Below are 288358 nucleotides of genomic sequence, written 5' to 3' on the forward strand. Positions count from 1 at the left end.
CGCACACAGGGATGGCCTGTATCTCCTTTTGCCCCTTGTGTTTTAATGCAAACTGTTCCTTTTGGTGGAGGGGGGAAGGGGAGGGGGAGACTGCAGGAATATCATTGCTTCAGGGTTTTTCTCTCTCTCTTGCTGTGAACTTCGAAGCTGGTGGTCGCTCTCTTGTCCTCTCAGTAAATGATCTTGCTCGGGACGGGGGGCCAAACATTCTTCTCAAACAATTGAATTCGTTTATTTTAGTTGTAGAATAAATCCATTTTTATTAATTCATCAACTCATGTCTGTTTCATTGATTTCACAGTTCAGCGGAGAACACCATTAGAGGTAACACTAAATCTACCATTACACCAGGCATTAGTTAACGTGTCGAACTCTCACTAAGGCCATTCAAAAAGCTGTCTGTGGGACCAAAAGTACAGCAGTGAAGGATGTTTTCTTGGTAAACAGGTTAACTATTAGACCTATTGAACATTACCCTTTCTTTGTTTTAGTAGCCATTGTGACGGTCAAAGGGTTGACCTTTTATTTTGAAAGAACTTTCTTCTAATTGTTTCCTTGTTCCTTCTTTGCAGGAGTTGGGTGGGGTTTTGGGTAATCACGTCCACCTGTGGCTCTTTAAAAGGGCCTGATTGAGACTTGCTCTGCCTGCTCCACTCCTGCCCTGGCCATCCATGCTTTTGTTAGTTTAGTTGACTTTGCTACACATCCACGTTATTTTTGTTTAATAATATATTGCTAAACCCTGTGCTTTGGTGTGGTCTCCCTTCTTTGTTGCTACTTTTCAAGCCAGAGTAGTAACAAGTGGGGGCTTGTCTGGTTTTTGGGTAAGTTTGTCTTCCAAAATAACCTGATTACCTATACAGTGTATAATTAAAATATTTTGTTTATTAAAAAAAATATAGATATATATAAATAAATAATAATAATGTTTTTTTTTAGAGAGATCACATGTTTTGGTAAAGTTTGGTCATCCTCTTGCATGTTTTGATTGACTGGCTCTCCCAGTGTAGAATAGGGGTGTTCAGCTTGGTTTTTTCAACCACTCCTACGGGCACCCATTTATTATTTTAGTTTGTTTTTTTTGGGGCGAATCCTGGGCGGAGTGTATACTCTGGCAGGGGCTTCACGCCTCAAGCCTGGCAAGTCCCAGAAGACAGACTAGGTTAAGATCCTTGGTAGGTAGGACGCTGGGAGTGTTCAGGGTTTGTAGTTTGCAGAGGATTGGACTTATTGGTTTGGGGTTTGTTTGACAGGGTATTTGTGAGTTTGGGAAGCTTGGGGTGGCCATGGGTTGGAGCAGACTTTGTGGCATGCCTCTGAGTTTTAGGTTTGTGACTTTCAGTATTTTGAGGCATCAAGCTTGAGTTAAATTACACTCAGAGATTTTAGCTCTGTACTGTTTTTTTTTTTTTTTTTTTTTTTTTTTTTTTTGGTGTTTCCACTATGGCTTTAGTTGAAAGTTTTGCTCAATTGCCATCAGAAGAGCTGTTAAACAGTTATTCGAGGGAACAACTGTTACAGTTAGTCGAACATTATGGCATTGATATTGGGAATAGGAAGTTAAAAGATGAAATTAAATTGTGTATAAGAGCTGTTTTGGTGCATAAGGGGGTTTTGCCAGGGAAAAGTATGGTGACGGTAAATGAAGCTGATTCTTTGAGTTTTGAACAAAAAAGGGAGTTACTTATGTTAGAAATGGAGAAAGAAAAGATGGCCATTGAGCAGATGAAGATTACACTCGAGAGAGAAAGGGTTCAGTTGGAGCAGGATAGGTTAAAAATGGTTGGTTTTGATAGTTCTAGTCTAAGAAGGGAGTCAGATTTGATATCTAATTTGCGTCTTGTTCCAAGGTTTGATGAGAGTGATCCAGATACATTTTTTTCACTTTTTGAGAGAGTAGCTAACGCTAGAGGTTGGCCGGAGACTGAACGAGTTGTTATGTTGCAGTCGGTTTTTACAGGGAAAGCTCAAGCTGCTTACTCTGCCCTAAATGAACGTGACAGCCAGAGGTATGCAACTGTCAAAGAAGCTGTATTAAGGGCCTATGAGTTGGTTCCAGAGGCCTATAGGCAGCGGTTCAGGTCATGGAGGAAGGCTGAGAAGCAGTCCCATATTGAGTTTGCCAAGGATTTGTGTAAACTTTTCAGTCGGTGGTGCTCTGCTTTGGATGTTACAACATATGAGGAGCTTAGTGACCTGATTATATTTGAACAGTTTGTTGACTGTGTTCCACCAGAAGTTGCAACTTACATCAGAGAACGAGGGAGAGTTACAGTTTCTGAGGCAGCTATCATAGCTGATGAATATGTTTTGGCACACAATGGGAAAAGTAGTAGAAATTATCCCACAGATGTGTTCCCTACTAAGCCTGTAACTCATTCAAAGTTTACAAGGTTTGAGTCGTCTAGACCGTGTCACTTTTCAAAATCACGAGGTTCTGATCAACTGTGCAACTATTGCCATGAAAGGGGTCACTGGAAAGCTGAATGTCCTGTGTTAAGATGCAAATCAATTCTTATCTCTCAACAGGAATTGGTGGCTGAACAAAGAGCTGATGCATCCTTGAGTGAAATGTTTGATCAAGTGCAGCCTGCTCAAGAAGCAAGAAGTTCAGCATTTGGGTATTTTCTAAAGAATGAGGTGCTGGTTAGAAAATATATTCCTCAAGGAATTGACTTGTTGGGGATTCCAGTTTTTCAAATTGTTGTGCCAACTAAATTCAGAGATAAAGTGTTATCATGCTCTCATGACCGCACGGGGCATTTGGGAGTTAAGAAAACCTACAATCATGTTCTCCGTTATTTCTTTTGGCCTCGTCTAAAGCGTGACATTGCAGCCTATATTAAAACCTGTCATACATGTCAAATTACAGGGAAACCAAATCAGTCGATTAGACCCGCACCACTTCATCCAATATCTGCAGTTGAAAGTCCTTTTGAACACTTGATAATTGACTGTGTTGGGCCTTTGCCTAAATCGAAATCTGGTTCTCAGTATTTGTTAACTGTAATGTGTTTGGTTACTCGGTATCCAGCTGTGTATGCACTACGTAATATAACTGCTAAGTCTGTTGTTAAAGCACTATCACAGTTCATGGCTATATTTGGTATACCAAAAATTATCCAAAGTGATCAGGGATCAAATTTCTCATCACACCTGTTTGCCCAAATTCTAAAACAGCTTAACATAAAGCACAATCAGGCCTCAGCATATCATGCCCAGAGCCAAGGAGCTTTAGAGAGATTCCACCAAACTCTAAAATCACTATTGCGCTCCTATTGCACAGAGTTAAGCAAAGATTGGGAAGAGGGTTTGCCATGGTTGCTTTTAGCAGCAAGAGAGGTTTGCCAAGAGAGTACTGGTTTCAGTCCGAATTACTTAGTCTTTGGCCATAAAGTCCGAGGTCCATTGGCTGTACTTCATGATAGTTGGGCCACAGATGAACCTCCAGCTAATTTATTGGACTACGTTAATGGTTTTCGCCATCGCCTTTACACAGCAGGACAGTTGGCTAAACAGAAATTGGCTAATGCACAGAACAAAATGAAAATCTGGTATGACAGACGTTCTGAGAAGCGACAATTTAGTGAAGGGGATCAGGTTTTGGCTTTGTTGCCAATTTTGGGGTCACCATTTCAAGCAAAGTTTCATGGCCCTTACACTGTGGTGAAGCAGCTTTCAGAACTTAATTATCTAATTGAAACTCCCGACAGAAAAAAAAGACAGCAGCTTTGCCACATTAATCTTCTAAAACCCTATTATATGAGAGAGTCTTTGCATGTTGAGTCTACGACTCTTTTTTCCAATGGTCAACATGTATGAAAAACATCCTTTCTGTGTTTTAATGCTATTTTAACAAACTTCCAGTAGAATAGCTTTATAGTGGCGTTTGTTGATAAAAAAAAAAGAGACTAATCAATGGCGAAGATGACGTGTAAGCGTTTATCTGTATACGTAGCCAAAACACTCAACATGTGTTAATTTGTGTTTTAGTGACGTAATAACCAACAGCATTATATAACCAATAACTTTGAAAAGCAACAGATGGGAAACACATACAAGATTTATCAATGGGGGACGATAACTGCTAATTTTTTGTGTGTGTGTGTGTGTGTGTGTGTGTGTGTGTGTGTGTGTGTGTGTGTGTGTGTGTGTGTGTGTGTGTGTGTGTGTGTGTGTGTGTGTGTGTGTGTGTGTGTGTGTGTGTGTGTGTGTGTGTGTGTGTGTGTGTGTGTGTGTGTGTGTGTGTTGTGTGTGTGTGTGTGTGTGTGTGTGTGTGTGTGTGTGTGTGTGTGTGTGCGCGTAAAGATATGAAAAAGTGTGTGAAAGAGAGATTTTTAAAGTAAATATATTGGAGGTGTTTTTCAATCTTCTGTGAGCATGTCTGTTAATGATTACATGGCTGCTCCGTTTGTATATGATTACTCAAAGCTTCACTAGTTGGAATAGGTTCATATCCACTTCTTTCTCTTTCGCCATCTCTCTGTTTTTGGAATTGACGCTAAAAGTGAGGGCTGAACATGCTGTTATTGAGAGCTTGTCAGTAATTCGGATGACTGATGAATTATTTGAACAATGTGTATTTTGGGGCTCAGTTGGTAGAGGGGTTGTTTTCTGTTTGATCCCAGTGCAATACATGCCTATGTGTTGAAGTGTCCTTGGGCAAGACACTGAACCCCAAGTTGCTGCCAATGGTTGATTAGTGCCTTGATGGCAGCTCGGTCCCATTGGTGTGTGAATGTGTGAATAAAGTGATATTGTGAAGTGCTTTGGGACTACCTCAGTGGTTATAAAGCGATATATAAAGCAAGTTCATTTATTTTATACAGTGAGTTGCCTGCATTTTTTAATGTGGTTGTTGACCACATTGATCATTATATTACTACAGTCTGTTGGTGTGTAGGACTGATTATTGTCCAAATGTTTTTGATTCATCATTGAGGATATACCTTGATGTTAAAATATGCCTAAGTGCATATATCTCAGTAGTATTTATACTAATGACTTGGTAAACAGTGGATGTATTCAGATAGTTATTAAATACACTCAATTATATTAAAGCCAATGTTTTGTCCTTGTAGAATATTTTAGGCTTAAATTGAACTGTTTTGGAAAAACCTCGTGTAATCGACCAGTCAAATAGTTGATAAGGAAATTTCAGTGTCGTAGAATAATAGTCAGTTAACTTGGCAACATCCCTAGTGTCATCGGGGGAAGTGTGATGCTTGAGTGCGATAGTGGTGATATTTCAGTCATTAGTGGCATCAAGGCAGAGAAATGTGCTGAGTGTCCAAAATGGGCTGGAATAGAGACAGGATGACGCTCCCCATTCACTGCTTCGCCTTTTCAATGGTTTTGTCTGCCTTGGGCTGTGCTACCCAAGATACGGCCAGCAACCCAACAATTGGCCTGCTGCATGGTCAATTTAGGCCATGGAAATAGTTTTCTAGGTTGAAAAACTCACAGTAAAGAGTCTATAGATGTACATCATAAAGAACAATACTGGTCATTTGATGTATGGATATTTTATCAACATGTTGATTGCCTTAAAACATCCACTAAGTTCTGTGAGTGACAGGTTGATAGAGGGCCAGTGTCGTAGAAAATTATCTAATAATGTTTAATGATACATTTATATTTGTCGTGTGTATGATTAAGGGGATAATTTGCTTTTTAACTCTGTGCCTGTTTTCTCTTTTTCTTCTTGGGGGTAGCCATTCTCCTTCACACATCTTATCTTATACATATCAAAAGACTCAAAACACACACACACACAACCACACACACACACACACAACCACACACACACAACCACAACCACACACACAACCACACACACACACACAACCACACACACGCACGCACACAGGGATGGCCTGTATCTCCTTTTGCCCCTTGTGTTTTAATGCAAACAGTTCCTTTTGGTGGAGGGGGGAAGGGGAGGGGGAGACTGCAGGAATATCATTGCTTCAGGGTTTTTCTCTCTCTCTTGCTGTGAACTTCGAAGCTGGTGGTCGCTCTCTTGTCCTCTCAGTAAATGATCTTGCTCGGGACGGGGGGCCAAACATTCTTCTCAAACAATTGAATTCGTTTATTTTAGTTGTAGAATAAATCCATTTTTATTAATTCATCAACTCATGTCTGTTTCATTGATTTCACAGTTCAGCGGAGAACACCATTAGAGGTAACACTAAATCTACCATTACACCAGGCATTAGTTAACGTGTCGAACTCTCACTAAGGCCATTCAAAAAGCTGTCTGTGGGACCAAAAGTACAGCAGTGAAGGATGTTTTCTTGGTAAACAGGTTAACTATTAGACCTATTGAACATTACCCTTTCATTGTTTTAGTAGCCATTGTGACGGTCAAAGGGTTGACCTTTTATTTTGAAAGAACTTTCTTCTAATTGTTTCCTTGTTCCTTCTTTGCAGGAGTTGGGTGGGGTTTTGGGTAATCACGTCCACCTGTGGCTCTTTAAAAGGGCCTGATTGAGACTTGCTCTGCCTGCTCCACTCCTGCCCTGGCCATCCATGCTTTTGTTAGTTTAGTTGACTTTGCTACACATCCACGTTACTTTTGTTTAATAATATATTGCTAAACCCTGTGCTTTGGTGTGGTCTCCCTTCTTTGTTGCTACTTTTCAAGCCAGAGTAGTAACAAGTGGGGGCTTGTCTGGTTTTTGGGTAAGTTTGTCTTCCAAAATAACCTGATTACCTATACAGTGTATAATTAAAATATTTTGTTTATTAAAAAAAATATAGATATATATAAATAAATAATAATAATGTTTTTTTTTTGGAGAGATCACATGTTTTGGTAAAGTTTGGTCATCCTCTTGCATGTTTTGATTGACTGGCTCTCCCAGTGTAGAATAGGGGTGTTCAGCTTGGTTTTTTCAACCACTCCTACGGGCACCCATTTATTATTTTAGTTTGTTTTTTTTGGGGCGAATCCTGGGCGGAGTGTATACTCTGGCAGGGGCTTCACGCCTCAAGCCTGGCAAGTCCCAGAAGACAGACTAGGTTAAGATCCTTGGTAGGTAGGACGCTGGGAGTGTTCAGGGTTTGTAGTTTGCAGAGGATTGGACTTATTGGTTTGGGGTTTGTTTGACAGGGTATTTGTGAGTTTGGGAAGCTTGGGGTGGCCATGGGTTGGAGCAGACTTTGTGGCATGCCTCTGAGTTTTAGGTTTGTGACTTTCAGTATTTTGAGGCATCAAGCTTGAGTTAAATTACACTCAGAGATTTTAGCTCTGTACTGGTTTTTTTTTTTTTTTTTTTTTTTTTTTTTTTTTTTGGTAATTATATGGTAATGATCTACTGATTTTGGGATCATCGTTCTTGTAAATATTCAACCATGACTGTGTGAGGGACAGGAATTCTCCCAAGTTAGAGAAAAAAAAATTGGTGGATGTTTTACAGAATCTTAAACAAGCATTACATAACATTGACCAAAGCTACTAACAGACGACAAGAAAGATCTAACATTAACCTGAGTGCAGAGATAGAAAAGACTAAAGGGAAACAAAGATAACACACAGGATGTCTAAAACTAAAAACCAAAGGAAAAACAAAACACTCGGTGTTTAAATGACTGAATCAAAATCAAACAGTGGGGGGCGCTAGTGGGCCAGCAATGGAGTAGGTCGTGTCTGTGGAGCCTCCCGCTAATCAATGCTAAAAGTGTCACAAACTATTATTTCTTCGACCTACATGCGTATATCATTTACATCAGAAGGAAGTTAAGAGTGTAGGGTGACGCTTTGCCCACAAATTTCTGTTCGACATGGCGTCTAGCTTACGAAAATACAAATACTCCGGAGCTAACGCTAAGCTAACCAGGCCGAAAGCCACCGCAGCTAACCCAGAGGAGGCAGCTAGCCTGACTGAAGCCGAGGAACAAAGCACCGACGAGGAGCAGAATATCATCGCAGACTTGAAATCTCAAGTTATTCTGTCTATCAAAGAAGACATCTCATCTGTGATAAAAGAAGAACTCAGGAGAGCGCTCGCGGAGGACTTCGGCGCCATTAAGACTGAATTGCAATCAGTAAGGGACGAAATCACTAGCTGCAGGGAAGCTACATGCAAACAGGTGGATGAGGTGAAAGCCACGGTGAAGGACATTGAAAGCGGCCTCTCCACCTGGAGTGATGAAGTAGTGACTCTGCAATCTACGGTATCTGAGCTCAAAAAGAGCTGATCGATTTGAGAGCAAAGTGTGAGGATAGGGAAAGCAGAATGCGGAGGTCCAACATACGCATAAGCGGAGTCGAGGAAGGCCCAGATACCAGTACCACCGCGGCTGTGTCAAAACTATTGAGAGAGGTCCTTAAAATGAGCAAGGAAGTCATGATTGATCGCTCGCATAGAAGCCTTGTTCCTAAACGCCCAGGAGGGAAGCCGCGAGCCATCATAGCGAAGCTTCATTATGACCAGGACTGCGTTGAGGTGCTCCGCCGTGCCCGTACCCTGGGTCCGCTCAAATTGAATGGTCAGCCCATCGCCATCTTCCCCGACTTCACCCCGACCGTCGCACGGGCTCGTGCCGCCTTCACGGAAGCCCGGAGACTTCTCCGTGATCAACCAGGGGTCCGGTACGGCATCGTTTTCCCAGCGCGACTCCGCATTACGCACAATGGAGTGGAAAAGGAGTTTGTGGACGCCACAGCTGCCGTGACAGGCTCCGAACGTGACGCTGGGGACCAGTGGTCCATAAGAGGATTTCACCAGCCCATGTTTGTGTATTCTGAATTCTGACCAATCGAGGTAATATTCTCAACTTTTTCTGCAAAGTGGACATTGATTTTCATCATATTTCTGGACCATAAAGTGACATTTTGCTATTCCTAATGTGTTATATTTGTTCTCACTCTTACAGTTAACAGTAGGTGATTTATATTTAGCGGGAGCCTGCTCCGTTCTGGTTTATGGCACCAAACAAGCACTATATGTGTGGATTTATGTGGAAGAGGTTCTGTGGTCATCACGTTCAGGATGACAGAGTTGTACTAAATGTACGAGGGTTGGGAATTTGCCAGACAGGTTTATTTTCAGTTAATGTAGTTTTTCTTAAACTTATGTTTTTTTTTTTTTTTTATACCATGTTTTACAATTTTCATTTCTTATTGTTGAATAACTTTCTCACTTTGCAGTATACGGTGAATGGCTGGTTCGAACAGTGGCTGTAATGTTAATTTTGTGAGCTGGGATGTCAAATCAATGAACCATCCAGTGAAACGTAACAAAGTTCTTGCTCATTTACATAAACTCAAGGTTGACATAGCTTTCCTTCAGCCAAGATGCAACTCTTTTCAGTTTTTTTTATTTATTGAAGGCATAAATGTATACAATCAGAAAACTTTTTTTTAGCAAAACAGATTTTACAACATAAAACCTCTTAAATTAAAGGAATTAAATTAAAATCCTCCACAACCCAGAGTTAGAACAGAATACAAAAAGGCAGCTGTGAGGCAGCAGGCTACAGTGTGGACTCGTCTTATTGGTTGCTTAGATCGATCGTAGGTTCATTGTCCCCAATGGTTTGTGTCCCAATGTCTCTCAGTCCTCCTCCCATGGACACCATCACCATGAAGACTCTGGATATGCCGGCAAACTCAAAGGCAAACGTCCCATAAAACAGCATGACTGTGACACAGAACACCCACTCAAAGATGGCAGAGGCGTGCTGTAGGGTGAAGCTCTCCAGGGTGCCGCTTTTTTTTTTTTTTTTTTTTTTTTTAAAAGGATTTTTTTGGCTCTAGTGGCCTTTATATGACAGTTGCTTGACAGGAAAGGGGTCAGAGAGAGTAGGGAATGACACGCAGGAAAGGGTCCCAGGCCGGGAATCGAACCTGGACCCGCTGCGGGTGAGGAACTATAGCCTCTGTACATGGGGCGGGCGCTCAACCCAGTCATAATAAACACAGAGGCCCATTGTGTTTATATAATCTATAAGTCAGAAGAAGGAGGAACTTTTTACTATCTAGGAGAAAATTAAGAGTTATCATCATCTGATGATTCCTCTTACTAAGGGTGTCAGAAAAATGGATTCGGTGATATATCGCAATATTTTACCACACAATTATCGTGTCAATTCAAAAAAATGTTAATCGATTTTTTTAAATCATGTTTTTTACCAAAAAAAAAAATAAATGTAATGGCACTAACATATGCATAGCATGTAAACTCCCAGTCACTGTGTGAATGAACCACATCAGACCTTGTTAAACTACGTCACTCCTCAATGCATTTTAGCTTAAAAGATTTTCATAAAACATACTTAGCACTTTTATAGATGTATGTGGTTGTATGACAGTTTGATAAACATCCTACTTGTTTTTGATACTGGTGCTTGAATTACAGTTAGTTAGCATTTACTTGTTTTTGCAAGTTTAAAAAAAATAAATAAATAGTATTTCATACCATTTTGTACTTGTAAAGGTGAAATTTGTAATTATTGACATCAATATATATTGTATTGTTTAGTATTGGGATATATCGTATCGTGACATGCAAATCGTATCGTAAGATCCATTGTGGTAGCACACCCCTACCTCTTACTGTACGTTGTATTTTTATTTACCAGCTTTTATAGATTGTCTCGTCTTAACAAACCTTACCTAGAGCTGGGCGATATATCGAATATACTCGATATATCGCAGCTTGTAGTCTGTGCGGTGTTGAAAATGACCATACCGTTAAACTCGCGGACTTTTTTTTTTTTTTTTTTTTTGAAATGTCATCTTAATGACAACATGCACAAAAGGGCACTATTTGTTTTAAAATATTGTAGTGGCGTTATGTACAAAAAGTGCACTTTAATTTTGTGTTTTGAAATGCCATGTGAGTTGCATCCTGCACTATTGTCTTGTTTTGAAATGTCTCTGTGACAATTTTGCACAGAACGTGCACTTTCTGTTGACAATTTTATGTTTGAGCCACTCACTGTTTAATAAATACAGTTATGTCAACTTTGACTTAGTTGTGATATCCCCTTTTTTGCATGAAAGTTTAAAATTGGCATATATTAATGCAGTATGATCAAGAATGTTTTAATGTAGACATATAGAATCATCATACTGGTGTGATTTTGTGCATCAAAGTGTTAATTCAAGGGTAATGCAAAATATCGAGATATATATCGTGTATCGTGACACGGCCTAAAAATATCGCGGTATTTATAAAAGGCCATATCGCCCAGCCCTAACCTTACCACTACAACTTGTTAATTCTACACTTGTTTGCCAGCTACTCACTGATCAGTCACAGAACAACGAGCATGAGCAGTTCTCAATTTCCCAAAATGAGAAAAAGAATTAGAGAAATAGTGAACATCCAACTGTTATTGTCTGCCTGCTACTCAATGGTTAAAGTCAAAGCAGGTCCACCAGTCAATAGTTGCGTGGTTTGAAAATATTCAAACTATTCACAGATTTTCAGGGCCAACCAATATTTTAATGTTGATACTTTGCAGTCTGAACAGAGCGTAATACTCTCTTATCCATGCAAAGTATCTTTTCATTGTCTTGAATATCGGTAAAATATTTGTCATGCAGCTACATGACTGAGTGCGACATTGAATAAAGGAAGCAAAGATGGCTACATGTAACATTCATCTACTCGAAGCCTCGAAGACTGACATCTGTCAACAGCTGGAAAGGATACTGAGCACCAGAGCCACGAAGGCCAGCAGGGCCATGCAGAGCCGGAGGTGGGCCATGTTGTACTGGCAAGTCGGTATTTTAATTGAACACTTTAATTTATCTTCCACATGCTAATGTATTCTGTAAATATCTAAATTATTAATGTCTCTGCGTGTTTTGTTCCCACAGACAAGATTTGTGACCAGATCAGTGATGCTGTGTTGGACGCTCACCTAAAGCAGGATCCTGATGCCAAAGTGGCCTGTGGTGAGCCAATGGGAATCCACATGAAATCATTCCATCTTAACATGAAGGAAGAGGGACAGAAGAGCTAATTCATGTCTTAAACTGTCTTAAGTTGTCTCCCACATTTTAAACTTGTGCTTTAAGTCATACGACGAGCAGGCAAGAGAAGCAGCTATTTGAATGACATTTGGCCCAACTTTTGTTAAATCTCGATTCAATCGTCATATCTGATAAGAGGCTCGGGTATGTTTTTGTAAACAGAGACAGTGTGTAAGACCGGCATGGTGTTGCTTTGTGGAGAAATCACGTCCCGTGCTAACGTGGACTACCAGAGGGTGGTGAGGGACACCATTAAACACATCGGCTATGACAACTCCGACAAAGGTAAGAATACAACTTCTAAAGGTGACGTAAATCAAGCTAGCACACACTATTTCTACTCAGCTCTCTCTCCTTTGTTGCCTGTCTTCAGGTTTTGACTATAAGACGTGTAACGTGCTGGTGGCTCTAGAGCAGCAGAGTCCAGACATCGCCCAGGGTGTCCACATTGACAGGACGGAGGAGGACATCGGAGCTGGAGATCAGGTTCATCTCTGCTCTACCTCGTGTCAATAGTGCTTCCTGTACAGGTTCACAGACATTTGACTAACACACGTGTCAAACTCAAGGCCCGGGGGCCAAATACAGCCCCCTTAGAGCATCAAATTCGTCCCGCTCGAGAAAGTAAAAATGATAGAAAAAACATGAAACATTTTGTAAATTACCGACTAATTCAGCTGTAGATATTTAAGCCCCTTCAAATACAAACATTCAATTCAATTCCACAATATCTGCAGAGCTCAGTTTTCCAGTTCTTATATCACATGACGGCAGTCATTTTCAATCTCAAATTGTTGAAAGAACTCTCAGTTTTTCCAAAATCTGGCAAATTTTCCTCAAATTATTCCACGAAAATTCCCAAAGTGGAGACTGATATAAAAACAAACGTTATAATTTATATGAGGAAATGCAAACCAGGGGACATTAATGTTGAGTTTGCTCTTTTTCCACCTAAAATCTGTATCCGTATTTAGCCCCTGAACTAAAATGAGTTTGACACCCCTGGGCTAACATATAGAGACAGACAGACCTGGTGTCACACACCCATTCACGCCGAGAGCCAATTTATGGGCTCCAATCAACCTAGCGTGTATGTTTTTGGGCTGTGGGGGATCAGTCGGCAGACAACCCAAAGAAAACCCCTGTAAATAAAAAATGCAGGCTCTGTCAAACACAGGGTGTCGTCTAACTTTGTATCTCCTCTGCAGGGTTTGATGTTCGGCTACGCCACAGATGAGACGGAGGAGTGCATGCCTCTCACCATCATGTTAGCTCACAAACTCAACTCAAAGATGGCTGAGCTCAGGCGCGACGGACACATCCACTGGCTGCGTCCTGATTCAAAAACACAGGTGATCCAGAAAGGATAATCAGGGTTTTGGTTCGCGCTCTCCAGATGTCAGCACCAAAATCCCAACATTTGAGACAACTGTGAACGTGTTTTTAAGGAACGAATTTTTTTATAAAAATAAAAACAAAACAATGATAACAATTGAAAAACAAAATAAAAATACATAAGATCTGTAGCAATGGAACCGTGGTGTTCCTTTTTCTATTCCCTTTCTTTCTTTTAGTCTCTTTTACACTTGTAATAATTCCTCCGATGTATCTCTTAGACAAAATCAGACCTAATCAGGATGCCTGTTTGTTTCACTCAGAGACAGTAAAATGCAAATATTATATTTAATCTTCTTGCAAAAGAGAATAAATGGCATGCTTCTGCCTTCAGGTGACGGTTCACTACGAACAGAAAAACGGAGCCGTGATCCCCAAAAGGGTTCACACCATCGTGATCTCAGTCCAACACGATGACTGCATCTCTCTGGAGGAGCAGCAGAGGGTCCTGAAGGAGAAGGTACAGCTTCACTAACAGCCTTAACCAAACTCTGAGCAATGCAAAGCCTCAACTGTTTTCATCAGGTCATCAAAGCTGTGGTTCCGGCCAAATATTTGGACGACAAAACCGTCTACCATCTCCAACCAAGTGGTCGCTTTGTTATTTGAGGACCACAGGTGAAAACTCATTTTAAAAAGATATTTAGCAGCAAATATTTTGGAAGGAAATTCTAAAATATAATTATTTTGTATTTCACTCAACAGGGCGATGCTGGTGTGACTGGTAGGAAGATCATTGTAGACACCTACGGAGGATGGGGAGCTCATGGAGACGGAGCTTTCTCCGGTAAAGACTTTTCAAAAGTGGATCGATCTGCTGCGTACGCTGCTCGCTGGGTGGCCAAGTCTCTGGTTAAAGCCAAACTGTGCAGGAGAGTTCTGGTCCAGGTGAGCTAACCCAGGTTCCCCCAAACAGGTCCTGGTTAAAGTTCACATTCATGTATTCCACTGGGTACATGTGTTACAGGTGTCCTATGCTATCGGCGTGGCCCACCCTCTGTCTATCTCCTTGTTTACCTACGGGTCCTCACAGAAAACAGAGTCCGAACTGCTCCACATTGTCAACAAGAACTTTGATCTGAGGCCGGGAGTCATCGTCAGGTCAAACACTTTAATATGAAGCGATGCATCATTCTGGCTGCTTGGTTTTACTCCAAAAGTAATATGAAATAGCTTTTAATGATTAATAGGCAAGGCAAGGCAAGGCAAATTTATTTATATAGCGCATTTCATACTCAAGGCAACTCAATGTGCTTTACATGATAAAACATTCAATTGTTTAAAATCAATAAGAACATTTAAATCAATAAGAACAATTAAAATCATCAGTAAAATCAATTAAAATCATCAGTAAAATCATCATTACATCAACAACATGACAAAAAATCTCTCTCTCAATCATATGCAGTAGAGAAAAAAAGTGCCTTTAACTTTGATTTAAAAATGTTCACATTGGATGCTGACTTCAGCTCCGCTGGCAGTCTGTTCCACTTCTTTGCAGCATAACAACTAAAAGCAGCATCACCATGTTTACTGTGAACTCTGGGCTCCACTATCTGATCTGTGTCCATTGATCTGAGAGACCTGCTGGGTTCATACCTGACTAACATGTCACTGATGTATTCTGGACCAAACCCATTCACAGATTTATACACCAGCAGCAGAACTTTAAAGTCTATTCTGAGGCTGACTGGGAGCCAGTGTAAAGACTTTAAAACTGGAGTAATGTGCTCTGACCTCTTTGTTCTGGTTAAGACCCGAGCTGCAGCGTTCTGAACCAGCTGTAGCTGTTTGATGCTCTTTTGGGGGATTCCTGTCAGAAGACCATTACAATAGTCCAGTCTGCTGGAGATAAAAGCATGGACCAGTTTCTCCTGATCTTTCTGAGCCATTAAACCTTTCACTCTGGAGATGTTCTTTAGGTGGTAGAAGGCTGTTTTTGTGATAGATTTGATCTGACTGCTGAATGTAAGATCTGAGTCAATCAGAACACCAAGGTTTTTGACTTGGTCTTTAGCTTTTAAAGATCGAGACTCAAGATAATTGCTGACAGCAGTCCTCTTTTCCTTGTTACCAAAGACAATCACCTCCGTCTTGTCATGGTTTAGTTGAAGGAAGTTTTCACTCATCCAGCAGTTTACTTTTTCTAAACAGTCAATAGAACAGTAATAGAAAACAACTAGTCTGGGACACTCGGATGGACTGATCAATGGTTCATGGCTCAACTTTTCTGGGACACTCGTGTGGTCTATCCTTCTATCCTATTCTGTTTCTGTTCACTAACCCCAACCAGTCGAAGCGGATGGCTGCCACCTCTGAAACTGGTTCCGCTGGAGATTTCTTCTTCCCACTGTCACTAAATACTTGTTCGTTTGGATCTTATTGGGTTCTTTCTTTCTTACTATGGACTTTATATTTTGCGCTATATAAATAAAGTAGAATTGAACTAGAAATGACATTAATGACAGCAATGGATGAATGTGATGTTGATAAATACGTACACAGAGCTTTACCTGAGGGTGTTTCATTGTTAGCAGATCGTAGACTGAGACTTTGATTTAGTGTCATGGATTGATTCTGCCTCTCCCAGTTTATTTACAGTGCAAAGCAGAGTACACCCAGGAGAGGGTGCCAGTCGTTCACAAGTCAAACACACAGTCCTCATCAATTATAGACTCACTGAACCTAAACTGCATTATCAACACACAGCTCATGCTATGCTATTCCTATGTTTACATTTTTGTTCTATCATTAACTGTTTTCCTAATAGTTTGGGACGTTTTTACGATACAAATACATCAACTATGCTGAAATGTGTGGTTTGTCTGGATAAACACAGCGTCCCTTTATGCCACATGTGTCAAACTCAAGGCCTGGGGGCCAATTCCGGCCCTTTAGAGCATCCAATTTGGCCCGCAGGAGAAAGTCAAAATGGAAGAAAAATATTGAACTAATTTGGTTGTATATATCGCAGTCCTTCAAAATACACATTTTCAATTAAACTTTACACTATTTGCCAGCACTCAGTTTCCCCATGTGTATATTATATGTTGGAAATCATTTTTAAAAACAATGTGTTAAAATAACTCTACACTATTCCACAAAATTTCCACAAATTAATCACAAAATCAATTAAATTAGGCAAAGATCCTGACCTCTCACTTATTTCTTGGATATTATCAGTGCCTTTATACTTTAAAGGCAGAAGTGCAAAGTAGGGCATATTATTGTTGAAATTTCTTGTTTTCCTGCCTATAATCTGCAGCCCACTTGAGATCAAACTGGTCCGTATTTGGCCCCTAAACTAAAATGATCTGCTTTAATGCGGATATCAAATCCTACACGTTCTTAATACAGTACATGAAACAAGTCTCATGTTGAATTGATGTCTTGATTGCTTTCCCCTCACAGGGAGCTGAATCTGAAGAGGCCTATCTACCAGCAGACCGCCTCTTATGGACACTTTGGCCGACCAGAGTTTTCCTGGGAACAGCCTAAGAAACTTGTCTTCTGAATACTCAACAAGATGCCTCTGCAACAACTGCCTGCTTCATCAACTGATGACCTTTTTTTTAAAGTTACGGAGAGATAAGACATCTTTAAGTGAGTCTCAGAGTGACGAGTAGTGGGACATTCTTTTGGTGAGAAGGGAGTCAGTGTCAAAGACATCTGAGAAACAGGTCTTAACTTTCCAGCACATAAACACTCATATTGTTTTTTTTTAAACTTAGGTACAATCATTTCAGCCACAAACATTTGAGAATAAAGGCATCCTGTAGATCTGTGTGCAACACCACACCACAGTGACCTGTTTGTTGTACCTTAACCTCAGTGTGTTTTTATTTTTATTTAGTTTTTTCTTTAAAGGTGCTAATGACAACCAGTCTAAAACAGCTCAGGAAATGACCTTAGATCTTTGTATGGAGCAAAATGTTATTTTGTAGGGTGTGTGTGTGTGTGCCACAGGAAGCTGTTTGTACTGTTTGTAGAGACGGGTCATTAGGATGCAGTGGGATGTTAATGTGTGATTGTTCACCTGCTGGTTTGTTTTTTCCAACCTTTCTCATTTTTCTACCTGTAGGCCTTCTGCTGTGCATGTTTGAGAGTGATTTAGTCTTAATTTGGACTTAATTGTTCATCTCTGCTTTTCTTTGCCATAGATAACCCACCACAGTCTTTTGTGGACCACTAAAGTCTTAACGATTTGGCATTGTTTAAAACCAGTGCTGCCCTACGTTGATGTTTTTTTTTGGTCTGCCCCTTTCTTGCAAGTTCATGCTCAATGTGAAATTTAAGTTCATAGAATTTTTGTTTGTCAGCTTGCACCACAAATCTGTGAAACCAAACAATGTAAATAAACCATTTTCAAAAAATCAATCTCTTTGCTGCGACATCAAGCCAAGATGCAACTCTTGTCAGTTTTTTTATTTATTGAAGGCATAAATGTATACAATCAGAAGACTTTTTTCAGCAAAATAGATTTTACAACATAAAACCTCTTTGGTTTTCATTGACAAAAGGATATATTTATATAAGGCACAGGGAGAGTTTGTTGTTCGGCTCAGGGTGGGAGGAGGTTTACACGTTTAAATTATATGGTAATGATCTACTGATTTTGGGATCATCGTTCTTGTAAATATTCAACCATGACTGTGTGAGGGACAGGAATTCTCCCAAGTTAGAGAAAAAAAAATTGGTGGATGTTTTACAGAATCTTAAACAAGCATTACATAACATTGACCAAAGCTACTAACAGATGACAAGAAAGATCTAACATTAACCTGAGTGCAGAGATAGAAAAGACTAAAGGGAAACAAAGATAACACACAGGATGTCTAAAACTAAAAACCAAAGGAAAAACAAAACACTCGGTGTTTAAATGACTGAATCAAAATCAAACAGTGGGGGGCGCTAGTGGGCCAGCAATGGAGTAGGTCGTGTCTGTGGAGCCTCCCGCTAATCAATGCTAAAAGTGTCACAAACTATTATTTCTTCGACCTACATGCGTATATCATTTACATCAGAAGGAAGTTAAGAGTGTAGGGTGACGCTTTGCCCACAAATTTCTGTTCGACATGGCGTCTAGCTTACGAAAATACAAATACTCCGGAGCTAACGCTAAGCTAACCAGGCCGAAAGCCACCGCAGCTAACCCAGAGGAGGCAGCTAGCCTGACTGAAGCCGAGGAACAAAGCACCGACGAGGAGCAGAATATCATCGCAGACTTGAAACCTCAAGTTATTCTGTCTATCAAAGAAGACATCTCATCTGTGATAAAAGAAGAACTCAGGAGAGCGCTCGCGGAGGACTTCGGCGCCATTAAGACTGAATTGCAATCAGTAAGGGACGAAATCACTAGCTGCAGGGAAGCTACATGCAAACAGGTGGATGAGGTGAAAGCCACGGTGAAGGACATTGAAAGCGGCCTCTCCACCTGGAGTGATGAAGTAGTGACTCTGCAATCTACGGTATCTGAGCTCAAAAAGAGCTGATCGATTTGAGAGCAAAGTGTGAGGATACGGAAAGCAGAATGCGGAGGTCCAACATACGCATAAGCGGAGTCGAGGAAGGCCCAGATACCAGTACCACCGCGGCTGTGTCAAAACTATTGAGAGAGGTCCTTAAAATGAGCAAGGAAGTCATGATTGATCGCTCGCATAGAAGCCTTGTTCCTAAACGCCCAGGAGGGAAGCCGCGAGCCATCATAGCGAAGCTTCATTATGACCAGGACTGCGTTGAGGTGCTCCGCCGTGCCCGTACCCTGGGTCCGCTCAAATTGAATGGTCAGCCCATCGCCATCTTCCCCGACTTCACCCCGACCGTCGCACGGGCTCGTGCCGCCTTCACGGAAGCCCGGAGACTTCTCCGTGATCAACCAGGGGTCCGGTACGGCATCGTTTTCCCAGCGCGACTCCGCATTACGCACAATGGAGTGGAAAAGGAGTTTGTGGACGCCACAGCTGCCGTGACAGGCTCCGAACGTGACGCTGGGGACCAGTGGTCCATAAGAGGATTTCACCAGCCCATGTTTGTGTATTCTGAATTCTGACCAATCGAGGTAATATTCTCAACTTTTTCTGCAAAGTGGACATTGATTTTCATCATATTTCTGGACCATAAAGTGACATTTTGCTATTCCTAATGTGTTATATTTGTTCTCACTCTTACAGTTAACAGTAGGTGATTTATATTTAGCGGGAGCCTGCTCCGTTCTGGTTTATGGCACCAAACAAGCACTATGTGTGTGGATTTATGTGGAAGAGGTTCTGTGGTCATCACGTTCAGGATGACAGAGTTGTACTAAATGTACGAGGGTTGGGAATTTGCCAGACAGGTTTATTTTCAGTTAATGTAGTTTTTCTTAAACTTATGGGTTTTTTTTTTGTTTTTGTTTTTTTATACCATGTTTTACAATTTTCATTTCTTATTGTTGAATAACTTTCTCACTTTGCAGTATACGGTGAATGGCTGGTTCGAACAGTGGCTGTAATGTTAATTTTGTGAGCTGGGATGTCAAATCAATGAACCATCCAGTGAAACGTAACAAAGTTCTTGCTCATTTACATAAACTCAAGGTTGACATAGCTTTCCTTCAGGAAACTCATCTGCGTGTCTGTGATCACTTTAGAATTAAAGGTAGATGGATAGGACAAGTATTCCACTCCAAATTTAACTTCAAAGCAAGAGGAGCTGCAATTGTGATAAATAAATCATTACCATTTGTAGTTTCTGACGTTGATGCAGACACCGGGGGGCGTTTTGTTATTGTGACTGGAAAATTATATGGGGTCCCACTAGTTTTGGTTAATGTTTATGCCCCTAATTGGGATGATGCTACTTTTTTTACCAATTTATTCTCACGGTTACCAAATATGTTATCCCATAATATTATAGTTGGAGGTGATTTAAATTGTGTTTTATCTGCTTTGGATCGCAGCTCTCAAAAAACAACTCCAATCCTTTGCAGATGAAGAATTTACAAATTTCATACAATCTCAAATCAAACTATTTGTTGAGATTAATCAAACTCCAGAGGTTTCTCACTCAACGGTCTGGGAGTCACTCAAGGCATATTTGAGGGGCCAAATAATTTCATTCTGTGCTAAGCAGAGACGCACTTTAACAGCGCGCCTCACTGAACTAGCCGATCAAATTGTTGAACTTGATGCAGCATACAGTAAATCATCTACCCCCACTTTATATAAACAGAGATTACAACTACAGACCGAATACAACCTTTTATATACTAAATAAGCTGAACATCTCCTTTACAAATCACATAGTTTTTCATATGAACATGGGAGAAGGCGGGTAGGCTTTTGGCTCAACAGCTTCGGCAGAGAACTGCCAACCAAACCATTGCAGAAATTAAAAACTGTCAGGGTATCAAGTCTACTGACAATTTAGAAATAAACGAGTGTTTTAAAATCAAACAGTGAACAAATATCTACCAGGTAAACCATTTCTGTATAAGCAGCATCATTGTCTTGGTAACAATACATGCAATTCTTCAAACTGAAAAGAAAATCCAGGGGAATGAAAGACAAGAATGGTTTGGTCTGAAACTGCCACTAAAGGACTTTATTATTTTGAAATGATTAGACAAAAACAGGCCCAGATCTGATTTGAGCAAAAAGCGCTGCATGGAGCCGATTGGCCAGCAGAGAGAAGCAGTAGGTTGTCAGTGAGTAGCTGTACTCCACCTCAGTAGAACATTAACCTCCTTTCAGACAGTAAAGCTCTGCTCCAACAATGGCAAACCAACCATGAGCCAGCAGTGGTAGATGTAGCCCTTTTTATAAGAATCAAAGTCTGTTAATACAGCGCTGACTTTCTGTAAATGTGAGCAGTGTCTCAGCGATGACTGCTGTTCCACACATGAACAGTTCAGAATTATTATTGCTTTTCTTTGTCAGATATTAACACGATCACAGCTCAAGAATTAGTGTTAAATGACAAAGGCCTGTGTGTGTGTGTGAAAGAATCAGACACAAACTGAAGTTTGGCACATGCTATAAAGTGAAAAAAATTTTTTATTTTTTTTTTAAATGGCGTAGTTCAGTCTGCTTTTCTCATTCCAAACTCAGAACTTAAGATGAAACAACACTACTCTCAACTCTTCCTCATCAACAAATGAAATGGAAATAAGATGCAGTCTTCTGTCTGTAGGCCTGAAAACATGTTTGATGTCTCTCAACACCAAATCCAATAATGTCAAAGCTCTGGTTTGAATTAGCTGCAACTTTACAACATAATTTTACAACATAAAACCTCTTTGGTTTTCATTGACAAAAGGATATATTTATATAAGGCACAGGGAGAGTTTGTTGTTCGGCTCAGATAGAAAAGACTAAAGGGAAACAAAGATAACACACAGGATGTCTAAAACTAAAAACCAAAGGAATTAAATTAAAATCCTCCACAACCCAGAGTTAGAAAAGAATACAAAAAGGCAGCTGTGAGGCAGCAGGCTAGAGTATGGACTAGTTGTCTGGTTTGTTGCTTGGATCGTTCTTAGGATTCTTTGTCCTCAATGGTTGAATCTCAATGTCTCTCAGTCCTTCTCCCATGGACACCATCACCATGGAGACTCTGGATATGCCGGAAAACTCGAAGGCAAACGTCGCATAAAACACCATGACTATGATGCAGAACACCCACTCAACGATGGCAAAGGCGAGCTGTAGGGCTAAGCTCTCCAGCAAGAAGAAAGCAATGTCTGGAAAACGTGGTGAAGGAAAAATCTGCAAATGGACGAAAACCTGGACAGTTTGATTTTACAACATAAAACCTCTTAAATTAAAGGAATTAAATTAAAATCCTCCACAACCCAGAGTTAGAACAGAATACAAAAAGGCAGCTGTGAGGCAGCAGGCTACAGTGTGGACTCGTCTTATTGGTTGCTTAGATCGATCGTAGGTTCATTGTCCCCAATGGTTTGTGTCCCAATGTCTCTCAGTCCTCCTCCCATGGACACCATCACCATGGAGACTCTGGATATGCCGGCAAACTCATCAGCAAACGTCCCATAAAACAGCATGACTGTGACACAGAACACCCACTCAAAGATGGCAGAGGCGTGCTGTAGGGTGAAGCTCTCCAGGGTGCCGCTTTTTTTTTTTTTTTTTTTTTTTTTTAAAGGATTTTTTTGGCTCTAGTGGCCTTTATATGACAGTTGCTTGACAGGAAAGGGGTCAGAGAGAGTAGGGAATGACACGCAGGAAAGGGTCCCAGGCCGGGAATCGAACCTGGACCCGCTGCGGGTGAGGAACTATAACCTCTGTACATGGGGCGGGCGCTCAACCCGCTAAGCTAAACACTGCCCCGAGAGTGCCGCTTTTAATCCACAGTCATTTATTTATGCTACTTTGATGTCCCTACATGCATTGTTTGCCGTGTTTGATGCTTGTTATTAAACCAGTCATAATAAACACAGAGGCCCATTGTGTTTATATAATCTATAAGTCAGAAGAAGGAGGAACTTTTTACTATCTAGGAGAAAATCAAGAGTTATCATCATCTGATGATTCCTCTTACTAAGGGTGTCAGAAAAATGGATTCGGTGATATATCGCAATATTTTACCACACAATTATCGTGTCAATTCAAAAAAATGTTGAAATCGATTTTTTTAAATCATGTTTTTTACCAAAAAAAAAAATAAATGTAATGGCACTAACATATGCATAGCATGTAAACTCCCAGTCACTGTGTGAATGAACCACATCAGACCTTGTTAAACTACGTCACTCCTCAATGCATTTTAGCTTAAAAGATTTTCATAAAACATACTTAGCACTTTTATAGATGTATGTGGTTGTATGACAGTTTGATAAACATCCTACTTGTTTTTGATACTGGTGCTTGAATTACAGTTAGTTAGCATTTACTTGTTTTTGCAAGTTTAAAAAAATAAATAAATAGTATTTCATACCATTTTGTACTTGTAAAGGTGAAATTTGTAATTATTGATATCAATATATATTGTATTGTTTAGTATTGGATATATCGTATCGTGACATGCAAATCGTATCGTAAGATCCATTGTGGTAGCACACCCCTACCTCTTACTGTACGTTGTATTTTTATTTACCAGCTTTTATAGATTGTCTCGTCTTAACAAACCTTACCTAGAGCTGGGCGATATATCGAATATACTCGATATATCGCAGCTTGTAGTCTGTGCGGTGTTGAAAATGACCATACCGTTAAACTCGCGGACTTTTTTTTTTTTTTTTTTTTTGAAATGTCATCTTAATGACAACATGCACAAAAGGGCACTATTTGTTTTAAAATATTGTAGTGGCGTTATGTACAAAAAGTGCACTTTAATTTTGTGTTTTGAAATGCCATGTGAGTTGCATCCTGCACTATTGTCTTGTTTTGAAATGTCTCTGTGACAATTTTGCACAGAACGTGCACTTTCTGTTGACAATTTTATGTTTGAGCCACTCACTGTTTAATAAATACAGTTATGTCAACTTTGACTTAGTTGTGATATCCCCTTTTTTGCATGAAAGTTTAAAATTGGCATATATTAATGCAGTATGATCAAGAATGTTTTAATGTAGACATATAGAATCATCATACTGGTGTGATTTTGTGCATCAAAGTGTTAATTCAAGGGTAATGCAAAATATCGAGATATATATCGTGTATCGTGACATGGCCTAAAAATATCGCGGTATTTATAAAAGGCCATATCGCCCAGCCCTAACCTTACCACTACAACTTGTTAATTCTACACTTGTTTGCCAGCTACTCACTGATCAGTCACAGAACAACGAGCATGAGCAGTTCTCAATTTCCCAAAATGAGAAAAAGAATTAGAGAAATAGTGAACATCCAACTGTTATTGTCTGCCTGCTACTCAATGGTTAAAGTCAAAGCAGGTCCACCAGTCAATAGTTGCATGTTTTTTTTAATACAGTCTCGGCAAAAGCCAAGCGTGGTTTGAAAATATTCAAACTATTCACAGATTTTCAGGGCCAACCAATATTTTAATGTTGATACTTTGCAGTCTGAACAGAGCGTAATACTCTCTTATCCATGCACAGTATCTTTTCATTGTCTTGAATATCGGTAAAATATTTGTCATGCAGCTACATAACTGAGTGCGACATTGAATAAAGGAAGCAAAGATGGCTACATGTAACATTCATCTACTCGAAGCCTCGAAGACTGACATCTGTCAACAGCTGGAAAGGATACTGAGCACCAGAGCCACGAAGGCCAGCAGGGCCATGCAGAGCCGGAGGTGGGCCATGTTGTACTGGCAAGTCGGTATTTTAATTGAACACTTTAATTTATCTTCCACATGCTAATGTATTCTGTAAATATCTAAATTATTAATGTCTCTGCGTGTTTTGTTCCCACAGACAAGATTTGTGACCAGATCAGTGATGCTGTGTTGGACGCTCACCTAAAGCAGGATCCTGATGCCAAAGTGGCCTGTGGTGAGCCAATGGGAATCCACATGAAATCATTCCATCTTAACATGAAGGAAGAGGGACAGAAGAGCTAATTCATGTCTTAAACTGTCTTAAGTTGTCTCCCACATTTTAAACTTGTGCTTTAAGTCATACGACGAGCAGGCAAGAGAAGCAGCTATTTGAATGACATTTGGCCCAACTTTTGTTAAATCTCGATTCAATCGTCATATCTGATAAGAGGCTCGGGTATGTTTTTGTAAACAGAGACAGTGTGTAAGACCGGCATGGTGTTGCTTTGTGGAGAAATCACGTCCCGTGCTAACGTGGACTACCAGAGGGTGGTGAGGGACACCATTAAACACATCGGCTATGACAACTCCGACAAAGGTAAGAATACAACTTCTAAAGGTGACGTAAATCAAGCTAGCACACACTATTTCTACTCAGCTCTCTCTCCTTTGTTGCCTGTCTTCAGGTTTTGACTATAAGACGTGTAACGTGCTGGTGGCTCTAGAGCAGCAGAGTCCAGACATCGCCCAGGGTGTCCACATTGACAGGACGGAGGAGGACATCGGAGCTGGAGATCAGGTTCATCTCTGCTCTACCTCGTGTCAATAGTGCTTCCTGTACAGGTTCACAGACATTTGACTAACACACGTGTCAAACTCAAGGCCCGGGGGCCAAATACAGCCCCCTTAGAGCATCAAATTCGTCCCGCTCGAGAAAGTAAAAATGATAGAAAAAACATGAAACATTTTGTAAATTACCGACTAATTCAGCTGTAGATATTTAAGCCCCTTCAAATACAAACATTCAATTCAATTCCACAATATCTGCAGAGCTCAGTTTTCCAGTTCTTATATCACACGACGGCAGTCATTTTCAATCTCAAATTGTTGAAAGAACTCTCAGTTTTTCCAAAATCTGGCAAATTTTCCTCAAATTATTCCACGAAAATTCCCAAAGTGGAGACTGATATAAAAACAAACGTTATAATTTATATGAGGAAATGCAAACCAGGGGACATTAATGTTGAGTTTGCTCTTTTTCCACCTAAAATCTGTATCTGTATTTAGCCCCTGAACTAAAATGAGTTTGACACCCCTGGGCTAACATATAGAGACAGACAGACCTGGTGTCACACACCCATTCACGCCGAGAGCCAATTTATGGGCTCCAATCAACCTAACGTGTATGTTTTTGGGCTGTGGGGGATCAGTCGGCAGAGAACCCAAAGAAAACCCCTGTAAATAAAAAATGCAGGCTCTGTCAAACACAGGGTGTCGTCTAACTTTGTATCTCCTCTGCAGGGTTTGATGTTCGGCTACGCCACAGATGAGACGGAGGAGTGCATGCCTCTCACCATCATGTTAGCTCACAAACTCAACTCAAAGATGGCTGAGCTCAGGCGCGACGGACACATCCACTGGCTGCGTCCTGATTCAAAAACACAGGTGATCCAGAAAGGATAATCAGGGTTTTGGTTCGCGCTCTCCAGATGTCAGCACCAAAATCCCAACATTTGAGACAACTGTGAACGTGTTTTTAAGGAACGAATTTTTTTATAAAAATAAAAACAAAACAATGATAACAATTGAAAAACAAAATAAAAATACATAAGATCTGTAGCAATGGAACCAGGGTGTTCCTTTTTCTATTCCCTTTCTTTCTTTTAGTCTCTTTTACACTTGTAATAATTCCTCCGATTCTTATTGTTGAATAACTTTCTCACTTTGCAGTATACGGTGAATGGCTGGTTCGAACAGTGGCTGTAATGTTAATTTTGTGAGCTGGGATGTCAAATCAATGAACCATCCAGTGAAACGTAACAAAGTTCTTGCTCATTTACATAAACTCAAGGTTGACATAGCTTTCCTTCAGGAAACTCATCTGCGTGTCTGTGATCACTTTAGAATTAAAGGTAGATGGATAGGACAAGTATTCCACTCCAAATTTAACTTCAAAGCAAGAGGAGCTGCAATTGTGATAAATAAATCATTACCATTTGTAGTTTCTGACGTTGATGCAGACACCGGGGGGCGTTTTGTTATTGTGACTGGAAAATTATATGGGGTCCCACTAGTTTTGGTTAATGTTTATGCCCCTAATTGGGATGATGCTACTTTTTTTTACCAATTTATTCTCACGGTTACCAAATATGTTATCCCATAATATTATAGTTGGAGGTGTTTAAATTGTGTTTTATCTGCTTTGGATCGCAGCTCTCAAAAAACAATTCCAATCCTTTGCAGATGATGAATTTACAAATTTCATACAATCTCAAATCAAACTATTTGTTGAGATTAATCAAACTCCAGAGGTTTCTCACTCAACGGTCTGGGAGTCACTCAAGGCATATTTGAGGGGCCAAATAATTTCATTCTGTGCTAAGCAGAGACGCACTTTAACAGCGCGCCTCACTGAACTAGCCGATCAAATTGTTGAACTTGATGCAGCATACAGTAAATCATCTACCCCCACTTTATATAAACAGAGATTACAACTACAGACCGAATACAACCTTTTATATACTAAATAAGCTGAACATCTCCTTTACAAATCACATAGTTTTTCATATGAACATGGGGAGAAGGCGGGTAGGCTTTTGGCTCAACAGCTTCGGCAGAGAACTGCCAACCAAACCATTGCAGAAATTAAAAACTGTCAGGGTATCAAGTCTACTGACAATTTAGAAATAAACGAGTGTTTTAAAATCAAACAGTGAACAAATATCTACCAGGTAAACCATTTCTGTATAAGCAGCATCATTGTCTTGGTAACAATACATGCAATTCTTCAAACTGAAAAGAAAATCCAGGGGAATGAAAAACAAGAATGGTTTGGTCTGAAACTGCCACTAAAGGACTTTATTATTTTGAAATGATTAGACAAAAACAGGCCCAGATCTGATTTGAGCAAAAAGCGCTGCATGGAGCCGATTGGCCAGCAGAGAGAAGCAGTAGGTTGTCAGTGAGTAGCTGTACTCCACCTCAGTAGAACATTAACCTCCTTTCAGACAGTAAAGCTCTGCTCCAACAATGGCAAACCAACCATGAGCCAGCAGTGGTAGATGTAGCCCTTTTTATAAGAATCAAAGTCTGTTAATACAGCGCTGACTTTCTGTAAATGTGAGCAGTGTCTCAGCGATGACTGCTGTTCCACACATGAACAGTTCAGAATTATTATTGCTTTTCTTTGTCAGATATTAACACGATCACAGCTCAAGAATTAGTGTTAAATGACAAAGGCCTGTGTGTGTGTGTGTGAAAGAATCAGACACAAACTGAAGTTTGGCACATGCTATAAAGTGAAGAAAAATCTGCAAATGGACGAAAACCTGGACAGTTTGATTTTACAACATAAAACCTCTTAAATTAAAGGAATTAAATTAAAATCCTCCACAACCCAGAGTTAGAACAGAATACAAAAAGGCAGCTGTGAGGCAGCAGGCTACAGTGTGGACTCGTCTTATTGGTTGCTTAGATCGATCGTAGGTTCATTGTCCCCAATGGTTTGTGTCCCAATGTCTCTCAGTCCTCCTCCCATGGACACCATCACCATGGAGACTCTGTATATGCCGGCAAACTCATCAGCAAACGTCCCATAAAACAGCATGACTGTGATGCAGAACACCCACTCAAAGATGGCAGAGGCGTGCTGTAGGGTGAAGCTCTCCAGGAAGAAGAAAACACAGCCTGGAAAACGTGGTGAAGGAAAAATCTGCAAATGGACGAAAACCTGGACAAAGGGAAGAAAATAAAGCTACATGTTTCAATATCAGGCGTGAGTTCAAACTTTGTGGATTAAAAGAGTGCCGCTTTTTTTTTTTTTTTTTTTTTTTTTTAAAGGATTTTTTTGGCTCTAGTGGCCTTTATATGACAGTTGCTTGACAGGAAAGGGGTCAGAGAGAGTAGGGAATGACACGCAGGAAAGGGTCCCAGGCCGGGAATTGAGCCTGGACCCGCTACGGGTGAGGAACTATAGCCTCTGTACATGGGGCGGGCGCTCAACCCGCTGAGCTAAACACCGCCCCGAGAGTGCCGCTTTTAATCCACAGTCATTTATTTATGCTACTTTGATGTCCCTACATGCATTGTTTGCCGTGTTTGATGCTTGTTATTAAACCAGTCATAATAAACACAGAGGCCCATTGTGTTTATATAATCTATAAGTCAGAAGAAGGAGGAACTTTTTACTATCTAGGAGAAAATCAAGAGTTATCATCATCTGATGATTCCTCTTACTAAGGGTGTCAGAAAAATGGATTCGGTGATATATCGCAATATTTTACCACACAATTATCGTGTCAATTCAAAAAAATGTTGAAATCGATTTTTTTAAATCATGTTTTTTACCAAAAAAAAAAATAAATGTAATGGCACTAACATATGCATAGCATGTAAACTCCCAGTCACTGTGTGAATGAACCACATCAGACCTTGTTAAACTACGTCACTCCTCAATGCATTTAGCTTAAAAGATTTTCATAAAACATACTTAGCACTTTTATAGATGTATGTGGTTGTATGACAGTTTGATAAACATCCTACTTGTTTTTGATACTGGTGCTTGAATTACAGTTAGTTAGCATTTACTTGTTTTTGCAAGTTTAAAAAAAATAAATAAAGAGTATTTCATACCATTTTGTACTTGTAAAGGTGAAATTTGTAATTATTGATATCAATATATATTGTATTGTTTAGTATTGGGATATATCGTATCGTGACATGCAAATCGTATCGTAAGATCCATTGTGGTAGCACACCCCTACCTCTTACTGTACGTTGTATTTTTATTTACCAGTTTTTATAGATTGTCTCGTCTTAACAAACCTTACCTAGAGCTGGGCGATATATCGAATATACTCGATATATCGCAGCTTGTAGTCTGTGCGGTGTTGAAAATGACCATACCGTTAAACTCGCGGACTTTTTTTTTTTTTTTTTTTTTTTGAAATGTCATCTTAATTACAACATGCACAAAGGGCACTATTTGTTTTAAAATATTGTAGTGGCGTTATGTACAAAAAGTGCACTTTAATTTTGTGTTTTGAAATGCCATGTGAGTTGCATCCTGCACTATTGTCTTGTTTTGAAATGTCTCTGTGATAATTTTGCACAGAACGTGCACTTTCTGTTGACAATTTTATGTTTGAGCCACTCACTGTTTAATAAATACAGTTATGTCAACTTTGACTTAGTTGTGATATCCCCTTTTTTGCATGAAAGTTTAAAATTGGCATATATTAATGCAGTATGATCAAGAATGTTTTAATGTAGACATATAGAATCATCATACTGGTGTGATTTTGTGCATCAAAGTGTTAATTCAAGGGTAATGCAAAATATCGAGATATATATCGTGTATCGTGACATGGCCTAAAAATATCGCGGTATTTATAAAAGGCCATATCGCCCAGCCCTAACCTTACCACTACAACTTGTTAATTCTACACTTGTTTGCCAGCTACTCACTGATCAGTCACAGAACAACGAGCATGAGCAGTTCTCAATTTCCCAAAATGAGAAAAAGAATTAGAGAAATAGTGAACATCCAACTGTTATTGTCTGCCTGCTACTCAATGGTTAAAGTCAAAGCAGGTCCACCAGTCAATAGTTGCATGTTTTTTTTAATACAGTCTCGGCAAAAGCCAAGCGTGGTTTGAAAATATTCAAACTATTCACAGATTTTCAGGGCCAACCAATATTTTAATGTTGATACTTTGCAGTCTGAACAGAGCGTAATACTCTCTTAACCATGCACAGTATCTTTTCATCGTCTTGAATATCGGTAAAATATTTGTCATGCAGCTACATGACTGAGTGCGACATTGAATAAAGGAAGCAAAGATGGCTACATGTAACATTCATCTACTCGAAGCCTCGAAGACTGACATCTGTCAACAGCTGGAAAGGATACTGAGCACCAGAGCCACGAAGGCCAGCAGGGCCATGCAGAGCCGGAGGTGGGCCATGTTGTACTGGCAAGTCGGTGGGTCAGCATTTTTTTCCTTTTTTTCCCTTTTATCCTTTTTTCTTTTTTCTGACTCCACTCTGGCCAGTCTGTAGGTCAGCAGTGTCTGCAGCCATACAAACAGCATGGAGGTGGGAAAGGCAATGCCTGCTCCGACATAGTGGAGAACTTTGGCATTGTCCACCTGTTGTAGGAGAGGAAAAAGCAAAGTGTAACTATTTCTAAACATCAGAAACACACACAGTTGTCAATGAGGTTGTTTGATGGGGGTCGTCGTCACTGTAGAGGTAGGACCAATGTTCCAATAATCTAACTGATGACAACATCACTGGAGACTGGAACATAGGGATGACATCGTCACTGTGGAGACCTAGGACTGTCACTGAGTCCGTCGACACCCCTTAGCACTGCTTTTAAGAGGTGTCCTAGCTCTACAGCGAGGCATGGGGGTGGGGCTTCAAAAAAAAAAAAAATCTGACGTTGCACACCATTGAACCAAGCAGCAGCCATGTTGAAAGTCTCAGCTCTGTCTGCCCCTGAACTGCAGAGATGTTTGAGCTACAGACACACAGACAGAGATTCCTTGCTTTATAGATAGATTAATCGCAAATTGAATTTTAAATCAAAGTCTATGTGACGGAGTAGCCCGTCAGCTAGTGAAGGGGGAGCCGCCACGACGATAATGCACACATATACATTTACACTCACTCAGACCAGCTTTTCCTTACCGCTTCATCCGTTTACCACGGTCCTCAGGGTTCGTGTCACCGCCACCGCAGCCGCCATGGGTGCACACTTGGCCGCTGCTCAACTACTTTCCCATCCATAGTTTCTCCAAGTTGCAAACATTTCACCGGTATACGCCACTCAGTCATACAACTTACCCAGCCAACCTGAGTGAATACGTCTTCCGCATTATATTGCGTCATATGCAGGGCGCGCATGAGTGACGTCACGGGATGTCAGGTGACTTTACGGTTTCAATGCAGAATTGTTTTATTTTCTCTTTTGGGGAATTTTTGAGTCATTAGTAAATAGATTATTGTGGTTAGTTCTTTTTGTAGTTTGCTAAAAATACTTATCTTGTGATTTCGTTTCTGTGTGTAGAGAGACTGTTGGTTTTCTTTATTTTCATTGTGTTGGGGCGGGGCCTCAGGCTATATAAAGGGCCTTCAACATGACAGATGGCAGTTCGATTTTAATAGATAAGGCAGTCGTGAGGTATCTCTAATCTACCAACCTCTATTTGAGAATCTAAAATGGAGTGACTCTAAGTGAACAGAAGAGGGCAGCATTACGCTTCTTTTAGTGTACAGCCTGCCGGAAACCATTAGAAGAAGAAGAAGAAGAAGAAGACAGATGGCAGTGAGTGCTTGAAGGGGGAGCTGAGTACATGGAAGGTACCAATTCTTGGCAAGGACGAAGCAGGTTGTAAATATTGTAATTATTATAGAAAGAAGTGCACGTGGATCTGGTTTTGGCAAAGTCATTTTTTTTTGTTTGCACTTTTGGGCGGACCTGCACAATAAATTCACCAGAACACGAAGCTGACTAAGCCATATCGTTTTCTTGTATCGAACCCACTACAGTCTAGAACTGTGCTACCTTTCATTAGGTGATTAATTCCACAATGTTATGGGATTGCTATAATGAGACAGTTCGAGACAAATGTAAAATCTGTTCTCCCTTTTAAGGTCAGAGACAAATTACACAGACAACAGACTCCAAGTGTTCATAAACAAGTTTCCCCAACAAATTGTATTAGCTGTGTGCTAGTGTCCTCTGTTTACCACCTTTTGCCATATTTAAAGCTATTGTTAAGTAAGGTTAGTGTGTGTTTGAACCAATCACGTGCTGTTTGCCTCCCACGCACAACGCGGTTTTTCCATTGACTCACACCGACACCGCCCAGAGTGCTGCGTTCAAGGACGCTTCAGAAAGGTCTAGTTTCCAAACAGACAGACTGTCATGCGCTTTAAAAAAAAAACACGGCATTTCTGTTTTCCTAAAAAAAACATCTCGCTTACATTACATCATTTTCACTTAGTTGGTGCTTTTTAAAAAAAAAAAAAATTTAAAAATTAGATTTGCCTCTTTTAGATTTTAATTTGCACGTTCTCTCTGAATTTGTACCTAATGGATACTATGATGACTGCCGGAGGATGCCCTGCCCAAAATGAAAATCATATCCATGGGATTAGAAAGAGAACAATTTCGATGTAAATTTCCAAATGTGACGGGATCATTTTTGTAATAAAGACGTTTTTATGTACTGCTACTATTTTCAACACTATGTACCAAGTGTTGAATTCTAAGAACTGAATAAACAGCCACAATATGTGTTTTGAATGAATTATTATTCAAAGTGTAAATGAGAATGGTAACAGTGTGTGTCGGTAGAATGCTCGTATCTCGTAATTATGACTTTCTATCTCATAATATTTACATCTTATCTTATAATTATGACTTCACTAAATCATCATGATGACTTTTAATCTCGTAATGATGACCATGCTCATTCATAACTATGACTTTACTAATTCACAATTTTTTGGCGTAAAAAAGCTTTTGTGTGTGTATTATGATGTGGTTTAGAGATTATAGCGTTTCAAGGTGAAGGAATGAGAATTTCCGATACTTTGTGGAGTCATTGAACGAGTCATCGGTCCACCTAGCGGTACAGTGATATTGAGAGGTCACATTTGAATCAGTCAAAGGAAACACAGCAGGTACGTCTTAATAATGGTACATATCAATAATATATACACTTCAAGCTGCGGCCCGAATAACTGAGCATTTTCTGACATTATTTGTGCCCTTGCAGTTTTTAGTGGAGTGCTAGCATAGGTGTTAGCTTGTAACTCTAAAATGAACTGACGGTAGTAAGTTGTATTGATGACATTAATGACTTTGTTCATTCATATACCTTTGTGTGTGTGAGAAGTGGTGACAATGAATGCGTAGCAGTTATTTTCTATTCCATTGCGTTGGGTTTTGTATTGTAGAGACACCACATAGCATCATAGGCTACTTGGGTTAGCCAGTGTTTCGAATAAACCTGTAATCATGTTTCATTGGGAGTAACTTCCGGTTAGGTTCATGTTTGCGCGTGTCATCGGTGGTTTTCTATTTAAATGAGACAGTGTTGCTGTCGTTGTTTTACAGGTACATACATTAATTGCATTTTGTATTATTTTCGACTGAGTCAGTCAGAAACAGTTATCTAGCAGGCCGCTCAATATTGTGATTTTTATTTATTTAATTTTATTTCACTTAATATAAACTTGTGTTTCCACTGCTTTAGTAGAAAATGTGTTCAGGGCACTAAACGTATCTCAATGTTAAATAAAATTGTTGTTAAAAATGTTAATGTTAAATAAAATTTCAATTAATTCGAGTCAGTCGCCAGATAGCATTGCAACCAATGACTCCATAACACCAGTGGCTTGTTTAAATTGCCCAACATGAAGTCATACCTGTCAAACCTGTGTTCTCCAGCTTCAGTGTTATTTTATTTTGATATATTTCTTTCCATTCTGATGTATTTCCAAAACGTAAAAATGTATCCCAATTCTCACACCATTCACACACAGTGGTCACACCTTGCATCCAAATGATTAAAGCAGATCCCTCAATCTGCATTGTGAAGGTGTCAAAACCATTATTAATGATGTACAGAGCTGTTAAACCAGAATTTGTGTCACTGTCCAAATATGTAGGTGTATGTATGTATTTATCAGTATTTACAACAAAAACAAAACAAGAAATAGCAATAGGGTGGAAGACTTTTGTGCTCAGATTGTGTGTTTGTGATCTTATTTTGAGCTTTTCTTTGGATCTTTTAAATGTTCTAAGCTCTAGTACAGTGCCCGTCAGAAGTATGTATTCATATAGTGGGAGGGGCATAAGTAGAGTTGTCAAATATTGCCAAATGAATGTGTTTGTACAAAGAGGTGTACATACTCTGTAGTGTTTTAAAGGGGTTTATTTGTGGGTGCAAAGTAAAAATTTCCCTGGTTTAATTCCATGGGACATGTGCATGATGAATGTTTGTTGTTTTTAATTTTTATATTTTTTCTGTAATGTATGTTTTTATGTGTATTTTTGTATCTTTCTGTTGTTCTTTTTGTGCATTTTTTTGTATAATTATTGTTTATTGTTGCCTTTGTAGTGTAATTCTGGAGCCATTTTGTGTATTTTTGTATCTTTTTTGGTGTAATTTTTGTGCATTTCTGTTGTCATTTTGTGTATTTTTTGTATGTCATAACTTCCAAACAAACTGTCAAACAAACATTAAAATAAACATTTTGAAATGGCCAAATTACTCCAAAATAACAGATGCACACACTCTGGGTATTTGGAAGCCATTGTTTCAGGTCGAACAGAGACCGCGCCAGGGAGGTATTTGCTCAACAAATGCACAAGCATACAGAACTTTCTTGCTTTTATAGGTAGATACTGGTAATGGTGCATTCTTTTGCACATTATAATAATATACTGTGGCTGGGTTTCTGTGGTGCACTAGTACAACAGATGCATTAGCAGATTATAACAGGTTAAGTGAGCTACGTAAAATGCTGTTATAATCCATCCAGCCATATAAAAAAAATTTTTTTTTTTTTAAATCCTCACAATTTCACCCACTAAGCTTTCTGATCTATATTTAATTTACCACTTCAGAAAGAAAAACCATTATAGAAAATGCATTTATTTGATGGTTGAAATGAGTAATTGCAAATAAAAAACTATACATATGCAACAAATATGATCTGATTTCAATAGATCTATATTTAAATAGGAAACCAATGCTTTTTTTTTTTTTTTTTTTTTTTCCAAGAGGTAATCAAACTGACTACTGATTTAATCTAAACATTAACTTTTATTTTGGAAAATACACAGTTGTGCATGCAGTATGATCTCATTTTAGAGTTTGGATTATTTGTGTGTGTTTTTAGAGGATGGTTGAACTGAATTAGTGTAGTGTTGGAGGAGGGGCACATTTTATGAGGATCAGAGTTGAGGATTAAATGTTTAATCAGTCTGATTTCACCTGCATGGCTGGTATTTGGCCGCCTTATTTATATGGGAATATCTGGTCAATTTTGTCACTTGGTTTGGGTTCAGAAAAAAAAGGTTATTTTCTCTGTAGTTGTCAGCAGTATTTATCTTTTCTTGGTAGTTTTAGTTAAATGATACCCATGTGGATGTCTTGTAGAATCTCCTTTTAACTATTCTCTATATGCTATTTAATTTAGTCTCAATTCTGAATATGTCAGATACTAATTATTTCCGATATCTGTCTTTTCCCAGGATGTCTGGAGAACTATCCCTCAACATAAACATCAAGGAGCCCAGATGGGATCAAGGCACATTTATGGGCCGTGCCCAGCATTTCTTTATGGTCACGGACCCCAGAAACGTCCTGCTGTCCTCCGAGACTCTGGAAGAAGCCCGTGGGATTGTGGAGAACTACAGGTACTGAAACACATAAGCGGATGGAAATCAAACATGAGTCTCAAGTAGGGCTGGGCGGTATACCGGTTCATTCCGAATACCAGTATATATTTTCGTTATGATATGAATTTTTAATATACCACCGTACCGGTGTATTTGATTACACAACTTTCGGAATGCTACGCTGCACCGGGTTTCAGACCGAACCCTTTTCAACGTTGTACTTCTAAATTGGAAGGTAAATAGTAGCGCTCTGGTGTTAGTTGCAGTGTAAATGGGTAATAAAGGCACAATTGAAAGCTCTGAAGCTGCATGTGAGCATGTGCCTGCCTGCGCTTGCCTCTGCTACAGTTAGCTTAGCAGTTCGGCAGTAATACACAGAAAAAGAAAGTAAAGGATCGCAATTTGTAATTCCTATAATGCCGAAATAAGTCCTGGTGGAGCTCCAAACAAAACGCTACCTTATTCACCATAAGAAACCACCACACCACTGAGTATGCAGCAATTTAAGCTAGAAATCAAGCTAATGCTAAGCAAGCGTGGCAAAGAGCCATCGGGCTGCTGTTGCAAACTAGTTTAGAATTATTCCACAATATTCACTCATCATGACAGTAAAATAGAGTATCCTCAGTTAATCTACTGCAGTAATTCCTCTCTCAACCAGTAGAAAATGCTGTGAACACCTGATTATGCATGAAAAAAACTGTTAGAATTTAGAAAAATACCGTGATATAAATTTTTGGTCAACAGCCCAGCCCTAGTCTCAAGTCAATACAAGAAAATAAGGCAATACTGATGGGTGTGTGACTGTGTAGATGTATGTTATGTTTCTATGTTGTAAGACTTCTACACTCGTTTCTTTTACTCAGAGCTGGGATTGTGAAGCCTGGCCTGTCAGAGGACGAGCTTTGGAAGGCCAAGTACGTCTATGACTCCGCCTTCCACCCAGACACCGGGGAGAAGATGTTTGTGATTGGCCGGATGTCGGCGCAGGTGCCGATGAACATGACCATCACAGGCTGCATGCTCACCTTTTACAGGTACAGCAGAGACATTTACGACACACTTCACGACACTGAAATGAGAATTAGTTGGATAAAGTCACGCGCCTGTGATACTGTAAGTCATCTTTGATACAGCAATGCAAAAATATAGAAATAATAATCCCAGCATGATGGATGGAAAAGATTTTCAAATGTCACCCTCACAGTGCTGTGATCATGTGATTAACTCATCATGAACAAAGCATGCAATAATCAAAAATAGATGAGTTATGCAAACGTGATGTAACTGTTTTATTTACACGGTAATGACCTTTAAACTCCTAGAAAGTAGAGTGATTTTGTATCAATGCATTATTAGAGCCCTATAAGTTCCATGTTAACAGAATTATTAACAAAATCACTGAATAGACCAATAAAAATGGAATCCAGACAGAATAATCTATGTCAGTACAGCTTTATATCAACCTTTTAATTGTATCTTACACGTGCTTTTAAGTTACATTTTTATCTTGACAAACCTTTTAGTTTGATTATGGTTTTTTTTTTATTATTTATTTTGTTTCCTCACAGAAGTTGAAAACTAAGAGTTTCTGAAAAAAATGATAAAAAATATTTCTTAAAAAAACAGAATTTAAAAAAATTGTATTGAAAACATGGAATATGGGAAAAAAATAAAAAGGATTTTATAGGGCCCAACATTATTTTAGCAAGTCAATAACCATGTGTGTATCTTAATAATTCATGTTTCCTGAGATAATATTTGCACTTGAAAAAATGCTGACTCCACAGCTCTCTGCTATAATGCAGTTATTCCATGTTTCCACTTGGAGGCAGCAAAGTTACACAATATATATATTTTTTTACCTCGGGTACAATTATGCATTTATACCCTGGGTTATAATACACCATTACCAAAGGAAAATATTACACTATCGTTTTGTTGTTATGTGGTCAAGCTGAGTCAGTATTTAACTGCTATTTTCTTGTTTATTAGTGATCTAAAAATAAAATGTGCCGTGTCACTCCTTCAATCTTATCTCTGTCAACATTTTTGTAGGACAACACCGGCAGTGGTGTTCTGGCAGTGGGTCAACCAGTCCTTTAACGCTGTCGTCAACTACACCAACCGCAGTGGAGACGCTCCCATCACCGTGAAGTAGGGAGGACTTTTCACCTACACTTCCACTGTAGTTCATTCCTGTCCCAGCTCTAAACTAGTGTCTGTGAGGAGGCAGTGGGAGCTGCTCTTCTCTCCTGTGCAGCGGTATTTGGCTCCACTGTTAAGCATGCTCAGCCTCATGTCACCCTAAAGTCAGCCTAACATAATTTTTATTCACTAAAAAAACACGCTTTCGCTGATTATTTTTCATCAGTTTAAGAATCTAATCTTAGCAATTATCAAATATTGCAGAAGTGCATTATTTGCTTGAAGCTTTGATACGTGGTTTTTATCCAATTACCTTTTTGAAGAAAAAACCCTCTGTAAATGCGTCTAGCATGTACTCAGTATCTTCTACTTTTACATAATCATACACAGCGAAGTTTACACTGAGCTTTTGTGCGACAGTTCTTCAATGTGATGAAACATGAAAATTGTCTTTGTAATTGTGTAATGTGTGTGTTCCCACAGCCAGCTGGGTGCTGCTTATGTCAGTGCTACAACTGGAGCTGTTGTCACTGCCTTGAGTCTGAAGTCTCTTGCAAATGTAGAACTCATGCTTCACTCACACACAAAGTTCAGTCTCTGATGAATTCTTTTCTTCATCTGCAGCGTCTCCCTCCTATTATCAGCCGCTTTGTCCCTTTTGCTGCAGTGGCTGCTGCCAACTGCATCAACATTCCCTTTATGAGACAAAGGTAATAGTTCCACAATGGTCTTTTATTCAATGTATCCTAAGCAACAACGTGTTTGTTCCATGAATATTGTTGTTGTTGTTCCTGTTAGGGAGCTGAAATACGGTATCCCTGTGACTGATGAGAACGGTAACCGGTTGGGAGAGTCTCCAAATGCTGCCAAACAGGCCATCATACAGGTGGTGGTGTCCAGGATTGGCATGGCCGTACCTGCTATGGGTAATAGAAACGTTGTTGTTTCACTCTCACTTTGCACTTTGAGACCAATAAACCTTTTGTGTATCCATGTGTAGTATTCACCTGACTTCCTCTGAGATTATTCTCCTACTGACGGTGTCTGAAGTGGACAATCTTAAGTTTTGTTGTTGCTTTTTTATTATTAAAGCCTCACTCCTGTTATCTGTGTGCTTGTTTAAAATCCACAGCTTTCCCTCCAGTTATAATGAACGCTCTGGAGAAAAGAGCGTTCATGAAGGTAAGCAGACAACATTTTTGTGTGTGTGTGACGTGAATGGGTGTGTTGGGTGTGGGCTTCTGTTGTTTTAGACAGTTAGAATCATTCTGGTTACTAAGTTGTCACACATAAGCTTCGTGTTTGTCAGTGGGCAGTTTTGTTAGAGCCAGATATATAACAATGTTGTAAAAATATATATATAATAAAACCCAAAATGTAATAACTGGTCAATAATGTAACGAGATGCTGAGCCCAAAACATGAACATGTTATATATATATATATATATATATGTGTGTGTGTTTGTTTCCCTCTCTCTCTGCTTCTCTCAGCGCTGCACTGACAAGTTTTTTAACTTTGAGAAGCAATTTACTACTTGTTTGAATATTTATTCTGGTTTATGTTGATGTAATTTAGAACAGAAACTTGATCAGTTTGTTGCTTATTGCGTATCTGACATCCCATTATTTTCCTCTGCTATTTTATGTTCTGGGGTTGTGTTGGAACGGACTATTATTCATGGTTTCTTTTTGTGTTTAATACTATAATTATATTATCTATACTAATAATCCTGTTAATAAAATGTATCTTCAGTCAGACCAACTTTTGTCAAAGCTGTTTTCAGGACAAGGACAAACAGTTGTCTTTCATATTTCATGAGATGTCTCACTCTATTTTTTACTTGTTCTTGTTCTACATCCCCTGTTTTGATTATTTGTTAAATATTTTTTACTTTGTGTCGTTCTACCTCACCTTTGTTAAATTCATTAAATGTTCCTTTTTTTAAAATGAGACTTGTACCATTTATCATTATCATAGTGTAATTTTTGTGATGTAAATTGAGGGAGCAAAAGTAGTATCGGCTCAAGAAAATCTGTATCGGTCATCGGCTCAGGCTGATGGAAAAAAATGGTATTGACATCGGCCCTAAAAAACCCATATCGGTGATCCCTAATATATAAACATAACATATATACAGTATAAACACTAGGGCTGCCGACTTTGGTCATTTGGTGGATGTCGCCGTCGTCAACTAAGATTTTCATTGGTCGACCAGCAATAGTATCAGTTTCAATACTGTTTAAAAAAAATGCAATGCACACATATAGGTGATAAGGATTAAATATCAAATATATATTATTTTTGGCCTAAACATGATTCTCTGTCCAGCAACAGCTGTGTTAGTGAGTGCTGGCTGCAAAAAAAGAAAGAAAAACAGTGTTGTGCTTCAGCTGTCACTGCACAGTGCGCTGTCCTCAGAACAGAGAGGGAACAAATTAAGACAGGCTTGAAGCACAAGCATCCACTATTGAATCAGTCCTCCTTCTGCACAAGAACATGGATTATCCTTATATTTGATACTATGTTTGACGTTCATTTGTTTCCTTGTGCGCTGATCAGATGTTGACATTGTTTATCAATAAAAGCAGGCTTATCACTAAAACAAACGGTTTCAGTTCGGACACGGATATAAATAGATAATGTCTGTCGGACCTGTAGGTTTCACTTTTGCTTTGTTGTGTTCTGGTCAAAGCTTGAATAAGGTTCATATCATAAATGGTCTGTGTTTAAAAGCAAATCAGCACCACAAAAATATTTATCTCTCTTTTTCTTTCTCCTCATCCTCCTCTGCACCTGCTCATTTATTCTCTGTTTTTCTTATTTATTTTTATTTTTTTGGTCGCTACATGTAATCACTACATGTGCTATAGTCTTGGTCGACCAACCATTTCCTTGGTTGACCACAGCACTGATAGACACACACACACATTTATGCACAGCATCTGTTTATACTACATTGTACTTCTATTCTACATTACAGCAATAAGCAGTTTAATCCATGAATCATTGATTCACTGAAAAATAAATAATAATCATTAAAATTATTACACGATTAGAATAAAAATGTTTTGCCTACTCCATAATGTAATAATGAAAGTTATTACACAAGTTTTTATGTTTTGGGCTCAGCATCTTGTTACATTATGGAACAGATGTAACATTTTGGGGTTTTTTTTAATTACATTTTGGGCTCAGCACTTTTGTTGCATCATTGACTAGTTATTACATTTCAGGTTTTATAATATATATATATCTATATAACAAACGTTGTTACATATCATCTCTAATATACTGTCAGAAATACCAATCTATGATCTTTCTGTATTCCTGTAGCGGTTCCCGATCCTAAACGCTCCGGTCCAGGTTGGCCTCGTTGGTCTGTGGTACGCAGAATTCACTTAAAATAATATTTATCCTTCATTGTTAAATATTATCCATTATTTTTTTTCTCACATTGAACACATCTAAAACATGTGTTTCTGTTTCAGTCTGGTGTTTGCTACTCCTTTGTGCTGCGCCCTCTTCCCTCAGAAAAGGTACAATGAGCCACTTCGACACGTCACACATCAGTAATAATCAGCTCTAATACAGTGTGGTAATAATCATTCATTGGATGACCATCTTTCTGCAGCTCCATGAGCTTGAGTGGTCTGGAGGCTGATCTTCAGGAGAGAATACGGCAGAGCAGCCCCGACACCACTACCGTCTATTTCAACAAGGGCCTGTAGGAGGCAAAACACAACACACACACATCCATGGTTTGTGGGCACACTTAGGAGAAAACAGAGAGAATAATTATGCATGTTTTTTCTTTTTATTTTTAAAAAAATATAAATCAACAAACAACACAGCTGCTGAAGATATGAATTGGAGAGATGTTAAAAACAAATGACTGAAAAACTGGACCCCCCCCCCTTAAAAAAAAAACTGAAATCATGACGCAGTTTACTTTCAATGGATTGTTTGTGTGTCCAGTTTAATACTAAGGCTTGTGCTTGTAAATGCTCCTGAATGTAGGGATATATTTCCTGCCTTTTACAACTGTTACATAATCAGAGATAAAAAAAAAAACTGATAAAGTTCGACTTAATTTTTACTCATAAATCTCTTGGCCAATAGCTGTAAACACTCCAATTCTCATTACTGTTCTGTTTCCTGTTATTGTTGAGTACAGTGTGTCCCACTGATGTACTGAACCCAGTCCTTTTTGTTGCTAAACCAGTTACTAGTGCAAAACCTTTTTAAAGCACATAAATTAATCGACACTATTGAGTATTGTTGTTGTGGGACGTGTTTTGAATGGAATGGTTTTGTTGTGTGGAGTGGTGGTGTTTTAGTTTTTTTGTGTTGCGTATTGTAGTTGATTTCCCTGATGCAGGATGTGTTGCTGCGTCCCAGATTGTGGCTCTGATTAGAATGTTTGCATAACTTCAGGTTTTTAACTGCAGACAGAAGAAATAGTCTTACCGTTCTTTATGAACAGAGTTTTAACAAAGTGCTAAGTGCTGCCTGATCTGCTTTTGCCCTGTTCTAATTAAGTAGTACATGTGCTTGTGGGTTAGCAAGGTGCAACATTGTGTGCGCAATGTTTGTCGTGGCTTGGCTTGAAGTGGATAGTTTGTGTTGTTTTTATTAAGGACTTACACACAGCATTGTTCTCTGCAAACATTTAATATAACGTGCTGTTGTTTGCCTGGACTTTGTAAAAAAACAAGGTTTATTTTCTCATATATTTATATATACACAATATATTATCTATATTATCGTAAAGCACATGCAAATGGGTTTATATTATATTGTAGCACCTCGATTGATCAACCCAGCAGATGACCCCCACATCTGCACTGAAAACAGCTGGGCTGCAGTGAGATCTGCTGCCGCCGAAGTTTGTTAAATAACATGAATCAGTGTTTGTATATAGTGATATATTTGTGTACTGGTGGTGTAATATTTTCATTTATACACTGAACAAAAATGTAAACTGTGGGTCCTGAAGGGAAATTTTTAACATTGATTCACCCTAAATTCCAGCTTATATGGCCATGATTGGGATGCATATCAAAACACACACTCTAACTTCATTTATTAATATCATTGGAACAGTATAACATAAATTGAAAATTAGTATCTTTTTAAATTGGTTATAACCAACAGCTTCTTTTCATTTGTGAAATGTGTGTGAATATCCACCAGTGGATATGTTTTAAAGTCACACTATTCCAGTGGTGTCCAACCTTTTTTGGACCTATTTTGATTTAAATAATTTATTTCGACCCAAATACTTTTTTTTCTTTCTAGAATTAGTTTTTAATTCATTAGTTTGTTATACTCTATCACGAATGCAGATCAACCAGGATTAGAGACAAGTTGTTAGCTCAGATTTTTTTTTTTTACTGCATTTTATTTGAACTCTATTTTTGAAAAAGAACAGTAAGTTTAAAATTTGTATTATAATTTTTTTTTAATTAATAGAAATTTCAGGCGACCCCCAAGGTTGAAAAACCTGGCACTATTCAATAGTTTGGATTCTGCTTTTCTTTAGGGCTTGTGGATATTCAGAGGTTTGCTTGGATGTGCCTTCTGATTAGAGGTGTCCCAATCCGATATTGATATTGGTCCGATATCAGCCAGAAAACGAATATCGGATTTCATCGGACTGCATCTGAAATCTCCGATATATATTATATTTATTCAATTGTAGAATACTGTAGATATTATGTTTTTCTCATACCTACTGTTGCTGACTATTGTTCTCTGTTTGAGAAACATCACTTGATCAAGCCTTTTCTAACATTCCACACTACAAAATAAGTAATAAAAGTATGTATGATTCGTGCAGATATCGTTTCGGATTGATATTGGTATCAGCCCATACGCAAGGCTGCAATATCGGTATCGTATCGGAAGTGGAAAAGTTGTATCGGGACACCCCTACTTTTAATAAAACAAACTCTGAGGTGAGATCAGGTGTTTAAAAATGAGTTGATTTGATCTAATAATGGTCATGTTATTACATTTTTAAAGCCTAACAACTCAGTATTAAAGGGATTAAAGGTTGTTAAGAGAGAGTTTTGCCATTTTGTTCAGTGTATTCTAATCTAGCTTTATGTTTGAAATGAATGGTCAAGTAAATGAAAATATATCAATGGAATTAAAGAGATTGTAGTAACTGCCTGATTGTTGCAGACATAGCAGAAGTTTGTTTACGCCTCATGTTTGACTGAACGCTGACACACGATCGCTCACACTACAGGTCGTTGTTGGTCAGCATGGTGTGAAGATAGAACATCAGCCTGCGTTCTGCTATAGTCGATGTTTGTTGTGTTGGGCTTTACTTTTCCTGCCGAGGGTCAAACTGCACTATTTAACCTCTGCTGCGCTGCTTTAGGACTTTAGTTTCTATTTAAACAAAGCTTTTTTTGAAGTGTATTTTATTCACTGGGGTCATGGGACCACTGTGCTTTTTATTACATGTGAAACGTGTCATCATCCACACTTAGAGTTAAAGTGCTGGAACTATTACGAACAAAAACTGAAGAATTTATAGTTTGTCAACTTCTATCTTTATTGATATATCCAAAGATAAGACAAGTATGAACATTTGTTACAGGAATGAGGGGAAGAAAGTTTTAGCTTTTGTTTCACATTTTAATTTCTTACGTAGATATTCTTAGCAATCATGGAGCCGTCAGAGCGTCATCAGTGAGGCTAGATTGACTATTTAAACTTCCGTCATGTCTGTTGGAACCTTTGCACCTTGTTTTAGTCACAACTTTGTGTATTAAAGGCACAAATGTATTTATAGACAATCCTGTGTCACATATTCGCTCCATGTGTGTAGAACTGTCAGTAATGGTGCTCATTGTTTCTCCCCTCAGTTGTTTTTCTGAATGTTGAAGACTTGACTCTGAGCAATAGAATAAAACTGTCTCATTGAATATGCAATCCTGTCTGGTTCATTTATTTAATAAATAAAAAACTGTTGCAGTTGTATATAGTTAATTTACACACATGCAGCACTAGTAACGTGTTTCATCAGCAAATGAAAGACCTAAAATGAGCAATTAAATGCACATTAAATGACTGAATAATTCATATCTCAACCCCTCCAAATACACATGGATACAAATTTCTCATGCTTATCAGATGATGGCATACTTTTTTTTTTTTTGTCTCAAATTGATGAAAAAAACAAAAAAAAAATCAAAATCCTACAACTTTCTTCAAATTATTTTACTAACTTAAGTAACAATTGTTCATAATATCAAGGAAATTTAAGTTAAATTTAACAGGTTTGATATTGTCAGCCTCTTATATTGTAGTTTATATGTAATTTATACCTGGAAGTGCTAACTAGCGCAAAATATGGTTGAAATTGCTTTTTTGCCAGTCAAAATCTGTGGCTCATTTGAGCTCAAACTGGTCTGTAATTGGCCCCTGAACTAAAATGAGTTTGACACCCCTGCTCTAACCTTTGTAATACTTTTAAGCAGATTTTGATCCAGGATTGTTGGCCTAATTGTTAGTAATAAAATTGTTGACTGTACAATTTAAGACCAATGTAATAATACTGCAGCTAAAAAACACTGACAGTTTTTTTTTCTTTCTTGGTTGTTAAGGCTGCAACACCTGATTTTATTTTATTTTTTATTAGATATAATTGATATAATGTAGACCTCATAGATCAATGAATGAAACATTTACTCCAAAAGAAAAAAAGATTGAAATGAATTAATGCTTGAAAGTTTGTCTTTATCTCCAAAGTAAACACTCCATTAGTTTAGATTTTCATGCACTGCATAGTGGGACGTGTAGCCATGGAGACGGCGTTTATTATGATTATTTGGTTTTGGTATGGTTTTTAGGGATTTTATCTGATTAAATTTGGTAGCTTTATATAACTGACCATTGAAGTCCTGTGTGTACCCTTACTTACATCCTAAAAATACCAGTCACGGTGATACTGGTGAGAAAGAGGGTGCAGAGACTATTTGTAAGGCTCGAAAAGAAAAACAAGACAAAATTGAGTGAAAATCTATTCATGAGGTCTTTATTTAGTCATATACACAAAATCTAAACATAGGTTTCACACCGTCATTGCTACCAACACCTGCTCCAAACACCACCAACGGTTCTCCTTTTCTGTCAGACAGCTGAGCCTCAGAGTGCGTTTAGGCATCAAACCTGCTCCTCTCTGTGTCGAGTTTAGAGCCAAGTCGTCATTATCTCACACTATACTTTCCCCATCAGTCAGAGGAGGACCATAGTGGAGCTTGACCACAAGTGAAAGGGCTTTTACACATAATTGTGCATTACTGACCTTAAAGTTATCAACTACCTGAATGAAGACGCTCCCGTTTGAAAGATGTTTTAAAAGTCTTGGAGGTAGGAAAATGAATCGACTAATGCTGGACTTACACTAGCACTGTCCTGTATTTCACAGCTCTGTTTAAATGCCTGTGAGCAGGTCAATGTGTCAAAAACAGAGGTATTTTGTGATTGTAAAATTAGTATCCTATTGATGGACGGACTTATTTTCATCTCAGTGTGACATGGTAAACTTTAGTTTCTCTAAAACTATCTCCCTGCTTTTGAAGTAGTTATTGTTTCACTGGTACTATTTTTTCAGCAGCCTCCATAACGTCAGACAGCTCCACCTTGTTGCCAAACTCTCTCTCTTTGTGTTCCAGTAGAATTCCCTGCAGACAAACAATGGCGTTAGAACAATGATGTACTTGTGCACACACTAGTCTGTGTGCCAACGACTGGTTACCTGCTCTCCTGCTCCGATGACAAAAACTCCGCCCAAAACAAAGCCCTCTCCATTCATGTTTCCTTGGTAACCAGTCCTCCAGGCACGGATGAAGTTTTGCCACACACCTAAACGAATGAAGGCCAGACCACCCATCTTCCTCTGCAGTGGACCATAAAATTGTTTCTGGAAAAAAAAAAAAGGAGAGAGTTTAGTTAGTCTCATCATGACCATCAATAAGCACATTAATAATTGTGTAAATGAAACTCCTGGTGCTTCTGGTTGTTGTCATTCTAAGTGTTAAACTGTTGAAAAAACTCAAAATTCTTTGAAAAAAACCTTTAATTTTCCTCAAATTACAACATATTTCCCTTAATTGAATAGAAAAAAATCTAGGGAATTTATAGTGAAGGTCCTGTTGGGAATGATATCCATCACTTATTGCTTGGACACAGTCAGTTTCTTCCATATTGTATTTTACGTATACGTAGAAGTGCAAACTATGGCACTCATTTTACTCGTTTTCCTGCATATAATCTATGGCTCACTTGAGATCAAACTGCTACATTTTTGGCCCCTGAACTAAAATGAGTTTGACACCCCTGAGTTGGAAGATGGGGTTTGGTTTAAAATCAGAGCTTTTTCAGATTTTTGTTTACATTTGTGTCTTTTCTAAAGAAACATCTTCAAATCCAATTAACTCAGAGGTTCCCAACCTTGTTTGGATTGTGACCCCATTTCAATAGCAAGAATTTCTGGTGACCCCAAAGACATTTTTTTTTTTTTAAATAGAAGTTTTTCATCATATTTGACGATTGTGTTTTAAATTAAAAAATGACCCTATTTACACTCCAGGCGACCCCATGGTTGAAAAACACTGAATTTACTGAATTGAAATTGCTGCAATGCAATATTTAAAAGTGTACCTAACCAAATAAGATTTATTTATGTCAGTACATACTGCTGGGGAAGAGTTCTGTAATTATAATTAATAACTTGTCTTTTTTTTAATACTACTTACCTTACGGGAATACTTGCTGTTGTTTTTTTTAAATCCTGTTTTACTGATAACTGATCACTTATCTATTTATATCTGTACTGTATCTCTTTCTCTCTCTCTTTTTTTTTTAATACTACTTGCCTTATGTATATACTTGCTGCTGTTTATCCTGCTGTACGAGCCAATGCCAATGTTCTTATCTGTACTGTAAAGTTAAAGTTTGAATGACTATAATAGAAGTCTAAGTCTAATTAAGATTTATAAGATTGAGTTGAAGCAGGGTTTTTCCAACACCCATTCCAACCTTTTCATCTAGAAAGATGTCCCCAGCAAAGTGTGGCCTGAAGTCCTGGATTTCTGTGCCAATGTTTTCTTTGACCACAGCGACCAAAGGGACCCCGAGCGCTTCCAGCTGGGGCTTCAGAGAGGACAGCTCAGAGGCCTCCTGTAACAGGACAAAGTCAGAACTAATGTCGCCTTCAACCCATGTCGAATAATCACAAACTTTCTAACTAATCACCTCTCTGCACAAAAATCATCCTGGGCGCCGCACAGCCATGACCACGGCCCCGTTCTTCTCCCACAGGCTCTTTGCTTTGATGACCTTGTCGGCTGCGGCCCAAACAAAAATCATCAGTTGCTTAAAATGCGACACAATAGTGATAATTCACGACTAAACTTGAGGATAAAAGATTTGGCCTGGTGGAAAGACTACAACATTCATGGTCACATTCCAGTGTTTCAAGAGAAACTAATCTGTAACACCAGCAGCTTTTAAAGAGGCTTTTCTTCTATACTGCTACACAAAGCCTCATTCACTGCATACAATGAATGTAAACATGCTGTAAAACACCTCTGTGATGACATAACTTCATGGTTTTAGCTCCTGCTGGCATTCAGCTCATATTCACAGACATTATGTAGAAGTACCATCAGTGGTGGAGCCCAAGTCTGCATCTTCAAGGTAGTCCAGGGAAACGTTGGCACCTTTAGGCAAACACAGGTCTGTGTTAGCCAGGAAAATACCAGCAAGGGCCGCGCCCACAGCACCCAGACCCAGAGACCACAGACCCATCCCTAGCAGTTCCCCCTCCACTGCAGACCCTGAGGATGACACTGCAACACACAAGGACACAAACATGAACGTTACTGTATGCAACTATGAAATTTTTGGCAATTAAAACACTTCATGTACTACATGTGGTTGAAACAGACAAGCATTTTAACCTTGTACTGCTTTGTCACTCTAGAGCAGAGGTTCTCAACCTTGGGGTCGCCAGATGCTTCCAAGAAACTAGAATTTTTTTAACAATTAGAGCTCTTTTACCCTTTTTCTGCAACTACACCAAACTTGCCATATTTTAACCTATTTTCATCACATTTTCTTGCCATATTTTTGCTCCTTTTAATGTATTTTTGCTACATTACTCCCATTTCTGCCACTTTGCCATCAAATTTCAATACCTTTTCTGCACATTATTTCCACTTTCAAGACATTTTCAGCAACTATAAATCCTTTCCACCACTTTTCCAACCTAATGACCATTATTTGCCGATTTAAACTAATTTACCCTACATTTTAAAAATTCCATTACCCACAATTTGCAACATTTAACCAATTTCTGTGGTTTTTAAAATCCCATTTTACCACCGTTTCCACCATTTTTTCTGATTAAAATAAGGATTTACATCTTTAAGATGACTATATACTTTGGCGCAAATAATAAACTTCCTGGATAACAGTGGATATTATTCAGATATATATATGACTATATGGATGGGCCCCAAAAATCTCTCCCCTTTATTGCTCTGTATCAATGGCCCTGTCTCCACATGACTGTTCTTCAATGTTAATGTAAAAAAGCAGTTACAGCCACGTCACGAAGCCATTTATGAAGATAATAACCTTCTATTATTGTTGTATAACCACATAATATACAAAAGCAGGCATTCCTGAAGATGGAGTGAAATGTACGTTATACGCAAAGGGCTTAAAGAGGTAAACGCAGTAGAAGTTTAGAGATACTTTGTTTTTAGTGTTTATCATTAAACACCGAAATGTGAAAGTGACACGGTGATTAGTACGTAAGCTTATAGCTTAGCAAGAACGAGCTAAATGCTATCTATGCTAGCCCACACATGGAGACCTACTGCTGATGTTGTACATGTTTCACTCACGCACGTGTATAAGTGTAATGAATTCATACAATTATTAAATACATTCACCTGAATGATCACAGAAGCTCCACGGTGTCACCTCTTCAGCCGGTCGTCTGTCAACACGGTCCTGCGCAGGCGCACATCTCAATAGATTTATTAAAGCCAAGATGGGCGGTATTTCCGGGTGTTTCCATGGATACCGATGGCGTGCGTTATCTCATTGGACACTTCAAGTGATTGACAGGTGACTCCTATTGCGCGTTTATGTGATTGATGAGTAAATGAGAAACTTTAACATTGCAATGAAGTGTCTGGCGTGGATAAAAGAGGGTTTGATTCCTGAACTACACTAAAGTGAGTGTTCTTAATTGGTTTGTTGTGGAATTTAAACAATTTAGGATTTTACTGCACACAGAGAAGACATTTTGTTGAGATATTGAGTTTACTTACAATGCGAGAAAGCCAACGTTATCATTATGAAGGCCTTCAAGCTAACGTTAGCCTGAGGCTACTTGTCATAATACTACATATTAGAGATTATACAATAATTGTATAGCACACAGTTCATTTAGGGGCTTTAATTCAACTCACTTTGCAGAAACAAGTTAAAAATGTGCTGACCTTTTGACTGCTTTTAAAGTCTACATATAAGTCTAATTATACCTAAATTTAAATATTTACTGAGGGTTTCTGTAGCCATACCTATCATGTTTATCACGTTTTCTTCCTCATATCATTTTTTTTAAAGATAAATAAATACCATATGGGCTGGGGTAGAGGTTCTCAATAATTTTTCCATCTACATTTTCGTGTTTGTAAAAGCAAATTGGCTGTGATACAGTACATTCCATTGTCTAATGATTTTTAGTTCTTTTCCTAAATATTTTTAATAGTTTGGATCCATGTGCAGCATCATTCATGCAGCTCATTAACTTTGTAACAGGCATTTTAGATGTGTTGTTCAAAATTAAGAGAAAATCGACCCATTACACCTTACTCCATATCTGATTTGATTGTGAGCATTGACGGGGTGAAATAATACAACTGTTTTTCTTTTTAGAATTAACTTTTAACATCTGTGTGTGAATTATACTCCATTTACTTTTTCCAGAGGCGAATTTGACAGATTGTGTGGCTGGTGAGTGAGACTGTGAACTGAAAAGCAATGAAGGTATTTCTTCACAATGTGTACCACATTCAAGGGAGAAGCAGCCAGTAAAGTCAGATACATTGACAGGTAAGATGTGATGTGTTTTGGTTTTATTTTAATTTTTTTAAGGTAAATGCATTACATCCATCACAGCACTTTTCAGTTAGGTTCTTTTTGCGTGTCATGTAGCATCCGACTTGCTCTTTCTTCAGATTTTAGAAGCAAATCATCATAAAAACACACAAACTTCCCCGCACACAGGCATCAAGCAACAGCGATGGAGCAACACATCATATTATGTCTTAACAGTGATTTGGTCAGTGTAGTTTTGCTGGAGCAGATATTTAATCTAAACCTCTTATTTATAGTCAAAACATGCTCATGGATACGTGCATCTACCACGCCATGTCCATTGTAATCTGGCGGGCGGCTCTCAAGACAGCCAGCATATTTACTTTATCTCCAAACTCCTTCTCACGATGCTCCAGTAGAATCCCCTGGTTGAATAATAACATCACCCGTCACAAACCATAACAAACAAGCAATGATACGGATGTATTTTTACTAGGGCTGAACGATTAATTGCATTTGCGATATTATCGCGATATCATAAAATGCATTTTTTGTCCTGTCTTGTACTGTCCTGTTGAGTTCAGAGAGTGTTCAGGAAGTGCAGTCCACATGTTTACATGTTTCACAAAATGTGAAGTTAGCTGGATAAGTTGAAGAGGTAAAGCCACAGAAGTGTTTGCTTTATTGTTGTAATCTGTGTTATTAAATGTATATTTTATATTTATTTAAAATTTAAATAAATCTGAAATTGTTTATTCTGAAACAGATCGATTTATTGCTTGTGTTCATTGAAAAAGACATGACAAGCGGCCCTTGAAAAAATAATCGCATATTAAATCGCAGTCGCCATTAGATTATTTTACAAAATCGTTCAGCCCTAATTATTACTATGTTTTTTGTAGCGTACCTGATCTCCAGGTCCAATGACGAATAACCCACCTAGCACAAGTCCTTCCCCTCTCCAGTTTCCTCTGAAGCCCTTCCGATAGGCCCTCCAGAGGTTCCTCCACACCCCCACACGCAGAAACATGGAGAAAAACATCCACCTCTCTTGGGGGCCGTAGAAATTTCTCTGCGTAGGACCAAAGTAGCTTATCGGCTTAAATGTATAAACCCTAATTTTAATACCATGACATTCTGAATGTTTAAAGAGAAGCACTGTGCTTAAAGCAAACCTGATGATCCACATAGACTTTCCCAGAGAAGTACTTCTTGAAGAGGTCCAGCTCCTTGCCAATGTTTTCTTTCACCACTACAATTAGTGGGACTTCAATGTCCTGTAGCTGGGACTTGAGAGAGGACAGCTCAGCAGCCTCCTGCAGATTGAGGATACATAGAAATACACATAATCAATGGAAACTGGCTGTCCTAATTCATGCACACATGGTGGCACACCTCATACCTCTCTGCACAGCAATCATCCAGGTCTTCGTACAACCATGACCACGGCACCCGTCTTCTCCCACAGAGATTTAGCCTTTGGTTTCTCATGGACTGAAAGCAACCACACAATTTAAAAAACGAAGAAGTTAACAGCAATTGTTTAAATTTAGTACAGTTTAAATAAGTACTGTTTTGCTCATTTCATACATTTGATGATACAATTCTATAGTTTTTTTTAAATCTAAAAGTATTTTTTTCTAATTTAATAGGATTAGTGTGTTTCAATCATTCTTTCATATTCCACTGTTTAAAAAAGGGAATGTAGAAAGACACTTTCTCAGACAAACATTATAATATACTAATTATTACACCTGATACAAATCCATTTAAATGAACTAAAAAAAAACCACACAAATAAACAAACCGCTAGCCCTCTGTGTTTTTAAACTCACTCTGTGGAATGACTCATTATTTAATAATCACTGAAAGAACAATAATGATAAAATAAAACACTTTTCAGTGTATATTCAGTATATCAGGGAACCATGTTGGTCTTAGTTATAAGTTGTAATAAAAATACTAAATTGAGCTGTATGTGAACCAGATAATGACACCTCATATTTATAAAAAATGTCAAAAAAAAGTATTAGTGTTAATATTAGTATCGATTAAAAAAACAAATCCTCGATGAACCCAATTCCTCAGTTTGAAAATGGAACATCTATAGGTGTGAGGTATTCAGGTCTTTTATCAGAAGCACATTCAAGTCTAGTTGTATTTAGGAATTGCAGTTGTCTGAGTTTTCCTCTTTCCATCCAGATATAATTTCCTTCTTCAGTAACAGCAGGTCAAACACAAATTGTACATTTTCATATAATTATAGGTAATCCGACTGAGGTGGTCAGAAAGTCTTCAGATCAGTTGATCTGAATTTGTGGGTTCTCTTTCTTTACTCACCTCCGCCTGTGGTCTTCAGCTCTGTGTCCTCCAGCAACTTTAGGTCAGCCCATACTGGTTTGGTCTGAAACCAGTCTGTGATGCTGCTGATGAGCTCTGCAAAAAACAGGCTGACCATCTTCAGGGCTGCAGTCGCAGTCACCATGATCCCAAACAGGGTCCTCAGCCCTTCACCATAAAAAAAATGTGCAGATTACAGTCGAATCAATGATGTTGCTTGAAGAGCCTTGATCATTCTATCACTAAATAAGTCCATCAATCTGCAGTCTATCTATCTTTGATGCAAAAACAACATATCACAATAACTGTGTTTTTTTGTGATACAATGAAATGATTAAGTTTAAATTGGACAATTGTTCAGCCAGTTTCCTTTTGTGTAAATGTAAAATAGTGCTACTTACCAGACTGTGCTGTGCTGTGCTGTGCTGTTGGTGTTGTGCAGGAATCAGATGTTTTCAAGTAGCCCCTTAAGCCCTCTCAGCTCAGATCAGACCAATCACAGTGGAAGCCTCTCTTATATGGGAAGCAAACATTTTTTTAGAGAAGGCCATCACAAGACCCTCAAAATTAGTGCAAATATGATGTGCACACTTAAACTGGGCTGAAAATGCAGGAAAGCATTAAAAAAATAAATAAAAGTGGAAAATGAGAAAAAAGTGACAAACACCCCAAATCCGAGGTAAGGCTATAGTAAGGCATAAAAAGTGACAAATTTCGGATTTTTATTTTTTTTTAGATAAGGCCATCACAAGACCCTTAAAACTAGTGCAATTGTGATGTGCACACTTAAACTGGGCTGACAATGCAGGAAAGCATTAAAAAAATGAATAAAAGTAGAAAATGAGAAAAAAGTGACAAACACCCCAAATTGTAGGTAAGGCTATAGTAAGGCATAAAAAGTGACAAATTTCGGATTTATTTTTTTTTTTAGAGAAGGCCATCACAAGACCCTCAAAACTAGTGCAAATATGATGTGCACACTTAAACTGGGGTTAAAATGCAGGAAAGCAAAAAAAAAAAAAAGTGGAAAATGAGAAAAAAGTGACAAACACCCCAAATCGGAGGTAAGGCTATAGTAAGGCATAAAAATTTGAAAAAAATTTTAATTTTTATTTTAGATAAGGCTGTCACAAGACCCTCAAAACTAGTGCAAATTTGAGAATTTGAGAAAAAAGTGACAAACACCCCAAATTGGAGGTAAAAGGCATAAAAAGTGACAAATTTTGGATTTTTTTTATTTTTTAGAGAAGGCCATCACAACAAGACCTATAAAACTAGTGCAAATATGATGTGCACACTTAAACTGGGCTGAAAATGCAAGAAAGCATTAAAAAATAAATAAAAGTGGAAAATGAGAAAAAAGTGACAAACACCCCAAATCGGAGTGACAAGTGACAAATTTTGGATTTTTTTTTATTTTTTAGAGAAGGCCATCACAAGACCCTTAAAACTAGTGCAAATATGATGTGCACACTTAAACTGGGCTGAAAATGCAGGAAAGCATTAAAAAATAAATAAAAGTGGAAAATGAGAAAAAAGTGACAAACACCCCAAATCGGAGGCATAAAAATTTGAAAAAAATTTAAATTTTTTTTTTTTAAGATAAGGGCATCACAAGACCCTTAAAACTAGTGCAAATGTGATGTGCACACTTAAACTGGGCTGAAAATGCAGGAAGACATGAAAAATGAAAAAAAAATGTGGAAAATGAGAAAAAAGTGACAAACACCCCAAATCAGAGGTAAGGCTATAGTAAGGCATAAAAATTTGAAAAAAATTAGAATTTTTTTTTTTAGATAAGGCTATCACAAGACCCTCAAAACTAGTGCAAATATGAGAATTTGAGAAAAAAGTGACAAACACCCCAAATCCGAGGCATAAAAAGTGACAAATTTCGGATTTTTTTTTTTTTTTTTTAGAGAAGGCCATCACAAGACCCTTAGAACTAGTGCAAATGTGATGTGCACACTTAAACTGGGCTAAAAATGCAGGAAAGCATTAAAAAAAAAAAAAGTGGAAAATTAGAAAAAAAAGTGACAAACACCCCAAATCAGAGGCATAAAAGGCATGAAAATTTGAAAAAAATTAGAATTTTGGATTATTTTTTGTTTTTTTTTTTAGATAAGGCTGTCACAAGATCCTTTAGGAGAGCAGGGACTTAGTGGTGGCCTAGTGGTCACGGACACTGGGTTTGTAATCAGAGGATTGCTAGTTCAAGCCCAACCTGAGTATATGCAGCCCACCTCCTACCAGGGAGGGGCTAAATGCAGAAGACAAAATTCATATCTGAAATAACATACAGTATATGACCAATAAATTTTAACACCCCAGTCGCATTTTCCACTTTTTTAAAAACTTTTCGTACCTTCCTGCATTTCCACCCCATTTTAAGTGTGCGCATCATAATGAGAAAACAGTGACAAACACCCCAAATTGGAGGTAAGGCTATAGTAAGGCATAAAAATTTAAAAATTATGGAATTATTTTTTTTTTTTAGATAAGGCCATCACAAGGCCCCTAAAACTAGTGCAAATATGATGTGCACACTTAAACTGGGCTGAAAATGCAGGAAAGCATTAAAAAAAAAAAAAGTGGAAAATAAGAAAAAAGTGACAAACACCCCAAATCGGAGGTAAGGCTATAGTAAGGCATAAAAATTTGAAAAAAATTTGAATTTTTTTTTTAGATAAGGCTATCACAAGACCCTCAAAACTAGTGCAAATATGAGAATTTGAGAAAAAAGTGACAAACACCCCAAATCCGAGGCATAAAAAGTGACAAATTTCGGATTTTTTTTTTTTTTTTTAGAGAAGGCCATCACAAGACCCTTAAAACTAGTGCAAATGTGATGTGCACACTTAAACTGGGCTAAAAATGCAGGAAAGCATTAAAAAATAAAAAGTGGAAAATTAGAAAAAAAGTGACAAACACCCCAAATCAGAGGCATAAAAGGCATGAAAATTTGAAAAAAATTAGAATTTTGGATTATTTTTTGTTTTTTTTTTAGATAAGGCTGTCACAAGATCCTTTAGGAGAGCAGGGACTTAGTGGTGGCCTAGTGATCAAGGACACTGGGTTTGTAATCAGAGGATTGCTAGTTCAAGCCCAACCTGAGCATATGCAGCCCACCTCCTACCAGGGAGGGGCTAAATGCAGAAGACAAAATTCATATCTGAAATAACATACAGTATATGACCAATAAAGTTTAACACCCCAGTCACATTTTCCACTTTTTTAAAAACTTTTCGTACCTTCCTGCATTTCCACCCCATTTTAAGTGTGCGCATCATAATGAGAAAACAGTGACAAACACCCCAAAACCGAGGTAAGGCTATAGTAAGGCATAAAAAGTGACAAATTTCGGATTTTTTTTTTTTTTTTAGAGAAGGCCATCACAAGACCCTTAAAACTAGTGCAAATATGATGTGCGCACTTAAACTGGGCTGAAAATGCAGGAAAGCATTAAAAAAATAAATAAAAGTGGAAAATGAGAAAAAAGTGACAAACACCCCAAATCGGAGTGACAAGTGACAAATTTCGGATTTTTTTTATTTTTTAGAGAAGGCCATCACAAGACCCTTAAAACTAGTGCAAATATGATGTGCACACTTAAACTGGGCTGAAAATGCAGGAAAGCATTAAAAAAATAAATAAAAGTGGAAAATGAGAAAAAAGTGACAAACACCCCAAATCGGAGTGACAAGTGACAAATTTCGGATTTTTTTTATTTTTTAGAGAAGGCCATCACAAGACCCTTAAAACTAGTGCAAATATGATGTGCGCACTTAAACTGGGCTGAAAATGCAGGAAAGCATTAAAAAAATAAATAAAAGTGGAAAATGAGAAAAAAGTGACAAACACCCCAAATCGGAGTGACAAGGGACAAATTTCGGATTTTTTTTATTTTTTAGAGAAGGCCATCACAAGACCCTTAAAACTAGTGCAAATATGATGTGCACACTTAAACTGGGCTGAAAATGCAGGAAAGCATTAAAAAAAAAATAAAAGTGGAAAATGAGAAAAAAGTGACAAACACCCCAAATCGGAGTGACAAGTGACAAATTTCGGATTTTTTTTTTTTTTTAGATAAGGCTGTCACAAGATCCTTTAGGAGAGCAGGGACTTAGTGGTGGCCTAGTGGTCAAGGACACTGGGTTTGTAATCAGAGGATTGCTAGTTCAAGCCCAACCTGAGTATATGCAGCCCACCTCCTACCAGGGAGGGGCTAAATGCAGAAGACAAAATTCATATCTGAAATAACATACAGTATATGACCAATAAAGTTTATCACCCCAGTCACATTTTCCACTTTTTTAAAAACTTTTCGTACCTTCCTGCATTTCCACCCCATTTTAAGTGTGCGCATCATAATGAGAAAACAGTGACAAACACCCCAAATTGGAGGTAAGGCTATAGTAAGGCATAAAAATTTAAAAATTATGGAATTATTTTTTTTTTTTTAGATAAGGCCATCACAAGGCCCCTAAAACTAGTGCAAATATGATGTGCACACTTAAACTGGGCTGAAAATGCAGGAAAGCATTAAAAAAAAAAATAAAAGTGGAAAATGAGAAAAAAGTGACAAACACCCCAAATCCGAGGTAAGGCTATAGTAAGGCATAAAAAGTGACAAATTTCGGATTTATTTTTTTTTTTTAGAGAAGGCCATCACAAGACCCTTAAAACTAGTGCAAATATGATGTGCGCACTTAAACTGGGCTGAAAATGCAGGAAAGCATTAAAAAAATAAATAAAAGTGGAAATGAGAAAAAAGTGACAAACACCCCAAATTGTAGGTAAGGCTATAGTAAGGCATAAAAATTTGAAAAAAATTTTAATTTTTTTTTTAGATAAGGCTGTCACAAGACCCTCAAAACTAGTGCAAATTTGAGAATTTGAGAAAAAAGTGACACCCCAAATTGGAGGTAAAAGGCATAAAAAGTGACAAATTTTGGATTTTTTTTATTTTTTAGAGAAGGCCATCACAACAAGACCTATAAAACTAGTGCAAATATGATGTGCACACTTAAACTGGGCTGAAAATGCAAGAAAGCATTAAAAAATAAATAAAAGTGGAAAATGAGAAAAAAGTGACAAACACCCCAAATCCGAGGTAAGGCTATAGTAAGGCATAAAAAGTGACAAATTTCGGATTTTTTTTTATTTTTTAGAGAAGGCCATCACAAGACCCTTAAAACTAGTGCAAATATGATGTGCACACTTAAACTGGGCTAAAAAAGCAGGAAAGCATTAAAAAAATAAATAAAAGTGGAAAATGAGAAAAAAGTGACAAACACCCCAAATCGGAGTGACAAGTGACAAATTTCGGATTTTTTTTATTTTTTAGAGAAGGCCATCACAAGACCCTTAAAACTAGTGCAAATATGATGTGCACACTTAAACTGGGCTGAAAATGCAGGAAAGCATTAAAAAAATAAATAAAAGTGGAAAATGAGAAAAAAGTGACAAACACCCCAAATCCGAGGTAAGGCTATAGTAAGGCATAAAAAGTGACAAATTTCGGATTTTTTTTTTTTTTTTAGAGAAGGCCATCACAAGACCCTTAAAACTAGTGCAAATATGATGTGCGCACTTAAACTGGGCTGAAAATGCAGGAAAGCATTAAAAAAATAAATAAAAGTGGAAAATGAGAAAAAAGTGACAAACACCCCAAATTGTAGGTAAGGCTATAGTAAGGCATAAAAATTTGAAAAAATTTTTAATTTTTTTTTTTTAAGAAAAGGCCATCACAAGACCCTTAAAACTAGTGCAAATATGATGTGCACATTAAACTGGGCGGAAAATGCAGGAAAGCATTAAAAAAATAAATAAAAGTGGAAAATGAGAAAAAAGTGACAAACACCCCAAATCGGAGTGACAAGTGACAAATTTCGGATTTTTTTTATTTTTTAGAGAAGGCCATCACAAGACCCTTAAAACTAGTGCAAATATGATGTGCGCACTTAAACTGGGCTGAAAATGCAGGAAAGCATTAAAAAAATAAATAAAAGTGGATAATGAAAAAAAGTGACAAACACCCCAAATCGGAGGTAAGGCTATAGTAAGGCATAAAAATTTGAAAAAAATTTTAATTTTTTTTTTTTTAAGATAAGGCCATCACAAGACCCTTAAAACTAGTGCAAATGTGATGTGCACACTTAAACTGGGCTGAAAATGCAGGAAAGCATAAAAAAAAAAAAAAAAGTGGAAAATGAGAAAAAAGTGACAAACACCCCAAATCGGAGGTAAGGCTATAGTAAGGCATAAAAATTTAAAAATTATGGAATTATTTTTTTTTTTTAGATAAGGCCATCACAAGGCCCCTAAAACTAGTGCAAATATGATGTGCACACTTAAACTGGGCTGAAAATACAGGAAAGCATTAAAAAAAAAAATAAAAGTGGAAAATGAGAAAAAAGTGACAAACACCCCAAATCCGAGGTAAGGCATAAAAAGTGACAAATTTCGGATTTTTTTTTTTTTTAGAGAAGGCCATCACAAGACCCTTAAAACTAGTGCAAATATGATGTGTGCACTTAAACTGGGCTGAAAATGCAGGAAAGCATTAAAAAAATAAATAAAAGTGGAAAATGAGAAAAAAGTGACAAACACCCCAAATTGTAGGTAAGGCTATAGTAAGGCATAAAAATTTGAAAAAAATTTTAATTTTTTTTTTTTTAAGATAAGGCCATCACAAGACCCTTAAAACTAGTGCAAATGTGATGTGCACACTTAAACTGGGCTGAAAATGCAGGAAAGCATTAAAAAAAAAAAAAAGTGGAAAATGAGAAAAAAGTGACAAACACCCCAAATCGGAGGTAAGGCTGTAGTAAGGCATAAAAATTTGAAAAAAATTTGAATTTTTTTTTTAGATAAGGCTATCACAAGACCCTCAAAACTAGTGCAAATATGAGAATTTGAGAAAAAAGTGACAAACACCCCAAATCCGAGGCATAAAAAGTGACAAATTTCGGATTTTTTTTTTTTTTTTTTAGAGAAGGCCATCACAAGACCCTTAAAACTAGTGCAAATGTGATGTGCACACTTAAACTGGGCTAAAAATGCAGGAAAGCATTAAAAAATAAAAAGTGGAAAATTAGAAAAAAAGTGACAAACACCCCAAATCAGAGGCATAAAAGGCATGAAAATTTGAAAAAAATTAGAATTTTGGATTACTTTTTGTTTTTTTTTTAGATAAGGCTGTCACAAGATCCTTTAGGAGAGCAGGGACTTAGTGGTGGCCTAGTGATCAAGGACACTGGGTTTGTAATCAGAGGATTGCTAGTTCAAGCCCAACCTGAGCATATGCAGCCCACCTCCTACCAGGGAGGGGCTAAATGCAGAAGACAAAATTCATATCTGAAATAACATACAGTATATGACCAATAAAGTTTAACACCCCAGTCACATTTTCCACTTTTTTAAAAACTTTTCGTACCTTCCTGCATTTCCACCCCATTTTAAGTGTGCGCATCATAATGAGAAAACAGTGACAAACACCCCAAAACCGAGGTAAGGCTATAGTAAGGCATAAAAAGTGACAAATTTCAGATTTTTTTTTTTTTTTTTAGAGAAGGCCATCACAAGACCCTTAAAACTAGTGCAAATATGATGTGCGCACTTAAACTGGGCTGAAAATGCAGGAAAGCATTAAAAAAATAAATAAAAGTGGAAAATGAGAAAAAAGTGACAAACACCCCAAATCGGAGTGACAAGTGACAAATTTCGGATTTTTTTATTTTTTAGAGAAGGCCATCACAAGACCCTTAAAACTAGTGCAAATATGATGTGCACACTTAAACTGGGCTGAAAATGCAGGAAAGCATTAAAAAAATAAATAAAAGTGGAAAATGAGAAAAAAGTGACAAACACCCCAAATCGGAGTGACAAGTGACAAATTTCAGATTTTTTTTATTTTTTAGAGAAGGCCATCACAAGACCCTTAAAACTAGTGCAAATATGATGTGCGCACTTAAACTGGGCTGAAAATGCAGGAAAGCATTAAAAAAATAAATAAAAGTGGAAAATGAGAAAAAAGTGACAAACACCCCAAATCGGAGTGACAAGGGACAAATTTCGGATTTTTTTTATTTTTTAGAGAAGGCCATCACAAGACCCTTAAAACTAGTGCAAATATGATGTGCACACTTAAACTGGGCTGAAAATGCAGGAAAGCATTAAAAAAATAAATAAAAGTGGAAAATGAGAAAAAAGTGACAAACACCCCAAATCGGAGTGACAAGTGACAAATTTCGGATTTTTTTTATTTTTTAGAGAAGGCCATCACAAGACCCTTAAAACTAGTGCAAATATGATGTGCACACTTAAACTGGGCTGAAAATGCAGGAAAGCATTAAAAAATAAATAAAAGTGGAAAATGAGAAAAAAGTGACAAACACCCCAAATTGGAGGTAAGGCTATAGTAAGGCATAAAAATTTAAAAATTATGGAATTATTTTTTTTTTTTAGATAAGGCCATCACAAGGCCCTTAAAACTAGTGCAAATATGATGTGCGCACTTAAACTGGGCTGAAAATGCAGGAAAGCATTAAAAAATAAATAAAAGTGGAAAATGAGAAAAAAGTGACAAACACCCCAAATTGGAGGTAAGGCTATAGTAAGGCATAAAAAGTGACAAATTTCGGATTTTTTTTTTTTTTTTAGAGAAGGCCATCACAAGACCCTTAAAACTAGTGCAAATATGATGTGCGCACTTAAACTGGGCTGAAAATGCAGGAAAGCATTAAAAAAATAAATAAAAGTGGAAAATGAGAAAAAAGTGACAAACACCCCAAATCGGAGTGACAAGTGACAAATTTCGGATTTTTTTTATTTTTTAGAGAAGGCCATCACAAGACCCTTAAAACTAGTGCAAATATGATGTGCACACTTAAACTGGGCTGAAAATGCAGGAAAGCATTAAAAAAATAAATAAAAGTGGAAAATGAGAAAAAAGTGACAAACACCCCAAATCCGAGGTAAGGCTATAGTAAGGCATAAAAAGTGACAAATTTCGGATTTTTTTTTTTTTTTTAGAGAAGGCCATCACAAGACCCTTAAAACTAGTGCAAATATGATGTGCGCACTTAAACTGGGCTGAAAATGCAGGAAAGCATTAAAAAAATAAATAAAAGTGGAAAATGAGAAAAAAGTGACAAACACCCCAAATTGTAGGTAAGGCTATAGTAAGGCATAAAAATTTGAAAAAATTTTTAATTTTTTTTTTTTAAGATAAGGCCATCACAAGACCCTTAAAACTAGTGCAAATATGATGTGCACATTAAACTGGGCTGAAAATGCAGGAAAGCATTAAAAAAATAAATAAAAGTGGAAAATGAGAAAAAAGTGACAAACACCCCAAATCGGAGTGACAAGTGACAAATTTCGGATTTTTTTTATTTTTTAGAGAAGGCCATCACAAGACCCTTAAAACTAGTGCAAATATGATGTGCGCACTTAAACTGGGCTGAAAATGCAGGAAAGCATTAAAAAAATAAATAAAAGTGGATAATGAAAAAAAGTGACAAACACCCCAAATCGGAGGTAAGGCTATAGTAAGGCATAAAAATTTGAAAAAAATTTTAATTTTTTTTTTTTTAAGATAAGGCCATCACAAGACCCTTAAAACTAGTGCAAATGTGATGTGCACACTTAAACTGGGCTGAAAATGCAGGAAAGCATTAAAAAAAAAAAAAAAAGTGGAAAATGAGAAAAAAGTGACAAACACCCCAAATCGGAGGTAAGGCTATAGTAAGGCATAAAAATTTAAAAATTATGGAATTATTTTTTTTTTTTAGATAAGGCCATCACAAGGCCCCTAAAACTAGTGCAAATATGATGTGCACACTTAAACTGGGCTGAAAATACAGGAAAGCATTAAAAAAATAAATAAAAGTGGAAAATGAGAAAAAAGTGACAAACACCCCAAATTGTAGGTAAGGCTATAGTAAGGCATAAAAATTTGAAAAAATTTTTAATTTTTTTTTTTTTAAGATAAGGCCATCACAAGACCCTTAAAACTAGTGCAAATGTGATGTGTGCACTTAAACTGGGCTGAAAATGCAGGAAAGCATTAAAAAAATAAATAAAAGTGGAAAATGAGAAAAAAGTGACAAACACCCCAAATTGTAGGTAAGGCTATAGTAAGGCATAAAAATTTGAAAAAAATTTTAATTTTTTTTTTTTTAAGATAAGGCCATCACAAGACCCTTAAAACTAGTGCAAATGTGATGTGCACACTTAAACTGGGCTGAAAATGCAGGAAAGCATTAAAAAAAAAAAAAAAGTGGAAAATGAGAAAAAAGTGACAAACACCCCAAATCGGAGGTAAGGCTGTAGTAAGGCATAAAAATTTGAAAAAAATTTGAATTTTTTTTTTAGATAAGGCTATCACAAGACCCTCAAAACTAGTGCAAATATGAGAATTGAGAAAAAAGTGACAAACACCCCAAATCCGAGGCATAAAAAGTGACAAATTTCGGATTTTTTTTTTTTTTTTAGAGAAGGCCATCACAAGACCCTTAAAACTAGTGCAAATGTGATGTGCACACTTAAACTGGGCTAAAAATGCAGGAAAGCATTAAAAAATAAAAAGTGGAAAATTAGAAAAAAAGTGACAAACACCCCAAATCAGAGGCATAAAAGGCATGAAAATTTGAAAAAAATTAGAATTTTGGATTATTTTTTGTTTTTTTTTTAGATAAGGCTGTCACAAGATCCTTTAAGAGAGCAGGGACTTAGTGGTGGCCTAGTGGTCAAGGACACTGGGTTTATAATCAGAGGATTGCTAGTTCAAGCCCAACCTGAGCATATGCAGCCCACCTCCTACCAGGGAGGGGCTAAATGCAGAAGACAAAATTCATATCTGAAATAACATACAGTATATGACCAATAAAGTTTAACACCCCAGTCACATTTTCCACTTTTTTAAAAACTTTTCGTACCTTCCTGCATTTCCACCCCATTTTAAGTGTGCGCATCATAATGAGAAAACAGTGACAAACACCCCAAAACCGAGGTAAGGCTATAGTAAGGCATAAAAAGTGACAAATTTCGGATTTTTTTTTTTTTTTTAGAGAAGGCCATCACAAGACCCTTAAAACTAGTGCAAATATGATGTGCGCACTTAAACTGGGCTGAAAATGCAGGAAAGCATTAAAAAAATAAATAAAAGTGGAAAATGAGAAAAAAGTGACAAACACCCCAAATTGTAGGTAAGGCTATAGTAAGGCATAAAAATTTGAAAAAATTTTAAATTTTTTTTTTTTAAGATAAGGCCATCACAAGACCCTTAAAACTAGTGCAAATATGATGTGCACATTAAACTGGGCTGAAAATGCAGGAAAGCATTAAAAAAATAAATAAAAGTGGAAAATGAGAAAAAAGTGACAAACACCCCAAATCGGAGTGACAAGTGACAAATTTCGGATTTTTTTTATTTTTTAGAGAAGGCCATCACAAGACCCTTAAAACTAGTGCAAATATGATGTGCACACTTAAACTGGGCTGAAAATGCAGGAAAGCATTAAAAAATAAATAAAAGTGGAAAATGAGAAAAAAGTGACAAACACCCCAAATTGGAGGTAAGGCTATAGTAAGGCATAAAAATTTAAAAATTATGGAATTATTTTTTTTTTTTAGAGAAGGCCATCACAAGACCCTTAAAACTAGTGCAAATATGATGTGCGCACTTAAACTGGGCTGAAAATGCAGGAAAGCATTAAAAAAATAAATAAAAGTGGAAAATGAGAAAAAAGTGACAAACACCCCAAATCGGAGGTAAGGCTATAGTAAGGCATAAAAATTTGAAAAAAATTTTAATTTTTTTTTTTTAAGATAAGGCCATCACAAGACCCTTAAAACTAGTGCAAATGTGATGTGCACACTTAAACTGGGCTGAAAATGCAGGAAAGCATTAAAAAAAAAAAAAAAAGTGGAAAATGAGAAAAAAGTGACAAACACCCCAAATCGGAGGTAAGGCTCCGATAAAATAAGGCATAAAAATTTGAAAAAAATTTTAATTTTTTTTTTTTAAGATAAGGCCATCACAAGACCCTTAAAACTAGTGCAAATGTGATGTGCACACTTAAACTGGGCTGAAAATGCAGGAAAGCATTAAAAAAAAAAAAAAAGTGGAAAATGAGAAAAAAGTGACAAACACCCCAAATCGGAGGTAAGGCTATAGTAAGGCATAAAAATTTGAAAAAAATTAGAATTTTTTTTTTAGATAAGGCTATCACAAGACCCTCAAAACTAGTGCAAATATGAGAATTTGAGAAAAAAGTGACAAACACCCCAAATCCGAGGCATAAAAAGTGACAAATTTCGGATTTTTTTTTTTTTTTTTTTAGAGAAGGCCATCACAAGACCCTTAAAACTAGTGCAAATGTGATGTGCACACTTAAACTGGGCTAAAAATGCAGGAAAGCATTAAAAAATAAAAAGTGGAAAATTAGAAAAAAAGTGACAAACACCCCAAATCAGAGGCATAAAAGGCATGAAAATTTGAAAAAAATTAGAATTTTGGATTATTTTTTGTTTTTTTTTTAGATAAGGCTGTCACAAGATCCTTTAGGAGAGCAGGGACTTAGTGGTGGCCTAGTGGTCAAGGACACTGGGTTTGTAATCAGAGGATTGCTAGTTCAAGCCCAACCTGAGTATATGCAGCCCACCTCCTACCAGGGAGGGGCTAAATGCAGAAGACAAAATTCATATCTGAAATAACATACAGTATATGACCAATGAAGTTTAACACCCCAGTCACATTTTCCACTTTTTTAAAAACTTTTCGTACCTTCCTGCATTTCCACCCCATTTTAAGTGTGCGCATCATAATGAGAAAACAGTGACAAACACCCCAAATTGGAGGTAAGGCTATAGTAAGGCATAAAAATTTAAAAATTATGGAATTATTTTTTTTTTTTAGATAAGGCCATCACAAGGCCCCTAAAACTAGTGCAAATATGATGTGCACACTTAAACTGGGCTGAAAATGCAGGAAAGCATTAAAAAAAAAAATAAAAGTGGAAAATGAGAAAAAAGTGACAAACACCCCAAATCCGAGGTAAGGCATAAAAAGTGACAAATTTCGGATTTTTTTTTTTTTTTAGAGAAGGCCATCACAAGACCCTTAAAACTAGTGCAAATATGATGTGCGCACTTAAACTGGGCTGAAAATGCAGGAAAGCATTAAAAAAATAAATAAAAGTGGAAAATGAGAAAAAAGTGACAAACACCCCAAATTGTAGGTAAGGCTATAGTAAGGCATAAAAATTTGAAAAAAAATTTTAATTTTTTTTTTTTTAAGATAAGGCCATCACAAGACCCTTAAAACTAGTGCAAATATGATGTGCGCACTTAAACTGGGCTGAAAATGCAGGAAAGCATTAAAAAAATAAATAAAAGTGGAAAATGAGAAAAAAGTGACAAACACCCCAAATCGGAGGTAAGGCTATAGTAAGGCATAAAAATTTGAAAAAAATTTGAATTTTTTTTTTAGATAAGGCTATCACAAGACCCTCAAAACTAGTGCAAATATGAGAATTGAGAAAAAAGTGACAAACACCCCAAATCCGAGGCATAAAAAGTGACAAATTTCGGATTTTTTTTTTTTTTTTTAGAGAAGGCCATCACAAGACCCTTAAAACTAGTGCAAATGTGATGTGCACACTTAAACTGGGCTAAAAATGCAGGAAAGCATTAAAAAATAAAAAGTGGAAAATTAGAAAAAAAGTGACAAACACCCCAAATCAGAGGCATAAAAGGCATGAAAATTTGAAAAAAATTAGAATTTTGGATTATTTTTTGTTTTTTTTTTAGATAAGGCTGTCACAAGATCCTTTAAGAGAGCAGGGACTTAGTGGTGGCCTAGTGGTCAAGGACACTGGGTTTATAATCAGAGGATTGCTAGTTCAAGCCCAACCTGAGCATATGCAGCCCACCTCCTACCAGGGAGGGGCTAAATGCAGAAGACAAAATTCATATCTGAAATAACATACAGTATATGACCAATAAAGTTTAACACCCCAGTCACATTTTCCACTTTTTTAAAAACTTTTCGTACCTTCCTGCATTTCCACCCCATTTTAAGTGTGCGCATCATAATGAGAAAACAGTGACAAACACCCCAAATCCGAGGTAAGGCTATAGTAAGGCATAAAAAGTGACAAATTTCGGATTTTTTTTTTTTTTTTAGAGAAGGCCATCACAAGACCCTTAAAACTAGTGCAAATATGATGTGCGCACTTAAACTGGGCTGAAAATGCAGGAAAGCATTAAAAAAATAAATAAAAGTGGAAAATGAGAAAAAAGTGACAAACACCCCAAATCGGAGTGACAAGTGACAAATTTCGGATTTTTTTTATTTTTTAGAGAAGGCCATCACAACAAGACCCTTAAAACTAGTGCAAATATGATGTGCACACTTAAACTGGGCTGAAAATGCAGGAAAGCATTAAAAAATAAATAAAAGTGGAAAATGAGAAAAAAGTGACAAACACCCCAAATCGGAGTGACAAGTGACAAATTTCGGATTTTTTTTATTTTTTAGAGAAGGCCATCACAAGACCCTTAAAACTAGTGCAAATTTGATGTGCACACTTAAACTGGGGTTAAAATGCAGGAAAGCAACAAAAAAAAAGTGGAAAATGAGAAAAAAGTGACAAACACCCCAAATCGGAGGTAAGGCTATAGTGAGGCATAAAAAGTAACACATTTCGGATTTTTTTGAAAAAAATTTGAAAAAAATTTTATTATTTTTTTTTTTTTATATATAGATAAGGTCGTCACAAGACCCTTAAAACTAGTGCAAATATGATGTGCACACTTAAACTGGGCTGAAAATGCAGGAAAGCATTAAAAAAATGAATAAAAGTGGAAAATGAGAAAAAAGTGACAAACACCCCAAATCGGAGGTAAGGCTATAGTAAGGCATAAAAATTGAAAAGTTATGGAAGTTTTTTTTTAGATAAGGCCATCACAAGACCCTTAAAACTAGTGCTTTTTAAAGCAGGACTGACCCCTTCTGGTTTGTGCTGTTCAATATAAAGATGATGAGTCAAGCTTTTTTTCCCCTTCACATTATGAAAGTAGTCTTTTGGGGAAAATCTTATTTTTAACAAAATACTGTTGTGGAAAAGCTTCTCTTTGACTCTTTGCATTCAACAACCAGGTTTGATACAATATTTCACATATATAAAATTCAAATTTGCAATAATCAATTATTAATTTGATCCAAATAATGTAATGTGATATCTGAAAGTATTTGTATGAGAACAGTTTTTTTTGTTATTTACTTGTTATTTGTTGTTGACTTCAGCTGTTTAACCTAGTTTTTTTTTTCTTCATTCTTTTATTCCCTTTACCATACCATTTAATAGCTTTAATTTAATACATGTCACATCTACAAAACTATTAGTACAAAATTAATGTAATTACTATTTGTCATTTTAAAACATGATGGCAGGTTTTCAAGGAACAATTATACAGCTTTTTTCCAATGGTCAACATGTATGAAAAACATCCTTTCTGTGTTTTAATGCTATTTTAACAAACCTCCAGTAGAATAGCTTTATAGTGGCGTTTGTTGATTAAAAAAAAGAGACTAATCATTGGCGAAGATGACGTGTAAGCGTTTATCTGTATACGTAGCCAAAACACTCAACATGTGTTAATTTGTGTTTTAGTGACGTAATAACCAACAGCATTATATAACCAATAACTTTGAAAAGCAACAGATGGGAAACACATACAAGATTTATCAATGGGGGACGATAACTGCTAATTGATGACTATGATGGTCTGTGGTGTGTGTGTGAAAAGATATGAAAAAGTGTGTGAAAGAGAGATTTTTAAAGTAAATATATTGGAGGTGTTTTTCAATCTACTGTGAGCATGTCTGTTAATGATTACATGGCTGCTCCGTTTGTATATGATTACTCAAAGCTTCACTAGTTGGAATAGGTTCATATCCACTTCTTTCTCTTTCGCCATCTCTCTGTTTTTGGAATTGACGCTAAAAGTGAGGGCTGAACATGTTGTTATTGAGAGCTTGTCAGTAATTCGGATGACTGATGAATTATTTGAACAATGTGTATTTTGGGGCTCAGTTGGTAGAGGGGTTGTTTTCTGTTTGATCCCAGTGCAATACATGCCTATGTGTTGAAGTGTCCTTGGGCAAGACACTGAACCCCAAGTTGCTGCCAATGGTTGATTAGTGCCTTGATGGCAGCTCGGTCCCATTGGTGTGTGAATGTGTGAATAAAGTGATATTGTGAAGTGCTTTGGGACTACCTCAGTGGTTATAAAGCGATATATAAAGCAAGTTCATTTATTTTATACAGTGAGTTGCCTGCATTTTTTAATGTGGTTGTTGACCACATTGATCATTATATTACTACAGCCTGTTGGTGTGTAGGACTGATTATTGTCCAAATGTTTTTGATTCATCATTGAGGATATACTTTGATGTTAAAATATGCATTAAATACACTCAATTATATTAAAGCCAATGTTTTGTCCTTGTAGAATATTTTAGGCTTAAATTTAACTGTTTTGGAAAAACCTCGTGTAATCGACCAGTCAAATAGTTGATAAGGAAATTTCAGTGTCGTAGAATAATAGTCAGTTAACTTGGCAACATCCCTAGTGTCATCGGGGGAAGTGTGATGCTTGAGTGCGATAGTGGTGATATTTCAGTCATTAGTGGCATCTAGGCAGAGAAATGTGCTGAGTGTCCAAAATGGGCTGGAATAGAGACAGGATGACGCTCCCCATTCACTGCTTCGCCTTTTCAATGGTTTTGTCTGCCTTGGGCTGTGCTACCCAAGATATGGCCAGCAACCCAACAATTGGCCTGCTGCATGGTCAATTTAGGCCATGGAAATAGTTTTCTAGGTTGAAAAACTCACAGTAAAGAGTCTATAGATGTACATCATAAAGAACAATACTAGTCATTTGATGTATGGATATTTTATCAACATGTTGATTGCCTTAAAACATCCACTAAGTTCTGTGAGTGACAGGTTGATAGAGGGCTTTCTTTTGCCAGTAAAGTTTGTGGTTCTTCAGCCTTTTCTTACAAGCTGTATTGAGTGATGGTTAATGTTTCCCCACGTCACAATCCACAAGATGTGATCATGTATCAGTGTGTTACTTCCTGATCAGATTCATGTTTTAACACATTCACAAACACAAAGGCAACGCACTCTCCTCTAAAAGCAACAGGACTGCTGTGGGGAGTGGGAGCACACAGCAGCCAATCACAGCTGAGGACAGGCACCCCTCCCCCTGTATGGCGTGTCTCTTCCCAGGCATTAGTTAACGTGTCGAACTCTCACTAAGGCCATTCAAAAAGCTGTCTGTGGGACCAAAAGTACAGCAGTGAAGGATGTTTTCTTGGTAAACAGGTTAACTATTAGACCTATTGAACATTACCCTTTCATTGTTTTAGTAGCCATTAAAATATTCCTGAAAAACACACACAGCCGAACAATGACAAGAGGAAACGCCCATCAACACATTGCAGGATAAATCACAGGCCATGTGCATTGTGATAGTTCATAGAGTTGTAAAATGTTACAGAACAAATTGTACTTTTAATTGCTATTCTGTTTTTCAACTTATTGTGGTGGCTTCCACTGGTATCCAGATAAAACTGGTTAATAACTGGACAACCGCCAGAAGTGGACTGTGGTGCTAAAATCCTCGTCCTTGAACCTGTGAATTGACCAACAGGTGTTAACAAGCTCTGCTGCTGCGTGGGGTTATTTATCTCATCCTGTTCTGTCAGGTTTGTGTCTGACTGACCCTTGAACCGTGCAGTGACCCAGGATGGCTTACCCTGACTTTTCAATGGCAGCACACTGAGGTTTAGTGTGACACTGATCACATGTAAAGCCAAGCGGACAGAATGCGGAAAATTCTTATTGTGGATATATTTGGTTATTTTGTGTTGTTTATTTGCCCGTCTTGCTTCAAAAACCTGTTGAAAGTAAGGGTAGTGCACACCCTAAACTAAGAGTGTACGAAAAAATCGATTCAGCGAAATATTTCACAGCGCAATTATTGTATCGATCAAAAAAATGTCCAGATTGATTTGATTAACAAAACATAACGTTTCTTTGCGTTAACATATGCATAGCACATAAAAGCCTGTTCACTATAGGTGTCATTGAATGCATTTTAACTTGGAAGTTGATTGCACTTTATTTTCATAAAACAGACTGGGCACTTTTATAAATGTATGTTGTTGCTTTTTTTTTTTTTTTAGAATTTAAAAAACGTAACAGAATCAGAATCTGTTGTAGAAGCAAACTTTTTTGATTCGCGATATATGGTGATGTATATCATATTGTTTAGTATCGTGACATGCAAATCGTGAATCGTCTCGAATCGTCAGATTCATGGCAATGCACACCACTACCCTAAACTACTCAGTCTTGCAATGATGGGTCTTCATTTTTAATTTTAATTCATCTTCAAGTCTTTTGTGCTTTCCTCATTTCCCTATACATCCTCTGTGTTATCCATTTGCTTTGACTCTGAAAGTCCAGAGGGATTTGAACTTTAACTACAGTGTTTTCCTTCAGTGGTTTCATAAATCACTTCACATTGACCTATTGATCTCAAGATAGGAACGGGCGAGATCAGTTAGCTTTTTAGTGTAACTGTCAATCATTTACTCTTATTTTTGCCAGATTGGGTGGATTATTTTATTGTTGGAGAAATAGTACTCAGTACTTACACCTTCAACTGACTGCTACAGTTCATTGCCAATCAGATAATATCTCAAACTAAAACACTAGATTAAACATTGGATGAACACTTAATAGAGTTTACTAAATTGTTTGATTAGGAATGTTGGAAATTTAATCTGCTCGCCAGCCTGCAGGTCATGAATAAAAGGGGCGGGGCTTTGGAAGGCTACTGATGCCACCTCCCATTTACAAAATAGTGGATCTGATACCGCTATTTTGGTATCAGATCAAACTTTGCTGATCCAGCCAAGCAAATTTGGCCCTTTTTGGCACTTATTCCATCGACGGAAATATGGATGGATGGATGTATATTCATGTGTACTAGCTCCCTCCAACCCCAGCTTTACTGGATATGCCTGGTTTGCGACTCAAGTTTTTAAATGTTTATTGTTTGTTGTTTTTAATAAGATCATTTGAAGTTCATTCACACTCATTTAATATTGAAGTTATGAGGATTTTTTTTAACCTCAAAGGCTACTAGATACTACTTATTACGAAAAACATGTTTGGGGAAAAAAACCAAAAAACTTTTTAAATATATTTTACATAAACATTTTCTTATATAATCTATGAAAAATATCAATATTTAGGCAATGCTTCTTAAGCCGCTGACTAACCTAATTTACTTTAGGTGTGTTCTTGGAATGGTGTCTCTATGAAAACAAGATATTTGAGTTCTGTGGGATTTATCAGGTTAAGTATAGGCTAAATTAAATAAATAATTTACTCAGGATGCTTTTATGCTCTCCATACTTTAGACCAACATGCTGTTGTAACTCAGATACCTGTTATCTCGTTAGTGTTGGGGCAAAAAACCCTTGTCCTTGTTAGTCATTGACAAATTCTTTGAGGCAAACAACGATTTCACATATGCATGCGTAACAGAAGTGGTTTCTTGTGTGCTTTTTCTTCTGACAAGCAGATTTCAGTTGGGCCAAAACAAACAGAATCATCCAGAGGTTGCTCACTGTGCCTCTGACAGAAGCTTTAAGCACTGGGTAGAACTGTCAAGTTTTTTCCTGTTTAATCTAGTTCGTGGTTGGTTGGATTTGAAGCATCTCAGACCTCTGGCCTGTGTCTCCCTATAGACAGCTGCCTCTTATAGATACCAGCATCCCCAACCACCAGGCCTTTTTGTACTGGACCAATAAGAAAAGATCAAAAATCAAGTAATGTATATGTTTTATTTAATTTTTATCTATGTTCCTGCAATATTGTTTTGAAAAATTGTCACTCCAGCTTTTGCTCTAACAGTTCCTTCACTTGACTGCCTTTGATTAGAGTCAGTGCTGAAGGGAGGGTGCACAGACATTGCCACAGAGTGTATTTTACTGCATGGGAGTCGTGGACACACCACCACAAAACGATTCTACTTTATTCTTTCACTTTTATTTTGTAATGTTGAGTTGTGGTCAATCAGGGGTGGTGGACCAGGGTAGCACCTAAAACATGCAGGATAGGAGCTCTCTAGTACTGAACACTTCTCTCACTAAGTGACAGGTTCTTCTCATTCCATAAAGCCAGTGCAAAACTGACTAAAATTAGAGCCAAATGAGGCAAAAGTAAAGTAAGTGCTAGGTGTCACTGTTTCATCTATTCTTTACTTTCACTGGCTTTAGGGTTGCAGTACACTGGAGCCTATCCCAGCTTTCTCGGCATGGAAACCAGGGTACAGTCTGGACTGGTCACTGGTCCATTACTGGTATAAAAGAGAAAGTGTCAACATGTATCTCATCTGCTCCTACATTCAATTTTCAAGACTCCAATGAACCTAACATACATTTGTAGACTGAAAGCCCACCCATGCTTAGAGAAAACATGCAAATCACTCAATGTGCTCGAACCCATAACGTGCTGAAACAAAGGGATGCTGCAACTCGCCTACTACTTTTTCTGATCAAGTAAAATCTTTCTGTTCTTCAACACACAACAAACTTCTTAGCATTACTCTCGCTAACACAAACCTTTATTCTCTGAGTCATCTGAAAGGCCCACAGATATCTAGAGACCAATCTTCATTATTTGATCTTCTCCAAGGAAGTGGCTCTGCTTTTCTTTGTAGTTGTGTGCTAAGATGAGTGCCTCAAGCTAATAAGAACGAAAAGCCCATTTAGACAACAGGTGACTGTTCCTTATTCAGTTACCTACAGTGAGTGAAAGAAACTAATTACATTAAAGTGTAACGAGTTATAAGTACTTTCTTTTTTGGTTAAAAGTTGTGTTCTTTTTTAGATTTATTCAAAGTCATTATTTAAATATTTAAATCAAAATACAAATATTTATGATCAAGAAAAACTAAATGCGTGTTTAGGAGGCTTTATTTAGTTCTTCTCATTAACTTTGACACAATCATTTTTTTGTTGTCTGCTGCTTACACACCTCCCTAGGGAGGCACCCTTGAAAGATGCTCGAAGCACCTCTCTGCTGGCTCCTTCCTATGTGGAGGGGCAGCTGCTCTACTCTGAGTCTCTCCTGAATGACCAAGCTGCTCACCCTATCTTTAAGCCTGATCTCTGCCACCATGTTGGGAAAGGTGAGGACACAACAACAACAGACCGGTTTAGTTTCCGCATTACTGCAGACGACGTTTTGTACCGATCTCCTGCACCTCATTACCCTCTCTCATGAACAAGATCCCTAAAGTCTTTGAACTCCTCCACTTGGTGCAAGACTTTTCTCTTGAGTTGGCAATCCACTCTTTTCCACAAGCACTGCCTCCACATGTCAGCCATGACGAGTTTTAAGATACCTTTAAGATACCCAGGATGGATCACATCCACTCCTCGCCGAGTAGTTGTTTTACTACTGCTGCTATTTCTCTCCCAAATATTGGACGACCCTACACCAGGCGACCCTCCTCTGGTTCCTTGACAGAATACGTATTGGTGGGGTTGTGGAGCTCCTCAAAGTATTCCTTTCACTGCAAAACTTTATCACCAGTGGATGTTGGCACACACTGTTGGCCACTCCACCTTCCCCTCTTTGAAGCCCAAGCACACCCGTGCTAACCCCAAAGACCCACAAAGGGACTGAGCTCCATCTTTCCACCTGCCCAAGAGTCAGGGAAGTGGGCGTGAGAAAACATGGTGTTACCAAACACCCTGCCTTTAGTTCTACGCGGTCCCAATGTTTCACGTTCAAAGTGTGGAGGTGTCTAATACATTAAGAATTGAGGCAGGGGGTAGTGCGGGGGGTGAGGCGAATTCCTGAAGTGCATTTTTTTGCTTCCGGGACAGTAGTGTGTTAGATCAACCAAACAATGGAGCAGGGTTTGACGACTGGTTTAAACAGATTCCCTATAATTGTATATTCATATGTTAGGATCTCATTTCATGGTGCCTTGTTTCACCACTTTTAAATGATCCTTTGTAACACACAGTATGTAAACAGTAGTAACAACAACAGCCACCTTTTTCTCTTTGTCCATAGGACGCCCCAACCTGGCCCAGTCCCAGCAGACAGAGCTGTCCCACCGATGTGACAGGGATAAAAGGGAGCCCCCCCACACACACACACACACACACACACACACACACACACACCACTCCCTCTGTTGAATTGATCCTGCCCTCCACACAGGAAGTGTCACACCCCAAAGCAGAGCAGTCAAAGCAGGTGATGACTATAAACACACAGCCAGGGCCCGTGCTGCACACAAGGGGTTAACAAGCATTTTCCATGATCTGAAAATCCCTCCCATCGTCTACTCCCCTCTGGAATGGACTGTCCAATGAATTCACACACTGTGTGTGTATGTGCACATGCAAGTATGTGTGTGCGCCCCCTGTGTGCATGTGTTCTAATCTCTGGGCCATATATATTGGGCCATGTGGACAGACATGTTGTTTAGTAGGACAGACGTTGTTTGGGCTGCAGGGCTTCATTGCTCTGCTAAAGAGAATCAGGGGGAATACTAAGGCTCCTCACATCTGTCTGGACTGCTCACTGATTGGAATTGAGGACCTTGGAAAAGTAGACAAAATGAGTGATCTGCTGGAAGATGGCTCCTTCATGTTCACCTCTGAGTCCGTGGGAGAGGGACATCCAGGTGAGTCATTGGTCAACGTCAATGTAACTTATCACAAATAAAAGCACCTCACTATTTGTTTTGATGTGGCAATTTTATTACCCTAAGAAATAACACAACAAACTCCTACAAGTGCAGATATCAAATAAAAGTATTTTGTTTGTGTATCTGTGTGGCATTCAATCCACAAACTTCAACGACAAGTCCAAACGATCCACGCAGTGTTAGGTTTTCACTCGCTGAGCATGGATGGTATTCCATTCACAGCGACATGTGTTTACCACCCCTCACTCTCAGCAATGGACAGCATGGGGACAGTGAGTGTGTGTGTGTGTGTGTGTGAGTGTGTGAGTGTGACAGCTCGGTGTAAGGTTGCATGCAGAAGAAAAAAAGCCTACAATAAGTCCAAAAGCTAAGATTCATTTGTGCACACACTGGCAGCACTTTCCTAATTTCCTTAGTGGGGTTTTATTGAAATAGTTCAATAAACATCATACAGCACTGTGTTATAATACATTACATAGCGTTTCCTTGTAGTATTGGATGTAATAAAGAATACTGATTAGAAGCTTTGATTAGAGTCAAAGCAACAACCCAAAGGCAATAAAGATTTAAAATGAAAGTAAAGATGACAGATTAATTTTACTCTGCTGCCTTTGGACCGTACCATTCACCTCCCCGCCCACATCAATGTGCTGTAATTATTCACACATATGTAACCCTACCAAGTTCTTGTGCTGAATTGATCTGCATATAGGTAAACATCCTCAATACATGTAAAAACTCAGCAGGAATCTGCATTCTGTCAAGGTTTAACGGTCTTAAAGATAAATTGAAGATAAAACTTGGTTTTGAACTTGAACTATTGCAACCACAATTGATTACATAATGATCACTGCAGAAAAGTACAAAGCAATTATTAAATGTAGGCCCATAAAAACTCAAAGTCTGGTTTTGTTTAATAGAGTTCATCTCCAAGTGATCACCAAAAGTGGCTGTGAAACGCTCCTGCCCATTTTCACAGCATTAAACATTAAGTCACACTCAGTATATTGACAGAGGTGTGCGGCCTTGGAACAAAGACTTTTTTAGATAACGTACCTGGAGGTCTGGGCTGTTCCCAGAGATAACGATTACATGTTGGTGTCAACATGCGCACATAATGCCATAGCAGCAGACTGGACACTTACTGTAAAAGTGGAACATTGGATCATTACCACCAATTCCATATAAGAACATGAGACATTTGTGGGGAACGTGTTTACTTGCATAAAAATCTACATGGTTGATAAAAAATACTAAAAATATATATTTTAATTGAACGCTTTAATTTATCTTCCACATGCTAATGTATTCTGTAAATATCTAAATTATTAATGTCTCTGCGTGTTTTGTTCCCACAGACAAGATTTGTGACCAGATCAGTGATGCTGTGTTGGACGCTCACCTAAAGCAGGATCCTGATGCCAAAGTGGCCTGTGGTGAGCCAATGGGAATCCACATGAAATCATTCCATCTTAACATGAAGGAAGAGGGACAGAAGAGCTAATTCATGTCTTAAACTGTCTTAAGTTGTCTCCCACATTTTAAACTTGTGCTTTAAGTCGTACGTCGAGCAGGCAAGAGAAGCAGCTATTTGAATGACATTTGGCCCAACTTTTGTTAAATCTTGATTCAATCGTCATATCTGATAAGAGGCTCGGGTATGTTTTTGTAAACAGAGACAGTGTGTAAGACCGGCATGGTGTTGCTTTGTGGAGAAATCACGTCCCGTGCTAACGTGGACTACCAGAGGGTGGTGAGGGACACCATTAAACACATCGGCTATGACAACTCCGACAAAGGTAAGAATACAACTTCTAAAGGTGACGTAAATCAAGCTAGCACACACTATTTCTACTCAGCTCTCGCTCCTTTGTTGCCTGTCTTCAGGTTTTGACTATAAGACGTGTAACGTGCTGGTGGCTCTAGAGCAGCAGAGTCCAGACATTGCCCAGGGTGTCCACATTGACAGGACGGAGGAGGACATCGGAGCTGGAGATCAGGTTCATCTCTGCTCTACCTCGTGTCAATAGTGCTTCCTGTACAGGTTCACAGACATTTGACTAACACACGTGTCAAACTCAAGGCCCGGGGGCCAAATACAGCCCCCTTAGAGCATCAAATTCGTCCCGCTCGAGAAAGTAAAAATGATAGAAAAAACATGAAACATTTTGTAAATTACCGACTAATTCAGCTGTAGATATTTAAGCCCCTTCAAATACAAACATTCAATTCAATTCCACAATATCTGCAGAGCTCAGTTTTCCAGTTCTTATATCACACGACGGCAGTCATTTTCAATCTCAAATTGTTGAAAGAACTCTCAGTTTTTCCAAAATCTGGCAAATTTTCCTCAAATTATTCCACGAAAATTCCCAAAGTGGAGACTGATATAAAAACAAACGTTATAATTTATATGTGGAAATGCAAACCAGGGGACATTAATGTTGAGTTTGCTCTTTTTCCCTAAAATCTGTATCCGTATTTAGCCCCTGAACTAAAATGAGTTTGACACCCCTGGGCTAACATATAGAGACAGACAGACCTGGTGTCACACACCCATTCACGCCGAGAGCCAATTTATGGGCTCCAATCAACCTAACGTGTATGTTTTTGGGCTGTGGGGGATCAGTCGGCAGAGAACCCAAAGAAAACCCCTGTAAATAAAAAATGCAGGCTCTGTCAAACACAGGGTGTCGTCTAACTTTGTATCTCCTCTGCAGGGTTTGATGTTCGGCTACGCCACAGATGAGACGGAGGAGTGCATGCCTCTCACCATCATGTTAGCTCACAAACTCAACTCAAAGATGGCTGAGCTCAGGCGCGACGGACACATCCACTGGCTGCGTCCTGATTCAAAAACACAGGTGATCCAGAAAGGATAATCAGGGTTTTTGGTTCGCGCTCTCCAGATGTCAGCACCAAAATCCCAACATTTGAGACAACTGTGAACGTGTTTTTAAGGAACGAATTTTTTTATAAAAATAAAAACAAAACAATGATAACAATTGAAAAACAAAATAAAAATACATAAGATCTGTAGCAATGGAACCGGGGTGTTCCTTTTTCTATTCCCTTTCTTTCTTTTAGTCTCTTTTACACTTGTAATAATTCCTCCGATGTATCTCTTAGACAAAATCAGACCTAATCAGGATGCCTGTTTGTTTCACTCAGAGACAGTAAAATGCAAATATTATATTTAATCTTCTTGCAAAAGAGAATAAATGGCATGCTTCTGCCTTCAGGTGACGGTTCACTACGAACAGAAGGACGGAGCCGTGATCCCCAAAAGGGTTCACACCATCGTGATCTCAGTCCAACACGATGACTGCATCTCTCTGGAGGAGCAGCAGAGGGTCCTGAAGGAGAAGGTACAGCTTCACTAACAGCCTTAACCAAACTCTGAGCAATGCAAAGCCTCAACTGTTTTCATCAGGTCATCAAAGCTGTGGTTCCGGCCAAATATTTGGACGACAAAACCGTCTACCATCTCCAACCAAGTGGTCGCTTTGTTATTGGAGGACCACAGGTGAAAACTCATTTTAAAAAGATATTTAGCAGCAAATATTGTGGAAGGAAATTCTAAAATATAATTATTTTGTATTTCACTCAACAGGGCGATGCTGGTGTGACTGGTAGGAAGATCATTGTAGACACCTACGGAGGATGGGGAGCTCATGGAGGCGGAGCTTTCTCCGGTAAAGACTTTTCAAAAGTGGATCGATCTGCTGCGTACGCTGCTCGCTGGGTGGCCAAGTCTCTGGTTAAAGCCAAACTGTGCAGGAGAGTTCTGGTCCAGGTGAGCTAACCCAGGTTCCCCCAAACAGGTCCTGGTTAAAGTTCACATTCATGTATTCCACTGGGTACATGTGTTACAGGTGTCCTATGCTATCGGCGTGGCCCACCCTCTGTCTATCTCCTTGTTTACCTACGGGTCCTCACAGAAAACAGAGTCCGAACTGCTCCACATTGTCAACAAGAACTTTGATCTGAGGCCGGGAGTCATCGTCAGGTACAAACACTTTAATATGAAGCGATGCATCATTCTGGCTGCTTGGTTTTACTCCAAAAGTAATATGAAATAGCTTTTAATGATTAATAGAAAACAACTAGTCTGGGACACTCGGATGGACTGATCAATGGTTCATGGCTCAACTTTTCTGGGACACTCGTGTGGTCTATCCTTCTATCCTATTCTGTTTCTGTTCACTAACCCCAACCAGTCGAAGCGGATGGCTGCCACCTCTGAAACTGGTTCCGCTGGAGATTTCTTCTTCCCACTGTCACTAAATACTTGTTCGTTTGGATCTTGTTGGGTTCTTTCTTTCTTACTATGGACTTTATATTTTGCGCTATATAAATAAAGTAGAATTGAACTAGAAATGACATTAATGACAGCAATGGATGAATGTGATGTTGATAAATACGTACACAGAGAGCTTTACCTGAGGGTGTTTCATTGTTAGCAGATCGTAGACTGAGACTTTGATTTAGTGTCATGGATTGATTCTGCCTCTCCCAGTTTATTTACAGTGCAAAGCAGAGTACACCCAGGAGAGGGTGCCAGTCGTTCACAAGTCAAACACACAGTCCTCATCAATTATAGACTCACTGAACCAAAACTGCATTATCAACACACAGCTCATGCTATGCTATTCCTATGTTTACATTTTTGTTCTATCATTAACTGTTTTCCTAATAGTTCGGGACGTTTTTACGATACAAATACATCAACTATGCTGAAATGTGTGGTTTGTCTGGATAAACACAGCGTCCCTTTATGCCACATGTGTCAAACTCAAGGCCTGGGGGCCAATTCCGGCCCTTTAGAGCATCCAATTTGGCAGAAAAATATTGAACTAATTTGGTTGTATATATCGCAGTCCTTCAAAATACACATTTTCAATTAAACTTTACACTATTTGCCAGCACTCAGTTTCCCCATGTTTATATTATATGTTGGAAATCATTTTTAAAAACAATGTGTTAAAATAACTCTACACTATTCCACAAAATTTCCACAAATTAATCACAAAATCAATTAAATTAGGCGAAGATCCTGACCTCTCACTTATTTCTTGGATATTATCAGTGCCTTTATACTTTAAAGGCAGAAGTGCAAAGTAGGGCATATTATTGTTGAAATTTCTTGTTTTCCTGCCTATAATCTGCAGCCCACTTGAGATCAAACTGGTCCGTATTTGGCCCCTAAACTAAAATGATCTGCTTTAATGCGGATATCAAATCCTACACGTTCTTAATACAGTACATGAAACAAGTCTCATGTTGAATTGATGTCTTGATTGCTTTCCCCTCACAGGGAGCTGAATCTGAAGAGGCCTATCTACCAGCAGACCGCCTCTTATGGACACTTTGGCCGACCAGAGTTTTCCTGGGAACAGCCTAAGAAACTTGTCTTCTGAATACTCAACAAGATGCCTCTGCAACAACTGCCTGCTTCATCAACTGATGACCTTTTTTTAAAGTTAGGGAGAGATAAGACATCTTTAAGTGAGTCTCAGAGTGACGAGTAGTGGGACATTCTTTTGGTGAGAAGGGAGTCAGTGTCAAAGACATCTGAGAAACAGGTCTTAACTTTCCAGCACATAAACACTCATATTGTTTTTTTTTAAACTTAGGTACAATCATTTCAGCCACAAACATTTGAGAATAAAGGCATCCTGTAGATCTGTGTGCAACACCACACCACAGTGACCTGTTTGTTGTACCTTAACCTCAGTGTGTTTTTATTTTTATTTCGTTTTTTCTTTAAAGGTGCTAATGACAACCAGTCTAAAACAGCTCAGGAAATGACCTTAGATCTTTGTGTGAAGCAAAATGTTATTTTGTAGGGTGTGTGTGTGTGTGCCACAGGAAGCTGTTTGTACGGTTTGTAGAGACGGGTCATTAGGATGCAGTGGGATGTTAATGTGTGATTGTTCACCTGCTGGTTTGTTTTTTCCAACCTTTCTCATTTTTCTACCTGTAGGCCTTCTGCTGTGCATGTTTGAGAGTGATTTAGTCTTAATTTGGACTTAATTGTTCATCTCTGCTTTTCTTTACCATAGATAACCCACCACAGTCTTTTGTGGACCACTAAAGTCTTAACGATTTGGCATTGTTTAAAACCAGTGCTGCCCTACGTTGATGCCAACGCTAACATCCCCGGATCACTTTTTTTTTGGTCTGCCCCTTTCTTGCAAGTTCATGCTCAATGTGAAATTTAAGTTCATAGAATTTTTGTTTGTCAGCTTGCACCACAAATCTGTGAAACCAAACAATGTAAATAAACCATTTTCAAAAATCAATCTCTTTGCTGCGACATCAAGCCAAGATGCAACTCTTGTCAGTTTTTTTATTTATTGAAGGCATAAATGTATACAATCAGAAGACTTTTTTCAGCAAAATAGATTTTACAACATAAAACCTCTTTGGTTTTCATTGACAAAAGGATATATTTATATAAGGCACAGGGAGAGTTTGTTGTTCGGCTCAGGGTGGGAGGAGGTTTACACGTTTAAATTATATGGTAATGATCTACTGATTTTGGGATCATCGTTCTTGTAAATATTCAACCATGACTGTGTGAGGGACAGGAATTCTCCCAAGTTAGAGAAAAAAAAATTGGTGGATGTTTTACAGAATCTTAAACAAGCATTACATAACATTGACCAAAGCTACTAACAGACGACAAGAAAGATCTAACATTAACCTGAGTGCAGAGATAGAAAAGAATAAAGGGAAACAAAGATAACACACAGGATGTCTAAAACTAAAAACCAAAGGAAAAACAAAACACTTGGTGTTTAAATGACTGAATCAAAATCAAACAGTGAACAAATATCTACCAGGTAAACCATTTCTGCATAAGCAGCATCATTGTCTTGGTAACAATACATGCAATTCTTCAAACTGAAAAGAAAACCCAGGGGAATGAAAAACAAGAATGGTTTGGTCTGAAACTGCCACTAAAGGACTTTATTATTTTGAAATGATTAGACAAAAACAGGCCCAGATCTGATTTGAGCAAAAAGCGCTGCATGGAGCCGATTGGCCAGCAGAGAGAAGCAGTAGGTTGTCAGTGAGTAGCTGTACTCCACCTCAGTAGAACATTAACCTCCTTTCAGACAGTAAAGCTCTGCTCCAACAATGGCAAACCAACCATGAGCCAGCAGTGGTAGATGTAGCCCTTTTTATAAGAATCAAAGTCTGTTAACACAGCGCTGACTTTCTGTAAATGTGAGCAGTGTCTCAGCGATGACTGCTGTTCCACACATGAACAGTTCAGAATTATTATTGCTTTTCTTTGTCAGATATTAACACGATCACAGCTCAAGAATTAGTGTTAAATGACAAAGGCCTGTGTGTGTGTGTGAAAGAATCAGACACAAACTGAAGTTTGGCACATGCTATAAAGTGAAAAAAAAATTATTATTTTTTTTAACTGGCGTAGTTCAGTCTGCTTTTCTCATTCCAAACTCAGAACTTAAGATGAAACAACACAACTACTCTCAACTCTTCCTCATCAACAAATGAAATGGAAATAAGATGCAGTCTTCTGTCTGTAGGCCTGAAAACATGTTTGATGTCTCTCAACACCAAATCCAATAATGTCAAAGCTCTGGTTTGAATTAGCTGCTATGCTCTACTTCCTATGGCAGGAAAGTGAGGAGGGTATTTATATATATATATTTTATTGTTTAGCATTCATCCTTAAGGCTAAAAAAACTGAGTGATGGGACTTAAAGAAGCACTGCATCAACCATTTGTTCCGTTTGTGGCTAAAATGAAGATGACTCTTCACCAGAAGCCTACAAACAGAGGAAGGTTGTTGTTTTTCCCCTTGGCTGGTTACCATGGTCACCAAAAAATAAAAAACATTAAGGTTTTGCATAAGTAGAGTTGCTTCATTGAGCTAAAATATTTTAGGCCACTTTTTAACCACAAAACCCAACAAAGACGGAGTTAGAGGAACAACACGTTACGTCAAACTGAACGTGCACTTTGCTCACTTTCAGTTGAGCTTCAGTAACCAAAGTTAAATGAACGTTTCTGTGACATTTGTCCAAACATATCAGCCGTAGCTGTATAAAAACATGTCAGATGATGAAGAAAAAGAGAACTAAACACTCCTTCACCAAAACCAAAACAGTTTGTGGTGCTTTTATCAGTTTGTAAAACACAATAGAGAAGTTCTCGAAGATTCTCAAGCTGTTTCAAACGACTTCTTTGAATGTATTGTAACGCTAACAGACCCTCTGCTCTTTGCCTCTCAGCTGTAACGCTGTCAGCAGGGCTGTCCAGCAGCCTACGTTTGTTTAGAGAAAATGGAAAAAAAAAAAACACTGGCCAAGACTCTCGACAGGGGACGCACGATATAATTGTGATCTAACAGAGAGCTGCTTCGCTGAACGACAGGAACCGAGTACAAATACGTTTTGGCGTCACACTTGTGTGATGTGCAAAATGCAAAAAGGTCCTTTGGGAGACACAAAGGTTGAAACAAAGCTCTCCATACTGGTTTCTTTCTGTAGCTTTTAGGCAAATGTGGCTGGAGATTAATAATTAAAATCCTCCACAACCCAGAGTTTGAAAGGAATACAAAAAGGCAGCAGGCTACAGTATGGACATGTTGTCTGGTTGGATAGGGTGTGGTTGGGAGTGAGTTCCAGCCATTGAGTCCACCTTGTGTTCTATCCCAGTGGATCTCAGTCTTCCTCCTCCCCTGGACAGCATCACCATGGTGTCTCCGGATATGCCGGCAAACTCAAAGGCAAACGTCCCATAAAACAGCATGACTGTGACACAGAACACCCACTCAAAGATGGCAGAGGCGTGCTGTAGGGTGAAGCTCTCCTGGCAGAAGAAAACACCGCCTGGAAAACGTGGTGAAGGAAAAATCTGCAAATGGACGAAAACCTGGACAGTTTGTTTCTGCTGATCAAAGGGAAGAAAATAAAGCTACATGTTTCAATATCAGGCGTGAGTTCAAACTTTGTGGATTAAAAGAGTGCCGCTTTTAATCCACAGTCATTTATTTATGCTACTTTGATGTCCCTACATGCATTGTTTGCCGTGTTTGATGCTTGTTATTAAACCAGTCATAATAAACACAGAGGCCCATTGTGTTTATATAATCTATAAGTCAGAAGGAGGAGGAACTTTTTACTATCTAGGAGAAAATTAAGAGTTATCATCATCTGATGATTCCTCTTACTAAGGGTGTCAGAAAAATGGATTCGGTGATATATCGCAATATTTTACCACACAATTATCGTGTCAATTCAAAAAAATGTTGAAATCGATTTTTTTAAATCATGTTTTTTACCAAAAAAAAAAATAAATGTAATGGCACTAACATATGCATAGCATGTAAACTCCCAGTCACTGTGTGTGAATGAACCACATCAGACCTTGTTAAACTACGTCACTCCTCAATGCATTTTAGCTTAAAAGATTTTCATAAAACATACTTAGCACTTTTATAGATGTATGTGGTTGTATGACAGTTTGATAAACATCCTACTTGTTTTTGATACTGGTGCTTGAATTACAGTTAGTTAGCATTTACTTGTTTTTGCAAGTTTAAAAAAAAAATAAATAGTATTTCATACCATTTTGTACTTGTAAAGGTGAAATTTGTAATTATTGATAACAATATATATTGTATTGTTTAGTATTGGGATATATCGTATCGTGACATGCAAATCGTATCGTAAGATCCATTGTGGTAGCACACCCCTACCTCTTACTGTACGTTGTATTTTTATTTACCAGCTTTTATAGATTGTCTCGTCTTAACAAACCTTACCACTACAACTTGTTAATTCTACACTTGTTTGCCAGCTACTCACTGATCAGTCACAGAACAACGAGCATGAGCAGTTCTCAATTTCCCAAAATGAGAAAAAGAATTAGAGAAATAGTGAACATCCAACTGTTATTGTCTGCCTGCTACTCAATGGTTAAAGTCAAAGCAGGTCCACCAGTCAATAGTTGCATGTTTTTTTTAATACAGTCTCGGCAAAAGCCAAGCGTGGTTTGAAAATATTCAAACTATTCACAGATTTTCAGGGCCAACCAATATTTTAATGTTGATATTTTGCAGTCTGAACAGAGCGTAATACTCTCTTAACCATGCACAGTATCTTTTCATTGTCTTGAATATCGGTAAAATATTTGTCATGCAGCTACATGACTGAGTGCGACATTGAATAAAGGAAGCAAAGATGGCTACATGTAACATTCATCTACTCGTCAGCCTCGAAGACTGACATCTGTCAACAGCTGGAAAGGATACTGAGCACCAGAGCCACGAGGGCCAGCAGGGTCATGCAGAGCCGGAAGTGGGCCATGTTGTACTCCCCCTGAGTTTTGGCCAGTCTGTAGGTCAGCGCTGACTGCAGCCCTACAAACAGCATGGAGGTGGGAAAGGCAATGCCTGCTCCGACATAGTGGAGAACTTTGGCATTGTCCACCTGTTGTAGGAGAGGAAAAAGCAAAGTGTAACTATTTCTAAACATCAGAAACACACACAGTTGTTCACAAGGAAACATTATCAACACAATAATAAACAGTTCAGGATGAGAATCAGTTCATTCAGTGATAGGCAGACTGATGGGGTCAATTACAATTATGCTTTCAATTACCCATGTTCAATTACAATTTATTCACGATTACAGTGACCAACATTTTGTCCAATTACAAATATTTTTTATCCTCAGAAAGACAACTACAATTACGTTCTCAATTACTGAGCCTGAAATTAATAACCTTCCTTTTGTGTTAGCTTTCTGTTAGCATCTCTTATGATAACGGGTCCTAAATCAGCTGTAAAAATACACTAAAAACAAATATCTATCATCTAATTTCTATTTCTAATCTATTGATTACCTTGTTAGTCTTCCTAATCAGTGAAAATATAGGTTTTAATGTTTTTGGTGTGGACATCTGAGCCTATTTTGTGTCAGTATACCCCTTGGTTTCAATTTTTTATTTATTTTTCTTCCCCCAATGGTAAAATATGGGAAAGTTCTATAGAATTATCATGGTAATTACAATTACAAAGTCAATTATCTAAACTCAATTACAATTTAATTTTGATTATGAAAGCAAATTAATACGCCATAATTGAAATGAATTATCACTTATTATTATAATTGACCCCAACCCTGCTTTGAGTTACAGGCTTGAATATTGTATTTGTGTAACGTTATGTAAGGAACAAGACAACAGAATGCCTCGTTTTCTCTGCTGGTCACAAGAAGAACAGCAAACAATAGACAAAGGGGATCACATGACCACATTCTCCTACTGCAGGGTCTCACACTGACTACATGCTCAGATGTAGTGATAAAACGGATCAATTTTCCAATTGAAAGGTAAACAAAACAAAACCAGACACAAAAAACAACTACACAACACTACATGACGCAGACAAAGCACATTTCTGACTCCTGTTGTCAGAGCCTGATTAGAACAATACTCTACGTACTGGAGGTCAAACACATTATTACAGCAGAGAGAAGTTAGTCACTTTTTGCTGCTAAGCCATTCGCCCACTGACCCAGTTACTACTTACTGAACATTCCTGCGTAGTGGGGGCTAATCCTTTATATGACTTATGTACAATACAAGTCATATGAGGTACATACAGTAGAGTTTCTACATCTGTACGTTAATCATTTTGCTGTTAATTCAAACATTTTAAAGTTCAATTTAAATTTAGTTAATTTCAATCCTTGTGTAATGTTTTTACTACTGATTTTTAAACTAATTAGTAGTAATTTTATTTTTAAAGTCCATGTAAAGCAGATATGAATCTGTGTTATGAGTTTGTCACATCACAGAAACGTGTCATTGACCACTGAGCCAAACATGAAAGATGAAAAAAAAAAATTGCTAAATATATAAAATTAGGTCTCGAAATCATGGAAAAACAAGCACTTCTCTCTGCTCTGAAACGCTGGGGGCGTGTCAGTTAGAGGCACTGGAACCACGCCCACGTGCGGGAAGGGCTCCGCCTCTGTGTACTGTGTCTACGGGAGAGAGCAGTGTGAAAGTGGCTCCAGCTTCAATGGAGCTTCTCCCACTGGTTTTCCAACAGTGCTTGGATCGAGCCAAACGAGCAAGTTTTTTTTAACACAAATTTTTATGTTTGTTTGTTTGATTTCTACCAATTACTAGACATTTCAGGCAACCCCATCATAATCCCAGGCGACCCCACACGGGGTCCCAACCCCAAGGTAGAAAAACACTGCCTTAAAGCAAGATGTGTAATTTCTGGCCAGGAACAAGTTTTGTAGGAAAAGGAAAGACTAAACTTTCTCCACCACCGAAGATCTGTTCTGGGCAATGTTTGCACTCTTTTCCAGAAAACTGAAACTTGTTACATTCACTGGATTCTCTAATGTGACTCTAGGAGTGAATGTGTGCATAACTCACTGTACCCATTCTGTATCCAATATCGACCTTGTCTTCAATTTAGCAGTTCTGCAGCTGCAGATGAACACAAGTTACCAACACTGACACAAATGTACGGTAGTCTTCATGTTATTATTACCGCTGGCTGTATTTGTTCACCATTTGTATCATTCTTCCTGTTTAACATAAATCAGAACGAGGTGTGTCGTCACCTCTGCTCCTCTTCTCTCCTATGGGGAGAGATTTGTCTCAAAAATATTCACAAATAGACCCACAATTTTCACGTATATTTTTCAAATTTACACATGCGTTTTTCAAATCCACAAATATATCCACAATTTACAATTATAAAACACGTGTAAATTGTGCATATAGCTGTGGATCTGAAAAACAGGTGAAAATTGTGGATACATTTGTGAATGTTTTTGAGACAAATCTCTCCCCATACTCTCCAACCCTGCTTTCAAAACTCAATCATGTGTTTTCAGAGGTGACAAGTAACAAAGTACAAATACTTTGTTACTGTACTTCAGCTGTTTTTTCTTGTATTCGTACTTTACTTGAGTATTTTCATTTTTTTTTTTTTTTGCAACTTTATACCTTTACTTCTTAAAATAAATATCTGTACTTTCTACTCCTTACATTTTAAAAATGAACGTGTTACTTTTAAGGCGTCCAAAGATGACGCCACGACGATGAAAGACGGAACATTTTGATAGTTTGATCTCAGGTCCCGTATTTTTATGGTTTTCACGTTTTTAAAAACGTTAAACTCAAAGCTGCTCCCGGTTTAATTAAGCGTTGCCACTTTTTTTCTTAAAACATTTTATTTACAAACTGTATCTATAATGAGTTCTAGATTCTCCAGGTGTTTTTATAAAGGGAAACAAATTGAATTTATTACCATGTAACATTTTTCTACAACTTCTTAAAAATGCTCTGGGTTTAATTGAGCATTTGCACTTGTTTTTTTTTTTTTTTTCTTGACACATTTCATCAAGTGCTAAATTCTCCAGGTGTTCAATAAGGTAACGTATTTAAATTGTTTCCATGTACCAGTTTTCTAAAATTAAAAAATAAGAGGTATGGTATTTGCTGGTTTAAAAACCCTGTTTTATTATTGACGGGACATTTGTTTTACTTTTTTTTTTTTCCTTAAGTCCATTAAGTAACATGTACTTTTTTACTTTTACTCAAGTAAGGGAGCAACTTCAATACTTTTACAAGATTTTTTTATTTATTTATTCAAGTATCTATACTTTTATTTGAGTACTGAAGACTAGTACTTTTGCCACCTGTTTTATTAGTAAACCTGTACGGCAGCATTGGGCTTTTCCACTGACTGTTTATGTGTTTCCATTTCCAAACCATGTAACGTGACAGGAGAAATCCCACTGGCCGTGCCACAGCCGTGCTGCCAAAGCCTTATGTAACGCACAGACGTAAAATGAAGCTGTGGCATATTTTACCATGTGTTTATGGCCTTTTGGTTCCCTCTGATCTACTCGGTTTCAAATGCTGGCATTCGGGCAGGCTCTGATTTGAATTAGTTTGTGGTGTTTGTTTCGTTTTAGCGACAAATATTTGTGTCTGTGCATAGTTGTAGAGCAGGATTTCTATCTTTTCAAGTAGGTTCTGCAGTTTATTCAATCTGCTTCCATCACTAATGACATCCTATTAAAAGGCATAAAGCCGGGGGTGTCTACAAAAAAGTCCAAGCCGGGCTTGTGATTGGTTGTACACGTGGGTTCTACCACTCGGCTCCTCTCTGTACATTGCCAGACTAGATGACTCACTTCCTCCTGGCTCTTCCCATTAAATTCCTCTCCGCACTGTGATGAGGAGCGGGTGAGGAGGACCTCCTGGCAGTCTTAACGTGCTACACGTTTGGGAAACAATCACTGCTCAACACACAGTCCAATCAGTTCGACAAAAAGCTTCCCTATGAAGTACTTTGTCCCTTTGCAGCTACACCTGGCACACGCAATCAGAAATTTATCGGAATTTTCGTTTCGGAAAGCTATCGACTGGAATAAAAGTATCAAAGGAAAACTCAAAAACAACAAGAAAGTCAAAGCTGCCAGTAAGTGTGGATAAATCCCTGGTGGGGGGGATGACAAACACTGGAAATACTGATGCTTATGATATTCAGCAGAGCTGTTTTCTACGTAGATTTAAACAAAGTATCGAAGCTTAGATTGTTTCTCTCTCTAAAGTCAACCATGTAAGAACTGAAGGACAACAGCCAAATGATAACAACGTTCACATCCTTTATCAGAATACAAACAGTTATTCATTTATCTCTCAAGTCCTCCCAATGAATTCCTAAATCGTTTCGAAACAGTACGCACGTTCCCTCATCCACTCTGCCCAAAAAGCAACACTTTGGAAGGACAAATGTTTCCTTGTCAATGATAACTGGCTCTTGGAAGTAGGCAGCTGAAGATTTAAACATTTCAAAACAGACAATGGATCAGTGTCCCTAAAAAGGAGATGGGTCCACAGTACACAATGTGCCTGTGTAAATGGATTTGTTTTATTTACTCACACACACACACACACACACACATCAATGCAAATTTTTCCTGAAAATGTAACATATTATTCAAGAAGACAAAGTGAACTTGCTGGAATTAATAATGTACTAAGTATTCGCCGCAAGAGAAAGTAAAAATGACATAAAAAATCCTATCATGTATCATTGTGTAAATTACAAAATGATTCAGTTGTAAATATCTCAGCCCCTCCAAATACACACTAATACAAATTTACAAAGCTAATATCATATGATGGCAGTCATTTATAATCTGAAATTGACGAAAAAAACTACATTTCTTAAAAAATCCTGCCAGTTTCCTCAAATTATTCTACTAAATCAAATAACAATTGTTCATAATATCAAGGAAATGTAAGTTAATTTAAGTTTAAGGTCACTTAATACTTGATATTGTCGATCTCATATAGTTTATATGTCATTTATACCTGGAAGTGCAAACTAGGGCACATTAATGTTGAAATTTCTCATTTTCCTGCTAAAATCTGTGGCCCACTTGAGATCAAACTGGTCTGTATGTGGCCCCTGAACTTAAAAGGAGTTTGACACCCCTGGATTAGACCTTTTACCTGGAAGTTGCCCACCATGATGAGTCCTGCAGCACAGATCCAGCCTGTGGACAGACTTGCTGTGTTGAGAACACAATTTTGATGCTTCTCAATGACGTGGGCGTAGCGAAGAAGCACAATCACCATAACTGCACAAAAAAAGAAGGGCGGGAGAAAGAGACCGTGTCACTTAATGAGTTCAAATCCCAACGCTGGAGGCAGAAGAAATTAGGAAAATGTTTTACTTATTTTTCAGAAGGATTTGGGTGCATTTCAATAGCAACACTCAGGCACTTACCTCGGCCAAGATACACTAAGACTTACTGGAAAGCAGAAATACAGGAAGTCCACATTTCACTATCAAAATCTAACCCGTGCAAGATGGCGGGAAAGTGAGTTAGAGAAAGTTCTTTGAAGTGGGGTTTGTCTTGGATGAGGGAAATGAGTACAGCATGTGGGACAGATGAGGGCTGATGTGCTAACAGGCTCTGACTAGGTGCATTGTGGGAGCACTGGGGAAGTTGACCCCCACCTGGTTTCTCTTTGTCAGCCCCTCACGGCTGGTGCCTGATGAAGGCTGACTGAGCATAGTGAAAAGGGGGCGGGGCATAGTGAACGAGATCCAAAGACGCTTCAGATAGAATTAAAAGGGGAAAAGGAGCCTCTTGTGTCCTGACCTTGAGCTCATATACAGTATTGTCCTATAGACTAAACTGTTGTGTTAACTCCTTAAGAGGCGCAGGCAGTCAAAAAAGACATGAAAAACCCAACAATGTAAAGCAGTGATTCTCAACTGGTGGGTCGGGACCCAAAAGTGGGTCGTGGACCTGTACTGAGTAGGTCGCAAACAGCTTGTCAAAAATAAATAAACACTTAGTCTCTCATGTTGGACTTGTCTTTTACTTTGAAAAAACTTTTCTTTTGACAGACATCCTGTGAAATTAATGTTGCACAGGAAAATATATAGATTTAAGTTTTAAAAAAGAGAACGTGTGTTTTCAACAGCTATTTTTGAAAAACGTGGGTCGCGATTAAATGGCCGTGGAAAAATGTGAGTCCCAAGGTGAGACCAGTTGAGAACCCCTGATGTAAAGCTTACTCCAGGGTTGGGGTCAATTACATTTATCAATTACAATTACACATTAAATTATCCATGTTTAATTACAACTGAATAACGATTATGGTGACCGGATTTTTTTCCAATTACAACTAAAATTACAATTATGATTTTCCCCTGAAAGTAATTGACAATTACAATTCATCACAATTACTGAGCCTTTAATAAATAACCCCTTACAACTTAACCTTCCTCTTAGCATCTCTTATGATAACAAGTCAATTTTGACCCATGTCTTAAATCAGATGTAAAATATTATTTATCATCCAATTTGTTTTTCGTCTCTTTGTTACCTTATTAGGCTTCCTTATCCATGAAATATTAGTATTAATATTTTTGGTGTGGGCATCCAAGCCTTTTGTGTGTAATTATACCTCTCAATTTAACATTTTTTTTTAAATGGTAAAATAATCCTCAACAGAACTGACAGGTAGTAGGAAACGTTAATCTGAAACATATTTATATAATTGTTAACCATGTATGTGTGAGCCATAGAACTGTAACATGGTTCCACATTTTTGCATTTAATCAAATTGTAATTGACAAATTTTATATAATTTCCAATGCGAATTACAATTACAAAGGAAATTATCTGAACTAAATTAAAATTGAATTATGCTTACAACAGCAACAGGTGTTTTCAATTACAATTACAGTTATAATCATGTCATAATTGTAGATAATTATCAGTTACGTGATTACAATTATAACTGAGCCCATCCCTGGCTTGCTCTTTATTTCATAACTTAACTACAACTTCAGCATTAAACAGAACTCATACTAGAGTTGCATTATACTTAATACACTTACACAAATACGACTAATGGATACGATTCAGATTCTTTTACTAAACAGTTTATTAATCTATAAAAAAAACACAAAAAATAAATGAGGCCAGGGCTTAAAATGTACATTTAAAACTAAACGGATATTTCAAACTTTGGAAACAACTGCCAAACAAACTGTGTTTACAACCAAGGCCACAACATTTGGAATTGCTTTGAATTGGAGGCAGAAAACAATGAAAAGAAAAATTTTAAAAGTTAAATATGAACATTTTATTTGCACTTTAGAGACACAAATTTGCAGATTAAAAGATTGCATGTTCTGCCTAAGCATGTGGGTTCCCCTCACAGTACAATAACACGTCGAGTGAGTGAACATGTGTAACACTCGAGGGATCGGTGGAGTGAAAACATTTGGAAAACCTTGATATCAAACGGTGCTGTACTTATCTTAAAAAGTCTTTTATGTTTATTTTTTTAGGGGTAAAAAGATAATGAAATATAAAGATTTGGCAAAACATCTGTAATCAAATATCTTGGCAGTAATGCACAACCACAGGAAGTCACAATATAAACAGTGACCACCTGAAACTGTTTTCTTCCTACGCCTTCACCCTTCTCCTCGTTACATTTTTGCAACCTCTAAAAAACAAACAGCGTCTCGAGCATAAGACACAATCTTGCTTTTGCCTTTTTCACAATAGAGAACACGGTGTATCTCAGAAGAGAAAAAAAATGAAGTTCAGGCCCTTTTATTAGATCACAGGCTCTTGGTCTCGCTGCAGCAGACTGGCTGGCTGGTTTTCTTTCAGAGTTTAAGTAATGATTACTTCATCAATATTAATGGGAATCTCTATCCCTCCTGGCATTTAATAGATACTGTAAAATGACAAGAACTCGGCTTAAAGGTTAAGGGACGCTTTCCTGCTACTCTTGTGAAATATGACTTTAACCATTTAATTTGGCAACATGGCTTTGATGAGTAAGCAGTTGCTGACCTCTGCATTGCTAGAGAAGGTCAAAACAAGCTGCTGTCTGACTGCACAACCACCATATGAATAATTTTACATCCAGAGAAGCCCGCCCTCCCTCCCTCCCTCCCCCCAGCCTTTGGCCACATTTCACACAGCTATGGTGCTCTCCCCTACTCTCACTGGTTTTTCTCTGAAGTCAGGAAGAGCAGAAGAGGAAGTCAAGCATGTGGCTCAAACAATGACAATGCAACGTGGATTTATGATATAGAATGTTACAATAGGTGTACATATCCTCACTGCTGCATAACAAAGCCAAGGAGTGTATTTAAAGTAAACAGGAATGTCTCTCACATACAGGAGGGACGAGGAGACAGAACACACACATACCGTCTGTAGGACGTGATGTGTGTAAGTTGGCAGAAAGGTAAGAAGTGCAATAGTAGAAGTATGTATGAACTAACACACAGTTCACCGAGTCCACCTTATCCCAGTTAGGGGTAAAACCCCTGAGCCAACTGTTGCAGGCACAGACTTCCAAGACAGAAATCACTCGGTTAATAAGATAAGCACTTATTATTTACAATAATCTGCTGTAGAGCTACATACCACATCAACTTACCCTACTTCTGCAAAGCCAAATTAGCTTCCTTTACCACCAGTATTAGCATAGTGTATGTACAGACTGAATTAAATGATCAGAAAAGAATGCTGTAAATGAAACAAACATAAAAGTGGGAGTTAAATGCATTTTTTTGTACTTTTGTAGGTTTTTGAGCATTTTTTCTGTTTTCTTTGTGTTATGAGTCTTTGTGTATTTCTGTAGTAATTGTGTGTTTATAAAGACATGTTTGTCATTTTTTTGTCGTTCTTCTGTCATTGTGTATGGCTACTTTACAGGCTGCACAAAATGAGACCGAGGGCCGACAGTTACTAATGTCTGATGTTGTTGATCATTTGTGTGATTCCAGCGAGTTCTTTTTGAATATGTTAAAGGAACCATGACACACTAAATCAACCTTTCTGTGTTTTAAAAATTATAAAAGTGCTATTTGGGCTTCATACACATGCCCAAAGTATTTTTTTCATTGATTCCCTCAAACGTTAGTTAAAGGGTGATTTGCTCCTTTCTTACTGCAGGGTGAGCCCAAACACCTCGTTCCCACTTTGATGACGAATTTGATGCGGCACTGAGCTGGAGAAGCCGCGCCTCCAGGAAGCTCTCTGCCGTGATTGACATTTAAACAGACACGCCCACAAAAGTGAGCATTTCAGCATCCTTCGCTCAGTGCTGTGTATGAATTTTCTACAGTCTATGTATGTACCGCCCCATCGCTCTGTCTCGAGGGCGGAGAGGAGGAAGTCGGTGTCCCGTCTGTAGATACGCCCACTCATGAATATGCATAGATCAGCAAATCAGCCTGTTTGTGTGGAGTTGCTCAGAAAGTGACTTTTCAGAGGCTAAAACTCTGGAAAACAGGCGAGTTTAAGAAAATAAACCTGAAATACTATGTTTTTGGGTTCTTAGAACAAATGGATATGGGTGAAAAATAGCATGATATGGGACCTTTAAGGTTTAATTTTGTGTTCCGTTTGAATAACATAAATAAATAAATAATAATAATAATAATAAATTTGAATAATATTATTCAAAAAGAAGACAAAAAGAACTTGCTGGAATAATTACACAGAAGTCAAGGACACATCAAAGTGATCAGCAGACGCCTCTGAAGAAGACGGGCAGTTGACAGTCGAAACATGTCAGGAGATCAAAGTAAATTTCCCGAAAAAAGTTAAATTAAACTAGAGTTGTCCCGATACAACTTTTTCATTTAAAATATGATACCGATATTGCAGCCTTGCGTATCGGCCGATACCGATATTTCTCCGATACAATATCAGCATGAATCATACATATTTTTATTTTCTTTTTTTTATATAAAAAAAATTATGATCACCTATTTTGTAGTGTGGATTGTTAGAAAAGGCTTGATCAAGTGATGTTACTCAAACACAGATCAATAGTCAGCAACAGTAGGTATGAGAAAAACTGACCCATTTATTATTAACCAATTGGTTACATACATTTGAACCTTCAACATAATATCTACAGTATTATACAATTGAATAAAATAAATAAAAAATGAAATGCCAAAAAATCTGAAATTTGAATCCGATATTCGTTTTTTTAGGCTGATATCGGACGGATATCCAATATCGGATCGGGACACCCCAACATGTTACATATGATCACTCGTGTCCTCATATCTATACCGAACAATAATATGAAACTGTTATGTGACTGTTTTGCACCTTAGAAGAATTTTGGAAATGAAAAAAAATATTAGTTAATTGCTAAAGGTCAATATATTTCTAAACATTAAAAACATCTCAGGTGATGCAGACATGTATAAAAAGAATTAGCTTTAGCATCCAAGCATTAGGCAATAGAGAAATGAAAAAGGAAGAGGAGACGGTTTGGTTCATAAATTGTCTGGTGCATTGTTGGGTTGAGACATAAATGAATTAATCTGTCTGCTGAGTAATGCCTGTTTCTACACAAAGAGCAGCGTTTACATCGCCTCCCACTCATAGACACTCACATGGACATCTACATAGGATTTATGGGTTGGCCACCAAGACATAAAAGGAAAGATCACATGTAGCCATAGCCTCTTTGTAAACACAATAAAATGAGAGAAAGATTGAATGACTTTATGTTTGTCACAAGCATAGAACAGAGCTATAATATGGATAGTTTTTAACCTGCAAAGCCGTGATTCAAAACCAGACAGAGAAACCATAACAGCCTACAATGTGGGTCTAGGGTACAATCAAGGCAACTATACCCCTCTGCTGCCACACACACACACACACACACACACAGCTGGGAAACATTAACTAGACCAGAGCAGTCAGAACATCCAGTGAACGCAGCATGTGCAGACCAACAAAAGACATGCAGAGGTGCACACGGTTGCTCAGTCTCTGCTCAGATATCACACGTTTTTACAGTACCAGCATCAAAACACAACCATTATGCAAAACTGTCTTCAACAAGTTGGGTTCACACAAGCTTTCGGTATAAACAGTTCCTATAAAGTAGATAACTTCAAAAGACCAAGTACAAACACTTGAGGTTATGTAAAAACTTTAAAGCCTATAACATCACAAAAGCAACTCTTTAACGCCTCCAAAATATAAGCAATATCAAAAAATGCCTTTAAATGTACCATTAAAAGACCCACCACAGTGATGTGCTGCATAATGCTAGATCACAGCAACAAGTATGTGTTCATAGTGGAAGGAGATTAGTCAGTTAACAGTTTTAGAGAACTTTTCTATGTACCCCACAGACTTCAAAACATTTGAGTATTTTTACAGTACCATATGGTAACATATTTGAATATGCGATGTAAAAGTTGTCTCACAGAATTCCACTCTTGTAGGAAAAAAACAACAAAAGTTGATGTATTCCATTAAACACTAAAATAAATACAGGTTTGATTTCATGTAGCTTTGCGGTATCTTTGGTAGATTTTAGAGATTTATTGTGGTGGATAATTTGGATTTGGAATTGTTGGCCAAAGGCAGGGTTGTTTTTTCTCCCGAGGTGATCTGGTCGTTTCATGAAAAAGCAACACTGGAAACATTGTCACTCTGCGATGCAGAGTTTTTTTTTTTTATTGTAAAATTGAATTACCATGTAATCAGATCCACGATCAGATAGTATTGATGCAATACCTTCCTGTGTGTTAAAGACCTTACCCATGAAAGAACCAGTGCTGCAGATGAGGCTGAAGAAGCAGCTTTCAGGTGGAAGAGTCCCACATTTGCTGTGACAAAAAGAAAAATACACAGACATAAATCATTAAATCAAAGGGACGTGGTGAGCCTCCTCCCACTTGCTGCAGCATGCTGTTAACATGAACTGTGATTCCTCACATCCTGACGTCACGTCTCTTGACTTTTCACCTACTGCATAATGCCTCACTTCTAGGAATGGGATTTTGTTTCGGAGGAGAAACCAGGAGATGCCTAACATCCTGCAGCCCTAACAGCCAAAGTCCTTTCAGCTGACTGCAGTCACACACACATTCTTAAGATCATACTGTAGATTAAAAAGTGAAATTTGTTTAACTCATATCGGATCCCATAAACCCTTAAACAGCCTTAAAAACTATGTTAAATTCCTCAAACAGCTATCACTGTGGAATTTTTTGGTTCTCCTTATGTAAACTCCGCTCCTCGTGTACTACAACAAGCTTTTTGATGTTAAAAGCGCAGCAGGGCAAAAAGCTAAACAAAAGGGAAACAGGAGTGTCTTGATTTCCTCCCAAATGTAAGTTGACACCTCTGTGTCTGTGTGTGTAGTTCCGTGGTTAGAAACAGACCTGTGTTTCCCCTCTGAACTGCCACGGTGGCAGACTTGGCAGTTCAGAGGCGTTCAGACACGTTGCGTTTCTGCTGGTTTAAAAACCAAAAAAAAAGCAGAAGTAAGATCGAGGCGAGAGAGTAACTAACCTGATGAGAGGTACATTGTCTAATGTGCAGCAGAAGGATGGCCCGCTCTGCAAATACAGCGCCTCTTCACATGACTGGTTGTACAACCTGGAATTCATAACACACACACACACGTGCATGAAAATAAATGCATAATTAAATTATCATTAGACACAAACGACTTTTAAATATTTACAAGCTGCTCAAATAAATTGCCAAATTAAAATGAATCATTACAGAAAGAGTCTGTATGTTTATATGAGAGATTTTATCAGAAATGGGGCTGTACAAGAAATATTGGTTTTAAAACTACTGTAAATAGTGTAAATCCACTCCCTCTGGGTTTCCATAGTTATAGTGGGCGGTGCTAAAAAAAAGTTAATTTCTGGAGAGATGGTGAAAGGTGAAAGGTGAATATATGGTTTCAAACATTAAACTCTTCATTTATAGTTCTTTAAAAAAGTGAATAACTGGCAAAAACAGTAATCGTCCCACAAAAAAAGTTTTATTTGTTTCCGCATCAGGACAACAGGATGACAGAGAATGTTAAATGTAATGCTTAATTCCCACACAATAAAATCATAGAACCATGACCTGGTCCTGGTCCCATAAAAAGGAGAAACACACAGAGAGAGGATTAAGTTTTGTGACAATTGCTGATTGCTAATATAAGGTTTATGTCCTTATTTATTAGGTTATTACTGTCATTTTAGATTCTGACCTTTGGATTTAACAAAAACCAGTTAAAGCTTTTGTTTTTCCCAGTGCCAAGCTGTAGTATTACCTGACAAAATCTTGTTTTGATGATGATGATGATGTTTTACTCAGTTTTGTTTTGTTTTTATTGTTAATTGCTAGTGTTGTGTTCAAGACCGCACTATCCAAGACCAAGACTTGCCCGAGACCAGAATGCACCGAGACCAAGACAAGACCAAGACTTTCGGGAGCCGAGACCGAGTCAAGACCAAGACCGAGACAAGCCGAGACCAAGACCAAGACCAAGACCATAAACATTTTTTTTTCAATTTAAAAAAAAAATAAAATAAATAAAATTATGACAAGGTTCAACAGTTAAATAACATTTTCTCTTTAATTTTAGTTTATTTTAAATACATTTGACGGACAAAAAAGGTGCCTGCAAAAAATTAACTAAAATATTAAAACTACTACTGCTACTGATAAATTCACAATTATTCTACATATTTGAAAACAAGATTTTTATGTCAGCTGAATGTACAACAAGTGTTTAAAAGCATTTCTGCCAAGAAATAATGATTCTTGATTCTGATTCTTTCAGTTGTTCAGGTTTAACAGGTCACAGATTTCACAAGATAATTTTTTAGTTTGAAAAAGCCTTTACACAGGTTATTTTTATTAATTCACTTTGTTGATATAGTTTAATTTGGTTGCTGTAATATAACTAGGATATTCAATTAACAAAGGTTTCCAACTGTAACTGTAAAAGTGAAACTTTCTGAAATAAAACTACAAACAAGTTGTCATCAGTGTAAAAAACATAGATCTACAGGTAGATGTGAAACTAAATAAAACAAACTCAACCCCTGGAACAGTCATGTGACAAATTAATCAATTGTTCTTGTTGAGAATTATTATTATTATTCTGGAAACAGAAACTATAAAAAATAATTATATTGTGAACCTGTTTATATTGTGGGGAACATATTGTATACATACATGTAATTGGAGTCTAAAGACACAAAAAACACCACTTTATGAAGATAATAAACTAATATAAGACCTCTTTACAGTTATTTGACTCATTCTGTGATGCGCGGCGATGACGCGATGGTGACGACATAATCCAAGATGGCGGCGGCCCGGACTACAGCCGATATTATGTAATAAAGCCTTAAAAGACATGGATATAATGAAAAGAGTGGATGGACAGAGACATAAACATGCAGACTTTCACACGGACACACAAGGACTTATTAAACACACACGGACTTATTAAACACACACGGACCTCAGTAAACACGGTAAAAGGAACAGGCTTTACCGCTCGGCTGGCACTAGGACCCAGAAGCAGAGTAAGTGCGTCACCTATCCAGCCTTCACAGACTGTAATATCATCAGTTTATCATTTTACCAGTGATTTTTACCGGTGATTAGTTCATTTCTCCCTTCTGCTCCGCGGTCCAAACTGACACCGCAGCCACACACACACACACGCAGCCACACACACACGCAGCCACACACACACGCAGCCACACACACACGCAGCCACACACACACGCAGCCACACACACACGCAGCCACACACACACGCAGCCACACACACACGCAGCCACACACACACGCAGCCACACACACACGCAGCCACACACACACGCAGCCACACACACACGCAGCCACACACACACACACACGCAGCCACACACACACACACACACACACACACACACACACACACACACACACACACACACACACACACACACACACACACACACACACACACACACACACACACACACACACACACACACACACAGTCACATTAAGAAAGGTTGCGGTCATTATACGGGGTGGATTAAATAATGACTAAAGGATTGTTTTATTCCGTTCTTCTCCGTGTTATTATCACATTATAAAAAAGTTTAAAAATAGCAGGAATTAGTGCTGGTCTCGAACGGTCTTGACGGAAAATCCCGAGTCCGGGCGGCCCGAGTCCAAGACAAGACCGAGTCAAAATGCTTCAGAGACCGAGACAAGACCAAGACCTTTAAAATTTGGTCTCGAGACCGGTCTCGAGACCAAGACCGGTCTTGACCACCCCAGGTCGTTTTAAAAGTAGATCAAGAGTCAAAAAGTGTGAGCAAACCCTAAATGTCACATTATGAGACAAGATGCCAAAAGTCTATTGCATTAAACCTGTAGATAAGACAGTGCAATCCCTTCTCAATGGAAAGCACAGGTTTTACTTTTTCATTGAACTGCAATTTAAACAAAAAGATAAAATAAATTGAGTGTAATACCAGTTATCCACGGGGCAGACATGCTGGTTGTAGAGGGCCATGGCATACCTAAAGCAGAAATAGAATGATTAGCCATACAATACGATCATCAATTTAGGAGATTAGCAACCACCACAGTGGAAGATAATGGCGATCCAATTAACAAAACAAAACAGATTTTTTTTTTATTGACAGTTTGATGAACATCAAACTGTCACAAAAAGACAAAACAAAAAACTAAGAAAACACAAGGATTCCAGACCTGTCAGGCTTAGAGAAATAGCACACATAACATAAACTGTAGAATTGTGGACTTAAATTAACTGTAAAAAAAAAAATATTGTTGAATATGAAATACAAGGTTCTTTCTCATGACTTTGAGTCTGATTTTGAGTTCATCCAAAAATAAGTCTTATTTGAAAAACAAACATGGGTTTAAAGCACTTTCTCTCACCTGCCTAAAAACATTGCTAGTGCTACTTTAACCTGCATGTCATTTTTTAAAACTCTCTCTTCCTGCCAGCCTGACCTACCACTGAGTTCCACCTGTTCAGCCTGTGAAAGATCTGCTGACCTGACATTTACTCACTTTTTATCACTCCATACGACCTCTGGAAGACACGGGACAGAGAAGACTGGTCAGACCAGCTAACACTGATATCCCTGCATGGTGTTTATTTGGCCGAGTCAATGACCAGCTGCATCCACAGAGCGGTCAACGACCAGAGGATCAAGGGGAGTTAAGTTTACTCAATATCGAATCTATAGCCAACCTTTGAGATCCCTGTTGTTCATGCCTAAAAAAACTGAAATAGGAACTGTAGGAGTTTAAGAGGACTGGACAATAAGACAAACTTACTTAAAAATCTACTTTGTTCAAGATAGATTAGTCTGAGAAACAAAAAAACTAGCTGCTTATTCACACTAGAAGTTTATGTAAGTTACATAATTATCTGCAAATAAGATGTCTTAACAGAAAACACCTCATTTTTAGATCAAACGTGTCCTGTGTGTATTTCCTTCAAAATGAAAACAAACACACACACACGCGACAATGCCAGCCTCTTTATTCACACACACACTGATCAAACCTATATTTCCCATTGTCTGATGATGACAGGATGACTCACACAGTCAGAGTCAGACAATGAGACGATCGGTCCTGGTTTCAACCCTCTACAGTTCAGACTAAGGTTAAGCATCCATTAGGAACATTTCCAGGGTTGATGATGATGTCCTACTCGACCAGTGTTTTGAAGGCAGAGCTAAATCACAAAGACCTAAACACCTGATGCTTTGAAGAAGACAGAGGAAGGCTCTAGTATAAAATGTAAATGCTTAAATATATACCTCAATCAGGTATCATAAAAAATACTATATTAAACAAAAAACACTTTGTCTAATATTACAAATTAGAACACAGAAAATGTGTTTGTTGCAACATGGCATGAAAAATTACTAGTTATATCTGTGGTTCGGCTTGTTCACTTTCAGTAAAGGAAATGTTTTTTTTAATGGATTCATTACTGCATGTGAATAAAGCAAACACGCTTGATAAAGGATAAAGCAATATCAGTCAGATCGGGATTCATATAGATACAGGATAATAGCCGGGTGAAAAAAGCCCTCAGGAAAAATGACTATGATCAACTTTGTGCACCACACACCAACCATAACAACAAAAAACCTAACATATTTACACTTAAAGCAAATACCAAGGGGCCACAGTGAAAAACCTAGCCTGCCTTCTTTTTCCATCACTTCTGAGGCACATTCTTTATATCCAGTCAGTCTTCAAATCAAAACTGAGATCATAAGCAGTCCAGAAAAATTTTGAAAAATGTATATAAATGGATACATACACTCTTGACTGCATGTTATTCTAAATTAGGGCTTTAGATACACAGAGGAACAAAGCTAATGATAACGTTTGCTTGCATGATCAAGCTTCTAGCAAAGCTCAGAAGTTGTAAATCATAATTTCATGCTTTCGGAGCAATAACTGCCGTGGAACAAACTGTGTTTTTCTAATTCGGGAATGTGCTAAGGCCTTTGGTGACAGACTTCCGTGGAAAAACGTGGTTTTTCCAATGCTAAATCCTAAAGATGGTACAAAAATAACCTAAAAACTAGATGTGCTGTCAGTTGTTAGAATGAATTTTTGGGCATTCTGTTGGATACTGTGGTTTTAACTGTATGGAAAATCAGATATAACAAACATTTATCCAAGAGCCACACTGCTATTTAAGAATTGACTCATAAAAGGTCAGGAGAACGCTCTATGCCAAGAATCCTGGCTGCGCTAAAACCCAACTCCATGCTTTACCAATGTGCATGGACACAAGAAGCAAGGTCAAAATATAGCTCTACGTTACTGGCTCTCAGTATTTACCTAACTCCCTCCCAATCACCCACACTGAAAGGACAAGTTATGCAACAAGTCACATCCTTTGACATTCCACTAAGTCTGGAAACAGACCCGTAACTACTTTTAGAAACAAAGCTCCTTTGTGAAGGTAAAGGAACCAGATTTAAGTGACTGCCCTTTCGGAGCAATTGGACTCAAAACTTCAAACATGTCTAATGACTGAACTAATTACAAAAAAAGTGGTCAAGAATGAACGTCTTCTTTTTTATCTTCAAGTTTAGAAATAACACCAACGACGTAAAAGTGAATGAACAGTAAACGTGTGTACAAGAATCCATTTGTGCATAGAGTCTGTTTTATTGCAGGGCAAAACCCTTTTTAGTCCAAAAATGTAACTCTTAACACTCAGCCGGAGTACAAAACTACAACTATTTAAAATTGGGCCAACTGCCTCTCTCTTTCTTTAAGGTTGGCCTTTTTTTCTCAAATAACTGTGCACACCTCACTTTGAGGAGAAGAGTGATAATCTCAGATCGTTCCTGGAGAAAGTTAATCTACATGCAATCGCCATGGCACCTAGGAATCCAGGGTAAATATGCAGTGTTCCTTAGCTAAATGGCTGAACCTCAGAGTATGCAAACGACACACAAGTGGATATTTGTATTTGTTTTTGTTTTTTTTTGTTGTCGTGCTCTCAGAAAACTTAACTTCAACTTGTTAGAATCCTAATGCCACGTTTACATGGGAGCTTTAATTCCTCTTTAAAGCGGAATAAAAGTTAATTCCTCTTTAACCTGACCTTGTAAACACTTAATTCCTAAAGCTAATTTAATTCTGAATTAAACTTAAGTTAATTCCAGTCGTTTTGCACATGTGCTACTTGCGGCGATGACGTGTTTGGTGACGGCATAATCCAACATGGCGGCCCGGAATAAAGCCGACACTATTTAATAAATGCCTTAAAAGACATGGATATAATGAAAAAAGTGGATTGACGGAGGCATAAACATGCGGACATTAACACAGACACATGGACTTATCACACACATGGAGATCAGCAAATGGAACAGGCTTCATCAAATGGGTGAAGCCTTTTCACTCGGAGACGGAGTAAATGCATCCCCGTACTGCTGCACAGGCTGTAATATCACCAGTTTATCATTGTAGCGGTTGTTAGAGCTACTATCTCTACTAGGGAGCAAATATGTATTCCTGGTTATTGCTTTCTGGAGTTTTACTGGGCTTTATTTACTGGCGATTAGTTCATATCTCTCTTCCGCTCCATGAACCAAAGTGTGTTATTGTCCAGCTGTTGCTTCTAAACTACAATCAAAATAAAGGTGAAAACAGTTCTCATGTGTGGTCTTCTGTGTTACAGCCGACAATAAAAGGTTTGTTGTGTGTTCTTGCTGATAGACGTGATCGATGCGATACGTCATGTTCGCCCCCCGTCCAATCAGATCCTTTCCAACTCCCAGACATAAAGTGGAATTAACTAAAGCCGAATAAACCGGTTTGGGAATTACTATTACTATTACCATGTAAACACGAAGCAGAACACTTTAATTCCGAATGACTTAATTCGGAATAACTAATTCCTAATTAAAAAACATCATGTTACCGTCACCACGGGCATAAAATAAACCTGTGCACTACAAGCTGTCACCAACAATGATATGAGTCAGAATGACAAACAGATGTAGCTACATGATAGCTTATGGTTTTGCTCATTTCCAAGAAATTGATGTGTGAAAAAAGCATTTTTGACTGTAAAAAAGAAGAAGAAAAAAGAAATGGCAACACTTACACAACCCAGATGCCAGTGATGGTGAGCACTGGAAGGCTAACAGGCAGGATCATCCACAGAGACATCTTGCAGCACTTTGACAGCCCCTTTCCTCTTTTTCCTCCAACCAAGTGTTTTCTGATTAGCTAGTACTAACATTTAACTGCTGTTGATTGATTCATTTTCTTCAAGACGGAGAGAGAATGGTCGGAGCGACTGAGGGACGGATGTGTTTTTAGCTGGTGAAAGAGCATAAGAGAAAACATTGGATCAAATGAAATGGTAAAATTAAACCTTAAACCCCTTAAAGTCCAAGATCCCTGGGGCGACCCCTCTTTCTGTTGTTTTGTTTCCTTACTTTGAAAACAGAGCCTCATAACTTCGGATAAAAGGTCAAATTTACAAATTGATGCTTTTGATTAAATCGGAACATTGAAACGCTAGTCTGCATTTTCTCTCAAAACCTGTTTTTTCCTCCCCCAGGAACATTAATGTCATGAATACTCTTTTATCGCTGTTTCTAAAGCAGATTTTAATCCTTTTCTGAACCGTAGTACATATGTGCAATGCATGCACTATAGCATACCATCAAATAAAACACTTTTATGGTACTCATCCATATGTAGAAGTGCTCATACAATCAATGGCAAAAACTAACTCCACAAGTTTTGACTAATCTAGTTTTTGGACTAATTTAAACTGTACAGTTTCACAGGATACATCTGCTGTACTCATGGCAAACAAATGTGCACCACACAGGAGCTCAAAACCACGACCAGAAATAATTGCCTTGAGGAATGTGTGTGTACCTTCGGTTTTCCAGTGTTGGGCCCCAATGCTGGACTTCTATGTACCCTGTCTTATGTCATAGGTAGGCCAGTGTACAGCATGTTTATGTATGATCAAAATCAGCTAGTGTGGATGGGTGAATTCACAATGTGTACACATGGGAAAAATTTTAAATCAAAAAATTATCGTAAAGAAGTTCAAGTCAACAGGGCTCTGCAATATATACATTTTTGTGTGTTCAAGTTAATTGAAAAAGGTAAAAGTTTGATTTATTACTGTTATCAACAAAATATCCACAAAAGCTGTCTATTGATTCAACATTCATTTACAACTCGAGACAAACTCGTGCACAATAAACTGTGTAGAAGAGATTACTCCAGCTACTAGTTACACCAGACGTGGGCAACTACTGGCGGCCTGGGGGCCACATGCAGCCCTTGCTCTTGTTTTGTGCGGCCCCCAAAGTAAACACACAAAATGACTTCAAAAAACATATAAAATTAAAATTACAGAAACATACACGAGTCCAAAAACACACAAATGAAAACACTAAATGAGAGAAAATACACAAATTTAAAGAGAAATTGACAAAATGACACCAAAAACACACATTAAAACTAAATTTAACAAAAAATGGAGTTATTTTTTATGTAAATATACACATAAATGACTGCAAGGCAAACTCCCAAAATTACAACAAATGGACACAATGAGTCATAACAACAACAAAAAAAGGACAAGAAAATATGCAAAATGACTTGGAAAAACACACAAACATGCACAAAATGTCAGCAATAACGGATGAAACCACAGCAACAACAACAAAATGACAGAATGACTCTAAATAGACAGAACTCCATGTACTTTCCTGTATTAATCATTCTAGATGCTGATATAAAAGTTAATAATGTGGCCCTCAGATCAGACAATCACAGTTTTTTGGCCCCCGCCGTCATAACAGTTTAATGCAGACCTCTGAGTTATTCTCTTCCTGTATTATTATTATTTTTTTTTTTTTTCTTTAGTTTAACTCTACTTAATTTAACATGTTGCAACTTCGTGTTGCAGTGACAGATACATTCTGGCCAGGAATGGTAGCATTGTGCAGTTAAAGTGGCTCCATTCATGCTTCAAGCTACAGAAACGACACAGCATCAAGGCTTTCATTTAGACTCACCTTCTGCCTTCGTTAGCTAGCAAAGTTGCTTTCCCCCACTGCTTTCAGGGAGAACTTTGGGTACGCAGACCTATCCTCCACAACTCCGGTCGCCCCCCAAAACATCCACCATTCGGTGCTTTACATTTACATCAATGTAAGCCACTGTAGGTCTTTTGTTTTGTGGTTTTGCTGAAGGCTCTTTGCTCCGTTTGTTGAGTGGAGGCTCGTTCTCACTAACTGCAGCCGCCACGAGACACGCTCCCGAGTATCCAGCTGTTTAGCTCCGCCCACTTACGTGTGTGAATGGACGTCACAGCCCGCGAGTTGATCTACGTCTGTAGCAGCAATTTTTAACCACAGCAGAGCCACAGTAGAATGTGTTTTTGGACCACATTATCAACAATAATGTCAAACTTTAACAATTTTAAAAGTTGAATACCACCTTTAAAGAGAAGAAAAGAAGAAGAAGAAGAAAAAAAAAAATTCAAAAAATAATAATAACCAATGTAAGCTTTATCTGTAGTGTTGTTTTTGGATTTTTCACTCATTTTAAGTGGTGTTGAAAACGTTTCTGTTATAGTGAGGATGTATAGCATCCTTACTATTACTTACTAATGTTGTCTGTGTACTTTATTATTATTATTATTATTATTATTATTATTATTATAGATTTTTGTCTGATAACTCGTACTCCAAATCAAGTCTGGCTTTTAACCTAGCATACAAATGACTAAGGACACTCCTGCTATCTTTTTTTTTTGTTTTGGTAAGTTTAACAGTTATTGATTAATTGGCATAATTTTATTGACATTTTCCCATTCAAACCTATTGTAACAGAGTACACAGCGCCCTCTGCCGTTAGTCATTATAATACAGTTCACTGTAATAATGAAACTGGGTCTGAGGAGTTATACTGACTTCAAGTGGTTTTAGCTTATCCATCCGCTCTTGTATTTTCTTTGGGAAATGCAGTTTGTCTAGTTTTCTGCATGTTGTATATTTTTTGGAGTCATTTTATGTGTTTTTATCTAATTTTCTATAGTTCTTGGAGTTTTTGTGTATTTCAAATTTCATTTTGTACCGTTTTGGGAGCAACTTTTTGTATTTCTGCTGTAGTTTTATGTATATTTGTTCGTTATTGTTGGAGGGCTGCACAAAATTCGACCTGGGGTCTCATGTGGCCCCCGAGCCACCAGTTGCCCATATCAATTCTGTAGTCTAACGTAAATCTGCATGATGAAAGGTCCCAATCCACGTTACAGTATTCTAAATCTGTTTTATGGACTCCTCCTCATTTTTTTTTCTTTTTAAACGGTGTGTTTAGAAGTAAATACATAATTCCCTTTTAGTTTTGCAAGCTCTGGAGGTTCACATTCGAGTATAAGTGGCTGTCACTGGGAAAAGTTAGGCCTGAATATCTCTCTCGTGTGAAAGAGTGAAAATAAGGCATTCAGCACACATTTTGAATGTAATGATTAATGATATTAAGTATGTGACTGGGACTGTTGCATGTTCAGATTCAGATTCAGAATACTTTATTTGTGACCACTGATGATTACACCTGTTACTAATAACCACTAAGCATATTAGGATGAACGGTAAGGTTTCTGCTAAAGTAGAAGTGCCCTCTAGTGGCTGAATATGATTTTCATACTACTAATAATAATACATTTGAATAATAATAGATAATATACACAATATAATATACATAAGTATATAATAATAATAATAATATATCATATCATTATTTTTATTATATTTCTTATAATTTTACTTCATTTTATTCATTTTTTTAGGGGAAATTACAGATTTTTACATCCCTAACATCTTTGATCAAGAATATCAGCATGTGCAAGACTAATTTTGGTCTATCTTAAAAAAATATGCATGGTGAAGTACATTTTTTGAACTACGTTGCCTTATGTGCCGCATTGTCCTTTTTATATACTGAAATCTCTTTTTTTAACATTATTTTGCCCATCGAGTTGATTTATAAACAGATGATAAAACTAATGAAGTATTTTATATTCAAAATCCTTAAGTAACAGGAAAAAAGAAAAAGAAAAAACAAAGAAGCATAGATTGTGTTTTTCTTGTTTATTGAAGAAACATGATACATTTGCAAGTTATCATTTTCATATTAGAATAGTCACATTGTAAACAACAGATTTATTGTGAAATTATTGCAGACAAATTAAGCATTAAACTATTATTATCATTTTAAATCCTGTTTCCTAATTAAACTATTCACATTTTGATTGACAACTGACATGGATTACTGCACTGTTGTATTCTATATATATATATATATATATATATATATATATATATATATATATATATATATATATATATATATATACTAGTCACGATTACAAAACAATAAAATAAAATAAAAATCATCACTCATGTTGTATCCTACCAGATGTGTTCTACAGTCTGATGGTGGTACCAAAGCCCCACACACTGAAAGCAGGGTAAACAGGCTCTGTAAAAATGGTCTGGATTTTATGCAGGAGATTCATACTAGGGGACACACTGTAAAATGCAAGTGTTCCTGCTGCATGATCCAGATAGACCCCAATACGAGATGAGATGGGAGCTTGGATGTCTGTGCTTTTATTGTTGTGAACAAAGGAGAATTTGGACTCAGAGCAATACAAACTCCAGGATTTGTTATTCCAGCCCAGACTGCATTCGTTGGCATTTCCTTTACGGCGGATTCCCCTGTAGGTGACAGCCACATCCACCTCTGTCCCCCTCCAGTCCACCTCCCAGTAGCATCGAGTCCCATTCACACTGTCAGTGCACAAAACCTGAATGAAAAGCAGAAGGGTGAGAAACTGCTTTATAGAAGTCTATGTAACTTTGTTGTTTTTTTTCCTCAATCATCTCAATAAAAGGCTTAACCCATAACAGTTTGACACACTAACATGAATAACAGTAATATTGTCAGATATTATCCTGAAATGAAATTTGCTGAGTCACGCCTCACCTGTTGCCAGTGCTCAAAGCGGTCTGGTTGGTTTGGGTAGTTCTTCGGCTCACTCTTCATTGTGGCTGTTTTGTTCCCATCAGAGAGATGAAGGTTGGGGTGGACAGTGTTTACATCCAGGATCAGATTACATGCATCTAAATAAAGTAGTAACAAAACAAAAAAATAGCATCAGAAAGGTTTTCTTCATTTTATTTTTAAATTTGGGATCTCATTTTACTTTGTAGCTTGTATATTATTAGTATATTATAATCTTTTATTTTACCCATGTCCATTTTCTTTTTTTCTTGCAGAAATAATTTCCTTTGTGCAATAAATAAGTGAACACCTATGTTTGCTTAAGCATCTCCCCTTTGCAAGTCTGGGTTTATATTTCACCAAACCAGTTTTACAAGGCAGCATACCTCCTTTTACAAGTTTCACTTGATTATTGACGTCCTATTGCAATTGCCTCACTTCTGAACTGGGTTATTATTTATGAATGACCTTTTGTATGGATTTAACACAACTTACTTCCTCATGTTACCAAATAATTACCAAGGTTTTAAAACAATTTAACTCTAGAGTTCTTCGGATTACTTACATTTCATAAAATCTTCTCTGGTCCTTGGTTCTTCTCTGATCCTGGGTTCTTCTCTGATCCTAATTGGTTCTTGGCTCAGAGTACTTTCTCTCTTTGGAGTTGCCTCACCTTCTTGAGTGACAAACACTTCCTTCACTAAAAAGACGAAACAGAAAACAAGCATGAGAAGCCAGAGATTCAATAACATCACAACAAGTGAGAGATGACGTCAGTAAATAATATCCACCTGCTCCTGAGATTTTGCTCAATTCAGTTTTGCTGACTTCCTCAATTTGTAATCTCATCCCAGCGATAGCTCTCTTGGTAGCATCAAAGGAGTAGTTGGGAACTACGCTGATTCTTTCGAGGTCCTCATAGCCTGAAGGACCCGACAGGGACTGCCAACTCTGGGTAAAAAGAGTTAGCAGTGAGGGGTTGAGTCACACTAATCTGTAGAGAAGATGTGTTGTATACACTTTGCTCTTGTGTGGACTTAGAAAACAAATACTCAATGAGACCTGCAAAAAGTGTATGTGGTCATCTGTGTGTGAGAGCTTCTCCAGGTCATTGTGCTTCTTCCTCAGCAAAGTGACCTCCTCTTCTAGGCGGTCTAGCACTAACTCGGCCCGGGTGATGGTGGCCTTTTCATGAGAGCGGATCATTTCTTTGACGTCATTGTACTTCCTCTCTATAGAAAGCAGAAGCTCACTGAAGATTCGCTCATTCTCCTCAAAGACGGTTTGAGCCGAGTGCTGATAGGACAGAACCACAAGAAGAGAGGAAAACTTTGTTGAAGCAAGAACAGTGTTAAGGTATCTGCACAACTAGTTTTGGGTTGATGGAACTAAAGTGGGGCAGCAAATATATACTTACTTTAACAGCATCAACTGATTGATGAAGATCTTGCCACTTTTTAACTCTCTGATCAATCTTGTTTTGAGATTTGTGTAGTGTGACACCTAATTGTTTCTACAAGACACAATAAAGGTTTCTCCAGTGAACTGCAAAAACGTTGTTGTAATTTCATGATTTTGAAAGTGACTTCATCAGTGCTTACCTGTTTCTCAGTCCTCTCAGTCCCAGCAGGCACAATATCATGGTGTTTGTGTTCATCCATCATGCATAGAACACACACAGAAGTCTCATCGGTGCGACAATAAGCTTCCAAGAGCTTATCGTGTTGAGCGCAGACCTTCTCTCTCATCTGACCAGTAGCATTGACCAATTTGTGCTTCATCAGAGCCGGGTAGTCATAGTGGGACTGAATGTGAGTCTCGCAGTAAGATGCCAGACACACAAGGCAAGACTTCTCAGCCTTTTGTTTCCTTGTAGTGCAAAAATCACACAAGACTTCCCCCACTTTTGTCTCTGCTGCCCTGGACTGACTGCGACTAGTGGAGCGACGAGATCTGTCAGTGACGCTTTGTCTGTCTAAATCCAAAGTGCCGTGGTGGGACATTGTCTCCGTAAAAGATAGAAAAGTCGGTCTAATGCACACAATGAGAAATAAAAATCTACTTTCACAAGTGGTTCTCTGAGAAAAGTGCACAAATAAATCTTCAAGTCCTTGAGAGCAGCTATACCAAAAAGATGCTAGAGTAAAAAAGTCAAGTAAAAGCAAGGTAAGTTATCACTTTCAGTCCAGCTGTGTGACTGACTCTGAGTGAGAGAATGTTTGTTATGTACTCTACGCTCACCCTAGAACCAGTATTCCTGGTTGGGCGTCTGTTTGTTTGAAAATGGGTGGCAATGACTGACATTGTGGGTGGGGACATTAGAAACAAAAAAGAATAACTATCCAAAAAGAAAAGAAGTCCATGGCGTTGGCGTACAATTAAAAACGCCTTTCAAATACTTTTAGTGTTGCCAATCTATCCATACCAGTGACACTGCCCAATGTCAGGGGATGGTAGAGTATTTTAAACATGAACATCTTCCTTTTCAAGATTTTGCAGTCATCGGTTTGAGGCCATATTGATTCTATTTTGGTCTGCCAGATAATGAAAATATAAAGATTATTCCAAAGTGGAGCAAGAGAATTAGGTAGCAAGAAAAGCTTGTGGTGGAGAAAGGAGAATCCACTTAAGACTTAAGACTTAAGGGTTCTGGTTGGGCTGGGAGTAAATGTAGGGACCAAAAAGTAAGCAATGTCGTGACTATATCAGATGAGTATGAAACGGTTTTTATAGCAATTTTGCTACTATTCTAATTGTGTTAACTTGGTGATGTAGTGCCAGTGTCTTTTTGTGTCTATACATGCTGCTGTAAAAAAATTTCAAAAACAATGCATTATCCATTATTCGTGTTTACTTATCTTGTAACTCACTCATTGGTTTATTGTATATAGTTAAAAAAAAAAAATTGGTTTTACTTTGGGGTTTTTAAAAGAAAATATATTTTGTATATTGTTTAATTGGCTTTGTGTATTCCTTTCTGCATAGGGTTAATTGTCTATTTCACTATTATTTTTATTTCTTTGCTGCCCTTTAAAAAATAAATAAATATTATTATTAATTTTTAGCACTTAACTAACAAATATTTCCACATTTGGTACGGTAATTAATTGTATAAAAAACCCAAAAACAACAACAACAACAACAACAACAAAACAACAGGAACAATGATAAACCAGAACAAAAGAAAACTGACAGTAAAAACAGTAACAATGTAATAGTAATAATAATAGCAACATGTTAAAAATATGATCAAGCAAATCTATAGATATTGGATACCCATAAGATAGAAAAAAGGGGTCACACAAAATTTGAATGTACACCCACATATACCACCCATAGATATATGCATGTATACACATAAGTAAAATTAACAAATTAAATTAAAAGTAAAATACACAGAGTAAAAAATAAACAAACAAAATAATATAGCTAATAAATAAATAAATAAATAAATAAATAAATAAATAAATAAATAAATAAATAAAAGTTGGGACAGGTCAGATGGTAAATGGAGGTTCATCAACAATGAGCTATGATGTGATTTACTAGCCAGGCTTCAAACTCAAATACAGATGACATATGTATAGCCGTAGTACAGTAAAATACTGCGAGACTTGGATACAGACTATATTACAGCGCTAAATATTAAACCTCCATCTTTTCAATAGCTATACATACTTCCTACGGGCACTGCACTAGTAAACCTAATAATTAGTTCCAGGCACTCAAAAAAAGAGTGTCAAAAAGAGAAAGGTAAAGAAAAATAAAGTATTCAAAACAACATTTGGGATATTAGGTCGCCTATGTGTCTTCCAAACCTGCAGGGGGCAGTAGCGGCTCCCTGCTGGCCGTGCTTTGCTTTCGCTGTAGTGCGTCGGTGGTCCAACGTTGGCGCCATATGAGCAGTGGCGCCAGCTCTGTGCAGAGAGAGGGAGAGAGAGAGAGACATAAACGTACACACTCATACACATCCAGTTACTGAAGCCCACACACATCTTTGATCAGCCTGAAGTTTAAAACCTGCTAACTGTACTCTCACAGCTTCCCCACACCGACAGTCATCCACCAGAGAGAAAGGTAGGTCCGCTGTACTCAATATGACCATTTCACCAACTTAACCCAGAGACCCACGATAGCAGAATATTTAAACCTTTAATCGCGATCTGCAGTGCTCCCAGTTCTGTTCCTGAACTCTGCGTTATAAAGCCTCCACTTGATCTGCATGTTACACTATACCCTGCTGTAAACAGACATGTAGTTTAAGGGACTATTTTCAGCCTTGAACTGAGTCCAGGTTCTGGTGCAGCTTAAGACGTGGCTTGTTTCCTGGATCACTGTCTTTTCAAAGAGAGTTGTGACTAATAGCGAACTTCCGCTCCTATGCCTGTAAACTTGAGTTTGACAAGCTTTTAGCTGCAGATTGCATGAAGCCAGCTGTGTAGCCACCATGCTAATACAACAGAGCAGTGGTGAGGCCGCCATTGGAGCTGTTGTGCGGGGCGATGCCGCAGTGAAGCCTCGGCTCCTGCCCCTCACTGTTGTCTTCCTCTCCCGGGCAGCTGGGAGCTAACTGCTTATACCCATACCTCTGGTAGTCATGTATGGGTGATGTTGCTCTAGTTTCTGTATATTGTGGTTATGGTTAACTTATGTACGTTTAAGCCTTCCTCGTTCCCGGGCTTTCCGCTATGCACCCGTCGCTCCTTCGTTTAGCCATCTTTGTTTCAGCTAGCAGCTTCAGGCTGCATTTACACTGCACTGAAGTTAGACTCATGCTCGACGCTACCCAAGCTGCAGATAAGGGGAAACTTAAGGCTTTTTACTTGTTAAATATATAGAAGTATCCATACAAGTTCATCAGTTTTATCCACATACAAGAATTTTGTCCAACCTGATTTAAACATTTAAATACTTTTATATCTCAAAATAATGTGACCTTTTATGTATTGGGTGTCATATTTGATATTTGCAGTTACAATAATTAACAGCATCCCTTTCCTCAATGAGAACTTATGTTCACCTTGAAAAATAAATACATAAAAACTTGTTTTCAGGAAAGATCTTGACAGCAGACACTCCTTGAATAAAATAACTACAACTTTTAATAATCCCTCTTTCAATGGGCAGGGCTCAATTCTTATGTACGTGGTATTGTGATGCAGACAATTCTGTCAAAGTAAACATGGCCATATGTTTATTTCACATCTAGAAAAAATATTACAAATAAACTAAACTTTTTATGTCTTGCCAAACTGAAGTTGATCAGACTTTGCATATATGCAAGTCTGTATCAGGTCAAACCAGGTCCATCTGAGTAACTGTGACACAGTTCTGTATGATTATGGTATAATAATATGCTACATTAAAGCTGGTTTATAATAGAGGACAGTCCTGATGAACTTGGTTGCATTGCTTTTAGGATGCCGCCATAGTCAAGTCCTCCAAATGTGACACAAACAGTTGTTGAAGTTGAGCGACTAGTGTTCTCTGAGACTGTATGGTGTGTATTTATAGAAATAATTGTTCCAGGGGCTACGCTAGGCAGTGTGACTAAAAGGACCACTGGGAAGTCTGGTTCCCAAGCTCAGACAACAACATTGTAACATGTTGATGTCTACTTAGCTTTGGATATAAGGGCAGATGCTCAAATAGGCTCCTAAAGATTCCTAATTTGATAATATAGTTCTAAGGAAACTGTAGAAAAATTGCCAATAGGTGACTATTTATTACAGCAAGCTTAAAGTAATACATGATACAGCCTAATTGTGACTGAGTGATTGTCACACTAATAATTATCATATTTAAACAATAGATCAATACATTATTAATTTATCACGAAAGATGTACTATAAATGATTATTTATTTTTTACATTAAAAAAGGTAAATGTGATGTTTCTTTGAAATATATGCATACTTTTTTAATAATTTAGTTGCTTGTATAAGATTGTTAATTTAGTTTAAAAATAAACCATAATGTATTAAAGTGTACCGTCTAATTTACCAAAGTTTTTCTGGGTCAATATTAAGGAGATTTCCCCCATAACTTCCCCCTTAACTTGGGTACGAATCAGAAGCTATCTTCTGCTCAGAATATCTCCTGGCTTGCTAATATACTATTTGAGTAGCCCGCAGCGTACCATTTAGGCTACATGCGTCATTGCAGGACATGAAGTTACGAATGGCTTCTTCTGTGTGATGTTTGGGTCACTTTTAGTGAGTTCAATCTTATACCGGTGTGTGTGGGGCGTAAGCTAAAACGTCAGACGCTAGTTAGCGGCAGCCATCTTAGGCTGTATGTGTTCTTGGCTAGCTGGGAGCGGTGGTGAGCACAACAAGATGGCTTGTTAATACTCGCACACGGAAAAACACCAGCGTCGGTCAAGCTTTAGATTGCACAAAGTTCACCAAATCCAATATCTACTCTGCTGTAAGTAGTTCGTCCTTATGACTCTGTAGTAGTTACTAACTCCTTCGTTTTCATTTTAAGCTAGTTAGCAGGCTAAACAGCGAGCACATTAGCCGCTAACACGATGCTGCGTGATAGTTAACCAGCCTTTCGTCGACGATAGCTGGCTAACTAGCGGCTATTGGAGCTACCTGTAGCTGTTTAGAAGGCTAGCAAACACCGGTTCGCAGTATTTGACGTCCAGTCGTGCCTATGTTGAAGTTTTCTACGTATTTAAAGCGCTTTTTTTGTTGGGCGCGGCGAGCTGGGGCCCAACGCGGTATGTGTGGGCCTATTAGGCGGCGGTAGGATTAGGTGCTGTTGGCGAGCTTCATCATGATGTGCTTCAATTAGACTTTATCCGACCTGTTAGCTGTTGTGGTGCGCTAACCTAGCCTCAGAATGCATCCCTTAACCTGCTAAGTAAAATCTTAAGTTTTTAAGATGTGATATTGTATCCAAAGTTAAGCTTTTTTTCTATTTGCAACGTTTGGTCCCAGTGGCCCATATATTTATCACAATGCTTGTCTGCCATGATGTTTTAAACAGTGTATTGTGAAGTAAAATAGCACAATTTCAGTGTGAACTAATGTCGCCCCCCTAAAGGCTCTGACAAAATAATGCTTAGTTAGACGTACTTAAACTTGCAACAAAGCTGGATAGGGTGTATAATCCGATACTTTTATCTGATCTGAGATATAAAACAAACAAGCAAAATAATATCAAAATACGACCCGGCATGTAAAATGTGTTTTTATAAGATTTATTGAGGTTATTTTTCGTTTTTTATTTTATTTTTTATATTTAACTTATTTTTTATGCATACATTTATTTATTTTTCCATCTATCTATGAAGCAAGGAATCTGTGTGTTGTTCACCAGGAGCTTTGCAGAACAGTTCAGTGTTGACAGGTAAAATTAGCCAATGCGCATTGCTGCAATATTAGAATCCTCTAATAATGTTAAAGAGCATCACTTGTTTGTCACCCAGACTATTCTTAGTAACGTTGTGTATTGCCTGGCATCTGGCGATACGATGCGTATCGCGATACATATGTCACGATACGATATATCCGGATATGAAAGTATAAGGCGATTATATTTGAAACTCAAGAAACAACTAATCTGTAAATTTGTACATCTTCATGAGAACATTATGTATGAAATATATTTTATTGGCATATTTTACACTCAAAATATTGGCTTTAACATGCCATGTGCCAAAACTTAAAATGAAAAAAATAACATACAATCTTCCTGTGGCTTTTTAACCAACTTTGACTTTAGGGCAACTTAACTGAGTTATATGCCTAGAACAACAATTAAATGCAGAAAGTTGGTGCTTTTTTTTTTTTTTTTTTTAGATAAATTAAATTTAAAAAAAAAAAACACACAAGCTGGTCAACATTCCCAGGTTTCAGTGGATTTATTTGTGCAGTTACAATGTCTCCTGCAGTGGAAAGGACTTTCCTGGTTAAATAAAGGTCAAAAAAATAAATTTAAAAAAATAAAATCGATAAAGATGCATTTTGAATTGATCCGAGAATCGCTTGACGTAATATCGCGATATATCGCTGAATCAATTTTTTTTTTTCAACACCCCTAGTTCTTAGTAATATAATGGGAAAATAAAGTGCTATATAAATCCAGTGCACAATTATTATTATTATTATTATTATTGTAACCCAGTGAAGGCCATTGAAATGCAAATTTTAATCTTATCCATCTATTTAAGAAATAAGATAGTACTTTCAGTCCCACAAACCTTTCATTGTGCACAGTGGTTGGCGGTTGACTAATTAAGTTCTCTTGTTGCAGGTATACTTATTTATTCCTCATAAGGTTGTGGAATTGTGCCAGGCTTGCTTCAATTCACCTGAGAGTTTAACAACTCTTAGGTGCATAACCACTGCCTCATCTCTATTTTGATGGCAATTATTTAACAGCTTTGTAAAAATTCAAGAGAACTAAACTAATAATAGCCATTGCTTACTTCAAGTTGTGCTTTCTTTTTATCTGGGTTTTGGTTGTTGGCAAACCACAAATACCACTGTCAGCATGTTAATGAGTAACCATTTATGTTTTATTAATGTCTAGTTACCTTTTGTTTTACAGACGGTGTGTCCTGTTGCAGTCCATTATTATTGTATCGTAAACAAGTCTTCAAGTCTACACGGCTACGACGTCTACAAAGTAAACTAACTTAACCTCATCTTTCTTTATGTAAGCACACATAATGGATATGCTTTTGTAATTCATAGCTGGATATATTTTTGAGTTTTACTGATTGGCATCAGCTTCATGGGAATCTGACTTGTAAAGACAAAGCTATTTTGGGCTTTCATGCCATGCTCCAGCTGGTCTCTATCCCATCCACGGGTATTATACTATTTTTATGATTCAGTTTGAATGTGCAAGTATAAAGCTGCGTATGAACCATTCGTGACGTTGTTGGTAACTGCTTTTATGTCTTTGCTTTTTCTCCAGATTTCCTCGTTGGAAAGTGCAACAGTGCGGGACGTCGCACAAAACACTGTAAACAACCCAGTTCCCTTTTTAGTCCTCATCCGGCCTAAAAACGGAGGTCGTCGGGCTGGAGTGTGTCCTCATGGCCGAGTCAGAGACTGAGTGCGACACGCCAGGGCTTGACACACTTGGGTCGGAGTGTGTCATAGCCCATAGCCATGTCGACCTACACTATGGAGCAGAGACGGAGATCATGACGGAAGAGAAACGAGGGTTAGAGCTGGAGATTCATGGCTCAGGTTTAAAGATCCAGGGACTGGGGACAGATCTTGGAGGTGTAGCCTGTGTGGATGCAATTGTAGCTGAAACGGACCACGACTATATCAAAGTGGAGCCATCGGACATGCACTGCTTCACTGCAGCAGAAATCAAGACAACGGGTGGGGAGACTCTGCTGGGCGAGGTTTTACTGAAGACAGAAAGTGAGCATGTGGTGAAAGTGGAGTCAGATCACGGGGGAGAGCTGACGGTGGAGTCAGAAAATGGCGTCATCATACACGAAGCCCACGGTCTGCAGTGCAACGAGTGTGGGGAAATCTTCGGCAGCATAGCTGATCTTCACCAACACTTTGAGATTCACAAGGACCTCAACCCTTACATCTGTGTCCACTGTGGGGAGAGCTTTGCAGTGGAGGCCAGCCTCAAACAACACATGAAGATTCACATGAAAGAAAAGCCCTATGGCGTTGAGATCATGGGCAAAGATGTTATGGATGCCTTCAGTCTAAAATCTCATCAGATGATTCATTTACCAGACAAGCCGCATCGATGCTCAGAATGTGGAAAGAGCTTTGCCGCAGCCATAACCCTAAGAGAACACATGAAGATGCATTCAGAGGACAAGCCCTATAAATGCACTCAGTGTAGAAAGTGCTTTGTTCGCAGGAGGCATCTGAAAAAGCACCAGGAGGTCCACGCACGAGAGAAGCCGTACACCTGCGGCCAGTGCGGTAAAGGCTTCGCAACAACTTCCAACCTGAAGCAGCACCAGAAGACGCACGCCACAGTCGTGCTCACCGACAAACCTCACCGGTGTGCCCAGTGCGGCAAGTGTTTTGCGGCTGCCGCCACGCTTAGAGAGCACCAGAGGATCCACTCGGGCGAGAAACCGTACAAATGCAACATGTGCAGAAAGAGCTTTGTGCGTAAACGCCATTTGAAGAAGCACCAGCAGGTTCACGCTGGTGGGAAGCCCTACACCTGCAGGCATTGCAACAAGGGCTTTAACCACTCGTCGTCTCTTTCTCGCCACCACAAGACCCACCTTCAGAATCCAGTTTTTTCACCACCTCAGCCTGGGAAACCTTTGACTTATGGCTCACCTTCAAAGCAACGGGTGCACCAACCAGGAGACAAGCCCTACATGTGCCACCACTGCGACAAGGGCTTCAATCATTCCTCGTCCCTGTCGCGGCACCAAAGAGTGCACTCAGAAGGTAAAACCTACGACTGCGGCCACTGTGGCAAGAGATTCAATCACTCCTCCTCACTCGCCAGGCATCTGAGAGTTCACCTGGACAAGCAGCAGATCGAGCCGCCTCAGCCAGAGTTACCGCCGGAGCCGCAGCAGTACAGCCCCATCCAAGCACCGAAGGGATTCCCAAACAACGCCTTCCCAAAGCAACACATCCTATCGGTCGAGAAACCATACAGGTGCTCCCAGTGTGGAAAAGGATTTAATCACTCATCGTCCCTTTCCAGACACCACAGGATTCATGTTGATCAGTAAGCACATATTTGACCAGTCCAATGTAACATCCCTGCTAACGACCCTCCTTTTTTTCTGTTCAGCCTGAGCCAATGACCCCACCCAACACATCCACACTGCGGCTGCATAGGAGACGTCAGACCAATATGTATAAAGGTCGGGTCAGCACATGACTGAAGTGGAGCAGCGGAGAATAAATAGACAATGAAGCAAAAGTTTTCATAAGGAAATGGTTTGCTTGAAGTATGAGCGTTCAACAGATTGTGAAGGACTGTTTAGACATTGCTTCACTTCCTTGACAACAATTTTCCAAGTATGTGTAAACAAAACTAAAAATGTTACCCCGGGGGGAAAAAAAACTATCCACCCTCTATTAGTCAACATTAACATTGAGCTAAGCTTTTTTTTTTTTTTTTTTTTCTTTTACCTTTTCAAGTTGACATAGGCTTACATTTTTTTTTTTCAGATGTCTTCAACACTATTGGTGAGCAAGAACTTTTCAATGAACATTTCTTTATTACCCCACAACACCTATGTGAAGCATATATCAAAAATACAATGTAAATACTTCAATTTTCTTTTATATCTGTATAGTTGACTAGTGTGCTGTTCCAAAAGATATTTTTTTCCTAACAGGAAGATCCAATTTGTCTCCACTTTTTTTTTTTTTCCTTTTATGACTTTGTTTTAAGTGCTGAGGGTGAAATGCTTATGAGTGCTCTCATGCAGTTTGTTATTGAAACTGGGCTCTGGTAGGCATGGGCTTTACTTGTATATTTATGAGGATTCTTTTGTATTTCTATGTAGAAGTTATAACTGCTGCATAGAGTCTACAGAGAGCAATACTTGCTGACACCCGGGTTCTGTTATGTCATGCTATTCAGCTTCAAAAAAGAAGAAAAAAAGCATAATAGAAAATAAAAACTACTGGGTAGCATAACGACCCTTGTCTTAATTATTTACCGTGTTGCTTTGTTTTCCCAAATGTACATTAAAAAAAAATTACATCTAAATAAATACTTTGGAAGGATTAGATGAAAGACTTGGGTAAAGAATAGGTGATGTTTGCTCATTTTGACTTGACACCTCTAATGGTTTTAATGAAATGACATTGGTGGTGTATACTAAAGACTTCACATTCACAATGTTTTGCAGTCCTTTTCATTGTGATCTATTTACTGTTCTGTGTAAAATATCTTTTACAAACTGATGTATTTTTTTAGACATGTCCTGGGGTTATATGAAAGGGAATGAGAGATACAGCTTTTATGAGAGTGAACATTTTTAGTGAAATTTTCCTTTTCATTTGGATTACAATTGTGCTTCAATTAGTAGCATAGGTTACTTCCTTGTGTTAGATAGGTGCCTTATTGCATGCTATGTAGAAATGTATGCTGAGCTGTTTTTTGAGGAAAAAGGTTTTCAGAAGTCTTCTATTCATTCTAACTTGCCCAACATTTTATGTTGTCATTGATACCTTTTGGTTGTGTTTTTTTTCCTTTAATCTATATTTTCATGCTTTTACAATGTTATGACCATATTGTCTTTTTTTTTCTTCTCCCCATGTTTTGTCAATGAACCCATTGTAGAGAGATTGTGAAAGATCCATATAGAACTTCTCTTTAGAGGTGAATTGTAACACCTTGTCCCAGTTTCTGAGTGGCACATATATGGATTAATAAAGGTTGTTGACTCTCTTGGTGTGTTTAATGATCTTAAAACTTTAAACTAGGGTGCTTAATGCTCACACTGGTTTTTGGATGTAAGAAAGGACAAAAATTAAGGCCAATTCAGCCCCCCAAAAAATTTTGCAGAGTAAAATTACAGCAAAAGTATACATAGTTTTGTGGCTGTGCAAACTCTGTTGTACTCTCAGGTATTCACCACATGGTGTCAGTCTTACACAATCTGAAGTAAAGGTAATCTAATGTAGGAAACCTATAAATAGTTAAACTTCCTTATCCAATACATTTTTAAGTAGTGACTTGTACATTGCAATAATTTTTTTTCCTTCCACAAAATATGCATCAATTTGATGTTAGTATCAGAAAATAAATACTTGTTTTTATTGGTGTTGAAGTCTTCTAATTTATTCTATTCAATTGTATTAAATTCCTATTTAAGCAAAACTAGTAGTTATTGCACTATAAAAATACTAGTTTTCATTCTTGTTAAAGGTTAACATTTATGTAACCCATTGGTTAATACATTCACACTACAAAATGAGGTATAAAAGTTCCATTCTTTCTCAAATCATATTGGATTAATACTGGTATTGTCTGCACTCTGTATCACATTGAAAGGGAAGTGGCAGAATGTTCATAAGTGCTTGTGTGAGCCCTACTTACTTTTATGCATATAATTGTAAAAATAAACATATTCATGAAGAATTTGAGCACTTTCTGTTTTAATGTATTTATTTTGGAATACCCTTGTTAGAGAACTGTTAAAAAAAAAACCACATAGCAGCCCTGAAAATATAGTCCCTTTCTAGAAGATTTTGGACCAAAACATGAGCATGAACCAAACCTTTACAGCAATTGATGTCAATGTGCAGTATGGTGGAAAGAGACCAATCCTGTGATCAGTGATAAATCCTCCATCTTTTCTAAGCCATCTGATTATGATGTGTTATCAGTTCACAGGGCAAATTAAACTATCATATTGCTCAAGTAATCCCACTGTAAGTAAAAAAAAAAAGTTAAGTTCTTGTTAACTGACTACCCGTATATAATATGCTGGCTTATTACAGTTTTTTTTTTCAGATTGCATTAAAATTGAAAGTACTACACAATTATCAAAACCTTACACTCATGTGCACCACTATATAGTCACAATGTCAGCCTCACACTCTTTGCAAAACAATACACAGTGATTTGCAAAACATTAAACACACAAGTATATATTAATTAGACACAGAAGTATATCATGAAATCTTGCAATTCCAAAGCACTGACTGAAATTACCACATCTTGTAAGCCATTCAGTAAAACACAGCCAGGGCTTTAAATTCACTTTTTAGTAGGGGTGTCCCGATTCGATATGGATATCGGTCCGATATCAGCCAGAAAACGAATATCGGATTTTATCGGACTGCATCTAAAATCTTCGATATAAGCACTCCAATAAGTTTTTGTTATTATTTGTCCCCGCCCTCAGTTGTTCCCATCGTATACTGGCAGTAAAAAATAACTGAAGTGAACTTGAATTGTTGACTATTGTTCTCTGTTTGAGTAACATCACTTGATCAAGCCTTTTCTAACATTCCACACTACAAAATAAGTAATACAATTATGTATGATTCGTGTTGTTATCGTATCGTATCGATCTCGGCCAATACGCAAGGTTGCAATATCGGAAGTGAAAAAGTTGTATTGGGGACATCCCTTCTTTTTAGATCACCAGCCAGCATGGCTCGTAGATTCTTAAAGTTACCAGCCAACCACATTTTCCACGAGGCAAATTTTTCGCCAGCAAAAATAAACTACATTATGAGTGCCACAGAATAGATTTCAGCGTTCACGTTTCTTTAAATGGTTTTAATTTTAGTTGATTGCAGAAATACATTAACATTGCAAAAATGAAAACATTTAATTTAAAAACTATGTTTGTAGCAATGCCTAAAAGGTGCAATATGGAACTTAGGGTGTGTCGGAGAAGTGAACCTTAGAATATTCTCAAAACTTTATAAACAAACTTAACTCAGATGAAAATTCAATCCCTGGAACACTGTTTGAAGTTAGAAAGAATAGAAGTAATCAGTACTAAGAATTACATGTACTGTAGCGAAAACATGTTTTTACTAACATCCATGCTCTTCAAATGTAAACAAATCCCACTCCTCACAAACTGTATCGTGCACATTTTAAAGGTGAACAGATGGTGGAATACCAGCCACTCACGACCCAACATCCATTTAGTATTAAAACTCCTCAATTTCTTACTAAAGTAATAGCAAAATAATAAGTATTTAAGTCTAATTTTAGACTAGTAAATCAATAGACTAAGTACAACTCACGGACAGAGGAGCAGAAACTGAAAAAACAAACAAATCGCTTTTAAAGGTACCATGTATTATGTGAAATAGACAAAAGACAGTATTTTCAATGGCCATTCAGTGCATATGAATAGTGTCAAGTATGATACCTATAGAGAATACTGAACCATGTTCTAAATCAAAATATAGAACACTTAGAAAACAAATTATTCAAGATTACAATACTAATAAAGAAAAGTCAAATAATAATTCCTTGGATTAGTGGATTCTGATGTTCAATTGTCCATTTCATTCACAAACAAATTAACAGTTCTTAATTTGTTTTTTGAAAGTAAAATGCCTTTCCATAGCTCACCATCAATGACCTGGCCTGTGCAGAGAACAGGACCATGTAATACAATTATTTCTCTGTGTACACATTTCCTTAAATAATACAGGTCATTGTATTATAAATAAATTATATTCTATATATTAGTCAAATATTGTACAATGTATTTCATTTCACAATTCTCAGATTAATAAATGATTGTCAATACAACTAACTATATAATTTAATAATGTAAATACTTAAATATTAGCATATATTCAATATAAATATCAAAATAGCTGCTTGCCTTTAAAGTGAAAAGTGCATTTGAAGCATTAAGCACAATATTTTGCTAAAAACACACCACAACATAGCTTAATGATAACTCTGATCCACAGTGAACATGATTACTAATATAATTATTGATTAAATTCCATTTTGACAGCATCATTGAAAGGAAAATGAGAAGGTTGGCATAAACATGTGATCACTATAGAACCGGCTGATGTTACCACTTTGCTCCGTTTCACATATGGAGCGGCTTGATCTCGGTGATCGGCGTTTGGCAGTCAGCTCCTATGAGTTATCGCCTAATTAGATCACTTTCCTGGTTTGACACAACAGTTTTATCATTAACTGAAGTTAATTAACCTACCTGTGGCAACAACATCCAAAGCATATCTTGCGTGTGTCCACCGCTTCCGGGTAGCGCAAGATAGACTTTCTAATTGGTCGAGTGGAGTCACATGACTGCACGCAATCCGCACGTAAAATACAACTAGCAGTGTTGCCAGATACATATTACGTTTTAATATCTAAACACACACAAAAACCCTCAAATTTCTTGGCGGAAAACAGCCCAACCTGGCAATAATGACTTGTTGTCTCGTTTCATCAGCCCGCCGATTCTAACAGATACAGTAGCAGTTGTTTCACACACACGCGTCTGAAAAATAATCCATTAAAGTGTAACAATGGAGTTTTGTTGAAATCACGAGCCATTTAGAAAAAATAAATAAATTCAATATTCATCAAAAAAGATAACAAAAACATATTAATAATTTTTTAAACAACAGTGACGGACTACGCTATCCCTAACCCAGGGGTCTGCAACCTGCGGCTCTGGAGCCTCATGTGGCTCTTTGACTTTTTTGCAATGGCTCCCTATAGCTTTAAAAAAAAAACTATTGAAATAAAGAGTTGTTATTTTCCAACAGAGGCTATTATTGATCAATGACAAATAAAATCAAGATATAACAATTTGTTAACCTAAAAATAAATCACATTGTGCAATGACTCAGCACCTTCCTACTTCACTTCCTGCAACATCTACAGACCATCAACTTTCCTGCACCTGTGGCTAACCTTAAGTTTTAAATCCCTGGTAAATAACTAAACCAACAAAAACACTATTCTGGAAGAAAATAGAGATTTTAATTGTGTGGGGACAGATTCATTTAACCACCAATGTGCAGGTTAAATATGCATGTTTTATGTGTGGCAAGAAATGAGAAATTAGCATGTGTTGATCACATGATCATGTGTTATCAAACTTCAAGTTACTTTTTGTGGCCCTTTAAATACAGAACAAAGAGGTCAGAGCACATTACTCCAGTTTTAAAGTCTTTACACTGGCTCCCAGTCAGCCTCAGAATAGACTTTAAAGTTCTGCTGCTGGTGTATAAATCTGTGAATGGGTTTGGTCCAGAATACATTAGTGAGATGTTAGTCAGGTATGAACCCAGCAGGTCTCTCAGATCTATGGACACAGATCAGATAGTGGAGCCCAGAGTTCACAGTAAACATGGTGATGCTGCTTTTAGTTGTTATGCTGCAAAGAAGTGGAACAAACTGCCAGCGGAGCTGAAGTCAGCATCTAATGTGAACATTTTTAAATCAAAGTTAAAGGCACTTTTTTTCTCTACTGCATATGATTGAGAGAGAGATTTTTTGTCATGTTGTTGATGTAATGATGTTTTTACTGATGATTTTAATTGATTTTACTGATGAATTTAAATGTTCTTATTGATTTTAAACAATTGAATGTTTTATCATGTAAAGCACATTGAGTTGCCTTGAGTATGAAATGCGCTATATAAATAAATTTGCCTTGCCTTGCCTTGCCTAAAAATAATCTTCTTTATATAACATTGTGTTCATGTAAACTGAGATGTGTAAGAATTTGAAGATGCAAGATACTGTTTAGTTGTTATTTCTTGATGTTAATCTATTTCTTTTTATTTTAATCTGTTTTTAAGTTGCCATTTACATGCTCAATATAAATCAAATCATGAAATCAAACATTATTCTATGTCTTTTTAACTGTATAGAATTTCATTCACTGTATTGTCTTCATTGAGAAGGTTTTTTTTCCGGCTCCAGGAGGACTTTAATCCAGGTGAGATGAGGCAAAATGGCTCCTTTGAGAGTAAAGGTTGCAGATCCCTGCCCTAACCCAACCCATACTGCGTGTGTGTGGCGGAATTCTGACGTAATTTCGGAAGGCTATACTGTGTGTGTATGTGACAGAATTCCAGCGGAATTCCGACTTTTACCCGGACCCGGTATTTGCTGGTAAGTTCACCTGCCTTACCAAAATGGAAGGAGTCAGAAGAAAAGTGAGCGTGAGTATGAGAGGGGGAATCCACAGAGGAGAAAAAGGACATAGAGGAAGAGATGGAGGCCCAGCCAGAGGAGGTTAATGCTAGCACTTCATCCTCTTATCAGTCTCCAACATGAGCTTATTTGTATGTGTTCTTTATTTTGATGTTGATCCATTACTCTTGGTAGCGATAAGTTTGAAATGGGCAGTTTTCTGTGTACGACTACTCAATCACAATTTGGCATAAAAATGGGAAAGGTTTAGCACTTCATTTGTTAATAGGAGTGGCGGTGGTGCATTGTCACATTAAAAATCTGTCATGAAAAGATCACGATAAATCAACAGGCAAAATGCACTTAGTGTTCATTTCAAACTTTGACAGTGATACATGTTTCTGTTTTTTCATACTCAAAACTGAACAAAAACTGTTATGATTGTTCCCATTTCTCACGAATGTCACTAGAATTAACAACCCACATTGATTGATGCACAGCTTTATTCATTGTAAATGCAACATAAAAAGAAAAGGAAAGAAATGGTACGATTTTATTAATGTCGAGAATATTTTAGGCACTGGTACATGGAAGGTTTTTATTACTTTTTTTTTTTGTGGCCCTTTCAACTGTACTGGTCTATTAGTTATACACCTATGTACAAAACCAAAAGCATATACACTGTACAACTGGACACAAACACCTAGTGTAGTAGGGCTCATTGTGTATCCCTTATTACAGTATTAGATATTTCTGAGTGTAACAGAGAGGGTTAGGTTTGCTATACATTCATGACCGGAGTTAGTTGCAGCAGTGAGCTCTGTGGTCGTATTGTGCTGCTTTTCGAATGCAGCTTCTCCAAGTTTTGTAGAAATCCTCTTCTCTTCAGACCCTCAAGAATGACAGTATTGCTGGAGGCCAGACTCCCACGGGTCCTGTAGGGGCAAATGATTTATATTGTGAATAACATTCTTTCAGAAGCAACATCCCTGGGGTGCAGGGTGAGTTCAATGTCAGAAAAAAAGTCTCCTTCTCTCTCTCTCTCTCTCTCTTTTTTTTTGATTATAACATGAGCTTTTAAGTGCTGTGCAGCAATTACAGCTAATTATCAAAAATTACTTCCTTCTGTCTAAACGCAGAAGGTGTTTGTTCAGCTTTATTGCAATTTACCTTAAAAGAAAAAAAAAAAACACATCTTTTGGGCAAGGCCAACCACAGACATGATGTTAGCTGACCTCAGTGCAGCGTTTACTTTTTAACAGTCCCATCACACAAAAAAAAATATTAGTCTGTTGTATAGGAGAGCCTTTAAAGAGTAACTAAACCCCAAAATCACTTTTTTTCTGCTGAACACAAATGTATTTGGGTATGAAGTAGTGCTGTTGATTGTCCTGGTCCAACTCTCAACCTTTAGACAAAGTATTTCAATTTTGAGTGAAGTGACCTTCTGTGGGTTGAAACCCGGCTATTACAATTGATTTTTGCTATTGGCTGAGAACAAGATCATGTGACGTTTATGGACCATCTTGTGTCACAAAAAAAGCACTGTTAGCCCCACCCCTTTGACAAAACCTAGCACCTGTGGGCTCTGCAATCTGTGGTGAGTAGGTTAGAATGAGAGAATAGTGAATAGAGAGGTATACTGAATGAGTAGCTAGTTAACACAGCATAGATTGTTCACTGGAGATTTTATAGTATAGACTGGGCGTGTCTTAACTGCTCCAGGAGCCCCGCCCATAATCAAGGCATTTTTTAAAATCCCCTCTAGTGGCAGGTCAGGAGAAAGGAGGGATTTAGTTACTCTTTAATGAAGCCAGGAATTGTCTTTTTTGTTGTATTTTTGGTGCTGTGTGTTAAAGAGTGAGACACTCACCGAGGGGAGTCAATCCCACTGTCTCCTGTGATGCTCTGGTTCTCAAGCATCTCCACTGATTCCCCAGGCTTCGGCTCTGTTGCACTATGAGGCATCGTAATGGCTTTACGCGTCTGAGTAGCATGTTCTTTATCGTGTACATCCTCAGCTTCGGCTGCCCAGTGAGCTGACTCGCCATCCCCCTCGTCGGCTGACTTCCTGAGAGTCTCTGTGTCTGAATCCGCCTCGCTGGTCTGACAATAGTCAAAGATGCTACTGTCTGCCACTTCACGTGCTTCAGAAGCATCTAGATCAAGGTTATCCTCATGCTGCGGTTCAACAGGAATGGATGTGCCTCGTGCTGGACTGAAGTCGTGTTGGGTACTTGGTGAGCTGGTCCTTGGATGGTAATGATGTGTTCCCCATCTAGAGTCTCCTGATCTTAGAGTAATAAGGGAACTATTTTTATGGCTCATTGAGGAAATTGAATCTTTCAAAATGCTGCTTGTAGAATCTTGAATCAAAGCGACTTGAGTTTGGTTAAAGTTGGATTTGTAATAGTGTCGGTGTGGCCCCTGACATTGTAAGCCAGATTCATGGTCTTGGTAATCAAACTGGTGGCTATGGTAATCAGGCACAGCTCTTTGAAACTCTTGTGCAGGATCAGAAACCTCATTGTCGTTTAGACAAAGTGAGCTGCAGGTGTCATCCTCTTCCTGTGAAGCTAGTCTCTGATAGAACTTGCAATCATCTTCCACCAGGCCATCAGTATCTCGTACTGAGAAGGTGCTGCTTTGTGTCACTCCCTGGCTTTTGTTCTTTTTCTCACAGTTACTGATGGAAATTGAACTTATCTCCTGTTGGAGCTCATCAGACCTCAGGGCATCTTCCCTGTGTGGGTTTGAGTTTGTCAGCGAGTGTTTCCGTTGTAAAGAGGTTTTGGGCCAAGGCAGATTTGAATCATATGACTGGGTTGGAACAGGCTCATAGATTTGAGTAGGTATCATTGCATGTGTATTTGAGTACAGTTGACTGTTTGGGACATCAACAGCTTCAACCTGATGATGATCGTGTACATTGTGGCATTCCTGTACATCTTGGAAAACACTTTCTCTCTCCCAGCTGTCATGAGAGTTTCCCTCCCTCTGATATCTCACTTTGTCTTCAATTCTGAGCGTGCTGCTCTGTGGATAAGCTGAGCTGTAGTCCAATGATAGTTCTCTGTTGACTTTTAAATTTAGTTGAATCTTACTATGATTAATGAAATCCCTTCCATTTCCACTGTCGTGACCATGCCCATATGTGGAAAACTTCCCTCCACTCTCGTCCTCTGCTGCCATTACTTTGGCTCGATGAGGATCCCAGGATTTGGATCTGTGACTCGGTCGTGCTTTCCTTTCCAGCCTTCCCTCTTTCACCTCTCGTCTTTGTCGCTCTCTATTGCCAAGCGTTACACTCTCAGCATCTTTGACTGGGGGTGTCTGGAAAGGGTTTTCAATGCGTTTTTTATAAAGATATTTACCTTCAATAGTTACACCTTCTTTGGCTTGATCGGGTTCATCAACAGGGATTTCCTCTCGGAGCCTGGTGGGAATCAAATCCTCACCCTCTGGATAATAGTCAGCACATGTGGGAGTTTTAGTTTTAACCCTTTCTTTCTCTCTTTCCCTCTGCTTCTCTTTGGATGAGTGGGCTTTTCTCCTGCTGCGAGAGGCCTTCTGAGTAGACCTTTTCCCTCCCCCTGCCTTGGAGGAGTGATGATGCCTGGATTTAGTCATGAGTAGCTCAGTAGACATCCCTTTGTCAACTCCCTTCTCATCTTTATCCAGACCCCTGTCTATCACTCTCTCCATGCCTCGCTCCCTTCTCTCCTCTAACTTCTTCATTAGGACGGTGTGCCGTGTCAGGTTGTCGACAGTTAACTCTGGGTTGATGCGTTTGATGATAGCATGCTCCAGGTCTCGAGGTAGGTTGTTCAGGTCATCCTCGTCTCTTACGGGCCATTCCTCAGGGGGAAACTGACCAGAGAATGATGCATACTCTTTCTTTGGTTTCTCCTTTTTGCCTCCATTCCTTCTGAATAAACTAAGACCAAACTTCCTCCCTGGTTTATCCTTGTCTTTGCGGACATTGGCGTTCGTAGAAATTGTTGTTTTGCTAATCTGACTTGTCTGACAGTCAGCAGCTGTGGAGGTAGACTGATGCTGAATGGTGGGTTTAGAATCTAACGGTCGAGGCCACCTTAGGCTCTTGCCTGGACATTCACTTATGGACATGGAGATTGAGTGCTGGTCTGGGACAGTGGATGGTGGGACTGTTGTGGTTGCAGTAGTGGAGATGTTGGTGGACGTTTGGAGAAGACTAAAACAGCTGCAGGACCTGCAGTGGGCTACAGGAGGTGACGGAGCTGTCTCAACACAGACTTCGTTGCTGAGTAAGTAGGTAATGGGAGGAGGTGAAGGTGGATCATCAGCTGATCCAGAGGTCCACCAGTTCTTCTCACCAACCATTTTGTTGGTGATAAAATAAGTTTGCGGTGTGACGATGAAATAACCCTCGCCTGTATGGTAAATCTTGCGTTCCTTAATCAAAGTGCCGAGAGCACTGTAGAGGATGTCCTGTGTGGGGATGGTTATCCCTGAGAAACACAAAAAGGAGGAAGAAGAGTCAAACAACATCAATATTATTGTCAAACATAAATATAGCTTTGGTAAATGAATTAGCCAAACTGCTAAAACCTAAATCATGCTTCTGCGTCACGTTAACGCTGTAGCTACGCGTCCCTTTGAGTCAATGCAGACCCCTACTCTGAAAACTGACGCGCACCTCCAAACAATCCTAACTACGCGTTGAGGAGACGAAAACCAAAAGGACTGTGATTGGTCCACCTTCAGCCAGATGGCCAAAAAAGGTGAAAGCTTTTGATTATTTCCTTTCATGGCTGCACCACACGTGAAGCACCGCAAATCTGAGTCCAATCATGGACAAAAGATGGGTGTTTCCTGTTATTACCGCTACGCTGAACTTACAGTTTGTGTGTGTTTCATTAAAAGCAAACGATGACCGATCGCAGACCTGGCATTACGGTTGAAGTCAACAGTTTGATCAGTGTTACACTTTTGTACTTTGTTTTCATGTTGCATATATTTAGACTGAATATTTTTGATGTTTGAAGACTATTTTATGCCCCTCTGTAACCACACACACACACACACACACACACACACACACACAACACAAAACGACATCACATTGACAAAGTAGCTTGTGAGGAAGTAGCATAATTCAGGCTTCATTTACCAAGAAATTATGTTTTTAGCCTAGTGTATTTATTAAGTCACTCCCCTTTAAAGATCCTGCTTTGACTTTTATCTTTAATGAAATGAACAATGACTGCTCCTTAGAAGTCATCAGATTCAAGCTAAGAACTAACAGTACATTGTGTCCAAGTAAGTGTAAAATTAGTTTACAATGAACCCTGTGAGATCCTGTAAAGAGTCCAGCTTGCTGGTTTTGTGTAATACATCATTTATCACACGTGTTTTTGTTAAACTGGAATAACAGGCTGATGGAAGCGTTATACAGATGGTGTGACTGTCATCCATCATCTTGTTTTACTCTCAGCCAGAAAGTTTTTAAAAACAGAGAAATTGTGGTAACTAAAGTGTCAAACACTGTGGTGTGGATTACCTGGATGGGCTTTGCTCATGTAGTTAATAAGGGCTTCCTGGTTGACTGTGATTTCAGAGGAGTTCATGTCTGAGATGACGGAGCACAACACTTCAGCCAATGGGATGAACTGGGACTGAGGGACGGGTGACATCTGCACTGGAGACAGGTCACCTGAAATATAAAGAAGGAAGGTAAGTGGGTGAAACAGGAAACAGGTGGGCTGAGGGTGAGGGATAAAAAACAGGTCTTTCTTGGACTGGAATTGGCAGTAAAAACAAATCCAAGTACTGAAGCTGACATTCTTGTCCTAAGCACCTTTTAGATCATGACTGAGGTGGTCTATTTATGTGAGTTACACCAACCATGCTCGACAGCTTTGAAAATAGCTCCAGTGTTGGGACAAACCACAGAATTCCTTTTCTACCACAGGAGTGACCACAGGTCTGCCTGCTATGCAGATTTGGTATCCTGCCTCCTGTATCACACCGCCCTGCTCGTCTCAGAGCTCCCCCTATGTAAACATGTTACTGAAAGTGAGAAAGATGAAGAAAAAAGACTTGTCTTGGAAACATGTACGACCCCTACATCACCATGATCCCTAACATCAGACCGTCTCTGCACACTGAGACTGTCTTTGACTTATAAACGAACAGGAACAGTCCATTAAAAACACAAACCACAAAGTTTTGAAATGACAAAAACTAAACCACAGTTTAAGTCCACGGTAAACATTTTATCTTACTCACCAAAAACACTGAATTACTTGATTTACTTGAGGTGCAAAATGCTTTTTAAAAACAGCCTGAATTAGAATTGATGGTCACAGGTATTGAGCCAACGAAGATATAAGAATATAAAATCATTCAGTATAACCTCATAAGGGTCAAAAGTCTGATGTTTTGTCAATATGTTTTCTTGTGAAGACACAAACTATCAGTGCAAGAACATACTTTGTTTTAAAGTGAGCAATAATTAAAAAATATAATAAAAGATAATAAAAAGATGCCACAATTGTCACTTTGTTCATTGCAGACACATTTTGCTCCCCTTGGGAAATATTAAACTTATTTCTTGTTTGTCCTGTATTTAATTTTTACAATTAAAATTTTCAATATGTCTGGGGAGCTTTTTATTAATCAAAGATATCTGATCGGCTACCGCAACTGACAGCGGAACGGGAATCTGCTCCATAGATATAATAAACTGTGGTGTAATTGTTTTACATTTGTGCTATTGAACGTACGCTAGAGCTGTTGTTAGGATCAGCCAATAGAATGTGTATATGTCTATGGCCTGCTCTGTTGATTCACGTGACGTCACTCACATTGCTGCATCTCGACAAAGCGAGAGCGCAAAATTCAGATGGAGGGCAGGAAGTGAAGCTTGAGAATCTGCTGTCTGAAATATGTTGTGCCCCCCACAGTTTTCTTAATGCCCCCTATTTAATACCGCCTGGCACCGACTCTGCCATGGGTGGACTGTAAAAATATCAACCAAAATTAATGAAAAATTAGGAATGTAAGAACAAAAAATTCTAAGAAAACTTGGTCTTTACAGACATCCTGAACGTGTGCCTGTAGGAAGAAGTGAGCTTCCGAGTAGGGGAACATCCACATCTTCTAAAAACATTAGAGAAGATGCTGAAGCTACCCCAGAACCCAAGACACTCTGACTTCATGAAAATAATCTAAAAACCTTGGCTCGGGTGAAAATCACCAGCCAATAGTGTTTTAGGGTTAAGGCAACTTCTAAAGAAAGAGACAAAACATGTTGATTAAGCTGCAGCCAAACTCAGTTCTAAGTGAGCCAGGAAGATGTCAGATGTGATGTTGCTGAAATAGATCTGAGCTTAATGAGTGTCATCATCAAACTCTCTCCCCGCTACACTACGATTCAAACATGGAGCAATAGATGTATTCCTGGAGGCAGCTGTGGAGTTCTTGGCTCACAGTGCAGTTGAGATGTTTTCGATTAGATTAAACTTAGTTTTGGTTGGAGCTGAGCCAAGCTGTGATGTGGTTACGGTGAGGATAATAGTGGATTTTGAATCGCATGATATGAAGTGTGCTCGGGGCTGAAATGAGGGGATACTGGCATCTGTCATCATAACATAAACTAAACACAAAATTACATCCGTGGCATCCTGTTGGAGGAATTTTTCAAGAAGAAAACACCCTAAAGACATGGCATACATCTGAGGTTCATGGATATCATATTAGAGCTGGGACAGTATATTCTTGTCCTGGTTCGATTTTATCACGATACATGGGAAAGATTCTGATTTATTAGATATTGCGATTCAACAGTAATGGTTATTGCGATTTAAACGTACTTTTTTAAAAGCTTATCTAATAACAAAAGTTTAATCATACACCAGTACTTCAAAAAACAGTATGCGTCATAGTTCCAAAAAACAAAGCACATCTCAAGTCAATCAGTCTGACATTTATTTTAACTGCACATGAACGTGTTACATAATACATTCATTAACCAATATTGCGATTTAAATTTCCTTTATTTTTCCTTATACAAAAACAAAAGTTGAATCGTACCCTTTATTCAAGTCAGTCAGGCTGCACATTGAAGTGCACTACACTACATGTAGTGTGAACCTATGATGACATATAAAAACATTCTTTAAAAAAGCGATTCTGGGAAGAAACATGGTTTTTTAATATCGTCAACCAAAAAAATTGCAATATGTCCTAAAATTACTTTTTTTTTTTACCACCCCTTGCCGATGTAGTTTTTAAAACTCACCACCACTTACAGTTGATAATGAAAGATTTGCATTTTTCTAGTGTTCCCACGAACAAAAATAGACAAACTGCACAGATACAACTCAAAATACGTAACTGGAAATGTTCAGGTTAATCACAATGAATAAAAAATGACAAAAAAAAAAAAACAAACTTTAGTCAGAAAATACAAACACCACTCATGCTCTTTATCAAAACTCAAATGCTGTTGCAGACAAAAACTTGGCATTCTGCACTACGTCTCTTTGTGAATTAAATGTTTGTTTTCACATTTGAGCTGGAACACGCAGGGGTGATTCTCCCACCAGCCGTGGGGCATTGACTGAAAGCGCTGCCAAGCTCTGACCTGATCTAAACTAAACATTTACAGCCATCACACTTGAACCACTTATGTCCAAAGAGACGAAAATAAACAGCTAATCAAACATGTGACATGCTGAAGTGTGACAGAGCACACATGTACCACACGCACAACGACGTATCTACACATGGTGAATATCTCTGGCTTGATGATTACACACAATATATAAGTTAAAGGTGCAGTCTGCAACTCTTGTAAAAGTGACTTTGTCATTATTGCTAAAATGTCACTATGTAAGGACAGCTTTCCATCAAACTAGTAGTTTGTGTGAAAAAAACAGACTCATTGAGTCCCCCCTGCTGCTCCCAGAATGCACTGCGACAGAGCAAAAAGAACCAATCAGAGCCAGGATTGTGTTTGATGGGCTGTCTGACAGCTGTTGCTCACAGTCCCCGCCCCTTTCCCGGAGCTAGAGCACCATCTTTTTTACAGTGTATGGTGTGGAGGAGTAGAAGATGGAATTGGGGACTTTTCTGCTTGGAAGGTAATTACTACTGCTTGATTTACATTATGTTTGATTTGTAATTGTTACACTAGAACTCTGTGGTGCATGTGTTGTTCACGTGTGCACAGCAGCCTCCATGTGGGCAGCTGTAAGTGACACTGTGTTGTTGCTGCTGCTGAGGTGTGTGCACATAGAAAGAGAGAAGCGCTGCAGTAATATGCTTTTAACAGTGCATGTTATATTATTGTGATGTTGCTGTCTGGCTAACGTTAGCTTGTTAGCTCCTCTGAGGGAGGGACTTTGGAAAGTTTGGAGGCAGGGCAAGAGATCAGCGGGGAGAGAGGGGGAGAGAGGGATCTGAGAGTTGCTGACTGCACCTTTGACGATGAAAATATAGAATTCGTTTGTGTTTATATACCTGTCATGGGAGACAAAAACACAATTATTACAATTATTTACAAATATTTTTTCAATGATAGAGGAAGATGGTTTACAATAATGTTGCCATCTCATTCTTTTTTTTTTTAAACTAAAAGCATAAAAAGAAGTATTTAAATAAAACAAATATGATATTGACCTTGATTAGAAACGTACGGTAGTTCCTTCAATGGCATCTGAAACCACATCAAGCTACGTTTTAGGTCAAACAAAAGGCAAAGATTGGAAGAAAATGGAAACAATCAGCACCGAGCTCACTCAGAGCTTATCTCAAAGAGACAGACATCTCAATGGCAGCCTCACAGGGCCTGCTTGACTTAACTTCTCATTGTTGTTCGCTTCCTAAAGGAATGTCTGGGGAGTCGTCAACACAGAAACCAGTTAAACCAGCTGTTCCCTGTCAGCATGAGAGAATATTTTGTCTAAATTACACAAGTATTTGGGATTTTGAGTGTTCCAAAAAACAGGTTTGTGTTTTACTTCACATTTGATTATCCCAGCGATAATCATATCTGATGGGAGCACAAACTATAATAGCAGACCCAAGAAAGACAAAAAAAAAATCACCTTAACCAAAGTATTGAAGAGAAATTGAAGGCAATAATACAATGGGGTCAAGTAAGGATCTGTGTTGAATACGTTTTGCACTATGGTGCTGCTGTAACTGTCTTTTCTACAGGTGGAACAGACCTCTGTGTTGGTGTAATCTAAGACTGGGACACCAACATTACACCCTTTGTCATACGCAGCGTGAATACCTGCTGGCTGCCATGGAAACTGCCCTCAGTGGCACAGGGGCGACAGCGAAAAAACGTTTTAAACAAGTGATAAGCCATCGTCCTACAAAACTGTTGAAAAATGCATTTTAAAAACAGCGCAAAGCACCTTTCTTCTTATCACATTCCAAGTTTGTACAAACAGGAAGTGACCTATAAACTTAAAATGTGTCAGATACCTTTTGAAATTCTTAACAATACTCGTGTGACACATTCTTTAGTTTGTCGTTTTTTCTGCTAAAGACGCATTTGTTTTATTTTTTTTCTTTCACAAATAATCGAAAAAAAAACAAAATGACCAAACACGCTTTAAGTAGGTAATAAAAAAGTCAGGAAAAAGGCAACACCCGAGTAAGAAACAGGAGGAGGAGGGGCAAACTATTCACTCACACAACAACACAAACTTCAGACCTACTGTTCTGTCATGACAGAAAAAAAACACTGTTCAACTTTGAACTTGATATAAACACTCATTTAGGGCTCGATCTGACGGCCTTAGCATTACCAAACAAAACAAGATCCACTAACCCCACATCCAAACACTGGCATGATCGACGAATGGAATCATCTTTAATAAAATAAAATAAAATTAAAACACTCACTACCTCACGGAACCCTCGGGTTGTGACAACACTGCTCTAATGAATCCATATGCGAATAAAAAGTGTTTATTTAAGCAGAGATCATAAAATAGTGCCCAGTGAAGTTCACAGATGCAATGTTGATTCCTGCAACTACAAAATAACTAACAAGTCATACACAGTGTAATGTGTGGACATGTGCAGGGTGAAAAAAAGACAACCATTACTAAATATTTAGTCTGATTAAATCTGATGTCATAAAGCTTCATGTGAGAATGAGCCACGGAGGAAACACTGATGGGTCACGTTGTGCGGCCATGATTGACATTCACTCCTCCTGTCTCTGCTGAGATCCTTTTGACACTGATCAATAACACATGTATTTACATTGCTCTGCTGTCAGTCGGCCTCAGAGTCACATGAGTCACATTTCACTACAAACATAACAATGATTGAATTACCCTCCTAAGAGTAAAATAGTATGTAAGAGTTTAGTGGACGTCTGGAAGAGGATTAGTTTAGTGTCACATGTATTTGTACAAACTATATAAATGTATACATGTATACGTTAACATTGTTTTTCCATATTTATCACTAGGAGCCCTTTCCCAGTGCCTTAGTCCCAGTCTAAAAGCATATGAATAATATAGAGTATCACCAATAATATGTTTTGTGTCCTGAATTGGATAAATTAGGCTGCAGAAGATTAAATATCCATCATGATAAACAAGTATTTAAGATAATACATGCTTTTTATGTTCGCATTTAGCCCATAAAGCTTTACAATGAATCCAGGCTAAAAATGTGAGTATCATGTGAACACTTCTACCTGATTACATTAAACCTGGGCCAAGTCTCCACAGATATGGTGGTGTAATTCTGTTATTGATCAGATAAGAGAGGATGTAAAAGAGCAAATCGGATTAGGCTACTACTTCCCACAATCTCCATACTCACATAGATCATGTGTCACACAGTTGCATTGCCAGATAGAGCTGTTCATTTAAGCCCAGAAATATGTTAGAAATCCACAAAACTGTCCATAATCTTGTCTCTAATTCTTGTTTATTTACTTTGGTAACTTTATGTAGTTGAAAACTTTCCTTTGTGTTTATAAGGTAATGCTCTAAGCATCACATCAGCAGAAAACAATATCATATATACACCAAACTGTGACCCAAAGAAACCAATTATAAGGAAATAGTGTCTTCTTTTTAGTTTTGGGTCTTTTTGTATCTGCAGTTGAACTCCTAACAGTCTAAAACTGTTTTTTTCTAATCTATATCTTGTCTGGAGACACACACACACACACCATCTTATCTCTCTCCCTGCTATCGTCCAATCTCCCAGGCTCCGGTAAGCAAACAGGCTAATCTTCTCCGTCCCTAATTAGGCACACACTGCCTGGCATTCATCATGAACTTGTGGCCGGCCCAAAATGCAGGCCAAAAGCCCCTCCCTGCGTAACCTCCATGCAGACCTCAGGAAGGACACACTTCATTGCAGCTGAATTTCACCAAAGTTTCTGGTGAAACATTGTCAAACCTCTAGACAGTCATATTTAGTGTAATGGAGAAAGATGGAAGATATTATTCATGTGTTAACTCTCCTTCTTGTCCTATGACCACCTCCCTTTGTATGGTATGTTCTAAACACCCCCTCCCACTACTGCGTGTGTGTGTCCCACTGTTTTTTTTCAAAGAAGCTTTACGAGTTTGTGTCTTCACACCCACAGAACACACAGATGTGGGTGTAGCAGTTAAATGGCCTAATAAACTCAGTGAAAAGATCTCTTCAGAGACCAATCACAACCTTAATGTGGCGGCAAGAAAACCTTTTCTCAGTCCGACCGTGTGACTTTTTCCTGCACTCACTGATAGCATCGAGATCACCATCATTTCTAAATGTTTCCATGAAAACGTCTGATTACTGTGTGCGTACTGTTTGATAGATTCTCACATGTTTTTTTTCCTCCAAAAAATCAACAGCTAACGGTGCGTTATTAGTAAATGAACAAGTAATGGGTCAAACCAAGCCAATACAACAGTGCTAATGTTTGTATTTAGATATCCATGACCAAAGATAACACTCTTGTTTTGATACTAGAGCAGTGTTTCCCAAAATGTATTGCCCCATGTAAGGCAAGGCAAGGCAAATTTATTTCGTATAGCGCATTTCATACACAAGGCAACTCAATGTGTTTTACATGATCAAAAAGTGCAACAGAAAACATTCAACAGCGTAAAATCTATAAGAACATTAAAGTCGGCACAAAAAAAAGTACCTCTTAGCCTTTATTTCTTATTGCAAATAAGCCTCAGATTAGGGCTGGGCGATATGGCCTTTTATAAATACCGCGATATTTTTAGGCCATGTCACGATACACGATATATATCTCGATATTTTGCATTACCCTTGAATTAACACTTTGATGCACAAAATCACACCAGTATGATGATTCTATATGTCTACATTAAAACATTCTTGATCATACTGCATTAATATATGCCAATTTTAAACTTTCATGCAAAAAAGGGGATATCACAACTAAGTCAAAGTTGACATAACTGTATTTATTAGTGAGTGGCTCAAACATAAAATTGTCAACAGAAAGTGCACGTTCTGTGCAAAATTGTCACAGAGACATTTCAAAACAAGACATTAGTGCAGGATGCAACTCACATGGCATTTCAAAACACAAAATTAAAGTGCACTTTTTGTACATAATGCCACTACAATATTTTAAAACAAATAGTGCCCTTTTGTGCATGTTGTCATTAAGATGACATTTCAAAACAAAAAAAAAAAAAAAAAAAAGTCCGCGAGTTTAACGGTATGGTCATTTTCAACACCGCACAGACTACAAGCTGCGATATATCGAGTATATTCGATATATCGCCCAGCCCTACCTCAGATCATGTTGTACATTATTTATTTGTGTCTGCCGGCTCATCTAAAATCTTTCCTGTGTCTCGTCCAACATTAACCTTCAATTTAGGCTTTTTTTTATTCATTTATTGATGATGTTTTGCTCATTTTAGAGTTTTAACTACACCTTTTGGTGTATTTTAAAGAGTTGTGCCACAAATTGTTATTGATGGATGAGAATAAAGTCTGTGTGCATGTTTCTGTGTACCTACTGAGAGGTGTTCAAGTACCCCTAGGGGTACAGGTACCCCAGTTTGATAACCACTTTACTAGAGGAAAGTGGAGTGTTTAGATAAACCTCCATCGGAAAAGTGAGAACAAACAAACTCCACATACAAGGTCTTCCCTGGAAACCCAACCCAGGCAATGTTGTTATGAGGTAAGAAAATACTAAGCACTCCACCCACCCTTGATGTAATTTTCTTGCGTTTTTGAAGCTCAAACTTCAGGCACAAAGTAAATGTATAACCTCACACCATTAAAAGTTCAGCATGTTCGACTGCAGGGGGTTAAATATTAAGTCAGCCACTGAGATGTGTGTTTTAGCAAGAAGTGCAGGAGAGAAAAGACTTGTTTGAGATTAACCCCACAACAGAGTTTTATAGAATGGAACTCAACATTGACTTTAAATGTCAGCATTTAAATGCAAGCAATGAAGCAACGGATAACACAAGAAGTGAAAGAGGTTTCACGACCTACGAGGCAGAGCCCAGAAAGGTTTGTGTTGACTTAAGTTGCCATGGAAACCATTGCTGTGGCAGCGACCTGCCAAATGCAAGACAAAGCTAAAGAAAAAGTAGAGACAGCAGCACTGGTGTCCGACTGGTATCTATAAACCAGCATCAGCTTGGATTCAGAAATGTGCTTTTGTCTTTGGACTTTAATGTACTGTAAGTTTAAAAAAGTGAATTTAAAAGCTGGGATTAGTTTTAAGGTTTAAACCTAAATATTTATTTTGCGTTATCTATAGTGTTGTAGTACTCAAGACCACATTTTGATGGTCTTGAGTACGGATCAAGGCCAGCACTGATCTGCTATTCTTCAATTTCATTAATGTGATAATCAGGAGAAGCACTTGGAACTGTTCCTGATTAATGAATGTTTGACTTAAAATGTTGTCAGACATTTAAAATAATTCTGGAACTATCAGTGGCTTCTCAATACATACAAGGAATTTAGATTTTTGCATGTTGTGCTTTGAAAGACCTTGTTTTTGTCTGTCAAATGTGTTTAAGAAAATCAAAATTTTAGGGAAAATGTTTTTAAACTGTTCAACCTCGTCATGGTTTTTGAAATGGATTTTTATGGGCTTGCTCTCGGTGCATTCTGGTCTCAGCCAAGTCTTGGTCTCGGACAGTGTGGTCGTGAGTACAACGCGAGTTATTTCTGCAGCATCCATTCACTTGATCAATCTTTCAAGGTTTTGCCACATCAAGTTGTTTAAGAATGGTACAACAAGCATCGCTCTTCCTGCAGCACCCAAAAAGTAACCCAACTCATAAAAACTCCCAGCACTCAACTCATACTTGAAACCCCTGTAATCATGCCCTTGTGAAACAGGAAGCACATCTGACCAGGTGTATCAGAGGAGCAGCAGCAGGTAAAAGAGTTGTGTTACATTGTAAATAAGCCCAAAGCTCTTTGTGTAACGTAACAACAATGTACAGAAATGTCAAGAGATGGAACGCACTAGTTTACCCTCACTTTATGTTTCTACTTTCATACCTCCATAGAGTTTAAGAACCACACCCCAACGTATCTGGTTCTTGTCGCTGCAGTCACAGTTTTCCTGAACCAAACTAACTTTCCTTTGTTCTTTTATTGCTGTTTGCATGTCGTAACATTTCTGCAAAGATCCCTGCATTACACATCTTCTGCGTAACAATCCGATGTTCTCCTCCTCTGTTCCCAGCAGATCTGGTGTGTTTAATTTTTCAGCCACAGATTAGTGTTGAGCTTTCTTTGCAGCAAGTGTCTTATAAGAGAAAAAAAAGAGAAAAAAATGAATGACTCTTAACTCATTCAGTGCCAGCCATTATCAGATTTTCTACCCCCCTCAGTGCCAGCCGTTTTTCAGCATTTTGACTGATTTTAAAGACCCACAGAATATTTTCTACTATGAAATCTGACATCAGATTCTGAAATATTGAGGCCTCTACTTTCATTAAAAAGAAGAATTTGTTTCTGGCTTGTTTCGTTCTTTTGTAATCAGCCGTTGAATAGAGCAAGTTTTACACAAATCTTCAGTTTCAGAGCAAAACAGCTTTTATCTAAAAAAAAAACCCTGTCAGTGACTTTAAAGCTATTTTTTTTTTTTTTGCTTTAGTTACAACTCTAACATCTGAACATGGTTTCCTTATATAAAACACAAAAAAAAAAACACTGAGATCGGGCTTTTGATGGCAAAATTATTATTATTTTTCTACCTGGGTCAGAGTTGAATAGATTTCTTAATGTATTTTGGTGTTCCTCCAAGTTTCTCCCCCGTCAGTCTGAACACACGCAACTTCTTCTTCCTCTCGGACATGCAGAGTGTCACTGCGTTCCCCGTTTTTTTTATATCGTTTTATCTCACCATCGCCACACTATCCATGAGTTCCACACATGCTCTGGTCGAGTGTGCGCTGCTGGGAACGTCAACTCTCGCACATAGCGCCTTTTTCTGTCTCGTAAAAGCCTTTCTTCCTCTCCCTCTTAGCTCTGCTGAGCATGGAGGATCTCTCATCCAAAGGTGCGCTGCTACCTCCTACGTGTCACCTATTATTTTGCTACCTGGCTCACAGGCTGGGGGTATTTTGCAACCCCTCGCCCCCCTCCTCCCGACACACAGAGATGACCCGTTTAGCCCTGTTAGTTGATGGTTTTATCTCACCATCACAACATTATCAATAATCTACTCATGACCATACATGTTCTGTGTTAGTATGTGAAGCTGTGAGCTGCTGGATACTTGACAATATCACTCCATAGTGCCATAATCTCACTTGTTCCTGCTTCTTCCTCCTTTGCTGGGTAGCATCAGTGGCTAATCATTCATCTAAAGATGTACTGCTGCCATCTTCAGGGCACAGTTGGTCACTACAACACCCCACAGCTTAGATATTGATGAGGGACCTCCGCCAGGGTGTTTTCTAGTAATCCTCCTGAAAAAACGCAAATGACGAGTTATCTCGTCAATGGCACTGAGTGAGTTAAAGGGATACTCCACTGTTTTCACAACTGTGGCCTAAAACCTTTGAAATGTCCTTGTTAGAAGATCTAAGCCTAAAACAAAATGCATTATTTTGCACCATATTCATTTTATTAACTTTTAAAATGGGAGTACTTGTCAGGATGGGGTTTTATTTTGGAGGGCAGGCAGGAACTCTTGGCCTCCCTCCCAGCAACTTTCTCCTGCCGGGCACCAGCTGCAATTGATTAACTGCTGTGTATAAATGGGGAGGCTTTGGTTCAGTTTAGTGCTGGGACATTTACTACGTTATTCACTTGAGACCTGGGCTAGGTTTCATACCAGTGATTCCTGGTTCGATAACAAGTGTTTTTTGCTTTTGGACATTGTTCTTATTTACCGTTGCTCTTGGTTTTGCTTTTTGTGTTTTTGAATACCCCTGCCTGGACTGACCACCTGTGTGCTGAATCCCTGCTTGCCTGACCTAAGACCTGGACGTGACAATACTTTACCTTTTTTAGCCTGTTCGCCGCCATGTTGAAATGACGTCAGTGATGATGCAAATTGCACCTTTCAGCCAGTGGCGTTCTGTAGGAGGTGAAGCATTTAGGATTGTTTAGCAGCTTGTGTCGGCAACTCTTCTTCAATCCGTCTACGAAACAGCAGATTTGGATCTGTCGCCCTCTACGGTCACAGATTATTTTGGTTCACGGATTTAGTTTATCAAATTTTGATAAACAAAAGAGGTTTACATTGACTTTTTAAACTTTTACTGATTTTTATTGCAACCCAAAGCAGCACAAGTTGTTATTTTGACTGAAAAAGCTGCTAAATAATCCTGAATGCTTCACCTCCTATTGAACTCAATGGACTAAAAGGGGCGATTCACGTTATCAATGACATCATTTCAACATGGCGGCGCACAGGCTCAAAAAAGGTAAAGTAGTCCCATTTTAAAAAGTTAATAAAATGAATATGGTGCAAAATTATGTGTTTTGTTGGAGGTGGGGGATCCCTTTAAGGACTTTGCTTGTACAATCATTACCTAGTTGACACCTGGGGATGTCTTTTTAGCGGACTTCAAATTTCACTCAGCAGCAGAAATGTAACACTTGAGTCATATTTCTGGCAACAATTATGAAACACGAAGTTCATATTTTCGACACCTCAGTATAAGTCAGGAATTTAATTTAGAAGCTTTAGCTTTGTTACAACAACTCTACATCAGTCTGTTCTCAATACTTTACTGTGTGAAAAAAGTTGAGTTGTAATGTCTATAAATCTGTTTCAGACAGGTCAAGATAAAGCCATTACCTCATAGTACCTCTCCCCTCCCTCCCCGTTGTTCTCTTGCCCTGCCTCCAAACTTTCCAAAGTCCCTCCCTCAGAGGAGCTAACAAGCTAACATAAGCCCGACAGCAACATCACAGTAATATAACATGCTCTGTTACAAGCATATTACTGCAGTGCTTTTCTCTCTCTCTGTGTGTGCACACACCTCAGCAGCAGCAGCAACACAGTGTCACTTACAGCAGCCCACACAGAGGCTGCTGCGCGCACATGAACAACACATGCACCACAGAGTTCTAGTGTAACTATTACAAAGATGGTGCTCCAGCCCAGGAAAGGGGCGCGGACCGTGAGCAACAGCTGTCAGACAGCCCATCAAACACAATCCTGGCTCTGATTGGTTCCTTTTGTTCGGTCGCGGTGCATTCTGGCAATCAGCCAAAGGCTGCAGGAGCAGCAGGGGGGACTCAATGAGTCTGTTTTTTTCACACAAACTACTAGTTTGATGTAAAGCTGACCTTACATAGTGACAACTTTGGCAATAATGACAAAAAGTCACTTTTATAAGAGTTGCAGACTGCGCCTTTAAATAATGCAGGATAAAACCCATAACTATTGCCTGACAGGATAATGTAAAAGTTCACTACAAAACGAAAATGTTTCTTTCGTTAGTTCATTTTAAACTGGAAAAATCTTTCCTTAAAAATGAATAAATAAATAAATACAGACAGACATTAGCCTTTAGGATATTTTCCCTTGTCAAAATCTGGTTGTTGACAGTAAAGCTGTGAGTGATCAACTCAGCCTTTCCGACTCTTTGGCATCTTTCTGATTGGCTTTATTGTTGTGTCCTTGAATAAAAACCAGGAGCCACTGAATCAGGCACAGATGATGCTTTTTCCACCCATGTGTGTTTGAAACTGGTTTTGATTGCCGATGATATGAAGCAATCTGGCAAGGTTTTATCAGCCTCAAATTTCAGGTTTTCCAGGAGATCCAACAGTCATTGGTCACAGATAAAATCTTTTTTTTTTCTCCAGCTTTTCCTCAGAACTTGAAGCAATTTTATAGACTCCTTTCTCACTCTGCTCTTTTCTGTCATTAAAATGACTTAAATTTAACAATGTTTGACCACGGTGATAATGAAATAATGATGTCTGGTAAATACAGAGTAGTATTAAAACCATATTTATTTAATGTGATATAGTGTGACTTCTGTGTCAACTCATTTGTTTGACTGCTCAGAAGGTAAGTCCCATAGAGAAACCCAAACAGCCGCTGACAGGGTGAATAAACTGAGCGATAAAGAGGAACCTCCTGGACTGTTGTTGTTGGCCCAGGTTCTCTTCACAGCTGTGGGTGAGTCCGAAACCGGGGCCAGTCGGCTTGATTCTCACCAGGGCTGAACTTCCTGTTCATCACTATGGAAGGATGTTGCAGCCAAACAATATAATGACAAGATTGCGTTCACACACAATAACCATTTTTTTTTTTTTTTTTAAGCATATAAACCAGAAATATAATGAATGGGAGCGTCCAACATGAGAGTGAAGCTCTTTGAACAGAAGTATTAAATTCCTTGGTGACCAATGTTGGTTATACTTTCAAGGCTTTACTGTACAAAATATTATGGCCTCAGCTTCCTCAGTGTCAGAGATGAGTTAGCAGTTAGCAAGAGGCTAAACAAGAAGAAAAAAACACAATTCCTTTCGAAAACAACTTAGTTAATACAGTAATCCTCAACTGGTCGAGAATAAATATATACTTACTGTTTCTCATGTTGAACTTGTCTTTCATTTAGAAAGAAACTTTTCTTTTGACAGGCATGCTGTGAAATGCATGTTGCACAAGAAAATATATAGATTTATGTTTTTAAAAAGATTATACATATTATTATGTATTTTTTTTACAGTAAAAACTACATTTAGTTGGTTGAATTCTAAAAAAAAACTAAGTCGTGATTTAAAATGTGGGTCCATTTGCGAAACCCTGAGTTAATAGATACACTTGTTCAAAAAAAGAAAAGAAAAGAAAAACAAATGTAAGATACTTTTACCGCTGTAGGAATAAATAGGAGTGGATTATATCTGTTGATTGTAAGTTTTAATGAATCCTGACACTTGTTGTGAAAGGTTATAACAGGAAGTTGGTGTTCTGTGTGCAGAATAGCACCAACTGTTCAACCTAAGAAAGCCTGATTTTGAATTTGTACACTGTAGTATTCATCAGAAACACAAAAAGTTTCATCCATAATCAAAAACTAGAGACTGCAGGAGCCAATTGGGTAAAAATGTAGAATGAATATACACACTGAAAGCAAAATATACTCGTCTGGGACACTCTGATGTTCTATCTCTCTATCCTGTTCTGTTCGTCCTCATGTACGCTAACCCCAACCAGTCAAAGCAGATGGCTGCCACCCCTGAACCTGGTTCTGCTGGAGATTTCTTCCTGTTAAAGGGGAGTTGTTTCTTCCCACTGTCGCTAAAAGCTTGTTCATGTGGATCTTATTGGGTTTTTGCCTTCTTATTATATTTTGATAGCGCTTTGAGAAGACTTTGTTGTAATTTGCGCAACATAAATAAAGTTGAATTGAATTGAAAACACAGCGTACCAATTATAAGTAATGAAATGAAATAACTAATATTGCCACACATACATATTAGTAGGGGTGTCCCGATACGAAAAAAGTAAATAAATCAGAAATTTGTATGATTCATACTGATATCGGATCAATAATATCGGTATCATATCGGAAATGAAAAAGTTGTAACGGGACATCCCTACATATTAGACACAACAACGTTGTGATGAAAAAATTGTGTGATGAAAACACGAGTGTGAGAAACAGCAGGATTCTGCAGCGTAAAGTAGAGCTGGGCAATTTTGCCTCAAAAAAAATCTCAGAATTTCTAAAGAATAATTTGAGTTTCAATTAAATTTTTGATTTTTTTTTTATGCACTTAAAAATGACTGCAGACATCAGATATATTGTCAAAAGTGCAACTTTTTTGCAGTGATTGTCCTGAAGAGTTAAAATGCATTGAACAATTCCAAAATAAAAAGTAAATGAGGCTCTGTCATTCAACAATTTCAAGCTTTCACCTAGGTTTAAGCAAAAGTGCAACAGCAACTTCAAAGTAGTTTAAAATTTTCTGATTAAGAAATCAGATAACTACATATTTTATAACATATAACATTACAATTAAAAAAATAATAAACTATTCCCTTAGCATCTCAGCATAGTGCAAATAAAAAAATTGAACAAATGCCTGTGGCACACATATAGCCTACTCAAAGGGGAAACAAATGTAAACAAAGAGGGGGCGGGCTAACATCAGAATGCAAAAAAGTCCAAAAAAACTGTGGTGGGAAAAAAAAATTATATATATTTTTTTTTTTTTTAACACCAATTTGCAAAATAAAAATAATTTTTATCTACAAATTCGATTAAATCTATTTCTTTGCCCAGCCCTAGCGTAAAGTGTATGTTTCACTGTTTTCAGTTGAAAAATGTTGCTCTGAAGCTAATTGACCTGAAGGACGCTTGTCAGGAGGAAGGTTGTCACCGCTGACCTGAGCTGCTTGGTTAGGACAGGGTGGGCCTTTTAAACTGGTTAAGGCCTGGGACAAGGGGGTGTCATTGTTAATAAGCTGACATCTGGAAGAGTTATGACCACTACTGTGGTTCCAGACTCTGACAAAACACCCTCAAGAAAGGAGCGACATAAGAGAGGAAAGGGGAATGAGCAGAGCTGAAATGAGGCAAAGCTGAGCCGAGGGCTCAGGAAATGATCTCAAGAGTAAATGGAGCACCTCAGGTATGCCTCACTCCCTATTGATATGGCCAGTTAAATAAAACATACCAGTCAAAATGGAAAGTTTAACTGCTTGAATTGCGCAGCAGAGCTTTTGCCCGACTGCACTAAAATCTATCTGATGTAATTATACCAAAGTGGTTGAAAGTGGACAGTTTATAAAGGTGCTTCGTATGGTAACAAGACACCTCATTACACCAATGACTGACAACATATAGATGGTTCAACTTGTGGACTCCTCCTCCAGAGGAACCTCTGAATAATGCATGGCACAACCAGCCAACGCTCTTTATGATGGCTCAGGTTTCAAAGGGAGAGCCAATGAAGAATTGGACCTTTGAAAGACCTCAGTTGCCATTGAAGAGAAATTCTGACTTTTCTTGTCAAAGCGACTTTTATTTATTTTATTTCTACATGGTATTTTTTTTTTTTTTAATGTGTGGATGTGTCAATTGCAAATGAAAAGCCTACTTAAGGTCCAAAGATAACACAGAAACAAAACTTTAGTACAATACAAATCCCTCCTAAACGTATTCTTTATGTTAAGTATGAGCACGCTTTAATCAAAAGAAATGGCTTATCCTTCAACCTTTCATTTGGGGCTAAATATACATATCCTGTAGCTGAATATTACATAAAATAAATGAAAGTATATCCCTGGACCAACATTCAGAAATAGTTAGGCTACAGAATGAACTGTGGGAGAGTATTTAAGAAAAAAAAAACACATGATGAACATATAAAACTAATAAGAAAAGCAGAGGCCTTTCTTAGAGCCCAATAGTTGGTGTTTGACAATGCACTGAAAGCCACTGAAAACATGTCTCGGGTTTCCGTTTTTCCATTTCAAAAGAATCAAATTTCTGTTTCAGGGTTTACCCATTTCTACATCACGTTATCCTTTTCCGTTTCATCATCTTTCCCTGTTTAGATGACTTCACTGGCTATTAAACTTCCCGGAAACCAAACATTCTACATAAAATTAATAGAGTCCACTACTGTTATTAATTTTACTTGTAATATGCTTCCGATGATTTACAAAATTGGGATATTATGCTGAAATCGTGCGAGATTACATCGCAATAGTGACGTATCCAGCGCAATTTCATGATTGTGAATGTTTTTTGCCGTGATGTGTCACCGGGTAAACTGACATACACCAACAGCCAAAGGGGCCTTTGTTCAAGAGCCTTTTCTGATTTGAAAGCAGTCATAAAAATCTTTGAACCACTTGTTCATCACAACACATTAAATACACACTTCAGATGAAGCTCTGCATTTGTTTTCAATCACAAGATAACATAATGACTAGTCCAACCGTGACACATAGCGAGATATTTTGAACGGGATTATAAGTCTTGGTCAGAATTGAACATATTTGTCCGTTTGTCACACTTTATAAACATTCAATCACCCATTTTCCGGTAAAAAAAATAGTGTGCAAATGCGTGATATTGTCCCAAACATACTGTACATGTGAGGCATTTATTTCCCTGTCATGTTGGGGCCTCAGTTTAAATAAAGTGAGAGAGAGAGAAATATGCGGGTCTGATTGCTTTTGAGATTGATTTTCCCGTTTCAGAACATAAATTCAATGTTTCCCGTCCATTTTCCGCGATCACAGAAAATCAGAGGTCCTCCATGTCTGTGCGCCACCCGTTGAGGAGCTCTACTCTAAAATACCCTTTTAAATCTCCTAAAAACCTCCTCGCTGCAGGGAAGGTCACGTTCCTGCCTCGCTTTGTTCTGAGAAAGGAAATAGGGTTGTTTAAAAACCAACTGTAGCTCATAATTTACAACAATTCGCTTTTCCACCCTGACAAATTTATACCAGTACAAAGTCAAGACCTTTCCAACATGCCTGATATCAATCTAGGAAGCCCGACTTCCCCTGTCCCTCACCGGCCATGAAAAGAGGGAACTTTAATCCTGGGTAAGTGAGAAGCGGCTACGGTCTGTGATTCACTGCTGACCATTTTGCAGTGAGGAGGCAGTAAACCAGCCTCTGACAGTGTACCAGGACTGATTTCCATACAAATGACTCTGGTGTGAGGTGAAGGATGCTTACAGGAGGAGACGGTGGGACGTGTCCATGCATAGGCAGCATATTTACTTACAAGTTTCTGGTGTGAAATGCAAACAATTGAGCACTAAAGACACTGACACCTGGTTCACATTGACTGTAAGCTCATGCATGGCTGTGTGTACCTTTGGGCCAGTGGTCCACATGATAATAAGCTCTGCATCACCTTTAGCCCATATGGCTTTTGTTTTAGTGGCGAGTCGAAGCTCAGGGCCAAGAACTGGCTCGCAGCAGGATGGCGTGTCAGCATCCACCTCCTCCCCCCACCCTCCCTCCATCACTCCACGCCCTCCCGGGGTCTCCGTCTGTGTGGTCTATTCCTCCCCTCCACATTCCTCAATTTACTTGTCGTGCACTGCTTAGTGTTTTAGTGCAAAGTCGAAGCAGGTAGACAAGCGGTGAGGCACTCATCCAGACAAAACACACTGAGACAGACACACTGAAGGTGTCTCACAGCCAAAAGGACTGTTGCTGGGACCTTGTTTCTGTTATTCTGCACTTTGTGTGTTTTATGGATTAACTTCTGGAGCAGATGTTGATGCAGTGAGGAATCAGAAATCATTCCCAGCAAAACTTTCAATTTCATGACGATAAACATGTGGGCAATCTTTTGTTTCTCCCAAGAAAACCATTATAAGGTCCAAAACACACAACTCCTTCTTCCCAGCAATACTGTATGTGAGGCTCAACAACGGTTTCCTGCTCTATTGTTTCTGCGCTGCTTTTACGTCCAGCAACAGGGTCATTTAGATGCAATAATGTTGAGCCTTGTTAACAAGCATCAGCAGTAACGTTTTGTAAAGCAAAGCCGATTGGTCACTCGCTGTGATCACACATACCTGGTGACTTTTGGGGGATGCGGAGCGATAATAAACATTGTCAAGGCAATCACATTAAGCTTGGCTTCCAGAGAGTGAGAGAGGTAAAGAGTAAAACTGATTAAATTGGTTTAATACCACAATTACAAAACAAAAGTTGTCAATTTCTGTTTTATTTTTTTTGTTTGTTTGTTTTTTTTAAGGGACTTTAGTCATTTAACCCTACTAATATCCATGGGGTCAATTTGACATTATTTAATGTTTATCGTCAACAATAATTGACTTTATTTTGTTTATTTTATTGCTTCATATTTTATGACTTTTCCTAATTTTATGGGTACAATTGATTGATCATAAAATTATCATGATGACATTTTTTCAATGTGCTGAACAAATATTGGTGTACCTCTGGGGTCAATTTGACCCCAAGCTGTTTTAGCTGTGTAGACCTTGTCTTGTCTGTGTGACCTTACATCCCTCATAAGCAATCGTGGGTTGGAGCCACACTGGCCTTGACTGACACTCATAAAACACACACACACATATATATATATATATGATTTCAACACGCGTTTTCTCCAAAAACACATGTTTAGTTTGTGTTCTCAGCAGAGTGTGAGTATCTATGATTGTCTGAGTACTTTGAAGAAAACTGTCCTCACACCATCACTTGGTTAAGTTCATCAACTAATAACCACAAAGAAAGAAAAAGCATAGGGACGAAGTGAATCAGTGAATTAGCACTTGATCAAAATCATTTAAGTAATATTTTGGGGTATAGGATAATATCAAAATATACCTTTTTATCAGAACTGGGTATTGATTCAGATTTCCCAAATCAAATTAAATTAATTCATGAGGTCCTGATTCGATTTGATTTGCCATTCAATTCAATATTTGATTTGGTTAAGTTTGTGTGTTATTAAAAAGCACAGCACTACATTACACACATTAGAAAAGACATATTACAATAATCGATTTTAGGATTTTATGAATCAATATCGGGCCATTCAAAGGAAAATCGATTGAAATCGAATATTGATTTTTTATTTTTATTTTTTTAACTCCAGCCCTACTATTTAAATGTGAAATTATTTCAATATAAAATCAATAACTGCAACCAACAGACATGCACTATTGCACTTAAACAGATTAAAAAGGGTAGTTTCATTAGGATATTCTATTATTAAGGGTCTGACTGGTCATGGCCCCTTGATTCAAATACATTTGATACCCCAGAGAAAAACAATGGAGATATATCATAACTTTAGACATCTATCAGCTTCTACCATTACAAACTAAAGCAGGACTTGTGACATTCATGTCATGATGGTGTTAAAAGATATACACAATAATGTCACTTTGTAAAGAAAGTTATTAAAATGACATACCGACAGCTTTGATGGTGAATCCCTTTGGAGACCTCAGAGCTCTGCGCATCCACGCTTCTCTCACCACCTCCAAGTTATTGGCGTTTCCTTGAATGAAAAGCACCATGTTTTCCATCCATCCTTGAAAGAACACCTCGGCTATGGCCTTAACCAGCCTCTTATTCCAGAAACTGTGCAGGTTTTGGGCTTTGAAGTCTGTGAACACCTCCCGACCGCTGACAGTGATGGAGCTGCTGGGTTTCCCTCCGTCCGGACCCAGAACCACCGCCAGGGACGCAGCGGAGAGCTGCACCAGCCGCTGCTGGAGAGACATTTCTGATCCCTTTAAGTCACACAGCGGGGACTGACATGCTTTAACAACAGCACTCTCATCAAAGTTCAGGTTTCCCACCTAAAAGAGAGCAGAAAAGCGGTCGTTTCCTCTGCATTCCTCCGGTGCGAGTCTGGAATGTGAAGCAGAGGCGCAGAGCGCGTCCTGTTGAGCAGGAGGAGGGTTGATCATGGTGCTCTGCTCCACAGGTGGACCTCCCACCTCTGTGTGTGTGTGTGTGTGTGTGTGTGTGTGTGTGTGTGTGTGTGTGTGTGTGTGTGTGTGTGTGTGTTCACTGTTTTGGAAAGTGGTTGTTTTCATTTATTTTTGCTTATAGACCTTCATCAGCGGTGTCAAACATATGGCGCGCAGGCCAAAACCGGTCAGCCACAGCAGGGTTCAATGCTGAACAGTAAGTGCAGCATTTTGCATTGAATACTACAGAAGCGTTTAGCATTCACTTGAAAATAATGTTTTTTTTTTTTCTGAATACATTTCTTTTTTTTTTTTTTTTTGTTTTTCCTATTTTTTGTCTGTTTTTCTTAGTGATTTTTTTTCTGTTCTATGCTATTCTGTGCTAAATTTTTTTTTTTTTTTTTTACTTTCAGAATTATTGAGAGACTTGGAAATCAGAGAGGAAAAAAAAATTGCATGCAAAAGTAGTCAAAAAACAAAACAAAAAATTACTCCAAAAAACAGAAGGGAAAAAAAGTCTAAAAAACATGATGAAGAAAAAAAAATATTCAGAAAAAAAAGAATTTTTTATTTCACGTGAATGCAATACGCTTCCATAGAACACAGCATTAGAAAAACTACTTTTAGAATTCTAATTCCACACTCATCTGTTTGAGTACGGATATACGTTTGTGTCTTTATTATTTAACCAAAGAAAAAGTTGATTCAAACAAAAAAGCATATTCAATTAAAAAAAACAAAAAAAAAAACTTCACTTCAATCCAAAAAACATAACACATTTTGAATCAAAGACTAAAGTGTTTGAAAGCATCTAAATGTATGACACAAAAAACTGCAGATTTCTAAAAGCAAAGCAGGAAAGGGGTCAGGGTTTAATATGTTATTGTTTAGTTTTAGTTCTTATTGCTCTAATCCAGTCAAAACCAGAAATTTGGTGTTCGATTGGAAAAGTCAATGTTCAATATATTCACAGGCCTATCAAATTTCCAACTACATTGACGTACAAGAAATTCTTGACAAAATACTATCCTGGGATTATGCAGAAGTTGCTTAATATTTTCGATGTACTGAGAAATTGGCTGCAGAGTTAGAGAATACAAAGTGCTGCCAGAGTAACAGCGACTGATGTTTGTGTAGCCATAGCAACAAGTTAGCTATTCCTCTGCTTAACCCAGTAAGTGAGCTGGAAAGCCTGCTGGCTGAACTCAAGTCATCCAAGAGTTTCACTCGCAACGACCTGAGGCTCTTGTTTTTGAGCAACTTTTATTCTGCTGCTTTCGTCGACACCGGAGCACGTTAATAACGCGCCAAGCAAAGCAAACTATTGCAGGAAACGGACCGAGGATCTGAATGTGCCACAAGTGTTCTCACAAAACACTTCCTTGCTTTTATCAAAGTCAGTTTATATCAATAAGCCGCCTTCCATGCAAAACTATTTAAACCTTCATGTCAACTGACTTGCCCCAAATATCCTTAGGGTTTCATATTAATGGACTTGAAACTGGAGTTATCACATTGCACAGCAGTGACTTAAAAGGAGTCAATGCAGCTCCAATAAATGCATGAGCCTCAGCCAGAGGGAACACGTTTGCCACTAAAATGAGAACCATACCCTCCTTTGCTCTCAGTAGAAGGACCCCATTAGGCCCAGCTTTTTACTGACTGCTGTAACAGGCATAGTCTGAAGGCACAGAGAGAGACACACACCTCATATATCATGGTCTCCAAAGGCTTGTGGCTTCACTTTCAGGAGTGTAAGGGCCCCTGATGGGCCCCGGGCCAGTCTGCCACAGTGTGGGATAGCAGCTCAGGCAGGAACAGGATATTAGGCTTCCTCAGGACATGAAAAGAATGCACCACCACAGCCTATGATGACTTATATACATGTGGCGTATATCATAGAGGAAGCGCAGAGTGAAGTCTATGTGAATCTTTGTCACATGACATATTCACATATATCTGTTTCTTTGTCAAAGGTCCAAATGTTTAGCTATTGCACTCCAAACCTGCTCCACTGTGTTTCTATTATATAATCCAAGCAAATATTCAGATACAAGTGACATCAGAGGAATTGTGAGCATAGAGGACAAATAAGACAGAAGATATTTAAAAACAAACTAATGCTTAAAAAATGAGCACATTTCCAAACGTAACAGGTTTTTTTTTTTTCTCCCATTTTAAATTGTAAAACTGACATTATTCTCTTAACAAAACATATAAACTCTTCTTTCTAATATATGGTTTAAGCTGATTGTTCTACTGAACCCTGAACCCAATTATTCCGTACATTTGCTCTCTCATGCTAAACCTTTTTTCAGAATGTTTGATTGAACTATCAATCCAACAAAATTGTTTTTTTTTTTTTTTTGTTTAATAATATTTTCACCAGCATTTATTATTCGCTTATTTATTAGCAGGATTACATCAAAAGCACTTAATGGATTTTGACCAAATTTTAACAAAAGATAGACCTTACGCCATGGAATATTCCATTACATTTTGGAGGCAATACAGAACAATATACAATCATTATTCTAGATCAGTTTGAAATAATCAAGAAATTGCAATTAATCTTTAACATTATTGGCAAAATTACAAAAATGTTATTAAATTAATAAATTTGACTCAGTTATGTTTGGTTGGTTCCTTAATGAACTAAGGTACAGTTTTCCCACGGTTTGGTGTGCATCCAGGCTTTTGGGCCACGGTAACGGTACGGTTACGACAATCGCAATATTGTGGGAAAAATCGCAATTAGATTATTTTCCAAAATCGTTCAGTTCTAATATATATATACTGTATATATAAACACACACACACACACACACACAACACATACATTCATACAAGCATATACACAGACACACATAAACAAACATACACACATATACATAAACATACATATATGCATGCACACTAGTAATGCGGGCTACCCGCGGGTAACTTGCGGGGTGGGGAGACGCGGGTGAAGAAATGATCAATTAATCTCAGTTGGGGTAATTTTTTGAACTGAAAGTATAGGTATCTGCAGAAATAGAGAGACAGTGGGTCGCTAGTCTCTGTCACACACATACAACCCATCAAGAACAGCCTCAGTTCTGCTCGCTTTGCATGTAGATCTGTAAAGTCTTGGAAAAGTCCTGTCTTTGTTTGGTACTGGTGACTTCCTGAAGATAGAAACATTTGGCACTAACTTTGTTTGATTATGGCACAAACAATAGAGTCTGACCTGCCAGCCAGAGCCCTCATTTTTATATCTGGGGGCTCTTTCTTCCAAATGTTTAGTCTGCTGGTGGGACTGATTAAGTAAAAGCAAAGTTCAGCCAGTTTCCATAATGACATGAAATTCTGCTCTTCGACCTCTGATTTTGAATTAGCATACTTATGTCTCTTTGCTGCCCACTGAAGCAATTTCAAAGTGGTATCAGGTGTCCATGAAAGGCGGACAACCTTGACGTGATCACACGGTGTATATTTGGAAAATGATCATTTCAGTGAGCTGCACTTCTGAAGCTTGTGTCTGTACATACAACCTCAAACATCTGGTCCCAGTGAAAAAAGCTCTGCTTAAAGGACACTGTCTGAGTGAAACTACCCCAAAGGGTTTCCCCTCAACCTCCGTGCCAAGAATAAATATGAGCCAAATCAGTCCTAAAAGTTAACATAGTCCCTGCACACATGTGCCAGCTGTATGTATGTGTTGATTTTGCATTATTTAAACCTTCATCATAAGTATGTCCTGCATGAGTTTAAACGTCTGTGTCAACCTCTTGATTAGGGTTGGAATGCCAATGAGGCATTTAGCTGTAGAAGGTGAAAAACTATAGAAATGGTCATTTGGGGATCATATGACCAAGGTCAAAGGCCGACAGGGTGTGAGATGTAGAAGGTTTGAGCCTGGTGATGTAGAAAAACTTTACATGCCAGACATATTTCATCCAATATATTTCCAACCCCTGCATTATGGCCATTGAACTAAATCTAACTGTTATCATTTGGCCAATGGTTATCACCAAACATCTCCCAACAAGTATTTCACTGTTAGGTCAACAGCGTTTAAAGGAAAACTAAATTGACATAAGTTACCATGCTTTTACCATCAGTTAAAGCCCTTGGATGATGCTGCATTCAACATTATGTTAGCTTTTGAAAATTACCTACCCTGCCTTTAATTTATTTTTAGTAAGGACTTTTCGACACCGAAGCAAACTAAAGACTCCAACCGCATAACTCCACATTGGAAGATAATCCAATCAACAACTTGTTCAATGTCATCCTATATAGTGTTATGATTACAGGATGGTCTACTGCATGGATCCACTTTGTTAAGGAGAAGATAGTACGGCACTTTTAAAAAACTGTTGTTTAATCCAACAGGGCCCAGGCCTTTGTTTCATGTTTGCATGTTCTCCTTTAGTATGTACAGATTTCTCATACATAGTCCAGATTCCTGCCACAGTCTAAAAACATGTGGCTTAGTCACCCGACAGTCACTTGTACAACAACTTTACCATCACTTTCCACTTTTACCACACAGGATTGGTTCATCCTTTTTTGGCTTTTAGGTCAAAATCAGAAAAAGCATTTCTAGCCACGTATTTCCATCAAGGTATTCCTCAAATGTTGCATCAATGAGGAAGACCAGGATGGAATTGCTCAGATATGATGTTCTAAACTGAAGATGAAGGATTAAGTACTCAGCTTCAAAACCAAATTGCTGCAGTTGCTGAAATATTCTGCAGGTGAAACTCACTCATATCTGACTGAATTTTCTCCAATAAAACAAATGGGCATTCCTTCATCAATCCGGCTCATCACATGTTTACCTTTTCAAACACGACTCCGTTTTATCTTTTTGCCTGAATGAACACGTTCCCGACATCAGTCATTCTGCTCTGTTATTACAATTCCATTATTTCAGCACTCTGCCATCACAGAGGAGATCAAAGTCACACAGGCGGGTTTAGGTGCCTCGTGTGCATGTGCGTGTGTGTGTGGTGATCTTGGAGGCAGTGATGTCTACGTGCCTGAGTGCTTCACAACCCAAACCAATGAACATCTTAAGTGAAACCTGCAGGACTAACTCACTTTAGTCTTAGAACGCAGCCAGACACCATAATGAGAGTGGTTTTGTCATAAAACATGATTACTTAAGTCAAGGCCATAATTGAGTCATGTGGTTTTAATAGGTCTGGGATGCAGAGGAAATCCAGCAGAGCACTTTAGTCGCTAAAGAAAGACTAGATTTATATTGTTTTTAAAGCATATCTTGACAACAAATGAAAAAAAAAAGGCAAAGACAGATTTACAGATAGTCGGACGAGTGTGTGGTGGGATAGAAGTGCTGAGTGATGGTTCACACCCACACAAAGAACCCGTGGATACGCTGAAGATCACAGCCAGGTGAGACATGTCTAAAGGTGAGATGGAGTAGTGGTGAAGGAGGCGTTCCTTGGTTTCAGACAAATTCGACTATTTTAAATAGTGTGCTGAACTTATATATTGAAATATATATATTTATTTTTAACTTCTTACCTTCAGAATCAGAAAGGTTTTTATTTGCCAATAACAGTTTAAAACAGCACAAGGAATTTAACTTGGCAGTTGGTGCGAAGAACAGAAAAAGAACAAAAAACAAAAACAAAAAACTTGTCTGCACAAGCTGTCAAAGGTCAATACCAGAGGTGTAAAGAGTAGTGATATATACTACTCAAGTACAAGAAAAAAGTAGCTCAATGAAATAATACTCAAAGTAAGTTACTAGTTACTTTCACCCCACGTTTATATTTGGTAATAAATATTGCCACGGTTCCATTGCATACAGTTAACATCTCATGTACAAACTTAACAAGTAAGAGACAAAATCTTGCACAATTGGAACTTAATTTATTTTTTGCAAAGGCATCTGTAATGTAAATTAAAAAAAAAATACAAAAACACCAATTAATTAAATTAAAAAAGAATTAAAAAAAATAATGATCAGGCTCTAAGTATAGCTACATTTATTAACTCTACCATGCCAAATGTTCCATATAGGTAGAAACAACCTGAATCAAAGAAAGTGGCTGAGCGTTGATCAGAATTGGCTCAGAACATATAAATTATGTTCAATGTCCCTTCATAACCTGCTTACCTGAAATCAGTACAGTACTGTGGTTTAAGGTACCAATTTTGAAAAATAATTTACTCATAAAGTAAAGAATTACTTTACTTCTTTTAAAACGTACTTAAGTACAGGTAAAATTGCTGATTTAGAAACAAACTAAAAAAAGTACAAGTACCCATGAAAGTAACTCAATTACAGTAACGTGAATTACTCTCACCTCTGGTTAACACAATATGTAGTGGAATCCTTTTGCGACAGCGATGCATGTTTTATTAATGCAAATAAATAAATGAATTTATTTTATTGCATAATTGTGACCATCACCAGCCCTCCCTAAGGAAGAAACACTTTATTAAAGGGAGAATAAAAAAAAAAAAAGAGAAGGCAGTGTTACACCTTGGTGAAAGGGAAAGGAACAGGGAAGAGGGAGTCAGGGTAGGACAGTGGAAGGGGTGGGGAAGAGTTGACTATTTTAAGGTGCGAGTGCAATGTGTTGCATATTTATGACTTCACTATACGTGGTGTGGGCAAATACACCTACTAAACGTGTAGGTGTGTCATCATGCAGCTCTTCTAAAAGCCTGTTTGATGTGTAAAAAAGTATTTCCTCTCATTTTACTCCGTAATCACTTTTTTTAAAGAATCTCAAGTGCTGTAATCATGACACAGGCTGCCGTCAGTTCAGTTTGAGTTATATTTCTGCACACACCAGTCTGTTCTTAGCTGTGACACTGTGACGGAACCTTCTTTTGTTAAACCAGACCGGCAATCCCCATCGGTTGCGTTCTCGCGTTATTTTTATAATCGCGCAAGAACGCAGTTAAAAGAAGTGTTTTAAAATTTATTTATTTATTTTTTAATTAATGAATTACAATGACATATACAATAATAAAGTGCAGCAAAATTCACAAACAAGTACAGATATAAACGGGCATTTATGTGGTTAATAAAGCCAGGGAAATAGATTGAATGACATATATTATAATTGGAAAAAAAATAAAAAGATAGAGAAAAGATAAAGAAAGGAGAGGAAACATAAATTAATAAAGATAAATAAATACCAATAAAGGGGTGACAAGGAAACACATGAACACTTTTCAGACATATATGTATATATTACATTATTTAGTTTCACAGCTTTTTTGTTTGTTACATATTTTAAGGTATTAAAATATAAAGTTCACCTTTTGTTGTTGTTGTCCGAGCCACATTTTTTAGCTACAGCCAACAGAGCAGAGATAATATGATGAAATATAATCTGAAGTGTTTTATTTTGAACCTATCAGCTCCGGTGGCGTGGTGGAGACGTAACGCAGCGGACCCCCATCTGGTGGAAACAGGGGGTTCGAGTATAAAATAAAATACCATTATGAGGTAATAACTAAGAAGTAATTAGTAGTCTTTTAGTTAGTTGATGTGTTCTGATTGTTCTTTGCTTTCATTGATTTTCTCTATGGGTCATGCGTAGAGAGAGGGAGAGAGATTAGGTTTCTTCCTGCTTTCTGTTTCCACTCAGGTGTTCATCTCCCGATTGCCTTCTGTCACTATTTAGGAAAAGCTTGGACAGTCGGTTTATTGGTGCATTGTCATATATGCGGAATATCTTTCACTCTTTTTTCACTCAGGTTTTGAGTATACACTACTTCAATTTGCACTTTGTTTTGAATTTATAATGTTGTCAGCTTGTTTTGCATTTTGTTTGGATTTTGACTTATTTTTAAACGTTACTCCTGCCATCCCTGCACCACTATCCCCTATGAACCTAAAGCTGACGGCTGCGCTAAAACATGGCGATAACTCGTACACACACAGGGAAAAGGTTTCTCACATTGTATTTGTTGTGCTCAATCATTCCCACCCTGCCATAAAATTCTCATTTTACAAGTAACCGCCTAATCAGAACATTGTGTCAGTTAACATTGTTTTTTTTTATTTTAAAGTTTGAGTCTGTACGCTCTCCAAAAATGTACCACCGGGTGTGTGCTTCAGGCCCCATGTGTATAAACGGAAAAACTTATGAAGGAATATATTGTGATCAGATCTATTGCCATTTCTTCAAAAAGGAAACGAAAAGGGTATAAGTTATATGGGGTCACATGTTCTCGTCTAAATTGTGGTTCTTCATCTGCTGACTGTGCACATCTGTTTTTTCTTCTACGATCTGATTGAATTTAGGATGTGGTATCTGCACCGAGTGGGAATGTTCATAAACGCAGACACAAAGAAGTAATTAGAGAACAACAAGATTGAAAATTAAAGTTGTTTAAGACACGTTTTCAGGCAATAGGTCAAAACCAGCTGTAAAATATCACAATGTAAATACATTAACCCTTTTATTATCCTCAAATATTACTATTTAATAACACATTTTACCCTTGGGGTCAATCTGACCCCTGGGATATTTTCCTCCAGAAAATGATTTTCAGAAAATTCTTGACCAAGTTTTTGCCTCAAGCACTTAGTTTAATAAACAACCCCTTGATAATAAAACCTTGACCTGTTCTCTAGCGCCACCATCAGGCCAAATATCTAAATTAGAATTAATTTAGTTTTCGTCCAAATCTTCTCAGATGTACTGACAACATTAATGACCACAAGATTATGACCCCTATTGATAATGGTGATGATATTAACTTTTTCTGCAGGTCAATGGGGATGAAAGGTCATATATGGGTCACACACAGTTAGACAAGTTTTTCCTCCGGGGGTCACTTTGACCCCCGGAGGAGCACCAATGTGGGCAATATGTGATCAGCACAATGAAGAAATATTATCATGATAATTTGATGCTTATTAAATTGTACTTATCAGGTTAGGAGTAGAATCACATGGGAGATGTAGTTCAGAAGCAGGAGGAGGAGTTTGTAGTCCTGACTGCACAGCAATGAAAGGAAGCATAATAGATATCCATCAGAATATATACATGAAGACAACTCAGCTAGAGAGAAGACTAATAAAACAGTATGCAAATAGAACAAATACATCCATACATGAAGACACTGCATACACATCAGGCAGACTGTCATAAATGTAGTGCCGAAACCCTTTTAAGATATTATAATAAAGCACTCACGTTAAAATCTACATTAAGGAGTGGTGTTGCAAAGGTGTGTATTATATACGCCTGTTTATTGTGACCATGCTGTTCATTATCCTAATGAAGGTTCTCTGACTGAAAACTTGGAAATTAAATGGTTTTACTTGCATTAATCCAAGTGTGCAGATCTTTTTTTCACACTCATCAAAGTCGCGAAATATGAAGCCAACATTGAATGGAGTCAAATTGACCCCAATGATAATAGGTGGGTTAAGCTGCAGTTTATACTGTATGATAACTTCACTGAGTGACATCCTTCACTATGTGCTTTTACCTCTAAGTGTAGATACTCCAGAGCAGATGAATGCAGTGCATTGTGTCACTATTGTTAGGCAGTGAAACGTGAACTTCGCTCTGAATCGGTGGGATGTGTGGGGTGTACAGTTGCAGTGGAGGGTCTCTGATTTATTTTTCAGTCGTGTGCGTGTATGGGGTCATGGGGGAACCCGTGGCCGTCTGAGGTTCCTGATGTTAGTGAGATGGTTGAGGCGTTCCAGTGTTCCTGCTCTGTCCAAAACAACTGTGCAACTTTCTCACAGTGTAACCCAGTATTCCCAGTGGAAGTCTTCTGAGAGGGCGGTCGTTTCCTCAACAACTGCAGCACTTTGCAGAGTCAGAGAGGAAGCCGAGCTCCTGCTGAAGCTCCAGCTGAACAGGGACAACCCCCCCACCCCCACCCCCTCCTTTACTCCATAGGGGCCCAAGCAGAGCCGCTCAATGGAGCCTCTCACGTATCAATTACCTGGAATATCAAACAAGACATAAAAAGGCGGTTGACTTGTTTGTTGGGCTTTGGTGGTCAGAGAGAGAGTTCTGGAATAACTCAGAGGTAGAGAGAGTGAGAGATGGTTTATTTTCCACAGAGGACATAAGAGGGTAGATGACAGATTGACATCAGGAAGTCTTTCACAGCATTTTTCTCAACTGGTGGGTCACAGACCTGTACTGGGTGGGTCGCAGACAGCTGGTCAAAAATAATACTGGTTACATGTGAGACTTGTCTTTTATTTTGAAAGAAACTTAAATTTTGACAGGCATGCTGTGCAATGCATGTTGCACAGGAAAATATATAGATTTATGTTTTTTTTTTTAAAAAGATAATATATGTGTGTTTTCAACAGTTATTTTTGAAAAAATAATTTGGTTGCTTGGATCACGAGTTCATGACTGTGGCAAAATGTATGACACCAGTTGAGTAAAATTATCTTTTCATGGAAACGTCAATAAAATCCATATAATAACAAATAAATTAATTTGAGTTTGTAAAACAATTGTACATTTCCTTCATGGGTTAGTTTAAATTGACATTATTGTTATCAGGAAGTAGTTAATGGTGCAGGAAGTGAGTGACAGACTGTCTATGAGCCTTTGTTTTCAAGCAAGGATAAAAATAATAATAATAATAATTAATTAACTGAATTAAGGGGCTCATGAATTGAATGTTGTTTATGTGATCATTTGTACTGTTGTGCGCCATTATGATAGGAACAAATAAACAAATTAAAACTATATATATAATATATCGTGCAACAAAATATCGCAATATTAAAACATATCAAGAAGAGTATCGTTGTGGGTATGAGTGATACCACGTGGGGGGGAGGGGGGGTCAGATAAAAAGAAAAAAATCATACGATCTTTACTACACACCAGATTATGTTTGTTTGTATTGGGTTGTCATACTCAGATTAAATATGTAAATATGTCCAAAGTTAAAGTTAAAAAAAAAAAAAAGCATGGTTATTTTCTGAAAATATCGTATCATCATCGTGAGCCCATCGTCGTCTATCGTACCATATCTTAACCTCAGTGTTTTGCCCCACCACTATTGATTACTGATCATGTATCCAGAAGAGACTTGAACAGAAGAACGAAACTGTTTGTAACAACTGACAAAAACTCAAGTGATTATCAACTTTATGTTTCCTTCAACTCATGATGCATCATTTAGTTTTGGAGCAGTTGGAAATCAAACCTGCTTTTTATCAACTCACATTGACGCGTCACTCAACAAATATCATGTGACAGTCCAGACATATTACCAATATATTGTTTTGAACTAATACGGTCTTGGAAAAGGAACATAAACTCATCCTTTCACTGCCATCAGACATCTGTTTGAAACTTGGCTATTTCATCAACTGTAACTTATTTTTCTGTCAGTATTCATACATCTTTGCACATTTAATCTCTTTACAGCCTTGTTTTTATTGCCTTCTCGTCTCTTACTGATGTGACTTCTTATTTCTCCCCCTTCGGGATCAATAAAATATCTCATGACTCTTGGTCGGCTTTGAAAAAAAGTGCCTTTTGTCACGGTAGAAAACATTTAAATACATTGGCATGTGTAAAACCTAATACTACAACTCAGTTCAACCTCACACGTCTTCTTTTACACATGCTCCACAGGAAAACAAGGATGGATAGAGGAGAGCAAAAACATCAAAAAGTCTCTTCTCTTTAACGCTTTTTAAAACTTTGCATCTGGAGCGAGCCTGTCTGTAACAGACTGACTGGGAGCCAGAGGTCAAAGTAACAGATTACAAGTACTCACGTTACTGTAATTGATTTGCTTTTATGGGTATTTGTACTTTTTTGTTTACAGTTTTAAATCGGTAATTTTACTGCTTTCTGTTTTACATTTCTACGCCAAACCGTTACTGTGTAAATTATTATTTTGTTTTAAAATGATCAATGGACATTGTTAAACTAAATCAAATGCATCACATCAAAGCCGACCAATCAGATTAAACATAAGTTTCGGCGCCAAAACACCACTGAATGCTGGTTATTTTCTCAGTTTTAGAATCCACAAATGTAGCTATACTATACTTAGAGCCTGAGGATTTTCTTTATTTTAACTGAATTCATTGTTGTTTTATTTAATACAGAATTGTACATTTTGACAAAATATTTTAATTTATACAGGTGCCTTTGTGGAAAATAATGTAAGTTTCAATTGTGCAAGATTTCATCTCTTCCCTTTTAAGTTTATACATGAGATGTTTATTCTATGCAAGGGAACTGTGGTAAGATTTATTACCAAAAATAAACGTGGGAGGTGACAAAAACTAGTAACTTTTACTTGGAGTAATATTTAATTGAGCTACTTTTAACTTGTACTTGGGTATTTTATGTATGACTTACTTGTACTTGAGTACAATTGCAATCAAGTAACAGTACTTGTACTTGAGTAGAATATATCAGTACTCTTTACACCTCTGCTGGGAGCAGGGTAGTCGCTTAGTTCTACAGCCCTTTGATAGAACAGGAAAAGTGACCACAAAAGGCTTCTGTTGCAGCCTGGAGTGGGGTTACCTGCCCTGCTCTAATTTCACACATCACAAGGGCATGCATGTGTGTAGAGACACACACACACACACAGGGGTTGGACAAATGAGGTTTGTTTGTGCAGTATTCAGAGCACAACATTTTAATAAAAGCAGCCACACAACCCGACCACTGGGTGACATGCACTCATTGTTCTCCAGGAAATGACATCGACTTGCAGCTGAAAACAGACACAAATGTTTTCCTGCAGAGTAAAAGTGTCTTTTTGTTTTTTTTTGTTTTTTTCATTGTAAACCGAGAGCATGTGGGAATAAAATTCTCTGACAGTTTCATTGCTACAGTCAAGAGATAAAATTGAAATATGAGATAAATCTGGATTCCAAATAATACAGAGAACTAATGGGCCTTGAGGGTTTTAAATGTGTATGTATAAAATTTTAAAAAAAAAAAAGCTTTAATGAGTCATGACAGAGAAATGCAGTGTCTGGACATCTGTTTAACATCTCCTAATGCCTTTACAAAAACAATACACAGTTGACACCACTTACAGTCGCACACTGACAATATAAAGACAAATATCGATTGAACATTTGGCCTCAAGTAAAAATAAATGAAATACTCAGCCTGCACTTTCTAACTTTTTCCCCAAAGAGGCTCTATTGATCCAGACTTTTAAACCTTGGTTTTAATTATCTGGCTACCTTTTATAGAAATGGCCTTCCTAAGTCTTTATTTCATCCAGATGTGTTTTCTCTCTCTATTCATATTAGGTTGTCTGCACTACTTAGTTGGAAGCATGCATTTGTGTCACAATTTTCATTTTTTTTTTAAGTAATTGATTTACTATGATAAGTTATAACTTATAATAATAATAGTCTGAATTTATTTCAACCAAGACTGCACTAAAAAAAGGGTCTTAAATACTTTTTCATCCAGAAACTTAAAACAAAAAAGTAATATAAAAAAATACTATATATCTTATCAGTAGGTAAATACCATAAAAAGTTTTATTCAAAGGCAGACAGTCAACTGGCGGCCCGGGGGCTACAGATGTGGCCCTCGGTCTAATTTTCTGAGGCCCCCAAAGTAAACACAAAACAATGGCTCACAAAAACATGTAAACTAACAGAACAAGTTCTGATGAACTACGGCCGGGCCAGCGGAACATCTCCGCGCCGAATAGCCTGTACTACGTTCCCGAGAATTCAGTGAAATGACTCGGTTTCACCAAGTATGGTATGTGTCAATGATTCGGTACCACCAAGTGTTGCAATATTTGACTCACAAATAAATAACAAACGACTGGAATGGAAATAGCTGAAATTGCCATATATTTGACAATTGCTGGAAATAGGGGGTGGACCTCCAGGCCCCGTACCCCATTTTTTTTTTTCATTTTAGAAAAATCGGGCTTCGAGCGTCGATGCCTACACATCCATGAATTATACCTACCAAATTTCAGCATGATCTGTTCACAAATAACAGAGAAGTAGCAAGAAGAAGAACAAGAAGAACAAAGTGAGTGGCGTTTTGAGTCTGGGAGCCCGGCCTAAAAATACACAACATAGACAAGATAACTACAAAAATACTCAAAGGTAACATATTAACAATAACATTAAACATATTAACATTATTGACAACTAAAACACACACAAAGGTAACAAAAATACAGTAAATGACTACAAAAACACACACACACAACAACAAAATACACTAAATAAGAGAAAAATACACAAAATGACAACAAATAAGTACAAAAGAGAAGGAAAAACCCACAGAAACGCTGTGTGGCCCTCAGATACAATCACATTTTCTTTGGCTCCCACTGTGATAAAAGTGGCCCATTCCTGCTTTAAAGAAAGCAAACCACTAACCACTTAGAAATAAGAACATTTGGTCTGCTTTAACAAACCAATCACACACAATCTCACCAACATCACAAACAACAGCTGTCATCAGTTCAGAACAACAACAATGTCTGTACACAACTTTTTAAATGGACTAGAATTAGCATGAATTATAGGTGTGTTTACGTTTACAAAGACAGGAAAATGTATGAGAAGAATCTCTATAACTCAGAGTCATCACAGCAACATGTGGGGAAACAAAGGGTTCCACATGGGGATGTTCGAGAAGCAGGAAGGCATCAGGAAAAAAACCCAAGATTTATGTAAATAATATCCTTGATATATCAGTGTGAAGGTCTGCCAGCAGAAAGAATCACCTTTAGAATAAGACTGAGATAGTCAGTTAGTCAGCCCCATGCTGCCATCTGCTGGATCACATGGACCCCCAGGTGTGTGATGCTCTGATCTAAACTGAGGTTTGAGGTCATGGAGGCTTGATTTTATGCTTGTAAACCACTAATACTTGTATCATCAATGTAGATTTTACACATAAAAATGAACCATCTTCAATACATTGTATCAGATATGGGAAACAAGCAGCCCGGGCAAATTTTTTTCTCTCTCCCAAACTCGCCTGTTTTCTGGAGTTTTAGCCGTCTGAAAAGCCACTTTCAGAGCAATTCTCTAAACGGGCTGATTCGCTGCCTACTTATGCATATTCATGACTAGGCCTGACTCCACGTACAACAGCGATCACTAGTGATTATCTTTTGCTATGCACACATTTTTGTTATTGTTTTCAGCCAAAAAACTGCACATTACAGTGAAACACATGGCTATTTAAACAGCTATTGTGATTGTGAGTCAGGAAAGTGTGTGTGTGTTGCTGCAGAACCAGAGCAAAAGGAGCAGGTCCTCCTTTCCGCACACAAACACAGCCACTTTCTTCTTTTCGCTTAGCGCTCTCCATCGTCCGTTACCGCGTAAAAGTTGGAAGCCGTCCAATTCCACAACCGAGTCCATTGTTAGCGCTGTAAGCCACGAATCCGTGAATACAACATCCCCATCGTTTCCTCATCAGTTCACAAGTGATGTCGGGTCTCGCTGCATATGCCGGTGTAGCATTAGCACGGAGTGCTAACATCTAATGTGAGTAAACAGTGGCTCCAAGCAGTGACTTCCAACACGATCGGCAACTGAAAAAGTAGTGCAGTTTGGGCATCCGGTAGTGCAGTTTGCATATATGTCAATAAAGTATGATATATATATATATGACATATTAAATCGCAGTGTTTGTTTTATCTGTTAGATAGTTGGAGAGGGAGGAGCTCACATTCTAGGAGGCGTGTATTATTTCCATGGTAGGAGGAGAGAGGATTGTCAGGAGGAGGAGTTTCCGATAGGTGACGTCACCTGCCGGGCAAAAAACTTGCCCGTTTTGAGCTGACTTTTCACAAACTGTGGAATAACAAGGGAGGAAGGAAACAGAACTTTGGCCCTCTGAATGAAGCCAAAGGGATGTATATCACTGTAGCAAAACCATTATAAAGTGATTTTTTTCATCATACCTCCCCTTTAAAGTGACTTGTGGAAATGGCGCCTGGTGTGTTGTGTCCTTCACTCCAACTACAGAGTTAAATTCCTTGTACTGTTTTCAAACTGTACCTGGCGAATAAAATCCTTTCTGATTCTAACTGCATCACTGTTCAATCTTTAAAATCGTCCTTCATTTTCACCGCTTGGTTAAAGCAAGTCTCCATCCCGTGTAGTCCACCCTGTTTTTGCCAACTTGCATTCATTTATTCTGCAGTGAACACTAGTGGGAGAAATAATTAGATACATCATCATTCAGACATAACAGATATCTTACAAGCCAATGGTTGAACTACCGATTTAGTTTATAATATATAATGAACTTGAAGTTAATTGTATTTTTTATGATACAAGAGATGGTGCTACTTTGGCACTAAACTGTGCAGTTTTACAGATGTGCTGGTTTGATAAAGGATACATTGATCTCCTGTCTGAATGCAAATACTGTCATACATTGATATACAATCAAATCACACTCCTTATAATAGGATTCGTAATTGAGCTGAATCATAAAGTGCCTAAAAACTCCCACCTCAAGTGTTTTCAAATTGTGTTAATGTTTCTCTTAATGGCATTCTTTCTCTACTGCGTATGGCAGGGAGATTTTTCATGTTTTTACTGCCAATTGAATGTTATTGATTTTTAAACTTAAATGTTTTCTGTTGCACTTTTTAAATCATGTAAAGCACATTTGCCTTGTGTATGAAATGCGCTCTATAAGTACATTTTGTTTTGCCTTGCCCTCATGTTATAAATGCTGCTGCAATGAAAACATTTCCCTTGTGTTGCCCTTCCCTACTCCAGCCACACAAATCACATGCAAAAATATTGCAGTTTTAAAACGGACCACTTTACTCTTTCACAAGACTGAGTGACATTCCCAATAGAAAAATAAATGGCCTGCTTTTCAGAGGACATTCAAATGTAGTCTGTGTCCCTGCTGCTGAAAACAACACAACCCAAACACACGTCAGAAATGCCTTTGGAAATACTTGTTTCCATTCACACATTCATTGGGCTTTAAATCCGGGTTCTTCTGCAGTTCAATACAATGATTACTGGCAGCACAGCCGTCTGTAGGTGCTGACAGAGAAGGTCCAAATACAAGTGGGAACTGTCATGCATAGCGGTGTGCTTAGAACAAAACCCTAAAACAGCAGAAAATGAATGTTTAACACTTTTTTTTTTTTTTTTAAAGATTGAAGGTCTTCCAAAGTAGCCCATTCCAAACAAGCATACATTAAATATAGTTTCTTTTACAAATAAATGTTTTTAAACATAATTGTCATTGTTAATGCGCATTTAAACCAAATAAAGTTAAATACAGCTCACACATACTGGCTTTTAATTCTATCTGTGGCACTTCATCGGCTCTGATGACCTGAAACGATGGGATAAACAAATCAAGCACTGAGTAAGAAGAAATGTTTCCAAGTTTTTAAAATTAAAAAAAAATAAAGTTAGTGCTAAACAGAATAATAAACCATTTTAAAAAAATAATACTAATCAAAGATTAAATTAAACAAAACAACCACTGGCAATAAATCTAAAATGTGTTTAGTCAATATTTACAGTAGAAAGTCCATTTTACAGATTAGCTTCATTCATTTAGGAGCTTGTTTTTCAGCTCCATTTGTCTGAGATGTGACGCCTGAACCTCCAACGATCGACTCGTCTGTTTCTTCCTCCTGTGATAGAAGAAGAAAAAAAACCACAAAAAACTGGTGAACTTAATTCTTCAAGGGAACAAACGTGTGTGTTTATTCTGATTTACCTTCTTCAGCACCTTCAGCACTCCTTTGACTGAAGTCATCAGAGATCCAGCCAACGTGTTGAGGTGGTCGTGATAGATGGTTTTTTGCTCCTCTGTAGCCCTGAGATTCTCCTCCGTCTGACTCAGAGTCTTCTTCACCTCCTCCAGCTCCACAGATAAACGGGCATTGGCTTTCTCCACCTGAGCTTTGACTTTGGCGTCTTCCTCTGGAGAGGAACACAACACCAATTCACAAACATCAAAACAAAAGCATCAGCACCCTAAGACAGGGGTTCTCAACATTGGGGTCACGAGACACCTTTTACCATATTTTCATGCTTGTCATGCCCATTATTTGTCAGTTTAAACTAATTGTTTCTGCTTTTTTTTCCGGCCACTTTTAAGCCAATATTGACACTTTGAACCCTTTTTTACTTTACCACTTTTTCTCTCTATTTTTGGCCACTCTAATTGGCAACTTTTAACCAATTTCTGTGGTTTTTAAAATCCCATTTCACCATCGTTTCCACCATTTTTGGTCACTTTCAACCCGTTTTACTTCTGATTAAAAGAAGGATTTACATCTTTAAGATGACTACACTATGGTGCAAATAATGAGAAACTTCCTAGATAACAGTGGATATTATTCAGATAAATAAACAAATGTGGTTATCATAGATTCATAGAACAATGGACCATAATGATGGGAATAATTTTTTTTTCCATGAAAGAAGCACGAGTTTGACATGTGCCACTGCAAAAACACTTGTTTTTCTAGTGTGAACCACAATATTCTTCCTATTTAAGACCAATGATAGTCATGTGTCAGTCCACATCTCAGCAGAAATCACAGGAGGATGACGGCTGAATGAGGTGAGACTGAGGTTCTCTGTAGCAAAGCTCAAATTGAGGCGGGTCATAGTCTCTGAGGACTCCCGACACAGAGTGTAGCCTGCACTGTTGATGGCAGCAAACCAATGCACTCATCACAAGTCCTACCCATTTTTGCATCCTGCACAATGACCTTCTGCTCTATCTCCTCTCTGGCTTTCTCGCTCTTCTTCAGTTTCTGCATCATGCTGCCGACGTCCACCATGGCGCCGTTGTACACGATCAGGTTGCTGGACTCGCTGGTCTCTGACGGGGTGCGAGTTTTGAGCGCTGGAAGTAGTCCTCGGTTTCCTAGAATGAAAACGGAAAGGGAGTTCAGAAACATTGTTTATTTGGTTTAAAACTTAATTCAAGTGCTCACCGATGATGTTTTCTATCTGGGCTTCATTAAAGGAAGGAATGGGTTCATCCTTTCCTCGGTCCGTCAGCTTTCTGTAGTAACAAGACTCCTTTACAATTGGTTTGTTTAAAAGCTTCTTTATCTGAAAACACACAAGGAAAAAAAGCAACTTTATTGAACTGATGACCAACAAACGCCTCACTTTAAAAACACATCCACATCTGTATGTATTAGTGCAGCGTTTTTCAACCTTGGGGTTGTGACCCCATATGGGGAATTGAAATAGGGTTGCCTGAAATGTCTACTAAGTAAAAATTAAAAAACGGCAAAATAATTCTTTTTTAAAGTAAAACACCGCAAAAAATCTAAAAAAATCTGTATTCTATACTTTTACTTTCTCAAATATAATTCTAGGTCACATAAAACGCAGTATATTTTTGGTAACACAAAAACAGATATGATCAAAAACTATTTTTCTTTTAGTAATATTCTGTTTTATAATGTATTGCACTATATTATTCAGTTTTTAAGGTGGCCTGAAAGGCTCATCTAAATAATTTTTTTATTAATAATTCTACAAGAAAAAAATGTCCCTGGTATTGCCAGAAATGTGTGATATTAAATTGGGGTCACAAGCCACAAAACGTTGGTAACAACTGTATGTGTGTGTGCGTGTGAATGTGTGTGTATGTTACCTGAGCCCGAGAGAGATGTAAGCCCAGTGTGTAGAGGATCTCCTCCAGATCTTTCTCCAGCAGATAGCCGCAATGACTCTGGTCGAAATAGATGAAGGCCATGAGCAGCTCCTTGTTGTGTGTGACCATCTGTTTCTTCTCCTAATCAAACAAAAAAACAAACAAACATGTAAACAAAACCTTAGCAGTGGCAATTCCATATCATTTCAGTAATACACAGATAAACAGTTCTCCCACCTTGTCCTTGGACGACCTCTCTTTTGGTGACTTGCGGTCGTCTTTTCGATCTTTCCTGTCCCGGTCGTTGGAGTCGTCGTCATCTTTGTCTTAAAGAAATAACACATTTTAATGAATAAAAGTTTTTATTCAATTAAAAGCATATTGGAGAAATGTTCTTTATCATTATGGTCTCAGAAACAGTGATATCCATCACAGACTCAGCGTGGTGCATGATTTCTCCTCATTGACCAAATGACTTGATTAAAATGGCTTAGGTCTCTATCCTGTACCATCATCATCATCCTCTGCATCTTCAGCCTCCATGGGGTCGTATTCTTCTGCGTTTACTGTGCTTCCATCATCTTCATTGTCCTCTTCGTCCCGAGACTCCTCCCTTTTCACCGTCTTTACTTCGCTCTGAGAAAATATGGGTTTCCTTTACAGGAAGCCTTCAAACCAACAACAATAAAGATAACTGACAAAGTGCTCACCTTCCTCTTCTCCTCATCATCCTCCTTGGTCTTCTTCACTGCTGGCTCTTCACCGTCTTCCTCTTTTTTAATTTCACGCTTTTCCACATCCTTCTTTTCAGCCTCTTTTTTGGACTTCTTCTCCTTCTTCTCATCCTTGGTAGGAAAAGCAGCGAGGGCTTTGTAGATGCGGTAACCAAAATCTCTTTGCAGCATCTCATTGAACAGTTCAGCAAATAAAGAAACCTTCAGAGAAAAAGTGAACGAAGAATGTAACGGTAATCCAAACGTTTACACAGTCCTTCCTCTGTGTAAAACATTGAGTCTCACCTCAAACGAATGCTCCTTGTTGTCCTCCAGTCTGTAGTCCAGCAGCACACTCAGAGACATCACACTACAGTCAAACTTTCCATTTTTGGCTGCCCAGTTGGGATGAACCAGAATGGTGGGTTCGTCTGGGAGGATGTACCGTCTCTCTCTTCTCTGACGCTCGAGCTCATCCTGCTTCTTTCTTTCCTCCTCCTGGCAGAGAAGAATCAAAAAGAGCTCAAAAAAAAAAAAAAAAACCTGGTTTGGCTAACAGAAGCCTTCTAGTTTAACACAACAGCTGAAGCAGCAACGTGCCATAAAAATACTAATAATTTAGGCTTTTATTGCCTGACCAAGAAACAGAGATGTGTGATCTGAGCACTTGAAAGTTAAATGAAAATTTCTGGATGCTGAAGGTAGTGGTTTCCAACCTTTTTCAGGTCGTGGACCCATTTTTATATCACAAAATTGTGTTACTACAGACACATTTTTTTTTCACGTTAACATGATATTTGTTTTACAGGATTAGTGCACAAAGTGGAAATGTAGAAAAGATTACATTTCCGTATCAATAGTCCTGGGGTCTATTGATACGTTTCCGTATCAATAGACACTTCAGCCACATCTGAGGGAAGTTGAACCTAAAATCCTTCATCTGTACCTCTTTGTCCTCTTCTATGCGAGCTGGTTCCTCCTCTTCTTGTATTTTAGTCTCTGCGATCTCCGGTTCTTTAGACTCCTCCACCTGCTCTTCCACCTTCAGCTGCTTGGTGAGACGAGCGATTAGCTGTGATTTTAACCCTTTTGAGCTCAGAGTACGACAGTCAAGTTCCTTCCGCAGGTCGTTCACCTACAAAGAAAGAAACCATGACTCGGCTGTGATTATTAGTTATTATCACCCTACATTGTGTTCAAGTGCTCATTTTTCTGTGGAGTTTGTTACCTCCGCCAAGCGCAGAAGGTTATATTTTACCCTGCGTTTGTTTGTTAGCAAGATAACTTGAAAAGCTATGAATGGATTTGGATGACATTTTCAGGAAATGTTGATAATGGGACAAGGAACAGGTGACTACATTTTGGTGAAGTTCTGGATTACCAACAATGAGAAAATACCACGTGTAGAAATCACAATATGGGTGGATATGTCTGCTCGTTCGAGCGCGGTGGCTTATGGGTAATGTAGTAGTGGTAGAAAAGTGCTTGTTGTACTCTAAATCACAATATGGGTGGAAATGAGCTAGTTGGCGGAGGTCTGCGCTCTCGGAGTGCTCTAGTTTTATTTTATTTATTCATTTTATTTTTTCTCTTGTCTGCACATGGTGACAAAGGTCAACACTACAAGAAGTGCAATCTTTTTAAGACAGCAATGCATGTTTTGTTACTGCAATTAAATACATGAATTTATGTTATTGCATAATTGTGACCATCACCAGCCCTCCCTAAGGAAGGGTAAGAAGCACTTTATTAAAGGTAGGATATAAAAAGAGAGGGCAGTGTTACACCTGGGTGAGGGGGTGGGGGAAAGGGGGAGGAGAAAGGGAACAAGAAGGAGAGACTCAAGGTAAGAAATGGAAAGGGTGGGGAAGAGTTGATTATTTTAAAGTGAGATGTGAAGTTGTAGTTGTGCATATTGTGTGGCGCATTCAAGACAGTCTGGTGACAAGTGTGAAGCTTAGGTATAATGGTGATGGCTGTCGACAGAGGGAAGGAGTGAGTGGTAATACCTAGAACAGGTATTTGGGATCAACATGTCTAAGGTTAAGCCCAGTACGAGTTTTATCCCACAGTCCAAGGCATGCCAGTGCATCGTAGACCAATGTATGTGCAAAACCGCTAATGTAAACCCAAGCGCTGCCCCGGACCTGAGGTTGCAGCCAGGCCAGCAGAGAGAGCAGGGGCCAGGGAGCCCCATGCCACCCCCCACGGCCAAGCAGCCACCCATAAGCCCCTAAGATCCCAAGCCGAGAGGCAGCCCCCCCACATACAGACCTGAGAAAGCCCCAAGGAGCGGAGGACCCAGTGCCCCCCCCCCCCCCCAACATCCACACCCCCACACCTCAGCACCCAGCCCCCCAAGGGGAGGGCCCAGAGAGCCTCCCGCCCAAGACCCCAGCAGGGGAGCCAAGGCCCACGCCCAGCAAAGGGCCGAAGCCGCGCCAAAGGGGCAGCCAGACCGCCATATCGGCATGTGCAGCCCCGAGGCGGCAGAGACGCAGGGCAGTCCCCAAGCAGGGGCCACCCCGCGCCACACCTACAGGCATGCAAGGGCACGGCGCGTGCCACCCGCCCCGGAAGACCCCCGCCAGGACCGGCCCAGCCAGCTGACCAAGCCCCAAGAGCACCTCCCCGGGACCGGGAACCCCCAAGGGCAAGCCCCGGGGCAGCACCCCCCCCACCCCACGAACCGGCCACAGTCTAGCAGGACCGCACAGCCCCAGACGGCGCAAGGACAGAAGCCCAGGTCCCGCCGCCCACCGGACAGCGAAAGCTACGAGGCAATGCCCCCCACTGGCACGCAAACGACCGGCGGCCGCCGCCGCGGAAAGGAGGCACTCCAACAGCACACATCCGGTGCGGAAGAGCAGCCTCTAGCCAAGGGCGCCCCGGACCCACCCACCAGTCCGCAGATAGCAGGACAGACCTACCAGATGGCCAACAGCAACGTCAACCAGAGTGCTCTAGTTTTAAATAAGTTATCTGAGGTTGAAAAACTGGATTTTACGTCATATATTGACAATGATTGACATACACAGGTCTTGCATAGCTCTCTTTGTGAATAGCAGTTAAGTCATGAAGGAAAGCCGAGGCGCATGATTTTCTTAATTTTTAAATAAAGTACATTTTGATATTTGAGTTGAAATATATCATGGTTTTGAATCTGAACAAGAATTTCCAGCTGGAAAGATACTAAGTTATTGGCGTAGCTGGGCTGCGCAAGTCATCAGGGCAGTATGCTAAATGGGCAGGGCATGTTACCAGGGCTCCTCCCGCCCAATTTTGGCTTCAAAAACGTTGAGTGGGAACAACTGCAGTGCACGCCCACTGGTTCTCACATACAGTTTGAGTGTTCTGATAACTTTACCTTCATTGATTTCGGATCAAGTTTAGACCAATGAGTGGGAGTACTGACGTCCTTCGAATCGTCATCATCCTTCTCTTCTTCCTCCTTGAGGTGATTGTGAGGACAGAGACAGGAAAAAGGAGAGAAAAAAGAAGGAGAGCAATTAGTCATTAGTTGTGGTCTGGGTGAGCTTCAGAGCTGATCAGTGCATGAAGCATCTGTCTTTCATTGTCTTTCTAGGGAGCTCTCGACTTTTGTGTAAGTCCACTGCTACTGAGGCATACACAGGGAAGCTCTAGCTCTTACAAAGACCAACAGAAATGCCCCCCAGCTGTCAATCAATCAATCTGTGGAACACAAAAAGGTCAAAATAAAAATAATCAACGTGAGACGTGTCCAAAATGTGTTTGGGAGCATCAGGTGAGCTGAAGTTGGTCTCCTAGCGTGGCCCTACCAAGCTCTGACTGGGATGTTGTTGTTATTGGGTGTAATACACCTACATCACATAGGAGCACTCTGTCCTCCTGTCCAACCAACTGCCCTGAAAAAACCAGAATCTACATATAGTCCAACAAGAGTGGAAAATCCAACAAGAACAGACGAGAAGCAGGACTTAGGGGAAAGTTCTCTCCATAAAGCCAGAAGGTAACAGATAGATGTGAGAAAACAAAAAAAATAAATACACATTTCTACAGCAAACACATTATCACATGCAACCGACGCCACAGATTCCAGCACATTAAAACTTCTGTGCCCAGTGTTGGAAATTAATCACTGGTTGAAAATTGATATTGTAATTACAAAACAAATTAACCCCAAATCAAGAGCAGATGCAGATAAAAAAAATGTTAGATCAGATTTCACTTAATTATGAGTCATTGGAGGAGCTGGAAGCTGTTTTATCAATTGCAACTGGGACCTACACGACACAACCTAATCTAAGTGTTTCCACTGTATGTGTCTGCTGGATGTGAGGGGAGGGGAGATGGGAGTGCAGATGAAAGAATGGAGGAGATGGAGTAAAGGAGCGGGGTGAAGGAGTAAACAGAGGAAGCCTAGGTGCAGACTGGAGGAGCAGTAATCTGCCTGTGTGTGGTATGTGTGTGAGTGTGTGGTGTGTGAAGTGTATCTGGGAGTTTGTTTTTTTGTAATTCCTGTGCCTTCCTGTGAGAAGCGGAAATGAGAAGAGAAGGATTAGCGGTTCAGTGCCTGTTCTCCATCCGCCTCCTTTCGTTCGGCCGACAGCTTCTCAGCCAGCTGCTCCTGGAGTCGCCGTGACAGCACCTCCCACTCTGAGCGGGTAGGAAGACAATGCCAAACATCCGGAAGAAACAAAACCACTGTCTCCACATGAGCAGGGACAGTCCGCCCCTTGTGTGTCTCCTCCGGCCGATGATAGCGAATCTCTGCAAAACGATACCTGTCGCAAAGGAAGAAGGCGCATTGGAAAGAAACATTGTGGTCAGGGAACAGTATAAAAGGCTCACCTTGCTAATAATAAGGCGAGCCCTCTACAGCTACCCCCTCCCGTTAGCTCACAGAATGATGACATTCATCATTCTCGTGATCTTTCTCTCACACAACACACACAAATAAGACAAATGGACCCAATCTGCAGCGCTCCAACTGTTGTCACTGGTTACACAGCAGCCATTTTCAGAAACTTGACAGACAAAATCACAGAAAGTAAATCAAATCACACCCCACCCGAATCATCCTCTTTAAATCGTCGGCCAATTACAGTTCAGTAGTCTGCATTTACCCTAGGATACACTTAATGCACTGTATTAGAGTTGTGCGAAGAAAGACAGAATCAACAGGACAGTGAAAGCGAGTTAAATATGTAAGATATTTAACAGAGACGACTGACAGAAATATAGGAAATCATAAAGTCATGGTAGTGTCTTCTGGTCCAGGCTACTGCATCCAGCCACCAAGTCCATGTGTTTGGTTTGTCATCACAATGAAATGCATTTTTTTTTTATGAACAGAGTGTGAAAGAAATACAGCGCCAGGACGACAACACAGAAAAGGCCAGAAAGACACTGCACGACACAACAAACCGAGACGGTAAAAAAAAAAAACAAAATGAATTCCAAATGAACAACATGTTTTCATTGCAAAAGGCAAACAAAAATATTACTGGCTTTAGTATTGAGATATCATAATGAAAGCATTGCAATACTCACTTTGGGATTTTAGTAAAAGCACTCAACAGGTTTGAGAAGAAAATAGATTTCTAAAATTATTTATGAGAGCAGTCAAACTTACCACTGAGTGCACAGACTAAGGTCTATGCCTGTGAGAGCCCTGCAACAGCGTATGGCTGTCTTAATGAGGACTGCGGGATCCTTCTCGGGGTCTGCACCGTCCAGAGAGGGAGACCAGTGGCCACCAATCGCCATGGCCTCATCTTTACCTCTCATTCCCACTAAAAACTGAAGAGCAAAAAAAAGACAAAAATAAAGAGGCGTCCATGGGTTAAGGTGATGGAAAATCAGAAAGAGGCAGAGAAAGGATAAAATGGAGACAAAAAAAAAAAAAGAACTTGATTAGACCCAGCCCAGAGGAACCAAAATATAACTATACAGAGATTTTGCAGCAAACATCAGTCAGGAATTGTCCACATGATAGAATCAGCAATGGAATAGGATCATTACATCATTGTTGGCTCAAGTTTTTAGTACAGGCTAGAAAAGAGCTCCTCATACCTTAATGAGTCTAGCGGGATGTTGGAAGGAGTCTCGGACTTCCTGAGGGTCTTCTGCCAGAGCACAGGACTTGTGATAAAGCTCCTCTATACTTGAATTAGCCAACAGCATCACCTAAGGATGAAGAATTCACAAATTATGTTTGCGCATTTTACAAACAATCTAAATGCAGTCACTACTAAGTAGAGAGGAAGCTTGCAGAATTGGAATATTTGGATGAAAGATTTTCAAGATGCCCAAACTATAAAACTGAAAGTTTGGCCACAGGAAAGGTCATATCACCACAACCAATAGGGTGCATAGTCTTGTGGTGATTAATGTTGTCAGTAAACTTTATTATTATTATTATACATCAATTTTATATAGCGCTTTTCTGGGTACTCAAAGTCGCTTTACAATGAAGGGAGCAGTGTTGGGGTCGGTGCCTTGCTCAAGGGTACCTCGGCAGTGCTTGAGAAGTGCCCTGGCACCTTTCCAGCTACCAGAACATGTTCTTTTAGTCCGTACTGGGACTTGAACCGGCGACCCTCCGGTTCCAAACCCATGTCCGTACGGACTAAGCCACTATCGCCCCCCCAACTTGAAAAGATTTGAATGAAAACTGTTCAAGATAAACTAATTCTAATTTAAAAGTTTAGCCTGATAGTGGCGTTAGAGAACAGGTCAAGGTTTCATTATGAAGGAGTTATTTATATATTCAACAAATAAACAAGTGCCTAGGACAAAAAAGTGGTCAGCAGTTTTCTCAAAATTATTTTCTGAAGGCAAATATGGGGTCCCTGGGGTCTGATTGACCTCAAGGATAAAATGTGTTATGTATAATATTTGATGATAGTAGGAGGGTTAAAACACAGTGGGCAGTGTTTCAGATTTCATGTTCTGGATGTATCTGCATGACTTTCCATTGAGGGATTTAATTTTTTTGATGGGAAAAATTCAAGTACAATGCAAAACTTGTTCTGCTTGTTTGAAGTTATCAGAAAAACTTAAAAGCACTAGTTAGTGTTTACCAGTTTCTTTAATAATTTGTAGTATCTCTCTCTGCACAAGGGGAATTCTAACAACCACAACCCATTTAACAAATGTAAAAAACTGTAAATAAAACAATTGTTAAGTTTCTCAGATTCGACTGCTCTTAACTTTCAGGCAACAGCAGTGGCCAGAAAAGCAAGAAAAGAAAAAGACTTTAATAAAAAAAAATTTAAAAAAATGTATTCTATTCTTGAGCATCGCACCTTAGCACTGTAGCAATGGTTAGCATCAGAAGGGTCGAGCACAGCTGTGTTCTTTGCAAATGGTTCCACCTCTTTGTGCATAATGTGGAAGTTACAGGCGTTACTAAGCTGGAAGGGTCGTATGAGAGGAAAAGCATCCACCCATGTAAAGACAGCGTTGAAGAAATCGCTTGGAATATAGAGGCTCTGGTAGCGCCGTCGCAGCTCCATCATGTCACAGCTGGAACTGGAAAAACACACGGAGCAGTGATTGATGTGCGCAAACTCAACCTAGTATAACTCTGTATTAAAAATCTTAGAGAAAATGTCAAGTACCCGTCCAAGCTGAACTTTGAAAACTGGACGGTGTAGCGAGGCACGACTCTACGAGGACGTCTTGGTGAGCGATCTCGTCTGGGGGAACGATCTCTGGAGCGCTTGCGCATTGGTGATCGTTCTCTTGATCTTCTGCGCTCGCGATCTCTCTCTCTGATTGACAACAAACAATGAGAAATAACTTATAAAGAGGATGAAAACTGAATGTGCTGAGAACATAAGTATCTGCATCACCTGCGTTCCTCTTTAGTTCTAAGAATTAGGTCCGGTCCTCGATCATTGCGATTTGGGAAACGAGGCGGAGGCTCAATGCGTCTAACTGGCTGTGGCTGAGGCATCATTCGCACAGGAGTTTGAAGTAAACCGGCTGGGAACACATCTAGAGACAAATCACACAGGTCATTTTAGTTATTAGTATTAGTTTAAACCAGATACAGTTGATACATAATGCCCTGCTGGTAGGTTTTACTGTACCTTTAGGTGGAGGATGTGGGAGCAGAGGCTGAGGAGGGTTTTGGAGGAGAGGGGCTAGAGACACAGCAGACAGCTGGGCCTGCAGCAGGGAAGGAGGGGGAGCTTGGGCAGGTACACTGAACGTGGTCGGGGGAGGTAATGACTGCAACATGTTGGGGGCAGCCTTCAATATGCTCGGACCTTGGGATTGGTTCTACAGAACGTTAGGAAACAAAATATCAAAACAGTTGAGACAAGCCCCGGAACTGTTCTTCACACAAAGCTGCACAGCAAAGAGAAAAAATGTTTTACACCCTTGACTATGGCTGTCTGCTAAACCTCTTTATGAATGAAATACCTTGGAACATCTCACAATAAAAAAAGGGGATTTCATTCTCTCTAAAGTAACTATTTACAAGCTTTTGTGAATGTAAAAAAGTGTTGTGAAAAAAGTAGTAGTAGTAGTAGTAAAAAAGTCACTGATCAAATGCACCAACCTGCTTTAGGAATATTTACTCGAATAAATACTTTGAATAGAATTATATTGTCCTTTGATACCAATAGAAGAATCCAAATACAATACAAATAAAAAAAACAAAACTGACACCAATGTACACATTTTCAGTCACCGAAATAAAATTCAGATGATTAAAAACAACGTATTAGATTGTTGATATAGTCCAAAGATGCTTGATTAAAACTACACAATCAACTGTCCAAAGAAGAGTTTGGGTCCCTTGTAAATAAGCTTAGATATTTTTAAAGTGAGAAAAACATTTTTACGTTTAATGGAGTGTTTCTAATTATGCTAACAGCAGACACTATACACTGTAGTAATGAAGAAATGATGATGCTGCATTAGCTCCTTTAAAAACAAGGTAAAAATAGAAAAGGTAAAATATAGGACAGGTCATAGAGAGCAAATATTTACATTTTGTCTGTTGTCACCAGTAGAATGCATGTCTGAGTAGCGCAGCTGCATCCCTGGCTCATTGTAAAGGCTGCTGAGCTGCGGGGAGGCTTGAGGTAAAGTCTGTGGCTGATGCTGGAAAGGATTCACAAGACACAATGAAAGAAGAGGAGGAAGGTTAACCTCTGAAACAAAAAAGTATAGATGATTAATAGATTATTTGAAAGATTATCAACAATTAACAATACAACTAAAAAGCATTTGTCCACTTGAGTGAGTGGGGAAAACCAACAAACATTTGTAATCAGAGTACACCCTGTTTTGTGATCAAAGACAAATTCAGTTTGGCTTAGGGACTATTTATGGTCCCAAGTGATCTCATATGAGTTTGATTAGTTTAAAAGAAAATAGCTCATATTGCTTGGCTTACATCAACTAATTTTGCTTTTATTTTAAGTACAAAGTGGTGTGTGTGTCTATTCCAACTTGATATAATAAGTAAACATACTTTATTGGAAATATTACAATACTAATACATATGTACTAGGGGTGTAACGATTCCTTTTAGCAATAATTCGATTCGAATCACGAGTCGCTGTTGCCGATTCAATTCAAGCACGATATTGGTTAATTTAAAATGATTATTTCAAAAATGATTCAGTGACTTGAAATCGATTCAGTAACTTCTTAGCCAAAATAATAATGCAACCAGTGAGAGTGGAATAAATACCTGGATACTGTACAGTGCAGGTGAGGTGTCATAGATTCCTGATGTTTCTTGTAAGGGAATCGTCTATAAATTTATTATGGACATAAACAAACAAGTAAACAACATTTAATGGCAAATGTATTCACAATTTTATTTGAATAAAGTCCAACCAACGAACACTTCAGTTTAATTTAACATTCAATACTCAATACGTTTTCAATAAAAATACATATTAGCTTTACCCGACTCTTCTTGTTTTTTCACCATCAAAATACAATATTAATAGAAAAAATTAAGTGTAACCAAGATATGTTCAGGTTAAATGAGCAGTGGTTCAACCTGATATTTTTCCTTTAACTTAATGGTGAGCCTGAGGCTTTCTGCAGAGCTAATGCTAATGAGCTAACGCTACCACTGCTGTGACTGCTGCAGTGAACGCTGCCTTAATGGCTTGGTAGTCGACGGTAAACACAGCGAGCGACTCCTTTAGAACATCTGTCTCTGTTAAAGCCAAAGTTTCCACACACTGGACCCCAAAGGTGAATTGATCAATTTCACACATCCCTATATGTAATATTTCCTTGTATCAATACAATCTATTGATTACCTTTTAAAATGATTTTAGATCGATTAATATCATCCGGAAGGCCAACTTGCCGAGCACAGATCGATGTAATTGTATCGTAGGAATATAAATCGATTCATTGATCCAATGGATGAATCGTTACACCCTTAATGTGTACTCTTTGTAAAGTCATACAATTAAAGTTGTGACCCAGGTGTTCAACAAGGCATCCCCTACCTAAAAAGACTAAATGTGCTATGTCCTATGCTACTTCCATGATGAGGTGGATTCCACAAAAACCTCAGCTACAATGTCTGTATTTAGATCAAAACATCCACAATTCCTCATGTATTGCGCTAAATCAATAGAAATAAACAGAAATGGCTGGTGTGATTATGGTTCATGTACAAACTGTAATATTATGCTTAAAATGTGTGAAAACTAAGAGTTTGCTCACCGACTGATTTGCAAGCTGAGGTAATGTCTGAATGCGCTGAGCGTTCCACTTGAAGGGCATGTTTGGGTTGTACACAGCCTCTACCAGGACCCTGTCCCCAACTTGAGGAGTCTTTCCCTTCACAGCACTATGTAAGAAGGAAAAAAACAACAAATAAATCCTGTTGAATGTAGTTATTACCACAAGAGATGCATAGAATTCAATAAGCAAACTCTCTCGCCTCATTTGGAAAAAGACGTCTTCATCCACAAAGCCAAATGTGTCATGTAGCTTGTTTACAACACCCGTAAAGACTCGTTGCTTCTGTGGCTGCGTCTGCTGTTGGTGGCTTGAGCGAGGCGTTGGATATGACACGGTTATCTGGGCCGTCTGTTGGGGGTTGGACAGACTTAGACTGGTGGGCAAGGCAACAGGCGGCTGAGAATCAGGAAAGGAAAAAGAGTCTTTAAAAGGCATTACTTAATCATAGTTACGGTAGTGTTATTTACAATTTAGGAATAAAATAACATTAAAAACAATCTGTTATTCTGTCAATATAAAAAATCCAATATTATGATTATTACCTGCGAAAGGAGAGGCTGCTGAGGCTGTGCAAGCTGAGCAGTGAAAAAATAGAAGAAAAAATGTTAAGTATAAATCATTCACCTTAAAGGCAAACTATATAATTTCTGGCCACTAGGAGTGCTAGACCTGTTACTTTCACGTCAACCGCCCCAGTGGCCACAAGCGCCGCAGCACTGTCGCAAAAATCAACAGTCAGTCAGTCGGGCCAGCCTCCCTTATCTTTTATTTGTGTATGCAGACAGTAGTTGACCTGTAACTTCACTGCGGCTGGAAGAGCCGCCGCCGCTGCCCTCCTCTCCTCGCCGCGTTGGTGGCGCTCAGCCCCACTCCCTGGCAATGCCGCCGTCGTAGGCCCCCTTCCCCGGGGGTTGGCGCTGCGGTCAGGGCGGACGGAGAACTGGTGACCCGGCATGCGTGGGGTGGTGTCCGGCGCGTCAGTGGAGGGGGCCGGGTCTTGGCAGCCGAGTATTTAGCCTCCTCAGAAGCAGTTTTAAACTTTTTGCTTGCCTTCAGCCATGACCAGGAGTCGAACAGGCGGAAAAATACTAGCAAAAGCCATAGCCCAATGAGTATATCTCAGTATGTGGTCACGTGACTACCGTAAAGTGATACGTTCTCCAGGCAATATGACATGGCCAAAAAGGTCCGTCTATTCAAACTTACATGGGCAGTATTTCAAGAGGGCAGGGATACTGTCAAGCGCTGTATATTGGCCTGAAGAATCATTTAAAATAACTCATATGGGTCAACATTGTGGCCATACCATACCAGCCTGTCATTGCCCGATCCCGTTAGATCTCGGAAGCTAAGCAGGTCTGGGCCTGGTTAGTAGTTGGATGGGAGACCACTGAGAATTCCAGGTGCCACAGTGGGGTGGCAGTCACCCAGTGGTATCTGTCATTGTGCCCTTGGGCAAGGCACTTCACCTACATTGCCTAATATGAATGTAGTGTGTGAGTGAGTGTTGGTGGCGGTTGGAGGGGCCGATGGCGCACTATGGCAGCCTCGCTTCCGTCAGTCTGCCCCAGGGCAGCTGTGGCTACAATAGTAGTTTACCACCACTAAGTGTGGAGTGAAAGAATAATGCCTTAATTCTGTAAAGCGACTTTGAGTGTCTATGATAAAGCGCTATATAAAACATTATGCATTATTGCATTATTAATATTAACTCCTGAGGTCAAAAAGTCTGTAATGGGCCTTTAATGTATTGATTTAGTCTCAGTGGAATGTGTGTACCACAAACTGAACATTGAAAACAACAGAAAATCACATACATGGTATTGTTCTAGCTGTGATCTGAAGATGTTCATCACTTAAGTCAACATACATTCAACGTCATATGTGTTGTAAGCTTCGCGGTAATACTGTATATCGTGGGGTCATAAAAACAGCAACAGTATCAGTTTCAATACCGTCACAAAATAAAAAAGGCAACGCACTTCCCCGTGACTGCACAGGGTCCGCCCCACCCACACCCACACCCACACCCACACACACAGGTGTCAGAGAGACGGGATTAATCTCGTGTAAATGAATAGAAGCTTATTCAAAGTTAATTAATTCTATAGTCTGAACGCAGAGTGATGGATAACAGTCCGCTCAGATCGGCTGTCAGCAGGGATCACATCCCCCTCGGTGCGTGCTTATGGCGGAGAGGAGCTGACGGCAGTAGCAGCTGTTCGGGACAGTATAACTACAGAAATATGTACATTCATGCCAGAATCTTTAAAACACCAAAAAAATCTCAAATAACACAAGATAAAGTCCATACATTTGTCACTAGTCTATATTGAGAAAAAAGACACTAGAGAGAGAGAGAGAGAGAGACAGACACACGCACGCACATTTTAATAAGTCACGGTAATACCGTGTACCGCTGTAAAATAGAGAGCCGGTACAACAGCATCAAAATTTGGATACCGCCCAAGCCTAATGTGTTGCTAGAAATAAAACTTAAGTATTAATCTGAAGCATAATGCTACCGTTTAAGAACTTGATATAAGAAAAGACTGGTTCACCTGATGAGGTACATTGTACAGTGGTTGTTGAGGAGGTTGCTGGGGTGGTTGTTGCTGCTGCTGCTGTTGTTGTTGTTGTTGTTGCTGATACTGCTGGAGTGCAGAATTAATCTGCGACTAAAGACATTAAAGGAGAACATATGAGAACCAGCAGCTGAGCAGAGGGAGATGCATGTGACCTGGATGAGTAACACAAATTGCTTACTGTGCAAAAAAACCTTAAAATACTGTACTGCGACCGACCTGCTGTAGTGCTGCTGCAGCTACTGCGGCTGCTTGTTGCTGTAAAGCAGCAGTTTGCTGAGACAGCTGATAGTTTGCAGCAGACTGGTTGCTGAGCGAGGCAGCAGCCAGAGCCGACTGCTGGGAGTACACAGATGGAGAGGCTCCGAGGAGAGATGGTTGCTGCACTCCAAGGGCTGCAATACAACATTTACATGTTTAAAATAAATAACCCAAAAAGGAACAGAGTGTGTGGAACAGAGGCTGGGACAAAAGATTAAGTCATTATTATTATTATAACTAGCAAATAGGGATGTAACGATTCACTCAACTCCCGATACAATTCGATTCACGGTACTGGGTTCACGATACGATTCTCTCACGATTTATTTTACAAAATGAAACTGTAGGCAAATAAATGAAAAAAAAATACTGTACTATTTTTTTTTTCCTTTCATGGTCAAAAGAATCCCTTCATAAACTATGCAAAACAATGCAATTTAATTAAAAATAAATCCTGAATGAAATAAAGAAATGGTACAAATGAAGAAGAAGCCTATTAATTTCAATTCTGGCTCTACAGTAAACTATGCAAAACTGCATAATAGTTCATTTTCTTTTTAAAAGTGCAACTGAAAATGTATTATGTGCCTTAACAATTGGACTTTAAAACAAATCCCATATCAAAGAAATAATAAAAATAAATGAACTATGGCTTTCAATCTCTCTCTCTAATTTCTTCCTTTCCTCTCTGTGCCCGTCTTACCTTGGATTTCACATGTTCTTTCTTTCTCACTTCTTTCATTTTGTCTTCGGGAAGCCAAAATTAGGGCCCTATAAAAATCAGTTTGATTTTTTCCCAAATTCCGTTTTTCCACTTCAATTTTTTAAATTTATTTATTTATTTATTTTTTAAGAAATATTTATCTTTTTTTTTTTTAAACATTAGTTTTTAACTCCTGTGAGAAAACAAAATAAATGCTAATAAATAAAAAACCTCATAATTAAACAAAAATGTATGTAAAAAATAAAGTACAATTAAAAGGTAGATATACTGTCAGTTGTAGTGTCATGGATTATTCTAACTGCTCCTTTTTACTTATTTATATGTCATAAGGATGTATGAGAACAGCATTGATGTCACCCAATTTCTCTCAGGGATCAATGGTTTATTGAATCTGAGCCGGTTTATTGATTAGGTTTTGATAAATAAATTAACTTAATTTAAATTATCCTATCTTCTGTAACTCTGATGAGATGTTGTTCGAATGTAACATTCTAATAATGTTGCTCCAATTGACTTTTATTTTGAAAACCAGAAGTTCACACTGAAACGGTTGTACTTGAGGTAGCTTGCTGACTGTGAATATGTGCCTACGAGACACTGACAAAAGGCTGGAATAAAAAGTACTAAAAGACAATATGGACCGAGTTATTCTTAGTTAACCAGGCACAACAGTTCCAACACTAAGCAGGGGAAGATGATTAAAGCTGATCACGTTCTCACGGAGCACCGCTGCACTACACGAAAAACGGACGGAGCTTTACAGGCACTGATGACTCTGTATTTAGAAGTCAGTGTTAATTTGTGTTGTGTTAGAGGGTGTTTGTGGTGGTTTAAGATGTGTTTAATGCAGCCAAGACGGAAGGAGGGAGGGCGGTGCACCTAATAAGTGGTCCCGAAACATTGACCCATAAAAAAAAGTTCTTTGCCCCATGTGACGACGTTTCATGCCGATTTTGTCTATTTCCGCGTTTAACTGTTTTCATTGGTCGATTCCGTCCACGATTCCGTTAACGTGGATTTTATAGGGCCCTACAAAATGCTTCCACACTTCTGATATAAAACACGATGGTGCATCCTGAATTTTAAATTCTAAATAGATAGCGCCCTTTGCTGTAAAAAAAAAAAAAAAAATTATATATATATTTTTTTAAAGTACTGCGATTCAATTTCAGAGTATTGATGTGAACCGTGACACTTTTTAATTGATTTTTAACTGCCTCACAATTCATCTTTACATCCCTACCAGCAAACAAGTAAATGTACATATTGATGTGCTTACAGTGAAGGCTGTTGAGGTCAAGAGATTGCCCTGAGTGACCCGGTTGGGACACTGCAGTGGTAGCAAACTGAGTTGCCCACGGTGGATTCTTCTGTCCCCCAAACTGGGCCATGACTCGTGGAGGTTACAGGAAGTCTTGGCTCACCGTGCCTACGCTTTCACTGAAATCATTTAAAAAGGTCAACGTTAACAAAGACAGGTCAACAATAATCAATATTAAGTGCAAACAGAAACTATATCTAATCATGTCCTGAAGGTAAACTATAATATATATAAAGGAGGATGTATCTTTTTAAAGCACAGCAAAAAAACAAAAACTAAATAAATTTTAAAAAATTATATATATATTACATTTGCCTGCAAGCAACACAAATGCTTGCAGGCGTCATCTAACCAGAGTTTCTTTAAATTAAATTGTGTGTTTTAGCAATGAGTCACCTTTTAAAGGCATTAGCACCCAATGCATACATTTGACTTCAGGATGAATGATGTTTGCTTGGTATTATGCTATACATACAAGATTGTCAGTTTGAGGTTTTTAGATATTACAATGTGTACTTTGACCCGAAAGACAATTTTTTAAATACAAATGCTATGCAAAGAAGTAAAAAGTATTTAAATAGTTCATTTAGGAGTGAGATAGATAGATAGGCTTTATTTCAGACTCGTAGTTCATAATAGAAAACAGACAATACAGCATAAACAAACCACAGAAGAAGAGTACATTAATGGAGTACATTAAAAAGAGAAAACCCTATCCTTTCAGGAGGTAATACCAGTGCATCTAGAGTGAATTGAACAATAGAGAGGATTGCTTTTAGGAAATATGGATCTTTTCCAAATGTCCCATAGTTTATTAACTAATTTTAATTATTTCCTTCACTTAATGCAACATCAAAAGCTATTTTACTTAAAATTAGGGTATAAACTGAATGCACAAAAGCGGAGTTCATCGTGGATTTATACGGGTCTCTGCAGATAAACAACTGCTGACAAAGCAGCCTCCGTGCAGTCAGTGCCTTAAACTTTAGCAACTGGCAGAGCCAGCTAGCTCCAACATTTCAGCACAGTTCGCGTATTTATTCATTGCTAACGAGGGCATAGTTTGCTTAATTTAGCCTGCTCTCCAAAGACTCGCTCATAATGTGTAAAATACCTATTCATTTCCCAGTAAGCAGCGAATGCCTAGCTAACGAAGCTAAGCTAACACTTAGCATTTCACCAGCCCCCATTGGCACATTAGCCTCGTGCTCGGTTTGTTGTCGACACAGAGGCCGTATCATCGAACAGTTAGCGGTGACAGGATGATTCAAAGACAATCAGACTCCTAGATAATATATTACACAAGTATTACACGACGAAAGATGCAGTGTTTCGAAAATAAATAAATAAGAACATTTGGATTCAGGAAAACCTTGTATTACAATATTTTTTACCTAAAGTGTAAGCAGTAAACCTCTGTCCTCTGCACCGGCGGCCGATAACACACACGCCACTGAGCATGCGCAGAGCGGAACCCACGAGTATGACCGAAGACACTCGTTCATGGGTTTCAAACAGCTGTCGCATCAGAAGAAGTTAAATATAAAATAACACATTTTATATGAACAAAAATAGTTAAGAATGAAGTTTGATTAAAAAGCTAAAATCCAGAAAATTATTAGAAAAATAGTTATGGTGAAAACATAGATACGAATTCATGGATTAGATAGTAATTTTCGGCCTATGCTACGAATATAGGTAAATATATCCTGGATTAATCTCCGTTAGCGGGCTTCAACTAACCAAACATTCCCTGTCAGAGAGAAGCTGTTTTACGGGGAAGTGAAGCTTTTATTTTTAGAGCTCCCCCTGCTGACTGGCTGCAGTATAGGTCATAAACCCCGCCTCCTCAATGATAACAGATGGGATGTTGGTCAAACTGTAAAATTAAATACACGTCACATTTTTTTTTTTTTTTTTTCAAACCTAAACTCTGCTGTGATCATTATTTATTATCACCCTACAATGTGTAAAAGTGCTAATTTTTCAGTGAAGTTTGTTTTAAATAAAACGGGATTTGAAGTCATATAGGACGATGATTAACAGCCTCGGATCTTGTAGCTTTCTTGTGAATGGCATAAGCAGATACGTCGTGAAGGAAAGCCGAGATGCCATTAAACTTTTCCGTTCAATTTTTTTAACGTCTTTTTTGAGCTACTAGTTCTAGTACTAACCTCTATGATCTGATCATCTGAACAAGACGTTTGTAGAATTTCCAGTGGGAAAGTTACTTAAGGTATGGCGTATTTGGGCTGCGTAACTCATCAGAGCAGTACCATAAATGGGCAGGGCGTGTTACCACATAGTGTTACCAGTGCTCCTCCCGCCGGACCCTACTGCGCAGACTCTGGCTCCAAATTTGCAAGATGGCAGCGCCCATGAGAGCCATATTTTGGCTTCAAGAACGTTGAGTGGGACCTTGGAAAGATTTAAGTTAAATATTAATTGTGATTGCGAATTCTGTGAAAAAGAGATCGAAACAATTAGTCACCTGTTTTTCAACTGCACTTTTAGTAAAAACCTCTGGATCCACTTACAGCAATTTATTTACAATAAAACAGGATATATGGCCAGCCTCCCGGAGAGAGACATCCTCTTTTACTTTGATGAGCCCACTTTTCCTGAAGACCTCTCGCTTCTGATTGAAACCCTAATATTCCTTGCTAAATACCACATACACAAAGCCAAATCAACATCACTTTCAAAACGAAGTAATCCAGTATCTTCACACAATTGAAACCAACAATAAGGCCATAAACATTAATAAAACATTCAAGAAATATATCAACATAGGCACCTAAGCCATCACTTATGATTATTTTGTTTATTATTCTTTTGATGCCTGTTCCTTTTATTGTCTTCCTATTGCTTTGTAGTTGTATGTTAATTTCTGTATTACATCGTGTTGTATTGTATTTAAATGCGCTAAAAAAAAAAATTTAAAAAAAGAACGCTGAGTGGGAACAGCTACAGTGCACGCCCACTGATCACAACACACTAATTTAAGTGTTTTCAGCCTCTGTACGTGCACTTTCACATAAAAGCTGTCAGATCCACACAGTGACGTGTTCATACATCACCTTTTACTGGACAGCTCGCTTTCTTAGAGAACTGAGAAAAATATTCTCCCGACCAGGCTAGTCATTCAGCCTAAGTTACCACGGTGATTTAGCTCTGTAAGACGTTAGCAAACTTCGTAGGACAGCACACACTGATTAAATCCTGGAAGTTAACGCGATAAGAGGTGTTCTTGCTTCGTAACATAGGCCCTACATTTAGTGTTATTTATTTATTTATTTTAATCTTATTAAACTTGGTATGATATAGATTTAGGGGCTTTTTACAGTAATGCATGATTAAAATGTTTGTGGTATGAAAATAATTGGGGAGAACCAACCTAAATAAAAACAATGTTTTTGTAGATGGAAAACCTTTACACCTTAAATTAATTATTCTGTTGTCAAAATACTTTCAACAGTAGATGCAGCAGGGATGATATTCTAGACAAAACATCAGCAATGAGGAATTTCCTCACTCTCGTTTTTTTTGTCATCGTCTGGTTTACATGCACCTGTGAATATTTTCTCTCTCATGAATCCCATAAATACATACAAATATAGATATGCTTTCAGTTACACAGCTATAAGACATTATACCTACATGAACTATTGTGTTTTTGATAAATGCAGGATTTCCAATCAATCGTAATTTGTGTTTTAAGTAGTCTAAAATAGTTTTTTCTCTCACGCAAACTGTGTAGGTTACTATAAATAACTAAACTTATAAAAACATGTCAAGGATTTTGTGCAATAAAATAATTATTTAAAGAAGTGATATTTAAACCAAAGCCAAAAAGTGATTAAAACAACAAGTTAGGTGATAGCTTTATTTGTGCTTTTGCAAGAGTAATTTAGACATAACGCATTGTGAGTGAGAAGCTGTTCATTTCAGTAGCAACAAATGGAATACCTCATTAAACCTTTATTCTACTTCAATAATACAAATAAAGGCTACCTGTAGTGGACATGTAAAGAATATAAAATGTGTTTAATGTATTACCAATAAACTAATTATGTGCATTTTTTTATTTTAAAAAAGCAGCCATGTCCGACCAGATATGTCAAGTCGTTGATTCCGGTGCAGTGTTTACATTAAGTCCCACCTGATTTCTATGATATTTCTAATTTATTTAGGTCATCGTCTTTAGTATTGTTTTAATTATTATTACAGACACAATAAAGATGTGTGTTGGAGCTAATTTTCATGCATCTGCTCCTGCTGCACATCGACCCTTTGACAAAGCCTGCAAATAAAAGTCCCTACAGGTAACCTTTAAGTCTCACAGTATCTCCATCTTAAGAAAATATCCTTTCAACTTATACAGTATTTAAAAGAAATAAATACAACACATTTACAGCCATCACAGCGTGACATAATTGCTTGCAACACCTTCTGCTTAGCTGTACATTTTACATCATCATTCTTTGGCAACAGATAAATACAGCCTGTACAGAGCTGCCAACTTTCAGATTGAATTACAGGAAATATTCTCTTATTAGATTTACATTACAGGCTGCTCACAAGTCAGAATAAAGCATGGCTGCATTTGTTTTGTGATGCCTAGGAAGTTTTTATTCTTGTAATTTCCGTTCAACTTCTGTGAAAACCTTTGCGTTGACTTCATCCACTTCATCTTCAACCTGAGCAAATGACAAACAAAGTGTTACTTAGGAAATAAAAGACTAAAAGCTGTGATAAAATCAAAACATGTACTCAACTCTATGCAAGAACAAAATTAAACAAGTGACTTATGACTGTAACAAAGTTTAAAAGTTACCGTTATGATTAAAAAAGGAAATATAAATTAATCTTATTAACTTAAAGATCGTGTTATTCTTTTTTCCCCCCCACAAATAACGTTCATCTACTCTCAAATACTTCTTGTTCTTAGCAATCACCTGCTCCACATTGTCCACCTCAGGGATATAAAACTGCATCATGTTCTGAATGCCGTTCTTCAGGGTGACAGTGGAGCTGGGACATCCTGTACAGGAACCGACTAGCTTCAGCTTGACTGTGCCGTTCTCAAAACCCTTAAAAATGACATCACCTCCGTCCTCCTGCACTGTGGGTCTGAAGGAAACCATGTCAGTTTGTACACCACAAGGAACTGATTAGCTATCTCAGAGCATTAACAGTTAACAAAGCACTGAGTCAGAAGAAAAACTAAAATGGAAATAGTCATGCTACGAAACAAAATAGAATAAAACTACTGTAATATATCTATTCGTAATAAGTTTCATACCTTATTCTGGTGTCAAGAAGTTCCTTTATTAAACAAACAACGTCATCATCATCTTCAGAAAGACCTACGGGGAATAAAATACAGCATTTAGGTAAAGTTGCATGTTAAAAATTGTAATTTTTGGTCATAATTTACAATACACACTGCATTCATGGGGTACGGCTCCAATTGTTATCGGATCACCGCTCTCAAAAAACTTAGCGATGGTGTCCAGGGCATTGCGTTTAATGTCCGTCCACTCTGCATCCTCATCAGCCTGATATGAAAGCAAACACTCATGTTATCGTACCTTAAAGAAGTACCATAATCTCATAAAGATGAGTTTTAAGTGCACAGTTAAGGCTTACTTTAGTGATGGTGATGAAGTCGGGGCCAAAGAACACACTTTTTACTCCTTCGATCTCAAACAGATCCCTGAAACAAACATTTCATTATGACACTGTTGGGGAAAAACAGGCCATTCTGTCAACATGAAGTCACTCTGGTTTACTCAGCTGTTTGAGATAACACATAGGGAAAACTACACTGTGTAATCAAGCATCCATGTTTGTTTTTTTTTTATCAGAGTGCCGTAACATCTGTCACGTTAACCATTCGTGCTTATCAAACAACTAATTTACATTCCGAACTGAGGACACAATCATCTTAATGACAAACTAAAAAAAAAGAAACACATTCAGGTATTTACACAGCAGAGAGCTGCACGTTTTGAAAAAAATAAAATAAAATGCAGTTTTACTAATCTGTGTTACTTATCATTGAATGTTAGAAATGACAAGTTGCAAAGCGATGTTCTCAAAAGTCTCACAGTTTATGCATCTTTTAATAATGCTTAAAAATCAAACCATTGTTTTTTCTTTTTGAAAAAAATAATTGTACAAAATTTGTTAAAATTCATGCCGCTGCGTAATTTGGAAAGTCAGAGTAGCAAAGCAATTACTTTAAAATAATAATAACACTTTCCCCTGTTTAGGCAGCCTGAGGCTTTCACATTATCTTAATAAACATGAATTGTCTTGACTTTTCTTCAACACATTATTTATTTCCTCTTCATCATCTTTGCAATCAGTGTAGAATCTTTCAACGCACACACCTGGCCAACGATGAACATTCAGCAGAGCTTGGAGACGGAAAGTCAAGAGTCCCACTGCCCAGGACAGGTTTACCGGGAAGGAACTTCAAACTTCTGGGGTTTGGAGTGTCTTGCGTCTGGATGGAGAGTAGTCTTACTAAAATAAATCAATACGAGACGATAATTAAAGAGCAATGTACATTTTTATGGACTTTTTCATCTTGTTTATCTTTTTTTCAGCATGTTCAGAGGTATAAAGCAACAGTTCATCTGACAAAATAATACAAATTTAAGCTTCTCAGACCAACAATTGATAATTAAAATTATGCTTCAAATTCAAGACATTTGTAAGGAAAATGTTTTACTTTTTTCCCACTACTACATTTATACACCAATAAAGCTGGAATACAACATCTTTCCTCTTATGACATGATAGTTATGATGAGATTTCTTCTTTAAATGCATACAGATGAGGTTTATGAATCACTTTTAAATGCAAAACGATGCTTGAATAAAATAACATATTCGATCCAATCTTAAGCGAACTGAAGCTGGCGCAGGTACAAACAGTCAGCTCTGCAGTGTGCAGCCACATAACGACTCTCACAGCAATCAGCTGTGTAAAAGCAGGGAGCCACTTAAAACAATGAAGACAATGCAGGACCAGAACTGGACACTCCTGAATGAGTATGTTGATGCTTAAATAAGCTTCGGTATTAGAAAAAAATACTCTATTTACTACTATACATGTGTTGAGTTTCGTTTGTCAATCAACTGGGAAACTGTTATTGATTATCTCCTTCATGAATCACCAGGTATTGGCTTGGAAATAATGAGTGGTATGGCATTTCTGTCTACTGCACCTCAGTTTTTGCAGTTGGCCAATATTATTCTCTGGCTCAAATATAACTTTATTCTTCTCACCTCAAGAACATGAAGGTTTTTTTTTAAATATTAGTATGTACCGTTAATGCTATGTATGTATGTTAAGAGTGATAAGGGTGATAGAAGTTGTCTCACTTGTGGGTTGCAAACGTCTAATGCCTGGGTGAGCTCCTTTGAAGCTTTGAGTGACGTAACCTCTGCTTGTGACAGGAAACCTGACAACACAAAAACAACAAAAAATAAAAAATGGAATGACTACATACAGGAACAATGTTAATCTGAAGACACATGGCCCAATCAAATGCTTTACACTGATCCTTTACAAAACTGGTTCTATTGTAGTGTCATGAATAATTACATGAACGTTCTCCAGGTGATAGCTGTGTTGCCAGATTTAGTTCTTTCCAATGTATGAATAACACAAATGATAGGGTTGGGCGATTTTGCCTAAAACAAAAAAAATCTCCGATTTTTTGAAAAAAAAAAAATTGATTTTCAATTTGAGTTTTTTCTTCTTCTCCAATGCACTTAAAAATGACTGCAGACATCAGATATATTGTCAAAAGTTCAACTTTATTGCTGTGATTGTCCTTAAGAGTTAAAATGCATAGAATTCCAAAATAAAAAAAGACATTACAAAACATTACAATTAAAAAAAAAAAAAAAAAACTCTTCCCTTGGCATATCAGTATAGTGCGAATAAAAAAATTAAACATGTCTGTGGTACACATATAGCATACTCAACGGGTAAACAAAGACGGGTCTGGCTCACGTCGCTCTACGGCAACCCACGAGGACGGAATGTGAAAAAGTCCAAAAAAACTGTGGCGGGAAATATATATATATATATATATATATATATATATATATATATATATATATTTTTTTTTTTTTTTTAAACTCGAATTTGCAAAATAAAAATTGTTTTTATCTACAAATTCTATAAATCGATTTTTTTTTTTTGCCCAGCCCTAACAATTGAAGATTTTGAATGTGACTTAACAACAATAGTCAATTATAGTCTTTGTTTTGTTTTTGAAGCTTTTTATGTTATACCTATTGGTTAGTGAAGGAAAATGTCCTGCTACACCACCTTTACATAGCTTTCAAAAAAGAACAGATATTAAACAAGCAGCTAAGGAAGGATTATGCACAACCCCGTAAACAATCTAAATATGTCGAAACAGCTGTAAATATTAGTATTTCCCGGAATAAAGTATCATAGGCTCAGAGATTCTTTCTGTCGCAGTTAGCCGTTAGCTCAGGAGCTAACCAGCGTCCTGTCGGGTACACGCCTCAATTATCGGTCACATTATAATTATCCCAGCGAGTCCTGGGTGCAAGCAAAAGCCCCACACCCAGCAGAGAGTCACCATGAAAGGCTACACACCGAAAACCAGCAGCGTCAGCCCCCCGTAACAACTGCCGCAGACCCCATCTCATGTGCGCTGCCATTTTGTTTGTTTTGAAAGTGAAGAGGGCCTCGGGAAAAGAACCCGGATGACGTCATCTTTGTTCTTCGACTATCGGGTTTTCTGGCAGCTTGTGCTGTTACCGCTGCACTACCGCCACCTTCTGGCATTAAGGGCACACAACGCTCAGTTTTAATATTCTCCATATCAGCGCCATATGTATGGAGGTAGAATTTTTGTCTTTATTATTTAAAAATAATGATGAAAAAAAAACTCAAAAACTTTTCAATTAAAAAAAAAACATTTTCAATTAAAAAGGTTTATTTCAATAAAAAAGTATTTTCAATCAAAGAAAAAAAAGTGTTCAAATGCAAAATAATATTTGAGACCCAAATAATTGCATTTGTGTGTTTTTGTTTTGATTGAAGTACACTTTTTTTTGATTGAAAAGATTTCTTTAAATTGAAAAGCTTTTTGTTATTGAATTATAAAGACACAAATCTATTTCCATATATATGGCCCATTGTAAAAATAATAATTACAATAATTAAAAAATAAAATAAAAATCATTATAAATATGCCATTATATCCTTCAATACCGATACCCAAGTCCATTCCTCATCTTTTGTTTGTTTATTATCTTGTTTATTATTAATATGTCAGTTTGTGATTTCACTCATTCCAGTCGTATATCAGAGTTCAGCTTTAAATATCCAGAACACACACTGGACCACAGAACTGATCCTTCTAATTCCAGCAAGTTCCTTTTGTCTTCTTTTTTTTTTTTTTAAATAATATGTTAAAGGTTTCTTTTAGTCAGACGATGATGCCTCTGAGGAAGACTGACAGTTGGCAGTCGAAACATGTCAGGAGATCAACGTGAATTTCCTGAAAAATGTTTGTGTGAAGAAATGAAACCTTAACATATTACTGATCATTCTAATCTCAGTCCTGATCATGATCATCCTGATCTTTACTCGGATCATAGTTCAGATGACAATCCTCTCTCTCAGTAAACAATAACAGTTGTTTCTAGCTCAAAGATAAACAGAGCTGTTGTTAGCAGGTATTCTAGTAATTAATCTGTTTAAAATAGTTTAAATTATAGCTTTCCACATACTGAAGACAAGTGAAAAATTTGAAATATTTGAAACGTGTTTGTCTTGCCAGTAAGGTCTACAACTCCTTTGTCAGAACTCCAGCTTGGCTCAAGATTGACTCAGTACAGATTTCTTTTACTCATTCACAGTCTTCTGTTGGGCTGTTTTTTAAGGGGTAGAAATGTGAGTGAGCGAGAAAGAATGGAAAAAAAACCCCTGACGTGTGGAAGGCCAACCCCATGTTTCCCAATAGTTGTTCTGAGAGAACAAGGTGGTGCTCCAAAGGAGTGGCCAAGGGACAGAAGGAAGGAGTCACACATAAAAGCACAGTTACACACTGGATGGTGGAGGACGTCGCCAACTGTAACAGTGTCTTTGGTTCACCTATATCCATGTGGCTTAGTTCATTTCTAGCTTTGAAGATATGACACAGACTTCATGAGGAATCTACGAAGCCCAGAGAAGATTGACTGCTGAGTGTTTTTGAAGATACCTGGACTTGTGGAATCCCTGTTTCAATCTGTTGCTGGTCATCGTTCTCACAGAGACATGGTAGTCTGGATCATCTTTCCTATCTGCCTCTCCCTCACTTCTTTTATTGGCACTTGGACTGTGTAAGTATCTTTTTTTCTCTCTGTGTCTCTGCCATGAAAGTATTTGTTTTTGACTTATATGCTCTTGTGTTTGCGCTGTCACAAATGCCACGTATAAATTGGCAGTCAGGTCTTTAAAGCTGCCAGAGAGACACTACAGACACTTCTGGAATTTAATAAGGAGCAAAATGACATCATATATATATATATATATCACAGCAGAGACTCTGCGGTTAGATGAGGTAATTACATTAACATTACATTAACATTAGGTATTCAGTTATTGGTAAATGAGCTGACGTAATAGGTACTTTCACAAATATGTGATCAGGCTAGTTCTGTGGCATTCACACCTGTACAACTTTCAGGAAACGACAAAAGACATTTGCTCCAATAATGAACTCATACCCACCATGTACACAAATGAAATTGGTGTTTATGCTGACTATAAAGTCCCAAATATCCCAGAAATCCTATTTAGACCATGGTGAGTGTGTGTACTTTAAAAGGAATATCTAATGGTTTTTTTGTTTTGTTTACAATTGAGTCAGCAAATATGTGTAAACTAATTGCTGGTTTCATCATCAGCTATAATTGAATCATGTGAGCATTATGGAAACATAATAATGCTCACATGATGGGTTTTTTATTAGGATCACTATCACCAATACAAGTATTATCTTTTTTTTTTTTTTTTTGAGATTTGCATGTTCATTCTGAGTAGAACGATTTCCTCCCATGACACACACCGCTGTTATCAGATTCATACATTTGCATCTGAATGTGTCTTTAACACGTGTTTATGGGGGTGTAATGGGAGCCGAAACTTTTAAACATACAAGATAACCACTGAAAATAAATGGGAACCTTTTTTCTTTTAAGAAATAGACAATGCAACACTGGAGGTAAAAAAGACACCAAAAAAAACCTGACTTCATTAACACTTCAGCAGAGACAAAACTGTTGATATGAATTGAAGAAATACACCTACAAAAACTATTTTTATCCAACAATTTAGACAAAAACATTCTTTACTTAACAGTAAAGCAGGGAAATTTCTCACTTTACCCTCAAATCTTAATCATACCTTTTATCCTTGGGGTCAAATTGACCCCTGCACTCTAAACAACCATTCAATAATTAGTTGAAATGTTTTAACCAAATTTGTGTGTCGGGCACCTTATGCTTGTCTTTTATTACAAAATATAGTTTTAAACAAAACACACACACACGCTGAAACATTACTTGTTACGAGACTATAGATAACGTTACAGAACACAATAAAATCTTACTAACTGACCTAAATATGGAAATAGATATTCTGAAAAATCCACACCTTAATAATTTCACTCCGCTGGGAGAATAGTTTATTTTGTCAGAAGAAATAAATTCAACTTTGATAGAATGTTACCAACAATTATTCATCTTCAATAATGCCAAAAAACCATTGAAACCTTCGTTAATACACTGATTTTTGAAAAACCGAATAAAACTAAACAAGACAAACCATTCATTATATCTAAATTTCATTAAGCAGCCATGGCTAACATCAGGTCTCCATAATGGTTGAGTGTTACAGACATATTTGAGGAATTTTAACAGCAACCGTACATAAAATGGTAAAAGAAAGTAGCTGGAAATGAAACCTTTAAGGTCTTTGTAGGAATATTGCCAATGCTTAACAGGATCACGATCAAGATTCCCAATTGGGATAAATGTGTATAGAAGATCAAATGGTGGATATTGATGTCATTATTTGCCTTGGGTGTTGTACCTTAAAACACTCTGCGTTTAAACTGTGTGTGGAAAACTGAACATTATATCAAGTGACTGATGAGATGAATGTGCTTTTTCTTCTTCTTCCAGCTATGGTCTGGCTTTCTCCAACAAGCATGTATGCTCCCTCACTGACTGGTAATTGTCATGGTTATAATATAGAGCGTAAGATATGGATTTATGAAAATAATTGACATCATCTTTTATTCCAGGAGTGCCAACACCTCTCGCTGTACAATGAATAGGTCCACAGACTGCTGTTTTCCTCCAACCATAAGGTATTACTGCTTTTAACTGTCACATCTAGTTTTAACTAATATTTAGTAGATAAATGTAATTCACTCAATAATATGACATGATTTCAGCTCAAGTGGGATCCACCCACCAGAAAATAGCCTCTTCACAGCCGCAATCAACGCCGGAGCCTTTCTGTGTGAGTGAACCTGCTGTAGAGTCCATTTATTTATTACACACGATACAAATACTCAACTGAGATCTCTTCTCTAGTCCTGCTGTTCACCATCTTCCACCATGCTCACATCATGGAGAAACACGCTCATCATTCACTGATTAGTCGCACTGCACTGGTCTTTGGTATTGTGTCATCCTTGGGTGCGTTTGCAGCTGGAAACTGTAACGTAAGTAACTGCAGATACTCCAGCTTTGGGTTGTTTTTACAAAGGAGTGCAAGGAAGCCAAATGTCATCTGTTTGGGAAGGTGTTTCAAAAGCGCAACAGTGTTGACTTTGCACAAACAAAGCTCTGTGTGTGAATAATGCTCGTGCGATAAGGTCTGTGATGGACAGACCTGTTATGGATGGATGGATGGAAAAATGAATTGATTTAAAAAAAAAAAAAAAAAAGCAAAGTTTACACAGTCAAATAAATCAGGGTAGGTACTCACATTTTGCAGATTTTGTTTTTATTTTTTGTGTGAAATGCTCTAAAACCTAAATTTATCAGGCAGAAACTCTAATATATATATATATATATAATGGTACATATCAGCTCACAGAGTGACCTGAGATCAAAGCCACTGAATTAATCGTTGAGTATTTACATTCTTTGATATTATTATTTACGTTGGATTTCTTTGATGCTCCTCTGCAGCCAGGTTACCTTACACTGCTCCACAACCTCGGAGCTGCCATCAGCTTCATTTGCATCTGCTTCTATTCCACCCTGCTGACCTCGCTCACAGGGAGGTATGTGCTCTCAGGATACGAGTGGATTCTCTACCCACTGAGAATCGTCTCCACTGTGCTTCAAGTCATTATGACCATCAGTTGTATCCTTTCAAGCATGGCTCCAACAAAGTACTAGACAGACCCTTTCCAAAAAAAATAGAATATCATGGATGGAAAAGTTTAATTTCATTGATTATAGATTCAGGGCCCACAATTTAAGCGATTTAAAGTATTTATTTGTTTAGTTTTACATAATTTGGGCTTCCAGCTCATAAAACCCACAAAAACAGGATTTCACTTTCACCTTGATTCCAGAATGAAAGGCACACTTTACTTTCATCAGAAAAGAGGACCTTGCACCTCTGGCCAACAGTCCAGTCCTTCTTCTCTTTTTTCTTGAAAAGTAAATGGTGATTTCTTCATAGTAATTTTTTGAAATCCTGTTTACGTGGGTTTTATGAGCTGGAAACAGAAATTGTGTAAAAATAAATAAATATTTTAAATGATTTAAATTGTGGGTCCTTAATCTGTATAGTATGAAAGTTTAACTTTTTGAATGGAATTATGGAAATTAAACTTTTCCATGATATTCTAATATTTTGGAAAGGGTCTGTGTATATATATATATATATATATGCCTTTTAAGGTTTTCTCAGGTCAATACAATGAGAATGACATACACTGCAGGACCAATAGCTAGAGGTTACCACGGTAACACCAGAGCAGCCATACAGTACAATGTTTGATTCAGTCTGCTGCTCTGTTGACAAAGTGGGACAGGCCAGAGCTTTCAAACCACACATCAATCTTTTATTATAAGCAATTGACTTCTAACACTTGAATTCACTCTTTTCTTTGCATTGTTTGCAAGCTAATTATTAATAAAGTACTGCGTATTTTAATCATATCAAATAATGACAATGAGTAATAATGTAATTGTGTTAAAAGAACATTAAACAATTACTTCAATATTTTGTTTTTCAGATAATTCCTATCCTTTTATTACTTAATTACCCAAATGATATCCCAACTGGTGGCCTTTATCTTTCCTATTTATAGCCTACTATCTTTACTTACACTGTAACCTTTCAGAGGTTGATAAGACAGAACATTACATTATAAGTTCATGAGCTTCTGTCCTACAGATAGATAAGAGATAAACCCAGGTCCATGTAGATGGGCAAAACCTTTATTTTGCCCAAAACTTATGTTTTTAAAGAGCGTAATAGTTTACATGATTTAGCATATTTGACAAGTTGAAGCCCTGCCTTCTATGTTGGATTCATCCATAACAGAAACAACTTCAGACACCTGTCTATACGTCCAGGACGACTACATCTACTCCCACCTTGCAGCTGTGTTTGAGTGGATGCTGAGCTTCAACCTGGAGCTGTTTGAGATCAGCTTTGCTGTGGAGTTTGCCTTTTTCTCGTCCTACATGGTGTCCAATCTGCTGAATACACGCGAGGAGGAAAAACCACTAATGCTGAGGTTGTCCTGATACGAGGCTGCCGAGGTCCAGCTGGAACACAGCAGTGTGGAGGGACTGAGTAGGATATCTGAAAATTATTTCACTGGATTTTGGCAGGAAGACCTTTAGTTTTTTTTTTTCATTTCATTTTCCCCTCAATATCACACTGTGGATTACAGTGAAAGACACAGCCAAAGAACAAATTCACAGACTAAAGGGAGTTTTGAGCAGGACACATGGAAACCTGGCCACCAGAACAACCTAAGACTTACTTTATATTGTTTTTTGTGTGTGTGTGTGTGTGTGTGTGTGTGTGTGTGTGTGTGTGTGTGTGTGTGTGTGTGTGTGTGTGTGGTGTGTGTGTGTGTGTGTGTGTGTGTGTGTGTGTGTGTGTGTGTGTGTGTGTGTGCAAGTATTTTGTTGACATTGAAGATTTCTAATAAAACACAATAAAATACTGGAGGTGGATAATCTAAAAAACAGCACTTCTCACACTTGCATGTCCAGTAGCTTTAGCACTTTAATAAAAATATGACCACATTCTATGCTTTCAGGTTCGTTGTGTTGATTCACACAGAGACGGGTGGAGGAATTAAGACACACCCTTTTAGTCACTCTAACGCAACAGGATCCTGTTTGACAGGATGATCTCGACCTGATGACATTCCAAGGTTTTGCCCGTTTGTGGTTTTTCTTCCCTTCCCGGTACCAGTCTATTATCTATTATCTAGCCATCTACTGGTAATAAAAGCCTGGTCGTGACCTGAACCTACACCTAATTCAACTGTAAGAGATGGTATTGGAACCATCTACAAAACTAAAACACCATGTTGTCAGGCTACACCCTCTTTCCAACCTGTTATTAATATAAAACATGTATCCCGAGAGTATCAGACAATAACTTATTTAGACAGTGGAAGCATTTTTGGGGAGAAAGACTGTATAATGAACTGATTACTCCTAAATGAGGCTCTTTTTAGGTTGACGGCCATATCTCAAAAGATATACCCATGGTAGAACAAGTAATATATGTAGAAAGTTTAAAAATTATTCTTGTGGTTACCGTATTTGGTGGCAGGGGTGTTTTTGAGCGCATTTTAGAGATATATTTTGAAGAACATTTTTGTGATTGATCAAAAACACATAATTGTCAAATAAATTTACTTTAAAACAATTGTTTGTCATATTTGATACCAAAATGTAGACAATGATGAGACATATTTAGCAAAACAATTTAGGTCACTACTAAATCTACTTTGGTCATCAGACAAAAAAGTGAATAAGTAAAATCGTGAATACGGCAGAGTATTATTTAAAGACTTAAAATCATCCCAATCCATTCCCCCAACTCATAAAATATTCTTAAAATTAATTGCGAAGTCAGAATATTTGTCTAAGATGTCTCATTGTCGACATTTTGTACCAAATATAACAAATGTTTTGAAAAATATTCATTTAATAAAGTATTTCTGATATTAATCAAAATATTATCAATCTTACTTTATTTTTACTACTGTACTGTGTGTGTATCTGATGCTTATTTTTTAACAGTCTTTTACTTAATTATACACTTATTTAACATTTATTCTTTCTTTTGTCTTTTTATTTTTTTATTTGTGATTTTTTTCTTAAGTGGCTGTAATGAAAGCAATTTCCCCCTGGGATTAATAAAGAAATTCTGATTCTGAAATCACAAAAATCGTCACCAGGGTATATCGCTAAAATGTGCCCGAAAACACCCATCGCTAATGCTGGAAAATAGAAAAAGAATAATTTTCTTACTTCTTATATATTATACTTAAAAAAATACAGTTTTTTTTTGTTCTACCATGGGGAGGGGCATTTGATTTTTTTTCTGATGCTGGCCACAGACCTATTTAATGCTAAATCTCTCACTGATTCAGTGTAAACAGTCCTTGTGCATTTATGAACTCCAACAAATTGACATGACATCTTTCTTGTTTTAATGCAAAGCACTTTATCTTTTACTTGAAAGAAGGTAATATACATCCTGAAATTACAAATAATAAAGATACATTATGAGCAAGTCATTTCACAATTAATATCTTCTTTCTTTTGCATCAATCAAGAGGAGTGTAACGTTATCTACAGTTTTTATGTTAGGACAGAAAAAAAACAAAACAAAGAGCACACCTAAATCTGTCAGCATAGTTACTGTCATTATAATGTAAAAAAGAAAAAAAAAACATTGTCAAGAAATATCCCACATAAACAATCTTAGTAAAAAAAGAAATAAGAAGAAATAGCTTTGAAAACATGACCTTTCAACTAAGTAACTGCAATGTATACATTATAAATAAATGTAAATAGAAGAGAACAAGTTCAAAAACTAGTACAACCAATATGTCACAATTTCAGCAGGCTGAAACAAAGTGTCCTTGAATCCAAAGCCCAGTACTGAGGAGTATGAGTTCAACTTTTACAAAAAAACCTTTAAGATACTGATGACTCATCAAGCTGGTGCCTCTGAACTCATGCTTAACACTTCTGGTTACATCCAGTTAAAACGACTCTTTAAAAAAAAAATGTTCAGCGTCATAAGTTATTTGAGGTCATGGCATGTGAGGTGAGAAACGGTTTTGTCAGCGAGGAGTGAACCCAGTATGAGAAACACACATGTCTGGTTATTGGTCATTAGGTATTAGAGGAAAAAAAAGAAGCTTGTTCTCAGCTAAGCTAAAGGAAAGCAGGGATATTATTCATAGAACTCTTTCCACACTAAATACATAACACTTTGTTCCCTCACTCAAGTTAAGACATCTCAGGATAGAACATCTTAATTCCAGCCTCCTCCCTTTATAATAACAATTGCTCCAAGGACCTCTAGTGTTGGGGGAAGATCCAACTGTAACGAACTAGGAACAATTATCTTTGCAATAAAAAAAAAAAGAAAAAACAAAAAACAAAGAACACTACAGTAGTTGATAACTCAAAATCTCTGTGACAACAGAGATTTCTGTAATTGTTAAATCTACTGTGAGTTGGAATGAGTGAAAAGTTTTTAAACAGAGTACATGTTTTTGGTGGTGGAGCCGCTCTTACTGGACGTGTCGTCATGCGACTGGTAACCAATCATTGCTTTGATGGACAAGTTAAGTCGCTCTTTGTAAAGTTGTCTGTGAAAAGAAGAAAAGGTAACGATTGTTGATAATGTGCTGCCTCCCCCTAGTGGACAGCTTTGGTTACTGTAAGTCAGGGTTGTGGTCAATTACAATTACATCTTCAATTATCCATGTTCAATTACAACTCAATTCTAATTACGATGACGAGAGAATTAAGAAAATCAATTACAGTTACGTTCTCAATTACTTAACTTCAATTACAATTAATCATAATTACTGAGCCTTTAATAAATATGATAATGGGTCAGTTTGACTCATATCTTTAACCAGCTGTAAAATACAGTAAAAAGTATTATCTATCAACCAAATTGTTTCTCATCTCTTGGTTACCTTCTTAGGCTTCCTAATCAATGAAAAATATTGGTATTAATGTTTTTGGTGCTGGCGTCTGGGCCTTTGTTCTGCCATTATACCACTAGATTTAAATTTATAAAACAAATAATAAAAGGGAACTCATAGGTAAACTTGATATGAAACATTGTTTAATAATTGTTAACCTCGTATGTGTATAAACTACAGCTGTAACATGGTTCCCCACTTTTGCCTTTAATTGAATTATAATTGAGTTTTTAAGTAAATTATCTGAACTCAATTACGATTACAACGGCAACAGCATTTTTAAGTTACCATTAGAATTAGAATTACGTTATAATTGTAATTAATTATTAATTACACAAATACCATTATAATTGAGCCCAACCCTGCTGTAAGTGTTGCTAGCACAACTTACCCTATCGTCATGATGACTTCCCTGTTTTGACAGTTGCTCGTCCAGATGGATATTTTGTCACCTTTAGGTCTGACGTTGACCACGGCTCCACACACATCCTCGCTGGCTTCATCAAACGACTCTCCCACTAAACACAGTAGCTGTAAAAAAAAATATAATACATACATTTAGTCGGCATACAATTATTCATTATAAAAACGCTTGGGCTTTTTGACTTTGGTGTTGCACAGTGGTTGAACCGTCGTACCGTTTCCATCCAGTAGCGGTCAAGGTCATTGTGCCTTTGCTGTTTATTGAGAGTCATTAGCCACCGACCTCCCAGCTTGTTCCTGTCGTCCTCCCACATCGGCTTAATCCCATCCTGCATCCAAGCACAGACGACACAAACAAATCAATCAATGGTTTTACTTTGGAGGACAGGTATCTTATTTTGTTGATCAAATCAGCAGGATCAAAGTACTACTTCCTGTTCAAAGTAGGGGTGTACAGTGCCATGAATGTGATGATATGATTGACAATTTGCATGTCACAATACGATGTATTGCTATACGATATACATTGCGATGTATCGCAATGTCAAAATGTACTAATTTTAGTACAAAATGGTATGAAATACAATTAAACTAGATTTTTTTTTCAAACTTGCGAGAACAAGTAAATGGTAACTAACTGTAATTCAAGTACCAACATCAAAAACAAGTGGTATATGTTTATCAAACTGTTAAATTACGTTTTACAAAAAAGTTTCAGTTTTTCCTTCTACAACAGATTCTGATTCTGTTAAGTTCTTAAATTCTTTTTTAAAAAAAAAAAAAAAAAAAAAGTAACCACATACATCTATAAAAGTTCCCAGTATGTTTTATGAAAATAAAGTGCAATCAACTTCCATGCTAAAACGCATTGATGAGTGAGGTAGTTTAACTAGGTCTGATGTGGTTCACTGACAACTAGTGACTGGGCGTTTACACGCTATACATATGTTAGCACAATTTAAAGTGTTTTTTCTTAAAAAAAACATGATTAAACAAAGTCGATTTGGACATTTTTTGGATTGATAAGATCATTGCACAGTGAAATGTTGCCATATATATTTTTTCTTACACCTATAGTCTCAGTGGTTGTAGTTTGTTGATTAAAGTGATTGTTCTTAATTTCAAAATAAAAGCTTGATGATGCTTAGGATGGCAGAGCTGCTTTGAGTTCCATTCCAGTCAGAGGCAGGTTTCTCCTAATTTGCATGGGCTGATTCTTCATTTGCCTTCCAGAGTGTGAATTACTCATAGAAGTGAAACTGTGTGAACAAGTGATAGTTTCAGTGCCTTGTTTGCCCTGCATTGAGTCGAGTCTGGTGGAACTGGATTCAGTGCCAAAATCCCTAATCAGTCAAAACTGTTGGAGAAGAACGATACAAAACAACAGAAAGAAGTCTCACCTTAAATAGGCAATAATCACAGCCAAAGCCAAGTTTGCTTGGTTGTTGTATGTGGTTGTATAACCTGGAATAACCAAAGAATGGCAAATCACAAGTAGATCCAGTGAATTTTTTTTACTTCTACAACAGGCCATGAATGAATAAAACTTACGCCCAGAAATCCTCCACTGTGTCAAACTTAGAAATGAGACGCAGGTTCTCTGTCCAGCTTTTGCTCTTGTCGTTTTTGAAATACCACAGGGCCCACCTGCAACAAAAGAAGCAACATATTAAATATTTAGTGTTGAACATTTTTTTAAATGTTGCCACTTGTAAAACTAACTCGGAACCATTTTAAATTTGTATGAATAAGAAACTGGTATTAATAATCCTTACATTTAGTGAACATTTTTGCGACTTGGCATACCAGCGTTAACACACATTCTCCCCCAACTAGATAAAACAGCATTTGTTCTGCAGTAAAGGAGCAGAGAAAGCTGGACATTGCCAGAAATACAAATGCAGCCTTTGTTTACTATGACTCTTTTCATCTATTCAGGAGGAGGAGTGAAAGGCAACATCAGCTGAACTCTGGGACCCCCATCCACATGTAGCCCAGCTTCATTTCAGTTTTAACATCAACTCACCGTAACAACAAACATGTGCACCAAATACAAAAACACAAAAATATAAACCTGTTGTCACATTTATAAGTTGTCCATGTGGACTAAATAAAAAAAACTGTGGATTTACACATTACAATTTATTAATGCTACTTAACATTGTGACCAGTGTTTGAAATTAAATAATTTAATATGAGTAAACCTGTGATGCTTGGGTGTTGTTGTTCGGAGGATTGGCTTTTTGTGGGATATTGAAGCTTTGTTAAAATTGCACACTGCCTTAAAGTCTTTCTGTTTAAAGTCATTTCCTACTTACTTTCTTGTAGCCTGTAGCACATGATCAGAGCATTGAAAATGAATGAATGAATGAATGAATGAATGAATGAATAAATAAAAAACCAACCAGACACATAAAACAAAACTTTGACACATTACATTTGGTTCAAGTAATTCTATTAATCTAATAGATGTTTGGTACCACCCCTTTTTATGATCTAAATTATTAATTAGTCATGATCATGACTGAGACTTTAGTTCAAACATTTAATTCATTTTAGGTTTGAAATTTGTGGAAGATTTTCATTTATTGCTGCAGTGCATAAAGGAATAAATAGTGCTAGTTACTTACTTGTTTTGCAAAGGGAGTTTTATATACTGCTCAGGATTTGCCACGACCTGACTTTCAGATTGCTGCTCTTCTGTTTCAGCTGGTTTCTGAGGAGACAAAGAAGTTAGAACATGACTTTGAAAAAGTTGCACTATTTCTACAAAGTGAAAAAGCACCACATGCATATTTTCTTTTTGTGCAATGATGTGGAGGTAAGGTAAACTGTTGAGGTCTGCAGCTATTAGGCATTTGGGTAATAGAGAATTCTAGTGATTATTGCGTCGATTAATCGGATAAAATACACTTTTGCACTATTAAAACTAAAATTTAATATACAACAGAAAATAAAACTGATCACACCTTGCCTAATAATACCAACCAATGTGTTTCTTTTTTAGGAGAAAACTACATTTATTTATTACATATGCAAAACACACAAAAAAAACATGTAATTTTTAATATTTTTTTCTTTTCTTAATTTTTTTTTAATGAAAAGAATTCACTAGATGTTAACCTAAGATGTCAAATGCAAGCATGTTAAAAAAAATAATAATAGTAAAAATGTTTATAGAAAATTACAATAATAATCTTTTTCTTTTTTTTTTTTTTAAAAGAGGCTCAGAGATGGAGAAAATTAAGGATCTCTTTTTGTAATCGAGGAATCATTGTAGCCCTAAAACAATGCCTTTTGGCCACAACAAGATTGTTATCAAGAATGCAGCAGCTGAAACTTTTTAGTCAATTTCATTTATGGTAAATTATATTTATCTTTGTTAGGACAGTCAGCATATAATAAACGAAGTGGCTATCCGTACGTAGCCGTATGGACAACCCCCCGGTGCTATTCGTACGTGGCCTATGACGTTACCGGAAGTCATGTGACCATTCCGTGCAAGAAGTTTAAATCCACTTCAGAAGGTTAGGGTTAGTTAGTCCGTAACGTAGTTTAAGAATCTACGTATTAATAATGAACAGAAGTACAAGTACTCACGTCACCTAAACTGGCCAATGAGGGGCGATAAGTACGGTTAGAATGTTGGTATATTAATACGGCTAAGACGGTTAGAATGTTGGTATATTAATACGGCTACGTACTGATAGCCACTGCCTATAATAAAACTACTACTTTATGAGTCTTAGAAATGAGAAGAGCTGAGTTTTTAACAGGTTTACTGTATGTTACTCATACAAATCAACAACTACAAGCCGATTCGATCGATGAAAGGTTACTTTGAATGCACATATTTGATATTTTTCATTTATTTTTTTAAAATCTGAAAATGCACCTAGTTTCTTCTTGGGCAATTTTTTAGACAAATTCACCACAAACTTAAAAACATAAAATACTATATTTGCTTGCAATTTATTGAAACTATTTCCCCACTTTATTGTGTAGAAATCAATCAAAACCTCCAGATATTTATTTGAAAATAGAATATTTATTTAGTTGGATAGGCCATTTTAATTTCAATAGTATATTAACTTACTATTGAAGTAGTCACATAAAAGTTGCTTTAGTATATATATATATATTAAAAAATAAATAAAAAATTTCCACTTGTTTTTCATTTGTAGACAGGGTTAAGGAGGGCCTGCTCTTACACAAATGAAAAAGCATTTATAAATTTGTATTTATGATATGAAGGGGTACACATGATTTGACAAAAATGCAAAAAAAAAACCCCTTCTTTAAGGTGGTAATGTTACCCTGGTTAAAACGGAATTAGCATGTAGAATGAGGAAGTTGCCTCGTCTTTGTGGACCATCATGTCCTCACAATGATAAGCATCAGTGCGACTGAACTGTGAGAAACATCTTAACATCACAAATATATCCAAACTAGGATAGGATAAAGTTCCAGAAAGCACCATAGCTATTTATTTAGCCATGAATCAATGTAACCTTAGTGAAAGAACGAGGCTAACCACAAGCTATGCACACACGTGTATGAATTGTGAGGAAAAAACAATTAAAGATTAACACAGTAAAGAGGCTAAAATGACCCGCATGTAGATTTAAACCATTGTTAGACGATGACCTGAATGTCAGAGAGGAGTGAAGGTATTAAATGTATGTGCAGTGAATGAACCACGCTCGGATAGTGGATGTCTATGAACCAACAAAGTCAGCCTCATCCATCACAAATTTGCTGCGCATGCTAACGCTAATCCACGCCGACGCTGGCTAACACAAACACTCCCGTTCCGACAGAAATATTAACAACATCTTAGTAGAGTGTAGATGGTTTGCAAAATACTCCAATAAAATGACCAATTATCTCATTTTTCCATTCATTTTTTTTTCGCGTTTTCCAGCTATCTCTAGCGTCTCTTACCGGCTCCGATGTCGCCATCTTGATTGTTAAACGTGAACTGTCCGTCCAGCCGGTGTTGCCAGGTACAGCAAAGGTTTCCCGCCCACAAAGAACCGGTATCATCCCTTTACATTAGAAAAACCTGCTATTTGGAGGTATTAAACAAAATCAACACATAATTATACAAAATAAAGATGATATGTGAATGGAAATAAAACCTGCTCAATAGACCACTTGTTTGTTGTCTGACAGTATTTGTCTCAATTAAATTGAATTATATGTAAAAAAAATTGGTTACTATTGCACGATATTATCGGCCCATTATCGGCATCGGTATTAATAAGTATTAATCTTCCCCCTGGCTAGAAGGGTGGTCACAACTGATGACGATTAACGTAAGTGGGCTGTTTTATTTATTTATTTGTATTTTCTTCTTTTTAATTTCTTTTTTACATTTCATTTAATTTATTATTGTTTTTGTTATTTTGTTTGGGTGGGATGGTGTGGGGTGTGGGCTTGTTTGAATTCAGATGTGCTCCTTGTAAAACTGTCATTGTTCATTGTGATTCCTGACTTCTTCAACTTCGGCCGATCCGCTATATAATTAACCATAATAATAACGATGACACAAAAAGCTTGAATCTTCTTGTAAAACTACTATTTTTACCATTCAAATACCAAATCTAGTTACTGTATATAGGCTGCAAGTACATTTATTGTTTTGTTTAAAAACAATTGTCATGACTAAATAGGACATGTTTACATAATGACGTGAGTTAAAGTATTTTTTTTTTGATTTGCACAGGGAATGATTTTTTCTGCATTTGCCCATCGGGCAAACATGATAAAGAGTATTCAGAATAGTTCTCTGTGTTAATTCCACTACATAAATGAGATAATCTCTGCAATGAGGTGTAGGAAAAAAATCGGTATCAGTCATCGGCAAAATGAGTTGTAAAATATCATCCAAAATATTAAATATTGTGCATCTCTAGTTGCTAAAGTTACTTTTTTATTGCTCAGAATGTCACTGTAAAATTATGTTTTTATTTGTGTAAAAACAAACACACAGCGAGGCTTTTTGATAATGAATTTATTATTTTATACGTAATTATCATGATCACTGATCAATATTTGGTGTGAAGATCTTATCTTATCTGTCTATATTTTCTCATATTAACATTTAATGGAAAATAAATTAACCCCTTACCCATCCCTCATTAAGGTTAAAATGTGATACTTTAGTGTGAAGTGTGACTATTTTACTCTGGATAAAGAGAAAAATGTTATAGAAAGCTAAAATATATTGATAAACAGGTTGCAAGGAACACAATTGAGCATAATTATTTAAAGTAAATGATTGTGTTGCTTAGCTGGAGTGAACACTTTTGTGTGAAAATCAATCAAAACCTCCAGATATTTATTTGAAAATAGAATATTTGTTTTCAAACGGCGTCATTTGTGTTTATTTTGGGCGCCTAATTCACTATTGCTGGAAATGTAATTATGAATCAACCCATTTGTTGTAGAATTCACCCAATCTGGCAACCCTGCATCAAAAATTCATGCAGCCCTCAAGCGCTCTCAATTCTACGGAAGCTGCGGTGGTCCAAGATGGAGGTGAGGTGGGGTGATGGAAACAACAAGGCTTTCTCAGACTGCAAAAAATACCATTATATTGTGTGTAGCTTTACTTTTAACACTTAACACTGTAACTTCCCACATCTGATGAACACAAGTCAAACTGTTTGCATCACACTGAATAAAGACAAAAACATGTTATGCTTCAAAATGTAAATATGAATTTATTTCACAATCTCAAAAAAAAAACAACAAAAAAAACCAGCCCTCCATAAAAAGGAATGCTAAATTTAGTCTCTTCCAAGCCTAAAACTGGATATACACCCACAATGTACAGTAAATCAATTTAATAAGAACCCAGTTTACCCATTTTCTACAGACCATTATGAAAACAGTAAAAACAATTTAGTTTTACATGTACATATTTACACATTTCATCTAAATATACATTTTTCTAAAAAAAAAAAACTTGTGAGTGCTGGTGCTCGTTTTTAGATCCTGGTTGATTAAAAAAAAAATGTAAAAAGTGGACATAAAGTTCCCTTCCACAGTAAGATCCTATCTATAATAATTATACAAGTTTTTCTGTCATGTAACATCTGAAAAAAAAAAACATGATGTCAGAAATTTGTAGTCATTTACTCTTACAAAGTGGTACATGGAGATACTTCTCAGATGTTACGGCTCAGTGTTGATGAGTAATAGTGATAAAACTTTTTGTATTAATGAGTTGTAAGGGTTTTCTCTTTAGGAGTGTTGGAGGTGATCTATGGTTCACGTTCAACCAGTTTGTTATGCTCTGATGTTCTATCTCTCTATCCTGTTTGTTTTTCCTCTTCCTGTCCACTAACTCCATCCAGTCCTACAGATAGCTGCTGCCACCTCAGAGTCTGCTTCTACTGCAGGTTTCTCCCTGTTTTTGTTCCTCTTCATTGATGCTGTTTGCTCTTGTGGATGTTTTTTTTTTAAAAACTATTTTCATTTTTTAATTAAAACACAACTTTGTTTTTTTTTTTTGAATGAGTGACTTGAGATGACTTGTTGTACTTGTCACTATATAAATTACATTTAATGAATTGAACAACTACGTTAAAGCTGCCAGGAACAATAACATTTTTAAAACTGTACCTGTTTTTTTTTCTTTTTTTTTTATCCACTACTGACACAAATTTGCCCCCCAAAATCACTGCTAAAGTCACATTTCTGCTGTTTTCACGAATTCAAAGTTGTGCCAAAACAATAGTGGATGTAGATAAAAACAAAATGAAACACTATCTTCCTTGTCTGGCAAAAAACAACAAACAAACAAAAAAAATGTTTGCTTTCTTTGCATTCTTCTACAGGTTCCCCAATCCCACAATGCACTGCTCTAAACTTCAAGTCACTTGACCATTAGTAAACAAAGCCATTGTTTGTGATGGCGTCAAAATACTCACAATTTTAACCTTCAACATTTGTTTGAGAGTAAATACTCACATTTTTCATAAGAAATACCTTTGATTTATTGATCTATGAAGCCTATATGTCTTTATCTATGTTATAAGAATATTAGTTATTGCCCCCAGCAGCTTTAATTCGATGATTATACAAAAAATTAAGTTCAGCATTTCCTATTAGCACCAAATGCAAGTCTGTAACTATTAAAAAGCTTGTACACACTGCTATAATTTGCATGATAGTGCATTTTCACTATGTGGTACCAACACGGCTCTTCTCGACTCTGTTCAGAACTATTTTTTTTTTTTTTTTGGGGGGGGGGGGGGGGGGGGGGGGGGGGGGATGAGGTGTTGCTATTCAAGTTCAGAAAGCCTGTGGTGACATTCTGTTGATATAATACACACTTTGTTTTCAGCGTATAAAAACACAGGTCTAATTAGCACCATTGAAATAAGCAGTCGAAGTAGGATTTTAAACCCCACACGTTCCCAGTGAAATACTGGTAAAATCATTTTTTCCAGATGTTGAATTCAAATTTAGCGTCAACCATGACAGACGTTTTATTGATGCAGCGTTATATGATTCCCAATTGTTGCAAAAAAATTATTTCAATATGATCAGTATCGTAATACGTATCAATAATGTGATCATTTTTGGCCAACCTAAATGTAATAAAGCCAACCACATAATAGCATTTAAAAATGTAAAAAAAAAAAACCTTTTATTTCACACTGAATATTAGAATTTTGGCTCATACAGCCATAGTGCTGCTTAATACAACAAACGATGACAATTAAGTCATTCATTACACCAGCAATCCCATTTTATGATAAACAAACCAACCAAAAACAGAACAAAAATCCTTAAATGGAAAAAACAGACCTTTTATGTATTATTATGATGCTTTTATCATTAATGATAACAGCAGCTAATAAATGGATAAAGGAATTTTCAAAATATATGAAAAAATATAATTAAAGAAATTGCTTTACTAACACTTTACAGTCATGCAATAATTGTGTATATGGACTAAAGTTTACAGAAGTGTCTCATAAAAAACAAAAAACCCACTGTGCTTTTGCTGATCTGTCAAATATACTGTATCTGTCTAAACACAAATATTCAGGCCAATGAATAGGAACATTTTTCAAGTTCAGGTTTTCAAAATACAAAAGTGCTTCTTTATGTTTCTTAGATATCTGTAAATGAAATCAATTTAGGAAAAAATAAAACAACGGGGTGGGGGGTGGAGAAGAAGTCCAAGGCAGCAGAATGAGAAACATAATGCTACACTCTGTAGTAAATACACAAACAATATTATAAAGGATTTTTACATTATGCACCATTATCAGTTGAATTAAAAGATGTTACAGCAAGAATGGCACCAATGAGCCAAACTGGTTCATCTTATTAGAGTGAACAGTCGGCTATAACGATAAGTCAAATTACACAATATATCCTTTGATCATCAACACAAACATAGGATATGATATAAAATCTTGCAGTAAACAGGCTTACATCAGAATTTAAATAGAAATCAACATGATTAAAATAAATAATCACATCTTTTTAATCTGAATCAGGTATATAAAATCAGTTTAGAAATGTCATAAAAATGCTTCAGAGCACCATCTTTTTACATTAAAAAAAAACCAACACCGAAACTCACAGTTAACAAGAAGAAGAACAAAGTGAACAGGGTTTTGGGAAAGTTCCTTAAAATCTACGTCATAACGCAGCAGTTTGCAATTTTAATGAGGTAAGGCAGAAGAAGTTTGTGTGTGTGTTTGTGTGCATGTGTGTAACATGTCAATTAAGCCCAGCGGTTGTAAGGGCCCGTCACATGGGTGAGAGCATAAGGAGACACGGTGAGGGCGCTGTCACTGGGAATAGTCCACGCTTGACGAGTTGGGACACCAGTAAACCTCCCCATCTTCTCCACCTCTTCCCTCACATCCTCCTCCGTCCTTTCTTTGCTGTTACTCCCCGTTCCATTGCTGAGGTTTCCTTCCATCCTTAACCTCTCAGCCTCCTCCTCTCGTTCTCGCTCCCTCTTTGCCATTTTAGCGTCCCACATTGCCATCCCATGGCCGGGCTCGTTTAGGGACTTATGCTGGTAGAAGACCAGAGAGATGCGAGTTGGGTGGCTGCGGTTCGGTCTGAGGATGGGGGTAGTGGCGTGGAGCTCCCGCCTTGCACACTCAATCAGGATTGAGCCGTGTGACGGTGCCACAGCGACACCGCCGATATCATCGTCCAAAAAATTGTGCTCGCTATCCGACCAGACCTCTTCCTGTTGAACTTCTTCAGATTGGAATGGAACGGGGAGAGGTGAAATTGAAGGGAGCCCTTGACCCTTGACCTCTGCTGTGACATCTCCTGCGACCCTGTGGAGTCCGTTGAGCCGACTGAAGAGGCCCTCAGAGGTAGGTTGGGGTGAAAAGGTGGAAGGAGAAATAGAAGGAGCACTCTCAAAAGGGAAGGTTCTGTGCAGAGCAGAGCAGTGCACGTCACTGGGCTCTGTTTTAAAAGGACTGGGGAAGCCTTGGGGGTAGCCGTTCATAGAGTCCCTCATTGTCTTATAGTGGAGAGCTGAGTCATTTTGTGCAAACTGGAGGCCAGACACCCTGTGATGGTTAGGGGAGATCACTGATCTCTGAGTGGTGAGCCCTGGACCTGAAGCAAGGTAGCTGCTGGTGTTCTGGTTGTGAGTGCTAGATGGATTTCTGTCGGGGGGGTACTTCCCCACACTGGCATGTCTGGGTGGTACTCTGGAGTATTCTGAAGGCTCTTTTTGGAACAGAGAAAACACATTTATATTAGGGTGGTACGTATTTTTGAAGTTCAGAAATACCCAGGTCTTATCCCCTAAATTTGTTCCAAAACCTAAAACAAAGTTGCTGGTCAAATATGAGCACTATTTAACAATATTTAGAGGTAGCTCAAGGTATTTGAAATGTGTGGTATTTTATTCAGCTGAAATCAGCAAAAATGTTAAAGAAAAATGTACAAACATTACAAATGACGTGTGTTCATTGGGTGTTCCTCCATACTTGTATGCTCATGGAATACTTTAGTTGAGTTACCATGGTTAATAGAATTGTCACCTAAACGTTCTGACGTTATTGGGATAAGTCTTTGTAGCATGCAATAAGCAGTGACAGTGACATTTGCATTTTCCCTGTCAAAGCAAGAGAAAGAATCACAACCCGGTCTCATGATGAAGTCTTTCTTCTTGCGTCTACCGTATCGCAACTTGTTGGCTACAAGCTGCCATAGATACATTGATTTAGCGACCGTGGCTCAGCGGTAGAGTGGGTCATCTAATAACCAAATGGTTGAAGGTTCGAATCCTGCTCTATCACAGTCATTGTCGTTGTGTCCTTGAGCAGGGTACTTTACCCACAATGCCGCGTATGAATGAGTATGAATTGTGCATGAATGTTGGTGGTGGTCAGAGGGGCCGTAGGCGCCCCAATGGCAGCAAGGTTTCAATGTAACTTACCACAACCAGTATGACTGATGTGAATAAATAATGATTTCTATAACGTGCTTTGCGTCTCCTCGAAAAAAGCGCTATTGAGAGCCAAGCCATTATTATTATTATTATTATTATTATTATTATTATTATTATTATTATTATTATTATTATTATTATTATTATTATCTATACTCATGTCACTGGAGTTGTTTCTTCATCATCATCTTGAACTTCATGAAATCCCAGTTTTTGATGGCACGAGAACCAGGAAGGCGTTGGACAATGAGAAGTGTTGATACAATGTTGTGCGAGAAAGAGAAGCGGATCTGTGTGACTGGATATTCGGATGCAGATGTATCAGTATCACTGACAGTATGGACACATATTTGACTCTATTCAAAAATGTGTTTGGATGTTGCATTTAAATTATCTACATTGTGATTGTGAAAAATAATTAATAGTATTATCATATTCAGGTCATAGTTCTCAAGCTTTTTTGTTTCCACACCGTTTTTGGAGGAAGAACCTCATCCTTCTTGCCTCATGTCATTATGGTTTGAAATGATTTAAACATGAATATGAAAATAGCACTTGGATGCACTACCTCGGGTTGGTGTTTCGGTTTGAACTTTTCCAGGAGTGAGTTGAGTCAGGGCCAGCTTCTTCTCCATTTTCTCCGCCTGAGCCCTCTGCCGAGCCTCTTGTCGGATTTTACGAGCTGATTTCACAGGTTCGGCCAGTAAACGAACCTGATGCAGCAACAATCACACAGACAAAGCTTTGTCAAGTTTAGTATTCAAATCAAGAGTATCAATGTCTTTCTGTTGATCCTGTCACAGATTCAAGCATTTACTAGGGATGTAAAGACTAATCGTGAGGCAGTTAAAAATCCATTCAAAGGTGTCACGGTTCACATTGATATTCTGAAATTGAAACCGAAGTACTTTACAGCAAAGGGCGCTATCTATTTCGAATTTGAAATTAAGGACGCACCACCGTGTTTTAAATCAGAAGTGTGGAAGTATTTTGGCTTCCCCAAGGCAAAATGAAAGAAGTGAGAAAAAAAGAACATGTGAAATCCAAGGTAAGAGGGGCACAGAGAGGAAAGGAAGAAACAAGAAGCCATAGTTTTTTTTAATTTATATCATCTATTTGATATGGAATTTGTTTTAAAGTCCAATTGTTAAGGCACAAATACATTTTCAGATGCACTTTTAAAAAGAAAAGGAACTATTAATGCAGTTTTGCATAGTTTACTGTAGAGCCAGAATTTAAATGAAAAGGTTTCTTCTTCATTTGTACTATTTATTTATTTATTTATTTATTTCATTCAGGATTTATTTTTAATTAAATTGCATTTTTTTGCATAGTTTATCAGGGGATTCTTTTGACAATGAAAGATAAAAGAAAATAGTACAGTATTTTATATTTTTAGTTTCGGAGAAAAAAAAAGAATATTTTTCAGTCATCATTTGTCTACAGTCTCATTTTGTAAAATAAATTGTGAGAGAAACATCGTATCGTGAACCAAGTATCGTGAATCGAATCGTGTCGGGAGTTGAGTGAATAGTTACATCCCTAGCTTTTACTGAAGCTTTTTGCAAGACTTTTATCCTCCGAGTCCAAATTACGCCTAAACACAAATATGAAGTTAAAAAGAATCTTTAGATGTTTTGATTAAGGATAATATGTTTAGTGAAAAACTCTCAACAAACAAGAAAAACATTTTTGCTTCACTGACTTTATCCCAGATAATCAACTCAAATGTGGCTGATTAGTTATTACAATTATGATTGATTGTAATTCATGTATTGTCAACCTGTAATTGATACTATTAATTATAGGGTACGGCCCTGTAATTGCTACTGTTCAGAAGCAATTAATTATTTATTCATGTTTTTGTCATTTGCCTCAAGGAAAATAACAGAACAGCTTGATTTCACTCACTTCTCGAGGAAATGCTGACAATACTTGCAGAGCCCCACTCTGCATTTTGGCCCACTGTCCTTCAACCTGACCAAACTCATCATAGTCTGAGATCTTATAAAGTGGAAGGACGTGGAGCTGCTCATCCTCAGGGATGTTACGCACCGCACGGTTATCTTCCTTTGTTAAAGTGCAAACCTGCCAATAAAACAGTAGTTAAGATCAAGAAACTCTGACTGATAAAGTCAACATAATCTACTTCAAGTATGCACGAAGTCGAAGTCAACAGTGACCCAGTCTTACCACGGTGCTCCCATTATTCATGTTGCTGGTGTCCTTGTGAGCATGAGCACAGAAATCAACGCAGGCCGTGACCCCAGAGAAAGGACGTCCCTCCCTCCTGCCCAGACGGCAGTCCCCTCCAGCTGCCTCATTCTCCACCTGAGGAGGGTTAAAAACCATAATGTGGTTCAACCAAGACGTCAGCAAGTTTTCAAATTAGACATTTACAATTTCCAGGCCAATGAGGACACTTCTTATTTTGAAGCAAGTGATGAATAAAATGCTTTGACACATTTTTAATTTTTGGGTTTCAACCCCGTTTCAGTAGGTCATTAACTTTTTCAAGTGCTTTTATTTTGGAGGGGATTTGTGTTCTAACACTAGATGGCAGTAATTATTTACTCTTTTTTTGTTTTTAAACAAAATGTTTCAGTTAATAATAGACAAATATGTGGGGTAAAGGAACAATGATATATATACATATATATATATATATATATATATATATATATATTAGAGGTGTCCCAATCCGATATTGGTATCGGATATCGGTCCGGTATCAGCCAGAAAATGAATATCGAATTTTAGCAAACTGAGTCTAAAATCTCCGATATATATTATATTTATTCAATTGTAGAATACCATAGATATTGTGTTGAAGGTTAAAATTTATGTAACTAATTGGTTAATAATAAATTAGTCAGTTTTTATCATACCTACTGTTGCTGACTATTGTTTACTGTTTGCGTAACATCACTAGATCAAGCCTTATCTAACATTCCACACTATAAAATAATTAATATTTCGTACTGATATCGGTATCGACCAATAATCAAGGTTGCAATATTGGTATCGTACCCGGACATCCCTAATATATGTGTGTGTGTGTGTATATATATATATATATATATATATATATATATATATATATATATATATATATATATACATACGCACACACATACATACTGCACATATACAAAATATGTATTATACGTAATATAATTGAGAGAAGAGAGGGTAAGAAAAATAAATAAATAAAACCCTAAGAAAGGGGGAGAAATAATAGTGAAATGAGGCCAGGCCTATTTTGTCAATGCACTTTCGATGAAGTTATTATTGATTTTATGGAGAGAAACTGCTGTTCAGCCAATTTTCATTCTTAGTATTTACAGCGTAAAATTTAATTCATACCTGGTTTTGGTAGGCCTCAGGAGCCAGTCTTTTGTACAGCGGTGCAAGGTCAGACGCAAGACTCTGAAGGTTTCTTTCAACCTTCTCCTCCTGAAAGAGATATATTGATTGAGAAGGTTTTGAGATTAAAATACTACAATCAAATATACATTTTACACTGTTGTTTGTGGGTGCAAATGTTGCAAAAAAGAAACACATCACCTGCTCTGGGAAGTCTCCAAGCAGACGAAACTTGCGCGGTACTTTGCTGCGAGCAAACTTGCAGCCATTGAAGTACATACTCCAGGAGCAACCAAAGGAAAATGAAGCACCGCAAGTGTCTGGGTCCAAACCCTGGCATGCACATGTGCGACTGTGTAGAAAAGTGGTTAAAAGTTAAAGTTAAAGGAAGAAAATCCTTTTTAAAGGCAGTGCAAATGAAAGAATAAAGTTCTTACTCTTCATTGAGGGCACAGCGGCGGCTGGTGGGGGAGCCATATTTAAAGAGTGTCTGAGTTAAATCATGGTAGAGGTGGTCCGCCACCGGCCGAGAGATTCCCTCCCATGCCAGGATGAGAATCACCAACACAGCAGCTTCACAGCGATGACCTGGTCTCTGTCGCACCAAACACAGCAGCTTCTCCTCCTCACTGCCACGCCGAATCACCTGCCAAACACAAACAGAACAAAAACATGACTCCGCCCCACCACCAATCTTCTTCCAGACCAGACATCTCATATGATCAAACAAGATCTAACAACGTAACCTAATGCTACATTTGAAGCAATTCTGGATTTTCTTTACGGCTGTGTTTGAGATATGTTGATACTGAAGTCAGAGTTTGGAATTGGAAAGGCAGATTTCCAAGTTGCCTGGAACACAGCATTAAGTGCTTCTCAGTCAGCTCGCTTCTTGATTGGCTACATTCTGTCCCACTTCACAAATCATAGGGTCATGAGTCGAGACTCGTCGGCTTTCCCCACACACACACACACCACACACAGGAGTTTTGGTTGTAAATATTGAACAGGTTTAATATCTACGATTGTCGGCCCCGGCAAATCCCAGAGCCAGTTATTAGGACAAATTCACTCTTAACACACCTTAGACCACAAGATAAGACATGTGGATAAGACATAAGATAATCTGGTGTTTGCTGTGCTTGGTCAGAAAGGGGTAAATCGGCTCAAAAACAGCCTTAATGTGTGTAACCAGCGTTAGTGAGAATCTCTCTGTTAGGGTGATCATAGGCATGTTCTTTTTTCACATCCTGTCCGTTTTTTTTTTTTTTTTTTCAATTTATGGTAATGTCCATCTTGCCGATCAAACATGTTGCAGGCTACACTTTTGGACAAGCACACTTTAAATTAGGCTGCCTTATCTCCATCAAATTAAAAAAAAAAAATCAACAGTTTATGAAAGCTATGATGCTGAGCTTTACAGCTAAAATGCGTCTTTACGGTAATTTCACTCACTCGTTTGAGGGCAGCATTTGAATCAGCTGCTTTGGTTTGTGAGCATGTATGACACACTGTTTGAAATATACATTTTTTGACAAATTCATGGTTTTGAAGTTATTTCTGAGATTTGTCAAGAACAAGTTATTTTATTCATAATACATGTGGTTGACTTGTGTCAGCTCTGGTTTTATATTTTTTGTTTTGTCTTTGTTATAAAGTTATAAAGAAAAAGTGTTTTTAAGGTTTACAGAGGATAACTACTTACTTATCTACTGCATTGTACGTTTCTATTATAAAGTCTATTTAAGAAAATGTTGAGTACATTATGAGTATACGGAAGTCAGGCCTTTGGAAATAAAAAAAATGGTCAGCCAACTCATTGCCATGGCTGTTTGTGTGTTTTACAAAATACGATGGTCTTACATATTTCAAGCACCAAGCAGATAACAATGAATACTATTGACCTTTAACATGGTTCCACTTCCAGTAACATAACAAACCTACCCTAATTTGTGTAAAGGAGCCTTAGAATACGGTTAAGACTGCAAAGAGCGCTACAAACACTTGCTACCTACCCATTTAGCTATTGGACATCCTTGAGAGCTTTTGCCTTCTTTCCCAGTGTAGTCAACAACCTCCACCCTCACTGCACTTCCTTTGGCCCCATACCTGTGATACAAAACACAACCAGATAATGGGCATTAGTTTTGTTAGCCACACAACATGCATTATAACACTGTTGGCGCACATAAAGGTAACACACCATGTCTTTAAATGTCTCTAAAATTACATGTGTTTTTGGTTTTATGTACCTCATCTGCACTGTCCAGTTAAGATAAAAGAGAAAAAATTAATTTTATTTTGCTTATTGAAAATCATTGTCATCTATGAAAACTGCAGAATGAACTTCTTTCAGTTTGGGCTCTGTCAGAAAGACGGCCATGCACTGTGAGTTGTTTTAAACATGGTGTCATGTCATCTGACTCACTCGTCTCAGCTCCAGGGGTTTCCTGTTTCAGCATGCTGTGTACGAGTGTGTATTTCTGTGCACGTGACACACACACACACACACACACACACACACACTGCATGTGTTGAGCTGTGTCAGCAGTGTTTCCTTTTAATGACAGAGTGTGGCTGTGATCCCGCCCCATTCCACCGGCCTGAGTTCTCGACACAGTGTAAACAAGGTGGCAGCAATAGTCACTCTACCTGTTCTCCATCAACTCCCTCACTGCAGCCACACTGCGTCCTGCTCCAAGATGGGTATAGTAAGGACCTTCCTCCTTTTCGATGATTTGGTCTGTGAAAAAACAAACACTTGTCAAATGATTCTTGATTTCCCTGATAATTCAATGACAAAATACTTTACGTCCCTTAAATTTGAGGGCAGCAATGTGCTATTTATTTGGGACACATTGTAAAAAAACACAAGACTGTTAGAATATTTTTTAAACAAATCCAAGATAATAGTTACACAAACATTACATTTTTGACAAAAATCATGTGGACTCAAAGAACATCAAAACATTTACAAAGGGCTGTGCACAAAGTTTGGGTTGGGGGGATGACACTGACCATTGAACCATCCATCCATCCATCCATTTTCTTACCCGCTTACCATTGAACCATTCATTATTTCATTAAAAAAAAAGTGATCAAAAATGATTACTCGAAGAATATTGTTGAAATCAATACTTGACTTAGAAGTGAATATGATTCACCTTTAGCTCCATTAATTTTCCCACTGAACAATATCGTACAATATATTTGATTTTTCTATCTTTTCTACCTTGTACATATATATATATTTATTACTTTTTAAATTATTAGAATTATTGTTATTATACTGTTCTTTTCTTTGTTTCAAATGTGTTTTGTTTTTCTTTGTGTAATCCAGTGTGGACAGCAATTTTAAGTTTCCTTACTGTGCACATGACAATAAACACTTTAAATCTTGATGTATTTGCCTGGTTAATTGTTTCATTGGCTGAATTAATGTATTCACCTCTAAGCCATAACATAATAAACACCAGCCTATAATTATAAATTAACTCTTTACCCCAAAAAGAAGCAGCATTAACCTAAGTTAAAGCAGTGGCTTTTTTATACCAAAAATGCTTGGATATCAATGACTGTATCACCATGTGGTTTTTCCCCTTTACTGGACCATTATCTACAGACATCATGAAGTAGCAGTTGTTCTGACTCACACATGTCCCTATACTAAATCCCATTTCATATTTCAGAGTATATGTTAAATTTCATATTTCCAGCTTCAAACATATTGAGACACATTGAAAACCAATTATTCCATTCCTGACACACATATCTCAGATTAATATGTCAGCATAAACCAAGATGAGTGGGACATGCTCCATGTGACAAAGAACACTTGCCCTTTCAATAGCTATAAATGTAAAAACGTTATGATCTAAGACAGGCAGTATATTGAAAATGTGTATTTCTAATCAGTAAATTCACAATTATACTTTATTTGAAAAACTAAATACAGGTAAGGATAGAACTGATAGACACATAAAACCTCTAAAGAAGAGTATTTGAAATTTACGGACTGAAGGTGAAGGGAATTTGCAAAATTGTAATATTTTTACTGGTGTTCATTTGTTTGTCTGTCAGCAGGATTACATCAAAGTATTCAACGGATTTTAATGAAATGTCCGCCAAAGATTGACCTAAATGAAAAATCCCTGTCTCTTATCATAAGCAAAATTAAAAAAAAATTTGGTTCGTAATAGAAAGATTTCAATGAAATTTGACTCATATTGGCTCCTCAATTACCCCACAGATCGGAGATGGATTGCGCATTTCCTTGCAATCTTTAGGAAAAAAAAGGGGGTGCCCATACTTTTTGACCTAGTGTATTGTTGTTAATGGGGATAAAAGTTTGTAATAAGCCTTTAAATTGTAAATCATCATTGTACCGTGATCAGGATCACTGATCCAGATAACTGTCAATATCTGAAAAAAGGACATTTGCTCCTTGGAGGAGGTTTGTGGTTTGTGATCTTATTGGTTAAATGTTTTTTTTTTAATTTACATTTCAAACTTTTTGCACAATATTTAAAAAAATGTTCAGGTTTTTATTTGTGTCTCTTCTCTACATAAGCTACTTTTCTCTGATACATAGACACCAGTGCAACTGACCTGAACATAACAGCTCACCACTGTGTGTACTGTATACATGTGCCTGTGTTAATTGAAAAGAGTTCAGATTGAAGTTAAAGAGATGCAGTTTCTCCTTAAAGGTGATTCATATTTAAGGCAACACAAACCCAGATGCTTTGGATATGCTTCTTCTGTTAAATAACACTCACCAACGCATTGACAGGATGGAAGATCTGCCAACTTCTTCGAAGGTGTGTTTAGGATGTTTTTGGTAGGAGTATCCAAAAAACTCATTGGAGACTCCAAGAAGCTTTTAACACTGTCCTTTGTTGGGGTTGACTCTGCAGAGAGGCCCAGGGCTCCATCCGTTTCTGTAGAAAGTACAGTAACTGACCCTGACCGCTCTAGCTTGTAGTAGCCCTGTTGGTTCACAGGAGGTGACTGACGAGCCCTTGAAAAGCCATTGGCCTGTAAGTGGTACCCAAGAGCAGGATTGAAAAAATCACCAAATGGTGGCTGTTCTACCTGAGATAACAAAGGCAATTTACATTCTCCTGGTCCTGCAGCATATCCGTTGCATGGATTTTGTTGGTAAGGTGGACCATTGGAAAGCGACCAGTGTTGGGCCCCCAGACCAAAAGAGTTATCTATTCTTTTAAAGGTGGTGTAAAGCTTCTGGTCATTTAGTGCTGTGTTTTGTATGTTGCTGTGATGAATGAGTTGCCTTCTTTCCTCTTGAGCCTCAGCCAAATATTTCTTTAGATCAATCTGAGCTTGAGGCAAAAATATGTTTTTGCTGAAAGGGATGCCAGATTTTCCCTGTGAGTGAACCTTCTGGCCTCGACTTCGATTGATCGTTTCTCCATTGGCAGTGCGTTTTGATAGGGGGCTACTACGATTGGGTACCTCAAGTAATCCATCATTTTTCTTCCTCCTGGGCTTAGAAGGAGTAGCTTTTGTTTTTTTAATAAGGGGCTTTTTCTGATGGGAGAGTGGCTCCAATTTGCAGTTGTACTTGATAGCAGACACTGGTGTTCCTCTCGGAGGATTGTTTTCTGACAGTTGGTTGTGTCTGGACTGGATAATGGTGGCCAGATCGGCCAGCTGAGCGGCAACTTCTTCCTCATCTCTGTTTCTACTGATTTTACTCATACTCCTGTCCTCATCACCATAGTACTTCACATTACTGGGCTCTTCATAGCTACGTTCTGACTTGATGATGTGAGAACCATTGCTGTACTCTGTTTGCCTGAAGGTGGCTTTAGAACCATCTGAGCTTGCCTTCAAAAGGTTGTGTAGAGAAAACTTGGTGTTATTGTTTAACCCCCGGGGACACTGGATGACGTTCCTTTGTCTGAACACAGAAGGGCGTATGACTGATGCTTGGTGCAGTGGTGAGCTGATGACAGATACTTTGTTTGTGCGAATCGCTGTGATGTGCTTGAACTCTTGCTTGGTTGTATTTGGGTTAGAAGGTACAGAAGAGATGGGATCACTTTTACACTCAGCTTTAATGGTTCCTGGTGTGCTTTGAGGAATAGCTGCCAGTTGAGTCAAAGCCTCAATTGCAATAACCTGATCAAAACTAAGATTTCGCTTTTCTGCCAACGTCTGCACATTTGTTGGTAAAGCACTTGAAAGAGGTTCACTTTTGATGGATTGAGGAGTCGTTTGTAAGTAAACAGGAGTGTTTTTCTTGCTATAGCCATAGTTTAGGTCTTCTTTTTCTTTTTTGATAAAGTGCATATCCGGTGGCTCAGCTTTGATGGAGCACAGAATAGAAGAAGGGGAGCTGAAGAGTTTTTCTTCCAGACCCTTCCTCTCTGTGACAGAAAGACACACAACAGCCGCCAGTGTAGACAGCGGGTCCTCGCACACTTTGTCTTTATCACTCGGCAGTGTGTTGTTCTGTTCAGTGATCCACATCCACGGCTCTTCTAGTTTGATCTTCTTTAGTGGAACTAATGTGTTCTCTAAGGGAGTTGTGGGCTTGTTCTTTGAGGTGTTAGTCCTTTGAAAATCTGATTCTATTGTCGATCGTTTGTATGCATACGAGAGGTCAGAGTGTGACGCAGTGGTCACAATAGCACCATTAGGCTTCATAGGGTTCTTACAAGAACCATTCTGAAAAGTTTCAGAAGAGTACACATGTTGGTTAAGTGCAGTATCAGTAAGATTTCTTTCAAAAAGCATTGGCAGTCCACTTTGGTCTGAAGCCAGGTTATGAGGTATTTGGCCTTCTTCCTCTTCATCCTCCTCTGCTGCCGTGTGGGTGTCATCCATCTGTGGCTTTCCTTTGCCATTTACCAACCCACTCTCTGGAAGCTCCTGTGAAAAATGGACAGAGAGAATGAGTCAGTGAACACAGGCTGTGTACAGTGATTCATTTTAACTGTGATGGCATACAGCTAACAGACTGCATACCAGAAGCTCTGCGATATGACACTATCAAAATATTGCACAATATTCTATCATAAGAATACAAGGAAATCTGCTTTCTTCTGAACTTGATGAGACTGATTATTTGATGTAATCAGAAATGCTTCACATTTAAAAACAGGGGAAAACACAGACACTGAAAGCTCAGAGCCAACAGACAAACACTGGTAAACATTTCTATGCAAAGTTCACAAGTTCATCAGAACTGCCAGGTCACTGAGGGCATATGCTTAACATGCACGGACATGTCGTATTTGTGCTGCGTTTAGAATTGTCTTCCTGCAGATTGCATTTATATATATTCAAACATGTATGTTTTATTACACAACTGCTCAACCATGTCAACCACCAGCTTTGTTAAGTAATTGATTAACCCACCCAATGATTACTCTAAGCTGGTCAAGCATAGCCTGACCTTTTACACAAGGATACTTTAAAAACATTACAAAAATGCAGAGTTGCATTTCATTCATATTATTTTTCCTAGAGCCAAAAAAAGCCATGAACAAAGACTTCCACGACATATAGTGAAAGCTTAAAACGACTCTACAAGCACTGAATTTAGGTTTATCCGAGCCTATAAATCAAAGGGTACCTTTTTCTGAGTACAGTCCATCAAATGCGCTTTCTATCATCAACTGGACGTGTAAAAAAATACTTTACATTTTTCATAGTTTTAGAAAGGATCAACACAGATCAACACAGGCCAAATGTTGGAGCTTTTTAAATCAATTATATCTGGCTCATTAATGGTCACTGCTAATGTAATCATCAATAGACAATGTTTTCAAAATGTTACAGTGAGAAAGATAAGATAAAACCAAATCATGTGCCAAGACTCAGCTGACAAAAGCCTGATACGACGGCCAGTTCTCCCAGATGTCTACTGGGATATGCTCCAACAGACCCCTGCGATCTTCCAGGATAACGCACACAACAGGAGCAACTCAGACTAATTGTATTTATAGTTTGCTGCTGATTTCATGACGATAAAGATGGAATCATTTGTTTTCAAAGCAAAAAAATTTATTCTTTACTCCAACTTTAGCAATGATGTATTACTCTAAAGCACCTCAGGATTTTAACTTTATCATTTCTGGGTGACATCTTGTTCTAGTGACTCAGCAATACACTTGATAACAAAATAATACACTTTGAATTCAATTATTTACATTCATCAGACAATCACATTATCAGGATCTTCGATTAATCCTTTTCCTAGTAACTAACTTCTCAAATATTTAAAGTCTTTAAATATGGTCCTACAGCAGATATTAAGAAATAACCACAACAATAAATACTGTGTTGTAAACTACTGTATATTTAAGATATTTTAACAATTGGAACACTACAGATATTCAAAGAAATGCTGATCTAGATGTGTTGTAAATGCTGCTTAAGTGCAATACAATGACATGCTGTCTAACTTTGGTACTCTAGGAGAATAAGAACACTGTATAAGTGCTGAAATGATAGTAGACAGGGCAGTCTAATGAAACCAAACATGCTTTGTTGAAATTCTGACAAAAAATGGTGTCTGGGGTAGTGCTCAGCGCTAAGAGGATTATTACATGGAGATTTCCTGCGTTGGCTGTTAAAAAAACAATGGGAATTAATAGTAATGCCCTCTCTGGAAGTCTTTTGTTAATGACATCAACATTTCGCAAACTAAATCCATTCATCCATCCATCCATGGGTTAATTTTTCCAACATGTGTAATTGCATATGTATGAATCAAATTAAGTGCAAGATCAACAAATTGCAATAACGAGTGTTTCATTACAAAAGCTTCTGGTTATGCTGTTAACACACGGCCCAATTGTTCCAATTAGAAAAGTTACTCTGATTTGGTATGCAATGCAGAGGCCGAGAAAACCTTTAAAAAAATCATATTGCAGTCAAACTCCAGCCTTAAGACAAGTTCTCACAGTTAGAACTTAGTCAGCTTGGTCATGTTCCCTTTTTGCCAAATAAGACTTATTTTTTCCACAAGTTTTCATCCAAAGTTTATTTTAAGAGAAATATGAAGAAACGTTTTCTACTGCTTGTTATTCGTTGTTACTGGTAGAAGTACCTGCAACGCATTCATTCTTGCGTCTCTGACCATTAAATCTGTTTATCTACTACTCGACCATCTGAAGAAACATGTGAACGTGCACTTATTCTACTTTTTTTTCTTTTTGTCTGTACATGCTGCAGTGCACTTATTCTAGTCATAGTTGAATCTTTTCAGCCTGAGCTGGCTTTGACAAAATGGGAAAAGCCAGCATTTTTAGAGAGAGCTTGTTCAATCCAGGCATTGACTTGTTATCCTACATGTACTAATTCACCTTTTGTGGAGAAAAAACCCCATGAGAAGTGAGAGGTAGCAAGTCACAATAAACTGCTTTCAATGACGGAGGACTCATGGCTGTCCTCCAGCACTGCACCAAACACTCACACACACACATATAAATGCATGTGTGCATCCAAGTGTTTATGATCTGAAACTCACATCAAAGTACAACAACAACTGCTTTTTTTATGATGTTACACTAAAGCTCATGATTGCAAAGCAAAGCTTCATGCAGGATGTAAATGCAGTCATGTGTTGTCGTTTAGTTTGTGGGTCTCTAAAGACAGTTGTGTCTGTGATGTCTCGGGGCTGTGTTTTGTTCCTGTTGTAACTGGGAATCCACAGTTAGTCACATGCACAGGGTAATATTCAGCTATAAATCAAAACACAGCTTTCTGCACAAGTGAAAAAAAACAAAATCTGTAAACCATAACATACAGATTGTGTCATTTAGTTGCAGAGATTTTAGAAACTGAACCTAGCAACAGAAGTGTGACCACTTCTCGAATCCTCACGACTCTCTTTTTCTTTTCTCAAGAGGCAAATTAATCCCAGAAGAGGGTGGAAGATGTGTTTAGCTTTGCTACTTGACAACATATATGGTTGTTTGGTGGTCGAGTAATTATAAAGGACCAGTAAGTCAAAGGATTTGTCTTAACTGGTGTCATATGTAGCATTTTGAAGTCAATGTCAGAAGTCTTTATTTGTTTGCCATTGAGAGAAATAGATTATAGGGACTAATGCTGAATAAGGAAGAAGAAGGATGTTAACAAGTGTTAAGTAAATGTGTTTCTTTGAATAAAATACCTCACCCAATAGAATATTCAGAAAATGTACCACATGTCAATACATTATTGACTAAAATACTACACATTGATCCATTCATTCACCATTTCAATTAAATGTGTAACATTTTTACCCTGCATTTTCCCCAAACCCCAAACCATTTCACGATGCTCTAAAAAAACAAGTGCTGAGAGCGTATCCTGTAGTTTCTGTGTTTATCTGACCACGTGAGGATTTTCTTCATTCATTGAGAGCACGTTTCCTGTCTGCGGTAAGTTTGGTGTTGAGTATTTTACACTCGTGCTGCGTAAAAACAAAACTACCCAGTATGAAAGTTTAACAGAGCCAGCACAAAAACTGGGTCAAAACAACAGAATCACAGGTAAATCTGCTCTAAATATAAAACGTTTAAGCTGGTTTTGATCAAAGATTTTTTACTACGTACTACACGATAACAATAAAAGCACCACCGCTGCAGCCAAACAATGAGAGCCTGCCAAAATTATAAGTTAAGATGCATACAACAAGCTTCACTTTCTTGCGAGGGAGTCACAAAACAGCAGGTGCAGGAACACGGCTCTTAAAAAACACTAAACTTGGGTTCCTCACACAGTGAAGTGGATCAAAAAGACGTAAAGAGTTTCAGTTTCTGTGGAAACCCAGCTTTTGTTTGCTAAGTTTTGTTGTCACATCCTTTGGAGACACCTGAAAAAGACAAGCTATGCACTTGTACACAGAGGTCCTCTGTGACTTAGTGGTAACAATAACAACAGCTTCCACAAAAAGCACGCCAATCAGCTAAATCAAAGGCAGCAGAGAACGGGAAGAGGGGGGGGGGAGAGAGAGAATAACCTCTATCAGAGCTCTACTCTAGCTGATCCATCTGCAGCGACACAATAGACCCCAGGGTGAGCATGGTGATTTTACCTCGTCTGTCCTCAAAGGAAGACCCTCCGTTTTGGGAAGCAGTTTCCTAAAAGGTATCGGTGGCCATCTTGCTTTGCCTTTCTCCAGCTTTAAAAAAAAAAAAGGCAGAATTACAGAAACTGTGCGAAGGGCAAACTCCTGAGTGTCATGACTAGGGTGACTGGTAGCGGCAGGAGGAAAGTGCTGCTATACAGTACACACACACACGCACACACACACACACACACACACACACACACACACACACACACACACACACGCACACACACACACACACACACAGACACATTAGATGAACACACATATGGGTTCGCCTTGCGTAGACAGAGACTGAGACTCATCAGCCAATGGCTTGAGGACCTTAGCGGCTTGTAAATTATCTTCCATGCCTAGAGTCTCCTAAACAAAGGATCCCCTATGTGGGCTTTTTACTCCAGCCCTACGCACAGGGAGAAGAGACAAGCTGTGGAGTGGACACTGCACACATTCTGGATCTGGATCACAGGAAAACAAACACGTCACCACTGAAGATATTAACCCCCCCCCCGAGGCAGCTCAGCAAAGCTTTAGGATTTGTAGTCTGTAAGTGATCGGTTGATTTTAATGGTGGTATTTTGAAGGAAGCTCAAGGATACTCTACTTTGCTCCATAAAAATGTGGCTTCAATGTGATATAACCTTTACAACAAAGCAGATAATAAAAAAAACTTTAAGTTTTTTAACTTTATGGTTGAATGGATACAATAAAACTTGACATGTTCAGCTCTAGTGTAGCCGAGCATGACAAAATAATAGAATAATCCAATAAATCTCATGAGGCAAACATGTATTTTTCAGTACAAAAGTTTGCATCACATGACAATTAAAAACTGACCAGTCTGTGTTAGTGTGCCTTGTGTTTAAAACCACGTGCTCTTAAACATTTTAAGGAAGTGTAGTCATCAGTTTAATCGCACAACGTATGAAGTAACATGAGGCAGGATCATTTTACGCTACATCTTTAATCCCCTCATGATCTAAAAATGTAGGAATCTGCACTAGTAGAGAGGACGCACCCAGACAGCTCCACTTCTCTTTACTTTATTCTCTTTTATCCACACCCTAAGTCAAAATTAATACTTTTAAAATATATCTCTGTCAAAAAAAGATAAGGTCAGTGACAACACTTGAAAAACAAAGCAGAAAAGACAGACGAATGTTATGCGAGAGCTAAGTACTCGATCACTTTTTAAGGCAACCTTGAGTTTGATCAGATCCTGTGCTTGAAGTTAACACTTTATCAGCCAAAAACAACTGTTTGCTGCAATGCAATGAGTGAACATTGAGTGACTTCATCCAAACTCAATATAAAAACTACATAAGCAGAGCACTACCCTCTATCAAACATGTAACAAGACAGCATGACAATCCTGCACAGATGCTCTGGTAAGCTATACATTCATGTTCTAGCCTAAGTCCTATCCTTTCAAGGTAAAATGTTCATAATCAAATTAGAATAAAACAACAAATAACACATTGGATGTTATAAAAAGGGACTTTTGTGTTAAGATCCTCTTTTTTGATGCAGAATATGAAGATCAGGTTGGCATTAAAAAGAGGGCTTTAAAACAAAAGCACTGTTCAAATAAAGTAAATATGAACACAAGTAGAAGTGTCCTCCTCACACCGCCTTTTGTAAACAGAAATGTGTTTGTTTTATTATCAAACATAGATGATGTAGTGCCCAGGAGCCTTTTGAGATAAAACTAAAATGTGATTCTGTTTGGATTACACAATTTTCAATGCTCCCTGTGGTTGTGCAATAACAAGTGAGTGTTCATGTATTTCAGTACCATTTATATTATTGAGTCAGATCATAAAATCAGAAATCTCAGCACTTGGACATTTGAGTGTCAGGGAGGTGAGGTGTAGAAGTAATAAAGGATCCAAATGCAGCAATGAGGCAGCAGGACTAAGGCTGCAAAACAAATATATTTTAATGAAACTCACATTTGAGCCAAAGTATAAAATCAAGAGGATCCAGGAACTAAAACACAAAGGAACAAACTGTCAGAACTGAAAATGAGCACACGGGGGCGTCGGAAACATTGACGGCCATCCACCAGCAAACACTCAATGCCCAAGCACTCCCTAAATAGTGAGCAAAGGCAATCAGGGAAATGAGCTTCACCCGTGTGGAGACAAAAGAGAAATCTACCAACACAATCTCAGCACTTACATCCAGCGTAGTGTTGTACACAAGAAGGGCCTAAAACCGATAATGAGAAGCAGAAACTGGGAGAAACAGCAAAACCTCGAAAAATCTTTCACTCAAAAACAGCCTCATCAGCGCTTGAATCCACAACCATCAAAGCATGCTGCTAACTAATGAACAGAGTCCCTCAACCTGTTCTATGGAACAGAGCATAACTCAAAGCACCACTCAACAAGTTAAACATTAGCATGAAAATAAACATATACCCAACGGATCCCAGATCCTGACTTTGAGCACAATAGAGTTCAATCTCTCTTTTTTATTTATTTTTTCATCATTTCTCCTCTTGTAACCAAGCTATCCAAACAAACTCACCAGCAACTGAGGTTATTCCACCATACTCTAAGTTTTCAGCTTGTTAAGTGTCCGTGGGTTTTTCACACAGCTGCCTGACTCTCATTAGAACGAGAAGTTTGGACATAAATCACCTGAGCAACATTGCATAAAGCAAGCAATGTAGAGAAAGCTTTTCTGCACCGCACCCGAAAACTGTCTGTGACACATGTGGGGCAGGCCTTTTAGCATATACCATAAGAAGGACTGCTTGAGGTGCTTCATGTCCTGTGTAGGTTTGTAGGCCATAATCTTGCAGCTAAAGTAAACATAAAACATGATTAACAAGTACAAAATGACTTTTGTTGTGATTTTTTTCCCATTTCATGTAGCTGAAATTATTCATCATTTCATATATGTTGTAAAAGTTATTCTTGCACTTAATTAAGCATCAGTTGTAGTTATACCTGTATGTAGCACATATTGCTAGAGACATTCTGTGTGAAAACTGTGTTGCATGCATTGCCCCAATTAAACAAATACATTCTAATGAAAACTCCAATACAAACACATACGGATGCATGCATGTAAATGAAAGTTTAAAAGTGATTGCATGTATAAATCAAAACAAAATTAAATTCCACACACTTGCTGCATGTACACCAGATTAATACTTTAACGTTCAGTTTAGGTAGAAGAAGCCAGCGAAAAAATTGTTTTTGGGAGACCATGAAGCAATCTGAAGCAACCATGACTAAGCACCTTCACGAGACTTTTTAAAGTGAACCCAACATGCTCTATTGTCAAAACACTTTTCTTGATCTCTATCTTTCATACACTAACAGAAGAGCTTTTAGCTCCTGCAGTTCTTGCACCACTAACAACTTGTCAGGGCTATTTAGGGACACAATGGAGTTTCTTGTTTTTTCTGTTTTGTCAAGCAACACAAAATGGCCCTCACTTATTAAATGGTCGTACGTTCATACTGTATCTGAGCGTACAATGTGCGTTTGACCAAATTCACGCATTAATCATCATTGATTTGCATTAATCAATTCTGAAGATATCGTACGCTACGATCAGATCTCACGTCTGGTCTGACCTTGAGTACGCAAACCTGAGAGTGTGAATTTGTGCTGCAGCACAACTTAATGTCATTTAAGCATTAGCAGACACATTCAGGACAGATCAAAACGGATTATTAAAATTAAATAAACATCATTTAAAAAAGGCCACGTTATTACTGATACCTGCACTTTTTTTTGTTTTACTTTAATAAATGCACTGATAAACTCTGCTACCGGGCAGGAGCACAGAGGCTGCTCGGGCTGTGTTGGACGAGCGTTGGAACGCTGCAGTATGTGTACAGTGAAAGTGTGTGACATTATTTCAACCTGTTTTGCATAACATTTCATTGTTGAATGGAGCGATGTCTGACGTACGTATATCAGTGCTGCGCGAGGTGCCAAAGCTGAACCAGTGACAGCTCAGCCTCCAAGAATTGGTTCAATGTAAGGAGAGGAGGAACAAAAAAAAAAAAAAAAAATTGTAATTGTGCTCAGAAGAACCAAAGACTGTTTGACCAGAGAGACAAGCTTTGATGTAAATTTTCTGTGTTTTAAACAGGGGACGGGACCTAGATAAGCAAACTGCTTCTCTCGTCTCCTTTTTCGACATGTACAAAACAAAAAAAAAAATAACAAAACTTCTGTGAATGCAACCATGTCGGAAATAAACTGAATAAATAAATAAATAGCAGGGATTTACGATTTCAGGCTGAGGATGAGTAACATTTTATTTAAACAATAATTTTCAGTTATTGAGAATTTAATTCAACCCTCAGCCTGAGTCCATTCTCTTCCACAAAGCGTTTAAATGAGCTCCTTAAATTCCAGTTTTCACACTACCGAAAAGCACATCTTTTTTGTGTTTCTTCATCTCAGCTGTGAGAATGTTGATTTTCATCTCGAAAAAGTTTGTTTCCTTGCAAATTTTTGTTTGACCTCAGTGGGCGGGGCCTCCGAACCTGGAATATTTGAGGGCCTAACATGTTAATGATGATCAAAGTCAGCCGCGACATTTATTAACACCCAATCATTGGTACGCTGGGATTGGTCTGATACGAATGTTTCATAAGTCCCACGTTGGTCCAGTCGTATGACACAAAGTGCACTCAGATTTGCACCCGTTTTCACACAAAGTTGGTAAATGAGGGTCAATGTGTCATTGTTGCACATTAGATTGAAACTCACGATAGATTCTATTGGATGAGAAACATATAACGCTTTTCGACCTGAGGAAAAAGTCTTTATTGATTTTCTTTCAACTTTTGTAACCATTGCAAGCAATCTTTTCATTTTCTTTGTTTTATTCCTTTCACAAATCACCATCAATTTAGCGATTCCTCATTGACATGGTTCAGGTAAATAACCATTCAGTTATTGAAGGATCACCTGGTCAACGTTTAGAATTTACCCAGTGCAAACTATAAATAAATTAATCCCACAAAAAGAAACAAGTTTATATTTAAATGAACAGTAACTTAATTAACCACTGTAAGGTAAAATATTAAATTATTTAAACCTTGAAAATTGCTCCAACAGTAGCATACTGTGATCCCACGCTTGGAAATAAAGGTGCGCCATTTAACATCCCAAACTTACAAACCTGAAATTGGTAAATATTGGAAAAATACAAATCTAATTAGATGTGCAAATCATTTGCAAGTACATGAATTTCAAATTGACAAATCAGGCTATTTAAAATTGCATTTGAGAATATTTCTAAACTTCATTATCAAAATTGTTTAGTTTTTAGTATTTGTTTTGCTCGTTGAATAAAAGAAGACAATGTCACAGTTCATAGTCCAAAAAAACCCTGCAACTTTTTACAATTAAACAGATTTTTTGAAGCCCTGTACTTTTTGGCATTGTCTTGTACAAAGAAGTTGAAGTAGAACAGGCATTTCTTATGACTGGAACACTTTTTAAATTGTGTGTTAAATGCTCTTCTTCGTTCTGCAGTGTCAAGTTTCACATTAGCTTCGAGCAAATATGGAAGTGCTTTTACCTTGGGAGGGGTTAGCAGAGAAAGGTGAGTGAGTCCATCAGTTTGTGTAAACACACAAGCGCATGCACGCTGACCCAAACACACACATCAACACAGAGTAGGCAGATCCTCTCACAATGAGCCAGGAAAGAGCTTACTTAAGTTTGTGTGAGTGCAATATGCTGAGTAGGCATGTCTGCCATATGACTGTGAGTTGTGCGTGCGCGCACACACACGTACACACACACGTGCTAAAACACAGTGTTTGCGTCAGTCTAAAGAAGAGTTTTGATGACTTCCACGTGTAAAGATTGGACTTTTAGGAGGACGATATTACTTAATAAAATCTAGTTTCCTAAGAAGGAGCCCAGTTGGTGTCCTTGGTACAACTTAAACAGCACATTATTTTGCAAGGCAAAGTCAGGATTTCTCTTCATGGAAACAAAGTGGCAGGACATCAAAGCATGTGCAAGGACTTTGCAATAGTTAAAGTGGACCAAATCTCTTGGAGAGCTCAGTCATGAAGTTAAAGCAGTATCAACCAATAACTCTTTAAATATTGTAGTTAAAACACATAACTACATGTGCTACAAATGCTTTAATGATAAAGCATTTCATCATTATTCAACGTTTTGCATGAGTATAGATTTAATCCTCATTAAATCAATATTCCAAGTTTTACACCTGATACAAATTGTGCAATACATTACATTTGCTCTGATATACATTTGGTTGTGTCTACATAACTGATCAACCAGTTGAATAGAACATAAATCTCCTCTGTCAAGTTGCTAAGCACTCTGCACATAAAAGCCAATCTCACCTCCACCAAATCTATTCATTTCTCATGTTTGCATGAGGAACTGTAGATTCAGAGTCTTACACAAGGAAACATGGCCACGATGAAGGAGGAATGGGTTTAAACAATCTGTCAACCTTCCAGTTATTAGATGACATACTCTACCTCCTGATCATTTGTCGTCCACCTGCTTGTTACATTGGTGGTTACTCATACTGTTTGGTTTGTCAGCTGGACGATAATATAATATCAGCCATGCAAAATCTGTACTCTTTAGAGGATTTTCACGGTGCGCCATCAAATGATCAGGATCATTGATCCAGTAAACTCATTCCTATTAGTAAAGTTTACATAAACTAGTCTTTGTCATTTGGGTTTAAATTAAGTATTTACAATACCATTTAAGTGATCAGCCCTCATAGATGGACCAACCATACAGCTGACCCACTCTAAGAGCCACCTAAACCTAATTTCCAGAATGTAGGTTACTGAGCTCAGTCTTTAACCCACAGTGGTGAATATTGCCTGGTTATCTCTGCTAATCCTCATTATGACCTCGAGAATACTCTACCCGACAACCACCGCATGTCAAAGGTCAACAGACAGACAAAGAGCTCATCATAGCAACCGTTAGTGCCCAAGACCTCAAGCATTGTCTGTGAAAGCAGGAAAGAGTGCCTCAGCCCTGACAGGAGCGTCTGCTGGGAACCACATTACACTAAACTGATCCCAGTTCAGAACAATGGCCATGTTGCTGGAGAATGGCCTGGACTGCTCTCTGGAAAAATACACACACACACGCTGCTTTGTAGTGTGCTGCAGGCTTCCTCTTGGTCCTATCAGAGCTATGAGTGAGGGAGTGGAGATTTCCTGACACACATGCTTTCTTAACTGGGCTTCTCCTCTGGTGAATGCATCACGGCTGAAAAAGAAGAAGTGGGAGCAGAGCAGCCAAGAGATAAATGAGCTTTAAGAGGGGCTGGGGGAGGAGCAGGCAGGCTGTCTGGAAGCAAGCGGGTTAATATGTGTGCAAAGTGTGGTGCTCAGCTGCAGTTGTATGGAGCTGAATTAATATGATGTTGTATGGTGTTACAATAGAGCATGTCAAATTATCCTGAGTGTGTCTCGACAGGTGCACTGTCATAATGAATTTAATGCAGCAGGAAACCAGCCAGTCTGAGATACATAAGTGCAATAATAGTAGCAATATACCACAGAGTAGTCCTGGACAATACAGTATATGGAGATTCCAAGATCAAGTTTTCTATTTTGGCGACATAGAAATATCACCAAAATAGACATATATATTATATTATAGCTTATTTTGTAGCAAAATACTTGTTTTAGGAGTTGCTGCGTTTGCTACTTCTCAGAACAGGCTGAAAAGCACAGTTACAGTAGATGGATTGCTGAGTGCCTCCTTACCCAGACCTTCCCCTAAACAAACCACGCTACATAGTTTTGGTCCATATCACCCAGCCCTACCATAGATACAATTTATTTATTAATATATATAAATAAGTATTTATTTTAAGCTATTTATATATAAAGCTATTTTGTCAAAACTGCACAGAGAATCAATAGGAAACTTTGAAGCCTTGTTGTCAATATGCAAACAAAGTAAAAAAAAAGGGCAAATCCAAGACAACATAGTTAACCTAACCAACCCAACTTTTCATAATATGTAAAATCCATATCTGCAAATTATATTGTATATTTAAAGAAGAAAGCCAAAAGCCTCATCTCATTTATTAACATCACTTAAGTGCGCTTTTACCATATTGCTGTTGTCACTCAATAAACGCTGAATCAGGTTACAGAGCCTAGAGGTCTAAACATGTCAGGACTATTCTAGTAAAACACACTCCAGCAACACATGAGCCCTTGCACTCTATGAACTGTAGTATTTTATTTCTGTTGAGCTTGTGTTTCACTGTTACGCAGTTTTTACAATTACTTGATACAAAGCAAGGCCACAATTGGGCCATCAAAGATGGCATAAAAACTGACATTTTTAAAAGGAAAGCTCCACCCTTACTATTCACTCCTCTTAGTCTGTTACTACAAAGACACAATGCCATGCATTACAACAGTTGTGCTCCTGTGTAGTTTACTGCTTCACAACTACTACTACTGCTACTATACTGACTTTAATGTATTGCACTGTTTTTATCATTCCGTTTTTACTGTCGAGTGTCCTTGGGTGGCCTGAAAGATGCTTTTAAATCAAATGAATTATTATTATTACTATTATTATTAAACTACATGGAAACATCTGCTAGTGCAGCTCACAAAGGTGACACAGGAGCAGAATCCACATGTCCCTACATGAACTCCCCTTTGGCCCCTGCACCTTTTTTTCCACTTCCTTTTGGAGTTGCAAACATTCGTTGGATGGGTGTGTGAGCTTGATCAGCAAGACTGGCCACCAAGCATGTTACCTAGTTACTCATGCTTAAATAGCACATAAAGCACACCTCCATGCACAACACACTGGTTTTATGACACAAAATGCGAGATACCTTTGTTAGACCAGCTCAAAGTCTTGGAATTTATAAACAATGGAGTTTAGAAAAACTGAAAAGCTCTGTCCACGATCCTTCTATACAGTTACAAAAAATAAGAAATAATTGCTAAAACTACTTGCCCAAACGGTGTTGTTAAAAAAACCAAAAAAAAAACCTTGTAATTCGCAATGGATGAAAACGTGCATTATGCAATATCAGGAGTCACAACCAGATAGCCTGTAAATGTGTTACTGAGTCAGTATGTGCGCATGCTGGCACACAATTGAAAGCAATCTAAAAATAATGACTTCAAATCTCTGCTGGCTTCAAAATTCCCTGCTCGGACTCTCCAACACCCTGCTAAAAGCACACAAAGTTTTGCACAACTAATGCGGCAGGTGTTATATAATCATTGCTAATCTTCCAAAGCTACAAGTCAAAGGGCTCCACTAGTGCATGCATGCACGCTTGAACACATCAGAGTACACATGGACCTTCGCACACAGTTGTTCACTCACACACCTCCCCCATAACCACATGGGCACCAGTGAAATATGTCCAGGGTTATGTAGTTGCTCTATGACTACAGCTGTTGCAGGACACTTATTCTCACTCACATTAATGACTGAAAGGACGTCTGTGGCTCTAAGTCAATGTGCTCACTCATTTATTAAAAGATTTAATAGTTAGCTGGTAAATATCTAATCTAAATGTTTGGTCTCTTATAGGCCTGGGCAATATATCAAGATTCAAAATATATTGAGTTTTCTATTTTGGCAGTATATAATTACAATATTGATTATTATGATATACATATATATATTTCTATAGCTTATTTTGTATTAAAATACATGTTTTAGGAGTTGCTGCATTTGCTACTTCTCAGAACAGCATGGAAACCACAGTTAGATGGATTGCAGTGTGCCCTAACCCATACCTTCCCCTAAACAAGCCACACTACAGAACTCACTCACACATGCGGTCCCTTAAGAGAGAGAAAAGAGAAAAGTGGCACATATGGTGCAGCTGTTTGTTAATAAATGTGCCTGTGTGGCATTTTGCATCAGCAGATTTAAACCAGAATTGTCTTTCTGGTAAGAGTTAATTAAAGGCACACTGTGTAACTTTTGGCCACTCGGGGAGCTAGACCTGTAACCTTCACGTCAAGCGCCCCTAGTGGCCACAAGCGCTGCAGCACTGTTGCAAAAATCAACAGTCAGTTAGGCCAGTCTCCCTTGTCTTTTGATTGTGTATGCAGACAGTAGTTGACCTGTAACTTTGGGATAAGGATTGGCTCTAAGGGCTGGGGTGCGAAGCGAGGCTGGGCTTGTGCCGCGACTGGAGGAGCAGCAGCGGCACGAGCCCAGCCCTCCTCTCCCCGCCACTGGAGGCCCAGCGCTTGGCCCTCCTCGTTGGTGGTGCTCCCCCCCTACCCCCTGGCCTCGCCGGCATCGTTGGCTGTCGTCGTCGTCGGCCCCCTTCGCGGCGGCCGGGGTGAGTGCGTACGGAGAACGGGCAACCTTGTGTACGCCAGGCCGCCCGACCCCGGCGAAGGGGCCGACAATGGCGGCGAGGCCATGGAGTGGGGGGAAGCGCCACCAATGCGGCGAGGCAAGCCAAGCACCAGGTCTCCGGCGGCGGGGAGAAGAGTGCGGAGATGGCAACTGCTCCTCCAGCCTATACTCCAGCCCATAGACTAGCCGCGGCGCGAGCCCAGCCCCACTTCGCACCCCAGCCCTGAGAGCCAATCCTTATCCCAAAGTTACGGCTCTGACTTGCCAACTTCCCTTACTTAAGAATCCCTTATTTAACTACTCTATGGCGGGGATTAGTGCACCATTAACCCAACACGGAACTACCATATGGCTATGAACAGAGGCTAACTCGTTTCAGCTGCCCACAACAATGGCGCCGGGTCGGGAAACACCCGTATGTTGGGATGTCACGTGGGAACTATGTACAGTATAGTCGAGCCTGTGGTCACATGACTGCCAAAAAGTGAAACGTTCTCAAGGCATTCTCCAGGTCACATGTCTCTTCAAACCTACATAGTCGGTATTTCAAGAGGGAAGCCCCACTCGGAGCATTGATACTGTCAAGCACTGTATATTGGCCTGAGGAATCATTTAAAACAATATGGGTCAACTCTTTAGATCAAAAAGTCTGCGGTGTGCCTTTAGGTTAAAAACATCGAGATTTAAATCGTATATCGCCATTTTAAGAAAAAATATTGAGATATGAATTTTGGTCAATATTGCCCAGCCCTGGTCTCTCAGCAAAATAGGGATGTTTCAATGGGCTTGAGCTAGGACCCTATAAAATCCACGTTAACGTATTCACAGACGGAATCACGGAACCGACCAATAAAAACAGAATGCACTATTGAATGTGGAAATTGACAGTATCGGGATGAAACATTGTCACCGTGAGGAAAAGAACGTTTTTTTATGGGAAAATGTTTCCGGGGACCGCTCATTAAATGCACTACTCGTCCCCTCCCATCCTGGCCGCATCAAACACCTTCTAAACCACCCGCAATACCATCTAAACTGCCAAAAAAACTATGCAAATCATCACTGACTCCTAAATACGGAGCCACCAGTGCCTGCTTAACTTTACTGTGCCTGTGAAGCGCTGCTCGTTTCTCGTGTAGCGCTGCAGCGCTCAGTGAAAACATGAGTGTTTGAACAACCTTTCATCAGAGCAACAGAAGATCTGTGGATAAAGTTGTTCTATTGTTGTGGACGAGACCACCGATGCCAGGGATTGTAGAGTCTGAAACATCGTTGGTTCATGATAACTTGATAGCTTCTAATACTGTCAAATATTCTGGCTCCTAGTGGTGAAATAACTGATGCGTCCATTTGTTTTTGTTTAATCAATACGGCCTGGAATTACTGTCAAAAACATTTTTCTTCTTTTAGCTTGTTCTGTTTGTGTGATATTTATGGAGAAATTAGAGCGAGAACTAAAGTCCGGTGCACCTGGTTTCCCTCCCCAGGTCCTGGACCAGGTCTCCTCACACAATAGGACTGATTAGGATTTATTTCAGCAGTTTTCTGGTCCTGCTCCTGTTTTCATTCAGTGTGTGGATGTTTTAGCTCGTAAAAAGCTGCTCACGCTGTAGTTTTGTTTCACGGTGTTACAGTCCAAATAGTATCAATATAAACTGGTGACTAGCTATTAACTGTGAGGCTGGTGTGAGGAACAATAGGTGTTAGAACTACAGCTTTTTTTAGGGTAGTAAAAATTTTTTTTGCACTTTATAAATACTGCTAACAGCAGCCGTCAACAGAGTTGTCATAAGAAATGAGACGCACCAGTAGATTCATTACACCAATTTATTACACCACATATGTGCATGTTTTACGTAACATCCATTCTCGGGTTTTGATTTATTCATGTATTAATAACGTTTCAATTCACCAGTAATGTGACTTATGCGTTGCTTCCTTTTATGTCCGGACCCGAAGAATAAGTCACCAGATTATCTGGATACTATTTGGACCATAACACTGTTCGGTATAGTTGGTAGATATTCACAGATTGGGACTTCCAGCATCAATAACCCTTTAATGAAACGTCATCGACACACAAATTACACCTCTGTCATTAGTGTGAGGTGGAAAACATGATACAAGATAATTTTTTATCAAACGCAGCAGACTAAAAGTCCGTCTGTTGGTCGTTCTATGTGGTGAGATAAAAACATCAAGCTGTCGTCTTAGTTTCCCTTAAATATCCAAATATCACAAAAACGAGAAGTCAGAATAATCCATGTCAGTACAACTTACAGTATATCTACCTTTTAATTGTATTTAATGTAATTGTATTTTTGTTTAATTATGATTAATGTGGAAAACATGGAATTTGGAAAAAAATAAAGGAGATTTTATAGGGCATTAGCTTGAGCAATGTTGTTTGTCTGAAAAATGCATGTAAAAGAAGTTACATAGTGGCACAGAACATTATTTTATTGTCACACTAAGACACTGACTGGATATAAGGTCAATGATTGATAGTTTTTTTTATATTTTTTGGGCTTAAATGAAGAAATAATGGTCTGAGCCAAGGGGCTACTGGGTGCTACATTTCAATATCTGAATGTGAAGGCTATGCTTCATTTCACATAACGACAAATGTTCTTCATCAAAATCATTTGACTGTCTTATAACCTCAACCCACCTTTTTCAGCAATGCACAGGGAGCATCAAAAAGGTGTGCAAAAATAGAGCAAACCAAGAAGATGATGAGCTCCCATCAGAGCTCTGATTTCAATATTACAAAGTCTGACATTGCTTACAAGAGACTAACCCTGAAACTACAGAAACAAAAGAAATATATCTCAGATTATACAAAGAGAGAGTAGCCAGCCACTAAAGGAGTAAAAAAACAACAACAGGCAGACTGAAATGATGTAGTTTTGGTTTTACAGTGTCTTAAGATTTTCTACTTTCTTCTTAATGAATGACTAAAAGGAAAAACAGAACGCTCTTCTTTAAAATACAGCCACACATTCAGGGACATCATCTAACCCTGTGCTAAACTGCTGTCAGTCATGTGACAGCAGCTTCCCCTCCATCACTGGCCATCAACCACACACACACACTTCCCTATTCATTCATTGCTGAGAGAAAATACAACCATGAGTAGAGTATAACATCGGTTAAAACTAAAGGAGATTATACACAATGCAAAAGTGAAAATCTTTCTGTTTTCTTACTGGCTCTACTACGTCGTACAGCCCCACAAGTCAATCACTGAGAGGAACTACTGCACTGAAGATTGTTTCAAACCAGCTTCTAAAAGTGTCCACATGCACCTGGTGTAGATATTAAACACCAATTACTGCAGGAGCATTCTTTAAAGGAGATGCTGAAGCTGTCATTAAAAAGCAGTGTAACACAAGCCTCACCTGAGCAGTAGAACAAAGTACTGAAGGTCTTCTCCTTTTTAGTTCTATGCACTTCCTCAGTTTACAGATCTGATGGCCAGTCCTGCGGTTCAGGCAGCAGCTACATTGTCCACAGCTGCTCTTCCTGAGGCACGGCTCACATGTCCCACACCTGCTACGCTTCTTTCTCTCCTTCCTCTGTAGTTTTGTAGCCATTTCTGAGGATGGCTCGACCCCCTCTGTGCCCCATGATCCTGGTAAATCAAAGCAGCTGGTCTCTCCATAACCTGTGTCAGATTCTGTATCAAAGGAGAAAGAGGAGCGGGTGCTTTCTGAACTACAGGAAATGGTTGAGCTGCTGTCCAGGGAAGCAGTTGAGATCTTTGGCACTGAGTTCTGCTCTGGTACTGCTACTTGAACGCCTCCCTTGGTGACATTTGGTTCATACACGGCAGCAGAAGGATCAATTCTCCACTGAGCACCTAAAGACGATGATGTCTTTTTATGTTCATTGTTCTCCAATAGTGCTTGAGTAGACACACAGTCTTGGATGTGTGTCCCATGTAGCACACCAGCTTGTATTTCTCCCTCAGCTGGGGAAACCTCCGGAGATTGCCGGTGAGCTGTTTCCCCGTAGTTTAATACACTAGAGCTTCTGGGTTTGAGTGAGTCTCTACAAACAATAACAGGCATGTTTCTTGTCACTACAGTACTCATCTGGGAGCCCTTAGGACATAGAGAATTAGCACCAGAAATAGTAGGTTGAAAATCTTTCTTGCCTTGGCTGAGAGCCTCGTCCTCGATTGACTCTGAGATGGAGAACCCTTTGGTGGGGTTTGAGGTAGCTGTGTTTGAGATCAGTAACACGCCAACAGGTGATGCTGACGGTGCTGGTAATGAATGCACTAAATCAGAGGTGGGGCAAGTAAAAGTGCTGCTTTGGCAGTCAGCAGGACTGTTTGAAACAGCGTTGTGTTGCTCATCTTTAGCTTCACCATCATCCATCGTATCAACAGTTATATTAATTTTTTCCCTTGTGTCATCTTGTTCCTTGACCACTGCTGTTGTCCCTCCTGTGTCATGATTCAACTCCTCAGTGGCAACTTCTACCTTCTCATCTCTCATTTTTTCTTTCAAGATGTTGATATCTGATTGAGTATCCTGTTTCTTACCGTTACCGGTAAGATGATTAACTTTATTTCCATCGGCTGATGTAGGTTCTCTCTTTTCGCAGCTTCTGTGGCCATCAGTCAAACCAACGCTAACGGCCTCTGAGGAAACAGAGGAACCGTCTTTACTCCCACCAGTGCCGACTCTAGGCTCTTCGTCACTGTCATTACACACAACAGGGCCAGATTCACACCTCGGGTCACTCTCATTGCTTTGGGTCACAGTCTCTCGGCTTTGAGGGGTTTTAGGACTGTCCACGCTGTGGTTCACACTGTCTTCCAGTGTGTCATCACATGGATCACATGGTTGGGGCTGAGCTTTACCAGAGCTGGCCCCTTCAACATTTTCGACTCCAGGAGCATCACTTTTAGAAAGACCTGGTGGGATTTCTGCCTCGTTATTGACAGCCAGTTTTTCATTGTTATCGTTATGAGTTGAATCTGTGATGCTGGTGTTTGAAGGCTGGTTTGTTGTGTTTTCGTGTAGCACTGGTTCCCTCTCAGTGCTTCGCTTACCAATTTTCCTTCCTCTGCATGGTTTAGGAGGCAAACAGGGAGTAGAAAACACATTAGAAACCCGCTGCGACTTTCTCCGCACCAGGGGATCTCCCACCTTGTCATAATGGTCAGGTTGATTGCATAAACGTTTCAGCCTTGTGGATGGTGTTACAGTTTGGACACGTTTAGCTTTACCAGGAGGCCTTCCAGGACCACGACCCACATGTTGGCTTTCCAATCTTTCTCGAGAGCTTTGGCCTGATTGCGCCTGAGCTCTGGGTGCTGACCGTTTGGGTTCCGAAGGTGCTTTCCGAGGCTTTTTTGGTGGCCTTCCTCTGGGTTTACTGGATTTGCAGGTTTGCTTCTTGGTACTGGTCTCTTTCTTGACTTTTTTCAGTTTCTGCCTCCTGGTAGATTTGGTGGAAGCAGGCATGGCTGAGGATGTGAAGAGGAGGGTTTCTGGCAGCCAGCATGGGAGCAAGGCTATTTTGTTTTATTCCTAAGCGCACAATTACCATATGTCTTTTTGCGTTCAATCATTACATGCTTCATTGAGTGAGGTTTATTGATCTGTAATTCCTCTGCATGACCTATAGAAGAGATGGGACACAGAGTGATAACATTAATTAAAAGCAGATAATCAACAATTATTTTCGTTGTTAAGAACAACAGACAGGAAACAATAACACAGAGCCACTAATGTGTTAGCAACATTTTTATGAATATTTTGTACGTGCGTATTTAAATAAGCAGGCTGTACGTACCAAAACAAAAATACACTGTATTAGTCAAAGGAGTTAATCGATTGAACAGTTGCAACAAAGAGACGAAAACCTGCAGATTATTTAAAAACTTCAACACATTTTTACAAACCCCATTCTGAATGGATACGAGAGAGAAACAGAAAGATGAACTTGTCACGATGACGAATGTGATTGCTTTCCAGTGCACTTTCATTTTTTCCCCTTCTGTTTTGTTTTCCCACACATGCTCTGACTGATTAAAGTAAGGAAAAACAACAAAAAAGGAGGAAAAGCAAACATGGAGGGGTAGGACTAGAGCAATTTTAGTAACTTCACCCTGCACCCTTTGAAACAAGGTATGATTAATATGATCTATGTTGTTATAGAGCTGTCTCTTTAATTTTAGCCTGAACACATTGTAAATTCAATGTCTGTTTTTTATTTTAACCTGTTGGAATAAACAAGCGAGTCTAAATCATACACATGGTCTTTATTCATAAAATACAATAACTAAGTGTAAGATATTCTTTTTCATGTATCCAAATTATTTTTTATTTAAAAAATAAATGAAAAATAACCCCCAGACAAACTTTTCACTATGTTATTTTATATAAAATAATTGAAAACTGTTTTTTGTTTTTTAATCTTTCCTAAAATATATGGTATATTATTAACTATGAACACTTTTGCACAGTAGAAATGTTAGGAGACGATAATAAAGTACATAAACGGGATCTGTGGTGGATAAACGGCTTTAACAGTTTAAAGGGCAGGGGAGGTTCAGCTCAGGGCTCTGGCCCTGTTTTCGTCACTCTGCCTGGCGGAAGACGATGTTATTACCGTGTAAAAACGCCTTGGACGTCGCTGTTTGATCTTATTATTATGCACTTGACCGCTGTCATTCACACCTCCATGTGGTTGAGGTCCGTAAACCTGACTTTGGCTGTTTTTCGTTTCCTGTGCAGAGTAAATATTCCTTTAAGGGTGAAATGCTTTACATACCACGGTGAGACAGTCGCACTGTCTGAACTGCTAATAATACTCCGCTCCAGCAGCAGCACAGAGACAGCTAGACCTGGTCTGGGTGTCCCCCCACCCTCAGCAAATATGGACTGGTGCTAAGTTCACTCCTCTCCTCCTCTCAGGGCGATGACACACGGACATGGCACGAACACCCGCGGCGTGGACGCACATCGAGGCGAGGCGCAGGTTTTTCCCAAAGTCGAACCGCGTTGGTTTCTCCTTCTGCGGAGTGCGACACCGGTTAAAATGTAAATCCCTCTTCTTCTGTAAGTCCATCCAGGGTAGCCCCGCTCTCTCCCCCGCGTTCTCCCCCTCTCTCTCTCTCCCTCCACCAGACGCACCACAATCTGCGCTGGCCTGACACTGGCACGGGCTCTGGAGGACGGAGCGCCCAGGAAAACCCGGAGTGGATCCATCTGATGCTGTACAGTGAGTGCCCGCTAGAGTGCGCCAGATCTTCTATAAAAGACACCCCAGGTGATTTAATCTCAAATACTCAGGCAGTGGTTTAATAGAACTGGTCCTTCGGCTACTCACATGCAGAAACAGTAGTTCATCTATTTTGGTTTTGTCCTTAAACTAAAAAATTGATTGTGGATTAATCTACAGAAGCATTGAGCTGCTTCAGGGAAACATAGATTTTGGATCACTATATTGTACAAACAATATAATTATATTGTACAAACATGATATTATATTGAACAAACAATATACTTATATTCTACAAACAATATACTTATTTTCTATGAACAATATAATTATATTGTACAAACTTGATATTATATTGTACGAACAATATAATTATTAGAGATGATACAACTTTTTCATTTCCGATATGATACCAATATTGCAGCTTTGCGTATTGGCCAATACCGATATTGATCCGATATCAGCATGAATACCTTTTCTCTCTCTCTCTCTCTCTCTCTCTCTCTCTCTCTCTCTCTCTCTCTCTCTCTTTTTCCTTTAATAAAAAAATAATAATTACTTATTTTGTAGTGTGGAATGTTAGAAAAGTCTTGATCAAGTGATGTTACTCAAACAAAGAACAATAGTCAGCAACAGTAGGTATGAGAAAAACTGATCCATTTATTATTAACCAATGGTTACATCATTTTTAACCTTCAACATGATATCTACAGTATTCTACAATTGAGTAAAATTAATACAAAATGAATTGAAAAAAAAAAAAAGAAGAAAATCCGGATATCCATTTACAGGCTAATATCGGACCAATATCCAATATTTATATTGGATCGGGACACCCCTAATAATTATACTGTACAGAGAGGTGATATTATATTGTTTGTACAATATAAGTATATTGTTTTTATGATATAATATAATATTTGTACAATATACTATAGTCTTCATACAATATAATATCATGTTCGTACAATATAAGTATATTGTTAGTACAAGACAATATCATGTTTGTACAATATAAGTATATTGTTCGTACAACATAATATCACGTTTGTACAATAGACTATATTGTTCGTACAATATAAGTAACATTTACATTGTTCATACAATATATTGATCCAAAATATATTTTCCCCTGTGGCAGCTCTATGCTTCCGTATTCATCATTGTTTATCTCTCCAAGGATTTTATTTTACACTGGGAAAATGATGTCCTTGGTTTTCATAATTTTTCTAAAAAAGAAGAAATATGTTACTATTCAATAAACCTACTTTTGTTTTTAGTTACATTTTTTATCCATAAATGTAAATATACTAAGAAAATTCCTTCATTTGTTTTCTTCCAGAAAGATGTTTAACTTTATTTTAATTACATTGCCAAGTCAGTTAATGAGAAGGCTGTCAAAACATTGGACCTCTGTAAAAATGTATAACCTGTTTGTGTGATGTGGATGACCCCTGGTGTTGCGTTGTTGTTATATACTGTTTGTACAATGCTTGATTTTATTTATTTATTTTTGAACATGTAAAAACAAAAACAATACATATAACATTAAAGGGAATGTCACAAACAAGTTGCTTTCCAAATCAAGTAAAAAAAACACAACGTAAGAAGATTTCAACAAAATATTTACCGTTCAAAAGTAGGAAGGAATTTGCAAAGAAAAGTTTCAAAATATAAATTAAAAGTCTGAACATAAATAAAAGTTTGGAAGGGGGGAAAAGTTTCATAATGAAACACATGTTTAAAAAAAATAAATAAAAATTAATTCTATAATATAATTAAATAAATAGAAATACTGATGACGCCCCCTTCCTCCTGTTGCGTTACGTCATCATCCAGCGACAGTCTCAGGCTAGTTAGCATAGACATGTCTATGCTAGTTAGCTGCTGCTGTCTGTCAGTGCGTGCGGCCGAAGGGCAACGATCAGTGATCACACCGACATACAGACACTCTCTGACACTGACAGACATGTAGCCGCTGCTGTCACTTTCATACGACTCACCAACCACCTCCAGGATCACTAAAGAAGGCTGTAGTGGAGCAGAGGTCGATAAACACCGGTATATCATTTTAAATCAAAGAACCTTCTAAAATCACTCATTTGTAGTGGTTATCTAAAGGTTATGTTGTTTTGGGAACCTTATTATAAGGTTTTAATGTCCAAGAATGAGTTGATTTTCTCTAATTTTGCTCTTTCTGTCACTGTCATGCTTGTGTCATACAACAGTTTGGTGCCAACTGGTCTGTGTGGGCATGTTCCACTTTGCACTGTGTTTTTTTGTTTGTATTTTAGGTCGAGTTTTAGTTTCAGGTTTAGTTTTTATCTCTTATTTATTTATTTTGTCTATTTGAGCTATGTATCTTGATTATATGATAGTTATCAGTGTTTTTCGTTTTAAGCCTTGTAACTTACTTTCTGAGCCCTTGAACCTAATCTTCCAATGGTGTATCTAAATTCATGTCTTTTGGGGGTATTTTTTTTAATTTTTTTTACATCCAACACCTTCATCCCACTCCCTTTCAAGCACTGTATTTATTTATGTTATTTAAAATATTTATGTTGATACATATCATGTCATTAGCCATGTAGGCTACACATGGAAACATGTATGTTCACATACTACGAGAGTTTTTTTTTCTGTTTATATTAAATTGTTCAAAATAAATAAAGTCTGTTTGTCTTTCCCAGATTGGGAGGTCATGACTGTGAGGGATTCCTGAGCAGAGAGAATGACATCGGAGGCTTCAGTCTCCATCAGCAGTAGCCCAGCTAACAGGGACTACTACTGGCTGCGCTCTTTTGTAGCTGGAGGTGGGAAGTGGGAACATTGTTTTAGGACTGTATTATTTTAATCAATACAAGTTTGACCAATACATGCACTTTTCAGCATTTTATCCACATAAAGAAACACATTTCTGTCTCTGCTGTATTATTTACATTGCTCTGAGAAGTAAATGATTTTTTTTTTTTGGAAATTACCTGCAGTTTGTTTTTTTTTTCACTTTGTCTTCTTGAAAACAATCAGATCACATTGTCCTGGAACGCTTGTGTAATTCACTTTTGGACTCTGTATAAGACGGGAAGATAACTGTTAGTTGTCATAAAAACATCTAAATCGTTTTACTGTCACCTCAGGCCTACAGCTACTCAAACCAGTTATATAAGCACATCCCACTGTTGTTTTTTTATCCACATCAGAGCAGAGCTGAGGTTTTGTGTTCAGTACAGATGGTAGGAGTGGAATGGTCCGACTGAATAAGTTTTTCATTTCTTTTTTGTTCAGGTGTTGCAGGATGCTGTGCCAAATCCACCATTGCTCCCCTCGACAGAGTCAAGATTCTTCTCCAAGGCCAGAATCGTCATTACAAACATCTAGGTTCGTGGTTCCCAACCTTTTTCAGGCCGTGACCCCATTTTTATATCACAATTATCAGGTGACCCCGAGACATTTTTTTTTTGTCAAGAATTAGTTTTTTTAAAATTTTGTTATTAGTGCACAAAGTGACAAGATGTGCCAGCTCAGATTTTTTTTTTTTTTACTGCGTTTTATTTGAACTAAACTAAACTAAAGTTATATATGAGAAAGTGAAAGTATAGAATACTTTAGAGATAAAATAATAAAAAATAATTTAATAATAGTTTTAAAAATATATAGTTTAATCAGTTTATATAATTACTTGACATTTCAGGAGACCCATTTTAATTCCAGGTGACCCCAAGGTTGAAAAACACTGATTTAGGTACAAACCAATGTGTGTCACAAACAAGGAGATGCATTGAGCAAGGGTGTGAAACTCATTTTAGTTTAGGGGCCACATCCCACCCAGGGTTATCTCATATATTAGTGGATCTTCAATTCAAAATTACTTGAATTTTTTTTAAATATTTCGTTGGAAATTGTGTGAATCGTTTGGCAATTCTTGCAAATTATGTGGTTTAAATGTTGCGTGCAGAGAAAAGTTGAAAGCACTTTCAGAATTTGGGGAATTTATTTGAATTTGTGAATGTAGAACAAAATCTCTGGCAAACCAGATTTTTGGCCTTGAGTTCAGGCAGCCTCCCATGGAGCTGTGTTTTTTTTTTTTTTTTTCTCTCTCTTTTTTTCACAGTTTGTCCCTGAATAAGTGTGACCTTTTTTCTGCAGGAGTGTTTTCCACCCTGACGGCTGTGCCAAAGAAAGAAGGCCTTCTCGGGTTGTACAAGGGTAACGGTGCAATGATGGTCCGGATATTTCCTTATGGAGCCATTCAGTTTATGGCCTTTGACAGATATAAAAAGGTAATGAATCTGGTTTGAATGGCAAATATAAGAAGGTTTAAATAACCAAATGCATGAGCATGATGTAGTACAGTGAATAGTACAAGAAAACATCTTTATTGATATTAAAAGTTGTATTATTTATAAGCCATTGATTAACTAATGCTTGTTTTTTTTTCTCAAATGTCTTTTTTTTTTTTTTTTTTTTTACAATGGCGTATGTTCCAGTAATTTTTACTTTATCCCACTTTATTTCAGGCATTTATGTTTTATTTTCTGTATTGTTTTTCATGAGCCAGATATAGACTTGATTTGCGTAGAATACAACCTTTATGTTTATTTTATTGCCTAGTTCAAAATAATTGAATAATAATAAACACAGATGAATAAAATACATTAACACTGTCCTTATTCAACATTTTGTGCCTGTTTTATCATTTTTGTTGTTCACCTATATATATATAATTTTTTTAATTAATTGGTACTCCAGACAGACTTATCTTCACTATTATGAACACGTCTGTATTACAGCTACTAAGTAAACAGCTAGGAATCTCTGGACACATTCATCGCCTCATGGCAGGATCTATGGCAGGTACTGATTAAAGTTTACTTTCATTTAGTGCTGACCGAGTGTTATTTATCAATGCACTGCACAGCTAAGGCCAGTGCTCCCCATAAGTTAATATTTTAAATTATATTGACAAATGTTCCCTATTTAAAGTCTGACTCTGTGGGTTCTTCTTAAATGTTTCCCGATGTCGTCTTTCTGTCATCATATCTGTTTTTTTTGGTTTTTCCTGCCAATGCTTGTCGTTCAGGGATGTCTGCGGTCATATGCACGTACCCTCTGGACGTGGTCCGAGCCAGGCTGGCCTTCCAGGTGAAAGGAGACCATCGCTACACAGGAATAATCAACGCTTTTCAAACCATCTACCTTAAGGTGATCAACTCGTGTAAAGTAATATCGGTGAAATCAGCTATTATCAGTTTGACTTCCTGTGTAAATTTGATCACTTTGGTTGTGTTTGAAATGTCACACTAATGTACTACACACTACAAACTCAATGAGTAAAGTTTGCTATATACTGTAAGTATGATAAGGATAATGGCACTTCCCACTGAAGTATACTTCCAAGTTTCCCAAGATGCATTTCAAACCTATTGTACAACGACAAAAACCTGAAGTACAGTGAGGCTAAATATCTCCAATGATTTGTAACTTTTGAAAGCTCTGAAAACATTTAAAGTGAGAAAGTGACTAAGTAGACTATGAACATGTGGTCACTGGATCCATAAAACTTGTGGATACACATTTCATTCCGACATTTCAGGGATTTTTGTGCTACTGACAAAACTTCCGGTTAACTTCAAAACAAGAGCTATATTTACAAAAGCGTTAAAAAACTAACAGAAGACAAGAAGAGATGCTTTTAATAATATGTTAAGGTTTCATTTACTCAGACAACTGTTCCTTAGGAAATCCACTTTGATCTCCTGACATGTTTGGACTGACAACTGCCAGTCTTCGTTAGAGGCGTCTGTCGATTGTTTTGATGTTTTTGAAGTTTCCTTGACTTCCATGCAGTAATTCCAGCAAGATGCTTTTTGTTTTCTTTTTCAATACTATGTTAAGTTTTTATTTATTCAGACATCTATTCCAAAGAGGTGCTTTTGTTTTGAAAAGGGCATGTTTGTTTTTTAGCTATTTTGAAAGCACTGCATACTAATTTTGACATCAAACCTAGTATGAGTATTACATTAGTATGCAATTTTAAACACAGCCTTTGTCTCTGTCCATCTAAGGAGGGAGGGGTCCGGGGCTTCTACAGGGGACTTACTCCCACCCTGATTGGAATGGCTCCTTATGCAGGTGATTATCTGGATTTATTATTATTTAATTTTTTTTAGACATGGATTGTAGCAGTTTAATACAGGATAATTGAATGTTACACCCCCCCCCCAGGTCTGTCTTTCTTCACATTTGGCACCCTGAAAAGCCTCGGTCTGAAACATTTCCCTGAGCTGCTTGGACGCCCTTCTTCAGACAACCCCGCTGTCCTCATTCTGAAGCCCCAAGTGAACCTGCTGTGTGGGGGGGTAGCTGGTGCTATTGCACAGACAATATCGTACGTGCTGCACACTCCTATATTGTTATGGGGTTGATTCCACTGATGAACATTTTTTTTTAAAACTGCTACATTGTCTGTGTTGCCACTAGATACCCTTTGGATGTGGCGAGGAGAAGAATGCAGTTAGGGTCTGTGCTTCCTGACTCAGAGAAATGTGTGTAAGTATTACATTGTTTCCTCTCATGTTACAACACGCAGCAGTGCGGTCACTCGTAATGATTGCACTAGTTGCAAAAACTCAGTCGCTTGATGTTGTTAAGCAATGTTACGACTGGATTAAAGTGCATACCTTTTTTTACATATGTTTATTTTAGTATTATATACCAATGGATGAGTGAATTACTAAGATACATGATTGTGAGCATTATTAACACATAGAATTGATAAAAAATGCTATACTAAATAAGCTCTGAAAAAGTTACTAGTCAAAAACTTTAAAACAGGTATCGATTACTGAACATTTTTTTTAAAATGCACAAGTTCCTTTATTTTGTCTTTTTAATTGCAATGTAAATGCAAAAATATAGATCAAACTTGAAGTTAATCCTCCTATTATCCTCAAATATTACTAACACATTTTATCCTTGGGGTCAATCTGACCCCAAGGATATTTGCCTCCAGAAAATGATTTTCAGAAATTTGTTGACCAAGTTTTTGTCAGGCACTTTGTTTATTTGTTAAATACATAAATAACCCCTTGATAATGAAACCTTAACCTGTTTTCTTATCGCCACCATCAGGTCAAACGTTCAATTTTAGAGTTAGTGTATCTTAAAAATATTTCTTCCAAATACTTTCTAATTTGAGGTGCACATTCATGACTCTCGCAGAATGAACCATATTGAGTGATATTGGTGACGCCCCCTTTGCTCTCACAAACATGTATTTACTAGTTCAGATTAAAATTCCTAAAAATGAGTGTTGTCCTCAACACACTACTCTGTCTCAGACACATTCTCTTCTGTCACTTTCACTGTGAAAGAGCTGTTCCAAAACCTCATTGACAGTTAACCTTTTCCTAGAGGACAGTAATCAGTTGTACCCATCACATTAGGATAAATTATAAAATTTGATGCAAAAAAGTAAACTATTATTTTTGAATGAACATTCTATTTTCAATAAACATTTAATTTGACCCCATTCAGTGTTAATTGAATGGGGTCAATTGACCCCGAAGATAATAGGAGGGTTAAACACTACCTTGAGTTACTTTAAGATTGTTTTGTCTATTTTTTTAGAAGGACAAATACTGTGATGATGGCATTTAAAGTTTTCTGTCTGTATCACACTGAAACAGGTCCCTGACCAAGACTCTGAAGTATGTCTACGAGACGTATGGGATCAAGAAAGGATTGTACCGAGGTCTTTCTCTGAACTACATCCGCTGCATCCCCTCTCAGGCCGTGGCCTTCACCACCTACGAGTTCATGAAGCAGGTCCTGCACCTGAACTAGATGTTTTAGTTGTAAAAGCTTTTAGGCCCATTTCCGAGGACTGCATATGGTCAGTCGGCCCAAAATATGCTTTTAGTCTAAGACTCAGCTCTACGTTGTGGAAGCTGTTTCCTTATTGAGTTTACTGAAGGCATCGTTGGTGGTGTTGACTGCTGAAAAGAAAACTGACATCTGCATCCGTCCCATTCTTCTCTCTTAGATTTGGGACTTTCTACCTCTTAAGAGATTGTTTCTTTTAGTTCAGCTTCATGGTGTCAGAATGTGGATTTATTTTTCAGCGTCTCTGGAGTACAACAGTGCCAACATCAATTGAGTTGTTTTATTATTCAGCTTGAGATGAGGATCTTGTGCTTTTTGTTGTACTGCAGCGCAGTCAAATTCTGAATACGTGGAATCACCTATTTATGTTGAACAATGATTAAAAAAAAAAGGACATTATTTGTTTTCTACTTAAGAGGGAATTTATTGAGATGCATTTATTTGTATTTTATATGGCAGTTATATTATATTAATATAATATAAATCCACTAAAGACTTGTGTCTTGTCACACTGACTGCTATAAATAAAGTGGTGCTGCTGTGTAAATAATTGAAACATTTCTAAATTCAAAGCTCAGCGTGGCTTTTTCTGTGCAGTGAAAACACGCATTTATGCTATTTGTGCATCTTTCTGTCTGAGCCAAGCCGAGATAAAGAACTGCACACTTTTTTAAAAAAATGCATTGACCTTAAAATTGAGTTAAAGCCTTTCAGGCTGCGTTCGGACATCCAATCAAACTGCTACTGTACTGTGTGCTTAAACCTTCAAATGCAGGATACCTTATGTGATGTTTTTGGTTTGCTTTTGTTATTTCATTATTTTTTTTATGGGATTCAGGTTTGCAAACTATTAGTTTTGGATTTTAAGATAGATAATACTGGCTGGTCAAACATTTTTACAAAATTCAGGCTGAGGACTAATTTGCACTTAATCCCTGAAGTGTTTTTATTATTAATTTATTGGTGACTTTTCGCCTCTAGGTGTTAGCATTAGTTTACTTAACAATCAAAAAATATCTATCAAACACAACATGTTATTGTTCCAGAAGTCTTAAATAAAAAAAACATTTGATCTTCATTTCAGCAACTATTTAAGGCATTTGATCCTAAAGTTCCACCACAGGGGCTGAGCTGGTGTCCATATAAACATTTTCTGCTTATTTACATGATATTTACATGTATTCTACAGAGGCTTATGCAATAACTGATGGTATCCTAACACAACTTTGCACAGTTATGAATTAAAAAAAGGTATGGTCATAATTTAAATATTACCCAAAACAAATCCCTTCTAAACAGCTGTATTGCTGCTTCCTTCCATGTGGGCAATATTGTATCTGTATTTATTATCAGTACAGAATTGTTGTGACTGAGAGAGAACAATAAAAAGTACTTTTTTAATTGGTTTGTCATCTTTTCTCCTGTTGTTTTTTTTTTTTTACTTTGCTGACATATTGAATGAGATTCAGTTTATTTATTCTAATCAGTTATACAGCAGAACTTGCAACTATCTACAGACTCAAAGCATGAATGTGAATGTAGGCACATGCATTTGTGGCATGTCTCCACAAAGTCATACAAAAACAAATTATTAAAATGTTTTTGTTTTTTTTTTGTTCCACTTTCTGCTCTTTTTTGTGTCAAAGACAAACACTGGTGTGTTGTGACATTATATTTAGCATGTAACAGCATGTAACCATTAGTCAGTAAAGATGTGACCCATTCTTTACTGTAAACAGATCATAAGTCTTGTGGCTGCTGCCCAAAAAAATTCATTAAAAAAACTTCCAAACTAATAACCAAATGCTTCTTCCTGCAATTGAAAGCGATTGCTAGTGTCACTGTAAGTACACCCATGCGTTCTGCTGAGCTACCACTAGGGGGGAAATTTAAAAAAAAAAAAAAAAAAAAAAAGCCTTGATTGTGGGCGTCACTACTGTAGCAGTAAGACACGCCCCGCTACTTTCAGTAACCGCCCCCTCCCCATTTGTACTCGCACATAGAGTCAAAAGCCATCACAACTGCTAGCTAACGAGTTAAACATGAGCGAGTCCGACAGTGTGTTCCTCCCGACAGTGTGTTCCTCCCGACAGTGTGTTCCTCCCAACAGTGTGTTCCTCCCAACAGTCACAACCACGGTGGTCACATCTTTGAGCCTTTAGCACAGACAGGAGCCGGTGGAGATGCAGCAGAGGATGTGTGACGTCACGCTTCCAATAAATGGCCCCACCAGCAATATTTTATTGTTGTGGTTAATAAAATAACCCTGTTTTGGGATTTTATTGTGTTGAATTTAATGCCACACCACTTAGATTACATTTATATTTGTACAGGTACTCTTGTGGTCACTGCACCAGTGTCAAAGATTATGTATATTTTAGTACATCTTACTTTTGGAGATAAAACAAGTTAAACTAGTGAAGTGAGAAAAAGCACAAAACTCACTACTACCTTAAATATTCATATTTGAGGTTTATTTAATTTGATGAACAATAAACATACAACATGCATATGTACAACACACAGGGTCTTTCAGATTGGAATGAATGGACAGAATAAAGCAGGCGGCCTATTAATGATGAATAATTGTTTGAGTCAACATTCCATGGAAATGCTGTAAAAGCAGAGAGGTCAAACATCAACTTTTTGCACTGGCTGTATTTTATGTTTCCGTGTTAACCAACGCAATGTCTGTTACAAGCCATTTTTTTTTTTAATGAATGATCTTTACAAAACATCCACCCTTTTATTTTTTATTATCATTATTTGTCTTTTAAAGCCAGAAGCCTTTTTTTTTTGCCAGAATTCTACACGGACACACTTACCGCGGAAATACAAAATAGTGCCGAAAGAATTTGTTTCATAGATTTAGATGGAGAATTAATCTTCCCTGAATCTAATCTCTTCAGCGGAAATTAGTTTCAAGTTTTACATGTAGGTATCTGTGCTCATGTTTATGATAATTGTAAAAACACAGACAAGCTGAGGATCATTTGTATTTACTTCACTAAAAGTGGAACACACTACCTGTCATAAACAGATGTGTGCTCATTTGACTAGGAAATGTGATGCATAAAATATGCCAATTTGCATTATTTTTTTCCATTGTGACTGCATCATCAGTAAATGCAGGTAATTTAGCTTTTCGGATATACGCAGTGCAAGAGTTGCCTCTTATTCAACTTTTCTAAAAGCTGCTTCTGTTGTTTGGAGACATAAAATGTAATTTTGCATGACAGACATTTTTTTATGTGCTCATCTTTGTGCCAGCACACACAAAAAACTGTCGATCTCACCCTCCATTCATCCCGAGGTACTTGAACTCCTACACTGATGATCTCATCCCCAACCTGGAGAAGGCACTCAACCTTTTTCTGGTCAAGCACCATGGACTTAGGTTTGGAAGTGCTGATTCTCATCCCGGCTGCCTCACACTGTGAGAGCTGAATGTCACGGCTTGATGGAGCCAACTGGACCACATCGTCTGCAAAAAGCAGTGATCCAATCATGAGGCTACCAAAACGGACCCCCTTAACGCCCTGGCTGTGCCTAGCAGTTCTCCATACAAGTTATGAATATGAACAGAATTGGGGAGAAAGTGCAGCCCTAGTCCAACCCTCACCAAAAACGAGTGTGACTTACTGCCAGCAATGCAGACCAAGTTCTGGCGCTTGTTGTACAGGGAACAGCCGGCCCGCCATATCAGGGTGTCTCCCACAGGACCTCCCAAGGTAGACTGTTAAATGCCTTCTCCAAGTCAACAAAGCCCAAAAGGACTGGTTGGGCAAACTCCCATGCCCCCTCAAGGACCCTGCATAGAGTACAGAGCTAATCTACAGTTCTACGCCCAGGACAAAAACTACCTGCATGTGGGCTTAGTCTACTAAACTTTGCTTATGACTGTAAAGAGAATAAACCACATTGAAATTATACTACTCTTGTCATCTGTCCTCGGAGCTGTTCAATTAAAAGAAGGTAGAAATTTGGTGCAGTGACTCGGATTGGCTGTCTCCAAGGACAGGAATTAGCTGTGCAGCTGTCGGTTTGGGTATCGTCGCCACAGCAAACACCAGCTACCTTATGGCCACACAGCACCAATCGGCCGTCTTGACAACAGAGGCAAAGTCCACTCGGACTCAATGTCCTCCGCCTCCCCTGAGACATGGTCAAAGCTCTCCCGTAGGTGGAAGTTGAAGCTCCTTCTGATGGGAGACTCTGCCAGACTCTGTCGACACCTTCAAAAGCCAACTTAAGACCTATTTATTTGTTCAAGCTTTTAATTAGCTACTCCTGGGCTGTTATGATTTTATGTTGTCTTGGCCTTTTACACTGTGTACTGTTTTTGCACTTTGTGGCTTTTTGTCTATGAAAGGGGCTATAGAAGTAAATGTGTTGGGGTCTGTCAGGTATGACCGGCATCCTCCCGGGCTTTCGGAGCCAAATCACCACCAGGTGGTGACCGGTTGACATCTCTGCCCCTTAATGTCAGGGCCGTGAAATGTTCAAGATTTATGCTTGAACATGGTGTGCGTTACAAACCAGCTATGACAACCACAAAAGTCCAATAAAAAAGGACCACTCGGGTTCAGATCGCGGGGGCCATTGCGCTCAATCAGGCTCCACCAGGTCTCACTGTTGTTGCCAATATGAGCATTGATATCCTCCAGGAGGATGAGGTAAACCTCAGAAGGAGCACTCTCCAGTACTACCCCTAAAGAGTCCAGGAAGGGTGGATGGGGCAATAAGCTTTGCTACACAGTAGGTATTTTAAAATGTCAGTCTGGCGTTTGCAAAACTGGACACTGAAAAGTAGTGATGCATGTGGATTTTTTGTGTGGACGTCCGAACAGTTTTGATAAAATGAGTTTAAACAATGTTTCCCAACTTAATCTTAAGTGCAGAAATTACACTACTTTCAAGTAAAGTAGAACCCAGTTGCATTTGACACTTTTACTACTACACATTAAACATACTGTATGTCTTTATTTTCTGCCATGTGTATGTTTAATGTAGAATTATTCTGAAGATTATTAAAACATTAATCCTTAACATGTTTGTGAGAAATGACTCCTGCTTTTCCCCTGCCTAATGCCCATTGAGAGCTGGAGATAGGCACCAGCGGACCCCCTGAAAAAAGGGCCAAGCAGGTCAAAAAATGGACAGATGGACTCCTGATTGTCTTTGGGGACATACTGTAACAACAGTAACATGATCATGTCATGTTACTGTGAGGGACCACCATTTACATGCCATTATTAACTTTAAGATGATAACACTAGTAAGTTACATAACCAGGCAGGCCACTACCTTTTTGGCCAAGTTTAGTTTTTTATTCAAATGGTATCACAGTATGCAGTATTTTTTTCTAACACTGTATACTTTTGTCTCGCTATATGAATCACCCTCCGACCAAAAATGTATGTAAAAATGTATGCAAGCAGCTGCATGCTGCAGCTGCACATGAGGTGCAGCTGCATCACTCTTGGAATGTGGACACAACAGACTTTGACTATAGGTATAGTATTACAGTTTCAACAAACTTCAATACTTTAAATGAAAGCAGGGCAGTTAGATCTTTCACTTTGGCGTCATTGTCCCTGAAACCAACCTCATCTAGTGACAGTAAAAACAACTTCTTCTTCTTCTTCTTCTTCTTCTTCTTCAACTGCATCTCTTCACGCAGGGCACTGCACACTTGTAAGTGCTTCCTTACTGAGTTAAGTGATTTCAGGTTCATCTTCACTGACATCTACTGTAGTTCTTCTTCAAATGTATTGGGTTCTGGCCATCTCCAGTGTTAGAAAGCTAATTCCCTGCTGTTGATGTAGGTTGATCATTTTCCTTTTAATGTTTGTTAAAATCTTCCAAGCAAATCCAATGTTTCTGTACGTAGACAGACCCAGATTTATTCTCCTGATGGCTGCAATCCATTAAGCCCTTTGTTCTGGCAGGTTTTGGGTATACGGTGAAACAGTTTTTTTTTTATCCATCTGACAATTTGTGCAGCCAAAAAAATGATACTAACATTTCGCTGACACGAGTAAACAAAACTTGTATTTCTTGGAGAGCACACAGGCAAACAACACTGCCTGGAGCCTTTGCTGTCGAATATGGCGAATAAACAGAGTTGCATAACGTGCCACCTGCACGTCCTTTATACAGGTTCATTCATCATTATATGATAAATTAATGTTGGTCTGTTTTACACAGTAAGAACATATAAAGATGACAACATCCATTCAAAGTAGAAAAAAAGGAAGCTAAACTTCTCTCATGTGGTGTTTAGAGAGCTGTGGTTGATCTCAGCCATGCACCTCCCACCTGTGTGATCACATCGACTTTTCTGTCTTCATGTAAGTGATGCAGAGAAAGGGAGGAGTGCACATCAGAGAACTCAGTCAAGGAACTGTCTTTGAGCATTTTTTTCCTGGTTTGATCTCTTTGGGCTGCATTCTACCTCCCCAGAGGAGTTTTGGAGCTGTTTCAAGCTGTGATCAATATGAATTCTTACACAGTGACTGTTGCCACAGGACATCAGTGGTTCGCAGGGACGGATGACTACATCTACATCACGCTGGTGGGCACAGAGCAATGCAGCGACAAAACACTGCTGGACAAGCCTCTTTACGACGACTTTGAGAGAGGGGCGGTGAGTGACTCTCTCTGCAGAGTTTAATTTAGTTCATTAGTTTATTAATTTGTGAACAATACCTTTTTAGAATAGCAGCTTTAGCCTTTACGGCTAATTTCCAGCTGTGATCCCCGTCCTGTTGTGAATCGGCAACCTAAAGTGCATAGTTAAAAAATGTAAATACAATAATTTACAATACATTTGTGAGGCATACAGACATATAATATGTTGCACACAATTGGAACAAGCACAGTTTGAACAAAGATATCAAAACAGTGCATGTAATAAAGACAGCACAGAGGAGACATGAGAACAATTCGAGGCCACATTTAATGTACAGGTACATACAAGACATAACATGGAGGCAGGCAGCAGAGATGGTGTCCCGTCGAACATACATATCACATCTGACAAGATTAATGTGTGCAGTTATAGGTGTCAGAAAACACGTTTTAAGGTGTGTTGTATCTTTGATAGCGGTGGGCAGTCAATACCAGTTTTGTATTGCTCGAACAGAAAATGATAGTTGACTGAATGTGCTTTTCCTAAATGGAATGAAAAGGTCACCTCGTGTGGTGCTTCTAGTGGACTGACTGCTGATGTTACGTTGAGTTATATATGAGTTCAAAGGAGGAGGAGCGGTATTATGCAGAATTTTCAAAACCAGTCAGATGTTTTTGTGTTTGATTACATTTTCCAAGCTCAGCATTTTAAAGCTATTTATTATAATACAATGATGTGAACTGTTGGGCTTCTGGTCCATCACTTTGAGGGTTTTCTTGTAAAGTGTTGCAAATAGTTTTGATGACGAGCTGTTAATTTATCCCCAGGTTGTCATACAGTTGACATGATCATGGCAAGTTCTTATGTTTTAAACAGCCATTTAATAACATCTAGGGATGTAACGATTCACTCAACTCCCGATACGATTAAATTCACGATACTGGGTTCACGATATGATTCTCTCACGATTTATTTTACAAAAGGGAAAAATGATGACTGAAAAATATTCCTTTTATGTTTTGGGGGGAAAAAAACTATACCGTTTTCCTTTTATTTTTCATTGTCAAAAGAATCCCTTGATAAACTATTCAAAACAATGCAATTTAACTAAATAAATCTTGAATGAAATAAATAAAGGAATAATACAAATGAAGAAGAAGCCTATTAATTTAAATTCTGGTTCTATAGTAAACAATGCAAAACTGCATAATAGTGTTTTTTTAAAAGTGCAACTGAAAATTTATTTTGTGCCTTAACAATTGGACTTGAAAAAAAAAACAGTCATTGCACTAGCTACGCTAGTAGACAGAGCTAATAGAAAAACGTGACTTTTACAGATATTCACATAATATTACAGATATTTTTTGGTGCTAAAGGGGTAAGGAATCATTTATGAACATGTTTAAAAGTAGAAGGTGGCCAGAAAGAAAGTATTAACAGATTGCACCCACCGCCAACACTTCTGGATAGCGCCCTCTGCTGGTTAAAAAAGTACCGCGATTCAATTTTCACAGTATCGATGTGAATCGTGATACCTATGAATTGATTTTTAACTGCCTTACGATTAATCGTTACATCCCTAATAACATCTCTTAACATGTCAAATTCCATGCTGTCAGAACTCATTGGCCGCATCAACTCCAAGGGAATAAAGCTGAAGTCTTCCTAAATGACAACGTTAAATGTTGTTTTATCAGCTTCTTTCAGACCCTTCAGGTAGGCTCTCCATCACCTTGTACTGCTCTGGAGTGCCACAATTACTTATTACCCCCAGCAACGCAATAAAGCAGAAAAAAGTTCTCCCCTTGTGTCTCTCCATATCTTTAACCTAAAAAATGAATTATGTCTACATGAATTAGCTGAATTATTACTTGTTTATTTATTGAACATCTATCTGAATTATTAATGTGTAATTATTAAATGTATTTATTATATTTTAACTGAATATGAAGGCAAGGCAAGGCAAGGCAAATTTATTTATATAGCGCATTTCATACTCAAGGCAACTCAATGTGCTTTACATGATAAAACATTCAATTGTTTAAAATCATCAGTAAAATCAATAAGAACATTTAAAATCATCAGTAAAATCAATTAAAATCATCAGTAAAATCATCATTACATCAACAACATGACAAAAAATCTCTCTCTCAATCATACGCAGTAGAGAAAAAAAGTGCCTTTAACTTTGATTTAAAAATGTTCACATTGGATGCTGACTTCAGCTCCGCTGGCAGTTTGTTCCACTTCTTTGCAGCATAACAACTAAAAGCAGCATCACCATGTTTACTGTGAACTCTGGGCTCCACTATCTGATCTGTGTCCATAGATCTGAGAGACCTGCTGGGTTCATACCTGACTAACATGTCACTGATGTATTCTGGACCAAACCCATTCACAGATTTATACACCAGCAGCAGAACTTTAAAGTCTATTCTGAGGCTGACTGGGAGCCAGTGTAAAGACTTTAAAACTGGAGTAATGTGCTCTGACCTCTTTGTTCTGGTTAAGACCCGAGCTGCAGCGTTCTGAACCAGCTGTAGCTGTTTGATGCTCTTTTGGGGGATTCCTGTCAGAAGACCATTACAATAGTCCAGTCTGCTGGAGATAAAAGCATGGACCAGTTTTTCCTGATCTTTCTGAGCCATTAAACCTTTCACTCTGGAGATGTTCTTTAGGTGGTAGAAGGCTGTTTTTGTGATAGATTTGATCTGACTGCTGAATGTAAGATCTGAGTCAATCAGAACACCAAGGTTTTTGACTTGGTCTTTAGCTTTTAAAGATCGAGACTCAAGATAATTGCTGACAGCAGTCCTCTTTTCCTTGTTACCAAAGACAATCACCTCCATCTTGTCATGGTTTAGTTGAAGGAAGTTTTCACTCATCCAGCAGTTTATTTTTTCTAAACAGTCACACAACACCTCAATGGGACCATGGTCATCTGGGTTCAGTGATAGATATAGTTGCGTGTCATCTGCATAGCTCTGATAATCAATCTTACAGTTCTGTAAAATTTGTCCTAAAGGAAGCATGTAAAGGTTAAACAGAAGGGGTCCAAGAACAGATCCCTGAGGAACCCCACAGGACACAATTGAAACAATGAAAACAATTAATTGCATTTTATGAGAGAATCTCTGATGGCAGCTACACTTTTTTTCTCCAATTTAGTAAAAATGCTGAGAAAAAGGCCATACAATAGAACCCATGTTCATGCTCAATTTGCAACATTAAAAGATGACAGCTTGATACTGGTAACGGTACAGATTGTCATCGAAGTAGGGATTAGAGGTGGTTAAGTTCAATCCTGGCCTGAGGGGAAACTAACATACTGTAATTGATGATTCCAGGTGGGGCGGGCTCTATAAACATCAGGATAGAATTTACTGGCATTTTTGTGTGGATGTACAAGGTGGAAAATCAGTGCCAAAAATTGTGACATTATTTCTTTGTTGTAGACACATCTTTTTTTAACCTGCAGGATATATTTGTGTATTTGAAGAATTGTTTCTTTGTATGTGTAAAAGATGCTGTGTTTGTTTCTGAACTGAAGCATAATATATTTGATAGGTATGTTTTCTATTTGTGAAACAAAATGCAGTTGTTTTTGAATTATGTATTTGGTATTTACAAACCACATTGAGTTTTGTTGTTGTATGAATCGTAGGGTGTGAGTAAAACATGTTGGGTGTGAAGTGCATTAAATTTAACATTTGATATTAAAGGTTTATACACTTTTTGAATAAAATGCATATGAGTGACAAGAATTTGGGAGTGTTATGATAATGTTGGAACAACATTATCTTCAGACTTTATGTCTACAAATTCCATCTTTGTTCAGTAAATCTTAAGGCTCTGGATATGTGAAGTTTACACTAAAATGATGTGTAGCGCTCCTAGGAGAAGACTATGTTTATTCTGCTTCTCAATGTGTGTTTGCATCGATCGGGCCGCAGCTCTCAGCAGGTCTCATTTTTTGTTACTTGTTTAGGACATTGATTGCATTAATAAACTGCCTATTATTTACAAATCACTTGTCCCGAAGACTTTTTCTACACCATATTTTTGTCATTATCATCCACACCACAAGATGCAACATGTGCTTGTGAGGTTTGTTTAGGAGCATGTATTTCTAATAAGAACATGTTCTTTAAAAAAAAAAAAAATCACAATAAATAACCATCACGCAGTTTTCATAGTTCTTACTTCATTTCAGGTGGACTCCTATGAGGTGAAAGTGGGGCAAGACCTGGGTCAGCTTGTGTTGGTAAAGATTGAGAAGCAGAAATACTGGATGCAAGATAGCTGGTACTGCCGGTACGTCACAGTCAAAACACCATCCGGAGAGCACGTGGAGTTCCCCTGTTACCGCTGGCTGGTGGATGATAAGAATGTGGTGCTGCGGGATGGAAAAGGTTCTACTCGTCTCATTTGTCTACACAAAGAAAAGCCGTACTGTAGTGTCTACTTTGTTCTGTTTACTCTGTTTTACACACAGACTAATGCTCCAAGTACTCTCCATTTCTCCCTTTAACCTTTGTCTCCTGCAGCACGTCTGCCCCAGGATGATGAGAACATTCTAGTCAAGCAGCAGAGACAGAAAGAGCTGGAGATAAGGAGGATGACTTACAGGCAAGACTTTAACACAAACAATCAGTGATAGAAGTAGAGATGCTAACTGATGATTCTGCTGATGTCTGTAGGTGGAAGGAGTGGCAGCCAGGCTTTCCAATGAGCATCGACGCTAACAGACACAAAGACCTTCCCCGGGACATACAGTTTGATAGTGAAAAGGAAGTGAACTTCGTACTGAATTACACCAAGGCGTATGTTTGCTTTGTTATTTATATTATTAAGGAAAGCAATTATTCATCAGTTTGCTACCCCCTCCCCTGTTTCTAAAGGATAGCTTGTTATCTGGCTTTGTCTAGAACTGCAAAGCTTATGCAACCCTGGTCTTAACCCTCCGATTATCCTCAAATATTGACCCCAAGGGTAAACACATCAATCTGACCCCAGGGATATTTGCTTCCAGAAAATGATTTTCAGAAAATTGTTGACCAAGTTTTGTGTCAGGTACTTTGTTAATTTGCTGAATACATAAATAACTGCTTGATAATGAAACATTGACCTGTTCTCTAGCGCCACCATCAGGCCAAACTTTTAAATTAGAATTAATTTATCTCGAATATATTTCTTCTAAATCTTACTGACAATATTAATGAACCCTATTGGTTGTGGTGATGATATGACTTTTTCTGCAGCGCTACCATCAGGTCAAACTTTCAGTTTTGGAGTTAGTGTAATAATTCATCGAAATCTTTTCTACTTTAAATATTAGTTCTACTTTGGCAGATGTAAGTAGTATGTCACACATACACACACATCCATGCCCATGGTGTGGGAAAGTTCTAATGAGAATATTGTCCTCCCCACCACCACCCACATCATGTATCAACTCAGTAGTACCAACACTGCACCTGGTGGTGTGGGTATGTAAGGTCACCCATGGGTGGGTCACACAGACAAGTTTTACACAGCTAAAACAGCTTGGGGTTAAACTGACCACAGGGGAAAACCAATGCGTGCTGTATGCGTTCAACACGCTGAATAAAATAGCATCATGATAATTTCATGCTTAATCAAATGTACCCATCACATTAGGAAATGTCATGAAATATTCTGCAAAAAACCCAAAAATAAATAAAGTCTAATATTATTTTTTGAATGATAAACATTTAAATGGGGTCAAATTGACCCCAAGGATAATAGGAGGGTTAAACATTAGCAAAATGATGTTTGCATATATTAAGGGGACAGGAACCTAGAGGTGTCACTGTTTTTGTATCACCAGGGAAACATAACAGATACAAGTCCTTCAGTTTGCATTGAGACGATAAGAATGCTGATTTGAAATGCAAATGTTTGTGCTGCACTTTGAAACAGTTAAATGTAACTTAGCATGTTGCTATTTCAAAGAAGGATGAAGTGCTGCGTTCTGTGTTGAATAAAACATTCAATGATTTGCATTTTGGCAAAGATGATGATCTTTTAAAATATTGGGTAACACTTTAAGTTTTATACATAAAGGCCGACATTACGCTGTTATTATTATGATATGAAACCTGTCATTAGCATGAGTAAGTTGTCATGAAGGCTGTCCGTTACCCTAACCCTACCCTTCCCTAACCCCATAGATCCCACCACCTAACCCAAAAATGCCAAGATAGCTCCAAAAAGGCGTCATAATTTAGCGAATGACACTTAATGACAGCCTTCATGACACCTTATTCATGCTAATGACAGATAAGGCCAGCCTTATGTATAAAACTTCAAGTAAAATGTTACCAAATAATGTCTTTATTTTGTTTGCAGAATAGAAAACCTGTGTGTAAACAAGTTCATGAACATGTTCCAGTCCTCCTGGAATGACTTAGCTGATTTTGAGTCTATCTTCCTCAGAATCAAAAATACAAACATTGGTCAGCTTCACAATCTTTTAATATTTCTGTTTAAATTCAGTGCATTTATTTAAATGATACGTTATCGATGTCATTCAGAGTATGTGATGCAACACTGGAAAGAAGACTCCATGTTTGGGTACCAGTTTTTGAATGGCTGCAATCCTGTTCTGATCGAGAAGTGCTTTAAACTTCCTGACAAACTTCCTGTTACACATGAGATGGTTTCCTCGAGCCTTGACAGGAATTTGACATTGGAGCAGGAGTTAGAGGTAGACTTTGTCATGTTGTTTCTGTTCATTTATTGTTATGGCTTCACTTTGACAAGGATCAACATTAAAACGTGTTTATTCTTCTGGTTCCAGGCTGGTAACATCTTCATATGTGATTATGAATTGTTAGAAGGCGTCAGTGCAAACTGCACAGACCTCTGTACACAGCAGTATCTCGCTGCTCCCATCTGTCTGCTGTACAAAAACACTCAGAACAAGATTGTGCCCATCGCCATACAGGTGAAGTGTTGTTATACTGTATAAAAGGAGTTTCAGGGATTTTTTCAGACCATGCGAAAACATTGTTTTTGCTTCTTTTATTTATTTTATAGCTCAGCCAGACTCCTGGTAAAGACGCTCCCATCTTTCTGCCCTCTGATGCTCACTATGACTGGCTGCTGGCAAAGATCTGGGTGCGTTCATCTGATTTTCAAATCCACCAGACTGTCACACACCTGCTAAGGACGCATTTGATTTCTGAGATGTTTGCCATCGCCATGTTCAGGCAACTTCCTGCTGTTCATCCTGTCTTTAAGGTACAATTCAACATTACATTACATTATTACCCTTTTTTGTTTACAAACTGTGACATAGCGATTACTCAAGGAAGAGTTCCACTTATGTTACTCTAACTGGTTTTATGAGGTTATATAGGCTGCTAAAGGTAGTTTCTTCATGTGTGGATTTGTAGTAAAATGGCTGATAGTGAAATCCAAATTTTTAAAGTCCTTTTTTTGTTTACTGGTTAGTGCAAATTCAAAATCCTTTGATGTTCCTGGTCTTCTTAGCAATAACATTACAACATCCAAGGAACTGGATGACATCTAACTAAGCACTAAAACTACAGATTAAAATGCTATCTCTGCATAGACTCTCTATGGGAACAGAGATACAAAAGTAATCATGACGTGGTATGTGAACGCATGGTATGTGAATGCTGATTGGCTGAAATCTACAAAATGGCGATGCTCACATAAAAGGGAACATTATGTGTTTGAAGGCTAAAAGTTGATATAGATCAATATTTATTAAATGGGGGTATGCAATGGCACTACAGGGGGTACTTGAGAGAGAAAATTTGGAAATTTAACAAATGAAAGCAGGAAAAATATGTTGTTTATTAATGTTTACTTTTTAGTTAGAAATGATCATCATAATTTTGATGATGTAACTGATCTTTTGATTAGAACGTGAACTAAAAATAGGCAGGAGATGACCAAAATCAATAAAAACTACAGAAACAAATCTATTTAAGAGGAACTAAATACTGTTTCATTCCACTTATTTAGAATGGGATTATTTAACATGTGTGTTATCACCAAATTTATTCTATTATTATGCTCTATAGTTGTTTTTTCGTAGTATTCTGAGCAAAATGTTGTCTAACAAAGGGGGTACTTGGGCCAAAAAAGTTTGAGAATCACTGATGTAGATCACTGAAAAAATACATCTGATACAAAATATCAACAAAGTTCAGCTTTAGACCCATCGTCTTAAGTGCATTCATGTGATGAGTTGCATATTGCTTCAAGAGGCAGCAAAAGTAATATTGATGCTATAAAACGCACTGTAAAACTATTTATTTAATCGAAGAGAAAAAGGCCATTGCAGAGACAGTAAATGTAAAGGTTGTTTTTAGAGATATTAACCACACACACTGACCAAATATAACAGCTGATCAGCTAACTTAACATGTAGCTAACAACCTACAAGGAGTGAGGCAACATAAATGGTGTCACTAATGTTGTTGAAGTGAAGAGTTGTGGTATTGTCAGTGGGGCCCTGTGACCACTTTGAGTCCCCATTTAATCCTAACTTCCTACCTAATCTGGGTAATGACAACGATGGCCATGTCTGACTATTGTTGTAATTATATATAAAAAAAGTTGAATTAAATAAAATTCATTCATTTCTTACGGAGTGCCACATTTTTCTCCCCAATTAAAAATTGTATCAATGATTGTTCCTCCAATTCCCAGCTACTCCTCCCACATGTTCGTTTCACCATCGCCATCAACACCAAAGCTAGAGAGGAACTCATCTGTGAGGGTGGAATCTTTGATAAGGTGAGATCACATCCATCCAAACAGAAAACTTTGCCCAGGAAAAAGAAAACTAAAGAAAGCTTGTGCAACATGCATTTAATTTTATCAAAAGTTTTCATCTTTTCTTCATCCAGGCCAATGGAACAGGTGGGGGAGGTCATGTGCAGCTGGTTCAGAAAGCCATGAAGACTCTGACCTTCAGGTCGTTGTGCTTCCCTGACATGATCAGGATGCGATGCATGGACAACAATGAAGAAATGCCCAAATACTTCTACAGGGATGATGGATACAGGGTGTGGGAGGCCACCAAAAGGTGTGGACCAAGTTATTTGGTACTTTAACAAACATGTAAATCTGTCTGAGAGAGATTTGAAAGCATGTTCTCCTTTATGTTTGCAAGAATATTTAAAGTCATAGGATTTCTTCATTTTCCCCTCCATTGTTCTTCTGTTTTCTTTCTGGCAGCTTCGTGTCTGATGTGATGTGTATATACTACAGCAATGATGAGAGGGTGCAGGGAGATGGAGAGATTCAGGCTTTTGTCAAGGATGTGCGCAACTTTGGTATGCAGGACTCTGATCATTGCGGTAGGTGCACAAAACAGATCTTTTGGAAATTCCTTATGTTGATGGCTCTACCTGAACTAGTAGCTTGGTTTTTTTCTTCCTAACTGAAGTGAAACACAAAAAATAGCTACTTTTAGTTTAATTTAGATTAGAAGATGAAAAAAAAGCATTAATTTAATTTAGCTCAAGAACAAACTACCCAACAGTTTCAGAAAACCACGTCATGAATCCAATTAAATTTGGTGTTGTGCTTCAGTGTTTGGTGCATTGTGGTTAGATAGTACAGCCTGGAAGGCAAACAAGACTGATAGTGTCTCAATTTGAGCGTCTCTGTTGTAATTTCACCTCCATCAACTTCCTTTGTTTCATCATTTCATCGCCTCACCGCAAACATACACAAAAAGGCTTCTAATCTTTCACAATCTTTCATAGTCCTGCTTATAAGTTAAAAAATACATTGTATTTCAGTTAATATAATAATGTAACTTAATCATTATTGGAAACTAAATGTGAAAAAAACTAAAGTAAAAAAGATGAAGACTGTGGAGGGTACTATTAGAATAAAAATAAATAAACAAACACTGGTCTCTTCTTTTTCAAGGATTTCCTAAGTGTCTGAACTCTCGTGAGGAGCTGATCGAGTACCTGACTGTCATCGTGTTCACAGCTTCAGCACAACACGCAGCCGTCAACTTTGGACAGGTAAGAAAAGGGTGATCTTAGTAGAAATCTTGTCAAAAAAAAAGGTTTTTAGGCCTGGCATAGAGGGAGACAGGCAACTTGAGGTTTGATCACACAATATTTGTTACAAAAATCTAAATGATAGATGCAAAGACCAATAATGCACCATAATGTAATGATCGTTTCACGGCATCTAAAAACTATCTAAAAATAAGTAGTACTTAAAACCAAACACTTTGTTTACTTTTGTGCAGGATTGGCGTCAATTACATTTTTAATTACAACTAGTGCAGTGCCCGTAGGAAGAAAAAGTATTGCTATAGAAAAGTGGGAGGTGTTGCTTTTTCATGGATGGCCAAATGAGGTTCTGTTTTTTTCTTTACTTTGTCTGCACATGCTGTCTAAGGTCAACACTACAAGAAGGCAATCTTTTAAAGACAGCAATGCATGTTTTGTTATTGCAATTAAATAAATTCATTTATTTTATTGCATAATTGTGACCAGCCCTCCCTACGGAAGGGTAAGACACTTTATTATAGGGAGGATATAAAAAGAGAGATCAGTGTTACACCTAGGCACCTAGGTGGGGGGAAGGGAACAGGGGTCAGGGTAGGACATGGAAAGAGTGGGGAAGAGTTAACTTATAGTGAGAGTGAGATGTGATGTTATAGTTGTGTATATTGTGCTTATTGTGTTGTGTAATCCGTTCAGCCAGTCTGGTGGCAAGTGTGGAGCTTAAGTATAATGGTGGTGGCCGTGAACAGAGGGAAGGAGTGAGTGATAATACCTAAAACAGGTGTTTGGGATCAACATGTCTAAAGTTAAGCCCAATACGAGTTTATCCCACAGCCCAAGACATGCCAGTGCATCCATGACCATTGTGTGTGCAAGAACTGCTTCTGCAAATCCAAGTGCCGCACCGGGCCCAAGATGCAGCACGGTCAGCAGAAAGAGTGGGGGCCAAGGAGCCCCAGGCCACCCTTCCACTACTGAGCAGCCCCCCAGACACCCCTGAGATCCCAAGCCGAGAGGCAGCCACCGCCCACCACATTCAAACCCGAGAAAGCCCCAAGGAGCTGAGGACCTAGATGTCATCCCTATGTTCCAATGTTATTCAATCACTGGAGAGCCCACCCCCATGCCCTCTCAGCTCTGTCCGAATTACTCCAAAATAACGGTTGCACACACTTGAGGTATGCACAAGCCGTTGACAAAGTATCAGGTCGAGCAGATACTGCGTCGGGGAGATATTAGCTCTACATACACACACACAGACGTTAAATTTACTACTTGCACAAATTAAATCTTTCTGTATTCGATGCAGTATGACTGGTGCTCCTGGATCCCGAATGCTCCAGCCACCATGAGAAAGCCCCCACCCAACCAGAAGGGCTTAGCAACGCTGAGTTTGATCATGGAGAGTCTCCCAGATCGAGGACGTTCTAGCTGGCATCTGGGAGCTGTGTGGGCACTGAGCCAGTACCAGGAGAATGAAGTGAGCACAGGGCAGCATCTCTGCTTTTCACCCACCACGGTTCAAAAAAAAAAAACTGAATATTTCAGAAAAATCTTGAGGGTTGAAAGTTCTGTTCCATCCCCTTTTTCTCTGCAGCTGTTCCTGGGCATGTATCCTGATGAGCACTTCACAGAGGGACGAGTGAAAGCAGCCATGGAGAAGTTCAGGAAGGAGCTGGCAGGAATATCTGAAAGCATCAAGATAAGAGACGAGAAAAAGAGGATGCCATACTGCTACCTGCGTCCAGACAAAATCCCCAACAGTGTCACTGTTTGAGTAGCAAAAATCTGCATTTGGTGCTTTTCCATTTCACACAAAAAACAAATCAAATGCTTTAAAGGTCCAGTATTATATTTTTCCACCCATCTCCATTTATTCTAAGAACCCCAACAACATATGTATTTGAGGCTTATTTTCTTAAACTTGCCTCAAGTTTGAATCCTCTGAAAAATCACTTTAAGACCACTCCTCAAAACAGGCTGTTTTTTGGGCCTTCATCCATATGCCTGACTGGGTGTAAACAACAATGCTGGTTTATCACAGCAACAGCAGCAGTAAATCATTAACAGTCTTTCTTCTCCTCCTCACATCTACTGACCATATAAATAAACCACAATAGTGATATACTCTGTTTTTTCTGTCTCTTTTACATATTTTCATGGACCGTTTTTTTTGTGTCTGCAATAAAGATTGATTGATTGATTAAAGGTTGATTGATAGTCCATTATTTTGTCTGACCTCTGCACCGCATTGGTTCACAAACACGTCAGCCATTGTAATTTTGATCAACCTCAAATGTTTTTTGGACATTTACATAATTAAAGACAAAAAAAATATGTTAAAATCAACTTATTTTATATTTGGCTCTTTTTTCAAACATTTTTTTTTCAAACATTGGAAAATAATAGAAAACACATCAATTTTACTTTTTAATTATTCAGGACTGGGGCTGATGGAGTGGCTGGATCTCAGTTATTGTCCTTCAAAAGTATGACGAGAAGAAAAAAAAAAAAAAAATTCACTTCAGAAAGACAGACGCTGAAAAAAATGGCTGAGTTCAATGAAGACGTGTCCTTAAATGGCCTCAGTCTCATTCACAACATTTAAACATCCATCAGGCTTAATGACAGGAGCCAGCTCCTATGAGCAGATAATAAAAACAAAAAGGAAAATACCCCAACAGAGCCCTTCCTTCTCCATCTCAATGGATTCAAATCTGACAATGAGGTTGAATTAGGACTCTGGATTTTTCTTTTAAATGTATAAAGTTGCAACCAGCGATTTGAAAGTGGGAAGGTTAGAAAGAAAGTGCAAAATAAAGAGAGGAAGTGCTTTGACTCATTAGTGCCTGGGGGTACAACGGCGTGTAAGCTGCAAAAAAATAATAATTATATTCTGTAATCTTCTATAATGTTACATATAGGGATGTAACGATTAATCGTAAGGCAGTTAAAAATCGATTCATAGGTATCACGGTTGATATCGATTTTCTGAAAATTGAATCGCAGTACTTTTTTTACCACAAGTGTAGGCGGCGGGCGGAGTCTGCTAATACTTTCTTTCTGGCCGCCTTCTACTCTTAAATATGTTAATAAATGATTCATTACCCGCTTAGCACCGAAAGAATATCTGTAATATTACTTGAATATCTGTAAAAGTCACGTTTTTCTATTAGCTCTGTCTGCTAGCATAGCTTCTCTTCCTCACTGCAAGATATCTGCATGCCAACCGACCACTGTGTTACCAGCGCCCTCTGCTGGTCCAAACAAATATGACGTAATTTTTTTTTTTTTTAAAAGTCCAATTGTTAAGGCACAAAATACATTTTCAGTTGCACTTTTAAAAAGAAAAAGAACTATTATGCAGTTTTGCATTGTTTATTATAGAACCAGAATTTAAATTAATAGGCTTCATTTTCATTTGTATTATTCCTTTATTTATTTTATATGTGTTACTGTGCCTACATGCCTTACATAAGCCTGGCATTGCAAACTAACATACAAACAGGCTGCTTCAGGAAACCCACAGTTGTTCATCTCAGGATGCACATTCAGCTCCACGCCAGCAGGTGGCAACCTTGAATCACCTGAATAACTCAGATTTAACCATGGGAGAGACTGATTTTTTGTATTTAATATAAACGGTGACAAAAATCAGTAAACACATGACTTAAATGTGAGCCTAAATGTGAAGAATTTAAAAAAAAATGTCTAAAACAGCACAAATTTGACTTTTCAAACTAAAATGTAACCATTAGCAACAATGTTAAAATACATTTACATCTGAGACATTTATGCATCTGCTTAATGAAGAGATTCAGAATTTAATACCAAATCCAAAAGATCTGACCTGCAGAGTAAATAATAATAGGCTGATTTATGTGTGTTGGGATCAAACGAACCACTGTGAGATTTACTAAGGCAGATCTCATGACTAAGCAAACATATCAACATAAAGCCTGCACATAACACATCACAAATGTCATTCAAATTGGCAGAAAACAACAGCACAACACTGGTTTTGCTCCAAGAACTGCATGGAAATTATCTATTACTTTTCTGTGTGCAATTTAAAAAAAAAAAGAAAAAAAAAATTCTTTTTTTTAATTTCTTTTTTTAAATTCAGGTTTTAAAAGTGTATTATTATTATTATTATTATTATTATTATTAATAATAATAATAATAATAATAATAATAACAATAATACATCAATTTTAGATAGCGCTTTTTTGGACACTCAAAGCCACTTTACAGAATTAAGAGATTATTCTTACACTCCACACTTAGTGGTGGTAAACAACTATTAAAGAAACAAGGCTGCCATAGTGCGCCATCGGCTCCTCCGACTACCACCAGCACTCACTCACACACTACATTCATACGAGACAATGTGGGTGAAGTGTCTTGTCCAAGGACACAATGACAGATACCACTGGGGTTACTGCCACCCCACGTATACATTCTCAAAGCTTCCAGAAAGTTATTATTGGGTAAAAGTCAAGTGGCTGAATTTCCCATGAGCTGCTTCAGAGCCACGAGAGACCGTTTCTGAAACGCCCCCCCCCCCCCCGAAATGTGAAATTGTATGTATACAAAAAATAAATACATCTCTCTGGTCATCCGCTTCGCTGCTTTTGGCACAAGCAGAGGCCAGAGCGCACACAAGCGTTCTGTTATGTCACCTGTCCGACTTGGGCTTTGTGATAAACACAGCAAACAGCAAATTGTTTTCCTGGGGGCTGCCCCTGCACTCCATGCCTTTCATGGCACTGGTGTGATGTGACATTATGATTACCATGTAACAACATGTAACCATTAGTTAGTAAAGATGTGACCCATTCTTTACTGTAAACTGATCATAAAACTTGTGGCTGCTGCCCAAAAAATAAACAAAAAAAACTTGCAAACTAATAACCAAAGACTTATTCCTGCAATTGAAAGCAATTGCTATTGGTTCCTGCATCTTTTGGAAAAGTGTCAATACCTTAAAGTTTGTCAAATATTATTTTGTAATTTTTAAGTACTTTTATTATTCTTTCTTTTGGGGATCAAACAAGACGAACTCGTGAGGTGGAATTTTAGCTAACACAAATGTTTTTTTCATTTATTACCTTAATAATTCACAATAGAAAAAGCCCAAAACACACTTCCACTACCTTAAATATTCATATTTGAGGTTTATACAGACCACATGCATATGTACAACACACAGGACCTTTCAGATTCGACTGAATGAACAGAATAAAGCAGGCGGCCTATTAATGATGAATAATTGTTTGAGTCAACATTCCATGGAAATGCTGTAAAAGCAGAGAGGTTAAACATTAACTTACTGTTTGCACTGGGTGCATTTTATGTTTCCATGTTAACCAACGCAATGTCTGTTACAAGCCAATTCTTGTGATGACTGATCTTTAAAAAAATATCCATTCTTTTTTTTTTTTAAATTGTTATTATTTTTGTCTTAAAGCCAGAAGCATTTTTTTTGCTAGACTTCTACACTGACACATTTACCTCAGAAAGACAAAATAGTGCCGAAAGAATCTGTTTCATACATTTAGATGGACAATAAACGTTCCCTGAATTTAATCTCTTCAACAGAAATTAGTTTCAAGTTTTACACATAGGCATCTGTGCTAATGTTTATGATACTGTACTTGTAAAAATACAGACAAGCTGAGGATCATTTGTCTTTACTTCACTAAAAGTGGAACACACTACCTGTCATTATAAATAGACTAGTACAGTGCCCGTCAAAAGTATGTATTCATGTGGGAGCTTAAGTAGAGTTGTCAATTATGGCCAAATGAGTATGTGTTTGAAGGTTAGATGTACAAAGAGGTGTACATATGCTGTAGTGTTATAAAGAGGTATATTTGCGGGTGCAAAGTAAAATAGCGTGTTTTTTACTAATTTTTATATATTTTTTGGTGGATTTTTCTGTAATGTATGTTTTTGGAATCATGTGTATTTTTATATCTTTTTTAGTGTAGTTTTGTGCATTTCTGTTGTCATTTTGTGTATTTTTTGTATAAATATCTAGTCTTGTGTATTTTGAGTCATTTTCATATTTTTACTATCGTTTGGTGTGTTTTCCTGTAATGTATTTTTTTTTAGTCATTTTGTGTACCTTTTGTATAAATAGTTTAGTTTTTTGTATAAATATTGTTTCATTTTTTGTTTCATTTTACTCATTTAGTATATTTTTATTATAAATACTTTATGTGTGGTGAGGGTGTGTTTTGAGATGTGTGTGTGTGCCTGCGTGTGTGTGTGTGCGCGTGTCTGTATGTGTGACTCGCTACCTGTCCTCCTGGTTGCCGTGTGGGACTCTCTCCATCTCCTCCGTGGGTTCTCTCACACACACCCGCACGCATCAGCTGCGCACATCAACCACGCGCATGCACATACTCCGTCACAGGTTGTTGAAACTTGAGAGAAAAAGCTTCCATGCACGACACCACAGGCAATCCGCAGTTTTCCAGATGAAACTTGTCGGCAAAAGACTCACCAGTGGCTTCAAATGATCTGTTCAGAGAGCTCTAGTGAAATGTTTGACACGCTGATGACCAAACTCCACAGCCATTGTAGCGCCAATCAGAAAAGTAACAAAACTGCTAAAATCAAAAAGTAAAGCTCCATACTACATGAGTGAGTCATTTAATCATTTTAAATAACCATGGAATATTAACTTAAATAACTTTTAGCAGTACAAAAACATTTTTAATATTTGTTTTTAATATTGACTTTCTTTTTTAATCATAAACAAACTGCGACACAGTGACGTCACGAACCGATGAACCACAACTGGAATTACCGCGCTCAATACCGCACACTCAATACCGAGAGGGAGGGTGTGTGGAAGCCGTTGACAAAGTTTCAGGTCAAACAGACACTGCGTCGGGGAGATATTCGCTCCACAAACACACACACCCACAGGACCTCTCAAGGTAAATGGTTGAATGCCTTCTCCAAGTCCACAAAGCCCAAATGGACTGATTGGGAAAACTCCCATGCCCCCTCAAGGACCATACATAGGATGCAGAGCTGGTCTACAGTCTTATGCCCAGGACGAAAACCACCTGAGCGTGGGCTTAGTCTAAACTTTGCTAATGACTGTAAGAATTTACTACATTGAAATTATACTACTTTTGTCATTTGTCCTCGGAGCCAGTAAATTAAAATATCCAGAAAGAAGATAGAGAAAAACCTTACAAATTTTGTGCCACGAAGGCTCGAAATGACGACTCCTCCATATTGGTGGCATCCCTCACCACCAGTGTCCACCAATGGGTTTGAGTATCGCCGCCACGACAATCACCGGCTACCTTACGGCCACACAGCATCGATCGGCCGCCTCAACAACAGAGGTAAATTCCACTCAGACTCACCGGCGGTGGGAGGGAGAGGCAGGCAGGGTCTTAAGACCCTCCTGTAAACGTATGGGACCCCCCTCATGCCTCACCTTACCTCGAAATGTGAATTTATATGTATACAAAAAATAAATACATGGTCATCCGCTTCGCCACATATCTGGAAGATTGGCTGCTTTTGGCACAAATGGAGGCCAGAGCGCACACACGCCTTTTGTTATGTCACCTGTCCGACCTGGGCTTGGTGATAAACACGGAAAACAAGAAGGTGTTTTTCCCCAGCACAGCAAATTGTTTTCCTGGGGGCAGCCCCTGCGCTCAATGCTTTTCACGGCACGCCTCAGGGTGCAATGGTTGAAAGCTTTCAGGGCCTCGTGCTTTTCCAACATGAAAAACCTGTGTGTGTGTGTCAGTCAGTTTCAGTGGAGCCTTAAAGTTATGCAGCCTGTAACAGTTTATTTTGTTATATTTAACTATATACTGTGCTACATTTGATGCTGCTCACATTTGCACTATTTTTCTTAATCTACAGATGTTCTCTGTGGTGCTTGTGAAAATAATTCACAGTGTTTATGATGTTACAAAAGTCGGACAAGATCTGGAACCTTTTCTATTTAGTTTTGGAGTGATGGTGATCAGCTGCTGTTTGTTTTTGTTTTGTGCTGTCATGTTAATTGGTTAGGGGACATAAAAACTGTGTTGACTATATGACAAAACCTTTTTGTACAGTATATTAGCCTGGGATCAATAAATCTTATAATCTATTGGTATTATTTGTTGGTGTTATTTGTGTCAGAATTCACTAGCACCTCCTATAAACAATCCGCCCCCCCGCATGGACCCCCCACTAATAAATCTCTGGAGCCGCCACTGCTTGGACTCAATATCCTCCGCCTCCCCTGACACATGGTCAAAGCTCTCTCGGAGACGGAACTTGAAGCTCCTGCTGATGGGAGACTCTGCCAGACGTTCCCATCAGACCGTCACAATATGACAATATGGGTCTGTCAGATCTGACTGACATCCTCACCCGCTTTTGGAGTCAACTCACCACCAAGTGGTGATCGGTTAACATCTCTGCCCCTCGATCTCTGGACCATCTATGATGACCACAGAAGTCCAATAACGAAGCACCACTCAGGTTCAGATTGCGGGGGCCATTGCTCTCAGTCATGCTGCTTCAGGTCTCACTGTCGTTGCCAATATGAGCGTTGAAATCCCCCAGAAGAAGCACTCTCCAGTACTCCACCAAAGGAGTGGAAAGGTGGATTCTCTGAGCTGTTGTTCGGGCCATAGGCACAAACAACATTTAGGATTCGTCCCCCCACCTGAAGGCAGAGGGAGGCTACCCTCTTGTTTACTGGAGTTAACTCCAACATACAGGCACTGAGCCATGGGGGCAGTACGATATGCTATACAATAGGTATTTTAATGTCAGTCTGGGTTTTACAAAATTGGACACTAAAAAGTAGTGATGCATGTGGTTTGTTTGTGTGGATGATGGAACACTTTTGATAAAATGAGTTTAAACAATGTTTTTATTTATGTTTAAGGAAAACGTTTGACATATTTTGTACAAGAAATAAATAACGTTTTGGGTGACAAATAATTGTTTGAATAATCATGATTTCAATTATGACTACATTTATTGTGATTTTAATTTTTTCAATAATCGAGCAGCCCTATTGTGCACTGCACACTTGTGCAAGTGCTTCCTTACTGAGTTAAGTGGTTTCAAGTTCATTTTCACTGACATCCAGTTGTTGTTCCAGATTTATTGGGTTCTGGCCATATCCAGTGTTAGAAAGCACATTCCCCGCTGTTGGTGTAGGTTGACCATTTTCCTGTTAATATTTGTTAAAATCTTCCTAGCAAGTGCAATATTTCTGTACATAGATGGCGAAATGCGAGCATGTTCTTCTGATTCCTAGATTTTTCTCTTCTGATAGCTTCATACCATTTAGCCCTTTGTTCTGGCATGCTTTGAGTCTATGGTGAAACAGGTTTTTTCATCCCTGTGACGATTTGTGAGGCCAAACATGATACTAACATTTCACTGACACGAGTAAAACAAAACTTGTATTTCTCGGACAGCACACAGGCAAACAACACTGGAG

At 38.1% G+C, this 288358-nt stretch overlaps 15 protein-coding genes and 4 pseudogenes across 27 annotated transcripts; 9 read left to right on the forward strand and 10 right to left on the reverse strand.

The window, feature by feature from the left end:
• Nucleotides 1-8250: 8250 nt before the first annotated feature.
• Nucleotides 8251-17761, forward strand: LOC114476362 (S-adenosylmethionine synthase-like; annotated as a pseudogene).
• Nucleotides 17762-24485: 6724 nt separating this feature from the next.
• LOC114476372 (S-adenosylmethionine synthase-like) lies at nucleotides 24486-26289 on the forward strand. The gene is made up of 5 exons (XM_028467799.1): nucleotides 24486-24666; nucleotides 24762-24839; nucleotides 25080-25202; nucleotides 25291-25403; nucleotides 26126-26289. Exons 1-5 carry the CDS (start codon nucleotides 24525-24527, stop codon nucleotides 26285-26287), a joined length of 618 nt encoding a protein of 205 aa, XP_028323600.1. The 5' UTR covers nucleotides 24486-24524; the 3' UTR covers nucleotides 26288-26289.
• Nucleotides 26290-27323: 1034 nt separating this feature from the next.
• LOC114476373 (transmembrane protein 150A-like) lies at nucleotides 27324-31742 on the reverse strand. The gene is made up of 4 exons (XM_028467800.1): nucleotides 31517-31742; nucleotides 31277-31346; nucleotides 30735-30972; nucleotides 27324-28510 (listed from the first exon to the last, which is right to left on the reverse strand). Exons 1-4 carry the CDS (start codon nucleotides 31522-31524, stop codon nucleotides 28284-28286), a joined length of 543 nt encoding a protein of 180 aa, XP_028323601.1. The 5' UTR covers nucleotides 31525-31742; the 3' UTR covers nucleotides 27324-28283.
• A 369-nt stretch (nucleotides 31743-32111) lies between these two features.
• Nucleotides 32112-43814, forward strand: LOC114476376 (sideroflexin-1-like). The gene is made up of 11 exons (XM_028467803.1): nucleotides 32112-32216; nucleotides 36099-36263; nucleotides 37112-37282; nucleotides 38304-38402; nucleotides 38877-38952; nucleotides 39018-39103; nucleotides 39192-39319; nucleotides 39526-39575; nucleotides 41729-41778; nucleotides 41884-41931; nucleotides 42027-43814. Exons 1-11 carry the CDS (start codon nucleotides 32182-32184, stop codon nucleotides 42121-42123), a joined length of 1005 nt encoding a protein of 334 aa, XP_028323604.1. The 5' UTR covers nucleotides 32112-32181; the 3' UTR covers nucleotides 42124-43814.
• A 2609-nt stretch (nucleotides 43815-46423) lies between these two features.
• On the reverse strand, nucleotides 46424-50463 carry LOC114476370 (peroxiredoxin-like 2A; annotated as a pseudogene).
• Nucleotides 50464-51778: 1315 nt separating this feature from the next.
• Nucleotides 51779-54303, reverse strand: LOC114476368 (peroxiredoxin-like 2A; annotated as a pseudogene).
• A 22068-nt stretch (nucleotides 54304-76371) lies between these two features.
• mat1a (methionine adenosyltransferase 1A) lies at nucleotides 76372-83001 on the forward strand. The gene is made up of 10 exons (XM_028467793.1): nucleotides 76372-76672; nucleotides 78055-78132; nucleotides 78373-78495; nucleotides 78584-78696; nucleotides 79417-79560; nucleotides 79939-80064; nucleotides 80130-80222; nucleotides 80310-80492; nucleotides 80572-80705; nucleotides 82014-83001. Exons 1-10 carry the CDS (start codon nucleotides 76378-76380, stop codon nucleotides 82114-82116), a joined length of 1392 nt encoding a protein of 463 aa, XP_028323594.1. The 5' UTR covers nucleotides 76372-76377; the 3' UTR covers nucleotides 82117-83001.
• Nucleotides 83002-83036: 35 nt separating this feature from the next.
• On the reverse strand, nucleotides 83037-108934 carry LOC114476366 (transmembrane protein 150A). Its single transcript, XM_028467795.1, has 8 exons — nucleotides 108693-108934; nucleotides 106748-106965; nucleotides 102594-102641; nucleotides 99616-99702; nucleotides 98860-98927; nucleotides 92240-92367; nucleotides 86994-87171; nucleotides 83037-85569 (listed from the first exon to the last, which is right to left on the reverse strand). Exons 2-8 carry the CDS (start codon nucleotides 106810-106812, stop codon nucleotides 85310-85312), a joined length of 834 nt encoding a protein of 277 aa, XP_028323596.1. The 5' UTR covers nucleotides 106813-106965; nucleotides 108693-108934; the 3' UTR covers nucleotides 83037-85309.
• A 1822-nt stretch (nucleotides 108935-110756) lies between these two features.
• ftr14l (finTRIM family, member 14-like) lies at nucleotides 110757-127370 on the reverse strand. Of its 3 annotated transcripts, none has more exons than XM_028468631.1 (10): nucleotides 127327-127370; nucleotides 115506-115604; nucleotides 113289-113718; nucleotides 113105-113200; nucleotides 112750-112983; nucleotides 112479-112638; nucleotides 112253-112387; nucleotides 111670-111806; nucleotides 111036-111490; nucleotides 110757-110989 (listed from the first exon to the last, which is right to left on the reverse strand). In XM_028468631.1, the coding sequence occupies exons 2-9, from the start codon at nucleotides 115583-115585 to the stop codon at nucleotides 111107-111109; spliced, it is 1656 nt and encodes a 551-aa protein (XP_028324432.1). In that variant the 5' UTR covers nucleotides 115586-115604; nucleotides 127327-127370; the 3' UTR covers nucleotides 110757-110989; nucleotides 111036-111106. The 3 variants fall into 3 exon arrangements, with proteins under 3 accessions (XP_028324432.1, XP_028324433.1, XP_028324434.1); XM_028468632.1 differs by lacking the exon at nucleotides 127327-127370 and adding an exon at nucleotides 127184-127247; XM_028468633.1 differs by lacking the exon at nucleotides 127327-127370 and adding an exon at nucleotides 115838-115873.
• On the forward strand, nucleotides 115559-124064 carry LOC114476755 (zinc finger protein 501). 6 transcript variants are annotated; one of them, XM_028468640.1, is made up of 4 exons: nucleotides 115559-115764; nucleotides 120249-120326; nucleotides 120621-122312; nucleotides 122451-124064. In XM_028468640.1, exons 3-4 carry the CDS (start codon nucleotides 120742-120744, stop codon nucleotides 122461-122463), a joined length of 1584 nt encoding a protein of 527 aa, XP_028324441.1. In that variant the 5' UTR covers nucleotides 115559-115764; nucleotides 120249-120326; nucleotides 120621-120741; the 3' UTR covers nucleotides 122464-124064. The 6 variants fall into 6 exon arrangements, with proteins under 6 accessions (XP_028324441.1, XP_028324437.1, XP_028324435.1 ...); XM_028468636.1 differs by having other exon boundaries at nucleotides 115560-115764; nucleotides 120249-120356; nucleotides 120621-122384; XM_028468634.1 differs by having other exon boundaries at nucleotides 115560-115764; nucleotides 120621-122384.
• Nucleotides 127371-129816: 2446 nt separating the features above from the next.
• On the reverse strand, nucleotides 129817-155960 carry stox1 (storkhead box 1). The gene is made up of 4 exons (XM_028469610.1): nucleotides 155648-155960; nucleotides 134809-134961; nucleotides 131140-133756; nucleotides 129817-130201 (listed from the first exon to the last, which is right to left on the reverse strand). The coding sequence occupies exons 1-4, from the start codon at nucleotides 155958-155960 to the stop codon at nucleotides 130048-130050; spliced, it is 3237 nt and encodes a 1078-aa protein (XP_028325411.1). The 3' UTR covers nucleotides 129817-130047.
• Nucleotides 155961-172914: 16954 nt separating this feature from the next.
• Nucleotides 172915-193630, reverse strand: ccar1 (cell division cycle and apoptosis regulator 1). Of its 3 annotated transcripts, XM_028468440.1 has the most exons (27): nucleotides 193486-193630; nucleotides 192050-192210; nucleotides 190005-190180; nucleotides 189762-189878; nucleotides 187743-187775; nucleotides 187400-187596; nucleotides 187180-187306; nucleotides 186179-186241; nucleotides 185470-185583; nucleotides 184560-184752; nucleotides 184320-184464; nucleotides 184086-184238; nucleotides 183771-183996; nucleotides 182536-182649; nucleotides 182096-182262; nucleotides 181034-181244; nucleotides 179846-179929; nucleotides 177425-177613; nucleotides 176785-176976; nucleotides 176476-176700; nucleotides 176275-176401; nucleotides 176003-176091; nucleotides 175766-175906; nucleotides 175092-175212; nucleotides 174839-175021; nucleotides 173861-174066; nucleotides 172915-173774 (listed from the first exon to the last, which is right to left on the reverse strand). In XM_028468440.1, exons 2-27 carry the CDS (start codon nucleotides 192159-192161, stop codon nucleotides 173691-173693), a joined length of 3789 nt encoding a protein of 1262 aa, XP_028324241.1. In that variant the 5' UTR covers nucleotides 192162-192210; nucleotides 193486-193630; the 3' UTR covers nucleotides 172915-173690. The 3 variants fall into 3 exon arrangements, 2 of the variants coding, with proteins under 2 accessions (XP_028324241.1, XP_028324242.1); XM_028468441.1 differs by lacking the exon at nucleotides 186179-186241; XR_003675623.1 differs by lacking the exons at nucleotides 172915-173774; nucleotides 173861-174066; nucleotides 176275-176401 and having other exon boundaries at nucleotides 175002-175021.
• On the forward strand, nucleotides 188493-188615 carry LOC114477358 (uncharacterized; annotated as a pseudogene).
• A 2834-nt stretch (nucleotides 193631-196464) lies between the features above and the next one.
• LOC114476911 (NFU1 iron-sulfur cluster scaffold homolog, mitochondrial) lies at nucleotides 196465-200879 on the reverse strand. The gene is made up of 8 exons (XM_028468914.1): nucleotides 200744-200879; nucleotides 199489-199568; nucleotides 198490-198625; nucleotides 197744-197810; nucleotides 197541-197652; nucleotides 197397-197460; nucleotides 197050-197224; nucleotides 196465-196791 (listed from the first exon to the last, which is right to left on the reverse strand). The coding sequence occupies exons 1-8, from the start codon at nucleotides 200806-200808 to the stop codon at nucleotides 196723-196725; spliced, it is 768 nt and encodes a 255-aa protein (XP_028324715.1). The 5' UTR covers nucleotides 200809-200879; the 3' UTR covers nucleotides 196465-196722.
• A 1124-nt stretch (nucleotides 200880-202003) lies between these two features.
• On the forward strand, nucleotides 202004-207208 carry LOC114476770 (transmembrane protein 150A). Of its 2 annotated transcripts, none has more exons than XM_028468666.1 (7): nucleotides 202004-202479; nucleotides 204325-204352; nucleotides 204447-204512; nucleotides 204600-204667; nucleotides 204742-204872; nucleotides 205345-205522; nucleotides 206729-207208. In XM_028468666.1, exons 2-7 carry the CDS (start codon nucleotides 204327-204329, stop codon nucleotides 206920-206922), a joined length of 663 nt encoding a protein of 220 aa, XP_028324467.1. In that variant the 5' UTR covers nucleotides 202004-202479; nucleotides 204325-204326; the 3' UTR covers nucleotides 206923-207208. The 2 variants fall into 2 exon arrangements, with proteins under 2 accessions (XP_028324467.1, XP_028324466.1); XM_028468665.1 differs by having other exon boundaries at nucleotides 202109-202479; nucleotides 204325-204372.
• A 2703-nt stretch (nucleotides 207209-209911) lies between these two features.
• Nucleotides 209912-215785, reverse strand: eif4e1c (eukaryotic translation initiation factor 4E family member 1c). The gene is made up of 7 exons (XM_028468463.1): nucleotides 215742-215785; nucleotides 213428-213513; nucleotides 212349-212444; nucleotides 212198-212261; nucleotides 211013-211126; nucleotides 210766-210905; nucleotides 209912-210029 (listed from the first exon to the last, which is right to left on the reverse strand). The coding sequence occupies exons 1-7, from the start codon at nucleotides 215757-215759 to the stop codon at nucleotides 209915-209917; spliced, it is 633 nt and encodes a 210-aa protein (XP_028324264.1). The 5' UTR covers nucleotides 215760-215785; the 3' UTR covers nucleotides 209912-209914.
• A 2438-nt stretch (nucleotides 215786-218223) lies between these two features.
• Nucleotides 218224-253995, reverse strand: tet1 (tet methylcytosine dioxygenase 1). 2 transcript variants are annotated; one of them, XM_028467963.1, is made up of 13 exons: nucleotides 253864-253995; nucleotides 250473-252708; nucleotides 236678-236764; nucleotides 230400-232518; nucleotides 228274-228364; nucleotides 227637-227730; nucleotides 226059-226267; nucleotides 225823-225973; nucleotides 225622-225711; nucleotides 224449-224586; nucleotides 224167-224343; nucleotides 222824-222968; nucleotides 218224-221528 (listed from the first exon to the last, which is right to left on the reverse strand). In XM_028467963.1, the coding sequence occupies exons 2-13, from the start codon at nucleotides 252549-252551 to the stop codon at nucleotides 220552-220554; spliced, it is 6357 nt and encodes a 2118-aa protein (XP_028323764.1). In that variant the 5' UTR covers nucleotides 252552-252708; nucleotides 253864-253995; the 3' UTR covers nucleotides 218224-220551. The 2 variants fall into 2 exon arrangements, with proteins under 2 accessions (XP_028323764.1, XP_028323765.1); XM_028467964.1 differs by lacking the exon at nucleotides 236678-236764.
• On the forward strand, nucleotides 253992-263598 carry slc25a16 (solute carrier family 25 member 16). Of its 2 annotated transcripts, XM_028467965.1 has the most exons (11): nucleotides 253992-254132; nucleotides 254220-254361; nucleotides 257004-257126; nucleotides 257599-257691; nucleotides 258460-258593; nucleotides 259104-259167; nucleotides 259394-259515; nucleotides 260379-260445; nucleotides 260539-260701; nucleotides 260794-260862; nucleotides 262002-262158. In XM_028467965.1, exons 3-11 carry the CDS (start codon nucleotides 257045-257047, stop codon nucleotides 262156-262158), a joined length of 951 nt encoding a protein of 316 aa, XP_028323766.1. In that variant the 5' UTR covers nucleotides 253992-254132; nucleotides 254220-254361; nucleotides 257004-257044. The 2 variants fall into 2 exon arrangements, with proteins under 2 accessions (XP_028323766.1, XP_028323767.1); XM_028467966.1 differs by lacking the exons at nucleotides 253992-254132; nucleotides 254220-254361 and adding an exon at nucleotides 255870-256374 and having other exon boundaries at nucleotides 262002-263598.
• Nucleotides 263599-268570: 4972 nt separating this feature from the next.
• Nucleotides 268571-281080, forward strand: LOC114476459 (arachidonate 5-lipoxygenase-like). The gene is made up of 14 exons (XM_028467995.1): nucleotides 268571-268846; nucleotides 273045-273243; nucleotides 273379-273460; nucleotides 273532-273654; nucleotides 275204-275310; nucleotides 275389-275561; nucleotides 275655-275801; nucleotides 275894-276097; nucleotides 277541-277627; nucleotides 277741-277919; nucleotides 278072-278193; nucleotides 278774-278874; nucleotides 280178-280348; nucleotides 280466-281080. The coding sequence occupies exons 1-14, from the start codon at nucleotides 268697-268699 to the stop codon at nucleotides 280643-280645; spliced, it is 2025 nt and encodes a 674-aa protein (XP_028323796.1). The 5' UTR covers nucleotides 268571-268696; the 3' UTR covers nucleotides 280646-281080.
• The last annotated feature ends 7278 nt before the right edge of the window (nucleotides 281081-288358 follow it).

The sequence above is a fragment of the Gouania willdenowi genome, chromosome 15 (assembly GCF_900634775.1).
Source record: "Gouania willdenowi chromosome 15, fGouWil2.1, whole genome shotgun sequence".
NCBI classification, from domain to species: Eukaryota; Metazoa; Chordata; class Actinopteri; order Blenniiformes; family Gobiesocidae; genus Gouania; species Gouania willdenowi.

Coding starts and splice junctions, on each gene's coding strand:
- LOC114476376 (XM_028467803.1), top strand. CDS start 32,182: ATGGAAGGTACCAATTCTTGGCAAGGACGAAGCAG. Junction 39,320..39,525: donor CATGGCCGTACCTGCTATGG/GTAATAGAAACG, acceptor TAAAATCCACAG/CTTTCCCTCCAGTTATAATG. Junction 41,932..42,026: donor GCCCTCTTCCCTCAGAAAAG/GTACAATGAGCC, acceptor ATCTTTCTGCAG/CTCCATGAGCTTGAGTGGTC.
- slc25a16 (XM_028467965.1), top strand. CDS start 257,045: ATGACATCGGAGGCTTCAGTCTCCATCAGCAGTAGCCCAGCTAACAGG. Junction 259,168..259,393: donor CATGGCAGGATCTATGGCAG/GTACTGATTAAA, acceptor CTTGTCGTTCAG/GGATGTCTGCGGTCATATGC. Junction 260,446..260,538: donor TGGAATGGCTCCTTATGCAG/GTGATTATCTGG, acceptor CCCCCCCCCCAG/GTCTGTCTTTCTTCACATTT.
- LOC114476372 (XM_028467799.1), top strand. CDS start 24,525: ATGGCTACATGTAACATTCATCTACTCGAAGCCTCGAAGACTGACATC. Junction 25,203..25,290: donor CTATGACAACTCCGACAAAG/GTAAGAATACAA, acceptor GCCTGTCTTCAG/GTTTTGACTATAAGACGTGT. Junction 25,404..26,125: donor ACATCGGAGCTGGAGATCAG/GTTCATCTCTGC, acceptor TCTCCTCTGCAG/GGTTTGATGTTCGGCTACGC.
- ftr14l (XM_028468631.1), bottom strand. CDS start 115,585: ATGGCGCCAACGTTGGACCACCGACGCACTACAGCGAAAGCAAAGCAC. Junction 113,201..113,288: donor CTGAGAGGACTGAGAAACAG/GTAAGCACTGAT, acceptor TGTGTCTTGTAG/AAACAATTAGGTGTCACACT. Junction 112,984..113,104: donor AATCAGTTGATGCTGTTAAA/GTAAGTATATAT, acceptor CTGTCCTATCAG/CACTCGGCTCAAACCGTCTT.
- stox1 (XM_028469610.1), bottom strand. CDS start 155,960: ATGTCTCTCCAGCAGCGGCTGGTGCAGCTCTCCGCTGCGTCCCTGGCG. Junction 133,757..134,808: donor CATGAGCAAAGCCCATCCAG/GTAATCCACACC, acceptor TGTGTTTCTCAG/GGATAACCATCCCCACACAG. Junction 130,202..131,139: donor AGTGGGATTGACTCCCCTCG/GTGAGTGTCTCA, acceptor TTGCCCCTACAG/GACCCGTGGGAGTCTGGCCT.
- LOC114476459 (XM_028467995.1), top strand. CDS start 268,697: ATGAATTCTTACACAGTGACTGTTGCCACAGGACATCAGTGGTTCGCA. Junction 273,655..275,203: donor GTACTGAATTACACCAAGGC/GTATGTTTGCTT, acceptor TTTTGTTTGCAG/AATAGAAAACCTGTGTGTAA. Junction 276,098..277,540: donor CTGTTCATCCTGTCTTTAAG/GTACAATTCAAC, acceptor TCCAATTCCCAG/CTACTCCTCCCACATGTTCG.
- ccar1 (XM_028468440.1), bottom strand. CDS start 192,161: ATGGCCCAGTTTGGGGGACAGAAGAATCCACCGTGGGCAACTCAGTTT. Junction 187,776..189,761: donor TGTACAATGTACCTCATCAG/GTGAACCAGTCT, acceptor TTCACTGCTCAG/CTTGCACAGCCTCAGCAGCC. Junction 175,022..175,091: donor CCAGATAGAAAACATCATCG/GTGAGCACTTGA, acceptor TTTTCATTCTAG/GAAACCGAGGACTACTTCCA.
- LOC114476911 (XM_028468914.1), bottom strand. CDS start 200,808: ATGGCAGCGCACATGAGATGGGGTCTGCGGCAGTTGTTACGGGGGGCT. Junction 199,569..200,743: donor GCTGACGCTGCTGGTTTTCG/GTGTGTAGCCTT, acceptor TTGTGTTGTCAG/GTTTCCTGTCACAAGCAGAG. Junction 196,792..197,049: donor AGGTGGACAATGTGGAGCAG/GTGATTGCTAAG, acceptor TCATTTGCTCAG/GTTGAAGATGAAGTGGATGA.
- eif4e1c (XM_028468463.1), bottom strand. Junction 210,906..211,012: donor ACCGCTACTGGATGGAAACG/GTACGACGGTTC, acceptor TTTTTTTTACAG/CTACTGTGTTTAGTGGGAGA. Junction 210,030..210,765: donor GAAGTCATCATGACGATAGG/GTAAGTTGTGCT, acceptor TTCTTTTCACAG/ACAACTTTACAAAGAGCGAC.
- LOC114476755 (XM_028468636.1), top strand. CDS start 120,742: ATGGCCGAGTCAGAGACTGAGTGCGACACGCCAGGGCTTGACACACTT.
- LOC114476373 (XM_028467800.1), bottom strand. Junction 30,973..31,276: donor GGCTGCTGCTTGGTTCAATG/GTGTGCAACGTC, acceptor CTCCTACAACAG/GTGGACAATGCCAAAGTTCT. Junction 28,511..30,734: donor CTTCGTGGCTCTGGTGCTCA/GTATCCTTTCCA, acceptor CACGTTTTCCAG/GCTGTGTTTTCTTCTTCCTG.
- mat1a (XM_028467793.1), top strand. CDS start 76,378: ATGTGCACATGCAAGTATGTGTGTGCGCCCCCTGTGTGCATGTGTTCT. Junction 78,133..78,372: donor TGATGCCAAAGTGGCCTGTG/GTGAGCCAATGG, acceptor TTTTGTAAACAG/AGACAGTGTGTAAGACCGGC. Junction 80,493..80,571: donor GCAGGAGAGTTCTGGTCCAG/GTGAGCTAACCC, acceptor CATGTGTTACAG/GTGTCCTATGCTATCGGCGT.
- tet1 (XM_028467963.1), bottom strand. CDS start 252,551: ATGCCTGCTTCCACCAAATCTACCAGGAGGCAGAAACTGAAAAAAGTC. Junction 232,519..236,677: donor TTCCTTTGAGGACAGACGAG/GTAAAATCACCA, acceptor CATTTTTCACAG/GAGCTTCCAGAGAGTGGGTT. Junction 225,974..226,058: donor CGCTGTGCCCTCAATGAAGA/GTAAGAACTTTA, acceptor TTTTCTACACAG/TCGCACATGTGCATGCCAGG.
- LOC114476770 (XM_028468665.1), top strand. CDS start 202,415: ATGGTAGTCTGGATCATCTTTCCTATCTGCCTCTCCCTCACTTCTTTT. Junction 204,373..204,446: donor GTATGCTCCCTCACTGACTG/GTAATTGTCATG, acceptor CTTTTATTCCAG/GAGTGCCAACACCTCTCGCT. Junction 204,668..204,741: donor CAACGCCGGAGCCTTTCTGT/GTGAGTGAACCT, acceptor TCTCTTCTCTAG/TCCTGCTGTTCACCATCTTC.
- LOC114476366 (XM_028467795.1), bottom strand. CDS start 106,812: ATGTCTCTGTGGATGATCCTGCCTGTTAGCCTTCCAGTGCTCACCATC. Junction 102,642..106,747: donor ATCACTGGCATCTGGGTTGT/GTAAGTGTTGCC, acceptor TTTCTGCTTTAG/GTATGCCATGGCCCTCTACA. Junction 99,703..102,593: donor GTCTGCCCCGTGGATAACTG/GTATTACACTCA, acceptor TATGAATTCCAG/GTTGTACAACCAGTCATGTG.